General features: G+C 42.0%; 7 protein-coding genes and 3 long non-coding RNA genes across 20 annotated transcripts; 5 read left to right on the forward strand and 5 right to left on the reverse strand.

The window, feature by feature from the left end:
* Window positions 1-15,541: 15,541 nt before the first annotated feature.
* LOC101171557 (zinc finger protein Dzip1) lies at window positions 15,542-26,251 on the forward strand. 4 transcript variants are annotated; one of them, XM_023965412.1, is made up of 19 exons: window positions 15,542-15,924; window positions 16,280-16,414; window positions 16,495-17,073; window positions 18,812-18,896; window positions 18,975-19,084; window positions 19,154-19,288; window positions 19,364-19,477; window positions 19,549-19,611; window positions 19,685-19,801; window positions 19,975-20,023; window positions 21,263-21,313; window positions 21,497-21,556; window positions 23,528-23,673; window positions 23,744-23,939; window positions 24,064-24,202; window positions 24,945-25,270; window positions 25,337-25,455; window positions 25,593-25,731; window positions 25,807-26,251. In XM_023965412.1, exons 2-19 carry the CDS (start codon window positions 16,412-16,414, stop codon window positions 25,902-25,904), a joined length of 2,529 nt encoding a protein of 842 aa, XP_023821180.1. In that variant the 5' UTR covers window positions 15,542-15,924; window positions 16,280-16,411; the 3' UTR covers window positions 25,905-26,251. The 4 variants fall into 4 exon arrangements, with proteins under 4 accessions (XP_023821180.1, XP_020565981.1, XP_023821181.1 ...); XM_020710322.2 differs by having other exon boundaries at window positions 15,544-15,924; window positions 23,741-23,939; XM_023965411.1 differs by lacking the exon at window positions 15,542-15,924 and adding an exon at window positions 15,962-16,095 and having other exon boundaries at window positions 23,741-23,939.
* An 83-nt stretch (window positions 26,252-26,334) lies between these two features.
* On the reverse strand, window positions 26,335-29,446 carry LOC101171811 (claudin-10-like). The gene is made up of 5 exons (XM_004066669.4): window positions 29,147-29,446; window positions 27,429-27,590; window positions 27,256-27,337; window positions 27,064-27,171; window positions 26,335-26,963 (listed from the first exon to the last, which is right to left on the reverse strand). Exons 1-5 carry the CDS (start codon window positions 29,376-29,378, stop codon window positions 26,777-26,779), a joined length of 771 nt encoding a protein of 256 aa, XP_004066717.1. The 5' UTR covers window positions 29,379-29,446; the 3' UTR covers window positions 26,335-26,776.
* A 4,904-nt stretch (window positions 29,447-34,350) lies between these two features.
* LOC101172061 (claudin-10-like) lies at window positions 34,351-40,235 on the reverse strand. Its single transcript, XM_004066670.4, has 5 exons — window positions 39,974-40,235; window positions 39,730-39,891; window positions 38,119-38,200; window positions 37,923-38,036; window positions 34,351-36,726 (listed from the first exon to the last, which is right to left on the reverse strand). Exons 1-5 carry the CDS (start codon window positions 40,203-40,205, stop codon window positions 36,285-36,287), a joined length of 1,032 nt encoding a protein of 343 aa, XP_004066718.2. The 5' UTR covers window positions 40,206-40,235; the 3' UTR covers window positions 34,351-36,284.
* A 14,668-nt stretch (window positions 40,236-54,903) lies between these two features.
* On the forward strand, window positions 54,904-197,288 carry LOC101159411 (multidrug resistance-associated protein 4-like). Of its 6 annotated transcripts, none has more exons than XM_023963383.1 (31): window positions 54,905-55,133; window positions 58,125-58,235; window positions 60,187-60,307; window positions 60,391-60,615; window positions 60,684-60,773; window positions 63,636-63,799; window positions 64,894-65,019; window positions 65,834-66,083; window positions 66,730-66,837; window positions 68,985-69,074; window positions 69,156-69,347; window positions 71,391-71,485; window positions 71,572-71,658; window positions 73,026-73,122; window positions 74,797-75,000; window positions 75,775-75,912; window positions 77,906-77,943; window positions 78,027-78,130; window positions 78,213-78,359; window positions 78,714-78,793; window positions 79,224-79,374; window positions 79,452-79,571; window positions 122,180-122,290; window positions 122,366-122,466; window positions 122,537-122,728; window positions 122,969-123,124; window positions 123,556-123,645; window positions 123,727-123,899; window positions 123,977-124,082; window positions 127,643-127,777; window positions 196,853-197,288. In XM_023963383.1, exons 1-31 carry the CDS (start codon window positions 55,069-55,071, stop codon window positions 196,943-196,945), a joined length of 3,960 nt encoding a protein of 1,319 aa, XP_023819151.1. In that variant the 5' UTR covers window positions 54,905-55,068; the 3' UTR covers window positions 196,946-197,288. The 6 variants fall into 6 exon arrangements, with proteins under 6 accessions (XP_023819157.1, XP_023819151.1, XP_023819150.1 ...); XM_023963382.1 differs by lacking the exon at window positions 196,853-197,288 and adding an exon at window positions 127,853-128,288; XM_023963387.1 differs by lacking the exons at window positions 79,224-79,374; window positions 79,452-79,571; window positions 196,853-197,288 and adding exons at window positions 121,766-121,916; window positions 121,994-122,113; window positions 127,853-128,288.
* Window positions 105,935-109,958, forward strand: LOC105355776 (multidrug resistance-associated protein 4-like). Its single transcript, XM_023963638.1, has 3 exons — window positions 105,935-106,348; window positions 107,408-107,518; window positions 108,607-109,958. Exons 1-3 carry the CDS (start codon window positions 106,284-106,286, stop codon window positions 108,800-108,802), a joined length of 372 nt encoding a protein of 123 aa, XP_023819406.1. The 5' UTR covers window positions 105,935-106,283; the 3' UTR covers window positions 108,803-109,958.
* On the reverse strand, window positions 107,407-113,476 carry LOC111948830. The gene is made up of 2 exons (XR_002874816.1): window positions 113,347-113,476; window positions 107,407-107,510 (listed from the first exon to the last, which is right to left on the reverse strand). It is a non-coding gene; the product is annotated as an uncharacterized LOC111948830 (long non-coding RNA).
* Window positions 145,738-178,280, reverse strand: LOC101165686 (multidrug resistance-associated protein 4-like). The gene is made up of 31 exons (XM_023963403.1): window positions 178,101-178,280; window positions 176,940-177,050; window positions 175,676-175,796; window positions 175,368-175,589; window positions 175,210-175,299; window positions 171,700-171,863; window positions 170,247-170,372; window positions 169,183-169,432; window positions 168,422-168,529; window positions 165,836-165,925; window positions 165,556-165,747; window positions 163,598-163,692; window positions 163,425-163,511; window positions 162,346-162,442; window positions 161,830-162,033; window positions 160,620-160,757; window positions 159,985-160,022; window positions 159,798-159,901; window positions 159,569-159,715; window positions 159,332-159,411; window positions 153,987-154,137; window positions 153,790-153,909; window positions 153,613-153,723; window positions 153,437-153,537; window positions 153,175-153,366; window positions 148,814-148,969; window positions 148,286-148,375; window positions 148,032-148,204; window positions 147,849-147,954; window positions 146,023-146,157; window positions 145,738-145,947 (listed from the first exon to the last, which is right to left on the reverse strand). Exons 1-31 carry the CDS (start codon window positions 178,163-178,165, stop codon window positions 145,855-145,857), a joined length of 3,957 nt encoding a protein of 1,318 aa, XP_023819171.1. The 5' UTR covers window positions 178,166-178,280; the 3' UTR covers window positions 145,738-145,854.
* Window positions 197,289-197,290: 2 nt separating the features above from the next.
* On the reverse strand, window positions 197,291-236,102 carry LOC101170734 (multidrug resistance-associated protein 4-like). Of its 2 annotated transcripts, XM_023963392.1 has the most exons (32): window positions 235,990-236,102; window positions 233,956-234,066; window positions 232,374-232,494; window positions 232,279-232,290; window positions 232,066-232,183; window positions 231,885-231,974; window positions 231,647-231,810; window positions 228,221-228,346; window positions 223,575-223,824; window positions 220,879-220,989; window positions 220,713-220,802; window positions 220,444-220,635; window positions 210,745-210,839; window positions 208,361-208,447; window positions 207,136-207,232; window positions 206,809-207,021; window positions 205,972-206,109; window positions 203,385-203,422; window positions 203,204-203,316; window positions 202,974-203,120; window positions 202,814-202,893; window positions 202,592-202,742; window positions 202,397-202,516; window positions 202,207-202,317; window positions 200,329-200,429; window positions 199,908-200,099; window positions 199,658-199,813; window positions 199,081-199,170; window positions 198,834-199,006; window positions 197,765-197,870; window positions 197,550-197,684; window positions 197,291-197,458 (listed from the first exon to the last, which is right to left on the reverse strand). In XM_023963392.1, exons 2-32 carry the CDS (start codon window positions 234,020-234,022, stop codon window positions 197,432-197,434), a joined length of 3,711 nt encoding a protein of 1,236 aa, XP_023819160.1. In that variant the 5' UTR covers window positions 234,023-234,066; window positions 235,990-236,102; the 3' UTR covers window positions 197,291-197,431. The 2 variants fall into 2 exon arrangements, with proteins under 2 accessions (XP_023819160.1, XP_023819158.1); XM_023963390.1 differs by having other exon boundaries at window positions 232,066-232,290; window positions 235,990-236,101.
* Window positions 213,486-214,579, forward strand: LOC111948821. The gene is made up of 3 exons (XR_002874807.1): window positions 213,486-213,514; window positions 214,280-214,372; window positions 214,534-214,579. It is a non-coding gene; the product is annotated as an uncharacterized LOC111948821 (long non-coding RNA).
* LOC111948819 lies at window positions 214,790-216,563 on the forward strand. 2 transcript variants are annotated; one of them, XR_002874804.1, is made up of 3 exons: window positions 214,790-215,211; window positions 216,106-216,231; window positions 216,527-216,563. It is a non-coding gene; the product is annotated as an uncharacterized LOC111948819 (long non-coding RNA). The 2 variants fall into 2 exon arrangements; XR_002874805.1 differs by having other exon boundaries at window positions 216,106-216,180.
* Window positions 236,103-245,251: the final 9,149 nt, after the last annotated feature.

Consider the following 245,251-nt stretch of genomic DNA (forward strand, 5'->3'; position numbering starts at 1 on the left):
CCAACTCCCAATGTTAAAGTGCCTAGGATAGCACAAGGGTAAACAGAGTTGAGTTCCAAAAATTGGGCTGCATTTTAAAATTCTTTACTCTGAATGAGCTAGCCCAAACTTTAATCTGCCTTGCAACAGCAAAATTTTGTAATTTTGTAAGTTTTTGATTTTTTTTAAAGCAAAGTTCATTATATTTAACATACATTTCTTATTTTTTTTAATCTGTTATGCTGGAAAAAAAAGCATGTGTCATGACTTCAGAACTTCAGAGACCCAGATGCTGAAACCCGGAATGAGACACAGGGCAGAGATGGCGTGGCGAGTAAGCGGATTTAATGATCAGGTCAGAATGAGAAAGCACAGTTCCTGGAGGTCCGGAGAGCGAGAGGCAGATTCCTGTGGCGTCACTGGTGGATCCGTCCGAGGGGTCCGGAGTCGACAGCGTAGGAGGAGTCCCATGAAGTAGGTGGTTCGGCAGAGGCTCATGGTGAGGTCGGATGGAACAGACCAGGTGAAATTTCCAGACAACGGCTGATTCAGGTGACCACTCGTGACTTGGGGTTTTCCTGGAGACAGGTAAGACAAGGTACGTTAGGCGCAGGCTTGGAACAAGATAGCAAAACATGAATTAGACGTGAGGAGCAAGTATGCACCATCAGGGCCAATGGACTGGCAAAGAATACTGGTCCAGGAGCTCCTTAAGTAGGCAGGCGGTGATGATGAAGTGAGTGGTCGCAGCTGGGCTGAATCAGGAAACCAAGCGGAGAGGAGAGGGGCAGGAGTCTGACAGAGGCACCATGACAGCATGGCTAACTTGTAATGTTGAAACTATTTGTTCCTCTGGTGGGTCCTTTTCACATTCCCGGCTGAATGCAGACAGTGGGAAATGTCCTGAGGAAGTTCAAGCAGATTATTTAAGTTAAATGTTCGTTCGGCGAAGCTCGGTTCTCTGCCACATTAGTCGTGCCTTTGAGCAGAGTCGGGGGCCGTCTGGGCGCCGCGCCCAGTAACACTGGCAGCCAGCACTCCACTGCTTTACAGCCACTTTGCAGAGAGCACAGCTTAAGAGTGCACCCAGCAGGAACCCACTCATGGAGCCACACATGAGCTGGAAGTTGTCCCGTTTCGCTGCCTGCCAACTGGCAGCCAGGTCTCTTTAGTTATATTCAACACAGAGTCGGAATAATTAATATTTCATCTGTGTACACCAATGGGTCGCCATTAAATTCAGGTCATTTACTTTGGAAAAATAGGAAAACACAAAAACTGTATTTATTAAAATTAATTATCTCAAGAGAACAGCTTTCTGGGTGTCGAAAAAGGAGACACATCAAAAGCCGACTTTAATATCCGGACATATTTTGGGAAAATGGGAGGGGGGGGGGGGGGGTTTGGCAAGCTGCTTAGGTAACAGCATTAGACAACCAAACATCAAAGCCATGCATTTTCACAGGGGTCCCCGAGATGACGATGAAATGTGTTATTTTTCCGGGAGTCAACACATGAGCTCAGAGAGGAAATCTGAATGGGAGCTTTGGTTTGACGATGATGATGGGGGGGGGAAAATGGCGGGTAAAAAATGAAAGCTGTGAGCGGCATTGTAAAGCCTGCAGGTGCTTCCTGCTCCAGCTCTCACTGCCCCCTTTAGATGCCCCCTCACTGGATTAGTGTTTTCTACCCTCTACCATTGCTACCCTGGTCAGACCTGACCCTGACAAATTCTTGGGCAAAAAAAAAACAACTTTTTTTTTAAATGGCGGCTTTTCTTTTGGTTGATCTCCATAGCAACTATTTGATTTCGGTGAGGGGGACGAACTAGTATATGTAAATTTGTCAAAAAGGTTTCCTTGATAACAGATTTTTTTGTTAAGCACGCCCACATTTCTAATCTGTTCATGTTGTATGTACAACTGTACAAAAAAAAAACAATGCTGCAAATAAAAAGAAATGATGTTGCGAATAAGAAAAAGCTGCAAATAAAAAAGCCAACTTCACATTCATCCAAATAACTATTGTTCCCCACGCCTTAGATTATTGTTAGCATGATTATTAAGGATAAAAGCAACAGCCACAGTAATGAACCGGCATTCTTCAGTTTACCTTCAAAGCCCAACCAAATAACAGATTAAAAAGTACACATGATGACATTGAACATAAACACCTTCACTTATTTTCTTGTCTGTTCTCCAATTTGTACTGCTGTCCTTTTTTGTCCTTCTTCTCACATTGGTGCATGGGCAAAACTATCCCAGAGAATCCACTTCCATTGTGGCTTTTTTATTCACAGCAGTTTTTTTGGTTTGTTTTTTATTTGCAGCAGTGTTTTTTTATAGCATTTAAAGTTTCTTTGTATTTGCAGAAGTCTTTTGTTTGTTGCATTTCTTTTATTTGCGAAGTAATTTCCTTTTTATTTGCAGTGCTTTTTTTATTTGCAGCATACTTTTGTTTTATTTGCAGTGTCTTTTTGTTTGTTGCAGTGTTTTGCTTGCAGCATTTTTGTTATTTGCAACATAATTTCTATTTGCAACATAATTTATTTTTATTTGCAGCAGTGTTTTATTTTATTTGCAGCAGCATTTCTTTTTACTTGCAGTTACTTTTTTTTTTTTTGCTACGATGGCAGGTCTCGGCCACCGTACATATATAATATTGTTTCATTTAGCTTGAGCCACTTTAGCATGCTTATCGTGCTCACTACACCTCGTTAAAGCTGTTCAAAATCTAGATTTCTTTTTTCCAACTGGCTGCCCGATGAGTTAGGAGGAAAAATATCAAAATCTCTAGTGTAATCTCTGGAGTTTAAATTCAAAAAGGTGCCAAAGTTTTTTGTTTTTGTTTTTTTTAGGAAAATTCAACGGTCAGCAAAAATATCTGCAAACAGAAGCAAAGTTTTTCTTTTCTCATATTGTGAAAATCAACAAATTTGACGCATACGTGTTGGGAGAGGGGAGTGGATAACTGAATCCAAGTGCAGACACAAACTGATAGAAGTTAGGTTATTTAATTTGACTTGTCAGGCAGACTGATAGGCTGGCAGGCAGACTGGAAGGCAGGCAGGCAGGCAGACTGGAAGGCAGGCTGGAAGGCAGGCAGGCAGACACAGGGTGAACAATAATCTGGCGCTGGCTGGAGATCCTCCTCAGGAATAAATAGAGTCTGTGATGGCCTGCAGGTGGGGAGGTGCTGATTGTAGAGATGAGCAGCAGGTGTTGGGCTCCAAGGAGGAGGCATGCTCAACAGAACCACAACAGTACCCCCCCCTCAACGGGAGCCACCAGGCGATGGAAAACGGTCTGGACGACGCCTGCGAAGATCCCGGATCAGGGAGTCATCCACGATAAAGGACCGAGGAACCCAGGCACGCTCTTCCGGGCCATACCCCACCCAGTCAACGAGGTACTGGAACCCTCGACCACGTCGACGAACATCCAGAAGACGGCGGACAGAGTAGGCGGGCCGGCCACCAACCAACCGGGCGGGAGGAGGGGGCTTGGAAGGAGGGACCAAGGCACTGGAACAGACCGGCTTGAGGTGTGAGACATGGAAAACGGGATGAACCTTCATGGAGGCAGGGAGCCGGAGCTTGACCGCAGACGGGTCAAAACCTCAAAGGGGCCCAAGTAACGGGGAGATAGCTTCCTTGAGTCAGTACGGAGTTGGATATTCTTGGAAGACAGCCACACCTTCTGACCAGGGCTATAGCAGGGAACAGAAGACCTCCGGGCATCAGCCACGCGGCAGCTACGTTCCCGAGCACGCAGGAGTGCCCGATGAGCCAATCTCCACACTCGACGGCACCTGCGGATGTGCAGCTGGACAGATGGCACAGAAACCTCCTCCTCCTGGGCTGGAAACAGGGGTGGCTGAAACCCCAGAGAGCATTCAAATGGTGACAGACCTGTAGCAGAGCAGGTGAGGGAATTATGGGCATACTCAACCCAGTCCAAGTAATCGCTCCAGGAGGAGGGGTTTGCCTCAGTCACACACCGCAGGGCTGTCTCCAGATCCTGGTTGGCGCGTTCGGCCTGTCCGTTGGTCTGAGGGTGAAAACCTGAGGACAAACTGACGGTAGCACCGATGGACCGACAAAAAGCCTTCCAAACTTGGGACGTGAATTGAGGGCCTCTATCCGACACAATGTCAGCAGGAAGCCCGTGAAGATGGAAAACGTGATGGACAAGGAGGTTGGCAGTGTCAGTAGCAGAGGGTAGTTTGGGAAGGGCCACATAATGGACAGCTTTGGAGAAACGATCCACAATGGTAAGTATGGTGGTGTTACCTCGAGACAAGGGCAAACCGGTGACAAAATCCAAAGCTATATTAGACCAAGGGCGGCCAGGAACGGGTAGAGGACGGAGGAGACCAGCAGGGGGTTGATGCGAGGCCTTATTACGAGCACACGTTGGGCAGGCAGCAACATACTGCCGTACGTCCTTCTCCAAGGTCGGCCACCAGAATCTGCGTCTCAGCAGCGAGCAGGTGCGGGCCCCACCAGGATGACAGGTACGGCGAGAGGTGTGACCCCACTGGATGACCTGTGAGCGAACAGAGTCTGGCACAAAAAGGCGATTAGCAGGGCCTGTACCTGGATCTGGTTGTTGTTGCTGGGCCTCTAAAACTTTGTCCTCGATCTCCCAAGAGACAGCAGCAAGTGTACATGATGAAGGAAGGATGGGTTGCGGCAGTGTTGGTGCATCTAAAGTAAACTGGCGAGACAAGGCATCAGGTTTCTGGTTCTTGGAACCTGGCCTGTAGGACAAAAGAAAGTTAAACGAGTGAAAAACAAAGACCACCGCGCCTGACGGGGATTGAGTTGTTTTGCTGATTGTAGGTAGGAGAGGTTTTTATGGTCAGTCCAAATGATAAAGGGATTCTTGGTTCCTTCCAACCAGTGTCTCCAATGTTCCAAAGCTAGCGTAACAGCCAACAACTCTCGATCTCCCACATGGTAATTTCTCTCAGCTGGGGTCAGGCGTCGGGAGAAAAACGCGCAAGGGTGCAATTTTTGTGTGTCCATGGATCGTTGTGACAGAACGGCTCCTACCCCAGTGTCAGATGCGTCTACCTCCACGATAAATTGCAGGGTTGGATCAGGATGACGAAGAACAGGAGCTGATGTGAACCTCTCTTTCAGTGTGGAGAAGGCCTTGGCTGCCTCCTCTGACCAGTGGAAAGAGACAGATGGAGAAGTTAATCTTGTCAGGGGAGCAGCTATCTGACTGTAATTTCGGATGAACCTGCGGTAGAAATTGGCGAACCCCAGGAAACGTTGTAGTTGTTTTACAGTGGTGGGGGTAGGCCAGTCTGCTACAGCTCGTATCTTTTCAGGGTCAGCTTTGACTTGCTTGTTCTCAAAGATGTAGCCGAGGAAGGATATGGAGGTGGTGTGGAACTGACACTTCTCAGCTTTCACGAATAACCGGTTTTCCAATAGTCTCTGTAGCACTTGTTGCACATGTTGGATGTGCTCTGTGACTGAGGGGGAGAAAATAAGGATGTCATCTAGATAGACAAACACAAACCGGTTCAAGAAATCTCTTAGAACGTCATTTACAAGTGCTTGGAAAACTGCAGGGGCATTACAAAGACCAAAAGGCATAACCAGGTATTCAAATTGGCCTAGTGGAGTGTTGAAAGCTGTCTTCCATTCATCTCCCTCCTTCATCCTTACCAGATGGTAGGCATTTCGAAGGTCTAGTTTGGAGAAGATTGTGGCATCCTGGAGAGAGTTAAAAGCTGAATCAATGAGTGGCAGGGGATATTTGTTCTTCACAGTGATGTTGTTCAATCCCCGGAAATCGATGCAGGGACGGAGAGTACCCTCTTTCTTCGTGACAAAGAAAAACCCAGCTGCTACTGGAGAAGAAGAGGGTCTGATGATTCCTGCAGCTAGAGAAGTTGTAATGTAGTTTTCCATGGTTTCCATTTGTGGCCTAGACAGGTTATACAGACGGCTGGTTGGTAGAGGGGCCCCTGGGAGCAGGTCGATAGCACAATCATAAGGACGGTGTGGTGGAAGGACAAGGGCACGATCCTTGCAGAAAACTTCCTTAAGGTCATGATAGACTTCTGGAATGGTGGACAGGTCAGGTGGGTCAGGTGGGGATGTAGTGGAAGGACCTGAAGGCACAGCAGAGAGAAGACAGGATGTGTGACATGTGTCACTCCAGTTCAGGATGGTCCCCGTCCTCCAATCCACATGAGGATTGTGTGAGACCAACCAAGGATGTCCAAGGACCACTGGGTTTTCTGGAGAGGCAACTATGAGAAATTGGAGCTGTTCGTGGTGATTACCAGAGGTAATAAGCTTAATTGGGGCTGAGCGTTGAATGATCCGGTAAAGCTCCCGGCCATCTAAAGCTCGTGCAACAGTGGGTGAAGGGAGGTTCTCTAGAGGAAGACTGATCTGGGACGCCAAGGTCTGGTCAAGGAAGTTAGCCTCTGCTCCTGAGTCCACCAATGCCAGAACTGGATGGGACGACTGATTAATGCACAGCGTAGCCGAGAGCAGGGTCTTTGTGTGGGTGATGTTAGTGGAGGTAGTCGTGGTCGTCAATACCCCCACTGCTACTGACGACCACTGTCTTTTGGCCGGATCGGACAGGAAATGACAACATGTCCAGGAGTTCCACAGTACAGACAGGCCCCACTAGATATTCGTCGCTGGCGTTCCTCAGTGGAGAGGCGGGCTCGACCCAGTTGCATAGGTTCCTCAGGTGGAGGGCTTGCAGCATGGAGCGGTTGAGAAGGTGGACATGAGGAGATTAATGAACGTGGACTAGGTCCCTGTTCCCTTGCTCGATCCCGCCGCCTGTTGTCCAGCCTGATTGTCAGGGAGATGAGGTCACCTAAGGTTGAGGGTGGATCTCTTGAGGCCAACTCATCTTTCAGCTGCCCGTTGAGACCATTTGTGAACAAAGCCTGCAGTGCCTCGTCATTAAAGCCCACATCTGCAGCCACAGTCTGGAAATCCACAGAATACTCTGCAGCGCTCCAGGCTCCTTGTCTCATGGAGATCAACTGCCTTGTGGAATCCCCTCCTCTCACTGGGTGGTCAAAAACACGTTTTAAGTTCTCTACAAAGTCAGAGTAGGACAGCTGCCCAAAGCCATGCCGGTCGAAAGAGGCTTCTGCCCACTGCAATGCCTTGCCATCCAGGAGACCAACAACATATGACACCTTTGCTTGGTCACTGGCGTAAGAGAGAGGCTTATGTTCAAAAATTAAAGAACACTGTAACAGAAAACCCCTGCACTTACCCAGGTCTCCGGAATATGGTTTGGGATCTGGGATGTGGGTCTCTCTCACAGCTGCGGGCGGGTTTCCTGGAAAAACAGATTGAAGCGGAGCTGGTGTAGATTGTGCTGCAGGGGCGGTGTGAGTGGACAAAGACTGAGTGAGTCGATCCAACTGAGCCAGAACTGCATTGAACTTGTGATCCAGGTTAAGGATCATCTGTTCGTGGCGTAGAAAGTTCACATTAGAGTGAGGAAGGGGATGCTGAGCAGGGTCCTGGGAAGCAGACATGTCCGCTGGATCCATATTAAATGGCCAGATTATTCTGTTGGGAGAGGGGAGTGGATAACTGAATCCAAGTGCAGACACAAACTGATAGAAGTTAGGTTATTTAATTTGACTTGGCAGGCAGACTGATAGGCTGGCAGGCAGACTGGAAGGCAGGCAGGCAGGCAGACTGGAAGGCAGGCAGGCAGGCAGACTGGAAGGCAGGCTGGAAGGCAGGCTGGAAGGCAGGCAGGCAGGCAGGCAGACTGGAAGGCAGGCAGGCAGACACAGGGTGAACAATAATCTGGCGCTGGCTGGAGATCCTCCTCAGGAATAAATAGAGTCTGTGATGGCCTGCAGGTGGGGAGGTGCTTATTGTAGAGATGAGCAGCAGGTGTTGGGCTCCAAGGAGGAGGCATGCTCAACAGAACCACAACAATACGGCTGCCAAGCTGTAGGTCCTGTGGCCATCCCATAATGATTTTAAAAATGTCTTTGCTTATCCCCGGCTCCCACACGTGTGTTTTGGTTTTGTAACTTGATTTCGAGTTCCATAAGAAATTCTGGCTTCATTTTTTGTGCCGTTTTTGCCTGCTGTGATATCAGCGTTCACTTCGTCCAAAACTATTTCTCCGGATACTAGGTGCATGCAAATGTGGCGTGGGCAAAACTTTCGCTCAAATGCATAGTAAGAAATAGAAAAATTGCCCCAAAAAAAACCTTAAAAAAACCTGTTCCTCTGTTCAGGACTGCTGCGGAGCATGAGAAAAGAGAATTATTCAGAAAATGAAAGCCTTCAGGCGCCATTCTCTGGAGTTCCTCGCCCTAAACCACCACAATCTCCTGCTGTTGTTATTATGTGCAGCTACTTTAAGTTGATTTCTTTTTCCTGAACTCTTCTACAAAAAGGGATGAACCCCTACAGTCTACAATTGTAGGAGGGAAACCAGGTCCAGAAGTGATGAATATCTAACCTTGTTTTCCAAACTCTGCTGCATCCAAACATCTACCTCCAAGCCTGATTTATTAGACTCATCAAGCATCTCATATATTTTGCGCGGCGGCCCGGGATGGGAAAGACTTGTAGACCGTCGTCGGGAAACGTTTGTGTTTCTGATGGATATACGTAGATTTACCGTTTCCTCCGGGGGGGAAAAAACATTGCAACTGGTGAGAGTCGGCTTTAATTGAAAGACAGAAGAGAAATGATGATTGATTAGCTCAGTCTTGGTACGCATGCCAGAGGACTGACCTTTCCTCACCTGTTAAATATTCATGCTGTTTTGTTGTGGAGGTTGCCTTTGGGATAAACCCACATCAATAAGAGATGTTTAGTTTGGTATTAGTGGAAAGGAGATTTTCAGCATGATTCAGGGGGCCCAGAGCCTTGGGATGCTCGCTTTGAAAGTGTGTCGCAACCATCTGGTTAAGGTTTACAGGGTTCTATAAGCCTTCAGAGATCATATGTGATAGAAAAGAGATTAAACTATTTCAGAAGAGGTGGAGAGATTCTCTCATCTGTGAGGCCAACCCCCCCTCCCCTGCCCAACGTTCAACACGTGTCTGTGATAACATCATAGGCTCCGTTCTCCCTTCGTTTGGCCTCCAGAGAGGCTCTGAGCATCTTTAAATGTCATGGTGAGTGCTTCCCTCGTCCCCCCCCCCTCCCCGTTGGCACTAAAACCAGGCGCTCCCTGAATACAAAGGAGGTCCAAAGTACCACGGTTTCCAGAGAACCCGGCGCTCCCTCCTCTTCTGTCAAAGGTAGCTCTTGCTGTCTAACCGGCCCATCCAGTCAGTACGTGACAAAAGCTTCAAGACCCAAACAATTGATCCGGAAAGCCAATTTCACTTTACGGTCAATACAAGTCCAAATTCAACTTTCCTGGTGGGAGCAAGAGCGTTCCAAAAGGTCCTCCTGATGCTCGCCGAAGCACTCTTGCAGTCTCCGGAATGTCATCCTCCGCTCATGCCACCCGGGACAAGAACGTTGTGGTTCTTTATGTGAAATTCTCACCGATGAATCACGAATTAACCACGTTAAGACCACAGACATACAAATAAACCCCGCAGAGCATGAACCGTCTGTGATTACCGTGCCATTAATATGTAATTTATGCGTCAATGACGTAATTATAAGATGATATATGCGATATAAATGTTATCTATGTATCAACTTCAGATGATACGTTTCTTACCTAAACTTTATAAACATTGCTCACTGGTTTTACGGTTGAGTTTTAAAGCCCTCAGGAAATCCGTAAACATCAACCAGAGTGTAATTCAACGGCCAAAACTGCCAATTCAACAACTATTGCATTGTTTTTAGTTAATTCCAGCATCGCAGCACAACATTTATTTTCCTCAGTGCGACAAAATGCTACCGTCTAGTAGAGACAAAAGTAATATTAATAAAATTTATAGTAATAATTGAGCTGAATGTGCTTTTTTATTGCTGAGACAATATTCTGTATCTTTGCTTTTTGAAGATAATTCCAGGAAGCAAGAATAATTAGGACAACAGCATAAAGGTGTACAAACAATAGCTGGATGGATAGCATCTAAGAAATCTTCAAATGCCTTTTTTTTAATTCCCTAAGTTTATTAATGAGTTATTGTTGAACTTTATTTGAATTACATTTAATAATCTGCTATGACAGCCATTAAAGAGGATTTTTGCAGGGGGTTTTTTCCCCTAGAAATTGGATAATATTTGGGTAATTTTAAATATTACAAGCTATTTGTTGAATTGGACCATAAAAAAAATTGAATGTTTAAGAAAATACAACACCACTATAAGGGTGTGAGTTCCTTAAACTTTATACCAAAAATCTGAATATCACTGCAATTTTTTTATTTAATTTTACCTTGAATTCAGGTAAAACAGCAGTTAAATGATGGTACAGAATATGTAACTCTTATGGAAAAGCACCTGAGCAAAGCCGCAGCTTTGCTTTGAAAACCAGCTCACATCATTTATGCCTCTTCGGGGAAAATTTGACCAGAATTTGGGAGTAAACACATCACAAAACCGAGCTTCACAAGACTTGAAGAAAAAAGGAAGTGGGTAAAAGTTGTTGCTGACTTAGCGAAGGGGGGCGACACTTGAAAGACGTGCATGAACGCTTTTGGCGAGGGAAAAAGCTCCTCTCCAAAGCGCTTTGGTCTGGAAGCGGGGCCGATGCTTGTAAACATGTTTGTTTTTGTCGGATTCAGCACATGAAGGGAGCAGTTTGCGGCCTTTTTGTCCGGCAAAGCTGGTTCAAGATTGGTCCCGATTTTGAAGAGGAGTCTCCGTGAACAGTCAAACATGAACGGTGGGGGGACTGCAGCGTTCATGAGGGGAGAAATGCAGATGGGAGCGAATAAATAGTGAGGAGATGCCCCCTCTAAAGAGTTGAGGATGGCACATCAAATGTTGCAATCTTGATTTGGTTTAGTCCAATCCTGCCTGATACATAACCAAACGTTGCATTTAACTAAAATCTGTAAAGGCGGAAGGAGGGCCTTTGGGGCTACCCTAGAAGGCCGCTGGGGGCAGTATTGCCTTTAAGGTCACTCAATCATCTTTTGATCTATTTTTAAAGTGTTTTTTTTTGGTCATTTTTAGCCAAAATCCAAAAACCTGTGCAGTTTTCTGGGAGATGGTTTCTGCAGAGCTGCAGTAATTCTGTAACCCTTGTGCTATCCAAGGCACTTTAACATTGGGAGTGGGGTCATCCAGACCCACTAGACAGTGTGCTAAACCTTTTTTCTTCAACGATATGTGATCTTAACTGGTTTCCGTGGATTACATGAAATCATCTCCACCTTGATCCACCTTTGCCATGGTAGGGAGAACACGTCAATGTAAGGATCGGATCATCTGGACCCCATAGGATAGCACAAGGGTTACAAATTTGCCTGCGGGATTGTTGGTGCGGAGCAACCCCGCCCCTCTTCCCCTCTACGTTGCTGAGAGCTCTCTGTTTACATGCTCTCCTGCTAGCCCCTCATATCCCCAACCTAACAGCCTAATGAAAAGGCTCTATTAGCATTTTTATTATTTAAAGTTACCTGTTTTTTAAACTCTCCCAAACAGAAAAATAGGAGCAACCGAGCCTCTTTTTTTCTCATTCTTTCAGAATTTCCAACCAGAATATGAACATTGCTGTTTCTTTTTTCGGAGAATAGCACCTCAACAGCCCTGTGGAGACCAACTGAAGCATGCTATAAGAGCCATTTGATGTACTCTGAAGATTAATAGCTGCAGCTATGCTAAATGTTTGCCCCTCTGAGAACAGCGATGTTATTATTATTATTATTAGATGAATAAATGGGATGAAGAGGAATTCCCTGTTTAGTTCACCAAATTTCTCGCTACGTTAAAGAAACGTTATGGGGGAAATCTCAGTGGCGGGGTTTTTTTGACAGAAAAATATGAAAGATCGCAAGACTGTCTTCCTAATGGAAAGAAGTTTAGCTGAAAATCGATGGATTTCCCATTGAGGATTCGGGAATATGGAATTCAGCAGGTGGCGCCCAGTTTTTGGAGCTCAGTTCTTCCCTCCGAATGATATCAGAAATCTCCCATAGATCCATGCTCTTGCAGAGGGAGGAGAAGGGAGAAAATCTGTCTCTTCGCTCCACAGCTATATATAAAGCCTGGGCGCGAGGGTCTTTTATGACCCATGCAGCGCCGGCGGAGGACAGTGAAAGGAACCGGTGGGACGCTCCAGTGTTTTTTTTTTCTTCCCTCCCCTTGTGCAGCACTCTTTCATCTGTCCTTCCCACATCACTGATTCACTGCCTCTGACCCCTGCTGCTGCTGCTTTGTTGAAAATAGACAGCAAAGTGTCTGCGAGGTAAAACCTTTGGGTTAGAATCGCCAGTTGGCTGCTAGGTGCTGGGCAGTGCTTCGAATTGTCTGGTCTGTAAAAGAAAAGAAAAAACGAGGGAGCGAGATGCCACAGCCAAGAGTAACAGTTGTGTTGGTTACATAACTGTTACCACAAGAGGGTTAGTATCAATCTAACATGAGCATTCACATCAGTAAAATGAAAGATGCAGTGGAATTGTGTTTATTGATCTGACCAGTGTGTGGATCTGTCGTAAAGTACTTTTTCAATTTTTTTTTTCTATTCCGTGTTGTTGCTCTTCAACAATCTTGATGTGTTTGATGCAATGAAGATGGAAGGATTCCAGTTCTGAAAAACACTAGTATCCCCCAGAGGTTGGGTCTTAGACTTGAGACTTGGACTTGAGCAACACTGACGTCTGAAATACGAAGACTTGTGTCTTGACTTAAGACTTGACTTCAAATACAACAAACTTGAGGTATGGGACTTGACCTGAGACTCAACCTCACAGAACTGAGGCTTGATATCAAAGACTCGAGACTTGACTTCAATGACATGAGACTTGAGGTGTGGGACTTGACCTGAGAATCGAACTTGAAGACTTCAGACTTGAACTCAATGACTTGAAACTTGAGGTTTGGGACTTGACCCGAGACTCGATCTTGAAGACTTCAAAATTGACCTCAACGACTTGAGAATTGAGGTTTTGGGCTTGATCTAGACTTGATCTTAAAGACTCGAGACTTGACATCATTGACTTGAGACTTGAGGTTAGAGACTTTAATTGAGACTAGCCTCACATAACTGAGGCTTGATGTCAAAGACTTGAGACTTGACTTCAGTGACTCATGTCCGACACCTACAGATGGAAAGACTGCGAAATGTCAAAGTGGCATAAACCTTGCAAATCTTTCCCCCAGGCTTTTTCTTTCACAGCTCTATTTCGATAAATGAAAGACTTGGCACAATCCGCAATTATTCATTTCTGCTTCATGATAAATTTTCCGAGTCGTTGATAGGTCAAAGTTTGACCTGGTTTAAGTTTCACTGCGTTTTCAGTGGCCAGCCGTTTTGTACGTAGAGCCCGAAAACTCAAATTTTATGTAAGCATGAACGCGAGAGTTCTACTTACGTAGACTTTTCATTGAAAGGGGTTGCGTTGCCGAGGGTGATGTGAGCATAGCTTTAGAATATTCAAACACTGAAGTGAATGGGCATTTTCTTTCAGTTCAGCTGAATTTTTTTTTTTTTACTCAATAGAGTTTACTGTTTTTAATGCATTTCCAGATCACAAGTCTGCTGTTCACCATTTGTTTCCAATATCTCACGATACTCATCGAAGATTAGAGATACAGTGAGAGTAACTGTACCCACAGTTGCAGCACACAGAGTGGTCTGAATCCATCCGGTCCTCTGCATGGAAAGATAAGAGCCTCTTTCATGAATAAATATGTTTGGGTGTCCTCCTCTCTCTGTGTTCAATGTGTACTTGATACAGGGGCCATTATTTATAGTCCTGCGAAGGCCCGCTTTGGTGAGAGTGTGTCTCGTGGGGGATTGGGAAGTGGTGCCACAGCTACCTATAGTGGGAAGATATACCACCTCACCCCCGCTGAGAAGTTCGTGCAGGAAATGAACTCATAAATCAAGCAATAAATTGAGTGGAGGGCTGTGCTTACTCATCTCAAGAGGTCTGCTCCTCTTCCCCTGCACTCCCCTGCGCCTTTTTACCGCATGACTAATACAGCATCACAACTTTTCCACGGCGCGCTCGCCGTGGTAAACTGCTCTCAAGAAGTGTCGGATTTATTTTTGAGCCGGCCTCTAGGCTGAAGGAAGACAAGGCGGGGAAAAACGGAGAGGGGAAAAAAGCCTGAGGAAGGGAGTGTGGGAGGGAACCGGTTCCTATAGCAGAGGTGTCCTACAGCTGAACCTCAGCGCCTCATTGGGATGCCGCTGATGAGAGGCGCTCGTCTTTACTCGGACACAGCCCGCGAGGAGACTCTCCTCTGCTCGCCTCAGGCTATGCTGACAGTCACAATCCTGTCCGGAGGAATTACAATCTCTTTTTCACAAAAGCCCAAGTGGAGCTGCCTAAGGACTGATAGGGAAGTGGCTCCAGGTCAGCCTACGTTTTAGCTGAGGGACTCTGATTGGGAGTTCAGCATCACAGGACGTGACTTCATACCCACACCTGAATGTCTTGCCCATTTTTACACGCCCCCAAAGAGTAACCTGTGCATGTGTGTGTGTGCAGCATGCCGAGCTGGTTCACCCAACAAAAGAAGGGATGGTGTCGCCTCCTGCAGCTACATCACAGCAACAGGCAGCTGTTTTTACTGACAAAAATCTGGCATTTTAAGGATGAATGAGCAGATCTACACTGACCTCTGCTGGCGACGTCATGTCATGCATGGAAAACATCTGAAACACTAACCTGAGGCAACTAGTTTTTGAGATGAATGAGGATGAAAAGGGTTACTGTTTCTCTTTTTTAAATTATGAATTTAAAAAATCTTTTCTAAAATGTTTTTTTATATACAGAATCATTTGCTCTATTTAATTTATTCCTAAAAACTTAAATATGAGTACTCCCACAGTTTAGACTTTTTAAAAAGTTGTATCAAAAAAGGGGAAAATGAGATAAGTGTTGCTTTTAACAGCTTTATTGCTCTGAAGACAAAAGTCCCTGTTTGTAAGCACTTAAGACAACCCTGCAAACCACTGACCACAGCAGGGAGTTGTGATAAGTTAATGTTAAGGTGAAATGTATTTTTTCCCACGTTTCTATTTTATTTCATTTTATTAAATGCTTAAAACTTTTAAAAATAGAACCAAGTAACATGTTTTTTCCTTGAATCAAAGTACAAAATCAGCTCAGTCCATTTCAACGGTATATATAAATAAAAAACAAATAAAATAACAAGGAAGGAAACTTTAGTTTACCTGTTGCACAATCGATTTTATTTTCAAATGTTAATACATCTAAAATTTTGACTTTAAGAAGTGCAAAAATCTTTTATAGCCTTTAATTTTTTTCCCTCCGTCTTCATTTTCTTTTTCATAAAAGCTTTTCACATTTTTCCGTTTTTTTTTCTGAGGTGGAGGGCCGCCATGAACCCAACAACCAGCCCCCCCCCCCCCCCTTTTTTTTCAGGCTCCCCAGTTTTGAAGTTGTTCGTCTCCCTTCCCCCCCCTTCTTCTGCGGAAGACTCAGTAGTGTTACACCGGAAACGTCACGTCTTGCCTTCAAAGTTAAAGCGCAGAGCGATCTGTTCGGAACGACAAACTAGTAAAAAAGCTGAAAATACATATTTATTGATTAAAAAAACATTTTCTGCTTATTGTAACTTTTAGCTATGTGTCTATTTGATAGATGAATGCGCTTGGACAAAAGTGTTAATTTATATTGAAGGTACTAACCGGATATTTGAAGTTGTTAGCGCTAACTTTCTACCGGTCTATTTTCTTCGTGCAGGGATTTAGGAATGTGGAGACCAGCGGCTACGTCACCCACAAATCCGCCGGGGGTAACGTCGATAAAAAAACTTTTCTTTCTAAAGGACTGAATGCTTGCAGAACAACGGAGAAAGTAAGAGCTTTTAATTATGACTTTTTAGTTTAACTTCGACTTATAATGATGTAAACATGAGTTTCTTAAGTTTGGTCGTCCGTTAGCTCGACAGGATCAGCGGAGCGGAGGCACATCACGCTTTTGAAGGGGGTGTTGTTTGACTTTTAGCTTAAAGGGTTCGTGGCACAGGTTCGTGCTTGTTTTGTGTTGTTTTAGATGTAAATAGGGTTTAGAAAGCTGTTAACAAATGATTTTTTTAAATAAAAAATTGAAGTGGAGGTGAGCTGGAAGGCGCGGGGTTTCTCACACAGCTCTGTAGGGACTCACATTTACTGATTGCCCCGCTGTGTTGTCATAACATTTCCCTCCGCAGGGACGCTCGCCTCGTCTCCATGGTTACGCGGCGGACGCCTCGTCTCGACGTCTGCGATTTGAGCTGCCTGCGGGAGGGGGCGGAACCGGAGCGGGAGGACGGGTCTTTGATTTTCGGGGGAACCAGTCGAAGATGGTAAGGAGGGGAGTCAGTGCTGGAATCCACGTGGGGGCGTCGCATCATCTGAACCCCACTCTTTTGGCTTTGTGTCTCAGCCTTTTCATGACGGAGTGTACTACCCCTACACCAGTGACACCCATGGGACCCATTCATCTGCGGGGATCCCCTCCCTCCTGAACTCCCCCCTCAGCCAGCCCTCGGCACCAGGCATGACTCCATCCAGCGGCGTCTCCTCCATCCTCCCCTTCAAGTTCCGCCCGCGCAGGGAGAGCGTGGACTGGCGGCGCATCAACGCGGTGGACATCGACTCGGTGGTGAGCCAGCTGGATGTGGACGCCCTGCAGGAGCACGTCAGCACGGTGACCTTCTGCAGCTTGGACGGCGAGCGCTGCCAGCGCTGCCAGAGCCCCGTGGACCCGGCTCTGATCAAGCTCCTGCAGCTGGCCCAGCTCACCGTGGAGTGGCTCCTGCACTGTCAGGACTTCCTGAGCCTGAGTCTGCGGGCGGCCGAGGAGAGGATGGCGGCGGCCGGCAGGGAGCGAGAGGAGCTCCTGGATCAGATGAGAAAACAGGAGGAGAAGCTGAAGAATCTAACCGCCGAGCTCAAGCAGCGGAAGAAGGTCATCCGAGCCCAGCAGTCGCTTCTCACGCCGCGAATCATCAGCAGCCACAAGGTACCTCTAATTTGCATTTGTGAGCGGCCCCCTTTTATTGTTGAAATCCATTTACAGTTTGGGCTTTGTTAGTCAACACTCATCGCCTGCTCTGCTTTCCCAATTCGAGAAGAAGCTGGAGATCTGCTGAGCAGATGGCAGAGATCAGTTTTGCCCTAAATCTACTTACAAAAAAAAAAAAAAAGACAATAATCTTTGCGAATGGCTGACTCCCACCTCCCCCACCCGAGCGGCTGCACGTCAGAACCTGCCAGAAAGAGCTCGTGTTCCAGCGGGGTCTTTGTAGCAGGCAGAAATCTGCCCGTGATCCTCAAGTGAAGCCTGACCTGCTCCAGAGGTTGCTACGGCAACAGATATACCGTGTCATGACAGCGTGCGGTTGCTGGGTGTGCGTCGACAGCTCAGCTAACAGAGGCGGTTCAATAATTGATTAAGAGGTGTTTGCGTCGTTCCAGGATTCGCTCCCACGTTGGGATTGTTCCTCCGCGGCTTGTGGAGCCGGATATCAGTAGCAGGCGGCTAAATGTTGGATGAAGTCACGGGAATGAGTGTGGGGGAGTTAAATGCAGCGTGTGAGGAGCAGCACCGGCAGCAGCTGTGCCTCCCAGCGCGGCCGGTGCTCGCCGCGGGCGGAGCAAACACCACTCTGTTTTTGACACACATCCAAGCCGTTTGTGGAGTTTGGTGTTGGTACATGCAGAACATTTTTGTCGCTTCGCCCTAATACTAGCTTCACACTTCAGTGTATACTAAAAAAAAATGTCAACCTTTTGGTAAAGGTTTCTGTGGGTGAAGACCCGCTCTGGTGAAAGTCATGTTTTTTAACATTTTCCTGATGATGGAGGACATATATAAAGTAAATTAAGCCTAAAATGGTATTTTTGAGCATTTCTTTATCCAAATCAACGTGAACATAATGAAATGGTAATCATCTGGTTAATTAGCTAGTACTTACTGGCATGTTTTTCTTTTAAATGTACTAAAACAAGGGTTTTTGTCAAATGCAAACACATCTTGAGAGCAAATACCCAAAAAAAGAGTTCACCTGTCAGCGTATCGCTTCAGGGGTCGCCACAGCGAATCAGCTTTCGCACAGGTGGTTTGGGAGAGATTTTGATGGCGGATGCCTTTCCTGATACAACCTTGTATGTTATCCGGGCTGGGGACCGGCACAGGGAGACCCAGACTACTAGTGCCCCCCCTTGTGGAGACATAGTTGCACAAAGGGTCTTTCCCATCCACATTGGATGAGACTGAGCGTGCCCTCTGGGAGGCGAACCCTGGCGCCGGTCCTACATGCAGCCAACTGAGCCATCCTTTTGCTAAATATCAAATCATGAGTAAGAGAAGAAGATCCATTTAATTGAAAACAAAAGCGTAAAATCCTTTTTAGCTTTGAATTGAAACTATTTGTAAATTTGGGTTTGATGAGGTTTAGGTCACCCGTCATCCTTGCCTTTTATGTACATTGCATCCGAATAGTCATGCATGCTTTTATTTTGAAGTGTCTGGACAACTGTTATTTACTTAATGGGGGTGTTTGGGGAATTACAGTGTCCTGCTTAAAGTGTATTAGACTTGGATCAGCTCAGACTTCCGTGTTGAAGAGCATTCGAAAACAAAATTAATTTAATTTGGTTCTAGTTCATCGAGGGGCCACTAGGGGGCGTGAGACTGGCATGACTTAATTCTGCAACAGACCTGTCTGAAACCTCTCTGTCTGTCTCTTGTCTTTCAGTGCGCTCATTGCGATAAAAGCTTCCTCAACTCCGCCTTCCTCACAAACCACATGCAGCGTCGACACCCAGACGAGCTCTCTGCACGTACGCCATTCGCGGCGCCAATGTGACAGACCGTTCCCCTCCACGGACGAAGGTTTCATCTCCTGTTTGGCCTTTCAGAGCTGCAGTCGGACAAGAAATCCCAGATTGAGAGTCTGAAGCTGGAGATCGGCGCCCTGAAGGAGCAGATCGCTCAGCAGCAGGAGGCGCTGGCGGCCAAAATCGTTCAGGTAGGTCGCGTCTGTAATGGCGGCTTGGAGCTGTTCCGCCGCGATGACGTGGCTGCGGGTTGATCGCAGGAAAAAGAGCAGGAGTCCGTTCACAAAGACCTGCTGAGGGAGCTGGGCCGCATGGACAGGAAGATCGAGGACAGCCGGGACGGCATCCGCCGGGAGATGGAGCTTCTCTACAGCCGAAATATTCAAGCTCTCAACGTACGAGAAGGTCCCTCCTTCAGTACTCTGCCGCCTCCGCTCTATTCCGATTCACGCTTTCGTTTAAACTTCCAGGAGGCCAACCAGAACCAGAGTAAGCAGGAGAAGCAGGCCAGCCCTGAGAACCCACCGCCGGAGAGAGACGTGGACGCGTTCAGGGATATCCATCTGCAGCAGATGAAGAAGAAGGTCAGCGGGGCGCAGAGGTTTGCAGTCCCACCTGTTCTCAAGCGCCGCCTTTTAACCAAACTATCCTGCAGGAGAAGAAATGGCAATCCAGGCTGCAGGAAATGCAGGCTCAGCACGCTTCGGAGAAGAACCAGGTAGGCCCGGCGCCGCCTCCTTTTGACGCACACTGTAGCGGAGAAAGGAATCCGAAGCTCCTGTCTGTTTCAGCTGCAGGACGAGCTGTCGTCCATGTCAGAGAAGCTGGAGACCAGCCAGAGGGAGCAGCAGGGGATGAAGAGGAGGCTGCAGGAGCAGGAGCAGACCATCCAGGCTCAGGGAGAGCAGGTCAGCGTTTCCCTCCCTACCGCCGCTGGTTACGCTCGGGCAGGAAGCCAGCCCTTGTTCAGGATTTCCTGCATTTGCCCGCCGTGATACTGTAACTGTGAGGCCGGAGACGGCGTCCAGGAAGCCCCATCTGTGATTATAGGAGAGTGTGTTAACGTTGTTTTCCGTCGCAGATTAAGATTATTTCCTCAATTCTGCCGACCAAAGTCAAGGAAGTGCCAGGTAGGACTTTTCCTCTGTCAGTCGCCGCTGATTTTTACATAAAAATTAGAGTAGTTCTGAACTGCAAAGACTGTGTTGTATTTGCATTTCTTATGGCTTGCTGTGCCTTAGAGCGAACATTTCAGCACCGCCACATACGTAAAAGCTTCAAATAGATTGTTTTATATGATGAACTGACCCCTCTCCCCAAAATGATGACATCACAAACCCTAAAAAAAAAAAAAAACGGAGCCAAAATCTCTTACGTTGGACTCAAAAAATATTTATTACTAAGTCTAAACACGCCAGTAGGGGAAAATTCAAAAGAAGGTTTGAAATTATTATGGGATGTCCATCTGCGGACAAAATGTGACATTTTGCATATTGTGTGAAAACACATTTTCACACAATATGCAAAATAAAAACACTCAGTTTGTCCAAGCGATCAGAACTAAATTTCACCCAAACGCAGCTAGCTTAAGTAAACAACCAGTTTCATTGACCTTTAACCTTAGGAAGAAGCCGCCATCTTGAATTGATAGAATAAAGAAACACCTTCTACATATTAAGCTACTGCTAAGGATTTCAGTCTGTTGCCTCCTAACTCCCCGAGCATCACTAGGAAGCTACTTTGGGGAAAAAAAATGTTGGTTGTAAAGGTTGTACGTGTCCAACGGCGTCAGTGTGGCGAGCTCGCAAAAGAGGCGTTTCCCCGTTGCTCACACATATTTTACCTGAATGTTGTGAAATTCCAATACATGAAGCTGAAGGAAATGATATGACCTACAATATGAACATCTTAGGAATGTGGATGTGGTTTAAAAAAAAACTTCTGTTGCCAAGGAAATCCGAAAATTTACTTATGACGATTCTTCTAAAAGTGACATAAACTTGTTCGTCACCCCCCGGTGACCAAGAAAGGAAATGGTTGCTACGGAGATAAACCAACAGAGATGCTGTCATTTTGAAGAAAAAAAAAAAGCCTTATTTTAAGAATTTTTCAGATGTTTGTCAAATATTATGTGTGTGAACCAAAAGCCATAAAATGAACTATAGGAAAACTCTTCTTTCATACAAATACGCATGTTTTTTTTCCAAAGTGTAACAGTTTTCAACCGTACATCTTTGGTTTTAAATTTCTTACATTCTTTTTTCTTTTGTTTTTAACCTTTTTAAAAAATATTTATTGAAACCATTGAAAAACATGTTTTTTAGGGGGTTAAACGTCTGTAATTGCAATGCATCTTTTTGTTGTTTCAGTTAACCGCAGTCCACCAGCAGCAGAACCCAAACCAAAGCACGTTGTTCTCGGTAAGATCACCTCACCGGCTCTAACACCTGTCGCTCCACCAGCCTCAGCATCAGCTCGTCTGCACCAAACATTCCCGTTTCCACAATCGGATCCGCCTCCAGGCTTTTGTCTTGCTCTAATACCTTTTTTTATTTTTTTATCTCGACTCCCAACAACTTGTTCCTCTTGTGCTGCATTATTAGAGGAGCCAGTCTCTACTCTAACGCTGGATCCCATACAGGAGTTATCAGAGGAGGATAAAGGTAACGGCGCGGAGGCGCTCGGCTGCATGCTGCTGCATGGATGCATCTGTTTTACCGCGCAGCTGTTTCCTGCAACGCTGAGAGGCTTTTTAGGTTTTAACCCTTTGCCATCAGAGCTCCAGTGTTCATGTCAGTTGAACTACCGCAACTCTCCAAGCATTTACGCAAATAACAAAATTCCAGCGGATTCTGAAGCGGAGGAAAGCAGCTTTGTGCTGATATGAAAAACATTGCTTATGTGTTCAAAGAGCGTGTTTCATTTTCACTGTCGCCGGTGACAGCTCAGGTGTTAAAGGGTTGAACTGAGCAAAGATGAGCCTAAAAGAACCAAAACATGTTCACATCTGCCAGTGAATGAGCCACATGGAGAAAAGGGACACTTATTTGAGCTCCTATGAATCATACAAAAAGACACAATTGAAGAAAAAACTCAAGTTTTATGTTTATGTAAATATAAAGAAGTGGAACAAACACAGAATCCTTTGCCAAATACGAAATTCAAGATCCTAAAGTCATTAAATGACAGATTAATGACTTTAGTTCTGATTTTATAAACATCCGAGAAGTTCCCTCAACTTCCCCATTGAAGCTCATCTGTAAATAAATAATTGGAAGTAAGGTGCAGTTCACTAAACAACCACTGGAGGTCCCAATAAAAAATGTCCAAGAATGAGGAATAAAAATGCCAGCAGAGTTTTCTTAGTTTTTTTTTTTTTTTTAATTGACTTCATAATTTACGCTGATTTCATTTTACCAGCATAAAGTTTTTATCAGCGCAAAACTGCTTTTCCTTACTTTGCTGGAATTGCGGTTGACGAGTTAAGGTAGTCAAAAGAGCGTAAATACTAGAGTTAAAGCTCCGGTGTCAAAAGGGTCAACAAGAACCGCATCGGATCAGAAACGGAGTCCTTCAGACAGGAAAGGTTTCAGTTCTCTTAAACCTCTGAATGATCTGTTTGAATCTTGCAGTTTTTCTCCATTACTTTGTCTCATCTCTGCACACAGAAATGACATCCTCAAAGCTTCCTGTGCTTTTGCCAAAACAGTCTGTAGGGTTCAGCAAAACATCTCTCCCAAAACAGTTCATCTGTGCACCGAAGCTAAGTTTTGTACCGTCCCTTTAGCGTTCTGTTGGTCCCGCAGATCACAAAGTTTTGACATTTTTCACCGTAAAACCGCCGACCCCTCATGTCGGGCTGACGGGATATAAAAGGGAATCAAGCTGAAAAGGAAACACGTAATGAACTCACACTGGCAAGGAAATCGCCGCTGTGCCGGATTTTTTTATTTGTGTCTTTTACTGTAAAGTAAAAGTCTCAGAGCAAGAAGATATACAGTCAAATAAGCTGAACAGGAACTGTATAAATGCACAGATTGAAAGTATCCCTGGGCGTCTTTTCCCGCCGACGTCACACAGAATAACATCCCTTGCGATGCGGCGAGGGGGAAAATCCACAAGGATGCTGTGATGGCGAATGGCGTATATTTATATAGCGCTTTTCTACCTACAAGGCCCGAAGCGCTTTACAGTCACACACACATTCACACACTGGTGGCGGCTTCGCTGCCGAACACTGGCGCCAACTTCCCACCAGAGGCAAGGTGGGGTTCAGTGTCTTGCCCAAGGACACATTGACTCATGGGCATGCAAGCAAGGCTGGAATCGAACCTGCAATTGTACGATCATGGGTTGACCGCCCTACAGCTGCACCACGGCCGCCCCTGATCTGTACACCTTTTTTTTTTTTTTTTTTTCAAGAAATGAGCCAAAGTGATGGGAAAAAAAAAACGGCCTGAAGAGAATCTGGATTCATGAAGCTCCATCCTTCATTTATTTATTTTCTTTGGTGACAGAAGAACAAAGCTCTGGCTGTTGTTTGTTTGTTGTGGCTTGTCTGTGGGAGCACGCTCGCCGTTCTTCTCCCTCGTGTTTGTGTCCGTGCTCATTGACCTTGTCTGACCCGTCTCCAGCGGACTCCAGCCTCTCCGAGCCTGAACCCGCAGCGGAGAGGAAACCCAAAGCAGCGCTGAAAGTGGGCGCCAGCGTCAAGAGAGACACGCGCCTCGAGCTGGAGCGGAGCGTGGCCAAGAAGCTGGAGAGCCTGGGGGTGAAGGCTGTAAGTCTGACAGAGAAAAAGACCTGCTCGGCAGCAGAATCCCGTTTTCATTCCCGCTGTGTTCCAGAAGCTGAGCAGCCTGAAGAGCAAGGAGCTCACGTCTGTCATGTCCAAAGTGCGCGCGAAGCGGGAGATGACTGCAAAGAAGATGCCTGAGTATTGGCGCCACCATGAGGAGATCCTCAGAATTGTGGAGAAGAAGCTGGGCGTTAGGAGTGGAGGCAGAGATTTGACCGCAAAGACCAGATCCAAACAGCCTGTTCAAGGTACCAGAGTCTTCAGGACCAGCGGAGAACTACTTTCAGTGATCTGAGGTCTCTGTAGCATCTCAAGCACCTCCGCTTTCGGAGCCGTTTCCTCTCATTTTTGAGGCTTTTCTCTCATTTCCAGTGGTGAAGATCCGGCCCAGATCCAGCAGCCTGCCCTCCACAGCCAGACAGCCCCGAACTCCCCAACCAGCACCCAGAACCAGAACCAGCACCCAGCCTAAGACGTCCACACCCAACCCCAAGGCTCCACGCGTCATCAAGTGCGTTCTGGCTTCGTCTGAACATCCTTTTCTTCTCCAAAATGCTCCTTTCTGCAGCGATGGGAGCTTTAGAGATGTTTTTGGAAGAAAGCAAAAACTATTTTTTATCGCATCCATTAGGACAGTTATTTCATCCTAAATATATCAATAATAGCAATAGTTTGTTAAATATTCAGGCCTCCTGCGAAATTATTTAAATTAAAAACATTTTTTATTTTTATTTTACCAGATGCCGAACACTCAAATTCTAAACAAAGCTGCTTTTTAAATCCTTCAATGGATTTACAGAAAAACTGAGTTAATGTTGCTGCAATAAAAACCAACCCCACGGCGCCATGGCAGCTGAATAACGTGACGTTGGCATTATAAAGATCATGTTCATGTTCGTTTTTTCTGGAACAGATTCGCCCTAATTGCCCAAAATCTATTTTTAAAACACTTTTCTATATTATTATAAAGATTGTAAAACAGCAACACCACTAAGATTCTTCTGGAACTTATCACAGATTATCAGACTATAAAGAAACTCATTTGGCCCTAACTGCCTGAAATGTATTTCTACTTGACTATATTTGTAAAGAGCGATTTTTGGATGTTTTACTGAACACATGACAGATGTCTTAGTACTTGTTTCTAATAAAACTACTAAATTACCGTCATTAAGCTTTCAAAACCTTCATGATGGTTGCTTCAGGACGTGAGTTCTTCTTCTTCATATTTCTCTCCTCATCTTCTTTTTCAGGAGCCATCCCTTCAGTTCGGATGAGTCCGAGGAGGAAGACATGGAGGAAGAGGACGCTTCCAAACCCCCGACCAGCAGATCTCATCCGCCCACCAGAGCGGGCAGATTTGCTCCGGTCCTGACCCGGCAGGAAGAGGTGGGGCTTTTTTCCAAACCCCGACCTCGGCAGGCCCGGCCAGCCGCCGACGCCGTCACCAGGGCCGACATCGAAGACACGGAGAGCGAGGAAGAGGAGGAGGATCTGACGGAGGTCAGCGAGGTGCAGGAGATCACACTAGGAACGCTGCAGGGCTACAGGGACCAGAGCAGCAAGAGAAACCAGAAGGGTGAGCATCAGACAGGGGGGGGTGGGTTCGGTGAGACGCGTGGCTGAAAGTCATTCTACGTTTTAGAGACGTCGATCAATGAGATGGCCAGAAAGATCGAGAAGTTTGCAGAGAGGGTTGTGAAGAAACCAGCAGGGGGCGTGAGCGTCCTGCCTACGAGAAAGGACGAGGTCGAGGAGATCTCAGTGAGTGTTTTCTCTCTTTTTTTTTTTTTTTTTTTTTTAATGGACTTCTCACTGATTGGTTTCAGCAAACGAACATTTGTAAGAAGGTTTTGCTGCAGAGAGTCAGAAATCTGACGGTTAAACATCTGTGGCTGCAGCTCACCGACCTGGAAGGGGGCAGCGACTGGGTGATCTCCAAACCAGCATCCCTTCACGGTTCTGGACCCACAAGGAGGAGCATGGACTCCCCCAGCACCAGCGTATGGGGAACCTCCACCGGGAAGGGCCCCAAATCAGGTGAGAACAAGTCCCAAAGAGAGCCGGATCTAGTCCACGCCGCTTTTGTAACGGGGGCCGCTTTTGTTTCGTCAGATCTGACCGACGCTGGAACAGGAAGCACCCTGAAGAGCAGCATCTGCTCCGTCAGTGACCTCAGCGACTCGGACGACTTCAGCAATAAGCACGACTGAACAAAACCAGCCCCTCCCTCCGTCCGTCCGTCCTCACCCAACGCCAAAAAGACTGATATGTGAAAGAATTCAAGCAATACAAAAGATTTCATCTGTTCAGGGTTCAAAAATGGTTCCAATAAATCAAAAAAATCTATCAAATAGTAATTTACATTTAGATTAATTGATTTGTAGTGCCAATTTTTGCATTTTTTTAATTGTTCATTTGGTAGTCTTAACGCTCCAACTATGGCACTGTATTTTTGTATTTTGTTTGTGTAAAACTTTGTACATCAAATTAATATCGTTTTTATTTTGCTCTGTATGATAATATTTATGCAGATAATAAACCAATTGTTGAAATAAAAGGATTTACTTATTTATTCATGAAGAATTCCGAGGCGTTGTATCAAAATTGGAACCAGAAAAACCAACATTTATTTTAAAAAAACGGACTAATTATTTACACATGATTATAGTTCTATAGATTTTTGACCATTGGGGCAAGAAAGCTACAAAAAGACACAAGTTTGGTTGAGTGCACGTTCACACTGCACTCTTGAGAGTGGATATGTATAGTTTTGAATTTTGCTTTCAAAGCAAATCACTTAATTCTTAACAGTTTTTGTAAATGAGGCTAAAACCACAAGGTTGATTGAAGCCCCTTTCCACTGAACGGAACGGTCCGGTATTTTTTTACATTCTAAAGCTGGACCGAACCGTACCATTCGCCGTGACAGTCCCACTTAGAGTGGAAAAGCCCCCCCGGGACTGCCTGAACCATTCTAAGCCGTACCGTACCACTCAAAGGAAACAAGGCTCTAATGTTGTCGACTGAAATGGACACTGGTGGGAAATAAAAACCAAAATCAAAGGTTCCCTTCCACTCTGCGTCAGACAAACGTGTCCCGGCCGTAGTTTGAACCGCTTTGTGTTGCAGGCCTGGATGTCCGGCTCGACCTGCCCGCGTTGTACAGGGGCGGCACCGGGGTCACTCTGGACACCGTTGGCGGTTGCATATATGTCCGTCTGGTGCGAGCTGAGGCGTAGGACGCCGGTCTTCGTCGATTCTTTGACCCGCTGATGGGGAGGAAGCAGGAATCAGTGTAAGTTATTCGAAGATGTTTTGCTTTGCTTGAACATAAAGTCAAATATGTGCAGAAAACACTTTCAGAATCACCTGGATTTAAGGCCTTCTTTCCCAGAGAAGTAAACCAGAACCGAGCCTCCACAAATGAGAAGAATGGAGCCTCCCCAGCCAATGAAAACTGCAGCTCCGATTTCAAATCTGAGAAATTTAGAGGGGGACACAAAATCACTCTGACACTTTTAAATATAACTTGTAGTGATGTTAGCTCTGTACGGGACGCACTTTTGTGCCTTGAAGTTTGGATCCACAAACTCTGATACGACTCTGTTGGCCCACCAGGAGTAGGTGATCATGCCACAGAACCCTGCAGAACCACATCATTATTATTACGTGAATATCCTCTGCATCAAGGTTGAACCCCCCCCCCCCCCCTTTTTTTTCTCAACATTTCTTACCGGAAACCAAATATGTGACGCCCCCAGAAAATGTCACCCTGGCGTTTATTACTTCTGTTCCGCCAATTTTAGTGCATTTCATCCCTATCAATGTGAGGACCCCCCCAAAGAAGCCGGTGATGACGGCGGAGACTGCGAGGGCCCTGCAGGCATGCAGGAACACTGTGGGAGGAAATCCATCCGAAAAGTTAGATTTGTAGAGGAGATGGGCAAAAAAATATGACTTTTAGAGCGAGAGAGAGAAAAAAAGAGTGATCAGTCTATGTACCCCTCTAATGCTTTCTTTCTTTTTCTCTTCTATCTCGGACACACATTTTTGGTTTTGTCACGTTTGCAAAAATATGTCCTCATAGGGAGACAAAAAAAAACAATCTAAAGGAGAAAACACATTGGTATGGATGGATCGTCGTTCCTATCAAAGGTTGGAGCCCTATGTCCTTTCATACAGACAAAAATCTGAATTTTAATAAATCCAAGGATGTAATTGTGGCCTAAGGTTTTAAGAACACAATAAGGATCATGTAATTTTCGTTAATACATTTTTGCCTGCAATGTACCCAATTGTTAAAATGTTGTGGTTGTTTTATTTTACGATCACTGCTGACTTTACACTAACTACCACCACATTTGATGCTCTGATGTGATCCCATGTGACACAGGGTGTCTTTTATTTTGAAAGGAAGTCATGTGAACCTCTGTCAAAAATTCAATTTTTCCGGAAAAGAAAAAGACTATTATCTCTTTGTGTTTATGTTTTATTTATACTAAAAAACAAAACCAACAGTTTATTTTGATATATCAGAGTAATAATACAAAAAAATTCAAATCAATGTCTTATTTTTCTTAAGGGTGACGTCAAACTTTCTGGCTCCTGTTGGGTTGTCGTCAGTAAGAAATCGGGCCAAATGGTTCTTTTAAGTGTTGAAGACCCCTGCTGTAGTTATACACATAGATATGTATTTGTATATCAAGTACACGAACTGAATACTTCTTCAGATTAAACTAAAAGTGAACAATATATAATTTATAAAAGTAAACTCCAATTATTCTGCCTAACTTTCAGTACTAAGTACACTTGTACACTTAAAAAGGTTTCCTTTTCCAAAGATTCTAAGTCTCAAAAACATTAGTCTGATAATGTCTCAAATTAGTCTCAAACTACTCTCAATTTAAGGAGAAATAGGGCAGAACATTCCAAAGAGACTGAGTATTGTCACAGAATCATGGGCTTTTTTTTAAATTGACCAACTACAAGCTGTGAATGTTTAATAAAATATGAAGTTTTTAAGGTTTTTTTGTAAATTAATTTTAACTTAGACACATTTTTTAACTTTAATTTGTCTTTGTTTCCAACACACAAAAAGCATAAAAATGACATTCACATATGACTCATTGTTCAAAGGTATTATTGTAATTTGATTATGATTCATAGCCTCAAAGACAAAAAAACAAAGAAACAATGGAAACAGAAGAAACACCAACAGCTGGAGAAGCTGTAACCCTTGTGCTTTCCTAGTCACTTTAACATTGGGGTCATCTAGACCCACTAGTGCGCTGAACCTTTTTTCTTCAATGATTTGTGATCTTCACTGGTGTCCATGGATTACATGAAATCTTTCCACCTTTATCCACCTTTGTCATGGTAGGGAGAACACATCAATGTAAGGATCGGGTCATCTGGACCCCATAGGATAGCACAAGGGTTAACGGAGTCTCACCCGGTAGAGCCAGCATAGAAGGGTAGTCTTTGCAGTCAGAGACCCCAGTGGTGTCGGAGATGCAGTCCCTCCACAGGTTGGAGTAGTAGTTGGCGGTGGTGAGCACGATGCTCCCCACCTCAGAGAAAGTCCAGTACTCTGTGGGAAGAGTGGAGCACACCAAGATCCAGCCACAGAGGCAGGACACAAAGCAGCCGATCTCCACGTACATGACCACCGTGCGGTACTTCATGGTGATTCTCCAAAACCAAAATGTCAAAAGTAGAAACCTGACATCTCACTGTGGGACTCGCTGTTCCCTCTGAGACATTGCTGACATGAAGGTAGTTTGACCAGCAGCCTGTCTGTGTATATTTGCTCTTATCTTTCAGATGGTTCTGTCCAGTAAGCATTCTCCACGTTCCCAGCATTTACAGACTATTCTCCTCAGAATTTGCTTTTGCCATTCGCCAAAATAAATCTCATGTAAATAAACTTTGTAAATGTTATTTGAATTTGCCAATTAGTTACTTTGTTTGAAACAACTAAATAAAGACATATTATCTGCCAAAAGTGTTTTAAATATTTGATTCTAAGTAGGCAAATGTAAGCATGAAACTACTATTTTTCTTAAATGTGATTTTCCTCTCTTTTGGAGTTTAGGAAATTGTGCGGAATCTCCTTTTTCCAAGACTTTTCCAATGTCCTTCAAAGCACGAAGCCCCCATTGTGATTAGTGTTATATTAAATAAATTTAAAGCAGCAGAATTATAAGCGGCAGATAGCAGGTTGGTAATAAAGGAGCTAGCCCTATTTAAAGAGAATGTATCTTATTTTGAAAGGAAAGTCAACCACAAGCTAGTTTGTATACAGTAGTTGCCGGTAATTAAAAACTACAAAATGTTTGAAGTTGTTGCATAGAGCTTATATTAAACAGAGCCCAGTACAAAATACTAATACGTTTTGGCTTTGTACTGGGTTTCAAAATAAAGCAAAAAAATTCAATCAAATTAAATACATAAAAAAATCCCGTTTTTATTTTTCCGTGTTTCAGTATAGACAGGAAACCTGACTCTACTACTACAACACTACTCCTAAACAACATTATGTTTATTAGATCAAAAGTGAATAAAGTTACAAATAAAGAATGCTTTGGTGAATTTGCTTATTCATGTTTTTTTGGCCAGTTGGCAACAACAAACAAACAAATAAATAATTACAATTCCAATTTTTGAATTACAACACTGTTATTCAGTAATGTAACAGAATACTGTGCAAAAACACTTTGTAGCATGTGTTGCATTAATATACAAGCATCAGCTAACAATTTTATTCTTCAAAAACACAACTTTTACATCTTTTTAAAATACATTTTTGGCTTTAACAGCTTTTCAGGAAACAGTCTCACAAAAGCATTGACTCGTTCAGTTACTTTTATGAACAAAAAACTGCAAAAGTCAAGTATTTGATTTTTTTTCTCACGAAAGTGGATAGTTGTTTTTCCCAGGTGCGCTTTTGTTTTGTTTTTTTTCTATAATAAATAAAAGGTTTACAGTCTAACATTCCATGTTTGTGTAGACATTTATTTTGAAGGCTGTGCTAGGAAGCCGGAAGTAGAAAAAGGGAAGTTGTCTGCCAAAGTCTCGTGTTTAGTTTTCCTTAGTAATCCTTAAATGTGCTCTGGGTCCCAAGAAAGAAGGTAAAACTGTGACAGAAATACTTGTACTATGAAAAATACATCGTATTTGCTTCTTTTATATTTTCCCTCTTGAATGTTTACAAGAGGAAGTTACTTTATTTTGGTAAGCATACTAAGAAAGAGATGAGAAAAATTTATTTAAAATGTTTTTTTTTTAGTAAATAGAATAAAGACTCAATTTAAGGGGAAAAATTAATTTCCTCTTGAAAAATGTAATACATTTAAAATCTCTGGATAAAGTTTCCTTTATATTGTTCATAGTTTTTATGGACAGAATTCTAGGCGCAGCCAGGGGCAGGAGGAGGGGGTCTGGTTTGGGGACCACAGGATCTCCTTTCTGCTCTTTGCAGATGATGTTGTCCTGTTGGCTTCATCAAGCCGGGACCTCCAGTGTGCATTGGGGCGGTTTCCGGCAGAGTGTGAAGCGGCTGGGATGAGGGTCAGCACCGCTGAATCTGAAGCCATGGTTCTCAACCAGAGAAAGGTAGTTTGCCATCTCTCGGTGGGTGGAGTGTTCCTGCCCCAGGTGGAGTAGTTTAAATACCTTGAGGTCTTGTTGACGAGGGACGAAGATCGGAGCGTGAGATTGACAGGCGGATTGGGGCAGCGTCCGTAGTTATGCGGTCGCTGTATCGGTCCGTGGTGAAAGAGAGAGCTGAGCCAGAAAGCAAAGCTCTCAATTTACCGGTCGATCTTCGTTACAACACTCCCCTATGGTCATGAGCTCAACGTCATGACCGGAAGAACGAGGTCCCGAATACAAGCGGCTGAAATGAGCTTCTTCCGTAGGGTGGCGGGGCGCTCCCTTAGAGGTAGGGGGAGGAGCTTGGTCACCCACTGAGAGCTCAGAGTAGAACCACTTCCCCTCCACATCGAGAGGAGCCAGTTGAGGTGGCTCAGGCATCTGGTCCGGATGCCTCCTGGACGCCTCCCTCGAGAGGTGTTCCGGGCATGCCCCACTGGGTGGAGGCCCCGGGGAAGACCCAGGACACGCTGGAGAGACTACATCTCTCGGCTGGCCTGGGGACGCCTTGGGGTTCCCGCAGAGGAGCTGCAGGAAGTGGCCGGGGCGAGGGAAATCTTATGAAGGTATTAATGTTCCAAAATGGACGAGCTTGTAGATTTGATTTGAGAACTTGTAATACAGAATGTGAAAACTTGTGCATCAAAAATCTGCATCTGTGTGTAAAAATCTTCTGCTGTGAACTGACAAATTTCCATTTGCATGTGTTTATTTAGAGTTACAACTTCAAATCTGTGATAACAACTGCTCAAATGTGCTTCTGCGTGTGCTTGAATCTGCTGGCGCAAATCACAAGTGCGCTACAGCTGCACTCTGAATTCTGACACATTCCTTGCGAGAAATTTGTGTCAAAAGTGATCTGTGTCCGATAATGGAACAAGGGGGGAGGGAGGGTTAGAGGAGGCGGAGTCAACCAATCAGAATGCAGGACTAAGAGGACTTGGTAAAGTTAGAAAGATCTTCACAGATTCGGACTTCCTGCTTCAATAATTCTTCTAATTGACGTTCAAATGTGACAGCAAGTCTCTCAATCATTTTGTATTAACATGGAGAGTGAACTAAAAATGCATTTCTAAAGAAAAAACTCTGTTTTTCGTGCTTAAATGAAGACATGCAGCTAGACGGCTGCCAACAGGAAAATCATCTTTGTTGTAGCAGGACAATAGGGCCAGGGCTATTGAGCATCTTTATTATAAGTCATATGGATTAACATTTGAAAAAAAATGTATTCGATTAGATCAACGCGTTCCCCGCGAGCTACGTTCCAGGCGACGGCACCACGGAACGCGGCTGTGGCGGACCCAGACGGCTGGCTCTACGCGAGCGACAGGCGTGCTCTGCCGTCGGTCAGCGGGATCCTCGCTTCTCCGTCCTCCGCGGAGCTCGGCGTCTGGCCGCGGAGCTTGGCGACTGGCCGCGGTGTCGCTGGTTACGCGACACCGCGGCCAGTCGCCAAGCTCCGCGGAGGAAAGAAGAAGCGAGGATCCCGCTGACTGATCCTCGAATCTCCTTCCTCCGCGTATTTCGGGGGCTGGTCGCTGAGCGACGGCGTAGAGCGGTGTCGGCGCTGGGCGAGGCTGGGTCTGCGCGACAGCCGCGCTCCGCTGTCGGTCAGCGGGTCTTCGCATCGCCTTCCTGGCTGGCCGCCGGCGTAGCGCGGTGTCACAGACCCAGTATGGTTTCTAATACATGTTTTCAAATGTTAATCCATCTGATTTATAATAAAGATGCTCAATAGCCCTGGCCCTGTTGTCCTGCTACAACAAAGATGATTTTCCTGTTGGCAGCCGTCTAGCTGCATGTCTTCATTTAAGCACGAAGAGATCATTTCTCATAAAAATGCAGGAAAAAAACGGTAATTTTTCTTTAGAAATGCATTTGTAGTTCACTCTCCATGTTAATACAAAATGATTGAGATTCTCTGTCACATTTTAACGATTATCGGAAGAGTTATTGAAGCAGGAAGTCCGAATCTGTGAAGATCTTTCTAACTTTACCAAGTACTCTAAGTCCTGCACTCTGATTGGTTGACTCCGCCTCCTCTACCCTCCCTCCCCCCCTTGTTCCATTATCGGACACAGATCACTTTTGACACAAATTTCTCGCAAGGAATGTGTCAGAATTCAGAGCGCAGTTGTAGCGCACTTGTGATTTGCGCCAGCAGATTGGAGCACACGCAGAATAACATTTGAGCAGTTGTAATCACAGATTTGAAGTTGTAACTCTAAATAAACACATGCAAATGGGAATTTGTCAGTTCACAGCAGAAGATTTTTACACACAGATGCAGATTTTTGATGCACAAGTTTTCACATTCTATTTTACAAGTTCTCAAATCAAATCTACAAGTGCGTTCTTTTTGGAGCATTTTTACCTTCATAAAATCTGGGCATCTCTGCTTAGACTGCTGCCCCCACGACCCGGTCCCGGATAAGCGGAGGAAGATGGATGAAAGTTTCCTTTGTATAAAGTAATTTATATAAATGTTTTAGTCAATAAAATTGCTTAAAAACTATATTTTTATCGTAGGATCTCCTAATGTTATAAATGAAAATTTCCACTTTTGATCAGGAAATTTAAAACATAGTCTGATTTTAAATGATAATAAAATGTCATTGTACAAAACTGAATCTGAATTATAATCTAATAAATTATTTGATTTGACAGTTTTACCCAAACCTACTAGTTTAAGATTAAAACCATTTTGTTGTGTTATCTGTTAAAATCCTTTGAGACTGTACACATTTCCCAAGTGAAATCATTTTGATTGAACTTTGGAATTGTAATTGTCATGTAAAAAATGTCCCATTTTTTATCTTAAATGGTCAAAACATGTATGCTTTTTTTTTTTTTTAGTGGCTCCTTCATAACCGCTTAAGGATGGGAGGAAAAACAAAAGATATTTGGGAAAAAAACAATATATGATGCTGATTTTGGCTGCAAGACCAAATCAATCTTTATTTAAAAAAAATAAATAAAATAAACTTGATATTTTTTAGTGCATTCAGATGTGGTTTTTAAGAGGGAATAATAAAATTATTCAGCAAAATCTGACATTTTAAAAAGTTTGACACATTTTCAAACCTCAAAGAAAAAAAAAACACAAATATTTTTTACTTTACCCCTTCGGTTACTTCTGCATGCAATATGAAAATAATCTGCCAGTCCGAGATGCAGTGCAGGTCGTGATTTTCTACTCTTAATGACTGTTTCATTTCTGTGTTTTGAGGCTGTTCGAGATTGTTTTTCCTCAGTGGTGGATCAGCTGAGCTGTGTAGAAAAGGATGAAACCACTGTGTTTATATGTCCACAGTTACCGTCACGTCAAACAAGCCTCCAACAGAAACCAGTGACGCAAAGAAAGAAAAGGCAAACGGGTGAATTTGTGCTCTTGAAACAAGATCCCAAACTTTGTAAAAGCAAAAGAAACCCAACCCGGCCCAGCTGGAAAACAGATGCTGGTGTTAGGTCTGTGGCGGGATGAGTGCACGCCACCCCCAATAATGACCGCACTGTTCTCGTTGAGCGGGTACAAGCCTGCCTTCAAAAAGCTGAGTCATGTAAAAAAATAAAAAAAGAGGAATATAAATACAATAAAGCTGAAATCCTTAAACTATTCTTGTAAAGCTAAAAGCCTAAGTCACTTACAGAATATATGCAAAATACAGTATTTTGCAAATGCCATTAATAAAAAAGGCAAATTCATTAGTTAAAGAAATTTACAAAAGAAGTGAAGAAAATGTGGACAATATTTTAGTACCTTTAATGTTTTTCTATTCTTTAGGGCTAAACATCTTTCTGTAACAAGCCTCAGCAGGTGAGGTGGGGTTCAAAAGTGTGCATCTGATTTGGTTGTCTCAATATCAACTGACTGAAATTTGTAAATGTGTCTGCAGTGCTGCTTAAATCATCCCAAGCAGAAGTTATTTTCTTGTCCCCACAGGATTTTATACCAGGCAGCAGTGGATGCAGTTTAACATTTTGTATTTTTCTTGTTTCCAAAAAAACAAAAACAAAAATCATGGCTATTTGGGGTTTAGTTTCTTCATTTCATTACATAGAAGACAGCTTGAGTAACAAATCTCAACAATGTGCTTTATTTGCTACCAAATTATTTTTATTGTCCCCAAGTTAACATCACAATTTTAGCTAGTTTTTGTGTCAGTTTGGAAGCAATAATGTTATTACTTACAGAAATGCTTTTTTTTTTAATTTACAGTATAAAAGTAACGTTTTTTTACTTTTTTTCCCAAACTTAAACAATGTACTGTTTCCATCCATTTCAGTTAAATGTATTATTTTCCTTTAACAGATTTATGATTCCAAGAAAATACAATCGCCTTTAGTCTTTGTGGAGCTCTTTGGACATACAGATCTGTACATTGATTATTCTACGGTAAGACACTTTTTTTTTCTGTATTGCCATACATTTGCCCACCTCTTGCTGTGCATAGGGGGTATAAAACCCACAAAGCCCAAGGCTGGTATGCAGCACAGCAGCCCCATAATCTGAGCCACGTCCTGTCAGTGTGGTAAAGCAAAGGACTGGTTTGCATAGTAAAGTAAAGGAGCACTTGGGTAATAATTGAAGGTAAAAGGTTGCGTTTTTGCAAAACTAACTCCAAATTTAAAAAAAACGTCATGACAATTTGAAAAATCTGTCTACAAATTACTTTTTGAGGAGTGTCTGCTGCCTCCTTTTGCTCAAATAGAAAGAGATGTTTGGCTGAAACACAGGGGCCCCTGTAAGACGTAATGAATCTTTACTTGTCAAAGGTAACAATACTGTTGAATTTGTGAAAAATGATTGCTATCAAATCAAAAATGAGAGAGCAAAGGTTTTGTTTACCGTTTTTAAACTCAAAGGGATTCCAAAGACAGTGGGTACACATAATAAAAAAAAATCTAATTGGGATGTTTGTCCATAAAATCATCAATCAAATGTAGAAGTTCTGGACGAACGGTGCGGTTTGGCCTCTGAGGCTGCCCAGCCGTGAAGATCCTGTTTCAACGCTGCTTCTTGACCCCAACGATGTTGAGAGGCTGGACCGGGACCACTGTCTGGACCTAGATGCCAAACTGGATAATGGCATTGACTCTGAGCCTGAATTTGACGCAGATTCGTCCAACCCCCTTGATCGAGAGGGTCGCCCTGTCAACCGTCCGGACTTGGTAGTGCGTCCTGATCTGGTAGTGCGTCCTGACCTGGACGTTCCCTCTGATTTGGAGGAGATGGAGGAAACGTCCGAGTTTCGACTTCTGGACGACAGCTCAGAGATGGAAGACATCTTGGTCTTTGAGGTGATCTCTGACACGGATGACAGATCTTTGGTGGACTCATTTTTTTCTGGGTCCGCTGTCATTTGAACTTTTATTGTCCTAAAAAAAAAGAAGAAATATGATACAAAACTTGGATCGTAATTTTCATGGACCCAATTTTCCGCAATATAGGTTGTACCGGATTACAGGGCGCACTGTCAATGAATAGACGATTTTCAAACTTATGTTCTAAGGCGCATTAAGCAAGACCAAAGAGTCAGAGATAGGCATGTCAGTCAGAGTTTAACTGTGTTCACAGTGACTCTAGAACTTGTGACACACACAAGTTATCCATGTTACAGTATTCACTATACATGTAAAGCCACAGACACATTAAGGATGTGACGCACGTTCAACAATGTGTTAAACCTGGATTTTAAAATGTAGATATAGCCCTTTGTGTTCACACTGGACTAGCAGGGAGGGGCTTCTTTTTCTTTTTTCTGCTGTAGGGAAACACCTACAGTTGGAAGTTGTTTGGTGCGAAATGTCAAAGCTCTATTCCGACATATTAAAAACTTGGTGTCATAGAATTCCGGCCAGGCACAAACTGCAATTATTCATTTCTCCTTCTTGATCAATTTCCAAAGTGATGGTATTTCCATGAATAAAAAGTGACGCCGTTCTTACCTCACTACCAAATCCGAGTCCCTGATTGGTAATAGTTTGACCTGTATTAACCTTCAACACACGTTAAATAGCTGCCAGTTTTGCAGAGCTCGTAGATGGCTGTAGAATCTTGTGTAGCTACACGCGAGAGTTTTGAACACGGAAGCATATGTGTGCGTTTACATAGACCTTTCATTGACAGTGACCACATGAACATTGATAGCCGAGGACAGTGTGAGCGCAGCTCTACTCCTGACTCATTAAAAAACCAGACTGATACCAATAAAACACCTCACTGTGTCTACACACAGAAAAGAAACATGCAACACTGCTACACATTAGCCATGTTAGCCAAAACTTGTTTGCAACTCGTTAAAAAAACAGACTGCCATTCCCATGGCGATGTAGACCTCTCTAAATCACTTTGACTTCAGTTAGCACAACCAGAATGAATTCATAGATAAAGTGCCCTTTACTATAAACACACTGTAAATTTCTAAAACAAACAAACAAATAATTAAGGCTTTTAAGTGTGCCTTATTTGTGCGATAAGGACTATTACTACAAAAAAACTTGTTTTGGGTGTTTTTATTCATTTTTTAGCTGAAAAATGAAATGTTGGCAAATGTTCTATATCTGGTACTTACGGTTTCTGCCCCCCACACAGTGGTTTGCACACTGACCAAAGATAGAAAAAGCCTCCAGTCATGTGAAAGGCTGAGCCCACCCAACCGAGGAACAGCGGCGTCCCAAGGTCAAACCTGTCAAGGTCAAACAGAAATAACGTCATAGCAAAAAACAAAACAGTGGTTCAAATATGTTTACAATAGTCTTTTAACTTACTTTAGTCCCGTAAAGTTTGGATTAAAATATTCAATTGACACATACTGTGCATAGACGCCATATCCAGCCGCAGATAAAACACCTTAAAAAAGACCAAACACAGACACAAAAACATTATGGGATTTAAAAAAAATGCCTTTTGTGCATTTTGTCTTTAAACTGAAAATGTTGACGTAGAGGCTTTGTTTTTTTAATCTATACCTTCAATAGATAATTGTTATCTATAGAATCTACAACTAAATACTGTTGCTTTTCCTGATTAGGTCCATTGTAGGCCGATAATTAGCCTACAATGTTAAAACATGCCCCCTGAAATAAGTCAAAAATTCTAAAAAAAAAATTAAAAACATTTCTTTAAATAAGGAAAAAAATATTTCAGAATTTTTTTTCTAACCAAGAAATCTTGTTTTAAGAAAGAAATTCTAGTCACCAAGACCAAGCAAGACTAAGAAAAACGTTCTCGTCAAGATTATTTTTCTTTCAAGACAGAAAATAAAACAATTTCTTTTAAACAATGGTTTATTTAACTTTCTAAAGATTTTAGTTTTTTCTGTGTTTTTATTGTTTTATAGTCTACCAATATGTTTTAGTAGCTAGACTATTTAAAGATACTTTTCCTGCTTACTTACTCAGCTAACTAAAAGTTAAAGAGAAGAAATTTAAAGTGGCACTACATATCAACAGTTGTAGTTATGTAGCATCTCCTGGCATAGATATATTTCTTGCATTTCTTGTCCATTTCTCAATTTGATTGTAAATCTGCCATTGTTCTTTTAATTTATATCAAATTTTTGGGGCCAATTTTTGGCCTTCACAGAAACTAAATTAGGAACAGATTGAGACATCTTTTAGACATTCAGGACTACTTTGTGACAGTTCTGGGAGATATTTCCTTGTGCAAGTTAATGAAATGCAACACAAATTCCACACTTTGATATTGATATAACACTTTAAACAAAATGGACAATTTGGAAACTCTTTAACGACCCACTCTGAGGAAAATTGTTTTTGTGGCATTTTTCTGGTGATGGAGGTCGTATGTTAAGAAAATTAAGCGATTTAGTATTTCTTTATTCAAATTGTTTGTGAATCAGTAGCAGACAAAAAGTGATCTTTAAAAAAAAATCGTATTTGTGACGTATAAAATACACTGGGCGGGCTCCAAGCCCCCTGCTCCAATCTCTTAGTAACAGGGAGGGTAAGGGGGGCGGGGTTTCTCTGTCACTCAGCGGTTCTGATGAACTCTTGCCACTCTGCAGTAACTGTCCAAGAAAATGAGGCAGGTTTTTACATTTTGGCTTAAACTGGCACAGTCATGGTTACTACTGGGAATGCTTTTACAAAAGATGAAAAGATAGTCAGAGTTAATCATTTGCAGATGACATCGTCATTTTGCATAAGACTGTTTATTTTATTCAGAGGAGTTGAAATCTGTGGCAGATTAGGAGTTGATTGTAAAAACTCAACTATAGATATTTGTTTCTTTCATGTTCAAATGCATATCAGAACTTTTTTCTGTTCTTTTTTTTTTTAAAGTTTTTGCAACTTTTTAAACTGTTTTAAAGGAACAGCAAGGAAGCAAGGAAAGAAAAAAAAAAAGCAAGAATTTACCACTGATTATATGACAGCATCCACCTGCGTAGATCTTTCGATGCTTTGACAGGTCTTTTCCACCGATGTAGGTGCACTCCATCCCCAACAGACTGAGCACAAACCCGAGCATGCCCAGAGCAAGAGCCCCCATGAGCAGGCCTCGTACTATTTGGATGTTGACTGGAGTCGTACAAAAGAAAAAAGAACCTCTTGGCAAATGTTGGCAAGACATTCCAAAAAGACAGATCTGACGCTCACTTACGGTCCACAGACCAGAGGACGCCGAAATCTCTGCAGTTGAAGACAGCAGTTGAATCTGTGAAACAGGATCTCCATAAACTGGACCAGTACCAGGCCACTTTGATAATGGCTGAGCCGCCCATCCCTCCGATGGCACTGATCTTCCAGCCCTCCATGGCCATGGTGCAGGCCACGAAGATCCAGCCCAGGACGGATTGCAAGAAACCCCAGATTTGGACCACGCGGATCTTCATCCCTGATCTTTTCCGTTGCTCGAACGCTATCCAGATTTCTAAATCCTCTTTTGCATGAAATGTTTTGGATTTTTTTTTCTTCTTCTTCGTTTAGATCCTTCTGATTATTCTTGTTAATTTTACATTCTTACTTCGTCTTCATCCAGTTTTCACCCAGACGCCGATTCTTCTGTCCTGCAGCTTCCTACATTCAGTGGACGACACCAACCGTGGTGTGCAGCGGTGAGGTACTGAAGTTTTCCAGGTATCTGTGCGGATGCAGGTGAGAACCAGCAGTTTTTTCGGTTCCCAGAAATCAAGTAAATTAGATAAAAATCTACACTGACGATGCATGTTACTCATGTTACAGAGTACAACCTGCTTCTCCAGACTTTCTAATTTGTACATAAAGTTTGAAGGAGTCTGCTTGAACATGCCTGACGTCAGACAGTTGTGAATTTTTGTAAATTAAAACAATGTATAAACCGAATAGAATGTAAAGGGTTCACCCCAACAGTCTTTATGACTGAGAGACGTCATAAAAATGGAATGTACCATTGTCATGCGTGTGGTATGTGTATTGGGGCGCGTGCTTTTGACATATGGGTGATTCTGTCGTACGGTGCCCTTACACCACACTCTAGTTGTTGCTGGTAAGGTTTGAGTACTAGCTCCTTACTGACGCTGCACACGGGGTGTACCAAAAGACTGTAGGATGCCCATAAAAACGTAAAAAATGGAAAATCGGATCGACCTGCGTCTTTCCTACTTAACCCTTACTTAAACTTGCTTGTCATGTAAGTGTTTGCTAAGACCTGTCACTTTCAGCATGCCCATAAATTCTGCGGGACTTTCTGGCAGTGAGACCACAGGCAGTTTGTGTCGCCAGGAACACCTCCGGCTCCATCACAATGAACACAGGAGTCCCCCAAGGATGTGTGCTGAGCCCCCTTCTCTTCCCTCTGCTGACTCACGCCTCCAACATCAAGATCCAACCTCTTCATCAAGTTTGCGGACGACACAACAGGGGTGGGTCTCATCAACGATGATGATGAGGATGATGATGAGACGCCCGACAGGAGTGAGGTGAACAGGCTGGCTCTGTGGTGCAATGGCAACAATCTCCACCTGAATGTGAAGAAGACAAAGGAGATGGTTGTGGACTTCAGTAGAACTCAGTCAGCACACTCCACTGATCGTCAATGGTGCTGCTGTGGAAAGGGTGAGCTGCGCCAAGTTCCTGGGGGTGCATATCTCCAAAGATCTGTCTTGGAACCCTAACACAGGAAAGCCCAAAAACGCCTGTAACTTCCTCCACAAACTGAAAAGGGCTAGACCCCCCCCCCCCCCCCCCCCCCCCATCATGCAGACCAGGACCGCGTCCTGCTGGGAGTCTCATTGTGAAGACAGCTGAGAAGATCATGGGTGTCCCTCTCACTGGCCTCTCGGACATTTACCAGTCTCGCCTCACCCGCAAAGCCATCAGCCATCAGGATCACATCCATCCCAGAGACCCCATCAGCGAGGAAACTGCCTTCAGTCTTCAGGCCAGCACCAGCAGACTCTAGGACAGTTTCCTCCACCAGGAAACTCCACTCCCTCCTAGTCCTATACCTCCTCTGCCCCCACCCCTTGCTACTACAAACTTAAAACTGAAAAACTTTTCCACCTGCATCAGAACATCATCTCAACCAAAGACTGCCGTCACCCACTCTACTACTTACTGTTTCTTAGCACTGTTATCACTTTAAACTAACTCATTGCTGCTTTTGCACTGACATATTTAGATGATTATTATCATTTTTATTTGTATAGGCTGTTTGCTCTGTGGGTTGAGAGGAAAAATATTAACCTAAACTCTATATCTTGTGTATTCAGTACATTTGACCAAAAAAAGCTGACATGATTTAAGATTATGTATGCTGTTAGCATTAATTTTCAACTATATGCTAAACAAATAAAATTGGAATTTCCAGTAAAATATCAAAAGCTGCACTTGAGTCACCCATATTTTCTTTTTAAAATGCTGTTTGTAAGGATTACAGTTTGTATATAAGGAGTAGCATTTAATGAGATTCTGACAAATAATGCAGCATGCTGGTGTGCGCAATCCTGGAAACCTGAAGCGTGTTTGTGGTTCAAACATCCAGCCAGGAGGCTTTCGTGAGTTTATTCCCCAAAGATTATTCTGAGATTGATTGCTGTTAGGAAAAGAATCTTTCAAATCATCTGTAGGGTCAGATTTCATCAGTCCAGACCAGATTTTAGTTCTCGTTTTTAGTTTTTAATTGAAGTTTGATCATTTAGATGTACACCTCTAAATGTACACCTCTAAATTTCTCAACGTTTCGTTTTTTAGTCTAATTTTTAACCGTTTTTAACAGATTTTATAGGTGAATTATTAAACTATTTATGGAAACAGAACTCCTAAGAAATCAAACTGATATAAGACACTATCCAAAAACATATATCCTATTAAGAATAATTAAATAATACAATTGTTTAAAACTTTTAGATTTCATAAAATGTGTACTTAAAGAGAGTTTGGTGCCAAATATAATTTCCTGCCTTAATAAAAAACGGCAACCTTTTATTTTTGTGAGTTATTGACAAAAATGATTCAATGTTTACAAAACCCAATGAACCAATGAAAAACAAAAGAACAATTCGGTTAAAATGTTTATCTCAATAAATTTAAAAAATGTTTCCATTCATAAGCATTTCTTCCAAACTGCTTCACAGACCCTCGTTTGGGTTCCTCAGTGTTGGGTCTTGTTCCACACAATAGTGTTTTTCTGCAAAGATCTGAACAAAAAGCAAAACATTTTTGCATGTGGAAACTCAAATTATATCAAACAAATTGGGGGGTTCTTTATTCAAAGGAAGTACACAAGTGACTAATTTAAAATCAGACTATTAGACTATTTTAGTAATTACATTATAGAAGAAAATGTTTAAAACATTTAATGAAGTGAAAGTAAATGAAACTCGACCAAAAACATTAATTTGATTCAATGCATTCATTTATCTTCTTTTCAAGTAATTTCTAGTGTTTTTTTCCAATCACATTTCAGTTTCAATGAGAATCTTTTCCGTGTTTTCCATAAACACTAAAATAGTATTTTATTTAAATTTAATTTTTTTGTCACTCCTAATACTAAAAAACGACCTGATAGGACTTTAGCCCCACCAAGTGGTAGAAAGATGGTACTGCGACACATCAGTGATTTTTTTTTTTTTTTTTTTTTTTTTTTTTTTTTTAATTAGGAAAGAAATACTCAAGAAAAATGTCCAGGAATGGCACATGCTCAATAGGTAGAGTAGCTGTAGATGCAAACTTTACCTTTTCAGCTTTGACCTAAAAGGCCTTATTTTTTTTTGCTCTAAACGACAAAATTCTTTTACACAGCTTCTAAAGTAATAAAGACCAAAGTTAAAAAAAGGCACTTCCCCAATCTGACCATTGTAACCTTTGACTCTACTTTTACTTTGAGAAGGAATGAATTTCCTGTTTTCTTTTTTTTTTGAAAAGGCTACAAAAGGGCAAAAAAAGGCTATAAACATCATACAACAATCAGAAAATTGACAAAATACAGTTTCCTAAAGATTGCATAAATCAAATAGAAAACAAAAGAGCACAGGTTTATATTATATCCAGTATCGTACAAGTTGTGTGTCTTTGTTTTAAAAAACATTTTCAGAAGGTTTACATTTACAAACCTGAACATTAAAGCATAAAAGAAATGACTAATCAAAAACCAGGTGGGTTCTTAAAGATGAATGTTTCTAAAGTCATATTTGTCCCCATATTTGCATTTCTAGCTCTTTTGTCCCTTGAAAGGTAGGATTAAGGCCCGTACACACCGGGACGAATATTCGCCAGGCGTTATTCGCCAGCGTTTTTCGCCACGTTTTTTGTGTTCACACCCAGGCGATTTTCGCTGACGATGAGTGGAGTGAACATGCAATTTCATTCCCTGACATTAGATGGCGCTTAATGTAAACAGAAATACTCCTGTACACAAGGTGGCGCTGCGCAACTTTACGCTTCTTAAAGTCGCTTTTCACTCAGAAGAAGAGAGCAAGTATTTACACGCTTGTCAGAATCAAACAAAGAAAACATGAATATTTCAAGCACCAGTAGCTCCAACTGGTACTTGGTTCGGGGATGTTTTAGAATGTCCGTCATTATTGCTTCGCGGCTGTGTAGACGCTACTTGGCGTCTATCTTCTTCGCTGGTATGTGTGCTCAGCAAGGCAGTTTTTTAGGGTTAGGGTTTAGGGTTTTGTCTGGGTCTGATTTCTCAGGAACATTAGCTGATGAGTGGTAGCTTAATTTACATTAGGTCAATATTTACTTATCTGTTCTGTATAAACAAGGATAATGGTAATCCAAATATAAATATGTATTGAGGTTGTAAATTAAGAGCTTTCCCCATTCCTGGATTTAGTCTCTTTACTTCTAGCTTCCTCTTTAGTCACTGAAAGCGAGGTTATGAAATAGGGGTCGGGCTTTGGGGTGCATTTGGGTTTTATTGGTTCCTAGATGAGGAAGCTTAGTTACATTAAAGCCACCAAAAGAGTTTGTCAGTCCCTCAATGCAATGGTATAAAGGTTGCTCTTAAGTGTGGGAACTTCCGTTAATACCAAAATAAGAACCCGTCTGTTACAAATTAAAAGCTTTAAAACATATTTTTACAATTACTTTGATATTTTTAAGGTTCAGTCAATTTAGTTTATGTAAATATAAATAGAGGTGGAAAAATGCAGAATGCTTTTTCACATATGTATGAATATATAGAAGTAACTGAATAAGAGTAAACTTCCTTTATGGCTCTAAAAACGTCTGAGAAGTGTCCTTCAACTTCCGGGTTGAAGCTCATTTGAAAAGGAATGACTAGAAGGAGGTGCAGTTCACCAACTAACCACTGGATAACCACTGTGATAAAGACGCCGCCATGTTGGACCCAGAAATCGTCACTAAGCAGTCCTTGGTCCGAGTTGGTCTAAGTCAGCGTTTTTTATGATAGCCACTCTCGCCAATCAGGAGTGACCTTTATGGAAATCCACACGCCTACTAATCGAAAGCAGGCTCGGGAGAATCTCTCAAACCTTTCAAACATTTGGCGTGAGATCACATGCTTTAATGGAGGCATCTGACTGGTCAGTATATAACGAGTTATTTCTAGCGCTGCAGAATAAATAGATATTTATTTCTGAAGCCTGTGGTATTTTGGCTTCTTGGAGGTAGAGGGTACTTCGTCCAAATTCTTATTCCCTACCCCTCTGGCTTCTCCCTATTGCTCCAATTGTAGGGGCATTTGGAGCTTTAGTGGTGTGCCAAACTTGTTTTTTTTTTAAGGAGGAGCTGTAGCGACTTAGGGCTGGGTATCCCTCCCAATACAACCACCGTGCGTGACATCAGCACTGACTGACGAAAAAACAGTTATTCAATGACGATTTATCGTATTTCGGGCAGATACTCGAAGCAGTGTTTTCAGGTAAATACCCCAGGGCGGTTCAGTTAATTAACTCACCTGCTCAGCGTCCTATTTAAGCCAGGTGCGCAGTTGTTCATTCTTTCTTACCTTCAGCGCTCATTCTTCGCCGGTCTCCGAGCCCGCGTGTCTCCTTCTCTTTCGGCGTCTTGCCGTGTTCCCCCGTCCTTGGGAAGGATGATCCCCATCTTCTGATGTGGGGTTTTGGTTTCGCCGCGTCTGCTCTCCTTAATTTCTCCTCCGATCCGCGGGCGGCTGACGATCCGCGGGCGGCTGGCGGCGCACAGCGCGTTCGTTTCGCCGCGGTCGCGTGCATCTGCAGGGGGTGTGCTTTCCGCAATGTTCGGGATGTCCGTGCCCCCCGATCAGGAGTAGTCCGGGTCTTCTCGTCTGCCGTGGTCACCCCAATTATCCACGGTGAGCATAATGCGGTACTTTTCCCGTGTAGTTTTCTATGGCTGCGTCTCACTTCCTGTTTACTTCGGTGACGTCACGCCCCTAAGGACCCTGGGAATTGTAGTTTTTTTCCGGGTCCTTCATGATGCACTTCTGATTCTTTTTCTGCTGCGTCGTTCTGCGTCGTCCGGTTGTTTTAATTTTTTTTTCAGGGGTTGTGGGGTCCTTTCTGTGGTTGTGAAGGCTGGCAGACCTCGTTTGGACAGGTTTCTCGTGCTGGCTGAATTTATCGTGGCTTTTAGCATTTGTTTTCTATTGCTGTTTTGTTCTTTGGGAGCTGTGTGTAAATCTTGATTGTCTTTAATTTGATGCTGGCTTTATTATGGCGTTTCTTCTGTTTGTTTTCTTCGTTGTTGTAGCTGCTGGTTAGTTAGAATGTGAATCAGTGTCTCTTGGACCCGTCTCTGCTCTGTGGACATTTTTCCCTATGATTGGTCTCTCTTATGCGTCTATGGCTCATTTTATTCACTCTGCGATCCTCGTTCATTGCCCCGCATGTTCTGCATCTGGTTCTGCTCCGCCTGTTTTTCCCCGCTCTGTGTACCCCAGTGGGTCATTCCCTGGCTTCAGGGACTTGCGTCGGCCACATTGGTGAGTGTGTCAGTCTCGTCGCGGCCTTGTTTTCTCGGCTGGACAGTTAATTTGTTATTCTCTCTCTAGTTGGTTGGAGGTTTGTGGGGGCTATGTGATGGATTCTTCCGGGGCATCGTTTTCAAAGCTGCCACTGAGGGTGGCCCCTAGGAAGTGTTCAGGTTGACGTGACTTGATCTGGACCTGCTAGCGCCTCGCAGTTAATCTTCTGGGCATCAGTGGCCTGGTTCCCCATGCGCCTTCAGGATTGGTATATGTTTTCTTCAGCTCCCCATGCTGTCTCCACGAATTTCCTCCGAACGCGATATAAGGCTGAGGATGACTGTCACTGATGGTCTCACTGTTCTGCCTCTATGCCTCTCAGTGGCGTCTCTTGGCCTTCAGTTGGCGCTCGAGGTGTTTGTCGGTTTGCCTTTCCGTTGTCGTGGCAGTCCTCATAAAATCGACTTTATCGCCCTGTACTGGATATTTGTAGGCGATGGGTGCCCTTCATTTTGCATGTTATTGATTATTTCTTGGTGGCCAACTTTACTCTGTATCCCTGGTCTTTTGAATCTCTGTGGAAAAACTTTATTTTCAAAATTGGGTTTCCACGTTATCTATAATGTATGGTCCTCCACCCGTCCGGATTTATTTTTCTTCTATAGATTTGGGTGGTTCATTGATGCTTGTCTCTCCCCATTATGTCATCTCTAGCTTTTGTGCAGCATGTTATTTCTTCGAATTTTGGTTGGATATGATTCGTCAATGATCGGGCCACCTGACATTTGCTGTAGCTTTGGTCCTATGGTCATCCGTTCATCTTGTGTTCTTGTTCTGGGTAGTTCGATCCTGGGCCACGTGTTCCTGTTCTGGATTTTCGTGTTTTGCGTTTGATCTTTCCCTCTCTATGCCTGGAGTGGTTTTGTGATACCTGTTGTGTCTTCAGGCTCCCTCCACTTGTTCTCCTGAGTCTGCGCCTTCTGGTTTGGGGGAAAAGGATTTAAGAAGAGTGGTTTGTGTTTGTCCGGCCGCCGGAATCTACAGCTCTGATGGTTTTTAAGGGGTCGTCCGGTTATTTCATCCTTGGAGATTATATTAAGGCTGATTCAATATTGAATGATAGTATTGTGTCATCGGTTGACTTGGTTAATGTTTAAATAACACCTTGAGCAACTTCTACCCTGACCGTAGGAAATATATCACTTGCGCTCTCAAGCTTAGTTCAAGAGTTAAATCTTGTGTCCACAAGTCAGTCTTCCATCTGCCTTGTTTAAGCAGATGACACTCTGCTAGATGCATCCCCATTTAGAGGCTTGTTATACTCCGCCTCTAAATGCTTAAGGTTCAGTCTAGCACAAATACTATCAAAACCTATGATCCCTCATGGCTCTCAAGTTCTCTTTTGCAGTATCCAGTCGCCCTTGGCTAATTGAAAAAATTTGAGAACCACTAATATCAAATACAAGGCATCAAATCCAGCCGAGCTGTAATCCTTTGCTACGTGGGATGTTGACCTTCCTCATCTACAAATCTCCTTGGCTACTCTTCCCATCTACTACTCCTACTCCTCGATGGCCTCCTGAAGGTGCGTCCCTCTGAACCTGTCAAAGGTTACTTTTCTCATCATTGGAGTATATAAAAAATTGGTGTTAAGATTTCGTGCAGGTCATATATTTCACTATCATTTCACTGTTGGAATTTGTAATTATGGTGGTTTCTAGGGTGCGATAAATCCACAATGGGTCTTTACCTTAACTATCTACTAAATTTCACTTTCTCAGATTTGTTTTTTGAAAAGCACTGTTATTTAATTTATCTCAATCATTTTGAAACTGATCAGTTTCTGGGTTATTTATATATTCTTGTCAAGACTAATACTGCTTTGTTTTTATCTATGCATCGCATCCTGAGCCTGCGAACCCCTACGCCCCGATCAGTTTCTCCGTTTCCAGGAAATGATGTCACCCATGCATTCCTTGATCTGGTGCTGCGACGATGACTGCTCGACGTACCTATTGCTGCACTGAAAGGGACGGGGCGTTGGACCTCCTCTGCATTCCAATGACACTTCTGACTGAATTAATTAATCAATGTCAACCGCAGAATGAATGTGAATTCTTCAATTATAGATGTTAAAAGAAAATTATAGCCAGGTGGAAGCCTCAAAAATTTAGGTTGCTCCAAGTTGTATCATAGTATGCGCGGAGCTCGAATCTGGTTCTTAAGCTCATTTGTTTGTAGTATGCCAATGAAGCATAGTAAATATGGGCGTTGAACTCGTTCTTAATATTGAGATGGAACCTCAATTATATGATGTTCCTTGAGCGCTTATAATTGGTATGCCAAATGGAGAAAAATTATGGCTATTAAGCTCGTTCGTGGTACTGTCGTTGGGAGCTTCAAAATAATGGATGTTACTTAAGCGCGTGTATATATAGTTGCCAAAATGGAAGAGTTTATGGCCATCAAACTTGTTCTTGGTTTAATAGAAGTTCCAATAATGGCTGTTAAGCATGTCATACGCCATCGGAAGCTTTGGATTGGATGTTAAGTTAGTGTATCATACGGGTTGTTTGGCGGTTTAAATTATAGTTCTGCACAGCGTTTTGCGGAAGTGAGCTTACGTTCTAAGATCACGTATAAGTAATTTTATGTTGGCTCCCCTTTTATTTCTTTCCCTCTCTCTTTCAGATAGTATGTTCCTCTAGTGGTTTCCACGAACGGGAGCGACCCTACGGTCAATGGTGCCGGGTCACACATAGCAGATCCACTAGATAGCATGTCCCCTTCGTGGCGCTGTACTCGAACGGGGCGGCCCAACGGTCAATGGTGCCGGGTCACACATAGCAGATCCACTAGATAGCATGTCCCCTTCGTGGCGCTGTACTCGAACGGGGGCGGCCCAACGGTCAATGGTGCCGGGTCACACATAGCAAATCCACTAGATAGCATGTTCCCTTCGTGGCGCTGTACTCGAACGGGGGCGGCCCAACGGTCAATGGTGCCGGGTCACACATAGTAGATCCACTAGTTAGCATGTTCCCTTCGTGGCGCTGTACTCGAACGGGGGCGGCCCAAACGGTCAATGGTGCCGGGTCACACATAGCAGATCCACTAGATAGCATGTTCCCTTCGTGGCGCTGTACTCGAACGGGGGCGGCCCAAACGGTCAATGGTGCCGGGTCACACATAGCAGATCCACTAGATAGCATGTTCCCTTCGTGGCGCTGTACTCGAACGGGGGCGGCCCAAACGGTCAATGGTGCCGGGTCACACATAGCAGTCATACTGGGAAATGAAATGAAAATGGAATGCTGCCGAAAACACACCCCATTTTATTACACACTGATTATACATTCACATTTTCTCTTCTTCTGGATGATTTTAGTGTTGGGGGTTTTGTTACCCGAAAGTTTTATGGAAATTTTATGGAAGTTTTATGGAATTGAACGGAGCCTTATGCCAAACGAAAATATGTGAATGCCAACTTAAAGAATGTGGAAAAATGTCAAATAAATATTTCTTACTGCAAGAGTTGTCTGACTGAAATAAAAACCATGAAAAGGACAAACAAGTGTGTAGTGTAGTGTGGTCCGCAGAGGAGTGACGCATTTCTTCTCGTGGGTGTGCTTTGAAGAGCAGGAGTTTAAATTTAAATGCGAACAATAACTTTAGTTTTTGCATGACTTTAATAAAACCAATTTGTAATTTCCGAGCACTGGCAGCTACGCGCTAACGTAGATAACCGGTGTAGGTACCATAAGCATTCGGCCTGCAATAACCGTTCGGGGTCCTTCAACTGGTGCTGACGTCACATTATGTAATTGGCTGTCCGTTGGTCCGATGACGTATCAGAGCGTGAGGTTCATTCTAACTATAGAATACTTGGATAATACTATCTATATACTAGCTATAGATCTTTTTACAAAGTGGGTTGTGGCAAAATCTCTCTATAAACACTACAAAGAATAATGTCAGACACAACTTAAGAGGGAAAATAATTTTAGGTTATAAAAGGAAACGTGAAATGAAAATATGTGGAGCCCGAGCAGATCTCGACGCTACGAAGTTTGTCCAAGTGGGGTTACCGTAGTGTGACGGTATTGGAGGCTGAATGGTCTTGGGACCTACACCGGCAACTACTCATGACGTCACAGAGTGGTAGAAACATCCGGATTTGAAGACACTACTATTATTTAAATGTAGGAGAAGCTGGAGTGGTGGGGAATTAATTCGGATATGGTCATTTTTGGAACTAATTGGGGGGACGGGTCACTCAGTCCACTTCTCATACAGTCAATGTTTAAAAATCACTTGTTTTTAATTTTACAAAATCAAGTAATTGTTAATTTAGTTTAAGTGCAACCTAACAATGGAAACTTTGACCATAACTGCCCAAAATATTACACTGTTCAATGATTGTTTGTCCTTTTTTGGAATAACTTTATATTTTTTTTGCCAGTCAGTGCTGATGCCACACACAGTGGTTGCATTTTAACAGCAAGATTACACTTTAAGCAGTGGGTGGGGGTCGTGGTTACACAAAGTACAAAGAACGTGTCCAGTTTCCTTTTTTTTTACAAGCAGAAATAAAACATGTCGACACACGTAATCAGCCCTCCATGACTCAGCAATGTACCCTGTACTCAGAGGACTTCTGATCTGGTTGTAAAAACTGCACTTCAGTTGAAGAAATTGTCAATTTTATCACCAGATCCAAACAAGGATTACATCGAATCTGTGTTTCCCGTGGAAGGGCTTTTTTAATTCCGGCAAACATTTAATCACTCCTCGTGGTGCTTCAAGCTGGGCCCCCCAGAACCCATAAAAACCAGCCTTCCCATGAGCCTCTTTCCAGGAAAGCAGAGCACAGGTGTTTTACTGTCCGATGTGAAAGGGAAGCCCCAGAGGGTGAAATCTCTTGATACATGAAGCCTAGCTGCCGTTGCTAGGATCATTCAGAAAGTTGCTGTTCTGTTCTAATCCCATAAACCCACTAATGAGAAAGCAGTAGCTAGACCAGGTTGTTATCTTGCTGTATGCACATGATCATCTAGCAGATATCTACACCTTTTCATTAAAAAGAAAGAAGCAAGCTGTAATCTAGTTTCTTTGAGCGATTCTTTCATAATCTTGCATCAAACAGAAATAGGTGTTGTTAATCTGCCACTCAGGTGTTTCTAGATGACTTTGATTGATTGGTTTTATAATTTGAATACATGAAAAATCATAATTATGAAACCTAATCCCATAAACTGCAGCCTAAAAAAAGCCAAAAGACTTTTGGAAATCAAGGCCACAGGCCAGATATTCTACACTCCACACTTCCATGATGTCGTCAGAATAAATAAGCCCATTGAGCTCAGTGTGGACCTAAAAGACTACACATTCGTGTGTCAATCAAATGACCACACCACCTTTTGTATGCAATCTAGAAGTTTTAGTCACCTGTCTGCAAACTGAAGCTCCAAAGTCCACTTCAACAGCAAAGTAGTGTTTTTGGAAATCTTACTAAATAATTGTGTTGACAGCGCTTGAACTGTCCATAGTTAGGAGCTTCTAATTTTTGAGTAAAACTTAAAGCTTCTGATGTTTGGAGTATTTAGAGATTTAAGTTTTAAACCTGTGACCAAAGTTAAGGTTCTTGATCTCAGTACCAACCTTATACCCACTGTTGAGAACAGTGCTTAATGGTATAGGATTCTATTTAGTAATAGGAATCCTCAATTTTCACTCTAACCCTTGCGCAGCGCAGGCTGTAGACCTGATGTAGGCTGGATGCCCTGTGTGGGCAGTAGACTTTTTGTAGCTACAGCTCTATTAAGCGCTTTGAGCATCTGGAAAAGCACAGGTAAATCCAATCCAATATTATTATTATCATTATTCCAATATATAAAAGATTGTGTCTTATAATTCTGGCTGGACGCAAACCGCTATTTGTCCTGCATGATCAATGTTGATGAGTTGTGATGAGTTATAAAATGAGTTTAGTGATTTGGCAGGTAAGCAAGTCTGAACCTGAGCTTTTTTCCAATAAAAAGTTTATTTTTATGTTCTAAAAATAAAAATAAAACATCACTGCAGCATCACACAGGTTTGACGCCATTCAATCTCATCCCTTTCACAATCCACTCATTTCCACTACTGAGATTCCCTCTGGGGAAACTAACAATTACACCGTCATGGAAAAGGCTGGTAAAAATGCTCTTGAAAGGGTAGTACTTTAGCATCTGTGTGTTACCACCAGGGTTCCTATAAATCTTCCCTGAATACATTTGCATCACCAAAGTTGCAGACAATCCCTACTCAACTTTTAATTGAGGAAAGCGCAGAAATGTAAATTAATTTACACATTTTTGAAATGCTTGAGGTGTCGAAATCTTATTGCCACAATTCCTCCTTCACATTACTACCTCCCACATTAGCAGGGCTAACGCTATAACCAGCTGTGTCATGAGATGTATCAAGACAGTAACAGGAACTGGGAAAGTTACTTTGTTGCAAACGTACATTTTTCAAATAAAACCATATGTGGAAATACAACAGAAAGACCAGATTTTCTGATGACTCCCTTTCCAGAGTTAATCAGGAAATATCCGTTCACTTCCAGTTTTCTGACTTTTGGGGTCATCCTAACAGACCACGCTCATTGTTGTTAATCTGATTCTAAAACAGATGGACAATGTTTTAATGCAAAATATAAAAGACGGAAACTTTTTGCGGTTCATTCAATCTTGCAGATTTATTGTAGCTGAATATTTTGGCGAATACAAAGGCTGATGCTTGAAGAACATGGTAAAGTAGCGCTCATATCAGTTGAAAGCAAATAATCTCCTTTCTCACCGTCACTGTAAACTAAATGTCAACAAGAGGAAAAGGCCCAGAGCCACTCTCCTTTGTTATTTTAATGACTGTAAATGAATAGGGTACCTTCGTTGCACGTGACAGGTTTTCTTTGTAATTGTAGGAAAAAAAACTAACTGTTGGAAAAAGGAGTGCCGTAGAGATGTAGACGTCTGCCGGCTCTCATGTGCCTTTCATGTCAGTACAGGAAGCACCTGTGGGAAGTCAAAGGGCATCTATCATCCAAGGGTTGTAGTTTGTTTATGGAGTTTCCTCTTTGATTCTACTGCAACTCCCCTCTGAGAAGGACCAGAGCCGGCAAGCAAAATATTTGCACGGAAGGGAGCTTTGATTGCAAAACACGTTGTTTTACAGAGCTTCAGGTTTGTACTAGTTGAGGTGAATAACGGATTCTCTATCATAAGTCACATTCCACTTTTTCTCCTGGATTTATGAATCACTTTGAGTAAGCATGACTAAGCAAAAAAAAAAAGGCCTAGCCACAACAGGAGCCTATAACTATATAAGAGAGAAAAAATTGAAATTTCTCTTGTAGTTAACGTTAACATGTAAAAATGGAAGAAGAAAAAAAAAGAAAAGAGGAAAAACATTTTAAGAAAAGTTGTAGGGTTGCTTCATGAAACCAATAATAATGAAACAAGGATTTTAAACATAGAGAAGAGAAATGCAGCCACTTTCTTGGGGCTTTCTTTTGTCAATCATCGGCTTTCAACAGTAGCTCTGCCCTAACCGATCTGTTATACTTTCTATGGACCCACAACCAACTGGGACCAAAAATTATTGGATTTTTTCCATCTTAATGGGTCCATTTTATAATAAAAAAGGCTCAAAAAACTGGACTGGACTGGACCAGACCGGACCGCTCAGTGGAAACGAGGCTAAAGCGTGCAAAGCAAATATTCCCCACACCATTAAACCACCAGGCTGAACTGTTTATATATTAATAAAAGTACATTAACAAATAGTAATAATTGGAATATAGATTCATTTTAGATCAAAGTTGCTTTCTAAACACTGATCAAAGGATTAAAATATTAGGAGTGGCAATAACATAGAAAATAAAGCACTACTAAACAAAATTGAATATTAAAATGACGTCAAAAACATGTCTTTTATTGTTTGCTATTTTTCTATTTACTAAAAATGTCTTAAAATTGTCCTTTGATGTCCGAAAACAACAAAATAAACTCAAATGACTTATAGGCCAATCACGTTAACCCGCCGTAAGCAGAGGTCCAATAGCAGGAGACCTCTCATTTTTGTAGCCAATCAGGTGTCTCGAGGGGCAGGTCTTATAGGTGACTTCACCTTAGCTTATTGCTAATAAGCCGCACATAATTGTGTAACGCACCTACAGAACGCCTCCTCACATGTAGCTCCGAAGATGTTACAACACGGAGCTGGAAGTTACAGCTCTTAAAGGAGAGGACAGGGGGCACAGGGGCTCGGTGTTAGGTGGCGGGGAGACGAGCTGCCAGTCAGCCCCGCGAGGCATGGAGAAACTCGGCAAGACCAACCCGGCAGCAACCGCCAACATTTTCTCAAAGATATTTTTCTGGTAAGTTGACGCAAACTGAGCGCGTGCGTTTGAAACAATGGAAAAACAGAGAAGTGTGGGTCGCGTGACAACCTGTTCTCTTTCAGTTTGAACTGAAACCACTGGACTGAACTGTACAGTTTACACTAGTGAGCGACAGCCGGTTCTATTACCGGTACTTCCTTATCACTTTAACTAGTTGTTTTAGTCAAGTTGGCGTAGTTGTTTATTTGGTAAACCATTGTGAAAAAACATCAAAGGTAAACTTTTCCATCTGAGTTCAGAAATTAGTAACCGGCACTTCAGTAAATCAGGCTTTACTTCAAAATAAAAGCACTCAAAAACAATTTGTTATCTAATTTTCAGTTGTAAAAAAAAAGAAAAAACTTCTCCAAAGTGTTTCCATTCATTGAAACAAAACGTTAGCAGGTTTTAAAAATAAATATGTTAGCATAAAAAGTTTAAAGGAAAGACATTTCTACACAACAGCTGATCAATATAAACTGAACAAACTAAGGCATAAAAAGTTATTTATAAAATAAGATAAGATATTCTTTATGATCCCACGTTGGGGAAATTCAATTGTTTCAGCAGTTCATGTAGGTTACATTGGTCGGAAGTGTACATGGAGTCCAGGGAATATTCCTAAAAGAGAGAAGTCATGGACAGACTGGCACTTAAGTAAATAAGTAAAATAAAAGTACTTCAATACAATTACATTAATTATATAATTATTTAAAAATACTAGATACTTTTCCAAACACTGAAAAGAACGTTTGAATTAAATTATTTTAACTTGTGAAATAATTTGAATATTTTAGTAGCCAACAAAAGTTATAGCTAATCCTACAAAAAGTAATTTGACAAATTAAATTTTTTACAAGTTGACAAATTAATAGTTTTTGAACCACAAATCTCAAATAAAAAAAGAATAACTAGAGTAAAAGTAAAAAAAAAGTACTCATTTAAAGAAAAGTGCATCTTAATTATAGTGTAAAATCTATGAAGTCAGGCAGGAAAAGAAAAGAATATTCTTTTTTTTAATTGACTTGTTAAACAAATTGGTCTGTTACAAAAAAAAAAGTAATCAAATATAATCTGATGTAGCTAAAGTTGTTTTCCCCAAAATCTTTTACCGTTAAGCCTGTAAAACACAAGGCACAACATTTATTTTCTAATTATTTATTATATTATTTTATATATTACTTTTTGGTGTCTATAAAGGATAGATACCTTCCTACACCTTTCTTTGAAAGGAGCAAAAAAAACCCTTTACTTTTACCGCTTGGTTTGAGGTCACTCTCAACGATGTAAATATTCCTTTTAGTTATTTATCTAGAGCTTTAATTTCGTTTATTTTCCTGATTCCAGGCAGAGAATCTAAAACCAATATCCTTATTTTTTTCTTCCTAACAGCTGATGCCTCACCACCTCCCGCCTATGAACATGTGTTTATACATGTTCTTTGCAACATTTCATGAACTGAGTGGTTCAGTAAAACTGCCAAATTGATATTTTCTAAAGGTTTTACGCCTACAAAAATCACTCAAAGCTGTTCTTCGTCTTTGCTCTGGACCTCCTGAGCCATGTTGAAATTTGTAAATTGGTCTTGATACTACGGAGCCCGTCGGGTGCCAGTGGTTGAAAAGAAAAGAAATCTGAACTGTGCGCACGGATTACTAATCTGTGCTCACGGATTAGTAAACCATACTCACGGTTTACTAATCCGTGTGCACCATTTAGTAAACTATGTGTACGGATTAGTAAACTGTGGGCATAGTTTACTAAATTGTGCGCACGGATTAATTCAATTGTGCTCATACTGTTGCGCAATCGTGCGCGCACGCACATTCATTGCATGCGCATGTTTCTGAGCAGAGCTGATGGATTCTTAGCTTCGTGTTTGCAGGGATGTGAGGGTGCTTTGGTACAGTGTGCGCAACGAAGGAGACTTCAGACCGCAGTCCGTTCCCCTGTTCGAACTCAGAAAAAGAACCAAGGTCCCGGGAGATTTGTATCTCCGGACCGAGGACGGGCATTGGGACGGGCGGAGGCGGCTTTTGGGGGAACAGTCCTGACAAACCGTGCACACAATCATGAGAATTTGTGTTACCATTCAGGCCCAGACAAAGCAAAGGCTGATGGTTATTCCAGTTTAAGTTGATCCACGGCTAAATCTCTTCTTAGCACGGCTAATGTTGTTAGCATGTATGTTGTATTAACCTATTAACTGAATCCTAACCCTTCTTTCGTGTCAGTTCAGAAAAAAAAAAGCCCTGGGCACACAGATTTAAAAAACTACAAGCGAACACGCACTTTGTAAAAATCATAACAATAATAAAAGCCCGTTTAGAAGACCATCTCTGTGTCGATTGGAACTTGGCCTGTTTACATCAAGACTTCTCTTCCTCTATGGATTTATCCAGACCAATCACTATCGTAGACGTCATCGGACCGACGTACAGCCAATCAGATAGTGTGACATCATCATTAGTCGCAGACCAACGAACACAACCAGCAACTCCTTCGTTGCGCACACTGTGTACCAAAGCACCCTCACATCTCTGCAAACACGAAGCTAAGAGTCCATCTGCTCTGCTCAGTAACATGCACATGCAATGAATGTGCGTGCGCGCACGATTGTGCAACAGTACGAGCACAATTGAATTAATCCGTGTGCACCATTTAGTAAACTGTGCCCACTGTTTACTAATCCGTGCGCACGGTTTATCCGATTTTTTTTTTCTTTTTAACCACTGGCAGCCGGCGGGCTCCGTATGATACATTTATTTGTGGTAAGTTGCCGGTTTGTTCTCCCTCTGTGCTTTAAAAGGAGAATTGAAAGGACTGCAAAGACATGGAGGATAATCTCTGGGACTTTTGTGGTCTCAGCTGGAATTTTCTGCCTATTTTTCTTGTTGTTTTTTCTCTATCCTATGACTGAAGCTGTCCACATGGTGTCGCGGCCTTCTGAACGCAGCTCTGTTGATCTCTACTGCTCCTCTTCCTCAGGTGGCTGAACCCTCTGTTCCGTATCGGATCCAAGCGCAGGCTAGATGAAGATGACATGTTCGAAGTGCTTCCAGAGGACCGGTCGGATCACCTGGGAGAGGAGCTACAGAGGTACCAGAATTCAACAGACTTCGTGTTGTTCTGGGCTAGAAGAAAAAAAAATTCTATTATTTGATATCCAATTTATGTAAAAAAATCCACAAATTAAATTTCTTTTGAAGTAATTTTTGCATTTGTTTTACTGTTTAAAACCAGCTTTTTGTTGATTTTTAATGAAAGAGATCTTTTTAGTTATGCCTTTGTTCAGTTCATGTCAACACTTCTTTTAAATCGATAACGTTTAAAGTTTTTATTACTTCCCAAAGGAAGATATGTAAAAAATTGAATAGCTTCTTTAGGCTTTTAAGTAAGAGTTAATGGCCGACGAAGTGTGCATTATTACTTTTTAACGCACGCCGTGGAAGCCTGTACCACGTTCAGGCTTCCACGGCGTGCGTTAAAGCACGTTAAAAGTTTTTCTTCAAGCACGTTAAAGTTCAAGCACGTTAAAAAGGAATAATGCACACTTCGAAGGCCATTAACCCGCTCATTCCATGGTCACTTACAAAAACAATACATATTAACCAGTTTTTAGTCCTTAATTCTTGTTTTTTTTTTCCGATTTGGATTGCTTTTCTCACAAAAAGCGGACTATTTCCACGTCTGATGGGTTGAATAAAGCGTCAGTTCAGAGAGAAAGTTCACATCTTACCGCTTGTTTTTGTCCAAATGATGAAGCAAAAGGTCGTTTTAAAGAAGCCAGCGTAGTGATACGAAACATTTAAGCTAGATGACCGGAACTTCTTTTTTCACCGTGGGGTTATCACTGTGGTTTATCACTTTTTAATGTACACCCAGCAGCCAATCAGAATCGAGTATTCACCCGGACCATGGTATGAGAACATATATCAGTCTTTTTATTGTTGAGTTGCATGTAATTATCAATGATGCTCTTCTTATATGATGTTTTAGAAAATCCGAATTCTTTATAATTGGCCGTAATGTATGAAGTAAATGAAGAAATGGGAAATTCTTTGTTTCCCTGGAAATTATTTTCCAAATGATGGACATTTTTTAGTTAAGTAGTTAAAAAACAACATTTGTTTTCCTTTTGATCTTTTATCTATAAAACGTCTCAGAACTGTTGGACATGTTTAATATTTTAGTTTTTAAGGATGCTTTTTGTATTTATCATCTCATCAATCCGTTTTATTTCATTTTTTAATGTTTGTTGTTGCAGACAGTAAAGGATTATGGGTATCTTTTCTTTTTTTTATTCTCATTAGATAATAAAAGTTACTAATTTAAAAGTTAATGTTGAAAAATTCAGACAATAATTACCTGAAAGCCTGAAACAACATTGTGTGTCTTTTGTGGGAAGTTGGAATTTTTGGCGTTTTGGGTAGAAAAAATGTGGATTTTTAGTTGTGCAATATTTATTTTATTTATTTTTGATAAAGTTTAACCCTAATTGTTGTTTTTAATTTGGTTTCAGAAATTTTCCAGCAGATTTTTTATTTTTCTTTAGGTTTTTATTAAACAAGAAACTATTCTGTTGAGGGAAAATTCCAAACTTAAAAAAGAAAAAAAAAGTTTATTCTTGAAACCTGCCTTCAAACTTTTAACAACTTTGTAGACACATTGTCTTAATTTATCTCAACACTTTTTATGCAGTTTTTGTTTTTTGCATCCTTTCATTTTGAAAAGAAAGTCTTTTATGGATTAAGCCTTTTTTAAATAAATTTTTCAAAACACATCATCATCATGCTTAGGCATCCTCTGCCCTCAGCAATGAAGCTTTTTTTTTTTAACTCCTTAAATGTTTCATATAAGTTCTTCTTTCATTAAGTCCACCTAGAAGAGCTTCGGCATCAGGAAATCACAAGAAGCCAAGAACAAAACTCTTTGTTTCCAACTTTCTTTCTCTTATTTTCATGTTTTTCGGATAGAGTTCAAACTTTTAGCAGCTTTTTTCTAAAACTGCAGACGAGTTCTGGATTCATGCTGCATTTTCTCCTCACAGATTTTGGGATCAGGAAGTCGTAAACGCCTCAAAAGAAATGCAGACGCCCAGCCTGGCTAAAGCTATGATCCGGTGTTACTGGAAGTCCTATTCAGTGCTGGGATTCTTTACTCTATTGGAGGTTCGACTGTTCTTCACCAAACATCTGACCTTGTTTGTTATTTTTTATCGTTTATCAGTTTTTTTTTCTTTTCTGTGAACCAGGAGATCATTAAAGTGGTTCAGCCGGTGGTTTTGGGTAAAATAATTGAATACTTTGAGAGTTACGATCCAGATAACGCCAAGGCGTTCCATGAGACGCTTGGCTACGCGGCCGGCCTCTCCATCCTCACCTTCGGCCTGGCGTTGCTTCATCACCTCTACTTCTATCACGTTCAGAGGGCGGGCATGAAGATCAGAGTGGCCATGTGTCACATGATCTACCAGAAGGTCAGCCTCTTCCTTTGTAGTCTTGACTGCAAGTGTTCCTGTTTGAACGGTGGTTTCTGTCTTTGCAGGCTCTGTCTCTGAGCAATTCAGCCATGGGAAAAACCACCACGGGTCAGATCGTCAACCTGCTCTCCAATGACGTCAACAAGTTTGATGAGGTATGGGAAAACGCCGTCCTCTCTGTGGTCACGGGAGTAGAAATATCAGGGTTTTAGGCTTCACTCGCAAACAAGAGCAGATGTGAAGCCAGGAGATGTTACATTATCTGCTCTGTGCCTTCAGAGAAGCTAGCGGAGCCTCTTTCCTAGCATGAGGTGGAGGCTTCCTTACATTCTGGGCCCCAAATCCTGTTTGTCTCAGAGGTTTTGTTTAATCTGTGGGAGCAGAGCCTGCTGGGAAAGTGACGGATCACATGGAGAGTTTGGATTTTTGGCAGTGGGGGACCAATTAAGGGATTTATTTTCTCTTATTCATGTTCATGTTGAAGGAAAATAAGATCAGGGTGATGCTCAGTCAATGTGGCAAGTTTCTTTTGGAAGAATTGGCTTCTTTAGACCTTTAGAGGTGCAATAAATCATGCTTAGAAAAAAAAGATCAAAGGTCGTCGATTGTAGATGAGCTGCAAACTCTTAAAAATCCAAAATGATAAAGAGAAATAACTCTGATGAAATTAGCGCTTTTAACATGTTTTTGTAGTCAGCTTTCGAGGGCAGGGCGGGGCCTGCGGAAGTCATGGTGGACTTCTGCGTCTGGTGCAGGTGGGATGCCAGCAGCGGCTCGACTGGAGGGATATGTGAAAACCCGTTCTCCTCCATGTCGGCTCAGTCCAGAGCCGAGCCTCCCAGGACGGGGCTTTTGGCTGAAAACGGGGTGCTCCAGGACCTGGTCGCTTCCTCCAAACACTCAGGGAATAATGGCAGCAGCTGTCTGCTGGAAGACTTGGCTTTAGGCAGTCTTTTTCCCTCATAGCGAGACGTGGTGGTCTCAGTGAGGGCTTCAGGCCACTTAATGCGCAGCTGTTCAGCTGCTCTTCTGCAGACATCATGCAGGTCCATCGCGGCGGTCGGGTTTGGGAAGCTGCCGCACGCGTCGCCCACTTTGCAGCCGGTGGCAGAAGAAAAGGCTCGATGTCTTCCACAGAGCCGAGGCTGAAGGACTCGTCTCCGGAGTCGGGCACAGTGTCCAACATGTACTAGAACTCCGGGGGCGCGGCCTCCTGCCGGCCCTCGAGTGGCGCAACTGCATCTAGCTGGTCGCCCCAGCTCGTGCCTGCCATCTCTCCCCGAGTAGACTCGGCTAGCTCTGCTAGTGGGGGGCTGGTTAACCCCAAGACCGGATCCGCCTTGGACAGACTAGCTTGGCGCGCTAGTCTGCGTCTCAGGGTCTTGAGGGAGACGCGCGCACAATGCTCGCAATTAGCCGGAGATGCTAATGCGTCCTGGGCATGTTGCAGCCCAAGACACGCAGCACAGGCAGAATAGGTGTCTGCCCCCGCAATTTTGCTGCTGCATGTGCAGGCTCTAGGCAGAGGTTTCACTGTCTCCATGGCGAGGAAAGGTTCAGGCTCCATGACTTCGTCGGCTCAGGTTGAGAGCGAAGCGCGAAAAAAGAAACTAGTATGGTGGTTAGTTGCAACGGGTGCTGTTTGGAGACAGACTAACCGCATAACTCAGACAAGCTTGAGTAACACCGACTAGCGTTCAGCGACTGAGTGGTTAGCTCGGTCTAGGAACAGTTAAGCTAGCTTCGGATACTACACCTGCCGTCTGAGGATGCTTCTGGGAGCGAGAAGAGCTGTTAGACTGAGGAGAGAAGGTGGCGTCAGGTTCTTATAGCAGGAGGAAGTCCCGACTCCTGAGAGCAGACGTCACCTTCTGTCTGCCAGTCAGGACTGGCATTATGTAAAAGAGCTTCTGGGGGACAGCGCAGGGGGCGTGTCCCATAGTGAGATACCCAAATGAATGTTGAAAGAGAACAGAGAGCTCTCTGCAATGGGGTGGGGTGTCCAACTCTGAGGTGTATTTATAATGAACCTCTGCCGCTCTACAGAAACTATGTCCTAGAAAACGACAGTTTTTTTTTTAGATCTTTGCTACAAACGTTAAAAGACCACTGGGAACATTTTAGAAATAGATCAAACGATGATTGGAGTGGGACTTTAAATAATGTTCAACTCGCTGAAAACAAATGTAAAAACATTTAGATCCAAACTGTTTTCTGGAAATGTTTATTTTTTTCTGGTCTTTTCTACATTTTTTTATTACAGTGATCCCTTGCTATAACGCGGTTTACTTTTCACGGTTTCACTACTTCACGGATTTGCATTGTGTTCTGCATTCTGATTGGCTAAAAAGTCACTCCGCTTCTTCTCTACCTGCGCGTCAATAACGTTGCAGTTTAATATGTACACGTATGTAAAACAGCTTGCCAAATTTAAATTACATACGTGCAAATTCTCTAGCAATTTCGAGTTTCTCTAAAACCCATAGAAAAAGAGCGACAACAACTGCCTATCACTATGTTCTTCTCTCGAACAAACACACCTGCACCGCGGGCTTCAAAAGGAGAAAACACTGCAGAGCGGAGTCAGGATGCAGGGGCTCAGTCTGAAATCGCTATTTGTCCCACTGTACTTTGTATTTTTTTCATAATCATTTTAAATTTTTTCCCGTTTAATCCAATTACTCGGGTCGCGGTGGGCGGGGCTAATCTCCACAATTTGAAGTCTTCTGTTCACATTGATGATTCAAATTGTTATTTGACAGTACAGTACAGAGTTATTTGTTGAAAAAAACTTTTTTAAAGTACTTTGATTTGTGAAACAAATGCTTGAGCCTGTAAAATGGTTTGTTCTTTCTTTTCAATATATAATAGAGTATTTAATTGTATAATAATTGTAAAAAAAAAAAGGATTCTACGTCACGGATTTTGCCTATCACGGGTTCTTTTTGGAATGGAACCCCCGCCAAAAACAAGGGTTTACTGTAGTTTCTTAACCCGTTGTGATCTGTTTTGACCAGGTGACTATCTTCCTACACTTTCTGTGGGTGGCGCCTCTGCAGGCCGCTGTCGTGGTCGGGCTGCTTTGGATGGAGATCGGGCCTTCCTGTTTGGCTGGAATGGTGGTGCTCATGTTTCTGATGCCCACCCAAACCTTGTTTGGGAGACTTTTCTCAAAGTTCAGGTGAAACCACATATCAGTTTTACATAAATGGTCTTTTTTCTTAAAGGAAAACAAAACGGTGAGATTGGGATTAGGATTATTGCTTCACATCAAAGACATTTTCTTGGAACCAACCATTGTGGCAATTTAAAAGCACAGTAGAACAAGAAATCATTTCAGTTATGCAATTTAGAAAGTAGAATCATACTGTAGTCATGTACCATAAAACAACATGACTTCCAGATTGAAGCACGTTTAGAAAGTAAAATAAACCGAGCTAGTTCAATTCACCTAGTAACCGATAGGAGGCTTTCTTACACCATTAAGACGGAACCCAAAAATTACTTGACATAAATTAACAAATGTAATTCTGTTTAATTTACCTATACTGTTTGATATTGTGTCCATGAGGTCTGTACTAGTGAATTTATTTATTTTGAAATGTTTTTTGTATTTAAAAAAAATAGTTATAGATTTGTTTTACTGTGAAATACCCAGTTTTTAAAAGTTTGTGTTCAAATTTTGTCACTACGTACATTTTGAAGACCTGTCCGGATCTACAATTCCAAAATCCTGTGCCCTAGAAATTTCCCAGAAGTCTCTGTGCATATAGACCACAATGCAATTCAGCAATTTTAGTGGAAAAATGCAATTTAATTGATTTATTTTTATTTTCATAAAACATCCGAGTTTTTATCATAAAACACAGTCAATAAATAAATAGTCTTTGTTCATATTAAAATGGCTAAATTTCAAATGTGAAGCTTCAGGGTTTAATTACTTTATTTAAAGAGTTTGTACTTAGATTTGATATAAATTTCAAATGTAACATTTGACAGTTTTATTTTAAAGTGAACAAAAACATTAATTTTTATAACAATCTCTCTGGAGAGGATTTCATTAACTGACCTGACTTGATTTTCAAACCGTCATGAAATAGAAAATACAAACAGATAATGCAAACTTTTTAAAGTATTCTTCACTTGCAGCACTTCAGTGTTTTATGTTTTTGGATGCTGGCTGCAGGACACATTATGTAAAAGGTGGTGGGTGTGAAACTTTAGAAATGTTTACATGCAGAAATGTCAAATGCAGCTTTCTTCTTGTGGTTTCAGGAGCAAAACCGCCGCTCTGACGGACAACAGAATCCGAACAATGAATGAAGTGGTGTCTGGAATAAGAATCATAAAGATGTACGCCTGGGAGAAACCCTTCGCTGCTCTGGTCTCCGACGTCCGAAAGTAAGAGAACTAAAGTCTCCTTAACATTTAAAGACGGACTTTTCCTGTTCTGTAACCAAAGTCATGATGATGGGTCAACTCAGTAGCTAAAGTTTCACTTGGATAAAATCTATGATTATCTAAATCGGAAATAAATTGCGTACTTTTAGTTTTTTGGCAGCAGGAGAACTTTGAATAAAAAGGTTATTAAAACATTAAGACATTATATAAAATAAAATAAAGGCTTTTAAAAAGAAAGTGCACCTCCCAGTTGTTTCCTATGGTGGCCGAGAACAACAGCAAAAAACAAAAAATAAAGCAACTGCGAACAATAAAGAAACGCTGCGCATTGTAACAGCCATCACAGCAAAAGGAAGAAAGAAAAAGTGACTGCCAACCTAAAGTGATGCTAACAAAAGAAAGCTACAACGAAGTGAATCAGGGATTGTTTTGCCGACAGCTCTCTGTCTGCCAGCAGCTAGCAGTCCGGGGCTGTCGGAGCTCACTCGCTTGTTACGGCGGCAGACAGAGATCCACTACTGGATGAGAAGGCTGCCTCCAGAACTTTGAGATATTTTTCTTATTTTCATAGCGACAATAATAATAAAAAGAAAGGTCCCCTAATTTTGTTTTTTATTTTATTTTCCCCTTTCGAGTTAATACGGGACAGCAAGCCTTCAAAGTGGGTCACAGAGACACAGAAACATCTTCAATTCCTCCATCCTGACCTCATAAAGACAAGTCTCTCCAATGTCCTGCTTGAAATATAAGAAAATATGAACATTTATGGAACATATATATGAAAATATGGATGAAAACGTCCGTGTCTTTCCAGTAAGGAGATCTCTAAGATCATGAAGAGCTCCTACCTGCGCGGGCTCAACATGGCCTCCTTCTTCTGCGCCAGCAAGATCATCCTCTTCGTCACGTTCACCCTCTACGTCCTGCTGGGAAACACCATCTCAGCCAGCCGCGTGTTTGTCACCGTGTCGCTGTACACCGCCGTGCGCCTCACCGTCACGCTCTTCTTCCCCAGCGCCATCGAGAAGCTGTTCGAGAGCCGCGTCAGCATCCGAAGGATTCAGGTGAGGAAGCCAAGTGGATTTGGTGATTAGCAAATTTGAACTATGGAACTGTAAGAACCAGGATTGGAATTTTATTTTTATTTTAAACTCGTGACTTTCTAGCAACTTGTATTTGGGTTTTTTATATCGTCTTGAACAGTTTCAGATCGGTGTTTCCACAGCGCTTCCTGCAGGCTGAAGCTTTTCCGTAAACACGTGAGCCTGATTCAATCCATAACTGCGTTCCCCCCTCACCCACCAAGCCCGCCACCGCCGTTTTAAAGTCCAGAGTAAAACTGAAAATAGTTAACCGGTCCTTCTGCATGACTCATTAAAGCAAGTGCAGCTGTGGTTCTGAAGAGCTCAGCTGAGTCCTAAAAGCCACTTTAGTTTTCTAACCTGAAAAGAAGAAGCCGTAAAGTTTTAGTGCAGGTTGAAGCACATGCAGCGATAAGGATCCAGAACACCTTTGTCTTCACCTGTAAGCACTTTCTCAGGTTTATGGGTTCCAGTTAACTAAGCAAAAGGTCATTTGAGGTCAAAACGTCTCTTTAAACGTCCGCATTTTCTGCTTTTTGAAGACAACATCTGATGGGTTTGGGGGGTTCTCGAACTCGGGTTCGTTCAGATCTTTTTACAGAACCGATTTCCATTGTTTTCCATGAAGGAGTTCCTGCTGCTGGATGAGATCACCAAAGGCGGGTCGGCTCTGCCGCCAGAGGACAAGAAGGAAAATTCAGTGGAGCTCCAGAATCTCACCTGCTACTGGGATAAGGTCAGAGGTCACGAGGCTAAACATTCAAAAACCTTCACGGAGGAAGGAAGATATGATAGAAGTAAAACTGTGTGCAATGCTAATAGCCATTTTATTAGAGATTTACTGACAATAAACCTGATAAAATTATCAAATACATCATTATTTCAACCACTGAAGACATTATTTGCTAATTTTATTGATCAATCGATTCATAAATTATAATAAACCCTGAGTAACTGGGGATGAACAATATCTAAATAAACTGACTTTCAGATCCAGAAATGTTATATTTAAACTTTTTACTTTTTGTATCTTAAAGAATTTCTAAGAATTAAATAGTTGTTTTTAGTTCCAAATAAACTAATTTCATCACAATTAAAAGTAGCTTTTTCTTTTTTTATTAAAAGAAAGCAAATGGCTCAATAATAGTTTTTTCCACTCGTAATCCTCTCACACTACCTTATTAAGGTGGAGCAGTTTGTTGTTGTTTACAAAAGTTACCCATGATGCCACATGTTGGCAGTTATCTGGTTATCAGCCATAAAATAATTCAACAATTGAATCTACATCAGGTTTAGTCAGAGAAACATCCAGATGTTGGAATAGTTGGAACAGTATTCTTCATCCATCCAGTCTCCAAATCTCCATCATTTTTTAGATGCTGATGTTCAGGAGGGAATATCTGCACCTCATTAAACGCTCATTTAAAGCAGAAAATATAGACAAACGAGTCCAGTTGAACCCTTCTGAGATGCTGTTTTGGAGAATCTTAAACAGTTTAATGATACTGATGTTTTGTTGTCTCACAATGAGGAATTCAGCGTCCCTCACCTGGACTCCCTCACCCCCTACAAAAGGCTTTAAATTCCTTAGCAACCAAACTGTTCATATTTAACTCCAAACGCATATTTTATTTGTTTGAGGTTTTCAATTTCTTAGCAACTGAGGGTGGGGCAATAGTGACAGTACATGTTGTGAATCGTATGGTTTACGACACGGTAAGGTGCCTTACGGAACTATTCAACGACAAAATATGGAACTATTTTACGACAAAAGACGCTTCACGGGTCCAACAAACATGGAGGAAGATGACATTAGACGCATTTCAGAGCAGAATAATTTAAAGAACTTGGTAGTCAGCCAGGTGTCAGTTGGAGAGGATCTGTGATGCCATCCCAGACAGAATGGTGATGGGCTAACGGGTTCATCTTGTGGTGATTTGGTCAACAAATGCAGACATCACCACCAGAAAGGTTTTTGGTGCGTGCCACCGCACAAAGGTTAAACGCTAAATGGAAATGAGCGTGTCTTGGCCATCGCTACACCGGCTCACAACACAAATACCATAGACACCTGGCGTTTGCACGACTGTGCATGGCCTAGGGAAGATAAGCGGACCTAAAAGGAGCCTGGCCACTGTTGGAGACCAGCATCAATTTGAGATGGGCCACAATTGGAAGATAAACGGTAGGCCAAAACTAAGGACCTGTGGGGCAGTGTTAGAGTGGTCGACCTCTGACTGGAAGGTCGGAGGTTTGGTTCCCTCCTTACCTTCTCGTGTCCTAAAGACGCCACATCTGTCGTGGTGATCGTGGGTCATGACCATCATTATCTTGTGGGTGAATGAGAATATGACTGCAAAAGCTCTTAAGGTAGACAAATAGAAGTATACGCCATTTACCTTCTACTTAAAAAAAAAAGAAAAAAGTGGCAATTTGTTGCTTACAGATGTGGATTCCAAACCGATTTAGAGCACCCTTGTGCCCCCTCATGAGGAGACGGATTGGGGGGGGTGTGGTTTTGGCACAACACCTATGTGGACACGACATAGTTGATTTATCACCTGTGCAAGGACCAGAACCAAGATACAGATTAAACAGGCTAAAGCCACAAAAGTGCCGACATCACCAAAATGTTTAGATGCTGCATCCTGATGCTGTGAGTTACGGCAACATATTACATTATTTTAAAAGTAGATGCTAGCATGAATAAAACAAAGTTCAGAATAAAAAAAAAAAAAGTATTTATTAGTATTTATTAGCCAAAAAGCTTTGTCTATACATAAAACTAAAAAAATACCTAAAGACACACATTTATTTTAGAAAATCAGGATTTTTGCGTTTTTTTAAAGAATCTAGAATAATTTAATTTGTCTTTTCTTACAGAATTTGGACGCTCCGACTCTTCAGAACGTCTCCTTCACTCTGAAGTCAAACCAGCTGCTGGCCGTAATCGGACCCGTCGGCGCCGGAAAGGTCAGAGTCTGAACATTTCAAGTGTTTACAGATTTCTCCCCCTACTGGTTTCCGCTCACGTCTCTCCCGCCGCATCTCCAGTCGTCCCTGCTGAGCGCTATCCTGGGGGAGCTTCCTGCTGAGAAAGGGGTGCTGAAGGTCAAAGGTCAGATGACGTACGCCGCCCAGCAGCCGTGGGTCTTTCCTGGAACCATTCGCAGCAATATCCTTTTCGGGAAAGACTTTGACCAGCAGAAGTACGACATGGTGATAAAAGCCTGCGCCTTAAAAAGGGTGAGGCTTTTCAAAATAAGTGCTGAAATGTTAACAAAACATAAAAGTCTGATTTGACTTCTTTGATTACATTTTTAAGTTAAGTAGAAACCAAATTTACGCATTTTTTAAATTGTTGCTTCCCTTTTGACACAAATTTAAATGAATTATTAATATTATGGAAATACTTGCTCAACCATGAAGATCAATGACCTCTTTGAAGATCTTTTACTTTATCATTTCCTTCTTCTCCTCTCAACACCTTTGTTTACTTGACCCATTTATTGGAAACGTCCATAATGGATGTGTAGGTTTTTATTTTTGATAAAATGACACAGCCATAAACGAGTTGTAAATCACGATGGAGTTGTTCATTGTTGTGAAATAATATGCTGACGACTCCACTCACTTCAGTGGGAGATGGATGGATCTTTGTGATCAAACAAACCAAAAACTAAGGTTTGGTCTGGTTTAAAACCTAAAGTGGAGCCCAGTGTACTTCACAGTGTAACCACTAGAGGGTTCGTCTTGAACATAACTTTTTGCTTGAAGGTAAAATTGAATTATATCAGAAAAGCACACGCTTTGGCTGCAACAGATTAAAGAAAACCTTCAACAATTTTCTACGTTAAGCAGTTGTTGATGTTATACAAACTTGTGTGGCACGTTTAAGAACATGCAGAATCCGGGTTTTATGAATGCGTTTTTAGCATACGATGTTCACACTGGACTGCCGCAACCCGATAATAGCGCACGTACTCGCAGCTGGAAGAGACTTGGTTAGAAATGTTGAAGCGGGGTTTTTCTTTTTCAGTACATTAACGGCTTTAGATGAGGTGAGAGTTAAGTTGACCGCCGGCCCGCCAGGTGGTTTGTTGCGGCCCACACATGAAGAGTAAAAATCATAAGGATGTTTAAAAAAGAAAGCAAGTTTCTAGTCCATTCCTGTGGCGAGTTATGACTTTTTAAAGAAATAACCGAAATGCGCAATTCCGCCACTAGGGGGAGCAAAGGAAAAGCAAAACAGGTGAGACAGCATATCTCTGCATTTGCCAAAAGCAAAACATAACAGCTCCACGTCTAGATAAGATGCAGTTTGGTTCCCTGTGAGCCTTACCGCTGTTATCTTGCTATAAGGATGATCATTATCGACACCTTAATGACCAAAATGTTGTCAAAAAGTGAAGTAGAATGAAGAGCTTTCCAGTATAAATGGACAGAGTTTTTTCTTTCTTTCACGAAGCTGAATGCAAAACCCAAATGCTTTTATGTCATCAACAGGTCGCAGTGCTCAAAAATATAAAATTCAGCACCACTAAGAGACTCACCATAAAGAAAAGTTTCTGGATTGCTTCAGTGTCAGATGTAAAATATTCAGTCTGTATAAAATTGAATAGACCAACTTTTTTTTTAATTGAAATTAATTTATATGAGATCCATTGGCCCCAAGTGATTAGGATACTATTTTGGTTGAAGCATTTTTCCCAATTGAGTAAAAAAACGAAAACAAAGCTGTTATTTCGCTTTTACGTTACTGGTCCGGCCCGCTTGAGATCCGATGGGCTGAATGCGGCCCCCGAACCAAAATGAGTTTGACACCCCTGGTCTAGATTTTCCCGCACCAGTAGCAAGCAGAACCTCAAACCTGCCGCTATTTGGCAACGCTGCTGGTCTTTAATGTAGTTGGGGGGAAAAAGTACCCTCCCTTTATCTATTACTTTCAAAAAGTGAAGGTTAGCCTCATCGTCGGTCTCCTTGCCATCAGAGTCCTCAGACGATGGCTCTATTCCTCCTCTATCTGAAAATCAGCTAAAGTGCCTGATCTCCATTCAAGTTCCGCCTCAATTTTTAAAGTATCTTATCTAGAAACTAAAAATGGTTGCCGTATTATTTCTGTTACTCCATAAAATCTCAACCACAGCGCAGTAAAACAAGTTGAAGCCCATTTTCAACGTCGGTTTCTTTGCTCTGATGTCATAGCCGTGCAGCAGGACGCCCTCAGACGGTGGAAGAGTTTCTCCGTACTTTGGGAAACCTGAGGTAGAGTCTGTTGTTTTTGTTCAGGACCTGGAGCTTCTTCCAGGCGGCGACCAGACGGTGATCGGAGACCGAGGAGCCACGCTCAGCGGAGGACAGAAAGCTCGCGTCAACCTGGCCAGGTTTGAGTTCACCTCAGATGGAGGCCGATGAAAGTAAACCAGATGTGTGAGAGTCTGTGCTAATGCAGAGGAGCTTCTGCTTCTAGAGCCGTGTATCAGGAAGCAGACGTGTACCTGCTGGACGATCCGTTAAGCGCCGTGGACGCCGAGGTTGGGAGGCATTTGTTTGAAAAGTGAGTTCAACAAACTCTCCTCTTATCAGGTTTGACCCAGTATGTTTAACGTGTGTGCGGAGAGATGGAAGCATGGAAGCTTTGAAAAAAAGAAACTTTATTTACTAAAGTCTGTGTTCAGAGATCCACTCTAGAGCTTCTAAACCAAGTTAAAGACCAACAGGTTCAAGTTTTCTACAATCAAGAAGCTAAACGAGCCCCACATGATTATGTTCCCACCGCCATGTTTGGAGAGAGATTAAAGCTTTAAAAAAACTTCATTTAGCCCCTATAATGGTAACAGTCCACCTGATTCTTTTCTTCTTTATTCATCACATAAGTGAAATCTTTGGTCCTTAAAGTCTAGCTGCTAAAATCACTCAAGATTTTGAATAATTTTAACTAGAATAAACCAACACAAGAAGTTTTGTTTGTTTGGATGACTTTGATTTTGCTCCACTGCTTCTTGAAGTGCAATAATATGGGGCATTTTGATTCAATTTCTTCCAGTTGAAGGCAAAACTCAGCTCTACATTCTTTACACACCCAAAAGGGGGCTTCATTTGTTAGAAAACACTCCATTTTTGATCTCCCCAGAAGAAAGTCTGAATGCAAACAGGATGATGTGAATAAATGACAAATGATGTATGTATAAAACAAAGCACAGAAGTAGCAGTTTGGCTGAAGCAAATCTTTTTATTTGTAGGAACAAACTTACAACAATACCAAAAAGTTCATTGGAAAAAAAAACTCTACTTTCATTATCCCGATAAAAGTAATCATACGCTTTTCGCTTTAACCTTTTCAAACAGGTTAGACTTACTGCATCTGAGATAAAGACCAAGCCTGTGTCGACTCCTCCAAATATCTGGCAGTTCTCCTCTTCCTCATTGAATGTGTTTTCACAACCCTTTTTTATTGCCAAACCAGCTACAAACGATCTACTTTTCCTCCATCAACTCTCCGTCGCCTTTTTGCTGATCCTTTCATCGCCCCGACAACCGCTGGGACTACTGTCAAGTGTTGCATGTCAGTGTAAAGCTGCTTTTCTCAGCTTTGAAATGACTTTGCTAGCTAGCGTAAACGGTGGAAGAGTCACGGTAGTTCAAAGAGTGGTTCGGGGTTAAAGTCTGCGTCAGAGATGGAGGTTCAAAACCAAGTCAAATATATAAACAGGTTCGTGTTTAAAAAAGAAAGTGATTACATTTACCAGAAGCAGCTAAATGATCTCCACATGATTATGTTCCCACCACCGTGTTTCACTGTGGGAACACTTTTTAACAGAGTTGTGCCTCTTTACAAATGTAATGAAACTAATAGTTGAAACAGATTTTTCAGAAATCTTTTTTCCAGCCCTTTGTTTAAAGCCCTGTGTGTTTGTGCATCAGGTGCATCTGCGGCGTGCTGAAGAAGAAGCCGCGCGTCCTCGTCACCCACCAGCTGCAGTACCTGACGGAGGCCGACCAGATCCTCATCCTCAAAGAGGTTCCACGCTTTTCTCATTTTCATGCTAAGCTAATATTGTTATGAAATATGCCTGAAGCTTTGTGTTAACTTTGAAGCTTAACAGCATCAGAATCATCAAAACTGTTTGATTGGATTGTTTTTAGAGCCTTTTCCGCCCGGCAACAGCCTTAAACTGAAAAAAATCAGTGGAACAATGGTTTTTTTTAGTCTAAATCTTAACATCTCAGTCACAAACCATTACAAAGCTCTATATTACCGAATTTTCCGGACCATAGAGCGCACCTGATAACAAACATTACGTTTTTAAAGGACAAACCATTTTGTACATACATAAGCCGCACCTGTTTATAAGCCGCATGTGCCCACATTGAAACATGTGTTGTAGATTGAGGATGTGTATGTGCTGAAACCACGCGCGTGTTTAAGAAGGAGCTGCAGCGCAAGAGGGAGTGAGAGCAAGAGCAGCCAAAGTGTGTAGGGGCTGTGTGTTTATGTTTGTTATACAGAGTGACAGAGAACTGTAATAAAAGAAGGTTTCCCCCAGACGAACGATGAATGATTCTTTATTAACCGGCTCTGGAGGCTCTGAGGTTCTGAACGGGGAAATGAACAACCGAAGGAAAATCCGCCTTCAGCGGAGAGGGAAGAAAGAAAAAAGTAATCGCAGGAAAGGTTCAAAACATGATATATTTACAAAGAAAGACGGTACACAGGAAGAGTTTTCAAAGTTTTAATAATATACCTGAGCTTTGCTTTCCAAACATTGCCAGTGACGCGGCAGTAACACGGCAGAAATATGGTAGTAACAGGGCTGGTTAAAAAAACACACTGGTAAAAGTCACTGAGAGCTTTCTTCATCTTCCTCCTGTGCACTGAAACCATGGAAGTCTTCCTCCTCAGTGTGGGATTGGAATCGCGTCAGACATTTTTCGCCACACTCTCTCTCAGTCCCTCCTAGTTGTTGCTGTCAGTGTCACTCTCATCCAGAGGCAAATTCACTCCTGATCTTGCGCTGTCCTCTCCGTCACGCAGCAGACCGGCTTTTCCAAACCCGTTGGTGATGGTGAATTTTTTCACACTGCTTTTAACTTGAAAAGTGCGTCATATGCATTTCTTCTTGATTTTGCATGATGAGAGTCTGTTCGTGCTATTCATTCACAAAGCAGGAATTTACATTAAACTTGCGTTTTCCTCAACACATATTATACTGTATTCCCCCCTCACTCTTACCTTTTCTGCTCGAGCACCCCCTAGTGGCCGTTAAAAAAATGCATTGAAAAAACAGGCATAAATTAGCCCCATCATTGAATAAGATGCAGGGGGAGCCGGTTTAACTCGTGCTGGTTTGCAGCACCTTCCAACCGTGAAACCAGGGTTCGACTCCGGGTTGCTTCCCTTCTCTACCTATGTGCCGGTCCCAAACCCGGTTGCTTTGAGAGGGTTGCATCAGGAAGGGCATCCGGCGTAAAACATTGCCAAGTTTACCATCCGACTTGTTCGCTGTGGAGACCCCTGATGGGAAAAGCCAAAAGGGAAACAACATTGAATAAGATGCAGGGTTGAAAGCGTGTGACATAAGTAGCAGCTTATAATCTGGAAATTACGGTACTTGTATGGAACATTTCTCCATTTTTAGCTGTAGACACCTTCTGACTCACTTGGGAAAAATCTTGAAATCTGTGTTTGCGTCAGGGTCACATGGTGGCGAAGGGAACGTACACGGAGCTGCTGCAGTCTGGGCTGGACTTCGCCTCGTTGCTGAAGAAGGAAGAGGAGGAAGAGGAGCAGCAGCTGCTGCCAAAGGACTTCTCAATAAGAGAGAGGAGTCTGTCCCAGATTTCGGCGCTCTCCCAGACCTCATCCGTCCAGTCGGTCAAAGATGGAGACCAGCTGCCGGTTGGTGCTTTCATGGTTCCTAATGCTGCCAACAATCTGCTCTTCATCAGGACTCGACGCCACTGAAATAATAACAGAAACATCAGATAGGATCAAACTGAATGAGAGGAAATGCTCAAATATGTATAGAAATACTCTGCAAACACTTATTAAGGCACATTTTTGTGCCTCCTGCATGAAAAAAACATGGCAGCTACAGAACATGTCAAAACTCTTTCATGTTTCAAAAAAATTATGTTTTTACCAAAAGGCTTTCATAAACTGCTCTGAAAAAAGTACAGAAAGCGGTTAGTTATTTAGTTAGTTTATTCAAAAGCTTCAGGTCTCACAAATTCTGTTTATTTGAAAGGCGTTAAAGGATGGTTTTATAGGTTATTAGTGTTTCACTAAAAAGACCTGACCGTCACATAAGTCCAGCCAGTTTTTTAACTTTTAGTTATAAAAATGGTAAAAAAGTGGATCTTCTAACTATAAAAAATTAAGCTTTAGTGTTCAAGGGTCATTTGGAGTATAAGTTATGTTGACTCTTATTTAAATCAAACTGTTGCAGTGAAATGGAAATGATGATTTTAGATGTTTTTCTATTTGTTCATGGATGGCAAGTTATATTGTCATCGCAATATTGATCACTAATATCACAAATCACTAGTTGTCCTCATATCGTGACATTAAATATTGGATTGATTCTGCTTTATTTACAACTATATTCCTTGGGTTGTTTATCTTTTTTAGTGGATGTTTGCCGTTGAAATGACCCTTTTTTTCTGCTCCCAGGCCGAGACGGTCCAGATGGTTCCAGAGGAGAGTCGCGGCCAGGGAACCATCGGAATCAAACTGTACCTCAAGTACCTGCGGGCCGGAGCCAACGTGGCCGTCCTGCTGTTTGTGATTCTGCTCAACATCCTCGCTCAGGTGCAAAACACAAACTTCAAGCCCTTAGAGACCCACTGCAATTATCTTTTGATCTGTTGTAAACGTGTTTTCAGTGGTCTTTTAGTTTTGATGATTCTGTTTTTACCCAAAATCAAAAAAGCTGTGTTGTTTTCTAGGACATAGTTTCTGCAGAGCGGCATGAGTTCATTAGAATCTTTTAATAAAAAAATTTCTTATAAAAAAATTCCTCCCTCATCTTGACAGTTTAAACCAGGGGTCGGCAACCTTTTTTACTCAAAGAGCCATTTGGGACCGCCCCTAATGAAAAGAAAGCACTCGGATCCACAACCCGTTTTGACATCATTATATATATTATGCATGTATATATTATTCAAAGGTGCTTATTACGTCGATCGCGATCGACCGGTCGATCTTCAATGACATGAGTGTAGATCGCGGGCCATAAAAGATTTAAAAAAAAAAGTACTTCTTTAAAATCCACCAGCCAATCAAAATCCTCACTGAGAAGTACGGGACTTGATTGACATGTAGATTGGCCAATCGGACATCGTCTGAAGCATACATCGCTGCAAATGCACATTGTGTTCTTTAAAGGATGATACCGCGGCCGCGTTGGGAGGAGCTACTGGTTCTGGTCTGATCGCTGCATGGAGCGATGTGTTTGTCAATGCATGGTAGACACTGAGAATGTGGAGAGATCAGGTTTATTATTTTGAAGAGTTCTACTTGGTAATCATGTTTCCATGTTTGAGTTCATAAAATCATCCCAGAGAAAGTCTCTGCTTGAACTCCCGCAGGGAAAGCTGCGTCTCAATCTGACGCCCGTGTTTGCATCTCTCTGACAGAGTTTGAAGCCAAAGCCCCTCCTCCGCCTCTCCACCTGCTTTTCCTCTCTACCTGTTCACCTGTTCACATCCTCTGCAGCTGAGATTTGTTTCCCCCGCGCTCCTCAGTGTGTCCTACACAGAGAGCGCAAAATACGATCATAGCAGGATGACACGATAGTCGGGGCGCTCCAGCGCAGGACAAGGATGAAAGAGCCGGACGCAGGTTATAGCGGGGATAGAGCGGGTTAAGCAAATGAATGGAAGAAGGCGGCCCGCTGAAGAAATATTCAATATTGTACACATTTTATTATTAGTCTGAACTTTCTTTTATTTAGAAAAATCTTATTTTGCTAAATCAGTCCAGTATGAAAAAAAACATCAACTAAAGTTGTGTTGGGCAGTTTTTGGTTGGGTCTGGCGGTTTTCGGATGACTTTTGGGCTGGAAAACTGTGACTATATCTAGGAACACTAGCGCAAATTCTCTGCCATCAGCGAGTTGCTCTCTGCCCCGCAGCACGTCAAGTTCCCTGCAGAAGATCGGAGTGTTTATTGAAGCCGCCCCGCGTGTCTCCTCCTGCTATCAGCTCTACAGTTCTCGCCCGATAAATACGAGCTCATTACGAAGCTGTTTTTCACGTGGCACTCGCTTCGTGCGGAGCCAGCAGCGCCTTTGAAATGGCATGAAAAATGAACAAACTAAAATAAAATTTAATTATTATAAAATACTCATTATTTTCCAAAATCACAAGGAGCCACAACAGAAGGATGAAAGAGCCACATGTGTCTCCAGAGCCATGGGTTGCCGACCCCTGGTTTAAACCAAATAGATAAAGGAAAATGATGGAGTGGGAGGAGCTTGCCTAAACTACCGGTAGTTGAAAGCTCTGATTGGCTGCACACAATTTTCCCGTTAGCCACGCTTCTAAAGCATAAAAATACTTTTCATTAACAAAAACCAAACCTGGAATGTGTGCGTAACCATGGCAACAAGTACTCTTATTCATAGTCTCATTCATTTTGTTGGTGTAAAATGTACAGGGAATGTTAAACCCCTCCCCTTTTTGTAGCACCTCCCACACAGATGTTTTTCCTGTTTGTGGTTTTAGATAAAGTTATGACGATTGTCCAGTAACATCAAAGAAGCAAAAACATGAACTGGATTTCTTCCTGTTTGTCTTTTTAGGTTTCATACATCATGCAGGACTGGTGGCTGGCCTACTGGTAAACAACAACACTATAATAACAAGAGAGATGTTAGCAAAAAGCTAATGTAGCTCCTGACCTGGTTTGTTTGGACTGAGCAGGGCTGCAGAGCAAGAGAAACTGAACCTGAAGAACAGCAGCATCCCCAATGGACCAAACGCCACAGAGGAGCTGGATCTGAACCTCTACCTGGGCGTTTATGCAGGTATTGCATAAACTCCTCCCACTCTGGAGTCATGCTGGTTAGCATCGGTTAGCATGCTGTTTTCATCATTTTTCCCCCCCAGGCCTCACTGCTTCCACCATCATCTTCGGCTTCATGAGGAACCTCCTCCTGTTCAACGTTCTGGTGAGGTGCGCTCAGGCTCTGCACAACCGCATGTTCAACTCCATCCTCAAGACGCCCGTCAGGTTCTTTGACATCAACCCCATCGGTGAGCTGCTTTTCAATCCAACTTTATTAACAAAACACTTCTGAACAGTGATAAGGAGAGGAATGAGCACAAGCTGAAACCTGAGGGAAAACACGTGTATCTATGTTCTTCTTTGTGAAATTGATATTTCACATTTGTTCTTTAAATAAAAGATCACGAATAATAATAATGAAATAAACTTGATTTATATAGCATTTTTTGAAATCCAGATTACAAAGTGCTGTACAATTAATATAATACAAAATCAGGATTAAAAACAGTTTACAGGATGTAGAAATGAAACCCAGCACACACACGAATGCGGGATGTGAGGTTTGGCAGCACCGACTGATGTGAGGATGTTTGTTTCTGCAGGACGAGTGTTGAACAGGTTTTCCAAAGACATCGGTCAGCTGGACTCACTTCTGCCGCTGACGTTTGTGGACTTCGTTCAGGTTAGAAGTCTTAATGTTTTAATAATTTTTCCAATTTCATTATTTTATTCAAAATGTGAAACATTCGACAGAAAAGGTTTACAAATGGACGCACAACCTGACAAGTTTGTATTGAGCAACTAAAAAACCCCAAACCTTTTTTTGTTTGTTTTATAGGGAGATTGTCTCCATGTGCTTTTGTTTCTGTCATGGACTTCCTGTCTTTATTCTGTTGTTATTTTGATGCAGCAGAAGTTTTTTTTCTGAGGTACAAAAACAGTTAATGGGCTTTTATTGACTCTAAAACGACACTTCCTGTTATTTTAGCAGCAAAGTGAGGATCTTCCATGTTAGTTCACCTTAAATGGAAAATACTTTACGCTGGAATTTCTTTTTAGGATTTATTCAACAGAAAGTTGAGCTTTATTTTGAAAGGCTCTGTTGTCTGCAGGTGTTCCTGCAGATCCTGGGTGTCGTCGCCGTGGCCGCCTCCGTGATCCCATGGATCCTGATCCCCGTTGTCCCCCTGCTGTTGGTCTTCATCTTCCTGCGGCGATACTTCCTCAAAACATCCAGAGAGGTCAAACGGCTGGAGGGCACAAGTAAGCCCCCCCACCCCCCCTATGATGATGATAGGCCTGCATTTGCCCCCTCCTGACCTCCTCTTTCTGTCCTGCAGCTCGGAGTCCAGTCTTCTCCCACCTGTCCTCGTCCCTCCAGGGCCTCTGGACCATCCGGGCCTTCGGTGCCGAGGAGCGTTTCCAAAGAGAGTTCGATGCCCATCAGGACCTGCACTCAGGTGTGGACTCGCCCCTCAAGGGTTCAGAGTGAGGCCGCCTCACTGAGACTTTGTGATTCTGCACAGGAGCGTGGTTCCTCTTCCTCACCACGTCCCGCTGGTTTGCCGTCCGGCTCGATGGGATCTGCGCCATCTTCATCACCATCACCACCTTTGGCATCCTGCTGCTCCGAAACCGTAAGAAACACTGCAGGTCTCCACCAGGGGGCGCCACAACTTCTCCTGAACTCCATCTTTCTGTTTCCTCCTCAGAACTGGAAGCGGGTTCTGTCGGGCTGGCTCTGACCTACGCCGTCACGCTGATGGGCATGTTCCAGTGGGGCGTGAGGCAGAGCGCCGAGGTGGAGAACATGGTGAGTAGCAGAGCAGACGGCTGCGCAAACATCTGCAGCTGCAGACGATTGAATCCGCCTCTGTTTGCAGATGACCTCTGTGGAAAGAGTGGTGGAGTACACCGATCTCCAGAGCGAGGCACCCTGGGAAACCCAGAAGCGGCCTCCTCCTGATTGGCCGAGTAAAGGTTTGGTGACCTTTGACCAGGTCAGCTTCACCTACAGTGAGGACAGCCAGCCGGTGCTGCACAACCTCAAAGCCGTGTTCCGACCCCAGGAGAAGGTCAGGAACCTCCTTGACTTCACAGCACTTTCACCAACTTTCTCCCCCAGAACCACTTCCTCTGGTTTTCACAGTTAAAGCTTTTAGAGAATCCAAAAGAAACTAAACCAAAAAACTCCACAATATTTACTTTGAATGTTTAAAAATCTGATATCAGATGTAGTCCAACATGACGCGTTCCTCCTTCTCACAGATGGACGCGTCTGCAGGATCTGACATCCGTTTGTGTTTCAGGTCGGCATCGTGGGAAGAACCGGCGCCGGGAAAAGTTCTCTGGTTTCGGCTCTGTTCCGCCTGGCAGAACCTCAGGGGAAGATCTACATCGACGGCGTCGTCACATCTGAGATCGGCCTTCACGACCTGCGCCAGAAGATGTCCATCATCCCCCAGGTGACCCGCATCACTTGACTTCCTGTTCCAAGAAGGAGGCGCTCTTATTTTGGAAGCGTTGCCACATGTTTTTTTTTCCTAGAGAGTTTTTCAAAAACCTTATTGATGCATAAAAAGGAAACAACAATGTATTAAAAACTGAAGTCTGAGGAACAGAAGATGGATCGGTTTTTCATAGTGATATTAATTCACCAAATATTGAAATTTCCACCTGGGAATATATAACATGTATAAAGTCTTTGAATTAATGTCGAAATTACTTTTTTTTTTTTAAAATTCCAAAATAAAAGCTTCTGTCTTCAGGACCCGGTTCTGTTCACGGGAACAATGAGGAAAAACCTGGATCCTTTCCACCAACACTCAGATGAAGCTCTGTGGAACGCTCTAGATGAGGTCAGTGACGGTTCTTCCCCCTTTCCTCCTGTCCTGTTGGTCTCTCTGTGGGCGGAGTCAAAGCTGAGCTCCACCCTGCAGGTGCAGCTGAAGTCTGCGGTGGAGGAGCTGCCCCAGAAGCTGGAGACGCAGCTGGCCGAGTCCGGCTCCAACTTCAGCGTGGGTCAGAGGCAGCTGGTGTGTTTGGCCAGAGCCATCTTGAGGAAGAACCGCATCCTCATCATCGACGAGGCCACGGCCAACGTGGACCCGAGGTGCGGCGGGACTCCGGGTCCATTTGTCCAAACACGCCCCCACCTGCTCTCACCGTTAGCGCTCTGTGTCCCCGCAGGACGGACGAGCTGATCCAGAAAACCATCCGGGAGAAGTTCAGAGAGTGCACGGTGCTCACCATCGCTCACCGCCTCAACACCATCATCGACAGCGACCGCATACTGGTGAGCGCCGGCCCATCCAAACGGCGTCAGACGACTCATGAAATTCTGTACTTTAGGCTTTCTTCCTATTTTCCAGAACCATCATGGAGTTCTTTCTTTCTTTAACTGTTGACCTTTCAGTCAAAAGTTTCTTCTTTCATTTCATCCTTAAGAGTCAGAAAATGAGAATCTGGACTGAATCAAACATGAATCTGGTTCATTTATCCGTAAATTGTTGCTAAATTCCTATAAACTGTGTGTTTGGACTCCAGCTAACCTGTTAATAGATAGATAGGTAGATAGATGACTTTATTAATCCCACAATGGGGAAATTTCATTTATCTGTGGCAGCAAAAACGACATTCAGAAATAATCTATATAATATAACATCAAAAAAGGACATCACATTATTAAAATTATTATGAAAATTGTTATCAAAAATGAGATTCTCATTAAATAAATATAAAATATTAAATAAATATAGCGGCAAAAGTTTTTTTAATGATTGAAGACGTAGGTGGACATCTTCATCACTCATCGAGAAAACCTGGAGGTGAAAAGAACGCCTCAGTCTGGGATTTTAACCTGCGCTCTCCTGCTTTAAGGGCAGAAACTCCCCAACACACGACATACATAACATTAAATGAAAACAGGAAGAAGAGCTAAAATGATTCAAAAGTTTAGTTTTCTTCCAAACTTCTAGGCCGTTCCACAGCTGATGCTCACAGTGCTGGATTGTGTCTCGCTGTGGGTCTTTGGTCCTGCTGATCTCCATCAGATATGAGGAATCTTGGAGGATCAGAAACTAAAAGCAGTTCTGATCAAAATCATGATGTTACCCAGTAGTTGAAGTGAGAACACAGAACGTTGTTGTCTATATCTGCCAATCTAGTGAGCAGTAGGGTTTTTGGCAGAGACTTATGGGAAATTTCCTCCCCGTTTATGGCACTAAACAGTGAGTGAACTCAGACACACTTTTTGGAATTCAAGCACACAGTGTCAGTGAAAGCAGGGATTGAAACCCACAACCAATCTCATTTAGTCAGTTTGGTTCTAAAGTCTCTACAAAACTGTTAAAGCCGCAAGTTAAAGCCGCAAGCGGCGTTGTATGAACCGCAGACGCAAGCCGCCTTCCATGCCCAACTCTACGCACCACCGCCGCCCTCACCGCCCACCTTTGATGAAGGCTAGTCAAAGCTGCATATGCTAATAATGCTAACTAGGCTAGCTATGCTAATATGGTTAAAAGTGCTAGCATTGCGATCAGCATCATCAACTGTAATAAAAATACATTGCTCAAAATACTAATTATGCTAACTATGCTAGCTATGCTAATGTGGCTAAAAGTGCTAGCATAGCGATCAACATCATCAACTCTCTCAGAAAAACACATTTCTCAAAATGCTAATTATGCTAACTATGCTACCTATGCTAATATGGCTAAAAGTGCTAGTATAGCGATCAACATCATCAACTCTCTCAGAAAAACACATTGCTCAAAATGCTAATTATGCTAATTATGCTTGCTATGTTAATGTGGCTAAAAGTGCTAGCATAGCGATCAACATCATCAACTCTCTAAGAAAAACTCATTGCTCAAAATGCTAATTATGCTAACTATGCTAGCTATGCTAATGTGGCTAAAAGTGCTAGCATAGCGATCAACATCATCAACTGTCATAAAAACACATTGCTCAAAATGCTAATTATGCTAACTATGCTTGCTATGTTATTGTGGCTAAAAGTGCTAGCATAGCGATCAACGTCATCAACTCTCTCAGAAAAACTCATTGCTCAAAATGCTAATTATGCTAACTATCCTAGCAATGCTAATGTGGTTAAAAGTGCTAGCTTAGCAATCTGCATCATCAACTGACTCTGAAAAACACATTGCTCCATTGGTGAGAGCTAAATGCCATAAGTTGAAAAAACCAATAATTTCAAAATGGCGGTTTTTCTGTTGATTTTATCTCCATAGCAACCATTTTATGTTTTGGTTGCCTCGGGATGACGAACAGATCGACGTCAGTTTGAGACGAATCGGAAAAAGTACACTTTTTGTTGTCCTTAGCAACAGTGGTTTTATGCTAACCACGCCCACATTCCTTGTATGTCCATATCCAGTGTTTTTCATTATGTTCAGTTCCTGACATGGATGCATGCTTTCAATATTCACAGTATTCCATTGAAAAACATAGTTATAACAGCGCATCCACACACACGCCGAATCTCGCCAAAATCTACAACTTCTAATTCCAACATTTTGTCCACATCACCTTGCTATGGATGCCTGAGAAGTTACGAGACAATGGCAAAAAATCCCTAAGACGAGTTTTCGTTTGTATGTGGCGCTAAAGAGGCTTTTTTTTAAATGCAGGATGAAGGCCACTTCCCAAGGTCAAAGGTCAACGACACTTGCGTGAAAATCGCTCAAACAAAAGTGTCGTTTTCCAATATCGTGGGAAAACACAAAAATTGCCAATTCTCAGAGTTCGCCACAAAATGGCCGCCAAGCCGTGGGTCGTGTGGCCGTCCCATTATGATTTCAAAAGTTATTTGGGATATCCCCAACACGTGTGTTTTGGTTTCATAACTCCCCCATGCGCAATTTTCGGCCCATTCATTTTTTTGACAGGATCGCTGGCCATGATGTCATCGTCTTCGTGGGGGTGACGTTGACTTTGTGGAAAATTCATTTGCAATTTATCCCAGGCGTGTGCACATTTTGGTGACTTTCTCGAGCATGCGGCGGGGGTCACATTCTCGCTGAAAGGCGGCGAAGTTCCAACTGCGAAAACAATATGGTCCTTGCAGTCAGTGACTGCTGCTGCGTGCCATAATGAGGAATTTATCTCATTAAAAACTGAACTAAAGGATGATTTCAATGACATTTTCCTCAGAAGAGTTGATCTCATGTCTGCATAACAGATGAAATGCCTCCATGATACCAGATGTCTTCTTAACATCTCGGGGGTCTTGTCGGCCCTGTCCTGTGGGGGGGCATTCTGGGGGAGGGGGGTGGGCACTATTGGTACGGGGCGGGGGGGGTTGACGGGTCGGGGTCTCCGCTGAGGCCATCGGCGGTTTCCCCGGCCGGTTGGCTGCCTCGGTCCGGTCGAGGCCTGACCAGAGCTCTTCTAGGGCCGGCGTTTGGGGGTGGGGGCCTGGGCTTGCTCCGGGGGGGGGCGGCGCTTTCTGGCTCCTCTCTCTCTGTGTGGGGGGGTGGTGCTGGGCCTGGGGTGTCGGCGCCTCCGGGGGTGGGGCCCCTGGGCTGGGAGGGCCTGGCCCCCTTGCTGGGTGGGGGGTGGGGGACAGCTGTTTGACCACCGGGGGACAGTCTATCAGCTGTCCCCAACTTACCCCTTTCCTCATATAACCTCATAATAGGGTGAGGGGGGTGGGGGGCTTAGCCTGCGATGAGCCTTGGGGGGGGGGGGGGTTTACTAGGCAGTGGCCCCCCTCCTATGGTTGCCGTATGGAGTGGGCCCCCCCTCTTTCGGTTTTATTTGCACCTTAGACATGTAGGGCCCTTGGTAGGGGGGGTGCTTGGACATCACTGCCAGCAAGCAGCGGATGTCCTCCTAGCACCCTACCCGCCAATTTTAACCGCACCTTAGACATTTAGGGCCCCTTGGTGGGGAGGGTGAGGGGACGTCACTGTGAGTAATCAGGAGATGTCTCCTTAGTGCCCTACCCGCCAATTTTAACTGCACCCCCCTTAGTACACACACCCCTCCCCCCTTAATATATACATCCCAACATAAACACACACACATGCACACACACACCTTCTCAAACACACATACACGCACACACATGTTGCAAGGAAGGTGGGACCTGGGTCCATCTGTCCCCTGCCTCTTCCCTGGTGGGGGGTACGGGCCCCTTTGCAACGGCGGCCGTGTCCCCGGGGTGCCGGCTTCCTGGGCCCGGTGGTGCTCTCTCCGCGCGGTGGGGGGGTTCACATTACATCTGAGCCGGGGGTGTCTGGTCCCTGGGGGGTGGGTTCTGGTCCTTGCTCCTGGGTGCTGGGCCCCGCCAAATTTCCAACTGTGGCCGAGCCTGGTCGGGCCATATTTACAACACCCCTTGTGGGCCCTCTTTTTTCCCCGGGGTTCCCCCCTCCTGGGCGGGGGCGGCGGGCCCCCTGCCTCGCTCCTCCCTGGACCAACCGTGGGCCGGGCGGGTGGCTGCCTGGAGTGCGGGGCGGGTCTCCCTTGGGGGGTCCTGGCTCGTACCTGGGGTAGGGGCGGGGGGATGCCCGGAACTCCTGGGTGGTGGTGGGGTGCTCGTTTGGGGCTGTGGGCGTCCTTCTCCGGTGGGGCCCTGCGTTGGGTTCTCCCGGCGCGGCGGGGGGGCTGCTCTCCTGGTTGGGCTGGGGCGGCGCTCTCTTTCCCTCCGTGCCTCCCTGGCCTCTGGCTCTGGGGGCCTTGCGGCGGCCCTGCTGGCCCTGGCCTGGGTGGCGGGCTTGGTCGCCCGGGCGGCGGTTGTTCCCTGCCGGTTCCCGTGTGGCGTTGGGGGGATTCCGGCTGCCGCTGCTGCTGCTGCGGTGGGGGTCTTGGGGTGGGGATGGCTGGGCACTCTCCCTCCTTCTTTTCACGTTCCACCATCCATTTTAGAAGAACATAAACACTCACCTGAGCACAGGTGTCAGCTCACCTTTGCACTAACAGTTTGCATGACTGAATGACTGAACACTATGTTTTGTGTACATGTCGACAGGTGGACATTTTTGCAGCTAGCAGGTGTGTTTATAACATTTGAGTGTGTGTGTGGACAGGCCCCGCCCTTTTTGTACTACATTTGAACCTTACCATAATGATTAACAACCAGTAAACTTGTTGCTTTATGCTGCTTCATGGTCTTGTCCCCCTTCCCCTCCTATTATCACCCCCTACCCCCCCTCTCTCTAACGTCCCTCTCTCTTCTTCCCCTCTTTCCTTTTCCGTCCGGTCCAACACCAAAGATTTTCAGACATGATTGAAATCAATAAAGTTTGGCCTCAATTACAAAAGGGGTTTATTCAGACAGACCTTTGGTCTGTCTGAAGATTAATAACCCCTCTTGTTAAAGTAAAATATGTCCAACACAAGAGGCCCTCAGCTCTCATCTGTCTGCCCAGCTGTTGGACAGGACAAGTTAAAAAAAAAAAAAAAGATGTCTTCCTAACATTTAGCCCCTCCCTCTAAGGCAGGGGTCAGCAACCTTTACCACTCAAAGAGCCATTTGGATCAGTTTCCCACAGAAATTAAAACACATGGAGCTAGCTGTAACACCATTTAGAAAACCCATTTAATGGGTTCCGATGAGAACTATTTTCCGAGATGCCACAACTATCAAATTTAGCGTAATTCACTAGTAGTTAATCTGCTTCTTCAAAAGACAAACAACTTTTTTTTCTCATCAGGATTAGGATGTTTTGGGGCAAAAGATGCCTGTTTATTCTGGAATGTCTCGCCACATTTGAGACTTTGTTGTTTGCTAATTTTTCATTACATACAAACCATACTGGTAAAGTTGTTTAAAGCAAATCAATCTGCCATTAAATGTACTGTTTTCTTCAGGAACTTCAATTTTCCTCAAAATTCTCCATCGTTGTCCTACCTGCAGTGGCGGTTTTTGATATAGATTGAGGTTTTTTGGAGGATTTTTTGCTGTTGGTGTTGCACAAATTTAGGGAAATGCCAAATATTTTTGGAGTAATCCCACTGATGAGTTCTATGATTTAGTCTTTAATGTTTTATAAGACCTAAACATATTAATCACAATAAGTTTTTTTTCTTAGATCTAATCCCTCTGATATGTTTCACAAAGACACACACAGGACGTCACACATTAAGAAATTATTGCTAAAAATGAAGCAGGTGTCTAGCTCTAAAATATGATAAAAGAGCAAAAATAAAACGAAATTATTTGATTTGTAATTTCTTATCAATATTTCCAGGCTTTCTTTGTTTTGTTCAGCAGCATGTTCATATTTGTATAATTTTGACAGAATATATTTCTATGGAGAGCAAAATATTACAAGTTATTTAAGGTTTAACTTGTGTTCCTGTTTTTATTCATATTTATGTTCAAAAAGTTCAGTTTAAAAGGTTTAAAAGTTTAGCTTTAGTGTGTTCGGTTAACGTTTATCTTCTTCGGCCCAAAACCTTTGCGTGTTTTTAACTTAGGCCCCCTGTGTGACTGAGTTTGACCCCCCTGTAATACAGGTGTCGAAAATTCATGCATTTTTTGTGTAAAATGGCTAAATAGAAGATAGGGAACACAACAGGATGTTGTTGTCAAATTTTGTATGTGTGCGGCGTTGGTGGGGTTACTCGCCCAGGGAGTAAGTCAGTGTAGAACCGCCACTGCCTACCTGAGTCGGAACATTGTTGGGATTACACGCTGCCGGTATTCGTGGTGGGGACGCAAGTCGACAGTCACATAGAACTTCACTTAGAAGTCTACATTTAGATTTTTTTATTTAATAGTAATACTAATATCAACAATACTAATGTCAATACTAATAAAAAGGCCTTTAGTATTTTGTAAAATTATTTTTATTAACCTTTCCTGTTTACTGCTAGCCGAACGTAGTCATCAGAACAGGGGAGCCGCTCCTGGGACGAGCAGCTCGCCTGGTTCCGACCCACTCCAGGTTCAGACCTCCTCACAAAAATACAACAGCTGGTGGACAGACGACCCGGAGAGGTTCTGCATAATGAGGCTTTGATTCACTTCTCATTCAACATGTAGTCTTTTTAGAAGAACTTACCATGCCATAACAGACTGTGGTCTGCGTTCACAGCCACAGACACGCCCCCTCCACGCTCTCGCACATCCCGATAGTGTTAAAGGCACCACCACAATCTTAAAACATAATAGGTATTTTACTAAACTACAGAGAGCCACAGCACAAGGATAAAAGAGCCACATGCGGCTCCGGAGCCGCAGGTTGCCGACCCCTGCTCTAAGGGAACCACCATGACATTTTATTATTATGTGGACTTGAACCCGCAACCTCTCAGTCTGGAGTCGTTCATTCCTCCATTCAGCTGCTGATGTCACTGATGGATCACAGACTTCTATCTTCTACAGAAAGTTTCTGTTTAGATTTTGTTTCTCTCATTTTCTAGAAATAGGAGTTGATCTGCTGCTGTGCTGCAGATAGAGTGGCTCAGTGGGAGCACGTCTCTCCCTGAAGGACAAGTGTGAGGGTTCAAATCCTGTTAAACTTTTTACTAAATAAATTAGTGTGTGGAACATCTTCACCTCATTAGAACGATGATCTGCTGGTCTGATGCAGACAGGGCGGCTCTTTGGTAAAATGTCTGACCTCTAAAAAAAATATATGCGGTTCAAATCCCACAAAGTATCGTAGAATTAAACAGTTTTTTTAGAGTGTAGATCATCTTCATCTCAAATCAGAGAAGAGCTGCAGCTCTGAATCAGACAAAGCAGTTCAGTGGTAATGACTTGAACTTATGGACACAAGGTTGAGGGTTCAAATCCCTAGTAGTGTCTTTGTAAATCAAAGGTTTTTTCAGAGTGTAGAACATTTTCACGTCAAAAGAGAGACGAGCTGCAGATCTGCTGCAGACAGAACAGCTCAGTGGTAATGACTTGATGCTTGGAGCAAAACACTGAGGGTTCAATTCCCACTGAACGTCTTTCTGCATAAAATAACAGTTTTTTCAGAGTCTGGAAAGTCTTCACCTCATAAGAACGACGAGCTGCTGTTCTGCTGCAGACATGATGGCTCAGTGGAAAAACATCAGACCATCAAAGCAAACGGTTGCGGGTTCAAATCCTGCTATGTGTCTTAGTATATAATCTAATAGTTTTTCCACAATGTGGAACGTCTTCACCTGATAAGAACGATGAGCTGCTGTGCTAGTCTAGGTAGAGTAGCACAGTGGTAGAGAGCAGGTTATTAATAATCAGAAGAGTGCAGGTTCAATTCCCAACTTGAGACAGAGGCAGTAACTTACCTCTGTCAGATAAAAATAAGAAGGACTTAAAATGATTAAACAAGAAGTGAAGACAGGATTATAGAAAATCAGGGGAAGTTAGCTGAAGATAGTTCAGGAAGAAAAAGTGTAGACAGGTGTAGAGGTCAGGGAGGCAGGACAGTGGTGGGTGGGTGGAGATCGGCCACAAAAAGGAGGTGAAGAGGTTGAAAAGAAATGTGGCCAGTCTCCAATGGGAGCAAGGCAGCAAAGGATGGGAGCAGTAAAGGAGAGATAGGGAGTGTAGTGAAAAAATAGATTTTTCTTGCTACTACTAAAATGACAAACCTTACCTTGAGGCTCTGCATAATAGACAAATAAAAATAGTTGTCTGCTTAACCATTTTCCTGTTCAAATTATGTACTCTTGCCCTCTCTTCATTCATCCTCCCCCTCAGAGGCTGGCCACATCTTTCTTTGATATTTCTTTCATTGTTCTTTTCTGTGACCAGCCTCTCCTCCTGTTCCTCTCCTTCACCTGATCTGTCTCTTCTCTATCCTACAACCTTTCCTATCTTCTGCTGCTTTCTCCCATTTCCTTCACCTTTACAAACTACACTGACTTATTTATTTTCTATCTGACAGAGGTAAGTTACTGCCTCTGTCACAAACTGGGAATTGAACCCTGCACCGTCCCACTTTAATACCCTCTTCTCTACCACTGTGCTACTCTACCTAGACTAGAACAGCAACTTCTCGTTCTTATGAGGTGAAGATGTTTATAACTTGTGGAAAAACTATTAGATTATTTACATAGAGATTGTGTGGGATTTGAACCTTCAACCTTTTGCTTTGATGGTCTGATGTTTTTCCATTGAGCCATCATGTCTGCAACAGAGCAGCAGCTCATTGTTCCAATGAGGTGAAGACGTTCCAGAGTCTGAAAAAACTCTGATCTGTTTTTTACAAATACATTTGGGGGGAATTGAACCCTCACTCATCTGCTAGTCAGATGAAATCATTACCACCGAGCTGTTCTGCTTGTGTCAGAACAGCAGCTCATCTCTCATTTAAGGTGAAGACGTTCTACACTCTGAAGAAAACTACAAAGACAAACAAAGGGATTTGAACCCTCAACCTTGTGTCTATGAGTTCAAGTCATTACCACTGAACTACTTTGTCTGTGTCTGTACAGGAGCTCATCTCTGATTTAAGATGAAGATGATCTACACTCTAAAAAAACTGCTCAGTTTCTCTACAAATATCCTTGGTGGGATTTGAACCCTCACACTTCCACTTTAGTGGTCAGACGTCTTTCCACTGAGCCACTCTGTTCAGATGTAGGGAGATAACTCAGACATGAACATCATCCACCAGTCAGTTTAGTGGCTGATCAGCAGCGTGAAGATGAAGGTCTGATGAAGACAATCATTAGATCAACATCCTCCTCTTCATCAAACTGGATTGAAATTCTAAAGATCTTCATCAGTTTAGTGGTTTGCTAGATCTTCATCAGTTTTTCCTTCCTGCTTCTCTGATCCAGAAAAGCAGGAAAAGGTTCATCAGTGAAGATGTTTCAACCTTTATTTCATACTTTAATTGGTTCATTTGAGCAGAAATGAAATATTTGTTACAAAGATGTTTATTGAACCAAATAAGAGACAGAGGCTCTAAAAAAAAACACTTTATTAGTCAGTTGGATGCTGGTGTCTGCTGCAGGTTCTGGATGCCGGTCGGATCCGGGCCTTTGCAGAACCCTTGGTGCTGCTGCAGGATCCAGACGGCATCTTCTTCAAGATGGTTCAGCAGACGGGCAAACAGGAATCTGCAGCTTTACATGAAGCAGCCAAACAGGTCAGTTCCACAGGAGACACCTCAGAGGATCCAGCAAAGTTCTGGCAGAACCAAACCGGGCCTTTCCTCCTGCAGGCTTACAACAGCAGCCGACGTCCCGCCCCGCCGGCCAACGGACACGCAGAGACGGCGGACGGTCACCTGGTCATCTTTGAAACGGCTCTGTGAGCTCAGACACGCTGCTGCCTCAGAACGGAGCAGTCCGGCCCGAGCGGGTCCAGCCTCTGATGGAAGCACTTCCCTGCTGCTGGGACGCTGCTGGGACGCTGCACCACAGCCACAGCCGGCATCGAACGCCAGCCAGAGAGAGAAAGAGAGCTGAAGAGTTCTCCTCTTCCTCACAGGCGAGCGTTGTTGAGAGGATGAAGAGTTTGTTTCTGTAAATACTTTGCTGCACTAAATGAACATTTCAGTTTTTGGACTTTATGTGTTTTTGAAGCAGCTGAAGACTCAAAAACTCTTCATACAAATATTTATAAAAACCTCAAAAATAAATTAGATTTTCAAGAATTTTTTCCATCTTTGTGTTTCATTAAAAACATTTGAATCATGAGTTCATTTCACTGAAAGCCGTTTCTGGAGCGTGAAATCCCTCAGTTTGGAGGCTCCGCCTTGTTCCCGCCTCACCTGTGTTCAGAGTCTGCAGCCCATCAGGACGGCTCTGCTGTCTGTGCTGCCTTCAAGAAGATCAGGAAAACATAGTTTTAGTTCCCCCACAATGGGAGAGGGGTGGAGCTTGTCCCTCAGGGGGTGGGGTGGTGTTGAGGCGGTGAGCGATGGTGATCACGGTGCACGCTCTGAATTTCTCCCGGATGGTTTTCTGGATCAGCTCGTCCGTCCTGAAACCAAGCAAGAAAAAAATCATTTGCATAATAATAACAGGCATCATTGGTGAAGACCACGCCCTCTTTAGAAAATACATAAGAATGAGGCCCCGTTATACGTGTTGAGCCCAAAATATACATAGAAAAAAGGTTTTTATACTTTAGAAATGTTGAATTTAACACAAGAATACTTATTAAATAACAAGTTATAGCAAATGTTTTTATGACTTTAATCCCATTATTGCTGCTTTTATTAGTAAACTAGTGACGGGCAACAAGATGAAACTTTATGGCTTTAGTTTTAGAAACAGTGGATCCAGACGGCATCTTCTTCAACTGGTGGGCAATTGACGCCAAAACATGAGGAAGATACTGAAACATGTTGGATCAAAATTAAACACTGAAGTTAAAAATATTGAAAAACTGGATTTTCTGTGAAGAAGTGTAAATGCAGGGATAACACTAAAGAACAAATTAAAAAAATATTTGACCAAAACATAAAAGAATATTAAGAAATGAAATTAATGCATAATATTCCAGATGTGAAAAAAAATACATTTTAAAGAAATTTTAAAAATTGTTAGAAAATTTTACACAAAATTAAATTCTACTAAAATGATATACAAACTATTAAAACAGCTTAAATAAACTACTTTTGCTAATACGGACGAAAATTACAGACCAAAAAAGAAAAGTTCAGAAAATTAATGACTAACATTAAAAAATTCAAAATATTTTTTCAATAAATGTATAAAAATACAGTGTGTATTATTTTATAAAATTATTGTGGTTAAGGTATTATTTTAAATCTAAATGTATCAGTTAAATACATATGATAAAAATCTGAAATCTTTGAAAACAGTTTTTAGAGGTTTTTTCCATTCATTTTACAATGAGCATCAAACTGTAGTCCTGAACAATGAATCAGTGAGTGAAACCCCTAGTGGTGATGTGAGGAACTGCATCTGCGTGAGAATCTCACCTCGGGTCCACGTTGGCCGTGGCCTCGTCGATGATGAGGATGCGGTTCTTCCTCAAGATGGCTCTGGCCAAACACATCAGCTGCCTCTGACCCACGCTGAAGTTGGAGCCGGACTCGGCCAGAACCGTCTCCAGCTTCTGGGGCAGCTCCTCCACTGCAGGCTTCAGCTGCACCTGCAGGGTGGAACACGGAGGTGAAGCCCCCCGCCTCAGTTCTGTGGCCGTGTGGGGAAGAAGAGGGTACTCGCCTCCTGGAGGTCCTGCCACAGAGCTTCATCGGTGTGCTGGCTGAACGGGTCCAGGTTCTTCCTCACAGTGTCGGTGAAGAGAACCGGGTCCTGGACAGAGAGAAGGGGTGGGGTGGGGGGCAGCGTTCAGTAGATATTCCTGTACCTAATGTTATATATAGAATTTTATTCCAGCAGGTGCTTCATCTTCTCGCTGGCTTGGAAGGTGGTGCTGATGTCTTTGAGGACCAGAGGCCCGTCTGGGCTGTGGGAAAAGTTCACCCTTGGCTCGGTTAATCGGCTGCAGGATGTCTCCAGGTTTCCCAGTCTGCTTCGCTCTCCAGCTCCGTGTACTCCACCACCCTCTCTTCTTTCCATAAAAAGTCAGAAAATATAAAGTAACAGTATTTTAGATTTTAGAAAAAAAATAAACAAATAAATCTCTGTGGATTTTTCACAGAAATAAAGCTTCTGTTGTCCGTGCACAACCTTAGGTAAATGTTCAACTTCAGTTGTGGAGCAGAATCTCTTAAATGACTCATATGAGTCTCTTGAGGTTTTTGTGTTCTTTCCTTATAATCCAGTTTTCAGGAGACTAGCCTATAGACACCACTGTTTGTTCTCTCTGTTAAATACCATCTGAATCAATGTTTCTCTCTAACCTTTTTGTCATTTTTCTGTTTTGATGGGGGGGCGGGGGGCGGAGTTCCATGACTGGGACAAAGTGAAGTTGCAGTAGCAACATTTTTTTTTCAAACTTTATTTGTTTTATGCAGAAATTGTACAAAATCTCCATCAAATCACAGACACCAGAATAACCGAAATAAAGGTACTTTTGTACAATCTTCTTAGTTAAATAAAATAAAAATAAAAGAGCTGAAAACACAACAAAAACAACAAAAATCAAAAGAAAGACAAAAATAAAAAAGAGAAACACAAACTGCACCAACCCTCTCTATTAAAGCTTTAGAAAATATAATAGATTCCAAAAATTGTAACTTAACCCATGCACAAATTTTTCAGAAAAGTAAATTAAAATAAGCAATAAGTAAACCTATCCATGAGATAAAATCAGACCAAAGGGAGCCCCCAGAAGAAGTTACTTAGTCTGGAAAAGATTAGAATTGTATTTGCTGTGTCTGTTACGGTTTCAGTCACTTTGTGTTTTGTTCCTTCATTTCCTGTTTTATTTTGTAGTATTTCCTGTTTTGTTGTAGTTTCGAGTTTTACCTTGCCCCATCAGTCCTGAGTGTTTCCACCTGTGTCTTGTTGCCTTGTATGTATTTAAGTGCTGTCTTTCCCTTCCTCCTGTGCTGGTCCATATTGTATTCTTCCCCGGTTTCTGAGCTTAGTACATTTCTAGTGTTTTGAGTTTTGCCTGCCGTATGCAGTGGTCTTGTTTTTGTCTTTAGTTTTGTTATTAAACCCCATTCCCTGTATCCTCCTGCCCCCTCTCCTCTCTGCGCCTGGGTACCTCCCACCGCTCCCCGTAACATTATGGACCAGCCATATATGTACCCAGCAGAGAGTGACGTTGGGGGTTTTGGAGCATTCTGCCAGGAGGCAGACGAAGAACGGCCGGACGAGTTCCTCTACCCGGGCATGAAGGACATGCGGCTCCTGGAGGCATATTGCCAGGAGGCAGAGAGGACCAGATGCCCCTGGTCCCAGGTCTCCGGTTCCATTTTCGAGGGGAGTCGCCTAGCCTCAAGAGGAGGTCGCCGTCACCGCCGCCCTCACCGCCCTCACCGTAAGTCCTCCCTTGACTCCTAGATGGCGCTGGACAGTCTCCGGCCACGGGCCTTCCTGGAGCCTCTGGACCAGGACCTGTGGCTGTGGGAGGACCCTTACCTGGAGGAGGAGGGGGTCGAGTCCCAGTGGACTTTGGAGGGTCAGCTCCCCGCCTCCTTCTTCGACGGGCCTCGTTTGGCTGTGCGAAGGGGCCGTCGTCGTCGCCACCGTCCCTCTCGATGCCCCGTTTTGGGTCCGGAGGGGGAACTGGAGGCCTCCCAACCCGGTCCTGCGTCCAGGAGGGAGCCGGACCCATCACGAACTGTTCCGGCTCCAAGGAGGTTGCCGGACGCATCTCCTCCTGTCCCTGCTCCCAGGAGGGTCCCGGACGCACCACGACCCGTTCCGGCTCCGAGGAGGTTGCTGGACGCACCACGACCCGTTCCGGCTCCGAGGAGGTTGCTGGACGCACCACGACCCGTTCCGGCTCCGAGGAGGTTGCTGGACGCACCACGACCCGTTCCGGCTCCGAGGAGGTTGCTGGACGCACCACGACCCGTTCCGGCTCCGAGGAGGTTGCTGGACGCACCACGACCCGTTCCGGCTCCGAGGAGGTTGCTGGACGCACCACGACCCGTTCCGGCTCCGAGGAGGTTGCTGGACGCACCACGACCCGTTCCGGCTCCTAGGAGGTTGCTGGACGCACCTCGACCCGTTCCGGCTCCTAGGAGGTTGCTGGACGCACCTCGACCCGTTCCGGCCCCGAGGAGGTTGCTGGACGCACCTCGACCCGTTCCGGCCCCGAGGAGGTTGCTGGACGCACCTCGACCCGTTCCGGCCCCGAGGAGGTTGCTGGACGCACCTCGACCCGTTCCGGCCCCGAGGAGGTTGCTGGACGCACCTCGACCCGTTCCGGCCCCGAGGAGGTCCGGGCCGTCCTCCGGACCCGCTTCGCCAGACTGCTGTTGGCCCTTGGATTGGCCTTTCGGGCCCCCTCCTCCTGGACTCTTGGAGGAACCTCGGTGCGGTTCCTTGAGGGGGGGGGTTATGTTACGGTTTCAGTCACTTTGTGTTTTGTTCCTTGATTTCCTGTTTTATTTTGTAGTATTTCCTGTTTCGTTGTAGTTTCGAGTTTTACCTTGCCCCATCAGTCCTGAGTGTTTCCACCTGTGTCCTGTTGCTTTGTATGTATTTAAGTGCTGTCTTTCCCTTCCTCCTGTGCTGGTCCATATTGTATTCTTCCCCGGTTTCTGAGCTTAGTACATTTCTAGTGTTTCAAGTTTTGCCTGCCGTATGCAGTGGTCTTGTTTTTGTCTTTGGTTTTGTTATTAAACCCCATTCCCTGCATCCTCCTGCCCCCTCTCCTCTCTGCGCCTGGGTACCTCCCACCGCTCCCCGTAACAGTGTCGTTTGGTTTCAGATATGTAAAAATGTGAAATCTGAAAAAATGTTGCTTCGGGAGGGAGAATCTTTCTGATAATTGTTGGAAAGAAGCAAACCATCATCAATGACAGATATTTAAAGGTCCGTAAACCAAGATCGGCCCATTTTAAGAAGACGTTATCAACAAGAGATGGCGTAAAAGGATTAGTTGCTAAAGGGGCATTAGGCGAGTAGATTTGTAATCCAAAAAAAAAACCGCTTAAATTGAGTCAGAATCTTAAGAGATGTTTTAACTATATAATTCTTAGAATATTCTCTTATTGGGAAATGTATAGGACATTATAACCAGTAGCAACATTATTAGCTTGGCTCACATTTCAATTCATATAAACTTTATTGACGTGAGGAAACAATTCCAGGGATTCTGTTTTCTATGCTTCCATACAGAGGCGCCTCCAGAAATTTTTCAACCACGAGTTATATTTTTAAAATTCATTCTACTGACGTAGTAAAACAGCCTTTAAAAAAACTAAAAGAAAGTTAAAGGCTACTGATAAATTTTGATTTATTGTGTTTATATTTAACGCTCAGGTGTGTCTGCTTGGGGTGTTCAGCTCTTGACTGGGAAAAATCTATAATGAACAAAAAGTGAAACCAGTTGTTCTGAAATAATAATGCCCTTCCATTGTAATTATTCATTATATCTGTAGACATTTCTATTCAGACTAGTTATAAACATGAAACAGTTTTATTATTAGGGCAACATAATTCTAACTTCACCTGTTGGTCCAGGAACAGGCCGAGCCCCTGCTTTTGCCTTGTTTCTCTGACCAATGATGCTGACTGTCCCTCGTCTGATGCTGTCTCATCTTTCTCTTCCTCATTATCTTCTGTCATTTATGCTGGCTGTGGATCATGCTGCTCTGTCTCATCTTCCTCCTCCTTTGCTGCATTTTAAGTGCGTCTGAGGCTGAATTTTGGTTTTGGTTGCACATATTCCAAATTAAAGTCCCATGGCATCTGTTTTCACAGACCTAGATGTGTGATATTTGTTCTCCACATCTGACCCAACCCCTGGGAGAGCGGTGAGCTGCAGACACTGCAGCGCTCAGGAACCATTTGGTGTATTTACTAACCTGAGCAAGGTGATTCCTCTGGATTGTAAAATGTTGCTGTCATCATTCTTGATGACAGCAACATCATTCTTGATGCGGCTCGTCTTCAGTTACCACAGCCTCATCTCTGCAGGTTCCTGTGGTGCTGTGTGAGGACTTGATGAAGCTGTGAGAACACAAGAACTTCACACTCTGCTCTGAATCCTCAGTCAGGCACCAATACAGACCCTACTGTGCAGAGAGCATCCAGAAGGCATTTCTTTACAAGCATGCGGGCTGGGGATAGGTCGTAGTTAAAGATGCACCTCTATTGGGAAAGGGGGCGCCCAGGGAATGACTGCATGGAGTTTCTCTGCAGTGGGAAGTGGCCTCATCTGCCACAAAGACACAAAGATTGACTGATCCACTGTGAAGCGTCTAACCAAAGGTGGATAAAGCCAGTGTCCCACCGTCACTCGTCCTGCTCCAACATCTATCACCAACAACCAACCAAAGCCACAAGAGGAACAACAGGAAAAGTTCCTTTGCTTTGGGGGCCTTCAGGACAACATGCCTGCTGTCCACTGCCCCACTGTCCACTGCCCCAGAGCAATTAAAAGCCACCAGACAAGAACTGATTAGTCTGGCTCCAGGGTGGGGTACTGGTAACTCTTATTGGGGGGAGTAAGGGCATCTAGTAATGAAAAGGTTTTTGTTTGAATCACCCTTAGTCTGGCCCGTCTCCCAGTTCCAGTTTGAGGTGGAAAACACGACCCGGCTACCGGCTCCTGGGATCATTCGGGCACGCAAACCCCTCCACCACGATAAGGTGGCGATTCAGGGAGGGGATATTTATCAGTCACTAGCCAATCACTAACAATTACTGTGGGGAAACCGAAGTTCTCGGAGAAAACCCACAAGACTGCCAAACTTTAATTTGGTTCATTATTTATACATTTTGGTGACTGATTTTTATTTATTTATTTATTTATTAATTTATTTATTTATTTATTTATTTACTTATTAAATTACCTACAATACAATTGAATTGTGTATTTTATTATTTATCTTTAATTGTTATTATCAAGGCCCACAGCAGACACTGACCATATTGTTTAACCTCTAATTCACTTTAAAAAAAGTCTTTTTTAGAATCTAGGGAAAGTCGGAGCGCCCGGTGAAAACCCACTAATACACAAAGAAGCACAAAAACTATTTTGGCACATTGAGAGATTTGCGCAGAAAAACACTTCCAGACAACTAAGTATCCATCCATCCATCCATCCATCCGTCATCTGGGACTTGTTCAGGGGGGCAGCAGTCTAAGCGAAGATGCCCAAATCACTTAAAAATAAAGTCTTTTTTAGAATCTAGGGAAAGCCGGAGCGCCCGGAGAGAACCCACTAATGCACATAGGAACACAAAAACAATTTCTGCACATTGAGAGATTTGTGCACCCTTTGTTCACCCAATATTTTTTACATTTTCAATTTTCAAACAATTTTTTGTAAATACCATTAACACTTTAACCATGCAAACAAAACTAAATATATTAAATTAAACATAATGTTTTAAAAATAGCTTTTCTAACTGCATTTGATCATTTCCCATCTTAATTTATGGGGTCAAATTAGTATGAAAAAACACATTGTAAATTTTAAGAATAGACATTTTACATTATAACTTGAATTAAAAAAAAATAAAACTAAAACTGTTGACCAATGAACAATAATGTTAATTTGTAACATCTGCTTTTTTGTGTTGCCAACTTTTTTTTTTTTTTTTTGGAGTTCTACAATGTTTTTGAATTTTGTTTTAAAACTTTAGTTGATGTAATTCAGAAAATCATCAAAATAGAGTTCATTACAGAAATCTTCTGAAATACATTCTCTGAGGAGCTGAGGTAGTGATGGTTCTTCCTGCCATGAAGAGGAAGATTCTTCTGGTTCTTCCTCAACATTTAGTTCCATCTCAAAATTTGCTCTCCTCTCTGTCTCTACAAGAGATTCCAGAAAACTGGACTTTTAGGAGCAGCAATTATTACCCACAAGGCTTTGAAGAGGCAGCTAACACCAATGTTGGATCTGAACTAAGAGAGAGGAGAGCAAATTTTGAGATGGAACTAAATGTTGAGGAAGAACCAGAAGAATCTTCCTCTTCATGCCAGGAAGATCCATCACTACCTCAGCTCATCAGAGAATGTATTTCAGAAGATTTCTGTGATGACTTCTACTTTGATGATTTACTAAAATACGTCTGCTAAAGTTTTAAAAGAAAATTCAAAAACGTTGTAAAACTAAAAAAAAAAAAGTTGGCAACACCAACAAAGCAAAAAAAGCAGATGTTACAAATTAACATTAACATTGGTCAACAGTTTTATTTTATTTTTTATTCAAGTTTTATTGTAAAATCTCTATTCTTAAAATTTTGAATCTGTTTTTTCATCCTAATTTGACCCCATAAATTAAAATGGGAAATGATCAAAAACAGTTACAAAAACCTAATTTTTTGAAACACTGTGTTTAATTTCATTGATTTAGTCTTGTTTCTGTAGTTAAAGGGTTAATGGTTTTCACGATAGATTGTTTGAAAATTGAAAATGTAAAAAATATTGGGTGAACAAAGATCGTACACATCACTGTAGTATGATGGTATGGGGGAGGAATGAACAATGGTGGCTGGGCACTCCCTCACTGACAGGGGGAGGAGCTCGGTCACTGGGAGAGAGCTAGGAGTAGAGCCGCCGCTCCTCCTCATCAAGAGGAGCCAGTGGAGGCTCGAGCATCTGGTCTGGATTCCTCCTGGACACCGAGGTGTTCCAGGCATGTCCCACTGGGTGGAATCCCCGGGGAAGACCCAGGACACACTGGGGAGATTGTGTCTCTCAGCTGGCCTGGGAACATCTCAGGGCAGCCCCCAGAAAAGATTGAGGAAGTGGGCAGGATATCTGGGCAAGTTGTCTGGAAGTGTTTTTGCTGCACAAATCTCTCTATGTGCAGAAATAGTTTTTGTGTTCCTTTGTGTATTAGTGGGTTCTCTCCGGGCACTCCGGCTTTCCCTAGATTCTAAAAAATACTTTTTTTTTTAAGTGAGTTGGGCATCTTTGCTTAGACTGCTGCCCCCCTGACCAAGTCCGAGATGAGCGGAAGAAGATGGATGGATGGATGGATGGATGGATGGATGGATGGATGGATGGATGGATGGATGGATGGATGGATGGATGGATGGATGGATGGATGGATGGATGGATGGATGGATGGATAGTTAGTTGTCTGGAAGTGTGTTTTTCTGCACAAATCTCTCAATGTGCCAAAATAGTTTTTGTGTTTTTGTGCATTAGTGGGTTCTCTCCGGGCGCTCCGGCTTTCCCTAGATTCTAAAAAATACTTTTTTTTTTTGTGAAGTAGAGGCTAAACAATATGGTCAGAGACTGCTGTGGGCCATGATAATAATAATTAAAAAAATAATAATAAAATACACAAATTTATTAATAAATAAATAAACAAGTAAGTAAATAAATATCAGTCACCAAAATGTATAGATAATGAACCAAATTAAAGTTTGGCAGTCTTGTGGGTTTTCTCCGAGAACTTCGGTTTCCCCACAGTAATTGTTAGTGATTGGCTAGTGACTGATAAATATCCCCTCCCTGAATCGCCACCTTATCGTGGTGGAGGGGTTTGCGTGCCCGAATGATCCCAGGAGCCGGTAGCCGGGTCGTGTTCTTCACCTCAAACTGGAACTGGGAGACGGGCCAGACTAAGGGTGATTCAAACAAAAACCTTTTCATTACTAGATGCCCTTACTCCCCCCAATAAGAGTTACCAGTACCCCACCCTGGAGCCAGACTAATCAGTTCTTGTCTGGTGGCTTTTAATTGCTCTGGGGCAGTGGACAGTGGGGCAGTGGACAGCAGGCATGTTGTCCTGAAGGCCCACAAAGCAAAGGAACTTTTCCTGTAGTTCCTCTTCTGACTTTGGTTGGTTGTTGGTGATAGATGTTGGAGCAGGACGAGTGACGGTGGGACACTGGCTTCATCCACCTTTGGTTAGACCAGGGGTGGGCAATTCCAGGCCTCGAGGGCCGGTGTGTCTGCATGATTTCCAGATACTCTTGCCCTACTCATGGCTGATTACGTGGTTCAGGTGTGTCCAGCCAATAATCTTGCCCTACTCATGGCTGATTACCTGGTTCAGGTGTGTCCAGCCAATCAGAACATGCCAGAGCAGGGTATGCTGGAAAACATGCAGGACTGCGGCCCTCAGTGCCCACCTCTGGGTTAGACGTTTCACAGTGGATCAGTCAATCTTTGTGTCTTTGTGGCAGATGAGGCCACTTCCCACTGCAGAGAAATACCATGCAGTCATTCCCTGGGCGCCTCCTTTCCCGATAGAGGTGCATCTTTAACTACGACCTATCCCCAGCCCGCCTGCTTGTAAAGAAATGCCTTCTGGATGCTCTCTGCACAGTAGGGTCTGTATTGGTGCCTGACTGAGGATTCAGAGCAGAGTGTGAAGTTCTTGTGTTCTCACAGCTTCATCAAGTCCTCAGCACCACAGGAACCTGCAGAGATGAGGCTGTGGTAACTGAAGACGAGCTGCTGCACGGGATAAAATAGGTTGCTGCCAACAGAGAGGCTCTCCAGCTGAGAGACTTCATGATCCACTTTCCTGCAGAGGGAGCAGACCCATGGCAGCTCCAGAATTCTGTTTTCTGTCCTCCAAGGACTGACCCACAACGGCTCTTTTGAGAGCCACCCACAGAACCTTAAAGAGCTTCATTCTCTCTTTTCACAGTTTTTACTCAAAGCTTTGAAAGTACTACATTAGTTGAAAAGGTAAGAGATTAAAACAGGTAAAATAGTACATTTGTAATGGAGCTGAACTGGCCTCTTCCTCGTAAAATCACACTGCTATAGGCGCAGTACAGCTGCTCTGTAGCATAAAAACCATGGATATGTATTACTGGGTTTGGCGTCACGGAACAGACGACGCGACACACATGTGCCATTACTATGCATTGAGTCTTTGGTGCCTTTCTTAGTGAAGTAATGACAATGTCCAAACAAGCACACCAAGAATCACAAAAGGGGATGCAATGTTTTACAATTACCTGCAAAAATGATGACAGCAACATTTTACAATCCAGAGGAATCACCTTGCTCAGGTTAGTAAATACACCAAATGGTTCCTGAGCGCTGCAGTGTCTGCAGCTCACCGCTCTTCCAGGGGTTGGGTCAGATGTGGAGAACAAATATCACACATCTAGGTCTGTGAAAACAGATGCCATGGGACTTTAATTTGGAATATGTGCAACCAAAACCAAAATTCAGCCTTAGACGCACTTAAAATGCAGGAAAGTGCAACTTTGCTGCACGGATTACGTGTGGACAACGTGAATTTCAATCAGATAGAAATATGTGCCAATAACATCCACTTTCTTTTAATGTGTGATGTTTAATGTTTTCATTTATTGTTTATTACCTCAAAATTTGACAAACTTGCTGTGTTCAAGACATTTTGGGGTTGAAATGCAGGAATAAAATTCATTACTTTTACTTTATAGCTGAAGATTAAAGACGTTTACATCTATGCTACTAAATTCTAATAATTAAGCAATACCACTTTGTAGGAAATTTAGGACTAAAGACAACAACATTCATCACTGTTTAAGTTGTTTATGATAGAACACATATAAATGCATTTTTGACAGTATCCTGCACTCTCAAATGTTTTACATATTCATCATCACCCAAACTTACAACAAAACCAAACAGAAAGAAATAATAAAAAAAAACAAAAAATGAAATGAAAATGCTCTACGCATCGCCCGCCATCACCGCCTGCCTCCATGCCACCAGTGTGTGAATGTGTTTGTGACTGTAAAGCACTTTGAGTTTGCAGACACTTTTTTTTAGTTTCTGTAACATAAATGTTTTAATGTTGATATAAAAAAGAAGGCACTTTTTAATATTTATATCTATACACAAACACACACACAAACACACAGTATTACCAAAGGTTTTCACTCACTCATTCAAATGATCAGAAACAGGTGTCCTAATCACTTGGCCTGGTCACAGGTGTATCAAATCAAGCACTAATTCATACAGACTGTAAAGAGGTTGCAGACTTTCTGCTCAGTCAATTGCTACAGAGCTCCAAATGTCATGTGACCTTCAGATTAGCCCAAGTACAGAACGCAGAGAGCTTCATGGACTGGGTTTCTATAGCTGAGCAGCTGCATCCAGGGTGAAGTTTGTGTGAGTTCTAGGTTTCCTTTTTGGTAAAAAACAAGAGAATAATTTCAACCCCTAACATTAACACACAATTTGAGGTTAGTTGAGCCTTTCTTCTTTCTCACGCTCACTGCCCTTACAGCCAGTCATTCTCCTGTTGTGTCCTGATATTTTGACCTGTGTTTTGGACTTAACCTGACTTAGTTTTTTGTCCTGGACCTGTTTATTGTGCTTCATCCCAGAATTTATCTTGGCTCTGTATAGGATTACCTATGGATGGCCATTGTGGATGATCTGTTGCTAATCTTCCTCATACTGCAGCCACTCTCATCTTGTTTGACGTCTCTCAAATTCATGTGATCCAGCTGAGTTTCCTATTCTTCTTTTTCCAAATCTAACTTCTTGTGCTTCTGTCTAGTTCTGAGACTGCCATCTGCTGATTGGAGGACGCTCCTGGAAATTTCCTGTCTCAACTTGATGATTTTTGTATTTACCAGATCCATTCAAATCTATATATCTTGAGTGTTTCTCATAGTTTGGGGCTTTAGATGCATATTACAAATATTTTACTATTGAAAAACTTTATAAGATTAAATTATCTTGCAAGACAAAACAAATTCTTGAAACAAGAGTCGTTTACTCTGAAGAAAGATGGGTAGTTCTTTCTTTACATCTTAAATTGAGACTTTAAATACTTGATCATTTTTTTAAAATTGGTCTAAATGGATTTTTTTTTTTGAAAAAATTAAATAAAAGGTTTTTTATGACCTACTCAAATGGTACCAACTAAAAATTCTATTCCATTTCTATTCCTATCAATTTTTTTTAACTTTCTAATAAATTAATGCTGTTTCTATTTTATATTTCTTCTCCATGTGAGGCTTTCCTCTATCGGTTTTCTATTGTCTATTATTTCACAGACTTGGGAAGGGCCTAAAACCAGCGATTTGGCGCCCCAAACCACTCCTGACTTAGAGAGGGAGCTGCGTTTGTGTAAGAAGAGGGGAGGGGAAGTGGGCGCAGGCTGTGAGGAGCTCAGCAGCGACAAGCCAACACTGGCATCATCGCGTTCTGTTGCGTCACTCAGCTCATGTTAATACTGTCATTATTTACTAACTATTGTAGATATTTTTATCGTCATTTCTGTCGATTAGTTGGTGTCAGTGTGTGACAAAGACAGCAGGTAATGCAGTAAAACAGCTGCGCTTTAGGAGATCAAAATTAAACAATAGATCATTTGTTTGTTTTTTAATGTATTGAGGACTTTTGGAGGAAATTTACTGTTGGTGTTGCACAAAATTAGAAAAATGTCTAATATTTTTGGAATAATCATAGTGATGAGTTCAATGACTCAGTTTTTAATGTTTTATACGACGTAAAAATGATATTCACAATAACAGGTTTTTAAAAGAAATCCAATCCCTGTGACACATTTCACAAAGACACACACAGGACCTCACACACCAAGCAGAAAGGAACTTCTTGTTAAAAATGATGCCAGGAGTCCAGCTCTAAAAAATGGACAAAAGAGCAAAGAAAACGTAATGATTTTATTTGTTATTTCTAAGTATTAATATTTCCAGTTTTGTTTGTTTTGTTCTACATATTTCTATAAATTTGACAGAATATATTATGGATAGCAAAATATTATACGTTATTTAAGGTTTAATTTGAATTATATTATTAATATTCCTGTTTTTATTTATATTTCTGCTCAAAAAGTTACGTTGTAAAGGTTTAAAAGTTTAGTATTCAGTAAACGTTTATCTTGTTTGGCCCACAACCTAAAGTGTGTTTTTAATTTAGGCCCCCTGTGCGACTGAGTTTGACACCCCTGTAAAAACGAGTTTGTAAAATTCATGCATTTTTTTCGCCCGGGGAGTAAGTTAGTGTGAACGGCCACTGCGTGCAACAATCAAATTCTGCGATTTTTAACCTCAAACTGTTGAAAACGTGTCGAGTCAACTGAAAATTTATCTTTAACATGAATCAACGGAAAATAACATTTACTTAAAGTACTTTTTTCTATTAAATGACAATGACACGTGAGGCCAAGGAAACAGGCTGAATGCTGAAGTGTGTGAAGCAAATATCCCCCACACCATTGCATCACCACCACCAACCTAAACCGTAGATATATTAAAACATCAAGTATGTTAAAAGATAGTAATAATTGGAGTATAGATTTATTATAGTTTAAAGCAGCTTTCTAAACACTGATCAAAGGATTAAAATATTAGGAGCACAGATACAATGGAAAATAATGTACTACTAAATAAAATAGAACATTAAAATGACGTCAAATATATTTTAATGTTTGCCATTTTTATTTAGTTAAATGTCTTAAAGCCAAGTTGTAAGCCAATCACGTTAACCCGCCTCAGGCAAGGGCCCAATAGCAGGAGACCTCTCATTGTTGTAGCCAATCAGGTGTCTCGAGGGGCGGGTCCTACAGTTAACTTCACCTTAGCTTAATGCTAATTAGCCACACATTTTTGTAAACACGCCTCCTCGAATGTAGCCCCGCAGATGTTAACACGGAGCTGGAAGTTACAGCTCTTAAAGAAGGGGACAGAGTCGGGGGCTCGGTGTTAGGTGGCGGGGAGACGAGCTGTCAGTCAGCCCCGCGAGACATGGAGAAACTCGGCAAGACCAACCCGGCAGCAACCGCCAACATTTTCTCAAAGCTTTTTTTCTGGTAGGTTGTTCACTCACACTAGCGCGTGCGTTACTTGAAACATGGAAAAATTGAGAAGTTGGGGTCGCGAGACGACTTGTTCTCCCTCAGTTTGAACTTGAACTGAAAGCACTGACTGACTGGACTACTGTAGTTACAGCAGCGACAGCCGGTTCAAATACTAAACAAATTATAAATTACAACTCAAGTCAAAGGTCAACTTTCTCAGTTCAGAAAAAAAAAACTCTTCCTGAATTTCAATAGGTTTTTCATTGTAATACAATTGTAGAATTCGGTTTATTTAATGATCACAGTGTTAAGCACTGCAACTGTATCTCTGTAAGTTGCTTTTACCCAAGCAATATTATAGTGCTTTTATTTTGGTAACTTAAAATATAGAAAGGGAACAGTCAATTGTCTGGTTTCCACAACAAAATATATTTCAGTGTAAAAATAATTTAAAAAAAAAATAGAATGATTGAGGAAATAAATTGCTGTTTATTTTTAACATTGCTTAATGTAGCTTCTCCAGTATTTCTAAACTGTTCAGGAGCCTAAAAAATAATGGGGGGAAAACAACACACTGATTCGTTCCAGAAACAATAAAGTTTGGTGATGAGGCAACGTGACACGGTAAAGGAAAGTTGCTTTAACCCTTGTGCCATCTTGTGGGGTCAAAATGACCCCACCCTTACGTTGACGTGTTCTCCCTACCATGATAAAGGCGGAGAGTATTTCATGGAATCCATGGACACCAGTGAAGATCACAAATCATTGAAGAAAAAAGGTTCAGCGCACTGTCTAGTGGGTCTAGATGACCCCACTCCCAATGTTAAAGTGCCTAGGATAACACAAGTGTTAATGTGGCTAAGATGCTTTATTTACATGACAGTCGGCACTGCACTTTCTCACACATGAAGTATTTCATCGCTCTTCGCCACATTGTTGGCCTCTTTTCAGAGCGTTGTACTCATCACTCTGATCCATCAGGTCGCTAAACTGGAATCTATTGTGAGGTTCTGCAGAACTTTGGCCCATTCTGCATTCTGAATGCAGCTCTGTTGACCTCCTCTTCCTCAGGTGGCTGAACCCTCTGTTCCGTATCGGATCCAAGCGCAGGCTGGATGAAGATGACATTTTTGAAGTTCTGCCAGAGGACCGGTCGGATCACCTGGGAGAGGAGCTGAAGAGGTACCAGAATTCAAGACTTCGTGTTGTTCTGGGCTAAAATAGAATCTAATATTTGATATCCAATTTATGTAAACAAAATCCACAAATTCAGTTTCTTTTAATTTAGCTTTTTTTGGGGGGTTTAAAACCAGCTTTTGGTTGGTTTTTAATGAAAGAGATCATTTTTTATGCCTTTGTTCAGTTTATGTCAACACTTATGTCAACATTTCCGTTAAATTTTCACCGTTTGAATCGTTATCTCCAAATGGAAGATAAGTAAATAATAATTTCATAGCTTCTTCAGGCTTTATTTACATAGATCAACATTTTTTATTTTCTTTGTCATAAAATAAATGGAGTTGCTTGTAATTATCAATGATGGTCTTTTTAAAGGATGTTTTAGCAAATTTAGAATTCTTTCCATAATATATGAAGGAAATGAAGAAATGGGAATTTCTTTCTTTCTGAGATGTTTCCATGGAAATTATTTTCTAAATGGCCGAAATTTTTTTATTTAAAAAAACAAATTTTTTTTTCCCCTTTTGATCTTTTATCTATAAAACGTCTCAAAACTGTTGGACATGTTTAATGTTTTAGTTTTTAAAGAATGGTTTTTGTATTTATCATCTCATCAATCTGTTTTATTTCATTTTTTATCGTTTGTTGTTGCAGACAGTAAAGGATTATGGGTATCTTTTCATTTTTTAGCCTTTTACCCCCTTTCTGTGGCTTTTGCCACACAAGCCACACAAAGCCACAACAGCAAACACAAAGAAACACAAACACAAGATACACAAAGTCGGCTGGAATTCTTGGCGTTTTGGGCGTTTTAACTTTTAAGTGGAACAATTTGGATTTTTAACTGTGCAACTTTTGTTAAACTTTAACCCTAAGTGTTGATTTTTAATCTGGTTTCAGAAATTTTCCAGAAGATTTTTTTCTTATTAGATTTTTAAGATTTTTAGTAAACGAGAAGCTATTCTGTTTAGTGAAATCAGTAAAGGATTCAGGTAGTGTGAGAGGATTACGAGTGGAAAAAACTTTTATTGATTTTAATAAAAAATAGCTACTTTTAATTGTGGTGAAATGAGTTTCTTCTGTCTCTTTAGGCTTTTCCCATCAGGGGTCGCCACAGCGAACAAATTGCATGGTAAACTTGGCAATGTTTCACGCCGGATGCCCTTCCTGACGCAACCTTCTCAAAGCAACCGGGTTTGGGACCGGCACAGAAGTAGAGAAGGGAACAGAGAGCAGCCCGGACCCTGGTTTCACGGACGGAAGGCGCTGCAAACCAGCACGAGCTAAACCGGCTCCCTATTGTGATGAAATGAGTTTCTTTGGAACTAAAAACAACTATTTATTTCTTAGAAATTCTTTAAGATACAAAAAATAAAAAGTTTAAATATAACATTTCTTAATATGAAAGTCAGTTTATTTAGATATTGTTCATCCCCAGTAACTCAGGGTTTATTATAATTTATGAATCAATTGATCAATAAAATTAGCAAAAACTGTCTTCAGTGGTTGAAATAATGATGTATTTGATCATTTTATCAAGTTTATTGTCAGTTAATCTCTAATAAAATGGTTATTAGCATTGCACACAGTTTTACTTCTATCATATCTTCCTTCCTATTTGAAGGTTTTTGAATGTTTAGCCTGGCGACCTCTGACCTTATCCCAGTAGCAGGTGAGATTCTGGAGCTCCACTGAATTTTCCTTCTTGTCCTCTGGCGGCAGAGCCGACCCGCCTTTGGTGATCTCATCCAGCAGCAGGAACTCCTTCATGGAAAACAATGGAAATCGGTTCTGTAAAAAGATCTGAAGGAACCCGAGTTTAAGAACCCCCCAAACCCATCAGATGTTGTCTTCAAAAAGCAGAAAATGCGGACGTTTAAAGAGACGTTTTGACCTCAAATGACCTTTTGCTTAGTTAACTGGAACCCATAAACCTGAGAAAGTGCTTACAGGTGAAGACAAAGGTTCTGGATCCTTATCGCTGCATGTGCTTCAACCTGCACTAAAACTTTACGGCTTCTTCTTTTCAGGTTAGAAAACTAAAGTGGCCTTTAGGACTCAGCTGAGCTCTTCAGAACCACAGCTGCACTTGCTTTAATGAGTCATGCAGAAGGACCGGTTAACTATTTTCAGTTTTACTCTGGACTTTAAAACGGCGGTGGCGGGCTTGGTGGGTGAGGGGGGAACGCAGTTATGGATTGAATCAGGCTCACGTGTTTACGGAAAAGCTTCAGCCTGCAGGAAGCGCTGTGGAAACACTGATCTGAAACTGTTCAAGACGATGAAAAAAAACCCAAATACGACTGGCTGAGTTGCTAGAAAGTCACGAGTTTAAAATAAAAGTAAAAATCCAATCCTGGTTCTTACAGTTCCATAGTTCAAATTTGCTAATCACCAAATCCACTTGGCTTCCTCACCTGAATCCTTCGTAATTTCCGGACTATAAGCTGCTACTTTCTTCCAGCGCTTCTTCCAGCGCTTACAGCCGTGCGGCTTATTCAGTGACGCGGCTAATTTATGGTTTTAATTGACAGCCGCCATGTACGCATTTTCGGATACAGTGAATGGTTTGAATTCTCTAACACCAAGCACAAGTCATTTGTTTTTCAACACACCTCTAAGCAGCCAAACGGCAGGGACTTGACTTCAGGTCTTAGACACTTCAGTCATGGTTCAACAAAACGAAACACGCATGCCCGGCCGCATCCCAGAATCCTTTGGTGCCATTAGACCCGATGTGCACGTGATCGCCACTACAATATGATGAAGCTTTCATATGTATGTGTATGTGTAATGTGTATATATATATATATATATATATATATATATATATATATATTAAAAAAAAAAGAAAAAAACTTTAAAAGCGGCTGGGTAGCTCGGTTGGTAAGGTGGGAAGCTACCATGCAGGAAACCAGGGTTCGATTCCCGGAGGGGAATGAGCAATGGTACTGGGGGCAATTACCATATCAATGGCGAGCAGTTAACATCACCCAGTGAGGGTCCTTAGGCAAGACCCTTAACGCTACTGCCTCCCGAGCGCGGTTTCGGCTGCAGCTCACCGCTCCCCAAGGGGATGGGTCAAATGCGGAGAAAGAATTTCCCTTCGTGGGATAAAATACAGTGTGTATGTAAGTTAAAAGCAATCTTTAAAAGCAGCGTAAAGAAATCCACCATCACCAACGGGTTTGGAAAAGCCGGTCAGCTGCGTGACGGAGAGAACAGCGCATGCTCCGGAGTGCATTTACCTCTGAGTCACAGTGACTCGGCTGGCTGCACGTAAATATGTGGGAATAACATCAGCCTTTATTTTGTCGGGACACGACTGGAAACACAAATCGACGTGGTCGTTTTAACGGTTTCTAAGGACTGAGCGGAGTTTTGCATTGAAACGCTCACAGCCTCCGTGTGAGCTGGAGACTGCGTGTCGTGTGAATTGCGGGGCCGATGGCAGTCTGAAGGCTCCCACACGTAACAACGCATCCGCCCCTCATACACAAAACGTACAGTATTAAGTCCAATTGCTCTGCACAGACACGATTTGCTCCGTTCACCGGCGCAATGGGGACGAAGCGCTCCTCCTTGAAGCCGCCCTGGCCAGAGCTGTCGGAGTAGATAGGAAGGGGAGACAAGGAGCGCGCGGGAGCGCTGAGGCGTCGAGCCATTCTGCAGGCTGCAGCCAGGGCTTACTCGAGGCGTCCTCGGAGCAACAGTGTTTGTTGTGGAAGGAAACTTCTGACGCACGCGCCGCGAGGAGGCGCGCGTATCACGCTGAGGCGCGCGCTTTTCAGTCGTCGCTGATTTATTTTACTAGTGTGTTTTTTAACCAGCCCTGTTAGTACCATAACGCTGCCGCGACACAAGCGGAAGGAGAGCTTTACCCGTTCACCCCTCCATGCACTGCTGATACTTGCTCATTCTTAAACACGTACAACAGTATGGCGAGCCGGGCGTTGGCCCCGCCTTTAGCCCCTAAGACTCATGGGAAATGGGGGATCGCGGATGTAAATTTCCTCATCATAACTGAGGGATGTAATGTTGATTATATGGTTACTGTTTGTAATTTTATGTATGATACCTAGATTGTCAATAAGTAAAAAAAATAAAAAAAATAAATAAAAAAACATAACTGAGGAACTTGTGAACAGAATAGAGTTCCATGCTGTTTGGCAGATGTAGTTAAACTCAAATACATGAGCCTGAGGCAAAGCTGACTCCAGCCACTGTGTGCTAATAAATTACACTTACTGCAGGAGTCAGGACGTGATTTGTCAGGATGACAATGTAGCCTAATACATGCGGCTTGTACTCCGACCCGGCTTGTGTATGTATGAAAGTAGTTAATCACGTGAAAATGGGTGGGTGCGGCTAGTAATTGGGTGCGCTTTGTAGTCCGGAATTTACGGTACCTAATTTTTTGCTTTTTGAAGACAACATCTGATGGGTTTGAGAGGTTCTTAAACTCGGGTTCCTTCAGATCTTTTTACAGAACCGATTTCCATTGTTTTCCATGAAGGAGTTCCTGCTGCTGGATGAGATCACCAAAGGCGGGTCGGCTCTGCCGCCAGAGGACAAGAAGGAAAATTCAGTGGAGCTCCAGAATCTCACCTGCTACTGGGATAAGGTCAGAGGTCACGAGGCTAAACATTCAAAAACCTTCAAATAGGAAGGAAGATATGATAGAAGTAAAACTGTGTGCAATGCTAATAACCATTTTACTAGAGATTTACTGACAATAAACTTGATAAAATTATCAAATATGTCATTATTTCAACCACTGAAGACATTATTTGATAATTTTATTGATCAATTGATTCATAAATTATCATAAACCCTAAGTTACTGGGGATGAACAATATCTAAATAAACTGACTTTCAGATCCAGAAATCTGATATTTAAACTTTTTATTTTTTGTATCTTAAAGAATTTCTAAGAAATAAATAGTTGTTTTTAGTTCCAAAGAAACTCATTTCATCACATTTAAAAGTAGCTTTTTCTTTTTTTATTAAAAGAAAGCAAATCACTCAATAATAGTTTTTTCCACTCGTAATCCTCTCACACTACCTTATTAAGGTGGAGCAGTTTGTTGTTGTTTAGCCCTGAAATGAGGAAACATTTACAAAATTTACCCATGATGCCACATGTTGGCAGTTATCTGGCTATTAGCCATAAAATAATTCAACAATTGAATCTACATCAGCTTTAATCAGAGAAACATCCAGATGTTGGAATAGTTGGAACAGTATTCTTCATCCATCCAGTCTCCAAATCTCCATCATTGTTTAGATGCTGATGTTCAGGAGGGAATATCAGCACCTCATTAAACGCTCATTTAGAGCAGAAAATATGGACAAACGAGTCCAGTTGAACCCTTCTGAGATGCTGTTTTGGAGAATCTTGAGCAGTTTAATGATACTGATGTTTTCTTGTCTCACAACGAGGAATTCAGCGTCCCTCACCTGGACTCCCTCACCCCCTACAAAAGGCTTTAAATTCCTTAGCAACCCAAGTGTTCACATTTAACTCCAAACGTATGTTTTATTTGTTTGAGGTTTTCATTGTCATAGTAACTGAGGGTGGGGCGATAGTGACAGTAAATGTCAGGAAGATTGAAAATCTTTTGTTTTAAGTGAATTATTTTACGACAAAACACGCTTCATGCGTCCAACAAACGTGGATAAAACTATTTAGTACCCAAAATCTTTGTTTGCAAATAAAACTTTTAAATTTTAAACTAAAAAAATACCTAAAGACACAAAATATTTTAGAAAATCATGATTTTTGCATTTCTTTTAAAGAATCTAGAATAATTTAATTTGTCTTTTCTTACAGAATTTGGACGCTCCGACTCTTCAGAACGTCTCCTTCACTCTGAAGTCAAACCAGCTGCTGGCCGTAATCGGACCCGTCGGCGCCGGAAAGGTCAGAGTCTGAACATTTCAAGTGTTTACAGATTTCTCCCCCTACTGGTTCCCGCTCACGTCTCTCCCGCCGCATCTCCAGTCGTCCCTGCTGAGCGCTATCCTGGGGGAGCTTCCTGCTGATAAAGGGGTGCTGAAGGTCAAAGGTCAGATGACGTACGCCGCCCAGCAGCCGTGGGTCTTTCCTGGAACCATTCGCAGCAACATCCTTTTCGGGAAAGACTTTGACCAGCAGAAGTACGACATGGTGATAAAAGCCTGCGCCTTAAAACGGGTGAGGCTTTTCAAAATAAGTGCTGACATAATAACAAAACATAAAAGTCTGCTTTGACTTCTTTGATGAACCATTTAATGTAGAAACCAAATTTATGCATTTTTAAATGATTGCTCCTCTTTTGACACAAATTTAAATGAATTATTAATATTTGCTCAACCATGAAGATCAATGACCTCTTTGTAGATCTTTTACTTTATCATTTCCTTCTTCTCCTCTCAACACCTTTGTTTACTTGACCCATTTATTAGAAACGTCCACAATGGATGTGTAGGTTTTTATTTTTGATAAAATGACACAGCCATAAACGAGTTGTAAATCACGATGGATTTGTTCATTGTTGTGAAATAATATGCTGACGACTCCACTCACTTCAGTGGGAGATGGATGGATCTTTGTGATCAAACAAACCAAAAACTAAGGTTTGGTCTGGTTTAAAACCTTAAGTGGAGCCCAGTGCACTTCACAGTGTAACCACTAGAGGGCTCGTCATGAACATAACTTTTAGCTTGAAGGTAAAATTGAATTATATCAGAAAAGCGCACGCTTTGGCTGCAACAGATTAAAGGAAACCTTCAACGATTTTCTACGTTAAGCAGTTGTTGCTGTTATGCTGTTACATAAACTGAACATGTGTGGCCCGTTCAAGAAAATGCGGAATGTGGGTTTTATGAATGCGTTTTTAGCATACGATGTTCACACTGGACTGTAGCTACCCGATACTAGCGCACGTACTCTCAGCTGGAAGAGACTTGGTTAGAAATGTTGAAGCGGGTTTTTCTTTCTGTTCTTTTTGATACATTTTAAATTGATGTTTGCTGGCTAAAAGCAAAAAGAATGTTTAACAAAAATGAATACAAAAGCTAATGGATTTGCTTCTCAAAACAGACTCGAAGGAGCAAAGATGCAAAGACACAGAAGACAAACTCCACCTTATGTTCAATTCAATTTTATTTGTATAGCCCAAAATCCCAACAACAGTTGTCTCGATGGGCTTCGAAGTAATACATGAACTCAAAAGGATCATGAATACAAAGAGTTGAATAGGAAAATACTAAAATGAACTAACAAACTGACTAAGCTATACTGGCATCCCTGCGCTTAGACCCCCCTTCGCGGTAAGGAAAAACTCCTAAAAAAACGGATTCCGGAAAAAACTAAGAAACCTCAGGGGTGCCCACATGAAGGAGGGATCCTCCCCCAGGACGGACAGGCGATTTACCAGAACTCTTAGAAAATAATTAACTTATCTAACCCTACAACTACATATTTAAAGTCCAGCAGACGAGCTTCATCCAGCCGTGGTTGGGGGGACAGTCAGGGGCGCGAGTCGGGCCTGAGACAGGATCCACAGCCAGGTGTAGGAGCAGAGACGAGGTACACGGTCAGGAACAGGAGCACGGATGAGCCAACTGGAGTCTGGAAGCACTCCCACTCCCCAGGAGGGAAGAGAAAAAAAGTGACAATACATGAACCGCACTGCACCAAACAGAGGCATGGAGAACTAAATGATAAATGATGATCTCCTCGCCATCAGAGTCCTCAGACGATGACTCTGTCCCTCCTCCATCTCAATCTCAATCTCAACCACAGCGCAGTAAAACAAGTTGAAGCCCATTTTCAACGTAGGTTTCTTTGCTCTGATGTCATAGCCATGCAGCAGGACGCCCTCAGACGGTGGAAGATTTTCTCCGTACTTTGGGAAACCTGAGGTAGAGTCTGTTGTTTTTGTTCAGGACCTGGAGCTTCTTCCAGGCGGCGACCAGACGGTGATCGGAGACCGAGGAGCCACGCTCAGCGGAGGACAGAAAGCTCGCGTCAACCTGGCCAGGTTTGAGTTCACCTCAGATGGAGGCAGATGACAGTAAACCAGATGTGTGAGAGTCTGTGCTAATGCAGAGGAGCTTCTGCTTCCAGAGCCGTGTATCAGGAAGCAGACGTCTACCTGCTGGACGATCCGTTAAGCGCCGTGGACGCCGAGGTTGGGAGGCATTTGTTTGAAAAGTGAGTTCAACAAACTCTCCTCTTATCAGGTTTGACCCAGTTTGTTTAACGTGTGTGCGGAGAGATCGAAGCATGGAAGCTTTGAAAAAAAGAAACTTTATTTACTAAAGTCTGTGTTCAGAGATCCAATCTAGAGCTTCAAAACCAAGTTAAAGACCAACAGGTTCAAGTTTTCTACAATCAAGAAGCTAAAGGAGCCCCACAGGATTATGTTCCCATATTCCCATGTTTAAGGAATTTCTTCCAGTTGAAGGCAAAACCCAGCTCCACATTCTTGACACACCCAAGCGGTGTTTCATTTGTTAGAAAACTCTCCTTTTTTGATCTCCCCTCATTGGAAGCAACTTAGTAGAAGTTTGGCTCAAACAAACGTTTGTATTTGTGGCAACAAACGTGGAACGATACCAAAAAAAGTAAATTTTAAAATAGTTACTGCATCTGGGATGAAGACCAACCCTGTGTCGATCCTCCAAATATCTAGCAGGAGTTCTCCTCTTCCTCATTGAATGTGTTTTCACAACACTTTTTTATTGCTAAAAACAGCTACAAACGATCTGCCCTTTTTCCATCAACACTCTGTCGTCTTTTTGCCCCACATGATTATGTTCCCACCACCGTGTTTCACTGTACACCTTTTTACATTTCACACAATTGTGCATCTTTACAAACGTCGTAAAACTTATATTTGAAACAGATTTTTCAGAAACAAATCCACCTGAGCTCAGATCAACTTTTTTTGTTTGGGATAAATTCAGGACTAAAGGTTCCTGGAATCTTCTAGATGGGAAGGGGGTCAGAACATTCTGCTCCGCTGAGTTCGGACCGGAAAGCCCTGAAGCGGGATAACAGTGGGGGGGCAGTGCCGCATTGTTCCTGCGGTTCTGGTTGGTGGTCAGTGTGCCACCCCCCTCCCTTCCCAGAAACCCCCTCCTTCATTGTTTTCCAGCCCGTTTGTTTAAGGCGCTGCGTGTTTGTGCATCAGGTGCATCTGCGGCGTGCTGAAGAAGAAGCCGCGCGTCCTCGTCACCCACCAGCTGCAGTACCTGACGGAGGCCGACCAGATCCTCATCCTCAAAGAGGTTCCACGCTTTTCTCATTTTCATGCTAAGCTAATATTGTTATGAAATATGCCTGAAGCTTTGTGTATCCTTTGAAGCTTAACAGCATCAGAAACATCAAGTGTTTGAATCGTTTCAGACCCTTTTATGGTGTTTTTAACTTCCCTAATCTGCCCGGCAACAGCTTTAAACAGGAAAAAAAAAATCAGTGGAAGCTCTATATTGCTTGAATGGAACATTTCTCCATTTGTAGCTGTAGACACTTTCTGACCCACTTGTGGAAAATGATTGGTTGGTTTCCCAATAGATCTTCTGGAACTCTGTGTTTGCGTCAGGGTCACATGGTGGCGAAGGGAACGTACACGGAGCTGCTGCAGTCGGGGGTGGACTTCGCCTCGTTGCTGAAGAAGGAAGAGGAGGAAGAGGAGCAGCAGCTGCTGCCAAAGGACTTCTCAGTCAGAGAGAGGAGTCTGTCCCAGACCTCATCCGTCCAGTCGGTCAAAGATGGAGACCATCTACCGGTTGGTGCTTTTTGAGGGGTTTCATGGTTCCTGATGCTGCCAACAATCTGCTCTTCATCAGGGACTCGACGCCACTGAAATAATAACAGAAACATCAGATAGGATCAAACTGAATGAGAGGAAATGCTCAAATATGTATAGACATACTCTGCAAACACTTATAAAGGCACATTTTTGTGCCTCCTACATGAAAAAAACATTGCAGCTACAGGACATGTCAAAACTCTTTCATGTTTAAAAAAAAATGATATTTTTCCCAAAATGCTTTCATAAACTGCTCTGGATAAACGTACAGAAAGCGGTTAGTTTTTTTCATTGTGAACTTAATTTAAAAGCTTCAGGTCTCACAAATTCTGTTTATTTGAAAGTTGCTAAAGGATGGTTTTATAGGTTATTAGTGTTTCACTAAAAAAACCTGACCGTCACATAAATCCAGCCAGTTTTTTAACTTTTAGTTATAAAAATGGTGAACAAATGGATCTTCTAACTAGAAAAATTGAAAAAATGATTCTGCCTTATTAAAAACTATATTCTTTGTGTTTTTTGCTTTTTGTATCTTTAGGTTTTAGCTTTTTTAGTGGATGTTTGCCGTTGAAATGACCCTTTTTTTCTGCTCCCAGGCCGAGACGGTCCAGATGGTTCCAGAGGAGAGTCGCGGCCAGGGAACCATCGGAATCAAACTGTACCTCAAGTACCTGCGGGCCGGAGCCAACGTGGCCGTCCTGCTGTTTGTGATTCTGCTCAACATCCTCGCCCAGGTGCAAAACACAAACTTCAAGCCCTTAGGGACCCACTGCAATCATCTTTTGATCTGTTGTAAACGTGTTTTCAGTGGTCTTTTAGTTTTGACGATTCTGTTTTTACCCAAAATCAAAAAAGCTGTGTTGTTTTATAGGACATAGTTTCTGCAGAGCGGCAGGAGTTCATTAGAATCTTTTAATAAAAAAATCTCTTACGAAAAATTCCTCCCTCATCTTGAGAGTTTAAACCAAATAGATAAAGGAAAATGATGGAGTGGGAGGAGCTTGCCTAAACTGCCGGTAGTTGAAAGCTCTGATTGGCTGCGCACAATTTTCCCGTTAGCCACGCTTCTAAAGCATAAAAATACTTTTCATTAACAAAAACCGAACCTGGAATGTGTGCGTAACCATGGCAACAAGTACTCTTATTCATAGTCTCATTCCTTTTGTTGGTGTAAAATGTACAGGGAATGTTAAACCCCTCCCCTTTTTGTAGCACCTCCCACACAGATGTTTTTCCTGTTGTTTGTGGTTTTCGATAAAGTTATGACAATTGTCCAGTAACATCAAAGAAGCAAAAACATGAACTGGATTTCTTCCTGTTTGTCTTTTTAGGTTTCATACATCATGCAGGACTGGTGGCTGGCCTACTGGTAAACAACAACACTATAATAACAAGAGAGATGTTAGCAAAAAGCTAATGTAGCTCCTGACCTGGTTTGTTTGGACTGAGCAGGGCTGCAGAGCAAGAGAAACTGAACCCGAAGAACAACAGCATCCCCAATGGACCAAACGCCACAGAGGAGCTGGATCTGAACCTCTACCTGGGCGTTTATGCAGGTATTGCTCACAAAGCTCCTCCCACGCTGCAGTCATGCTGGTTAGCATCGGTTAGCATGCTGTTTTCATCATTTTCCCCCCCCAGGCCTCACTGCTTCCACCATCGTCTTCGGCTTCATGAGGAACCTCCTCCTGTTCAACGTTTTGGTGAGGTGCGCTCAGGCTCTGCACAACCGCATGTTCAACTCCATCCTCAAGACGCCCGTCAGGTTCTTTGACATCAACCCCATCGGTGAGCCGCTTCTCAATCCAACTTTATTAACAAAACACTTCTGAACAGTGATAAGGAAAGGAATGAGCACAAGCTGAAACCTGAGAGAAAACACGTGTAACTATGTTTTTCTTTGTGAAATTGATATTTCACATTTTTTCTTTAAATAAAAGATCACATATTGATGTGAGGATGTTTGTTTCTGCAGGACGAGTGTTGAACAGGTTTTCCAAAGACATCGGTCAGCTGGACTCACTTCTGCCGCTGACGTTTGTGGACTTCATTCAGGTTTGAATTTTTCTTTATTATAATTATTATTCATTATTTTACTTTATTGCTTTATTTATTTTATTTCCCAACTAATGAGTCATCCGCAATGATCCAGGATAAACTGAGGGAAGTGACTTTAACAAAAAAAAATAACAAACAAAATAGAAAAGAAGTACTCTGCTCGCTCAATTAATTAGTCAAGTGGACCGGTGAAGCGCGGACTTGCAGCTTTGTGTTTGAGGGGAAGGGGGGATGCTTATTACCTGTGCGCTATGTGTGGGAGACTTCGGACTGCGATCTGTCCCGCAGCCCTAGGTGAACGAGCTACCGAACTCAGGAGAACCGGGTCTCCCGATCAAAGTGTGTGACTGGGCAGAGCTCGGACCGCCAGCTCACACAGCGGCTTTGGGGCGGTGTGTGAGCTTAAAGCAGAAATGTCGCTCAGTCCTGAGAAACTGTTCAAACAATCACGTGGATTCGTGTTTCCAGTCGTGTCCCGACAAAATAAAGTCTGATGTTATTCCCACATATTAAGGTTCAGCCAAGATGCAGATTGCAGAATTTCCCGCATGGATTTTATGTTTATCCAAAGCTAATGTTGTTAGCCCGTGTTAGCAAACTGCTAATCCTGGCTTCTTTCCGGCTCCGTTCTTCAACAGAAAAAGCACTGACCACACGGAATAAAATTAAATTGATGAGCGAACAGACGTTTCATAATAACCGTAACATTAATAAAAGCACGTTTAAAATATAATCTAGTATGTTTATGAAGACATCCAGGTTGGTTCCATTTTAGTAGGTTTAGGGGATGTCATCTGGACTTGGTTTTTAAAGTTAGAAGACGTTTCGCCTCTTATCCAAGAGGCTTTGTCAATTCTGAATTAGCTGGTCTAAGAGCTGGTATATATATGCGTCCATGGGGGAGGAGTCAGACCTGAAACTGGAGGTATTGTCCACTTAGCCTACATGGTTTCGGGTCGTTAATAGTCCTTTGTCCTCAGCTGGGGGTTGGGGAGCCAGTGACTCCGTCCCCAAACTGGTCATCTCTTTCAGCGGTTAACGACTCAGGTGGAACTGGTTTGGTTTGTTTAGGTTTCAAGACACTGCCGTAGATGGATGGAAGAATAAACCTGAGACCACCATTCTTATTAAGAGAAGGTTTATCCTTCTTGACAAAGATGGCTTCTTTCACTCCTCGCTCAAACCATCCTTTCTCTCTGGCTAGAATTCGGACTTCACTGTCCTCGAATGAGTGGTTTGTGGCCTTCAGATGGAGATGCACTGCAGACTCAGGTCCACTTGGGTTGGCTCTGCGATGTTGGTAAAGCCGCTTGTGTAGAGGTTGTTTGGTTTTCCTATATACTGTTCATTGCAGTTCTCTTTGCAGTGGATAGAGTACACAACATTACTCTGTTTGTAGCTGGGAATTTTGTCTTTTGGATAATCTAGTATATTACCGAGCTGACATATCTATGGATGTAGCCGCTGGGCGGAACTCATTTCCTCTTCCGGTATTTCAAACACTACTGCGCATGTGTGAATGATTTATTCGGACCGAAAGTGTGACCCATGTGAACGTTTGTTATATTCTGAAAACATTTTTCTGGGTCCATCTACACGATTTAATTGTAATCCGACCATTGATCTGATCAAGATATGTTGCACATGTAACCACGGCTTATGGTGTCAACTCGCAGCGTGGCGGGGGCGTGGCATCACGATGGTGTCTCTCCATCGGGATGTCAGTCACCCATCATGATGGACGATGGTATCGTCACAACCCTACGCACAACCTGACAAGTTTGTATTGAGCAACAAAAACTCCAAAACGCAGAATTTGACCTTTTGTTTGTTTTATAGGGAGATTGTCTCCATGTGCTTTTATTTCTGTCATGGACTTCCTGTCTTTATTCTGTTATTTTGATGCAGCAGCTGACATTTGTGGACTTCGTTCAGGTTAGAAGTCACCTACATATATATATATTATTGTATTAATGTTTTAATAATTCTTCCAATTTCATTATTTTTTTCAAAATGTGAAACATTCGACAGAAAAGGTTTACAAATGGACGCACAACCTGACAAGTTTGTATTGAGCAACTAAAAAACCCCAAACCTTTTTTTGTTTGTTTTATAGGGAGATTGTCTCCATGTGCTTTTGTTTCTGTCATGGACTTCCTGTCTTTATTCTGTTGTTATTTTGATGCAGCAGAAGTTTTTTTTCTGAGGTATAAAAACAGTAAATGTGCTTTTTTTAACTCTAAAACGACACTTCCTGTCGTTTCAGCAGTAAAGTGAGGGTCATCTATAGAAGTTGCCTTAAATGGAAAATACTTTACGCTGGAATTTCCTTTTAGGATTTATTCAACAGAAGATTGAGCTTTATTTTGAAAGGCTCTGTTGTCTGCAGGTGTTCCTGCAGATCCTGGGCGTCGTTGCCGTGGCCGCTTCCGTGATCCCGTGGATCCTGATCCCCATGCTCCCCCTGCTGTTGGTCTTCATCTTCCTGCGGCGATACTTCCTCAAAACATCCAGAGAGGTCAAACGGCTGGAGGGCACAAGTAAGCCCCCCCAACCCCCCCATGATGATGATCGGCCTGCATCTGCCCCCTCCTGACCTCCTCTTTCTGTCCTGCAGCTCGGAGTCCAGTCTTCTCCCACCTGTCCTCGTCCCTCCAGGGCCTCTGGACCATCCGGGCCTTCGGTGCTGAGGAGCGTTTCCAAAGAGAGTTCGACGCCCATCAGGACCTGCACTCAGGTGTGGACTCGCCCCTCAAGGGTTCAGAGTGAGGCCGCCTCACTGAGACTTTGTGATTCTGCACAGGAGCGTGGTTCCTCTTCATCACCACCGCCCGCTGGCTTGCCGTCTGGCTCGATGGGATCTGCGCCATCTTCATCACCATCACCACCTTTGGCGTCCTGCTGCTCCGAAACCGTAAGAAACACTGCAGGTCTCCACCAGGGGGCGCCACAACTTCTCCTGAAAACCATCTTTCTGTTTCCTCCTAAGAACTGGACGCGGGTTCTGTCGGGCTGGCTCTGACCTACGCCGTCACGCTGATGGGCATGTTCCAGTGGGGCGTGAGGCAGAGCGCCGAGGTGGAGAACATGGTGAGAAGCAGAGCAGACGGCTACGCAAACATCTGCAGCTGCAGACGATTGACTCCGCCTCTGTTTGCAGATGATCTCTGTGGAAAGAGTGGTGGAGTACTCCGATCTCAAGAGCGAGGCACCCTGGGAAACGCAGAAGCGGCCTCCTCCTGATTGGCCGAGTAAAGGTTTGGTGACCTTTGACCAGGTCAGCTTCACCTACAGTGAGGACAGCCAGCCGGTGCTGCACAACCTCAAAGCCGTGTTCCGACCCCAGGAGAAGGTCAGGAACCTCCTTGACTTCACAGCACTTTCACCAACTTTCTCCCCCAGAACCACTTCCTCTGGTTTTCACAGTAAAAGCTTTTAGAGAATCCAGAAGAAACTGAACCTAAAAAAACACATTCCACAATATTTACTTTGAATGTTTAAAAATCTGATATCAGATGTAGTCCAACATGACGCGTTCCTCCTTCTCACAGATGGACGCGTCTGCAGGATCTGACATCTGTTTGTGTTTCAGGTCGGCATCGTGGGAAGAACCGGCGCCGGGAAAAGTTCTCTGGTTTCGGCTCTGTTCCGCCTGGCAGAACCTCAGGGGAAGATCTACATCGACGGCGTCGTCACGTCTGAGATCGGCCTTCACGACCTGCGCCAGAAGATGTCCATCATCCCCCAGGTGACCCGCATCACTTGACTTCCTGTTCCAAGAAGGAGGCGCTCTTATTTTGGAAGCGCTGCCATAGTGGTATTTGTCCTAGAGTTTTTCAAAAACCTTATTGATGCATAAAAAGGAAACAACAATGTATAAAAAACTGAAGTCTGAGGAACAGAAGAGGGATCTGTTAATTTGTGGTTTCATTCGTAACCTGAGATTAGAATAATAATCTGGAGTTTCACTTTGTTTTAAAGGAGAATAAGGAAAATCAAAAGTTCAACAATAAAAGAATAAGAGTCTTAAGGTTAAACCAACAGGTTTTTCATAGTGATATTAATTCACCAAATATTGAAATTTCCACCTGGGAATATACAACATGTATAAAGTCTATGAATTAATGTTGAAATTAATTTTTTTTTTTCAAATTCCAAAATAAAAGCTTTTGTCTCCAGGACCCGGTTCTGTTCACGGGAACAATGAGGAAAAACCTGGATCCTTTCCACCAACACTCAGATGAAGCTCTGTGGAACGCTCTAGATGAGGTCAGTGACGGTTCTTCCCCCTTTCCTCCTGTCCTGTTGGTCTCTCTGTGGGCGGAGTCAAAGCTGAGCTCCACCCTGCAGGTGCAGCTGAAGTCTGCGGTGGAGGAGCTGCCCCAGAAGCTGGAGACGCAGCTGGCCGAGTCCGGCTCCAACTTCAGCGTGGGTCAGAGGCAGCTGGTGTGTTTGGCCAGAGCCATCTTGAGGAAGAACCGCATCCTCATCATCGACGAGGCCACGGCCAACGTGGACCCGAGGTGGGGCGGGACTCCGGGTCCATTTGTCCAAACACGCCCCCACCTGCTCTCACCGTTAGCGCTCTGTGTCCCCGCAGGACGGACGAGCTGATCCAGAAAACCATCCGGGAGAAGTTCAGAGAGTGCACGGTGCTCACCATCGCTCACCGCCTCAACACCATCATCGACAGCGACCGCATACTGGTGAGCGCCGGCCCATCCAAACGGCGCCAGACGACTCATGAAATTCTGAACTTTAGGCTTTCTTCCTATTTTCCAGAACCATCATGGAGTTCTTTCTTTCTTTAACTGTTGACCTTTCAGTCAAAAGTTTCTTCTTTCATTTCATCCTTAAGAGTCAGAAAGTGAGAATCTGGACTGAATCAAACAGGAATCTGGTTCATTTATCTGTAAATTGTTGCTGAATTCCTTGAAACTGTGTGTTTGGACTCCAGCTAACCTGTTCATGATTGAAGACGTAGGTGGACATCTTCATCACTCCTCCAGAGAACCTGAGGTGAAGAGAACGCCTCAGTCTGGGATTTGAACCTGCGCTCTCCTGCTTTAAGGGCAGACACTCCACGGCTGTTGCTCTGTTGTGTTTTTAGGTCCTATGTGGGTCCAGTTTAGACACAAAGTTGTCAATCAACAGCCTTTAAATAAAGGTCTAATAAGTGGGAGGGGCTAAAGTTAGAAGAGCTGCTGAAGACTCTGAGGTCTGAATTTACTCACTGCTCCCTAAAAAGACTCGAGTGCAGGACAACAAAATGCTCACTACTTTTTTAATTTAAAGTCTCACTCTGATCCTCTTTTGATCTATTTTCAAATCGTTCCCAGTGGTTTTAATTATGATCATACTGTTTAGAGCCAAAATCAAATAAAGTAGTTTTTTTCCAGGACATAGGTTGCTGAGAGCTCTCTGTTTACATGCTGTGTTGATTTTGGCCCACCAAGTGTATTTTCTACATAGCAAATACCATTTTTTTAAAAGAGCTTTATTTTTTAATATCTGCTCCTGATTCTCAACGATTTGAATAAAGAAATACTCAGAAATGTAACTTTGAGCTCATTTTTCTTTAAATATGTTCTCAAGAACCAGTTAAAACCTATTTTCATCAGAGTGGGACTTTAAGTTCAAATTCAGCTTTATTCATAAAGTACTTTTCCTGCTACAGAACACCTCAGTGCTTGGCATAAAAAAAGAAAAAATAAAGAGTAAAAGTAGGAAGAAGAGCTAAAATGATTCCAAAGTTGAGTTTTCTTCCAAACTTCCAGGCCGGTCCACAGCTGAGACTCACCGTTCTGGATTGTGTCTCGCTGTGGGGCTTTGGTCCTGCTGATCTCCATCAGACCTGAGGAATCTTGGAGGATTTTAATGAAACGAATTTTTACATTTTCCTCAGAAGAGTTGATTTTATGTCTGCATAACAGATGAAATGCCTCCATGATACCAGATGTCTTCCTCACATTTCGCCCCTCCCTCTAAGGGAACCACAATGAGATTTTATTATGTGGACTTGAACCCACTACCTCTCAGTCTGGAGTCGTTCAGTTGCTGATGTCACTGATGGATCACAGACTTCTATCTTCTACTGAAAGTTTCTGTTTAGATTTTGTTTCTCTCACTTTCTAGAAATAGGAGTCGATCTGGTGCTGTGATGCAGACAGAGTGGCTCAGTGGTAGCACGTCCCTCCCTGAAAGAGAAGTGTGAGGGTTCAAATCCCACCAAGGATATTTGTTAAGAAACTGAGCAGGTTTTTAAGAGTGTAGATCATCTTCCTGTTAAATCAGAGAACAGCTGCAGCTCTGAATCAGACAAAGCAGCTCAGTGGTAATGACTTGATCCTTGGAGCAAAACACTGAAGGTTCAATTCCCACTGAACATTTTTCTAAATAAAATAAGTTTTTTTCAGAGTCTTGAACATCTTCACCTCATAAGAACGAAAAGCTGCTGTTCTGATGCAGACATGATGGCTCAGTGGAAAAACATCAGACCATCAAAGCAAAAGGTTGCAGGTTCAAATCCTGCTATCTGTCTTAGTAAATAATCTAAGAGTTTTTCCACAAGTTAGAAACATCTTCACCTGATATGAACGATGAGCTGCTGTGCTAGTCTAGGTAGAATAGCACAGTGGTAGAGAGCAGGTTATTAATAATCAGAAGAGTGCAGGTTCAATTCCCAACTTGAGACAGAGGCAGTAACTTACCTCTGTCAGATAAAAATAAGAAGGACTTAAAATGATTAAACAGGAAGTAAAGATAGGATTATAGAAAATCAGGGGGAAGTTAGCTGAAGATAGTTCAGGAAGAAAGAGTGTAGGCAGGTGTAGAGGTCAGGGAGGCAGGACAGTGGTGGGTGGGTGGAGATTGGCCACAAAAAGGAGGTAAAGAAATGTGGCCAGTCTCCAATGGGAGCAAGGCAGCAAAGGATGGGAGGAGAGAAAGAAAGTGAGAGATAGGGAGTGTAGTGGGAATATATAGATTTTTCTTGCTGACATAGTAAAATTTCAGAACTTCCCTTAAAGTTCTTCAAAATTGACAAAAACAATTTTCTTTCTAAACATTTTTCTGTACAGATTATGTACTCTTCCCCTCAGTTCATTCTTCCTCCCCCTGAGAGGCTGGCCACATCTTTCTTTGATTTATCTTTCATTTCCTTTTCTGTGACCAGCCTCTCCTCCTGTGCTACTCTTCTCTATCCTACAACCTTTCCTATCTTCTGCTGCTTTCTCCCATTTCCTTCACCTTTACAAACTACACTGACTTAATTATCTTCAATCTGACAGAGGTAAGTTACTGCCTCTGTCACAAACTGGGAATTGAACCCTGCACCCTCCCACTTTAATACCCTCTTCTCTACCACTGTGCTACTCTACCTAGACTAGAACAACAACTTGCCGTTCTTATGAGGTGAAGAAGTTCTACGTTGTGGAAAAACTATTAGATTATTTACATAGAGATTGTGTGGGATTTGAACCTTCAACCTTTTGCTTTGATGGTCTGATGTTTTTCCATTGAGCCATCATGTCTGCACCAGAGCAGCAGCTCGTTGTTCTAATGAGTTGAAGACGTTCCAGAGTCTGAAAAAACTCTGATCTGTTTTTTACAAATGTATTTGGGGGGAATTGAACCCTCACTCATCTGCTAGTCAGATGAAATCATTACCACTGAGCTGTTCTGCTTGTGTCAGAACAGCAGCTCATCTCTCATTTAAGGTGAAGACATTCTACACTCTGAAGAAAACTACAAAGACAAACAAAGGGATTTGAACCCTCAACCTTGTGTCTATGAGTTCAAGTCATTACCACTGAACTACTTTGTCTGTGTCTGTACAGGAGCTCATCTCTGATTTAAGATGAAGATCATCTACACTCTAAAAAAACTGCTCAGTTTCTCTACAAATATCCTTGGTGGGATTTGAACCCTCACACTTCCACTTTAGTGGTCAGACGTCTTTGCACTGAGCCACTCTGTTCAGATGTAGGGAGATAACTCAGACATGAACATCATCCACCAGTCAGTTTAGTGGCTGATCAGCAGCGTGAAGATGAAGGTCTGATGAAGACAATCATTAGATCAACATCCTCCTCTTCATCAAACTGGATTGAAATTCTAAAGATCTTCATCAGTTTTTCCTTCCTGCTTTTCTGGATTAGAGAGGTTCATCAGTGAAGATTTTTGTTTATTGAGACAAATAAGAGACGGAGGCTCTCAAAAAAAACAACAACTTTATTATTCAGTTGGATGCTGGTGTCTGTTGCAGGTTCTGGATGCCGGTCGGATCCGGGCCTTTGCAGAACCCTTGGTGCTGCTGCAGGATCCAGACGGCATCTTCTTCAAGATGGTTCAGCAGACGGGCAAACAGGAAGCTGCAGCTTTACATGAAGCAGCCAAACAGGTCAGTTCCACAGGAGACACCTCAGAGGATCCAGCAAAGTTCTGGCAGAACCAAACCGGGCCTTTCCTCCTGCAGGTTTTCAACAGCAGCCAACGTCCCGCCGCTCCGGCGAACGGACACGCAGAGACGGCGGACGGTCACCTGGTCATCTTTGAAACGGCTCTGTGAGCTCAGACACGCTGCTGCCTCAGAACGGAGGAGTCCGGCCCGAGAGGGTCCGGCCTCTGATGGAAGCACTTCCCTGCTTCTGGGACGCTGCTGGGACGCTGCACCACAGCCACAGCCGGCATCGAACGCCAGCCAGAGAGAGAAAGGGAGCTGAAGAGTTCTCCTCTTCCTCACAGGCGAGCGTTGTTGAGAGGATGAAGAGTTTGTTTCTGTAAATACTTTGCTGCACTAAATGAACATTTCAGTTTTTTATGTGTTTTTGAAGCAGCTGAAGACTCAAAAACTCTTCATACAAATATTTATAAAAACCTCAAAAATAAATTAGACTTTCAAGAATTTTTTCCATCTTTGTGTTTCATTAAAAACATTTGAATCATGAGTTCATTTCACTGAAAGCAGTTTCTGGAGCGTGAAATCCCTCAGTTTGGAGGCTCCGCCTTGTTCCCGCCTCACCTGTGTTCAGAGTCTGCAGCCCATCAGGACGGCTCTGCTCTCTGTGCTGCCTTCAAGAACATCAGGAAAACGTGGTTTAGTTCCCCCACAATGGGAGAGGGGTGGAGCTTGTCCCTCAGGGGGTGGGGTGGTGTTGAGGCGGTGAGCGATGGTGATCACGGTGCACGCTCTGAATTTCTCCCGGATGGTTTTCTGGATCAGCTCGTCCGTCCTGAAACCAAGCAAGAAAAAAATCATTTGCATAAAAATCACAAGCATCATTGGTGAAGACCACGCCCTCTTTAGAAAATACATAAGAATGATGCCCCGTTACACGCGTTGAGCCCAAAATATACATGAAAAAAGGTTTTATACTTATACTTATTAAATAAGTTTTATAAATGTTTCATGACTTTAAATCCCAGTAATGCTGATTTAATTAGTAAAAGAAACAAGATGAAACTTTATGGCTTCAGTTTTAGAAACAATGACATCTGGTGGCCAATTGACGCCATGACATGAGGAAGAAACTGAAACTTGTTGGATCAAAATTAAACACTGAAGCTAAAAATATTGAAAAAAATGGATTTTCTGTGAAGTGTAAATGCAGGAAAAAACTAAAGAACACATATAGAAATCAGAAATAATTAAGGAAACCTTCAGAAATTTTGACCAAAACCCAAAAGAATTTGAAGAAATCAAATTATTGCATAATGTTCTAGATGTGAATGGAAAATATATTTTAAAGAATTTTTTAAAAATTGTTAAAAAACTTCAAATAAAAGTTGATTGTACTAAAATGCTACATAAACTATTAAAACAGCTTAAATAAACGTTTTTTTTGGAAATACAGACCAAAAAAAAGTTTAGAAAATGATCACATAATGCTAAAAGAAATGTTTTAAATTAAATAAATGTATAAAATTACAGTGTGCTAAATTTTTTGAATTATAGTGTTTAGGGTATTATTTTAAATTGATCTAAACAGTAAAATACATAAAAATCGGAAATCTTTGAAAACTGTTGGACGTGAAGAGGAGTACAGGAGCCTTGTGGAGTGTTTTGTCAGGTGGTCTGTGGAAAATTACCTGCTGCTAAACGTGGCCAAGACAAAGGAGATGGTGATTGACTTCAGTAGGAGAAAGTCCTCGCCCTCCCCAGTCTGTGTCGGTGGGATGGATGTAGAAAGTGTCTCGTTCTACAAGTTCCTGGGCGTCCATCTGGACAATAAACTGGAGTGGTCCACAAACACTGAGGCGGTCTACAAGAAGGGCATGAGTCGACTTTACATCCTGAGGAGACTCAGGTCCTTCAGTGTTTGCAGCAGGATGCTCCACATGTTTGACCAGTCTGTCATGGCGAGCACCATCTTCTTTGCTGGGGTGCTGGTGTCAAAGCAAAGGATGCCAACAAACTGGATAAACTCATTAAAAAAGCTGGGTCTGTCATGGGCTTCAAGCTTGCCAATCTGGAGGAGGTGGTGGGGGACAGACTACTGGCTAAACTGGGGACCATCATGGACAACCCCTCCCATCCTCTCTACAACATGGTGGACAAACTGAGAAGCAGCTTTAGCAACAGACTTACCCGCTGTGCAAAGGAACGGTACATGAAGTCATTCCTGCCATCAGCCATCAGACTCTACAATTCATCTGGCAGCCATGGGTGAACATGTAAATAAGAGTTTTGCCTGTATATTTTTCTTCCCTGTATATTTTAATTTATTTTATGGTGCTGCTACTACAACTGAATTTCTCTACGGAGAATTCATAAAGTTCATCTTAATCCAAATCTTTCTAAGTTTTTTTCCCATTCATTTTCAATGAGCATCAAACTGTAGTCCTGAACAATGATTCAGTGAGTGAGTCCCCTAGTGGTGATGTGAGGAACTGCATCTGCGTGTGAATCTCACCTCGGGTCCACGTTGGCCGTGGCCTCGTCGATGATGAGGATGCGGTTCTTCCTCAAGATGGCTCTGGCCAAACACACCAGCTGCCTCTGACCCACGCCGAAGTTGGAGCCGGACTCGGCCAGAACCGTCTCCAGCTTCTGGGGCAGCTCCTCCACTGCAGGCTTCAGCTGCACCTGCAGGGTGGAACACGGAGGTGAAGCCCCCCGCCTCAGTTCTGTGGCCGTGTGGGGAAGAAGAGGGTACTCGCCTCCTGGAGGTCCTGCCACAGAGCTTCATCGGTGTGCTGGCTGAACGGGTCCAGGTTCTTCCTCACAGTGTCGGTGAAGAGAACCGGGTCCTGGACAGATAGAAGGGGTGGGGTGGGGGGCAGCGTTCAGCAGATATTTCTGTACTTACTGTTATAACAGGATTTTATTCCAGCAGGTGCTTCACCTTCTCGCTGGCTTGGAAGGTGGTGTTGTTGTCTTTGAGGACCCGAGGCCCGTCTGGGTTGTGGGAAAAGTTCACCCTTGGGTCGGTTAATAAGGTGGAGGACGCCACTGGGTTTCCCAGTCTGCTTCGCTCTCCAGCTCCGTGTACTCCACCACCCTCTCCACCGACAATCTGGAAACACAAGATTACTTTTTTTATTTATTTATAAAACACTCCGAGTGAGTTCATCGAGTCTCAAAATCAACTTTTCTCTGGTCCATTTAGAGCAAGCGGAGCAGTTTACCAGGTTCCAATCATTTTGATGTTTTATCAAAGCAAGACAGAACCCAAGGATTATTTTCTGATCAGAAGTAGACAGACAGATGGACGGACGGACAGACGGACAGGCAGACAGACAGACAGACTCACATGGTCCAAATGTTCTATATGTTCACTGCGTTGGCTACTTTGAAACAAACCTTTGCTTCATCATCTGGACACAGCTAAATTCCCTTTTCAATCGTATAGTCTAGTCTAAACACTTGTTTTGTTGTGATTGGAAAGATTTTAATATAAAAAGATGGTAAAACTGAAAGATACAGAGTTTAAAGAAGGTAAATATGATTATAAAATAATACGTGTGTAATACGTAATAATACGGTGTTTTATTTTGTACTTACTACCCAGCTTCCTGTCCCTGCATGATCTGCTCTGTGTTAATTGATGCGCCGCTTAGACGTCTAGCAAAAGTAAACTGACTTTGTGTGAGTTTGTGTGGGTTCTATGTTTGAACTGACTTTCCCTGAGCTGAGTGTGCTTTGCCTTTGGCTTTTCAAAAGATCTCTGCTACAGAGAATGACATGTAGTTAGTATGTTTCAGAAAACAGCTTGGAAGAACCTTATCTGATAATTCTGTGTCTGAGTTTAAACTCACGGTTCAACCAATACTTAGTAACATTCTGAGCAAATACTCTGAGACCAGCTCCCATAGCATCAGTTTTAGTATAAATGACCTGTTTGTCAATGATGCCTTACAAGCCCTTAGGAGTACGCTCGATGTTGTTGCCCCCCTGAAACCCAAGCTCGTCAGACAAAACAGGGTAGCAATGTGGTTTAACGCTGAAACACGTTCTCTTAAACAAGCAACCCGCAAGTTGGAAAGAGAATGGCGCCGCTCCGGTTCAGAGCAGTCTTTTTTAGATGTTACTCAACATTTATAAAATCAAATTGCCTGTGGGTGTGGCTCAACATTTTAAACATTGAGAGACAATTCTCACAAACATGACATCACTGTGTGGATATTATCATGTGAAGTCATGTGACGTCATGTGACATCATGTGGCGTCATGTGATTCATGAGACTTGTGACGTCATGTGATGTCATGTGACGTCATGTGATGTCGTGACGTCATGTGATTCATGTGACTCGTGACGTCATGTGACGTCATGTGATGTCATTTGATCTCATTATGCAGTGGATAACATCACAATGTTCAATGATGTCATCAGTAAAATTCTCTGCATATACCCCATTGTATCTAACTGCTGCAATTGTAGCACAAACCACGATTCTATGGTTTATACTATAATTTTATTATAATCAAACGATTATGATGAACCAAACTGAGATGGATCAAGACTTTTTCGATGTCTTTGAAGTTATAGATTTAACTGAATTCCCTGACTCTGTAACTGCTCCTGCCCCTGACAACATGCCTGACACCCTTGTTGAAAATACTGACAACCTTTTCAACGAAAGTCCAGGAGCATTATCAAACTCCCAAACTTTTGGAGCTTTGGAGAGAAATGTTCAAGCACAGACTGGAAAGTCACGCAAAAGAGTCAGAGATGATTCTTTAAATGTTCAAGATTATCAACCCAAACGACTCAGACATCCTGAACCTGTCAATCATTACCAAGTCCCTAGCCTACCTAAGGAGCCTGACCACCTCACAAACTGGCTGGCTCTAGACTCTCACAGACAAAACTTAGGTTATAGGAGAAGACGTGGAACATCTACCGCACGGCCTTCTGAAGAGGAAAACGATCAGAAAAAGAGAACAAAAAACTTTGAGATGGGACCAGATTTGACAAAGGTACCCACAGAATCTCTGGACTTATGGCAGTCTCATCCACAACCCCCAGCTCGCCCCGTCCATGAATCTGCTTCAGAGAATGTCTCTGCAGAAAAACATTTAGAAGATCTACTGGAGTCTGTAACTCCTGCTGCCCTTGAGGACATATTTGACATTCTTGAAATAAATACTGATAACTTTTTTAATGAAAGTCCAGGAGCATCATTGGACTCCCAAACTTCTGGAGCTTTTGAGAAAGATCTTCAAGCACAAACTGGAAAGTCACTCAAAAGAGGAAGAGATGATTCTTTCAATGTTCCAGATTATCAAACCAAACGGCTCAGACAAGAGGAAAACAAAAATCCTGAACCTTTCATTCAGTACCAAATATCTCACGTACCTTCAATGTCTGAACCAGTTCACTCAAACTCTCAAGAGATGAACACAGCTCTACAAGAGATTCCAGAAAACTGGACTTTTAGGAGCACCGACAACAATTATTACCCACAAGGCTTTGAAGAGGCAGCTAACACCAATGTTGGATCTGAACTGACAGAGAGGAGAGCAAATTTTGAGATGGAACTAAATGTTGAGGAAGAACCAGAAGAATCTTCCTCTTCATGGCAGGAAGAACCATCACTACCTCAGCTCCTCAGAGAATGTATTTCAGAAGATTTCTGTGATGAACTCTATTTTGATGATTTTCTGAATTACATCAACTAAAGTTTTAAAACAAAATTCAAAAACACTGTAGAACTCAAAAAAAAAAAAAAGTTGGCAACACAAAAAAGCAGATGTTACAAATTAACATTATTGTTCATTGGTCAACAGTTTTATTTTTATTTATTTTTTTATTCAAGTTATAATGTAAAACCTCTATTCTTAAAATTTACAATCTGTTTTTTCATCCTAATTTGACCCCGTAAATTAAAATGGGAAATGATCAAATGCAGTTAGAAAAGCTATTTTTTTTTTACAACATTTTGTTTAATTTAATTGATTTAGTCTTGTTTCTGTAGTTAAAGGGTTAATGGTATTTACAATAAATTGTTTGAAAATTGGAAATGTAAAAAATATTGGGTGAACAAAGGCTGCACAAATCTCTCAATGTGCAGAAATTGTTTTTGTGTTCGTTTGTGTATTAGTGGGTTCTCTCCGGGCGCTCCGGCTTTCCCTAGATTCTAAAAAAGACTTTTTTTTAAGTGAATTGGGCATCTTTGTTTAGACTGCTGCCCCCCTGACCAAGTCCCAGATGACGGATGGATGGATGGATAGATAGTTGTCTGGAAGTGTTTTTTTCTGCACAAATGCCTCTGTGTGCAGATATAGTTTTTGTGTTTTTGTGTATTGGTGGGTTCTCTCCGGGTGCTCCGGCTTTCCCTAGATTCTAAAAAAGACGTTGTAAAGTGAATTAGAGGCTAAACAATATGGTCAATATGGTCTGTGGGCCATGATAATAATAACAATTAAAAATAAATAATAGTACACAAACCAATTATTTTATAAATAAATAAATACATAAAATTAATAAGCAAATAAATAAATATCAGTCACCAAAATGTATAGATAATGAACCAAATTAAAGTTTGGCAGTCCTGTGGGTTTTCTCCGAGAACTTCGGTCTCCCCACAGTAATTGTTAGTGATTGGCTAGTGACTGATAAATATCCCCTCCCTGAATCGCCACCTTATCGTGGTGGAGGGGTTTGCGTGCCCGAATTATCCCAGGAGCCGGTAGCCGGGTCGTGTTCTTCACCTCAAACTGGAACTGGGAAACGGGCCAGACTAAGGGTGATTCAAACAAAAACCTTTTCATTACTAGATCCCCAGTACCACAGGAACCTGCAGAGATGAGGCTGTGGTAACTGAAGACGAGTCGCTGCACGGGATAAAATAGGTTGCTGCCAACAGAGAGGCTCTCCAGCTGAGAGACTCCTTCATGATCCACTTTCCTGCAGAGGGAGCAGACCCATGGCAGCTCCAGAATCCTGTTTTCTGTCCTCCAAGGACTGACCCACAACGGCTCTTTTGAGAGCCACCCACAAAACTTTTAAGAGCTTGATTCTCTCTTTTTCACAGTTTTTACCCCAAACTTTTAAAGTACTACATTAGTTGAAAAGGTAAGAGATTAAAACAGGTAAAATAGTACATTTGTAATGGAGCAGAACTGCCCTCTTCCTCGTAAAATCACACTGCTATAGGCGCAGGAAGCTGCTCTGTAGCATAAAAGCCATGGATATGTATTACAGGGTTTGCCATCATGGAACAGACGACGTGACACACATGTGCCATTACTATGCATTGAGTCTTCCCCTCTTTCCGTGTGAATGTCCAAACAAGCACACCAAGAATCACAAAAGGGGATGCAATGTTTTACAATTACCTGCAAAAATGATGACAGCAACATTTTACAATCCAGAGGAATCACCTTGCTCAGGTTAGTAAATACACCAAATGGTTCCTGAGCGCTGCAGTGTCTGCAGCTCACCGCTCTGCCAGGGGATGGGTCAGATGTGGAGAACAAATATCACACATCTAGGTCTGTGAAAACAGATGCCATGGGACTTGAATTTGGAATATGTGCAACCAAAACCAAAATTCAGCCTCAGACGCACTTAAAATGCAGGAAAGTGCAACTTTGCCGCACGGATGACGTGTGGACAACGTGAATTTCAATCAGATAGAAATATGTGCCAATAACATCCACTTTCTTTTCACGTGTGATGTTTAATGTTTTCATTTATTTTTTTATTACCTCAAAATTTGACGAACTTGCTGTTTTCAAGACATTTTGGAGTTGAAGTGCAGGAATAAAATTCATGACTTTTACAAAAGGCTTTGTAGCTGAAGATTAGACACGTTTACATCTATTCTACTAAATTGTATTAACTGTTTATGATAGAAAACATATAAATGCATTTTTTAACAATATCCTGCACTCTCAAATGTTCTACATATTCATCATCGCCCAAACTTACTACAGAACCAAACAGAAATAAAATAATAAAATGCTCTACTCACCGCCCGCCCTCGCCGCCTGCCTCTACGCCACCAGTGTGTGAATGTGTTTGTGACTGTAAAGCACTTTGGGCCTTCAAGGAAGAGAAAAAGCGCTATGCAAGTATTTGCCATTAACCATGAGTAAAGGTGCTTTTTTTTTTAAATTCAAGATGGCGACCTTTTCCCAAAGTCAAAGGTCAGTGAAACTGCTGTGGTGTTTGTAGACTCGAGCTGGCGGCATGTGCGTGAAATTCCGTGAAAATCACATTAACGAAAATGTTGTTTTCCCATATTGTTGAAAAACATAAAAAAAGCCAAATCTGAAAAGTGGTCACCAAGCTGTAGGTCAATTGGCCATCCCATAATAATTTGAAAACTGCCTTTGGATATTCCTTATGTGCGTCTTGGGGATGGTTTTGTTCACTATGCCCAAAATTAAGTTTCGCCATGTACCAGGTGTGTGAAATGAGCTGAATTTTTTCCCACTGCAAAAACAATATGGTCCTGTCAGTGACTGTTGCGAGCCATAAATAATTCATTAAACAGATCAATTTAGTGTCAGCCGTGGCTGTGAACTCGCCATAAATTCTGTTCATTTAATTTGAAAACTCCTCCAGTGTTTTTTTTTTTAATTTAGTACCCAGCTTCCTGTCCCTGCATGATCTGCTCTGTGTTGAATTGATGCGCCGCTCAGACATCTGGCAACAGTAAAAACATACTTTTTCTAAAATATGAAGCATATTTAATCTTGTTAAATCAGTGGACGGCCACTAGTTAGACCAGAACTCACAGGTACAAGTTGCTTCACTGTCACGTCGTCTCTTCAGTTCTCTGAGACAGCAGCTTCTCTCACTGAGAAAAGTCCGAGAAAAGCCGCATAAACAGAACTGGCAGCTCATAACCCCCCTGTTACAAGAAAATAGGTCCTATAGGATACCAGGGGGGGTTTGCAGCCACATTTTTTTCTTGTATCTGTAACACAAATGTATTAATATTAATATAAAAAAAGAGGGCACTTTTTAATACGAGCCACAGACGTATATATCTTTCTATCTATCTATCTATATATGTATATGTACACACATCCACACACAAAACACTCATACAAACGCGCACACACACACACACACACACACACACACACGCACACATACATCCCAAAACACTACATTTATCTTCACGCATTGTTAAACATTTTCTGTGGTGTCTTTTAACAATCTGTTTACTGTAATTTAAATCAACTGAACTGTAATGTCGACGAACACATTTGCAACTACGCCACATGTTCAGCGGTGGTGGATGTGCGATTACATTTTATTGTTGTACGTAAAAAAAAGGACGTCCCCGCCACATGCACCTCCCCGGTATTTCATGAGGACTTTTGAGTTGTGTTACTGCAGCATTTCGATGCGTTTTTGAGCTGTTTCCACAGTTACCTAAAGTCATTCATTGATGCTTGTGTACGTTATGTCAATTTTCAGCGAACGAAAAGAAAGTCTACCAACATATATTCTTATCTTAAGAAGAAAAGTACAGCAAAAGGAGTGAAAGAGATGGTAGGGGAGCAACAGAGGTGTAGTGAGGAGGAGGAAGATGAGACAGAGCAGCATGACTGACAGAAGATAATGAGGAAGACAAAGATGAGACAGCATCAGACGAGGGACAGTCAGCATCATTGGTCAGAGAAACAAGGCAGAACTCAGCAAAAGCAGGGGCTCGGCCTGTTCCTGGACCAACAGGTGAAGTTAGAATTATGTTGCCCTAATAAAACTGTTTCATGCTTAGTCTTAATAGAAATGTCTTCAGATATAATGAATATTTACCATGGAAGGGTATTATATTACAGAACAAGTGATTTGACTTTTTTTTCATTATAGATATTTCCCAGTCAAGAGCTGAACACCCCAAGCAAACACATCGAAGCGTTAAATATAAACAAAATAAATCAAAATATATCAGTAGCATTTAAATTTATTAGTTTTCTAAAGGCTGTTTTACGTCAGTAGAATGAATTTTAAAAATATAACTCATGGTTTTTGTGTGCCACCCCAAGATTTAAAGTGGCCCCCTGCCAGCCGCCCCTTTGAAAAATGTCTGGAGGCGCCACTGTATGGAAGCATGGAAAACAGAATCCCTGGAATTGTTTCCTCAAACTGACCCCGGTTGTCATCATAGGAGGGGGGGGGGGGGGGGGGGGGTTCCCTCATGTCCTCCAGCTGTTTGATCTCTTTGGAGGTTTTGATGAAGTCTTGCTGCAGGAAAAGGAAAACCCCAGCAGGGGGAGCACGGGGATCAGGATCCACCGCCATGAGACCCAGGATCTGCAGGAACACCTGCAGACAGTCTTTCAAAAAAAATAAAAAAAATAAATAAAATAGACTCAAACTTCTGCTGGATAAATCCTAAAAGGGAATTTCGGCTTAAAGTATTTTCCATTTAAAGAAAACTACTATCGTGGTCAAAAGTTTTGAGAATTACATAAATATAGGAAATTGGAAAAGTTGCTGCTTAGCGATCAGATGAATTGCATAGTCTTCTTTGCCATGAAAATTAACTTAATCCCGAGAGAAAAAAAAAAAAAAAAAAAAAAACTTTCCGCTGCATTTCATTGCTGTCATTAAAGGACCTGCTGAGATCATTTCAGTAATCGTCTGGATAACTCACATGAGAAAGTTGACGAACACAATGCTGAAGTCCATCATGTCAGGCTGATTGGCTTTATTCAAGGTGTTAACGACGGTGACCTGAAGGAACGGACAAGGATATTGTGGCAACTAAGATTGCACCTAAAAAAAAAAAAAAAAAAATCAACAATTTATAGGATCACCAGGAACTTCAAGGTTCAATTCTCGTTAAGAAGGCTTCAAGCCGTCCAAGGGAGTCCAGAAAGTGCCAGGATTGTCTCCTAAAGAGGATTCAGCTGTGGGATCAGAATGCCACCAGTGCAGAGCTTGCTCACCAATGGCAGCAGGCAGGTGTGAGCACATCTGCACACACAAGGAGGTGAAGACTTTTGGAAGATGGCCTGGTGTCAAGAAGAGCAGCAAAGAAGCCACTTCTCTCCAAAAAAAAAACATCAGGAACAGACTGATCTTCTGCAAAAAGTATGGTGAGTGGACTGCTGAGGACTGGGGCAAAGTCATATTCTCCCATGAAGCCTGTTTGGGGCATCTGGAAAAAGGCTTGTCTGGAGATGAAAAGGTGAGTGCTACCATCAGTCCTGTGTCCTGCCAACAGTAAAGCATCCTCAAGCCATGAATGTGTGGGGTTGCTTCTCATCCAAGGGAGTGGGATCACTCACAATTTTGCCCCAAAACACAGCCACGAATAAAGAATGGTACCAAAACACTTTCCAACAGCAACTTCTTCCAACAATCCAACAGTTTGATGAGAAAAAAAAAAAAAAATGCATTTTCAAGCACGATGGAGTAGTATAAGGCAAAAGTGATGGCAAAAAGTCTGGCTGGTGGCCATTTTTAAACTTTTACCATCAATAGCCTCATATGGAAAAGAAATATAAAAAAGAAACAGCATTAATTTGACTGGATGTAAGGGCAGTGAGCGTGAGAAAGAAGAAAGGCTCAACTAACCTCAAATTGTGTGTTAATGTTAGGGGTTGAAATTATTCTCTTGTTTTTTACCAAAAAGGAAACCTAGAACTCACACAAACTTTACCCTGAATGCAGCTGCTCTGCCATGGAAACCCAGTCCATGAAGCTCTCTGTGTTCTGTACTTAGGCTAATCTGAAGGTCACATGACATTTGGAGCTCTGTAGCAATTGACTGAGCAGAAAGTCTGCAACCTCTTTACAGTCTGTATGAATTAGTGCTTGATTTGATACACCTGTGAACAGGCCAAGTGATTAGGACACCTGTTTCTGATCATTAGTGATATTTTGTGTGTGTCATCTTTCTCTTTCGGCTTTTCCCATCAGGGGCCGCCACAGTGAAACAACCTCTCCGTCGAGGACGAGTCGCATGGTTAACATGATAATGCTTTACGCCAGATGCCCTTCCTGACGCAACCCTCTCAATTTAACTGGGCTTGGGACTGGCACAGAAGCAGAGAAGGGAATAGGGAGCAGACCGGGTTTGAACCCTGGTTTCACGGACGGAAGGCGCCGCAAACCAGCACGAGCTAAACTGGCTCCCCGTGTGTGTTTGTGTATAGATATAGATATTAAAAAGGGCCTTCTTTTTTTATATCAACATTAAAACATTTATGTTACAGAAACTAGAAAAAAAGTGGCAAAGTGGCAAACTCAAAGTGCTTTACAGTCACAAACACATTTACACACTGGTGGCATAGAGGCAGGCGGTGACGGCGGGCGATGCGTAGAGCATTTTCGTTTCATTTTTTGTTTTTTTATTATTTCTGTTTGGTTTTGTAGTAAGTTTGGGCGATGATGAATATGTAAAACATTTGAGAGTGCAGGATATTGTTAAAAAATGCATTTTTATGTGTTCTATTACAAACAACATAAACATTGGTGAATGTTGTTGTCTTTAGTCCTAAATTTCCTACAAATTGGTATTGCTTAGTTATTAGAATTTAGTAGCATAGATGTAAACGTCTTTAATCTTCAGCTATAAAGTAAAAGTAATGAATTTTATTCCTGCACTTCAACCCCAAAATGTCTTGAAAACAGCAAGTTTGTCAAATTTTGAGGTAATAAAAAATAAATGAAAACATTAAACATCACACATTAAAAGAAAGTGGATGTTATTGGCACATATTTCTATCTGATTGAAAAATGTTGCACTTTGCTGCATTTTAAACTGGTCCGAGGCTGTTTAAAAGGCTATTTTACCTGTTTTCATCTCTTACCTTTTCAACTAATGTAGTACTTTAAAAGTTTGGAGTAAAAACTGTGAAAAAGAGAGAATCAAGCTCTTAAAAGTTTTGTGGATGGCTCTCAAAAGAGCCGTTGTGGGTCAGTCCTTGGAGGAGAGAAAACAGGATTCTGGAGCTGCCATGGGTCTGCTCCCTCTGCAGGAAAGTGGATCATGAAGGAGTCTCTCAGCTGGAGAGCCTCTCTGTTGGCAGCAACCTATTTTATCCCGTGCAGCGACTCGTCTTCAGTTACCACAGCCTCATCTCTGCAGGTTCCTGTGGTGCTGAGGATCTAGTAATGAAAAGGTTTTTGTTTGAATCACCCTTAGTCTGGCCAATCTCCCAGTTCCAGTTTGAGGTGGAAAATACCACCCGGCTACCGGCTCCTGGGATCATTCGGGCACGCAAACCCCTCCACCACGATAAGGTGGCGATTCAGGGAGGGGATATTTATCAGTCACTAGCCAATCACTAACAATTACTGTGGGGAAACCGAAATTCTCGGAGAAAACCCACAAGACTGCCAAACTTTAATTCGGTTCATTATCTATACATTTTGGTGACTGATATTTATTTATTTTCTTGTTTTCAAAATTTGAACAATTTGAACACAAAAACATTTGAACAGTTTAAGCATCAAGTATCAAAAATATGTCAGCCCCCCCACCCCACCCTTCAACTTAAGACAGCCATACAAGTAAAATAATTAAAAAATATTAATAATAAATAAAAAGATAAAAACTAAGTAAAGACAAAAAATAAATAAATAGGTATACAGGCAGTTAATACATACAAGGATGTGAACTTTTTTTTTCCACAGGTGTTACAGTCCACTGGTCAGTTTTTTTATGAACAAGGCGTTAAAGAAGATTGCTTAATGTTTTGTCCCTGTAAAAGTAGACCCTCTAAGTCGGAAGGCAGATGGTTTAAAAATGGAGACCATGTTGTAAGAAACATCTCCTCCCTTCCTTCCATAACTGCATGTAACCTCTCATGAGGAGGTGTGTCTTTATGTCTTTATTTATTTATTATAAAACCGTTTTGTGTGATTTATTATTTTTTTAAATTATATTAACAATTTGTGTATTTTATTTATTTATTTTTAACTGTTATTATTATCTTGGCCACAGCAGACATTGACCATATTGTTTAGCCTCCAATTCACTTAAAAAAAAGTCTTTTTTAGAATCTAGGGAAAGCCGGAGCACCCGGTGAGAACCCACTAATACACAAACGAACACAAAAACTATTTCTGCACATAGAGGCATTTGTGCAGAAAAAAACACTTCCAGACAACCAACTATCCATCCATCCGTCATCTGGGACTTGGTCAGGGGGACAGCAGTCTAAGCGAAGATGCCCAATTCACTTAATAATAAAGTCTTTTTTAGAATCTAGGGAAAGCCGGAGCGCCCGGAGAGAACCCACTAATACACAAAGGAACACAAAAACTATTTCTGCACATTGAGAGATTTGTGCACCCTTTTTTCACCCAATATATTTTACATTTTCAATTTTCAAACAATTTTTTGTAAATACCATTAACCCTTTAACCATGCAGACAAAACTAAATCAATTAAATTAAACATAATGTTTTAAAAATAGCTTTTCTAACTGCATTTGATCATTTCCCATTTTAATTTATGGGGTCAAATTAGGATGAAAAAACAGATTGTAAATTTTAAGAATAGAGATTTTACATTATAACTTGAATAAAAAAATAAATAAAAATAAAACTGTTGACCAATGAACAATAATGTTAATTTGTAACATCTGCTTTTTTGTGTTGCCAACTTTTTTTTTTTTTTTTTGGAGTTCTACAATGTTTTTGAATTTTGTTTTAAAACTTTAGTTGATGTAATTCAAAAAATCATCAAAATAGAGTTCATCACAGAAATCTTCTGAAATACATTCTCTGAGGAGCTGAGGTAGTGATGGTTCTTCCTGCCATGAAGAGGAAGATTCTTCTGGTTCTTCCTCAACATTTAGTTCCATCTCAAAATTTGCTCTCCTCTCTGTCAGTTCAGATCCAACATTGGTGTAAGCTTCCTCTTCAAAGCCTTGTGGGTAATAATTGCTGCTCCTAAAAGTCCAGTTTTCTGGAATCTCTTGTAGAGCTGTGCTCATCTCTTGAGAGTTTGAGTGAACTGGTTCAGACATTGAAGGTACGTGAGATATTTGGTACTGAATGAAAGGTTCAGGATTTTCGTTTTCATCTTGTCTGAGCCGTTTGGGTTGATAATCTGGAACATTGAAAGAATCATCTCTTCCTCTTTTGAGTGACATTCCAGTTTGTGCGTGAAGATCTTTCTCAAAAGCTCCAGAAGTTTGGGAGTCCAATGATGCTCCTTGACTTTCATTAAAAAAGTTATCAGTATTTATTTCAAGAATGTCAAATATGTCCTCAGGGGCAGCAGGAGTTACAGACTCCAGTAGTTCTTCTAAATGTTTTTCTGCAGAGACATTCTGTGAAGCAGATTCATGGACGGGGCGAGCTGGGGGTTGTGGATGAGACTGCCATAAGTCCAGAGATTCTGTGGGTACCTTTGTCAAATCTGGTCCCATCTCAAAGTTTTTTGTTCTCTTTTTCTGATCGTTTTCCTCTTCAGAAGGCCGTGCGGTAGATGTTCCACGTCTTCTCCTATAACCTAAGCTTTGTCTGTGAGGGTCTAGAGCCAGCCAGTTTGTGAGGTGGTCAGGCTCCTCAGATAGGCTAGGGACTTGGTAATGATTGACAGGTTCAGGATGTCTGAGTCGTTTGGGTTGATAATCTTGAACCTTTAAAGAATCATCTCTTCCTCTTTTGCGTGATTTTCCAGTCTGTGCTTGAACATTTCTCTCCAAAGCTCCAAAAGTTTGGGAGTTTAATGATGCTCCTGGACTTTTGTTGAAAAGGTTGACAGTATTTTCAACAAGGGTGTCAGGCATGTTGTCAGGGGCAGGAGCAGTTACAGAGTCAGGGAATTCAGTTAAATCTATAACTTCAAAGACATCGAAAAAGTCTTGATCCATCTCAGTTAGGTTCATCATAATCGTTTGATTATAATAAAATTATAGTATAAACCATGGAATCGTGGTTTGTGCTACAATTGCAGCAGTTAGATACAATGGGGTATATGCAGAGAATTTTACCGATGATATCACTGATAATTGTGATGTCATCCACTGTATAAAGAGATCACATGACACACACATGACATGACATCACGTGACATCACATGACGTCACATGACGTCACGAGTCTCATGAATCACATGACGTCACATGACATCACATGATAATATCCACACAGTGATGTCATGTTTGTGAGAATTGTCTCTCATTTTTTTAAATCTTGAGCCACACCCACAGGCAATTTGATTTTATAAATATTGAGTAACATCTAAAAATCTTATCTTTTTGGTAGAAATATAACTTCATGTTGGTTTGGTGATTTAGGTAGGGGGAGTGATTCTAATCTGGCATTCTATAACATTCTTGCTAGGAAGTCGTATCAGAGGAGGAAGAGGGGGTGGCAGGACAGCAAATTGTGACGACCAACCACTACTGCAAGATGGAACAAAGGAATGAATTGCCTTTATTCTCAATGCAACAAGGTCATTGCTCTTTTTTAGTTTGGGAGAAAAGGGGAAAACAGGAGATTTACAGTGGTGGCAACAAAGCTAACATCTGCATTCTGCTCTTGTTGGGGAAGAAAAAAGGTGAAAAAAATAAAGGCCACCACTTGTACAGAGAAGCACAATCCAAAACAGATATGCCTGATTGATATGGGCGTAGGGTGGAGGGTGGGGGTAATCAGGGCCTTAACATACAAACTACATGTCATTCTCTGTAGCGGAGATCTTTTGAAAAGCCAAATGCAAAGCACACTCAGCTCAGGGAAAGTCAGTTCAAACATAAAACTCACACAAACTTTAACCTGGATGCAGCTGCTCGGCCACGGAAACTTATTCCATGAAACTCTACTAAAAATGTGGCTGCAACCCCCCCCTGGGATTCTATGGCAGTGTTTTTCAACCAGTGTGCCACTGGTCAGATGTACTGTGGGAAATTGCCCTCATTAACTGATATAAAACATTTTCCATCTCCAGGAAATCACCTCTTTGTTGATCCAAACAGGCCCTAATAAAACACTGAGTAGTTAGAATATGAAAGATCGTAAAATATTTTTTTCTGTTTAATTTATTAAATTAAAGACATTTTTATAAAGAATGACGGTACTGCGATTTACCCGTAGAGTCAGCCGTTTTAGGAATAGTCCCGCCCCTTTAACTGTCTCCACCAATCATTCTTAGAGACTTAATCACACGTCATCAGTCTGACCAATCAGAAGTGGTTAAAGTCTTCACTTCCTTGTTCTGATTCTCCTCATTAAGTCTCTCAGTTCCAACAAAGTTTCATCTTGTCACTAGTTTACTATTAAAAGGAGCATTAATGGGATTAAAAGTCATAAAAACATTTATAAAACTCTTTATTTAATAAGTATTCTTATGGAAAATTCAACATAAAGGAATTAATTTTAAAGTATATAACTTTTTTTTCAGTTATATTTTGGGCTCAACGCGTGTAACGGGGCCTCATTCTTATGTATTTTCTAAAGAGGGCGTGGTCTTCACCAATGATGCCTGTGATTTTATGCTCATGATTTTTTTCTTGCTTGGTTTCAGGACGGACGAGCTGATCCAGAAAACCATCCGGGAGAAATTCAGAGCGTGCACCGTGATCACCATCGCTCACCGCCTCAACACCACCCCACCCCCTGAGGGACAAGCTCCACCCCTCTCCCGTTTTGGGGGAACTAAAACTATGTTTTCCTGATCTTCTTGAAGGCAGCACAGACAGCAGAGCCGTCCTGATGGGCTGCAGACTCTGAACACAGGTGAGGCGGGAACAAGGCGGAGCCTCCAAACTGACGGATTTCACGCTCCAGAAACGGCTTTCAGTGAAATGAACTCATGATTCAAATGTTTTTAATGAAACACAAAGATGGAAAAAAATTCTTGAAACTCCAATCTATTTGGAGGTTTTTTTATAAATAATTTAAAAAAATTATAAAAAATGTTTACAAATACAATGCTAGCGTGTGAGGAAGAGGAGAACTCTTCAGCTCCTTTTCTCTCTCTGGCTGGCGTTCGATGCCGGCTGTGGCTGTGGCTCAGCGTCCCAGCAGCAGGGAAGTGCTTCCATCAGAGGCCGGACCCTCTCGGGCCGGACTGCTCCGTTCTGAGGCAGCAGCGTGTCTGAGCTCACAGAGCCGTTTCAAAGATGACCAGGTGGCCGTCCACCGTCTCTGCGTGTCCGTTAGCCGGCGCGGCGGGACGTTGGCTGCTGTTGTAAGCCTGCAGGAGGAAAGGCCCGGTTTGGTTCTGGCAGAACTTTGCTGGATCCTCTGAGGTGTCTCCTGTGGAACTGACCTGTTTGGCTGCTTGATGTAAAGCTGCAGCTTCCTGTTTGCCCGTCTGCTGAACCATCTTGAAGAAGATGCCGTCTGGATCCTGCAGCAGCACCAAGGGTTCAGCAAAGGCCCGGATCCGACCGGCATCCAGAACCTGCAACAGACACCAGCATCCAACTGACTAATAAAGTTGTTGTTTTTTGAGAGCCTCTGTCTCTTATTTGTTTCAATAAACATCTTTGTAACAAATATTTCATTTCTGCTCAAATGAACCAACAAAAGTATGAAATAATGGTTGAAACATCTTCACTGATGAACCTTTTCCTGCTTTTCTGGATCAGAGAAGCAGGAAGGAAAAACTGATGAAGATCTAACAAACCACTAAACTGATGAAGATCTTTAGAATTTCAATCCAGTTTGGTGAAGAGGAGGATGTTGATCTAATGATTGCAGACCTTCATCATCCTCACCTGCAGCAAAGATCTGATGACATTTCTGGTTTGTTTTGTGTCTTCATGGTGGATCAGAGAGCTTTGGTCAGTGTTTGGGATTTGAACCTGCGCTCTGCTGCAGGGACACATGCTGCTGTTCAGCCACTAAGATGACTGGTGGATAATGTTCATGTCTGAGTGTCCTCTCTTCCACTGAACAGAGTGGCTCAATGGAAACATGTCTCTCACAAAAATGTGGTGTGAGGGTTCAAATCCCACCAAGGATATTTATTGATAAACAGTTTTTTTTAGAGTGTAGAACATCTTCACTTTAAATCAGAGATGAGCTGCTGATCTGACACAAGCAGAACAGCTCAGTGGTAATGACTGTATCTCACTAGCAGATGAGTGAGGGTTCAATTCCCACCAAATGTATTTGTAAACAACATCTAAGAGTTTTTTCAGCTTCTGGAACGTTTTCACCTCATTAGAACGATGAGCTGCAGTTCTAGTCTGGGTAGAATAGCACAGTGGTAGACAGCAGGTTATTAAAAAGATGAATGATAGGATTAATAGAAAAGTCAGGAGTAAGTTAGCTGAAGATATTGCCGGAAGAAAGAGTGCAGACAGGTGAAGAGGTCAGGCAGGAAGGTCAGTGGTGGGTGGGTGGAGATTGGCCACAAGAAGGAGGTAAAGAAGAGGTAGAAATGAAAAAAGGCCATTGTCCAATAGGAGCCAGTGGTTTGATTTTGGCTAAAAACAGTATGATCATAACTAAAACCTCTTTGGGAACGATTTGGATCAGAGTGGAGGATCAGAGTGGGACTTTAAATTAAAAAAGTAGTGAGCATTTTGTTGTCCTGCACTCGAGTCTTTTTAGGGAGCAGTGAGTAAATTCAGACATTAGAGTCTTCAGCAGCTCCTCTAAGTTTAGCCCCTCCCACTTATTAGACCTTTATTTAAAGGCTGTTGATTGACAACTTTGTGTCTAAACTGGACCCACATAGGACCTAAAAACACAACAGAGCAACAGCCGTGGAGTGTCTGCCCTTAAAGCAGGAGAGCACAGGCTCAAATCCCAGACTGAGGCGTTCTCTTCACCTCAGGTTCTCTGGAGGAGTGATGAAGATGTCCACCTACGTCTTCAACCATGAACAGGTTAGCTGGAGTCCAAACACACAGTTTCAAGGAATTCAGCAACAATTTACAGATAAATGAACCAGATTCCTGTTTGATTCAGTCCAGATTCTCACTTTCTGACTCTTAAGGATGAAATGAAAGAAGAAACTTTTGACTGAAAGGTCAACAGTTAAAGAAAGAAAGAACTCCATGATGGTTCTGGAAAATAGGAAGAAAGCCTAAAGTTCAGAATTTCATGAGTCGTCTGGCGCCGTTTGGATGGGCCGGCGCTCACCAGTATGCGGTCGCTGTCGATGATTGTGTTGAGGCGGTGAGCGATGGTGAGCACCGTGCACTCTCTGAACTTCTCCCGGATGGTTTTCTGGATCAGCTCGTCCGTCCTGCGGGGACACAGAGCGCTAACGGTGAGAGCAGGTGGGGGCGCGTTTGGACAAATGGACCCGGAGTCCCGCCGCACCTCGGGTCCACGTTGGCCGTGGCCTCGTCGATGATGAGGATGCGGTTCTTCCTCAAGATGGCTCTGGCCAAACACACCAGCTGCCTCTGACCCACGCTGAAGTTGGAGCCGGACTCGGCCAGCTGCGTCTCCAGCTTCTGGGGCAGCTCCTCCACCGCAGACTTCAGCTGCACCTGCAGGGTGGAGCTCAGCTTTGACTCCGCCCACAGAGAGACCAACAGGACAGGAGGAAAGGGGGCAGAACCGTCACTGACCTCGTCTAGAGCGTTCCACAGAGCTTCATCTGAGTGTTGGTGGAAAGGATCCAGGTTCTTCCTCATTGTTCCCGTGAACAGAACCGGGTCCTGGAGACAGAAGCTTTTATTTTGGAATTTTTAAAAAAAAAATGTAATTTCGACATTAATTCAAAGACTTTATACATGTTGTATATTCCCAGGTGGAAATCTTAATCTTTGGTGGATTAATATCACTATGAAAAACCTGTTGGTTTAACCTTAAGACTCTTATTTCTTTATTGTGTTAAACTTTTGATTTTCCTTCTTCTCCTTAAAAATAAAGTGAAACTCCAGATTATTATTCTAATCTCAGATTACGAATGAAACCACAAATTAACAGACCCATCCTCTGTTCCTCGAACTTCAGTTTTTTATACATTGTTGTTTCCTTTTCATGTATCAATAAAGATTTTGAAAAAATCTCTAGGAAAAAAAAACCAATGTGCCAGAGCTTCCAAAATAAGAGCACCTACTTCTTGGAACAGGAAGTCAAGTGATGCGGGTCACCTGGGGGATGATGGACATCTTCTGGCGCAGGTCGTGAAGGCCGATCTCAGACGTGACGACGCCGTCGATGTAGATCTTCCCCTGAGGTTCTGCCAGGCGGAACAGAGCTGAAACCAGAGAACTTTTCCCGGCGCCGGTTCTTCCCACGATTCCGACCTGAAACACAAACAGATGTCAGATCCTGCAGACGCGTCCATCTGTGAGAAGGAGGAACGCGTCATGTTGGACTACATCTGATTGTAGACTGACATCTGGCCAGAACCAGACTAGCCGCGTTTACATGGGCAAAAGTGATCGGAAAGAACGCCTGATCGGAAGAACAATGCGTCATGTAAACACGCCGTTCGGAATAGTCTGCCCCGATCAGACTTGTTTGGATCAGAATTTCTTTCCGATCGAGATAGGTGGGTTATACCGATCGTTTATCCGATCGCTGTGCATGTAAACGGTTCATTCCGATCGTGTGTCACTACTGCTCTTGTTTACGTCACGCATAGACGGTGTTTTGCTGAGAGAAAGCTTTGGAGCGCATACAGGACCGACCAGCTGCTCTGCGGACGCCCCGTGAAAAGCGCCGCTCCGCTGGCTCTCCCCTCTCTTTCACCCCTCATGAGGGAGATGAGGGGGAGGAGCACTTCTTGCCCACGGACGTCTTGACCCGGCACCCGAGCTCTGCGTTCAGGCTCCGGTGCCAGTGGACCGAGTGAACCTCTCTCAGCAGAGCAGCCGGCTTTATTAATATGTTTGAGGGGAGGGTGCTTTGTTACGTGTGCGTTTTCAGGGGTTGACATAGCCCAGAAATTTCCACTGGCCCACAGGGCCAGTAGTTTTTGAAAGTTACTGGCCCTGCCTGAAAGTTACTGGCCCGACACCGCGCACAGCGCGACCCGCCGCCACAGGCGGCACCCAAGCGACGGACGCCAAAGCAACTTTAGGGGGGTCCGGGTGCATGCCCCCTGGATTATTTTAATATGGTGGAATATGGTGCATTCCGGTGACATCTAGCACTTACTTATATACTTTTCAATTACTGAAAATAAACCATATCAAACCTAAATCTGCTCTAGTCTGTTTAAGATTTTTTGAAGAGAGCACTGCAGTGTAGTAGGTAACACTAGTTAAGAAGTTTTCATGCTGTTCTAATCACTGCTATTTCACATTTGTTAGTAATCAATACTTAGGAAGTTTTATTTATTTTTTTGCTCTGACTGCCTTGAGGTTCTGCTTTTTGTTACTGTTGCAAAGTTACATTTACTTTTTAGTTAGTTAATTAAATAAAATAATTGAAAAATGAATATGTATGTATGTATGTGTGTGTATATATACCGTAACTTACTACAAGCCGCTACTTTTTTCCTGCGCTTACAGCCCTGCGGCTTATTCAGTGACGCGGCTAATTTATGGATTTAATTAGCGGCCGCCATGTACGTACTTTCCAACTCAGTGAATAGTTTGAATTCTTTATCTAACACCAAGCACAAGGCATTTATATTCAACACACCTCTAACCTGACGGGCGTCTCAACAGCATGGACTTGACTTCAGGTCTTAGACACTTCAGTCATGGTTCAACAAAATGAAACACGCATGCCCGGCCGCATCCCAGAATCCTTTGGTGCCATTAGACCCAACGTGCACCAGATCGCCGCTACAATATGATGAAGCTTTCAAGTTAAAAGCAATCGTTAAAAGCAGCGTAAAAAAGTCCACCGTCACCAACGGGTTTGGAAAAGTAAGGTTTGCTGCGTGACGGAGAGAACAGCGCATGGAGTGAATTTACACTCCATTTACGGTTTCTAAGGAAACCGTAAAAGCGGAATTTTGCTTTGAAAAACTCACAGCCTCCGTGTGAGCTGGAGACATCTTCTCCTGCTGATTGAGCTGCGGGGCCGATGGCAGTCTGAAGGCTCCCACACGTAACAACGCATCCGCCCCTCATACACAAAACGTACAGTATTAAGTCCGATTGCTTTGCACAGAAACGATTTGCTCCGTCCACCGGCGCAACGGGGACGAAGTGGTCCTCCTTGAAGCCGCCCTGGCCAGAGGTGTCGGAGTAGATAGGAAGGGGAGACAAGGAGCGCGCGGGGCGGGAGCGGAGCGCAGAGGCTTCTGAATTCTGACGCACGCGCCGCACTGAGGCGCGCGTATCACGCTGAGGCACGCGCTTTTCAGTCGCCGCTGCTGTATTTTACCGGTGTGTTTTTTAACCAGCCCTGTTACTCCCATAACGCTGCCGCGACACAAGCGGAAGGAGAGCTGTACCCGTTCACCCCTCCATGCACTGCTGATACTTACTCATTCTTAAACACGTACAACAGAATGGCGAGCCGGGCATTGGCCCCGCCTTTAGCCCCTAAGACTCATGGGAAATGTGGAATCGCGGATGTAAATTTCCTCATCATAACTGAGGGATGTAATGTTGATTATATGGTTACTGTTTGTAATTTTATGTATGATACCTAGATTGTCAATAAGTAAAAAAAAATGAAATAAAAACACCATAACTGAGGGACTTGTGAACAGAATAGAGGTCCATGCTGTTTGACATAGGTCGATACACTCAAATACATGAGCCAGAGGCTAAGCTGGCACCACCCACAATGTGCTAATGAATTGCACTCACTCTGTGATGCTGGCCGTGATCTGTCAGGATGACAATCTCGCCTAACACATGCGCGGCTTGTACTCCGACGCGGCTTGTGTATGTATAAAACTAATTAAACACGTGAAAATGGGTGGGTGCGGCTTGTAATCGGGTGCGCTTTGTAGTCCGGAATTTACGGTATATATATACATTAAATACTATTAGTAAATGTTTGTTAGTTATGTTTATTAGTTACATGTTTATTTGAACATTGTTTATATACTGATGGTTAAGAACTACACAGTAAGATTACACAAAGATACTTTTGTATCCACAGATTAGGCGTTTTATTACAAAGACAGAAAGCAGCAACCATCGTATTTCATGCTCTGCTGTAAACCGTGCAATGGGGGGAGCATCATGGCGTTTCAAAGGCGCTGCTGGCTCCGTACGAAGCGTGTGCCACTAAAAAACAGCTTCCTTAATGAACTCGGGCGGCTTCAATAAACACTCCGGTTGTCCGGAGTGGTCCTCTGCCGGGGACTTGACGTGCTACGGGGCAGAAAACGACTTTCTGATGACAGAGAGTTTGCGCTCAGTGTTTATAGAACACGGATGTGCAGTGATGTATGTTTCAAAGGATGTCCGTTGGCAAATGTACATGTCAATCAAGTCCCGTACTTCTTAGTTTGGATTTTGATTGGCTGGCTGGTGGATTTTTAAGAAGTACTTTTTATTGTATTTTTTTTATCTTTTCTGGCCCGCAATCTACACTCATGTCCTTGAAGATCGACTGGTCGATCGCGATCGACGTAATTAGCACCCCTGATCTACACGTTTTCACAAAATATACTTTATTGAAAAAGGTGAAAAATATATTAACCGTTAGATATTTTAGTGGCCCGAGCGGACAAGTGAAAAATAAAGTCTTGTGGTCCGTACTGCTCGAGCGAGCTGCACCGGGCCAGCGGACAAATGGCTATGTTGAGCCCTGGTTTTGTTGTTTTGTTATGTGTGAGAATTCGGACTGCGAGCCGACCCGCCGCTCTGGGTTAGCGGCTGCCGGCTTCAGGAGAACCGTGTGTGTCCGGGCAGAACACGGACCGCCAGCACACACACATGGCTTTGGGGCCAAAGCAGAAATGTCGCTCAGTCCTTAGAAACTGTTCTAACAATCATGTGGATTTGTGTTTTCAGTCGTGTCCCGACAAAATATAGGCTTATGTTATTCCGACATATTAACGTGTAGCCAGGATGCAGATTGCAGCGTTTCCCGCATTGATTAAATTTTATGTTCATAGATAGGCTAATGTTGTGAGCGCTTGTTAGCCTCTCCTAACACTGGCTTCTTCCAGCTCCGTTCTTCCACAGAAAAAAAAACGTACCACACGGATTAAAAATACAACAATGAGCGAACTGGCGCTTCATAATATCATACGCATAATATTCATAACATTAATAAAAGCACGTTTGAAAGATCATATGCTGCTGCATAAAATATATGTGGCAGCAGTTTGTTTACGGTGGGACTCATTTCCTCTTACGGTAGTTTCAACACTACTGCGCATGCCCAAATGATTTATTCTCACCGAAAGTGTGACCGTGTAAACGTTTGTTGTAATCGGAAAAAGGTTTTCTGTGCCCATGTGCACGGGTGAATTGTAACCCTGTGATCCGATCAAGATATTTTGCCCATGTAACCGCGGCTACTGACATCTGGTTCTGGGGGAGAAAGTTTTGGATGAAAGTGCTGTGAAGTCAAGGAGGTTCCTGACCTTCTCCTGGGGTCGGAACACGGCTTTGAGGTTGTGCAGCACCGGCTGGCTGTCCTCGCTGTAGGTGAAGCTGACCTGGTCAAAGGTCACCAAACCTTTACTCGGCCAATCAGGAGGAGGCCGCTTCTGCGTTTCCCAGGGTGCCTCGCTCTTGAGATCGGAGTACTCCACCACTCTTTCCACAGAGATCATCTGCAAACAGAGGCGGAGTCAATCGTCTGCAGCTGCAGATGTTTGCGTAGCCGTCTGCTCTGCTTCTCACCATGTTCTCCACCTCGGCGCTCTGCCTCACGCCCCACTGGAACATGCCCATCAGCGTGACGGCGTAGGTCAGAGCCAGCCCGACAGAACCCGCGTCCAGTTCTTAGGAGGAAACAGAAAGATGGTTTTCAGGAGAAGTTGTGGCGCCCCCTGGTGGAGACCAGCAGTGTTTCTTACGGTTTCGGAGCAGCAGGACGCCAAAGGTGGTGATGGTGATGAAGATGGCGCAGATCCCATCGAGCCAGACAGCAAGCCAGCGGGACGTGGTGAGGAAGAGGAACCACGCTCCTGTGCAGAATCACAAAGTCTCAGTGAGGCTGTCTCACTCTGAACCCTTGAGGGGCGAGTCCACACCTGAGTGCAGGTCCTGATGGGCGTCGAACTCTCTTTGGAAACGCTCCTCAGCGCCGAAGGCCCGGATGGTCCAGAGGCCCTGGAGGGACGAGGACAGGTGGGAGAAGACTGGACTCCGAGCTGCAGGACAGAAAGAGGAGGTCAGGAGGGGGCAAATGCAGGCCGATCATCATCATAGGGGGGGTGGGGGGGCTTACTTGTGCCCTCCAGCCGTTTGACCTCTCTGGATGTTTTGAGGAAGTATCGCCGCAGGAAGATGAAGACCAACAGCAGGGGGAGCATGGGGATCAGGATCCACGGGATCACGGAAGCGGCCACGGCAACGACGCCCAGGATCTGCAGGAACACCTGCAGACAACAGAGCCTTTCAAAATAAAGCTCAACCTTCTGTTGAACAAATCCTAAAAGGAAGTTCCAGCGTAAAGTATTTTACATTTAAGGTAAACGAACACGGATCAGTGTTTTTCAACCAGTGTGCCGTGGGAAATGGTCATGTGTGCTGTGGGAAATTGCCCTCATTAACTGATCTAAAAAAATTTACCATCTCCAGGATATCAGCTCTTTGTTCATCCAAACAGGCCCTGATCAAACACTGAGTAGTTAGGAATATGAAAGATCATAAAAGACTTTTTTCGGTAACGCTTTCTTTTACAGTACAGTACTTACAGTGTACTTAAGTGGTATTTACATGGTACTTATAGTGTAACCACTGGGTACTTTCAGGGTACTTACATGGTACTTTTTATGGAATTTACTGGGTACTTACAGTGTGTTTACATGGTACTTTCTATGGTACTTTACTGGGTACTTACATGGTACTTTTTGTGTCTACTCTGTACTTACATTGTACTTACTGTGTATTTATATGGTACTATTTGGTTCATACCTATGTGGTACATACTGGGTATTTATAATATTCTTACTGGGTATTTACATGTTGTGCAAAGGTGTCTTTTATGGTACTTACCACATGTAAGAACAAGGTAAGTACAAATAAAGTACCTTGACCTTTAGGTCTGCACTCGTTGCACGTTTCATGGTATTTACCATGAATTTACCAAAGAAACTACCCCTTAAGTACAGTGAAACTGTAACTGTAAAATAAAGTCTGCCCTATTTCCACTCAACTACATGGTACTTTCATTACTAAATACCGGGTATGTTCACTTGAATAAGTACTTGGTACTTACCCCTTAAGTACAGTGAAACTGTAACTGTAAAAGAAAGTCAGCCCTATTTCCACTCAACTACATGGTACTTTCATTACTAAATACAGGGTATGTTCACTTGAATAGTACTTGGTACTTACCCCTTAAGTACAATGAAACTGTACTGTAAAAGAAAGTCAGACCTATTTCCACTCTATTACATGTTACTTTCATTACTAAATACCAGGTATGTTCACTTGAATAGTACTTGGTACTTACCCCTTAAGTACAATGAAACTGTACTGTAAAAGAAAGTCAGACCTATTTCCACTCTATTACATGGTACTTTCAGTAGTAAATGCCACTTATTACCTTCCCGTACAGTGTACATGAACACACTTGGTCTTCTGACCTCACCACATGAGACAATGCTAACCTGTTGGTAAGGGTAAAGTAACTACATTGTAAAAAAAATATACTGGCCTGATTACTTCTTGTAACATGAGGCAAGTTTAAAGAGAAACAAGACAGCTGTGAAAACAACAATCTTTAATATGATACATGTCTGCAGCATACAAAGTGTCATCACAATGAAATAGGTTTTAAGTACAAAACAGTACAAAGGAGAATTCTAAAAAACACATTATTGGCCTGAGGGTCGTGCTTTTTGTCCAGTTTGGTAAAGGTGCAGGACTTCTTCAGGGTTTGTAACTGCAAGAAAATTCACAATATGAGCTCAAGTGAACATAAAAAGCATAACGACTTTGATGAAATACAAAATAAATTTTACTTATTTAATCATTTCTGTAATGAGTTTGATAAATCTCTATGAATTTTTTTATCGCTTTGACGGTAATGCTTGAAATTAATCAAGTACTATCCTCATTTAAAAACATGATAATAAATTATTCAAAACTTAACTTTTTTTAAATATTGTTCTAAAAATGAACTTTTTTAAATATATATTATATAATGTCAGGAAAATATGTAAAACAACAAGGCTAAATAATTAGTTTTAATACTAAAAACCCCCCGAGTGTGTGTTTTTGTTAAGTATGCCAGGGGAAGTAAAGTTGCAAATTCCCAGCGCACTTGAATGCAGCACAACTACCCCCAAAGTGAACGTGCAGATTAATCCGGAGAGCCTCGAGGCGCGCGCAACAGTTTGAATTTCTCTTCATCTGGCAGGTAAGCCAGTGTTTTTTTTTTTTTTTAAATTTTGGATAAATTACATGTAAATATTTAAACTGATCAAACTTTATAAAGAAGCTAACCTCGTGATTTCAAGCCGCTATCTCTGTGTTTGAAACATGACGTAAGAGCATGTCTACCTTACTGCAATAATTTCAGTTATTTCATGTATACATTTTCAAAGTTTGTAATGAAAATCTACAAACATTTTTGTTACTTACCAGGAGAGAGGCACCTGTAAAACAAGCACGTAGCCTAAATGATAAAGTCTGTTGTTCTGTGCTCGTTTGACTGAGCGCACGTCTTTCTGGGAAAATCAAAGAAAGGCGTTTATTTAAAATAATGATGACGTACTTCCGTCTTTTTACCGCTTTAGATCAGCTATGGTGAAGAAGACATCCCAGACGAATCCGTGAAGCCACAGGAGAGTAAGCTAAAGTAAGCTAAATCCACCAAGTGGACATATTATTTACATTAATGAAGAGTTTAAATGCCGTTTCCCCATTTTCTTTTCTTTCGCCGTTTTTATTTTATTTTTATTTATTTATTTATTTTCAAATATGATAGAGACAACAATACCACCCAACAGTGAATGTAAATGTTTGAAAATTAAAACATATTTTTGTGAATAACTGTGTTGAATTTGAAATTGCCTATTTATTTATTTTTTCCTTTTCTTTTACACTGCCATGTTTTTCATGCTAATGCAAATTGTAGGTGCGAATAATATTTATAAAGAATAAATACACACAGCAATTGCCAATTAAAACATTGCTTTTGTCATTCTTTGTCTAAACAAATTTGATTTTTTATGGCAATATTGATTTTTTTTCTTTGATTTCTTTTTTGTTGTTCTTGTTTATGTAACTAAAATATAAAGTTGTGAATAATTTATTGTCATGTTCATAAATGAGGATAATTGATTAATTTCAAGCATTACAGTCAAAGCTATAAAGAATTCACAGAAATTTATCAAACTCATTACAGAAATGATTAAATAAGTACAATTTATTTTGTATTTCATCAAAGTCGTTATGCTTTTTATGTTCACTTGAGCTCATATTGTGAATTTTCTTGCAGTTACAAACCCTGAAGAAGTCCTGCACCGTTACCAAACTCTGCTGAAGAAATTTTGACGGACAAAAAGCACGACCCTCAGGCCAATAATGTGTTTTTTGGAATGCTCCTTTGTACTGTTTTGTACTTAAAACCTATTTCATGGTGATGAGACTTTGTATGCTGCAGACATGTATCATATTAAAGATTGTTGTTTTCACTGCTGTCTTGTTTCTCTTTAAACTTGCCTCATGTTACAAGAAGTAATCAGGCCAGAATATGTTTTTACAATGTAGTTACTTTACCCTTACCAACAGGTTAGCATTGTCTCATGTGGTGAGGACAGAAGACCAAGTGTGTATGTACACTGTACGGGATGGTAATACGTGTACATACCCAGCATTTACTACTGAAAGTACCATGTAATAGAGTGGAAATAGGTCTGACTTTCTTTTACAGTTACAGTTTCAGTGTACTTAAGGGGTAAGTACCAAGTACTATTCAAGTGAACATACCCAGTATTTAGTAATGAAAGTACCATGTAGTTGAGTGGAAATAGGGCTGACTTTCTTTTACAGTTACAGTTTCACTGTACTTAAGGGGTAGTTTCTTTGGTAAATTCATGGTAAATACCATGAAACGTGCAGCGAGTGCAGACCTAAAGGTCAAGGTACTTTATTTGTACTTACCTTGTTCTTACATGTGGTAAGTACCATAAAAGACACCTTTGCACAACATGTAAATACCCAGTAAGAATATTATAAATACCCAGTATGTATCACATAGGTATGAACCAAATAGTACCATATAAATACACAGTAAGTACCATGTAAGTACAGAGTAGACACAAAAAGTACCATGTAAGTACCCAGTAAAGTCCCATAGAAAGTACCATGTAAACACACTGTAAGTACCCAGTAAATTCCATAAAAAAGAACCATGTAAGTACCCTGAAAGTACCCAGTAGTTACACTATAAGTACCATGTAAATACCACTTAAGTACACTGTAAGTACTTTACTGTAAAAGAAAGCGTTACCCTTTTTTCTTTATGTTTATTTGATTCTATTAAAGACATTTTGATAAGAATGACGGTACAGCGATTTAGCTGCAGCTATAACTGTTCTCTAAAAAGTCCCGCCCCTTCAACTGTCTCCACCAATCATTCTTGGAGGCTTAATCACACGTCATCAGTCTGACCAATCAGAAGTGGTTAAATTCTTCACTTCCTTGTTCTGATTCTGCTCATAAAGTCTCTAAGTTCCAACAAAAATACCAGCTAAAGCTCGTCTTCAGTGGTGTAGGTTTCCACATAATCCGGTGTCAGACCGTGGAACAAGTGAACAAAATAATGAAACTCAGAGACGCGAGTCTTTCTGCGTTCGGCAGCTGTTTGGACCACATCTCCCATGATGCATTGGGTTAAAGTGACAGCTTCTCAGCGCACAATGAGCCTTTGTTTGTTAAACGTCTTGAAACCACAACGAACACACATCAAACAGTTTTTAAATCTTCTAACTTAACTTTTATTACATCTTTTAGAAAAAACAGCTGCAGCTTCCAGCTTTTTCTGACACAATTATCACAAAAATGAGGTGCTGTTGATCCATAAAGACTGAGTTTGTCCTTTTTTTTACATTTTTGGATGCTGGTGTGCCGCGGGATTTTTGACAAGGTTAAAGTGTGCCGCGGCTCAAAAAAGGTGAAAAACACAAACTGCCATAGATGACCCTCACTTTGCTGCTAAAATAACAGGAAGTGTCGTTTTAGAGTCAATAAAAGCACATTTACTGTTTTTGTACCTCAGAAAAAAAACTTCTGCTGCATTAAAATAACAACAGAATAAAGACAGGAAGTCCATGACAGAAACAAAAGCACATGGAGACAATCTCCCTATAAAACAAACAAAAAAAGGTCAAAATCTGCGTTTTTGAGTTTTTGTTGCTCATTACAAACTTGTCAGGTTGTGCGGCCATTTGTAAACCTTTTCTGTCAAATGCTTCACATTTAAAAAATAAAATAAAAATGAAATTAAAAAAAATATTAAAACATTAATATTATAATATATATATATATATATATATATATATATATATATATATATATATATATATATATATATATATATATATGTAGGTGACTTCTAACCTGAACGAAGTCCACAAACGTCAGCGGCAGAAGTGAGTCCACTTGACCGATGTCTTTGGAAAACCTGTTCAACACTCGTCCTGCAGAAACAAACAACCTCACATCTATATATATCAATTTCACAAAGAAGAACATAGATACATGTGTTTTCCCTCAGGTTTCAGGTTGTGCTCATTCCTCTCCTTTTCACTGTTCAGAAGTGTTTTGTTGATAAAGTTGGATTGAGAAGCGGCTCACCGATGGGGTTGATGTCAAAGAACCTGACGGGCGTCTTGAGGATGGAGTTGAACATGCGGTTGTGCAGAGCCTGAGCGCACCTCACCAGAACGTTGAACAGGAGGAGGTTCCTCATGAAGCCGAAGACGATGGTGGAAGCAGTGAGGCCTGGGGGGGGAAAATGACGAAAACAGCATGCTAACCGATGCTAACCAGCATGACTCCAGCGTGGGAGGAGCTTATGCAATACCTGCATAAACGCCCAGGTAGAGGTTCAGATCCAGCTCCTCTGTGGCGTTTGGTCCATTGGGGATGCTGTTGTTCTTCAGGTTCAGTTTCTCTTGCTCTGCAGCCCTGCTCAGTCCAAACAAACCAGGTCAGGAGCTACATTAGCTTTTTGCTAACATTCCTTTTATTATTATAGTGTTGTTGTTTACCAGTAGGCCAGCCACCAGTCCTGCATGATGTATGAAACCTAAAAAGACAAACAGGAAGAAATCCAGTTCATGCTTTTGCTTCTTTGATGTTACTGGACAATGGTCATAACTTTATCTAAAACCACAAACAACAGGAAAAACATCTGTGTGGGAGGTGCTACAAAAAGGGGAGGGGTTTAACATTCCCTGTACATTTTACACCAACAAAATGAAAAAGAGTCTGAATAACAGTACTTGTTGCCATGGTTACGCACACATTCCAGGTTTGGTTTTTGTTAAGGAAAAGTATTTTTATGCTTTAGAAGCGTGGCTAACGGGACAATTGTGTGCAGCCAATCAGAGCTTTCAACTACCGGTAGTTTAGGCAAGCTCCTCCCACTCCATCATTTTCCTTTATCTATTTGGTTTAAACTCTCAAGATGAGTTAGGAATTTTTCATAAGAAAGTATTTTATTAAAAGATTCTAATGAACTCCTGCCGCTCTGCAGAAACTATGTCCTATAAAACAACACAGGTTTTTTGATTTTAGGTAAAAACAGAATCGTCAAAACTAAAAGACCACTGAAAACATGTTTACAACAGATCAAAAGATGATTGCAGTGGGTCTCTAAGGGCTTGAAGTTTGTGTTTTGCACCTGAGCGAGGATGTTGAGCAGAATCACAAACAGCAGGACGGCCACGTTGGCTCCGGCCCGCAGGTACTTGAGGTACAGTTTGATTCCGATGGTTCCCTGGCCGCGACTCTCCTCTGGAACCATCTGGACCGTCTCGGCCTGGGAGCAGAAAAAAAGGGTAATTTTAACGGCTAACATCCACTAAAAAAGCTAAACAACCCAAGGAATATAGTTGTATATAAAGCAGAATCAATCCAATATTTAATGTCACGATATGAGGACAACTTGTGATTTGTGATATTAGTGATCAATATTGTGATGACAATATAACTTGCCATCCATGAACAAATAGAAAAACATTTAAAATCATCATTTCCATTTCACTGCAACAGTTTGATTTAAATAAGAGTCAACATAACTTATACTCCAAATGACCCTTGAACACTTAAGCTTAATTTTTTAATTTTTTTATAGTTAGATGATCCACTTTTTCACCAATTTTATAACTAAAAGTTAAAGAACTGGCTGGATTTATGTGACGGTCAGGTTTTTTTTAGTGAAACACTAATAACCTATAAAACCATCCTTTAGCGACTTTCAAATAAACAGAATTTGTGAGACCTGAAGCTTTTGAATAAACTAACTAAAAAACTAACCGCTTTCTGTACTTTTTTCAGAGCAGTTTATGAAAGCCTTTTGGTAAAAATATAATTTTTTTGAAACATGAAAGAGGTTTGACATGTCCTGTAGCTGCAATGATTTTTTCATGCAGGAGGCACAAAAATTTGCCTTAATAAGTGTTTGCAGAGTATGTCTATACATAATAATAATAATAAATAATTGGTACTTTATTGAAATGGGGAAATTCGTCTCCACATTTGACCCATCCCCTGGGGGACCGGTGAGCTGCAGCCTAACTGCGCTCGGGAGGCAGTAGCGCTTAGGCCTTGCCTAAGGACCCTCACTGGGTGATATTCATTGCTCGCCATTAATATGGTAATTGACTCAGTACCATTGTTTATTCCCCTCCGGGAATCGAACCCTGGATTCCTGCGTGGTAGCCCCTCACCTTACCAACCGAGCCACCCAACCGGCCATTTTCGAGCATTTCCTCTCATTGAGTTTGATCCTATCTGATGTTTATGTTATTATTTCAGTGGCGTTGAGTCCCTGATGAAGAGCAGATTGTTGGCAGCATTAGGAACCATGAAACCCCTCAAAAAGCACCAACCGGCAGCTGGCCTCCATCCTTGACCGACTGGACGGATGAGGTCTGGGAGAGCTCCGAAATCTGGGACAGACTCCTCTCTCTTATTGAGAAGTCCTTTGGCGGTAGCTGCTGCTCCTCTTCCTCCTCTTCCTTCTTCAGCAACGAGGCGAAGTCCACCCCCGACTGCAGCAGCTCCGTGTACGTTCCCTTCGCCACCATGTGACCCTGACGCAAACACAGATTTCCAGAAGATCTATTGGGAAACCAACCAATCATTTTCCACAAGTGGGTCAGAAGTTGTCTTCAGCTATAAATGGAGAAATGTTCCATACAAGCAATATAGAGCTTCCACTGATTTTTTTTTCCTGTTTAAAGCTGTTGCCGGGCAGATTAGGGAAGTTAAAAACACAATAAAGGGTCTAAAACAATTCAAACACTTGATGTTTCTGATGCTGTTAAGCTTCAAAGGTTACACAAAGCTTCAGGCATATTTCATAACAATGTTAGCTTAGCATGAAAATGAGAAAAGCGTGGAACCTCTTTGAGGATGAGGATCTGGTCGGCCTCCGTCAGGTACTGCAGCTGGTGGGTGACGAGGACGCGCGGCTTCTTCTTCAGCACGCCACAGATGCACCTGATGCACAAACACGCAGCGCCTTAAACAAACGGGCTGGAAAACAATCAAGGAGGGGGTTTCTAGGAAGGGAAGGGGGTGGCACGCTGACCACCAACCAGAACCGCAGGAACAATGCGGCACTGCCCCCCCACTGTTATCCCGCTTCAGGGCTTTCCGGTCCGAACTCAGCGGAGCAGAATGTTCCGATCCCCTTCCTGTCTAGAAGATTCCAGGAACCTGTAGTCCTGAATTTATCCCAAACAAAAAAAGTTGATCTGAGCTCAAGTGGATTTGTTTCTGAAAAACCTGTTTCAAATATAAGTTTTACGACGTTTGTAAAGATGCACAATTGTGTGAAATGTAAAAAGGTGTACAGTGAAACACGGTGGTGGGAACATAATCATGTGGGGCAAAAAGACGACAGAGTGTTGATGGAAAAAGGGCAGATCGTTTGTAGCTGTTTTTAGCAATAAAAAAGTGTTGTGAGAACACATTCAATGAGGAAGAGGAGAACTCCTGCTAGATATTTGGAGGATCGACACAGGGTTGGTCTTCATCCCAGATGTGGTAACTATTTTTAAATTTACTTTTTTTGGTATCGTTCCACGTTTGTTGCCACAAATACAAACGTTTGTTTGAGCCAAATTGCTACTTAGTTGTTTCCAATGAGGGGAGATCAAAAAAGGAGAGTTTTCTAACAAATGAAACACCGCATGGGTGTGTCAAGAATGAGGAGCTGGGTTTTGCCTTCAACTGGAAGAATTTCCTTAAACATGGGAATATGGGAACATAATCCTGTGGGGCTCCTTTAGCTTCTTGATTGTAGAAAACTTGAACCTGTTGGTCTTTAACTTGGTTTAGAAGCTCTAGAGTGGATCTCTGAACACAGACTTTAGTAAATAAAGTTTCTTTTTTTCAAAGCTTCCATGCTTCCATCTCTCCGCACACACGTTAAACATACTGGTTCAAACCTGATAAGAGGAGAGTTTGTTGAACTCACTTTTCAAACAAATGCCTCCCAACCTTGGCGTCCACGGCGCTTAACGGATCGTCCAGCAGGTAGACGTCTGCTTCCTGATACACGGCTCTGGAAGCAGAAGCTCCTCTGCATTAGCACAGACTCTCACACATCTGGTTTACTTTCATCTGCCTCCATCTGAGGTGAACTCAAACCTGGCCAGGTTGACGCGAGCTTTCTGTCCTCCGCTGAGCGTGGCTCCTCGGTCTCCGATCACCGTCTGGTCGCCGCCTTGAAGAAGCTCCAGGTCCTGAACAAAAACAACACACTCTACCTCAGGTTTCCCAAAGTACGGAGAAAATCTTCCACCGTCTGAGGGCGTCCTGCTGCACGGCTATGACATCAGAGCAAAGAAACCTACGTTGAAAATGGGCTTCAACTTGTTTTACTGCGCTGTGGTTGAGATTGAGATTGAGAAAATCAGCACTCCATCTGATTTTCAGATGGAGGAGGGACAGAGTCATCGCCTGAGGACTATGATGGCGAGGAGACCGACGACGAGGCAAACCTTCACTTTTTGGAGAGAACAGATAAAGTGACGGTATTTTTTATTTTCCTGTCTACATTAAGGATCAGCACGGTTGGAAAATAGCGGCAGCTTTGAGATTCTGCTCGCCACTGGTGCAGCTGTTCACCCTGTAATCCAGCTGGAGGAGTCAGTCCCACCTCCAGCTGTGAGCAGATTCCAGCCAAGGAGCCCAGCTAGAAAAATACTCTCCATATAAAACCTTTTTATTCTCTGCCTCTGACACTATGAAACGATATTTATGCCAACACAAAGCAAAGAAAAGTAGCAAATAATTTAATATTTTCATTTGCTACTTAGAAAGTTTGTTTGCAATGTGCTGGCATAAATGTATTACTTCATATGACAATAAGGAAAAATAGTAAAAAATAAAAAAAACGAATAAAAAAGCTGCAAAAAACTGAATTCCAGAAAAAATAGAGAGATTATCTTCACTTGTTTTATTAGTGATTTTATCTGGAAGGAAGCCGATTTGCTGCTCAACAAGATTTCTTCATTTCAAATCTAAGCAAACTGAAGGAACCTGCTGGAGTCAACAGACACTGAATGTACGTCAACAAATCCACGAGTTATGAAAAGGTTTGACTTTGTCCAATAAGCTGTGATTTCTCCTGGAGGCCCTCCCCTTCCTGAGGTCTGCTGTGAGAGTCACAGCTGTTTTGCATTTTAATTAAGTCCTTCTTTAAGGTGGAGTTTGTCTTCTGTGTCTTTGCATCTTTGCTCCTTCGAGTCTGTTTTGAGAAGCAAATCTGTTAGCTTTTGTATTCATTTTTGTTAAACATTCTTTTTGCTTTTGGTCAGCAAACATCAATTTAAAATGTATCAAAAAGAACAGAAAGAAAAACCCGCTTCAACATTTCTAACCAAGTCTCTTCCAGCTGAGAGTACGTGCGCTAGTATCGGGTAGCGGCAGTCCAGTGTGAACATCGTATGCTAAAAACGCATTCATAAAACCCACATTCCGCATTTTCTTGAACGGGCCACATGTTCAGTTTGTATAACAGCAACAATCTGTTGCAGCCAAAGCGTGCGCTTTTCTGATATAATTCGATTTTACCTTCAAGCAAAAAGTTATGTTCATGACGAGCCCTCTAGTGGTTACACTGTGAAGTGCACTGGGCTCCACTTAAGTTTTTAAACCAGACCAAACCTTAGTTTTTGGTTTGTTTGATCACAAAGATCCACCCATCTCCCACTGAAGTGAGTGGAGTCGTCAGCATATTATTTCACAACAATGAACAACTCCATCGTGATTTACAACTCGTTTATGGCTGTGTCATTTTATCAAAAATAAAAACCTACACATCCATTGTGGACGTTTCCAATAAATGGGTCAAGTAAACAAAGGTGTTGAGAGGAGAAGAAGGAAATGATAAAGTAAAAGATCTACAAAGAGGTCATTGATCTTCATGGTTGAGCAAGTATTTCCATAATATTAATAATTCATTTAAATTTGTGTCAAAAGGGGAGCAACAATTTAAAAAAGCGTAAATTTGGTTTCTACTTAACTTAAAAATTTAATCAAAGAAGTCAAATCAGACTTTTATGTTTTGTTAACATCTCAGCACTTATTTTGAAAAGCCTCACCCGTTTTAAGGCGCAGGCTTTTATCACCATGTCGTACTTCTGCTGGTCAAACTCTTTCCCGAAAAGGATGTTGCTGCGAATGGTTCCAGGAAAGACCCACGGCTGCTGGGCGGCGTACGTCATCTGACCTTTGACCTTCAGCACCCCTTTCTCAGCAGGAAGCTCCCCCAGGATAGCGCTCAGCAGGGACGACTGGAGATGCGGCAGGAGAGACGTGAGCGGAAACCAGTAGGGGGAGAAATCTGTAAACACTTGAAACTTGAAATGTTCAGAATCTGACCTTTCCGGCGCCGACAGGTCCGATTACGGCCAGCAGCTGGTTTGACTTCAGAGTGAAGGAGACGTTCTGAAGAGTCGGAGCGTCCAAATTCTGTAAGAAAAGACAAATTAAACTAGAAGGAGCTGCATTTCCAGAAGAAAATGCAGGGTTGAATGCTGTACTGCTGAATGAAAGCTAAATTTGCTGAAGAAATGTCTGAACTGTACTGGAAAAACCTTGAAAAGTTAAATGATCAAAAGTCCTAGTAGGAATAAGCTGAAAAAGGTTAACATTGTAATAGTAGAATGTCTAAAATAGGTCAAAATTTGTAGAAGGAGTTAAGCATTAAAGCTGAAATTGTTGAAAAAATGGCTGAACTGTTGAAAATTTGAAGATGTTGCTAAAATGGCTAAAAGTGATAGCATTGGAATCAGCATCATCAACCGACTCAAAAAAACACATTGTTTGAGAGTATCATATTGGTAAAAGCTACATGTCTAAGTTGATAGAAAATCCACTTTTTTCAAAATGGCGGCTTTTCTATTAATTCTATCTCCATAGCAACCATTTTATGTTTGGGTCGCCTGGGGATGACGAACCAATCGACGTCAGTTTCAGACAAATCAGAAAAAGTAAACCTTTGGACGTCCATAGCAACGAAGTTTGTTTGCTAACCACGCCCACATTCCTTATATGTCCAGATCCAGTGAATTTCAATATGTTCAGTTCCAGCCATGGATGAAGTTAAATGCAATATTTGCTTCAGATTTGGTCAAAAAATGGCCACCAAACAGTAGGTTGTGTTGACATCCCGTAATGATTTCTAAACCTATTTTATAGTCCAAAGCCTTGTGATCAATTTAACGTTTGAACGGTATCTCTTGCTAAAGGCATGTTGAAGTTACAATGGTTGAAAGAACCAAAGGTTTTCAAGGATTCTCAATGTATTTAAATGGAGCGAAAATCTTGGAAAATCCTGGAATATCTTGAAAAGTTCAAAGATTTGAAGGACCAAAAGTAATAGCTGAAAGGAATAAGCTGAAGGAGTTGAACATTGAAATAGTAGAATGATTGAAATAGGTGAAAGTTTGAAGAAGTTTAAAATTGCCTCACATTTTGGCAAAAAATGGCCGCCAAACTGTAGGTGGTGTTGCCATCCCATAATAATTTTGAGCCTTATATTGAAGTCCAAAACCTTGTGAACATTTCAATGTTTGAACGGTGTCTCTAGCCAAAAGAATGTTAAAGTTACAATTGTTTAAAGAAGCAAAGGTGTGGCCAATGGAGCAAAAAGATTGGAAAATCCGGGAATAACCGGGACTATCTGGAAAAGTTCAAGGATTTGAAGGACAAAATGTCATAGCTGGAATAAGATGAAAGAGCTGAACATTTTAATAGTTGAATGGTTAAAATAGGTGAAAAATTGTAGAAGAAGTTTAACTGTGAACTTCTGCACGAAAAATTCTCCATGTATTTCAATGGAGAAAAAATTATGGAAAATCCTGGAATATCTTAAAAAGTTCAAGGATTTGAAAAACCAAAAGTCATAGCAGTAATAAGCTGAAAGAGCTGAACAGTTTAATAGTTGAATGGTTAAAATAGGTTGAAAATTGTAGAAGGAGTTAAGTGCCGAAAAACGGCGGAAGATAGCGTAAGAGGAAAACAAAGGGTTGAATGCTATACAGCATTCAACCAATTATTCTAGATTCTTTAAAAGAAATGCAAAAATCATGATTTTCTAAAAAATGTGTGTCTTTAGGTATTTTTTTAGTTTAAAATTTAAAAGTTTTATTTGCAAACAAAGATTTTGGGTACTAAATAGTTTTATCCACGTTTGTTGGACGCATGAAGCGTGTGTTTTTTTTCTATCGTCCAAACAACATGTACTGTCACATCGCCCCACCCTCAGTTGCTAAGACAACAAACTTCTCCACCTTAATAAGGTAGTGTGAGAGGATTACGAGTGGAAAAAACTTTTATTGATTTTAATAAAAAATAGCTACTTTTAATTGTGGTGAAATGAGTTTCTTCTGTCTCTTTAGGCTTTTCCCATCAGGGGTCGCCACAGCGAACAAATTGCATGGTAAACTTGGCAATGTTTCACGCCGGATGCCCTTCCTGACGCAACCTTCTCAAAGCAACCGGGTTTGGGACCGGCACAGAAGTAGAGAAGGGAACAGAGAGCAGCCCGGACCCTGGTTTCACGGACGGAAGGCGCTGCAAACCAGCACGAGCTAAACCGGCTCCCTATTGTGATGAAATGAGTTTCTTTGGAACTAAAAACAACTATTTATTTCTTAGAAATTCTTTAAGATACAAAAAATAAAAAGTTTAAATATAACATTTCTTAATATGAAAGTCAGTTTATTTAGATATTGTTCATCCCCAGTAACTCAGGGTTTATTATAATTTATGAATCAATTGATCAATAAAATTAGCAAAAACTGTCTTCAGTGGTTGAAATAATGATGTATTTGATCATTTTATCAAGTTTATTGTCAGTTAATCTCTAATAAAATGGTTATTAGCATTGCACACAGTTTTACTTCTATCATATCTTCCTTCCTATTTGAAGGTTTTTGAATGTTTAGCCTGGCGACCTCTGACCTTATCCCAGTAGCAGGTGAGATTCTGGAGCTCCACTGAATTTTCCTTCTTGTCCTCTGGCGGCAGAGCCGACCCGCCTTTGGTGATCTCATCCAGCAGCAGGAACTCCTTCATGGAAAACAATGGAAATCGGTTCTGTAAAAAGATCTGAAGGAACCCGAGTTTAAGAACCCCCCAAACCCATCAGATGTTGTCTTCAAAAAGCAGAAAATGCGGACGTTTAAAGAGACGTTTTGACCTCAAATGACCTTTTGCTTAGTTAACTGGAACCCATAAACCTGAGAAAGTGCTTACAGGTGAAGACAAAGGTTCTGGATCCTTATCGCTGCATGTGCTTCAACCTGCACTAAAACTTTACGGCTTCTTCTTTCCAGGTTAGAAAAATAAAGTGGCTTTTAGGACTCAGCTGAGCTCTTCAGAACCACAGCTGCACTTGCTTTCATGAGTCATGCAGAAGGACCGGTTAACTATTTTCAGTTTTACTCTGGACTTTAAAACGGCGGTGGCGGGCTTGGTGGGTGAGGGGGGAACGCAGTTATGGATTGAATCAGGCTCACGTGTTTACGGAAAAGCTTCAGCCTGCAGGAAGCGCTGTGGAAACACTGATCTGAAACTGTTCAAGACGATGAAAAAAAACCCAAATACGACTGGCTGAGTTGCTAGAAAGTCACGAGTTTAAAATAAAAGTAAAAATCCAATCCTGGTTCTTACAGTTCCATAGTTCAAATTTGCTAATCACCAAATCCACTTGGCTTCCTCACCTGAATCCTTCGGATGCTGACGCGGCTCTCGAACAGCTTCTCGATGGCGCTGGGGAAGAAGAGCGTGACGGTGAGGCGCACGGCGGTGTACAGCGACACGGTGACAAACACGCGGCTGGCTGAGATGGTGTTTCCCAGCAGGACGTAGAGGGTGAACGTGACGAAGAGGATGATCTTGCTGGCGCAGAAGAAGGAGGCCATGTTGAGCCCGCGCAGGTAGGAGCTCTTCATGATCTTGGAGATCTCCTTACTGGAAAGACACGGACGTTTTCATCCATATTTTCATATACATGTTCCATAAATGTTCATATTTTCTTATATTTCAAGCAGGACATTGGAGAGACTTGTCTTCATGAGGTCAGGATGGAGGAATTGAAGATGTTTCTGTGTCTCTGTGACCCACTTTGAAGGCTTGCTGTCCCGTATTAACTCGAAAGGGGAAAATAAAATAAAAAACAAAATTAGGGGACTTTTCTTTTTATTATTATTGTCGCTATGAAAATAAGAAAAATATCTCAAAGTTCTGGAGGCAGCCTTCTCATCCAGTAGTGGATCTCTGTCTGCCGCCGTAACAAGCGAGTGAGCTCCGACAGCCCCGGACTGCTAGCTGCTGGCAGACAGAGAGCTGTCGGCAAAATAATCCCTGATTCACTTCGTTGTAGCTTTCTTTTGTTAGCATCACTTTAGGTTGGCAGTCACTTTTTCTTTCTTCCTTTTGCTGTGATGGCTGTTACAATGCGCAGCGTTTCTTTATTGTTCGCAGTTGCTTTATTTTTTGTTTTTTGCTGTTGTTCTCGGCCACCATAGGAAACAGCTGGGAGGTGCACGTTCTTTTTAAAAGCCTTTATTTTATTTTATATAATGTCTTAATGTTTTAATAACCTTTTTATTCAAAGTTCTCCTGCTGCCAAAAAACTAAAAGTATGCAATTTATTTCCGATTTAGATAATCATAGATTTTATCCAAGTGAAACTTTAGCTTCTGAGTTGACCCATCATCATGACTTTGGTTACAGAACAGGAAGAGTCCGTCTTTAAATGTTAAGGAGACTTTAGTTCTCTTACTTTCGGACGTCGGAGACCAGAGCAGCGAAGGGTTTCTCCCAGGCGTACATCTTTATGATTCTTATTCCAGACACCACTTCATTCATCGTTCGGATTCTGTTGTCCGTCAGAGCGGCGGTTTTGCTCCTGAAACCACCAGAAGAAGGCTGCACTTGACATTTCTGCATGTAAACATTTCTACAGTTTCACACCCACCACCTTTTACATAATGTGTCCTGCAGCCAGCATCCAAAAACATAAAACACTGAAGTGCTGCAAGTGAAGAATACTTTAAAAAGTTTGCATTATCTGTTTGGATTTTCTATTTCATGAAGGTTTGAAAATCAAGTCAGGTCAGTTAATGAAATCCTCTCCAGAGAGATTGTTATAAAAATTCTTTTTTTGTTCACTTTAAAATAAAACTGTCAAATTTTACATTTGAAATTTATATCAAATCTAAGTACAAACTCTTTAAATAAAGTAATTAAACCCTGTAGTTTCACATTTGAAATTTAGCCATTTTTAAAATAAGAAATTTAGATAAAGTAACATAATCAGGATAAAAAATATAGTTTCTTTTTTAATCAAAATGACTTCTTTTGAAATAAAATAAACAAGACCAAAAAGGGGGCGTGGCCTTTGGAATAATCATCTAATAATCATTTTAGAAGCAAGGCTGCACTGAGCAGACTCAGGTGGGATTGACCATTTTTAATGACATCACACTTGGCAGGTGGTCGCTGCCTGGTGTCACACTTGTCATGTGACACCAGAGCTATGTCAGAGACCTAATAAATATGTACATTTTATGAAGATATTTTACACAAAGAATTGATTTTTAAAGTATTAATTCAAAAAAATTTAGTTAAAATGCTAATTTTTCCCACTAAAATTGTTGAATTGCATTGTGGTCTATATGCACAGAGACTTCTAGGAAATTTCTAGGGCACTGGATTTGGGAATTGTAGATCCGGACAGGTCTTCAAAATGTACGTAGTGCCGAAATTTGGTCACAGCCCAGGTCTATTTTAAAAACTGGGTATTTCACAGTAAAACAAATCTATAAATATTTATTTAAATAAATAAATTCACTAGTACAGTCCTCATGGACACAATATCAAAAAGTAGAGGTAAATAAAACAGAATTGCATTTGTTAATTTTTGTCAAGTAATTTTTGGGTTCCGTCTTAAGGGTGTAAGAAAGCCTCCTATTGGTTACTAGGTGAATTGAACTAGCTCGGTTTATTTTACTTTCTAAACGTGCTTCAATCTGGAAGTCATGTTGTTTTATGGTACATGACTACAGTATGATTCTACTTTCTAACTTGCATAACTGAAATGATTTCTACTATGCTATTAAATTGCCACAATGGTTGGTTCCAAGAAAATGTCTTTGATGCGAAGCAATAATCCTAATCCCAATCTCACCGTTAAGAAAAAAGACAATTTATGTAAAACTGATATGTGGTTTCACCTGAACTTTGAGAAAAGTCTCCCAAACAAGGTTTGGGTGGGCATCAGAAACATGAGCACCACCATTCCAGCCAAACAGGAAGGCCCGATCTCCATCCAAAGCAGCCCGACCACGACTGCGGCCTGCAGAGGCGCCACCCACAGAAAGTGTAGGTGGATGGTCACCTGGTCAAACAGATAACAACGGGTTAAGGAACTAATAACAAAAAAATGTAGAAAAGACCAGAAAAAAAGAAACATTTCCATATTACAGTTGGGGTCGAAATGACTATACATTTATTTTCAGCGAGTTGAACATTATTTAAAGTCCCACTCCGATCATCGTTTGATCTATTTCTAAAATGTTCCCAGTGGTCTTTTAACGTTTGTAGCAAAGATCTAAAAAAAAAAAACTGTCGTTTTCTAGGACATAATTTCTGTAGAGCGGCAGAAGTTCATTATAATTACACCTCTGAGTTGTGGGCTGGACAGTTGGCACAGAGTAACTCCACCCCCCCCTTCCCCATTGCAGAGAGCTCTCTGTTTACACTCTCTCCCCCTAGCCAAACTTTATTAATTTCAACCATGTTTGAAAATCTTTGGTGTTGGACCGGACGGAAAAGGAAAGAATGTTAGAGAGAGGGGGGTTAAAGTGAGAGGGGGGGGGGGGGGGGTAAGACCATGAAGCAGCATAGAGCAGACAGGTTTACTGGTTGTTTATCATTACGGTACGGTTCAAATGTAGTACAAAAAGGGCGGGGCCTGTCCGCACACCTGCTAGCTGCAAAAAATGTCCACATGTCAACATGTACACAAAACAGATAGTGTTCACGAACGCATACCTATGCCTTTAAACCAACTAGTGTGAAATCTTTCATTCATTCAATCATGCAAACTATTAGTGCAAAGGTGAGCTAACACCTGTGCTCAGGTGAGCGTTTATGTTCTTCTAAAATAGATGGTGGAATGTGAAAAGAAGAAGGAGGAGCGCCCAGCCACCCCCACACCCAGACCCCCGCCGCAGCAGCAGCGGCAGCCGGAATCCCCCCAACGCCACATGGGAACAGGCAGGGAACAACCGCCCCCCCGGGCGACCAAGACCGCCACCCAGGCCAGGGCCAGCAGGACCGCCGCGAGGCCCCCAGAGCCAGAGAGCAGGGAGGCGCGGAGGGAAAGAGAGCGCCGCCCCAGCCCAACCAGGAAAGCAGCCCCCCCGCCGCGCCGGAAGAGGCCAACGCAAGGCCCTACCGGAGAAGGACGCCCACAGCCCCAGACGAGCCCCCACCACCACCCAGGAGTTCCGGGCATCCCCCCGCCCCAACCCCAGGTACGAGCCAGGACCCCCCAAGGGAGACCCGCTCCGCACTCCAGGCAGCCACCCACCTGGCCCACGGTTGGTCCAGGGAGGAGCAGACAGGACAGATGGACCCAGGTCCCACCTTCCTTGCAAAATGTGTGTGCGTGTATGTGTGTTTAAGAGGGTGTGTGTGTGTGCATGCGTGTGTGTTTATGTTGGAATGTATATATTGAAGGGGGAGGGGTGTGTATACTAAGGAGGGTGCAGTTAAAATTGGCGAGTAGGGCACTAAGGGGACATCTCCTGATTACTCACAGTGATGTCCCCTCACCCTCCCCACCAAGGGGCCCTAAATGTCTAAGGTGCGGTTAAAATTGGCGGGTAGGGTGCCAGGAGGACATCTGCTGCTTGCCTGCAGTGATGTCCAGCTGGTCAAACAGCTGTCCCCCAGCCCCCCCCCAGCAAAGGGGCCAGGGCCACCCAGCCCAGGGGCCCCACCCCCAGAGGCGCCGACACCCCAGGCCCGGCACCACCCGCCCCACACAGAGAGAGAGGAGCCAGAAAGCGTGCCCCCCCCCCCCCCCCCCCCCCGGAGCAAGCCCAGGCCCCCAGGCCTAGACGCCGGCCCTAGAGGAGCTCTGGTCAGGCCTCGACGGGACCGAGGAAACCAACCGGCCGAGGCAACCACTGATTGCCTCAGCGGAGACCCCGACCCGTCAGCCCCCCCGACCCGTAACCAATAATGGGCCCCCCCTCCCCCCCAGAACGCCCCCCCACAGGACAGGGCCGACAAGCCCCCCACCCCACCCCAGACCCCGCGGCCGAAGCGGATGACACCCAGAGCGACCGGGGGCCCCGAGAGGGTCGTCCCGTCCCGTCCCATAGCCAGGGAAGGGCCGATCCCAGCCCCAGGTGCAGATGGGCAGCCCATCCAGCGCCACTTCCAATGAAAAGTCTGTAGAAATGCACAGTTTGGGCTTTCTTCTTCAAAACTCTCACATTCACGTAGGGACTGAGGTTTGTGGGCTCCATATAAAAACGAATGGCCACTAAATGCGGGGTTCCTGGCTAAACCAGGTCGATCTTTGACCAATCAGGGACTGGGATTTGTTAGTGATGAACGGATTTGGTTTATCTGGTGACCGGCGAAGAGCCTGACGACATCTGCGTCTGTTTATCAAATCAAGATCCCACTCCACTGGTCATCTATATCGCCATTGTAAGGACGGCAACAATAACCATAGCTTTTTCCGCTTCCTGCCCAGATCAAGAGATTTGCACCACTTCATACTAACCCTCTTCCAGCTGAAGGTGGCAGCCATGCTTTAGTAAACAATAGACAAAGAAGAAGCCCCTCCCTGTTTTGGGCTAAACGCGGGTTCTTGAACACGCCTTAAACGCCCGGTGTGTACGTCGCTTTACATGACCAGTGAAACAAAAATGGCGGGTGATTTTGGAGCTATCCAGCTGTGCAGCTTTGAGCCAGATGTCAGCTCTGACATGGATCAATGTGTCTACAAGTGGATGCATCAGAATGGAGAATGGAGCTCGTGGCTTGCCGTAGCAGCTTCTACGTCAGACCTACATGCTTTTTCAAACGGCATTTTTTCATCTGCTCCTGATTCACCATGATTGGAATTAAGAAATGTAAAGAACTCCAATTTTAAACCCAACTTTCTTTAAATATGTCCTCCATCGACAAGAAAATGTTCAAAGCGATAATTTCATCAGTGATTTCTCTTTATCTTTTTGGATTTTTAAGAGTTTGCAGCTCATCTACAATCGACGACCTTTGACCTTTTTTTCTAAGCAGGATTTATTGCACCTCTAAAAGTCTAAAGAACCCAATTCTTCCAAAAGAAATTTACCACATTCACTGAGCATCACTCTGATCTTATTTTCCTTCAACATGAACATGAATATGAAAATAAAAATAAATCCCTTAATTGGTGCCCTGCTGCCAAAAATCCAAACTCTCCATGTGATCCGTCACTTTCCCAGCAGGCTCTGCTCCCACAGATTAAGCAAAACCTCTGAGACAAACAGGATTTGGGGCCCAGAATGTAAGGAAGCCTCCACCTCATGCTAGGAAAGAGGCTCCGCTAGCTTCTCTGAAGGCATAGAGCAGATAATGTAACATCTCCTGGCTTCACATCTGCTCTTGTTTGCGAGTGAAGCCTAAAACCCTGATATTTCTACTCCCGTGACCACAGAGAGGACGGCGTTTTCCCATACTTCATCAAACTTGTTGACGTCATTGGAGAGCAGGTTGACGATCTGACCCGTGGTGGTTTTTCCCATGGCTGAATTGCTCAGAGACAGAGCCTGCAAAGACAGAAACCACCGTTCAAACAGGAACACTTGCAGTCAAGACTACAAAGGAAGAGGCTGACCTTCTGGTAGATCATGTGACACATGGCCACTCTGATCTTCATGCCCGCCATCTGAACTTGGTAGACATAGAGTTGATACGACACCATGCTGATGGTGAGGATGGAGAGGCCGGCCGCGTAGCCGAGCGTCTCGTGGAACGCCTTGGCGTTATCTGGGTCGTAATTCTCAAAGTATTCGATCATTTTGCCCAAAACCACCGGCTGAACCACTTTAATGATCTCCTGAATCACAGAAAAGAAAAAAAACAACCCGTTAGACGAAAAAAAATAACAAACAAGATCAGATGTTTGGTGAAGAACAGTCAAACCTCAAATAGATTGAAGATTCCCAGCACTGAATAGGACTTCCAGTAACACCGGATCATAGCTTTAGCCAGGCTGGGCGTCTGCATTTCTTTTGAGGCGTTTACGACTTCCTGATCCCAAAATCTGTGAGGAGAAAATGCAGCATGAATCCAGAACTCGTCTGCAGTTTTAAATAAAGCTGCTAAAAGTTTGAACTATATCCAAAAAAACATGAAAATCAGAGAAAGAAAGTTCAAACAAAAGAGTTTTGTTCTTGGCTTCTTGTGATTTCCTGATGCCGAAGCTCTTCTAGGTGGACTTAATGAAAGAAGAACTTATATAAAACATTTAAGGAGTTAAAATAAAAAAAGTTGTTAAACGTTTGTATTAAAGTTTCTAGAATAAACGTTTTTTTTATCAAGTTTAAACCTTTTTCTAATTGATTTCACTAAACAGAATAGTTGCTTCAAGTCAAGTCAAGTGTGGCTTTGTGTTTGTTAGTGTGGGTTGGGATGCAATAGCTGTCAGCTTTTCAGACAATTCTTTTAATTTTTCTACATTAACCTTTCAATTAGTAACTTTTATTATGTTTTGATGATATAAAAATGAAACGATTCCCATAATCCTTTACTGTCTGCAACAACAAACATTAAAAAATGAAATAAAACGGATTCATGAGATGATAAATACAAAAACCATTCTTTAAAAACTAAAATATTAAACATGTCCAACAGTTTTGAGATGTTTTATAGATAAAAGATCAAAAGGGAAAAAATTTTTTGTTTTTTTTAATAACAAAAACATTTCGGCCATTTAGAAAATAATTTCCATGGAAACATCTCAGAAAGAAAGAAATTCCCATTTCTTCATTTCCTTCATATATTATGGAAAGAATTCTAAATTTGCTAAAACATCCTTTAAAAAGACCATCATTGATAATTACAAGCAACTCCATTTATTTTATGACAAAGAAAATAAAAAATGTTGATCTATGTAAATAAAGCCTGAAGAAGCTATGAAATTATTATTTACTTATCTTCCATTTGGAGATAACGATTCAAACGGTGAAAATTTAACGGAAATGTTGACATAAGTGTTGACATAAACTGAACAAAGGCATAAAAAATGATCTCTTTCATTAAAAACCAACCAAAAGCTGGTTTTAAACCCCCCAAAAAAAGCTAAATTAAAAGAAACTGAATTTGTGGATTTTGTTTACATAAATTGGATATCAAATATTAGATTCTATTTTAGCCCAGAACAACACGAAGTCTTGAATTCTGGTACCTCTTCAGCTCCTCTCCCAGGTGATCCGACCGGTCCTCTGGCAGAACTTCAAAAATGTCATCTTCATCCAGCCTGCGCTTGGATCCGATACGGAACAGAGGGTTCAGCCACCTGAGGAAGAGGAGGTCAACAGAGCTGCATTCAGAATGCAGAATGGGCCAAAGTTCTGCAGAACTTCACAGCAATAGATTCCAGTTTAGCAACCTGATGGATCAGAGTGATGAGTACAACGCTCTGAAAAGAGGCCAACAATGTGGTGATGAGCGATGAAATACTTCATGTGTGAGAAAAAGCAGTGCAGACTGTCATGTAAATAAAGCATCTTAGCCACATTAACCCTTGTGCTATCCTAGGCACTTTAACGTTGGGAGTGGGGTCATCTAGACCCACAAGACAGTGGCTGAATCTTTTTTCTTCAATGATTTGTGATCTTGACTGGTGTCCATGGATTACATGAAATCCTCTCCACCATTATCATGGTAGGGAGAACACGTCAACGTAAGGGTGGGGTCATTTTGACCGTTTTACCGTGTCACGTTGCCTCATCACCAAACTTTATTGTTTCTGGAACGAAACAATAAAAAAATTGTTTCGTTCTGACTAAAAATTTAAAAAAAATTTAAAATAAAATTTACCAAATTTTATTTTAAATTACCAAAATAAAAGCACTATAATTTTGCTTGGGTAAAAGCAACTTACAGAGATACAGTTGCAGTGCTTAACACTGTGATCATTAAATAAACCGAATTCTACAATTTTTTTACAATGAAAAACCTATTGAAATTCAGGAAGAGTTTTTTCTAAGTCATATTACTTACAAAAAGAAAACAGAAAATGTGTTCCTGTACTACCTAGAATGTGTCTTGCCAATAAACACACCCTATAATTCTAAACTCAGAAAGTTGACCTTTGAGTTGTAATTTGTAATTTGTTTACTCAAAGTAAACAATTACAACATCTTTTCTAAACAACTAGCCTACAAGTGATAAAGAAAGTAATTGAACCGGCTGTCGCTGCTGTAACTACAACAGTCCAGTCAGTCAGTGGTTTCAGTTCAAGTTCAAACTGAGGGAGATCAAGTCGTCACGCGACCCACACTTCTCAATTTTTTCACGTTTCAAACGCACGCGCTCAGTCAGTGTGCGTGAACAACCAACTCACCAGAAAAAAAACTTTGAGAAAATGTTGGCGGTTGCTGCCGGGTTGGTCTTGCCGAGTTTCTCCATGTCTCGCGGGGCTGACTGACAGCTCGTCTCCCCGCCACCTAACACCGAGCCCCCGACTCTGTCCTCTTCTTTAAGAGCTGTAACTTCCAGCTCCGTTTTCACATCTGCGGGGCTACATGTGAGGAGGGAAGTGTGTTCACAATAATGTGTGGCTAATTAGCATCAAGCTACCTGTGGGACACGCCCCTCGAGACACGTGATTGGCTACAAAAATGAGAGGTCTCCTGCTATTGGGTCCTTGCCCGAGGCGGGTTAACGTGATTGGCTTACAAGTCATTTGACTTTATTTTGTTGTTTTCGGACATTAAAGTACAATTTTAAGAAATGTTGACTAACTAAATAAAAATGGCAAAAAGGAAATTATATTTCTTTGTCATCATTTTAATATTCCATTTTATTTAGTACTTTATTTTCTATTTTATTGGTGCTCCTAATATTTTAATCCTTTGATCAGTGTTTAGAAAGCTGCTTTAAACTATAATAAATCTATACTCCAATTATTACTATCTTTTAACATACTTGATGTTTTAATATATCTACGGTTTAGGTTGGTGGTGGTGATGTAATGGTGTGGGGCATATTTGATTCACACACTTCAGCATTCAGCCTGTTTCCTTGGCCTCACGTGTCATTGTGATTTAATAGAAAAAAGTACTTTAAGTAAATGTTATTTTCCACTGATCCATGTTAAAGATACATTTTCAGTTGACTTGACACATTTTCAACAGTTTCTGAGGTTAAAATTGTAGAATTTGAGTATTGCACGATCAAATAAAATGGAGTGATCAGATATTTCTTGATCAACTCTGGAAAGGGAATCATCGGAAACGCTGGTTTTTCTGTTGTATTTCGTTATATGGTTTATTTAAAGAATGTATGTTTGCAATTAAGAAACTTTACGGCAGCCAAGCATGATGTGCGTGTCTAGAAGATGATAATAAATGTGCAATAAAAGATAATAAATGTGCAACAAATGTTCTCAACAGTAGTATGGCCGGATGTAAGGGCAGTGAGAGTGAGAAAGAAGAAAGGCTTAATTAACCTCAAATTGTGTGTTAATGTTAGGTGTTCAAATTATTCTCTTGTTTTTTACCAAAAAGGATACCTAGAACTCACACAAACTTTACCCTGGATGCAGCTGCTCAGCCATGGAAACCCATTCCATGAAGCTCTCTACGTTCTGTACTTGGGCTAATCTGAAGGTCACATGACGTTTGGAGCTCTGTAGCAATTGACTGAGCAGAAAGTCTGCAACCTCTTTACAGTCTGTATGAATTAGTGCTTGATTTGATACACCTGTGACCAGGCCAAGTGATTAGGACACCTGTTTCTGATCATTTGAATGGGTGAGTGAAATATTTTGGTGATATTTCGTGTGTGTGTTAGTTTGTTTGTTTGGATTTGTGATTGTTTGTGTGTGTGTGTGTGTGTGTGCTGAAACCGCTGTTTCTGGGCTTGCGTGATACAGAGAGGGGGGGACAGCGCATGTAAGGGGGTTGAGTGCACAAGGGGTGGCCGTGTCACTGCTTCCATGAGTCTCAATCACGTGGCCTGGCTGAAAAAAAATAAGATTAAAAAAAAAAAAAAAAAAGGGTCTGTCTCTGGTATCGCTCAGGGCGTCCAGTCAAATGGGTGGGCGGGCCAGGTGATAAAAAGTAATAATTCTTATTAAAAGAAGTCCTCCCTCATCTTGAGGTTTTAAACCAAATAGATGAAGGAAAATGAATCATGAAAATGACAGAGTGGGAGAAGTTTGCACAAACTAGTCGAAAGCTCTGTATGGCTGCACACAATTGAATCGGTTAGTTCAAAAGGGGCCCAAGTCCAAGAAGTTTGTTTTTCCAGGATATGATTTTAATTGCATAGCTTAAAGGGAGGCTACACCAAATGATTAATACTTTACCCAGATTTAACACCAGTTCATAGCTTACAAATGCTTTAATATGAAGCACATCACTTTTATAATTTCAAAGGATTAGCAAACTAAAGTCTCTGGACTTGGGGCCCTTCTTGAATTAAACGGAAGTAACATCTGGAAAGAATGGACAACCCACATATTTATCATCTACATCAGGGGTCGGGAACCTATGGCTCGCGAGCCATATATGGCTCTTTTGATGATCACATGTGGCTCGCAGACAAATCTTTAATTATACTTTTTTTTTCATTAGACCAGTCCTTCTCGGGCGCGATGCGATGCCAGAGGCGCGCAGTAGAAGCGGTGCTTGGAGAGAAAAATCTGCGCCAGCGCTATAAGTTTACAATTATCTATAATTTCACAGAGTTTGTACCAACTGGAAACCTGTGAATTGCCGTGCCTAAAAGTGCGCGCTCCCGTCTCTGAGAAAGAGCGCGCAGTTGCGGGGACGGGATGTGTGAGGAAGAAAGCAGAGGGTGGGGGTGAGGTGTTGTGGGGACAGGCAGCAGGTGAATCGCACAGGGATTGTAAAAACGTAAAACCCGCTGCCCGTCACTCACTGCGGCGTGTGAGTGTGTGTTTGGCTCCCCGTCTGCATGTGATCAGTCTTTGTCACATCTACAGAACATTCAGACCTAAGATCACGTTAAAGTCTCAACGCCTGCATGAAGCAGAAACTCACCACGTATCAACCAGACTAGACCATCAGCAAAACTACCACGAGAAATACTCATCATTTATTAGCAATAGCATAACAATGTTATTAAAAAGAATCCACAGACTTATTGTACTTTAAAAATTTTGAAATTAAATCAAATGCACACATTCACTTGTATATTTAGTTTTAAACATATTGTCGCGGACTGAGTTTAACTTTGCTGTTGGGCCGCGTTAAAAGTTCTGGAGTTCATTGACCGCATCAAGCAGAGATCTGATTGGCTCTCAGTTCTGTCGCTCAGCCTGTTGTTAGGTAGTTTGGACCAATGGGGTTCAGCTATGGGCCGAATAAGGGAAATGGAAGGGCTGACGCGGCAGTGAGAGAATATAAAGTTGGTAGAAGCGCTCTCATCTCAGCGGGAGAGATTCAGGAGCTGCTGAATTAATTGTACGGCGTTTGTTGCGGTCTGCAGTAACCAGAATTAAGAACCTTAAAAGAGGTTAAGTCTCCGTGCCTCAGTGTGGGAAAGGGACGCTACATTATTGTATGGCTCTTTCGAAATTACATTTAAAAATATGTGGCGTTTATGGCTCTCTTGGCCAAAAAGGTTCCCGACCCCTGATCTACATGAATCTTTAGTTTTCCAATTGTCACATTCTTAAAATTTCTTAGGATCAGTGTATATCCAAACCCCTTTTCTGCTACATGATAACTGCAAGTCAGATTTGTTTTCCTCCTAAAATGGAACAGGTTATCAAAAAGGTACGTTTAATATTCAAAGTCAGACTCGTCTTTGCCCCTTGTATCACAAACTCTTAAGTTTCTTGATCATTAAGTTTTCTTTTAGGCCTAATCTCCTCATCACTTGAATCAAACTCCCGCTGCATAGGCACTGCGATGTTGGATAACTAGTGCTGCCATCTATGGGATAAAGCTAAACCCATGCAAGAGAGACCCAAGTCCAGGAATTTAGCCCCTTTTGCAATACATTTAAAATGCCATGTATAGTCAATACATTACAACGGGCTTGGGACAATTTTGCACATAATCAGACAGCTTTTCCCTTGAAGACCATAAAACATATAATATCTCTATTTTGAAAAATTGTGGACTTGGGCCCCTGTTGAATTCACCGATTGAATTGTCCTGTTAACCATGCCTGGGGGGTATTCCAGAAAGCAGGTTATGCTAGCTCCCACGGTAAGTTTGAGGCTAAGGAAGTTGATAACCTCAGCTTTCGGTTCCAGGAATGGAGGTATGTTTCAGGGTATGTCAAGTTTCCATGGCAACTCATGCTCTGAACATAACCTGGTCTGGAGCAGGTTTAGTTGAAGGTTAGTTTGTTTTCAGAGAGGTGAAGCAGCATGATGTGTCCATTTGAAGATAATTTAGTGGATGAAGAAGCTCAGATAATACTTTTTCCACCATGAGAGGATGATAAGACCACATATGGATGTTGGAAAATTAAACTTTTTACATTGTTGATCTCACTTAATTATTTGCTTCAGTTAAGATAAATCATTTTTTTGTTTAGTCAGTTTAAAAATAACACGTAGTTATCAAACAGTTATTTTACTTTCATTCAAATTAATTCAATTAAGTAGGTGTAACTTTGGTGCTGCTGTTAGATCGGCTCCGCAAGGGATTGTGGGATACCATTCCCTTTGCCTGTCTGGACGGATTAGGGTTTAAGTGTGGGTTTTTGACCAATTGTGTTTAGTTGTTGAGCTTTTTTACTGTGTTTCACCAAGTTTTGTTGAGTTATTTTGTCCTATTAAGCTTATGTCTCTGCATCATAAGTGAGAGGAAGGGAGAGGATGATGAGTTTATATAGCACCCCAGCTTTCTGTAAGAGTAATAGTAATGATGGAAATTCCTAGATAAATTTTATGCACTGTGAGGATAGCGTTTAGTTTTTTTATTTTTATAAAAATGAGAATATCTGCCGGCTCAAACTTAGACATACGAGAGTTCAAGAATTATAATGAATTAAGATGGAAAAAAGATTAATTGAATTGGAGTAATATCACATTTAGTTAGATAAATATGTAAATTTGAGTTATATAAACAATTATTGAGTTTAATAGACGTAAGAAATTAGGTTGAATAAATTTAACTCAATTACTTGTTACCAGTAGAAGTAATTCATTTACGGTAAGTTGGCAAAATTGGATAAGTTACATATATATGCGTCACAAGGAAAATGGAAATAAGATCAGAAACTTGTGCGTTTACTTTGTCTGTTCTTCTACTACAAGCAGAAACTTTTTTTGCTGATGCAGCCATATTACTTTTTTGATGGACGTATAATCTTTATACGCCGTCATTAAAAGCTCAGACTCCGTCTGAAGTGTCGCGCTCTCTTTTTTTCTCCACGCGTTTCCATGGTGACTCCATAAATCAGAGATCTATTGAGAATGTCTTTATGTACACGCCGTGCACGTGCATTAACCCAGGGTTACCAAGTCGAGCGTGATTACACTAACTCATATCCGGACTTTTGGAACCGACATACCCAGAGTAAGCAAGTTCAGGCGGATTTCAGCCAGAGTTAAGGATTAAAGTCAGGCTAGTTTAAACATGCTTTCTGGAATAGCCCCCTGTTCAAAGTTATTTGACATGATCAACCCCATCGGTGAGCCGCTTCTCAATCCAACTTTATTAACAAAACCCTTCTGAACAGTAAAAAAGGAAGGGAAAGAGCACAAGCTGAAACCTGAGGGAAAACACGTGTGTAACTATGTTATTTGTGAAATTGATATTCCACATTTGTTCTTTAATAAAAATCATATATCATATATATTTTTGTTTCTACAGGACGAGTGTTGAACAGGTTTTCCAAAGACTTAGGTCAGTTGGACTCACTACTGCCGCTGACATTTTGTGGACTTCGTTCAGGTTAGAAGTCACTTACATACATACACACACACATCTATATTTTATTTTGTGCTGCACAACCTCAAAGCCGTGTTCCGACCCCAGGAGAAGATCAGGAACCTCCTTCACTGCACAGCAGTTTCACTCAAAACCTTCTCCTCCAGAACCACTTCCTCTGGTTTTTACAGTAAAAGCTCATAGAGAATCCAGAAGAAACACATTCCACAATAATTACTTTGAATATTTAAAATCTGATATCAGCTGAAGTCCCACATGACTCATTTGTGACGCGTTTTTGATTCAGGTCAGCATCATGGGAAGAACCGGCGCCGGGAAAAGTTCTCTGGTTTCAGCTCTGTTCCGCCTGGCAGAACCTCAGGGGAAGATCTACATCGACGGCGTCGTCACGTCTGAGATCGGCCTTCACGACCTGCGCCAGATGATGTCCATCATCCCGCAGGTGACCCACATCACTTGACTTCCTGTTCCAAGAAGTAGGTGCTCTTATTTTGGAAGCACTGCCACATTGTTTTTTTTTCATCGAGATTTTTTCAAAAACTTTATTGATGCATATAAAGGAAACAACAATGTATAAAAAACTGGAGTCTGAGGAACAGAGGATGGATCTGTTGATTTGTGGTTTCATTCGTAACCTGAGATTAGAATAATAATCTGGAGATTCACTTTTTTTTAAAGGAGAATAAGGAAAATCAAAAGTTTAACACAATAAAAGCGGACCTGCTGTTTTACAAAAGTAAGAGTTTCATAGTGCTATTAATCCACCAAAGATTAAGATTTACACCTGGGAATATACAACATGTTTAAAGTCTTTGAATCATATGAGGAGCGCCCCCACCTGCTCCTCACCGTTAGCGCTCTGTGTCCCCGCAGGACGGACGAGCTGATCCAGAAAACCATCCGGGAGAAGTTCAGAGAGTGCACGGTGCTCACCATCGCTCACCGCCTCAACACCATCATCGACAGCGACCGCATACTGGTGAGCGCCGGCCCATCCAAACGGCGTCAGACGACTCATGAAATTCTGAACTTTAGGCTTTTTTCCTATTTTCCAGAACCATCATGGAATTCTTTCTTTCTTTAACTGTTGACCTTTCAGTCAAAAGTTTCTTCTTTCATTTCATCCTTAAGAGTCAGAAAGTGAGAATCTGGACTGAATCAAACAGGAATCTGGTTCATTTATCTGTAAATTGTTGCTGAATTCCTTGAAACTGTGTGTTTGGACTCCAGCTAACCTGTTCATGATTGAAGACGTAGGTGGACATCTTCATCACTCCTCCAGAGAACCTGAGGTGAAGAGAACGCCTCAGTCTGGGATTTGAACCTGCGCTCTCCTGCTTTAAGGGCAGACACTCCACGGCTGTTGCTCTGTTGTGTTTTTAGGTCCCATGTGGGTCCAGTCCAGACACAAAGCTGTCAATCAACGGCCTATAATCCTTGTGCTATCTTAGATGACCCCACCCTTGCATTGACGTGTTCTCCCTACCATGACAAAGGTGGATAAAGGTGGAAAGATTTCATGTAATCCATGGACACCAGTGAAGATCACAAATCATTGAAGAAGAAAGGTTCAGCGCACTGTCTAGTGGGTCTAGATGACCCATCCCCAATGTTAAAGTGCCTAGGATAGCACAAGGGTTACAGAAAGGTCTAATAAGTGGGAGGGGCTAAACTTAGAGGAGCTGCTCAAGACTCTGAGGTCCGAATTTACTCACTGCTCCCTAAAAAGACTCGAGTGCAGGACAACAAAATCCTCACTACTTTTTTAATTTAAAGTCCCACTCTGATCCTCTTTTGATCTATTTTCAAAGCGTTCCCAGTGGTTTTTAATTATGATCATACTGTTTAGAGCCAATATCAAATAAACTGTTTTTTTTCCAGGACATAGGTTGCTGAGTTTACATGCTGTGTTGATTTTGGCTCACCAGGTCTATTTTTTTATGAAGCAAATACCATCTTTTTCAAAAGAGCTTTTTTCATGTCTGCTCCTGATTCTCAACGATTTGAATAAGGAAATACTCAAAAATGCAACTTTGAGCTTTTTTCTTTAAATATGTTCTCAAGAACCAGTTAAAACTTATTTTCATCAGAGTGGGACTTTAAATTCAAATTAATAAAAATAATACTAGTAATGGTTAATTGCACCTTTAGACACTTAGGGCCCCTTGGTGGTGGTGGTGGGGGGGTGCTTTGTCATCACTGTGAGCAATGTCCTCTCATGTCCATACCTGCCAACTTTAACTGCACCCTTTAGTGCACACACTCTTTACCCCGCAAACACATACACTCCAACACACACAGACATTACACAAGGAAGGAGGGACCTCTGACCTTTCTTTGACCTTCTATGACCTGCTATCTCACCTTTGCACCAATAGTTTGCGTGACGGAATGAAACGTTTCACATGTTGGTCTGAAAACATAAGTATGTGTGTACAAACTTTATTTGTATGATGTCCATGTTTACTTGTTTGTATGTGAACATTATTGGAGCCAGCAGGTATGTTTGTAACATAACTTGTGTGGACAGGCCCCGCCCTTTTTTAGATTTTTTTTAAATATCTAAACCTGAAAGTAATGATTATAAACTTACAGGAATCAAAAGAAACTCCCCAACACACGACATCCATAACATCAAATGAAAACAGGAAGAAGAGCTAAAATGATTCCAAAGTTGAGTTTTCTTCCAAACTTCCAGGCCGTTCCACAGCTGAGACTCACCGTTCTGGATTGTGTCTCACTGTGGGTCTTTGGTTCTGCTGATCTCCAGCAGACCACAGGAATCTTGGAGGATCAGAAACTAAAAGCAGTTCTGATCAAAATCATGATGTCACCCAGTAGTTGAAGTGAGAACACAGAATGTTGTTGTCTATATCTGCCAATCTAGTGAGCAGTGGGTTTTTTTTTGCAGAGACTTATGGGAAATTTCCAGGGCTCTCGTAGATTGGAGCTCCTCCCCGTTTATGGCACTAAACAGTGAGTGAACTCAGACACACTTTTTGGAATTCAAGCACACAGTGTCAGTGAAAGGATTGAAACCCACAACCAACCATCCCAGAACAGCAGTAGTGTTCCTCACAGCTCCATGACTGCATCCATTCAATCTCATTTAGCCAGTTTGGTTCTAAAGTTTCTACAAAACTGCAGATTTTAATGAGACACAAATAAAAATGAGGAATTTCTCTCATTCAAAACTGAAATAAAGGAGGATTTCAATGACATTTTCCTCAGAAGAGTTGATTTTATGTCTGCATAACAGATGAAATGCCTCCATGATACCAGATGTCTTCCTCACATTTAGCCCCTCCCTCTAAGGCAGTGCTTCTCAATTATTTTTTGCCAGGCCCCCCCTAGGAAAAGAAAATGTTTCGCGCCCCCCCCCCCCCATAACCCCCCCCCCACACACACACACACACAGACACACTCGCGCGGTGACAATACATCAGGTCAGTATCTATAAAATTTGTATACCTAAAATTGTATCTTTTAACACTAACAAAAGAAAAAAGCAAAATAAATCCACTTTCAACAAATATTAACTTTATTTAGCCACAGAAACCCTGTTCTAGTCTAAAACAAAAAAGAAGCTGAAAGTACCTGAAATAAAAAAAATCTGTCATTCCTTATTTAAACTAGAAACATTTTGACCAACTGAACCATTTGATGCTGAAAAAAATAATTCAATCAATAAATAATATTAAATCTAAATTGATCTGAAACATTAACACAGCAGCACCAATATATTTAACGTTTTTAGTCTGAAGAAATAGGTAAAAACGTGCTGATTTTTTTTTTCTAAATGACGGATTGTTTATTTCTGATCTCATAAAAGTGCAGCTGTTTTCCTGCATTACCTGCTGTCTTTATGTCTGTCTGACACCAACTAAACCACAGGCAGACAAAGAAAACATGGATGGAAAATAAAGACACGTCATCAAAATGTCTACAATAGTTCATAAAGAATGACATTGTTAGCATGAGCTTAGGAATCTAAGGGCAGCGGTGATCTTGGGCAACAGGCAGCGGTAGCAGTGGTCCGCGTGCCCCGATTCCCCTGGCAGACAGGGCCCACACCACCCCTCCCCTTTCGTTCTCACTCGCGCAGCCGCGGACAGACAGAACAGACAATAGGAACCGAATAGTGGACCAGATTATTTTCCAAGCACTGAGCCGCTGTCACCGCTGCCCCCACGTTAAATTTGCGCACCGGACAAACCTGTGCCTAAAACCGCCACCACCGCGCGCCCCCCCTGGCATCGCTTCGTGCCCCCCCCTGGGGGCGCGCCCCACTATTTGAGAAGCACTGCTCTAAGGGAACCACAATGACATGTTATTATGTGGACTTGAACCCACAACCTCTCAGTCTGGAGTCGTTCATTCCTCCATTCAGCTGCTGATGTCACTGATGGATCACAGACTTCTATCTTCTACTGAAAGTTTCTGTTTAGATTTTGTTTCTCTCACTTTCTAGAAATAGGAGTCGATCTGGTGCTGTGATGCAGACAGAGTGGCTCAGTGGTAGGACGTCCCTCCCTGAAAGAGAAGTGTGAGGGTTCAAATCCCACCAAGGATATTTGTTAAGAAACTGAGCAGGTTTTTTAGAGTGTAGATCATCTTCATCTTAAATCAGAGATGAGCTGCAGCACTGAAGCAGACAAAGTAGTTCAGTGGAAATGACTTCAACTCATAGACTCAAGGTTGATGATTCAAATCCCAAGTAATGTCTTTGTAGTTTTCTTCAGAGTGAAGAAAACTTAAATTCACCTTAAATGAGAGATGAGCTGCTGTTCTGACGCAAGCAGAACAGCTCGGTGGTCATGACTTGATCTCACTAGCAGATGAGTGAGGGTTCAATTCCCACCAAATGTATTTGTAAAAAAACAGATTAGAGTTTTTTCAGACTCTGGAACGTCTTCACCTCATAAGAACGAGCCGCTCCTGTTCTGCTGCAGACATGATGGCTCAGTGGAAAAAACATCAGACCATCAAAGCAAAAGTTTGAAAGTTCAAATCCCAAACAAGAGCTTTGTAAATAATCTAATAGTTTTTCCACAACGTAGAACTTCTTCACCTCATAAGAACGGCAAGTTGTCGTTCTAGTCTAGGTAGAGTAGCACAGTGGTAGAGAAGAGGGTATTAAAGTGGGAGGGTGCAGGGTTCAATTCCCAGTTTGTGACAGAGGCAGTAACTTACCTCTGTCAGATAGAAGATAAATAAGTCAGTGTAGTTAGTAAAGGAAATGGGGGAAAGCAGCAGATGCTAGAAAAGGTTGATAGAGAAGTGACTGATCAGGTGAGGGAGAGGAGGTAAGAAGAGAGGCTGGTCACAGAAAAGGAAATGAAAGATAAATCAAAGACAGATGTGGCCAGCCTCTCAGGGTGGGGGGGGTGAATGAATAGAAGGGAAGTGTGCATAGTTTGAACTGGAAAATAGATAGAAAATTGTTTTTGTCAATTATGCCAGGTCAGGTTTGTCATTTTAGCAGTTTAGTAACAAGATAAAACTATTCTTACTAGACAACACTGCACTGCCTATCTCTCCTCCCATCCTTTGCTGCCTTGCTCCCATTGGAGACTGGCCACATTTCTTTTCAACCTCTTTACCTCCTTTTTGTGGCCAATCTCCACCCACCCGCCACTGACCTGCCTCCACTCTTTCTTCACCTATCTTCCCCCTGATATTCTATAATCCTATCTTCACTTCCTGTTTAATCAGGTTAAGTCTTTCTTATTTCTATCTGACAGAGGTAAGTTACTGCCTCTGTCTCAAGTTGGGAATTGAACCTGCACTCTTCTGATTATTAATAACCTCTTCTCTACCACTGTGCTACTCTACCTAGACTGGACCAGCAGCTCATCGTTTTAATGAGGTGAAGACGTTCCACATTGTGGAAAAACTATTAGTTTATTTACAAAGATACATATAAGGATTTGAACGCTCAACCTTTTGCTTTGATGGTCTGATGTTTTTCCACTGAGCCATCATGTCTGCAGCAGAACAGCAGCTTTTCGTTCTTATGAGGTGAAGACGTTCAAGACTCTGAAAAAAACTGTTATTGTATTTAGTAAGATGTTAAGTGGGAATTGAACCCTCAGTGTTTTGCTCCAAGGATCAAGTCATTACCACTGAGCTGTTCTGTCTGCAGCAGATCTGCTGTTCGTCTCTGTTTTGAAGTGAAGATGTTCTACACTCTGAAAACACCTTTGATTTACAAAGACACTACTAGGGATTTGAACCCTCAACCTTGTGTCCATGAGTTCAAGTCATTACCACTGAACTACTTTGTCTGATTCAGAGCTGCAGCTCATCTCTGATTTAAGATGAAGATGATCTCTTCTTCTTTCTCTTTCGGCTTTTCCCATCAGGGGTCGCCACAGCGAATCATCCTTTTCCACCTCACTCTATCATGGACATCTTCTACCCTAACATTAGCCAACTTCATGTCTTCTGTTAAGACATCCATATATCTCCTCTTTGGCCGTCCTCTTGCCCTCCTGCCAGGCAGCTCCATCTCCAACATCCTTCTACCAATATATCCACTATCCCTGCTATGAACATGTCCAAACCATCTCAGTCTGGCTTCTCTGACTTTGTCGCTAACACAGGCAACATGAGCCGTCCCTCTGATGTATTCGTTCCTTATCCTGTCTAACCTGGTCACTCCTAAGGAGAACCTCAACATCTTCATCTCCGCTGCCTCCATCTCAGCCTCTTGTCTCTGTCTCACTGCTACCGTCTCTAACCCATAGAGCAGAGCTGGTCTCACCACTGTCTTGTACACCTTTCCTTTGAGTCTTGCTGGCACTCTTCTGTCACACAACACTCCTGACACTTTCCTCCACCCGCTCCAACCTGCCTGCACTCGCCTCTTCACCTCTTTTCCCCTCTCCCCATCACACTGAACTGTTGACCCCAAGTACTTAAACTCCTGCACCTTCTTCACCTCAGCCCCCTGTAACCTAACGCTTCTACCTTGATCCCTCTCGTTCAGACACATGTATTCTGTCTTACTACGACTGACCTTCATGCCTCTTCTTTCCAGAGCAAACCTCAACCTCTCTAGCTGTTCCTCCACCTGCTCTCTACTCTCACTGCAAATTACGATGTCATCCGCAAACATCATTGTCCAGGGAGATTCCTGTCTTACCTCGTCTGTCAGCCTGTCCATCAGCATAGCAAACAAAAAAGGACTCAAAACTGATCCTTGGTGTAGTCCCACCTCCACCTTGAACTCCTCTGTCTGACCTACAGCACATCTCACCACCGTCATACTTCTCTCATACATGTCCTGAACTACTCTGACATACTTCTCTGCCACTCCAGACGACCTCATACAGTACCACTGCTCCTCCCTCGGCACCCTGTCATACGCCTTCTCTAAATCTACGAACACACAATGCAGCTCCTTCTGACCATCTCTGTACTTTTCCATCAACATTCTCAAAGCAAAAATGTCATCAGTGGTGCTCTTACGGGGCATGAAACCATACTGATCACTTTATGATTACCTTCCAGCTTACACTGGAACATCCTTCTGCACCAGTGAATAAGAAACAGCTTAGAAGAACCTTAACTGACCGTTCTGTGTTTGAGTTTAAACACACAGTTCAGCCAGTACTTAGTGATATTCTGAGAAAATACTCTGAGACCAGCTCCCATAGTATCAGTCCTAGTATAAATGACCACTTTGTTAATGATGCCTTACAAGCCCTCAGGAGTACACTCGATGTTGTTGCCCCCTTGAAACCTAAGTTCGTCAGACAAAACCGAGTAGCACCGTGGTTTAACGCTGAAACTCGTTCTCTTAAACAAGAAACCCGTAAGTTGGAAAGAGAATGGCGCCGCTCCGGTTCAGAGCAGTCTCTGGATATCTGGAAACATAGCCTATTAAATTATAAAAAAGCTCTGCGTAGAGCTAGAAGCCAGTACTATTCAACCTTAATATCAGAGAATGGAAACAATCCAAGATTTCTTTTTAGCACTATTGCTAGATTAACTCGCAGTCAGAGCTCAGTAGAACCACATGTTCCTGTTTCTCTCAGCTCTGATGATTTTCTTACATTTTTCGACAGTAAAATCTCAAATATTAGACATAAGTTAAATCGAGTTATTCCTACTATCAGCCCAGAACAGGCTGAAGCGGTAGAAATGGAGGCATCCATAGAAACCTCTGTAACATTGGACTGCTTCACTGCTGTGGATCAAGCGGAAATAACATCAATTATTACGTCCTCCAAATCCTCAACGTGTCTGTTAGACCCAATTCCCACTAGACTTTTTAAAGAAACTTTTCCCCTAATTAATGATCCCATATTAACAATGATAAATGCCTCTCTGGAAACGGGTTACGTGCCACAGTCTTTTAAATGTGCAGTTGTTAAACCTCTTCTGAAAAAGCCCAGTTTGGATCCTAGCATCTTGGCCAACTATAGACCGATTTCAAACCTGCCCTTTATTTCTAAAATCCTAGAAAGAGTTGTAGTTAAGCAGCTTTACTGCCACCTACAGGACAACAGCCACTTTGAAGACTTTCAGTCGGGGTTTAGACCCCACCACAGTACGGAAACTGCACTAGTTAGAGTCTCTAATGACTTGTTATTGGCCTCAGAAAAGGGACTACTTTCTATTCTGGTCCTGTTGGACCTCAGTGCAGCCTTTGACACTATCGACCACGGTATTTTACTCCATAGATTAGAGCAGGACATAGGGATCAGAGGATCTGCTCTCCAGTGGTTTAAATCCTATCTGTCCGATAGGTATCAGTTCGTTAATGTAAATGGCCATTCCTCTCAGTGCACTCGAGTCAACTATGGAGTCCCACAGGGCTCAGTCTTGGGACCGATCCTGTTTACGCTTTATATGCTACCCCTAGGAAACATAATCAGGAAACACAGCATCAATTTTCATTGTTATGCAGATGATACGCAGTTGTATTTATCCATGAAGCCTGACCAGAATGACCAGATAGAGAAACTGAACGCCTGCATCAGTGACATCAGGACCTGGATGACAATTAATTACCTCCTCTTGAACCCAGAAAAAACTGAGGTCATTATACTTGGTCCTAAAAACCTCAGAGATGCTCTGTCTGCTCAGATAGTCTCCCTGGATGGTATAAGTATAGCCCCCAATTCCACAGTTAGAAACCTTGGGGTTTTACTTGACCAGGATTTATCATTTAAGGCTCACATATCTCAGGCGTGTAGAACTGCCTTTTTTCACCTGCAGAATATAGCTAAGATCAGAAATATACTTTCTAAGAGTGATGCTGAAAAACTCATCCATGCATTTGTTACGTCGAGGCTGGATTACTGTAACTCCTTGTTAGCAGCGTGTCCTAAGAGTTCCTTAAGAAGTCTCCAGCTTGTTCAGAACGCAGCAGCTAGATTGTTAGCTGGAACTAGCAGAAGAGATCACATCACTCCTGTGTTAGTTTCGCTCCATTGGCTCCCAGTTGATTCCAGAATCAAGTTCAAGATCCTCCTGTTAACCTATAAGGCCTTACATGGAATGGCCCCGTCCTATATTAAGGACCTCTTAAGTCCCTTACCATCCAATGAGAACACTTTGCTCCCAAAATGCAGGACTGCTTGTGGTTCCTAGAGTTTGTAAAAGTACGGTTGGAGGTAGAGCGTTTAGTCACCAAGCCCCTGTCTTATGGAATAAACTCCCAGCTCATGTAAGAGAGGCCGATTCAGTTTCTTCATTCAAAGTTAGACTTAAAACATTCCTCTTTGGACAGGCTTATTGTCAGACTAGTTAGTATTCAGAGATTATTTAACTTAATGTTAATTTGTTTAAATTAAACTTAATAATAACTATTTCTTTTAAAAGGCTGCTAGAAGTTGAAGCTGGGGTAACTATGGTGCACTGGGGTTCTGTCCTCTTTCCTTTTTTTACTTCTACCCTCCTTCTCTCCTCTATTCTTGATCATAATTTATCATTTAGTTCTCCATGCCTCTGTTTGGTGCAGTGCGATTCATGTATTGTCCCTCTTTCCCTCTCCCCTCCTGGGGAGTGGGAGTGCTTCCAGACTCCAGTTGGCTCATCCGTGCTCCAGTTCCTGACCGTTTACCTCGCCTTTGCTCCTGCTCCTACACCTGGCTGTGGATCCTGTCTCCGGCTCGACTCGCACCTTTGTACCTTCATCCAGCCGGTTGTCCCCACAACCACGGCTGGATGAAGCTCGTCTGCTGGACTTTTACATTTGTAGTAGTAGGGTTAGATAAGTTAATTCTTCTCTAAGATTTCTGGTAAATCGCCTGTCCGTCCTGGGGGAGGATCCCTCCTTCATGTGGGCACCCCTGAGGTTTCTTCGTTTTTTCCGGAATCCGGTTTTTTGGGAGTTTTTCCTTACCGCGAAGGGGGGTCTAAGGGCAGGGATGCCAGTATAGCTTAGTCAGTTTGTTAGTTCATTTTAGTATTTTTCTATTGAACTCTTTGTATTCGTGATCCTTTTGATTTCATGTTTTACTTCGAAGCCCATCTAGACGACTGTTGTTGTGATTTTGGGCTATACAAATAAAATTGAATTGAATTGAATTGAACTGCTGCTCACAAATCTCCACCTTCTTCCTAAGCCTGGCTTCCATTACTCTTTCCCACAGCTTCATTGTGTGGCTCATCAACTTTATTCCTCTATAGTTGCTGCAGTTCTGCGTGTCACCCTTGTTCTTAAAGATCGGGACCAGAACGCTTCTCCTCCATTCCTCAGGCATCTTCTCACTCTCTAGAATCCTATTGAACAAACTCGTTAGAAATTCCACTGCTGTCTCTCCTAGGCACTTCCATACCTCCACAGGTACGTCATCAGGACCAACGGCCTTTCCGCTCTTCATCCTTTTCAGAGCCGTCCTAACCTCATCCTTTCCAATCTCTGCTACTTCCTGCTCCACAACAACCACATCTTCCTCCCTTCTTTCCCTGTCATTTTCCTCGTTCATCAGCTCCTCAAAATACTCCTTCCATCTTTTCTGTACACTCTCCTGGGTTGTTAGCACCTTTCCATCTCTGTCCTTAATCACCCTTATCTGTTGCACGTCCTTCCCATCTCTGTCTCTCTGTCTGGCTAGCCTGTACAAGTCCTTCTCTCCTTCCTTTGTGTCTAGCCTGTCATATAGCTCATCGTAAGCTTTCTGTTTGGCCTTTACCACCTCTCTCTTCACTCTACGCTGCGCTTCCTTGTACTCCTGTCTACCTTCCTCAGTCCTTTCTACATCCCACTTCCTTTTAGCCAACCTCTTCCTCTGGACGCATTCCTGTACTTCCTCATTCCACCACCAAGTCTCTTTACCGTCTTTCCTCTTTCCAGATGACACACCTAGCACCTTCCTACCTGTTTCCCTGATAATCTCTGCTGTAGTTTCCCAGTCATCTGGAAGCTCATCCTGACCACCCAGGACCTGCCTCAACTTCTGCCTTAATTCATCACAAGTTTCTTCATTCTGTAGCTTCCACCACTTGGTCTTTCTTTCTGTTTTCCCTCTCTTCTTCTTCCTGACCTTCAGAGTCATCTTACACACCACCATGCGGTGCTGTCTGGCTACACTCTCTCCTACCACCACTTTGCAGTCATTAACCTCTCTCAAATGACCTCGTCTACACAGGATGTAGTCCACCTGAGTACTCCTACCTCCACTTCTGTATGTCACTCTATGTTCCTCTCTCTTTTGGAAGTAAGTGTTGACTACCGCCATTTCCATCCTCTTTGCAAAGTCCACCACCATCTGTCCCTCCAGATTCCTTTCCTTCACACCAAACCTGCCCATCACCTCCTCATCACCTCTGTTGCCCTCACCAACATGCCCATTAAAGTCTGCTCCAATAACAACTCTCTCTCCTCTGGGAAAACTCTCTATGACCTCATCCAACTCACTCCAGAATCTCTCCTTCACTTCTAACTCACAGCCAACCTGTGGCGCATACCCACTGACTACATTCACCATCACCCCTTCAATTTCTAACTTTAGGCTCATCATCCTGTCTGAGACTCTTTTCACCTCTAGAACACTGTTTACAAACTCCCCATTCAGAATCACTCCTACCCCGTTTCTCTTCCTATCAACACCATGATAGAACAGTTTGTATCCTCCTCCAATACTACGTGCCTTGCTGCCCTTCCACCTTGTCTCCTGCACACACAGTACATCTACCTTCCTTCTCTCCATCATGTCTGCCAGCTCTCTGCCTTTCCCTGTCATTGTGCCAACGTTAAGAGTCCCTATTCTCAAACCTATGTTCCTGCCTTTTCCCTTCTCTCTCTGGCCACGGACCCTTCTGCCTCCCCTCTTTCTTCGACCAACAGTAGTCAAATTTCCACCGACACCCTGTAGGTTAACAGCATCGGTGGCGGTCGTTGTTAACCCGGGCCTCGACCGATCCGGTATGTTTAAAGTGTTGTGGATGATTCGCATGGTTATTTTGGCAATTTTTACGCCGGATGCCCTTCCTGACGCAACCCTCTCTATTTATCCGGGCTTGGGACCGGCACAGAAGTAACTGGCTTGCAACCCCTGTGGCTAGATTAAGATGAAGATGATCTACACTCTGAACTAACTGCTCAGTTTATCAACAACAATCCTTGGTGGGATTTGAACCCTCACACTTCCACTGCAGTGGTCAGACGTGTTCCCACTGAGACACTCTGTTCAGACGTAAGGAGGAAACTCAGACATGAACATCATCCACCAGTCAGTTTAGTGGCTGAACAGCAGCGTGAAGATGAAGGTCTGATGAAGACAATCATTAGATCAACATCCTCCTCTTCACCAAACTTTAGATTGAAATTCTAAAGATCTTCATCAGTTTTTCCTTCCTGCTTCTCTGATCCAGAAAAGCAGGAACAGGTTCATCAGTGAAGATGTTTCAACCTTTATTTCATACTTTTATTGGTTCATTTGAGCAGAAATAAAATATTTATTACAAAGATGTTTATTGAGACAAATAAGAGACAGAGGCTCTAAAAAAAACACTTTATTATTCAGTTGGATGCTGGTGTCTGTTGCAGGTTCTGGATGCCGGTCGGATCTGGGCCTTTGCAGAACCCTTGGTGCTGCTGCAGGATCCAGACGGCATCTTCTTCAAGATGGTTCAGCAGACGGGCAAACAGGAAGCTGCAGCTTTACATCAAGCAGCCAAACAGGTCAGTTCCACAGGAGACACCTCAGAGGATCCAGCAAAGTTCTGGCAGAACCAAACCGGGCTTTTCCTCCTGCAGGCTCACAACAGCAGCCAACGTCCCGCCGCGCCGGCCAACGGACACGCAGAGACGGCGGACGGTCACCTGGTCATCTTTGAAACGCCTCTGTGAGCTCAGACACACTGCTGACTCAGAACGGAGCAGTCCGGCCCGAGAGGGTCCAGCCTCTGATGGAAGCACTTCCCTTCTGCTGGGACGCTGCTGGGACGCTGCACCACAGCCACAGCCGGCATCGAACGCCAGCCAGAGAGAGAAAGAGAGCTGAAGAGTTCTCCTCTTCCTCACAGGCGAGCGTTGTTGAGAGGATGAAGAGTTTGTTTCTGTAAATACTTTGCTGCACTAAATGAACATTTCAGTTTTTGGACTTTATGTGTTTTTGAAGCAGCTGAAGACTCAAAAACTCTTCATACAAATATTTATAAAAAAAAACCTCAAAAATAAATTAGACTTTCAAGAATTTTTTCCATCTTTGTGTTTCATTAAAAACATTTGAATCATGAGTTCATTTCACTGAAAGCCGTTTCTGGAGCGTGAAATCCGTCAGTTTGGAGGCTCCGCCTTGTTCCCGCCTCACCTGTGTTCAGAGTCTGCAGCCCATCAGGACGGCTCTGCTCTCTGTGCTGCCTTCAAGAAGATCAGGAAAACATAGTTTTAGTTCCCCCACAATGGGAGAGGGGTGGAGCTTTTTTTTCAGGGGGTGGGGTTTTCCCCTCACCTGTTTGGTGGCCTCCAGCAGGGCTGCTGCCTCCGCCCGGCCCGTCTGCTGCACCAGCTTGTACAGAGCTCCCTCTTTGTTCTGCAGCAGGATGAAGGGTCGGTCTAATTCCTGGATGCAGCCACTGTCCAGCACCTTGGTACGAACCAAAAGCATCATTTTAGCACCAAAGTGGGTGGAGTTTGAGTTGGACAAGCTGCAGTGGGAGGAGTCACCAGTATGCGGTCGCTGTCGATGATGGTGTTGAGGCGGTGAGCGATGGTGATCACGGTGCACGCTCTGAATTTCTCCCGAATGGTTTTCTGGATCAACTCGTCCGTCCTGAAACCAAGCAAGAAAAAAATCATGAGCATAAAAATCACAAGCATCATTGGTGAAGACCACGCCCTCTTCAGAAAATACATAAGAATGAGGCCCAGTTACACGCGTTGAGCCCAAAATATACATGAAAAAAGAGTGATATACTTTAGAAATCATTGCACTATGTTGAATTTTCCCTTAGATTACTTATTAAATAACAAGTTCTATAAATGTTTTTATGACTTTTAATCCCATTAATGCTGCTTTTAATAGTAAACTAGTGACAACAAGATGAAACTTTGTGGTTTTAGTTTTAAAAACAGTGACATCTAGTGGCCAATTGTCGCCATGACATCAGGAAGATACTGAAATATGTCAAAATTAAACACTGAAGCTAAAAATATTGAGAAACTGGATTTTCTGTGAAGAAGTGTAAATTCAGGAAAATATAAAAGAACACATTTAGAAATCAGAAATAATTTAGAAAACCTATCAGAAATTTTGACCAGATCCCAAAAGAATTTAAAGAAATCAAATTAATGCCAAATGTTCCAGATGTGAATAAAAATACATTTTAAATAATTTTTAAAAATTGTTACAAAAATTCAAATAAAAAAAAATTATAATAATATGCTAAAGAAACTATTAAAACAGCTTAAATTAAATATTTTTGCAAATACGGACAAAAATTATAGACCAAAAAAGAAACGTTCAGAAAAATACATAATTTAAAAAAAACAAATCAAAAATATTTTTCAATAAATGTATAAAAATACAGTGTGTAATATTTTAAAATCAGTGTGTTTAAGGTATTATTTTAAATCTAAATTTATCTAATCAGTTAAATACATTTGATAAAAATCTAAAATCTTTGAAAACAGTTTTCCAACTTTTTTTCCATTCATTTTCAATGAGCATCAAACCGTAGTCCTGAACAGTGATTCAGTGGTGATGTGAGGAACTGCATCTGCGTGTGAATCTCACCTCGGGTCCACGTTGGCCGTGGCCTCGTCGATGATGAGGATGCGGTTCTTCCTCAAGATGGCTCTGGCCAAACACACCAGCTGCCTCTGACCCACGCTGAAGTTGGAGCCGGACTCGGCCAGAACCGTCTCCAGCTTCTGGGGCAGCTCCTCCACTGCAGGCTTCAGCTGCACCTGCAGGGTGGAACACGGAGGTGAAGCCCCCCGCCTCAGTTCTGTGGCCGTGTGGAGAAAAAGAGGGTACTCGCCTCCTGGAGGGCCTGCCACAGAGCTTCATCGGTGTGCTGGCTGAACGGGTCCAGGTTCTTCCTCACAGTGTCGGTGAAGAGAACCGGGTCCTGGACAGAGAGAAGGGGTGGGGTGGAGAGCAGCATTTATCAGATATTTCTGTATACACTGATCTGTATACACTGACAGAACTGATCTGTCTTGTGAAGTCTGAAGTTCAATGTGATGTCTGAAAGACTTATGATGATACTCCCCTCACCGTGTTTCATTTAGTCTGTAGTTTTTTTTAATTATTTCACTGACTATGAAATACTCTGGACTCATCAGGACAGATTGGTTTGCCTAAATAGTTCAGGAACTGGTCTTTGTGAGTTTCTGTTGCAGGTTCAGTTCCTTTGTCCATAATTAGAGTGGAGAATCATCTGCATTGGAGTTTTACGGGATTTAGCCCAAAATAGTAGTAAACTGAAGGGTCTCAGTGTGAAGTCCTGAGGTACTCCTGTCAGGACGAAGATGTTTTCTTCAACATTTATATCATTTCTCCTGGTTTTTAGTCGCCTTTGTCCTCAGTGTATAAGTGAGGATACGTCAGCGTACTTGAGGAATGATGGACATCTTCTGGCGCAGGTCATGGAGGCCGATCTCAGAGGTCAGGACGCCGTCGATGTAGATCTCTCCCTGAGGTTCAGCCAGGCGGAACAGAGCTGAGATCAGGGAGCTTTTCCCAGCTCCTGTTCTCCCAACAACACCCACCTGACTCCAAAAGAAACCAAACCCCAATTTAGTTTGTCCAGAACTCCACCCAAACGTTTGTTATAACAGGATTTTATTCCAGCAGGTTCTTCACCTTCTCGCTGGCTTGGAAGGTGGCGCTGATGTCTTTCAGGACCAGAGGCCCGTCTGGGCTGTGGGAAAAGTTCACCCGGTTGAAGGACACCATTCCTTGGCTCGGCCAATCCGGTGGAGGACGCCTCTGGGTTTCCCAGGCTGCTTCGCTCTCCAGCTCCGTGTACTCCACCACCCTCTCCACCGACGTCATCTGGAAACACAGGGTTGCCTTTGTCAATAAAATGCTCCCAGTGCGTTCATCCAGTCTCAAAATCATCTGGTCCAATTACAGCCGTCAAGGCGGGGCAGTTTACCAGGTTCCAACCGTCTGATGTTTTATCAAAGCCGGACTTTCAGGACCAGAACCTCAGGATCTTCTCATCAAAGCAAAGAGCGGAAAATTCTGACAGGAAATATGTGAGAAACCTCACTGAGCTCACCATGTTCTCCACCTCGGCGCTCTGTCTTACCGTCCACTGGAAGTTTCCAACCAGTGTGACAGCGTACGTCAGAACCAGGCCCACTTGCCCCGCCTCCAAACCTGGGAACATGAAGCACCAAATCTAGTTTCTCTAGTGCGTGTTTTTTCTTTCATTTTTGTAGATTCTTTCAGTTTTTTAACTTGCAAGCTTTTCCTGCTACTCTTAAGCCCCGCCCACTTTCACCTGGATGTTGATGAAAACGACTCAATAGAAAATTCTGCCTTTTTTTTTTTGACTCCAAAAAGAGAGCTTCTCCACTTAAAATAAAAATCTAATATAAAGTGAAATTCTTAAATCCAAGGACGCCCGAGATCTAACATTTAAACCAATACTACTTTGTTAAAAGACTAAAGTATTTGACGATGGAAGTTTATTTGCAGTCAGATTTACTAAAATTCTAAAGGCTTAATTGGAAATTTCGCTCATGGAACCGCAAGATCTGCATCTATGGCGTTTCATGGCGCTCGTTCAATTAATGGCAGCCATGTAACGGCATATGCTTCACCACTCGGTGGAACCGAGCCTTCGGACCTCCTGCCCGTGCTTTTGGCCCAAACAGGTTTTCTCTAGATTTTCTGGCCCAGAAAAGTTTGCGATGAAATCAAGACCTGCTCAGTGTTCGGGTCATGTTGCTGCAAAACAGGCCCCAATCATAACTTTCCACTGCCGTGCTTTACAATTGGCAAGTGGGTTTTACTGTATAGAAGAGGATTTTTTTCCCCTCCAATTTGTGATTTGATTCAGAAACATGCAAAGAATAGTTGCTAAAATGTAAATTGTCACAAAATGTTACAACTTTTTTTTAACATTGACTGTTAAAAACCTGTATGTGATGTTCGCATCCTCTTCTGAACTTGCTAAATCCCTTTCCTCGCTTGCTTCTGAGTTGTGGGCGTGAATGTTGGTGTGGAGCAACCCCCTTCGTGGGTGGAATTCCACCAGGAGAACATGCACTTTTTTTTTTCCTTTTGACATTTTTTAAGACCAAAGTGACATTTTTCAAAAGTGTGCCAAACAAAGCCTTTGTTAGGATTTAAATCCAGTTTCACAGCTAAATTTATAAACCTGCTCAATTCAGATAAAAACATTTATGGTGTTATTTGATCTAAATCAATATCAATACAATATAAGGCCCACTCTGATGAAAATTGTGTTTTTACGTGTTCTTATGGCATTTTCTGATGATGGAGGACATATAAAGCAAATAATGTGCCATTTCTGAGCTTTTGACCTCTTGAAAAAGGATCTTATTTAGGATGTAGGGCCACAATCTTCCTGCTCTGCTCCATTCCGATGCTTCCACTTGTAGACAAATCGATCCATGTAGGTCTTTGTTTTCCTCGTCTGAGCTGAGCTGGAATCTAGATCAAAATTTTATGGTTGGATAGCTCAGATGTTGCTCGCCATTTTTGTCCAAGTTGGGGTGTGAGGGGCTGTAAGCTAGCGGGAGATGATGTAAACTGAGAGCTCTCAGGGATGGGGAGGAAAAGGGGGGTGGGGTTGCTCCACACCAACAGTCCCGCCCACAACTCAGAGGTGAATTTCAAATGAACTCCTGCCCCCCTGCAGAAACTAGGTCCTAGAAAACGACAATTATACTGAAAAGACCACTGGGAACGCTTTGAAAATAGATCAAAAGATGAACAAAGTAGGACTGTAAAGAAGTTTTCATACAAGTAGTGATTTAAACTGAACGTTGCTTCATAAAAATGGTTTATGCTGAGATCACAAAGAAAGAAAGAAATCATTTGATGCATTTTTCAGGAATTTAACAGAATCAAGACGTCTGTCCACAGGAACCTTCTTGTCCAAATAAAACCTAGAGGTTCTCCTCACCGTCTCTGAATAGGATGCATCCGAATGTGGTGAAGGTGATGAAAATGGAGCAAATGCTGTCGAGTCTCAGAGCAAACCAGCGGGAGATCATGAGGAACAGAAACCACGCCTCTGAAAGCAGAAGAACAGAGGATTGTCGAAACGTCTCCTCCCAAACTCAGTGGGGAAGAAGGACAGGAAAGCAGGGAACCTGAATGCTGGTCCTGGTGGGCATCAAAGACCTTCCGGAGCCTCTCCTCAGCTCTGAAGGCTCGGATGGTCCACAGACCCTGAAGGGACGAGGACAGGTGGGAGAAAACCGGACTCCGAGCTGCCGAAAGAAACAAAAACTGACTTGCTTTAAAACGTTTTTCTTGGAATGCGTGATCTGAGCGTCTGGACGTACTTGTTGACTCCAGGCGTTTGATGTCACGCGATGTGTGCAGATAGTAGCGCCTAAAGTAGAGAAAGAAGAGGAGCAGAGGGATGACGGGGACCAGGATGAGGGGAATGACTGAGGCCGCCACCGCAACAACGCCGGCATTCTGTAAGAAGAGCTGAGAAAACACCACATGGTTAGCAGGAAGATGAAATCAGGGCTGGCTTTAAGGCGCAGACAGCCTCATACTTGATAAAAGTCCACGAAGGTGATGGGGAGCATGGAGTCCATCTGACCAATGTCTTTGGAGAACCTGTTGAGAACTCTTCCTGAAGGAATGAAAACCTTTAGAAACTCAGAGGAGCTTTTTTTTTTTTTTTTGGCACGGCTATCGCTGAGCCGGACTCACCGATGGGGTTGACGTCAAAGAAGCGGACGTGAGTGCGGAAGACGGCGCCGAACATGCCGTTGTGCAGCGTCTGCGCCGACTTCACCAAGCTGTGGAAAATGACCAAACTCCTGATGAAACCAAAGACCACAGCAGCTGCGGTCAAACCTGCAGGAGAACGCAAATGAACACCAGAGCGCCCGTTTGAACGGGACTGAACTCAAACGCATCGCCCAGAGGAGAAAGGTTACCTGAGTACATGCCGAGGTAGAAGGTGAGGTTAAAACCGTCGGAGCGAGTCACGTTGATCCCGTTTTCTATACTGACTGGACTGTCTGTGCTGTTGGAGAACTCCTCCTTTGACCTGACGGAGCGGAAAAGGTCATTTCTATTCTAACCAGGTGGAAGCAGAAGCTTCACAGAAGAACTCACCAGTAAACCAGCCACCAGTCCTGAAGAATATAAGCCACCTACGGAAACAGGAGAAGATGAATTTATTCAGAGGAAAATGTGACATTTGCCCCCAACCCCCCCCCCAGAAATACACTTTAACTATTTTGTTATGAACAGAGGTCACCGTACAACTATTTTTTGAGCCGACTTTTGCCATTATGTGCCAGGATGTGACATCACTGGAAAACTTCCGTATTGAGCCCAGTTTGAAATCAAAAGTCAGGTGGGAGCTGGCTTGTTACAAAAAAAAATTCCTTTATGTAAATCATTGAGCATTCAACAAACACTAAAATTCAACCTTCATTTTTAGTCAGAGTAGATTTACAGTAGAGGAAAACTTTATTGATCTCAAAAAAGGAAAAATAATGTGATAGAAAATGAAACCAAGGGGGGGGGCTGTTAGAAACCAGATTTCTAGATTTAATTCTAGATTTAAAATCTATGTAGTTGACAGACCAATGAGCTCTAACCAGATTAATAAACACAAATTTATTAACTTGATGACATCAAGTCTTTAAATGGAACAACTCCCCCATAAAAAAGGGTCACATGAGCACAGGCTGTAAGGGACTACTCTATATTAATCCCAATTATTTCTATTGGGTTGTATTTTCAAACCACAAAGTGGTAAAGATGCTTCAGATGACCGTTTTTTCTGGCTTCGTTTAGAAAAAAAACAGAAAAAACACACCTTATAATCCTTAAGGATATAAGGATATGGTTCAATTCTGTTGTTCTGTAATTGTGAATATGCTAACACGGCCAACGTTTAGCGGTGTCAGGAGTCACAGGGATTGTAAATACGCTAAGGCAGTTAACGCTTCTAACCTGACTGATGTGTAGCTGAGTTCCAGAGTTGCTGTGAATGCAATCAAAGTCTGAGTGACGTAAAGAGTTAACTCTGACTCGCTAAATGGACCTTATATATGATAGAAGTTTGAAATCTGCTGCACCTTATAGTGCAGAAAACATGGTGGCAAGTATGTTTTTTTTCTTTTGTAAAGTTTTAGGTCTTCACTGTTAGTTTAACAAGCCACAAGTGGTTACCTGGTGAACTGACCTGGGGGGTATTCCAGGAAGCATGTTTAAACTAGCCTGACTTTAAGCCTGAACTCTGGCTGAAATCCGCCTGAACATGCTTACTCTGGGTATGTCGGTTCCAAAAGACCGGATATGAGTTGGCGTAATTACGCTCGACTTGGTAACCCTGGGTTAATGCTCGTGCACGGAAGGTACATAAAGACATTCTCAATAGATCGCCGATTTCCGGAGTCACCATGGAAACCCGTGGAGAACCAAAGAGAGCCCAATACTTTAGTGAGACGGAGTCTGAGATTTTAATGACGGCGTATGAAGATTATACGTCCATCAAAAAAGTAACACGGCTGCATCGTCAAAAGAAAGAGTTTCTGCTTGTAGTAGAAGAACAGACAAAGTAAACGCACAAGTTTCTGATCTTATTTCCATTTTCCTTGTGATGCATACATATATATAACTTATCCAATTTTGCCACCTTAAATGAAATACTTCTATTGGTAACAAATAATTGAGTTAAATTTAATCAACCTAATTTCTTACGTCTATAAAACTCAATAATTGTTTATACAACTCAAATTTATGTATTTATCAAACTAAATGTGATATTACTCCAATTCAATTAATATTTTTTCCATCTTAATTAATTATATTTCTTGATCTCTCATATGTCTAAGTATGAGCCGGCAGATATGCTGATTTTCACAACAATAAAAAGGACGAGGAAAAAATGCACATTGCGCTCAAATTCATTAAAGAATTCTCCATCTTTGTCATTACACTTATGATCGGTAGGGGTGCTATATAAACTCATCATCCTCTCCTTCACTCTCACTCATGGTGCAGAGACATAAGCACAGTAGGACAAAATAACTCAGCAAAACATGGCAAAACACAGTAAAACAGCTAAACAACTAAAAAGATTTGATCAAAAACCCACACTTAAATCAAAATCCGTCCCGACTGGCAAAGGAAATGGTATCCCACAATCCCTTGCGGTGCCGATCTAACAGCAGCACCAAAGTTACACCTACTTAATTGAATTAATTTGAATGAAAGTAAAATAACTGTCTGATAACTACGTGTTATTTTTAAACTGACTTAACAAAAAAATAATTTATCTTAACTGAAGCAAATAACTAAGTTAGATCAAAGTAAAAAAGTTGAATTTTCCAACATCCGTTTGTCTTATCACCCTCTCACGGTGGAAAAAGTATTATCTGAGCTTCTTCATCCACTAAATCATCTTCAAATGGACACGCCATGCTGCTTCACCTCTCTGTAAGCAAACTAACCTTCAACTAAACCTGCTCCAGACCAGGTTATGTTCAGAGCATGAGTTGCTATGGCAACTTGACATACCCTGAAACATACCTCCATTTATGGAACCGAAAACTGAGGTTATCAACTTCCTTAGCCTCAAACTTACCGTGGGAGCTAGCATAACCTGCTTCCTGGAATACCCCCCTGGCTCCACTTTTGTTTAACGTCAAACAGGAAGTCTGACTGTTGCCCCTTAATCACTGCATACCTCTGCAATAATGCTCAGCAGGACGATCGCTACTAAACCCAGAGGGTTGCAGCCCGCAGTGAAATACTTCAGGTAAATATGGCCGCCGACATTTCCCTCGGCTCGAGTCTCCTCGGCAACGGTGCGAACCGGTTCAACCTGCAAAACAAACAAATGAACATCCCTGGAGGCTGAAGTCGTCATTAAATGAGTCATAAACGGTATTTAGAATTTTAAGCTCATTTGCAGATATAAGGCAGGTTTTGTGCTTTAAGATGGTTACCCAAAGCTTAGAAAAATACTAATTTTTATTTCGTTATTAGGTCTTTGCTAGTTCTCACAAATTTGGGACTTAAAACATATTTTACTAAAGTGAATAGGAGTTGGTTTCCTGTAATTTCGTGCTAATATTTTCAGACGGAGGCAACATAACCATTATCTACGTCCCTCAGAAGTATTAATGGAAGTCAAAGCCTCCTTAAAACATCTCTGACTGGCCAACATGTGGACATTTTTCTGAAGCATGGTGCCTTCAAGGTCATCGTAGAGTCCGCTGTCACAAATGAAGTTGAAACAGACTTCATTTGTGTTTTGGGACTTTGAGGGAAAACTAAAGTCTATTGGGAAACACAAGTCCTCCCTGAACACGGAAACCGTCGCACCGCAAGGATTTCTTTGGTTAAGTTTAGATGTTGTAAATGCAGCATTGTTTGGGTGTTTCAGGCCATCCAGAGTTTAACAGCAAGTAAGCTTTGTGTCCACAGTAAATCCTAATTTGACATTAACTTTAAGATAAGAGTGGAAACCATAGAAAAGCGAGTCAGTATTTAGTTATAAAGTGTATCTGCGTGAACCCACAGGGAGCTGGTCGGGGGAGTTGTCCGAGGGCAGCAGGCTGCTGCGGGAACAGTGGGAATCCAGTGAGAAATTGGTCCTCTGGCTGTGCAGCGAAGCTTTTTCCGGTTCCGTCGATTGGATCTGCTCCTGGTCCTCATCCTGTCCCAGCACTGCCACCATGTCCAGGCCTGACCTCTGCAGCTCCCTGAAGGTTCCCTGAGCCATGATGTGACCCTGCGAGGAGCGTCATAAAGAGACTGAAACCACCAAACCGCAACCTCAGAACCACTTAGCTGGACTTTACTTTAGGACAAAAACACAGAAAAGTAGGAAAAAGGAGGGACAAACCTCTCTGAGGACCAAAATCTGGTCAGCCGTCCTCAGAAACTGCAACTGATGTGTGACCAGGATGCGACACTTGTTCTTCAGCAAACCACAGATACACCTGTTCACCAACACAACACACTTCAAACAACAGATTCTGGGAGGGAAAACGTGGAGTTTTTAACACTTTTTGACAGAAAATCCTAATCTTACCATTGTATTACTCCTGAAATCAATTCACATTTTTATGTTTGGAGAACTTATGTCTGCAAAAAGAGTGTTTTAGATATCCGTTTCAAGATTTACTTTCGGTTTTTGATTGTTCATGTATCGTATATCAACTCCTAAACATCCATCTACGGACAGACGCTGTGAATTATGTCTTGGTTACTATCCCTTTAAAGCGACTGAAAGTTTTAAGGACGCAGAGATGAGCTGTTTCTCTAAAAACAAGTCTTTATTTCACGTTTTCCAGCTCCTGGATGGAGTCTGGATTCAGTTTTTTCTTTGTTCTGTAACAAGGCTTGAAGGCTTCTCTGCTGTGGTTACATCCTCAGCTCTCACTCATCTCGGTGGATTATTTAAGTGTTTAGTTGCATTTTGAAATCCTGTTTTCAAGAGTTCTCCATCGTTTAGGATGATCTTTTTGAGGACTCGGTGTTCCCCAAGGCACTCCATTGGTGCACCTTATCTTTTAGGATAAAGATGTGGTATTTCACAGTTGAACTGGTGATACCCAGATAATTTATCAACAGAGACAGATGACCCTTAAAGTTCACAAGCACACAGATCAGAGAAAGGTCACCTTTGATTTTATTTTCTGTTTTTCTTTGCTGTTTTCGCCTCTTAAGTCTTAAATTTGGGGAAATATCTAAATATAGACAAGGATAAAAATGTCATCACATGGATTTTTAATCACAACATTTACTCTGTTTTATAGAGTTCATTTTAAAGATATTTTAAAGTTCAGGGGTTTTGGTTCCAAAACAGGTGGACAGAATTGTTGGTCGCCCTCTAACAATGATAGAATAAGCCCATGGTGGTCACTAAAATGACTTCAAACTGACAAATAATAAAAAAATAAACCAAAATCCGACATGTTTTTAAAAGGTTTTTTAAAACTACTCAAATCTCAACCGATCATGAGCTAACTGACATGGGGCAGCTGTAGCTTTCCAGCTGCAGGGAGCGCTCTTATTTTTACAATGCCAGTTGAAACCTACTTACAAAAAAGATATTCCCCACTCACTGTTCAAACAGATGCTTTGCCACCTCTGCATCCACAGCACTTAATGGATCATCCAGGAGATAGACGTCTGCATCCTGATACACCGCCCTGCAAACACACATTACACCACGTTCAACCGTTTTTATGACGTATAGTCAGATTTCTGTTTCTCGCCGGTACATTAACAAATGACATCAACACGTTTTTCTTGATATAGTAATTCAATTCAATTCAATTTTATTTGTATAACCCAAATTCACAACAACAGTCGTCTCGATGGGCTTCGTATCGGTAATTGAAAAAGTGAAACATAAAATCAAAAGGATCATGAATACATAGAGTTCAATAGGAAAATACTAAATTGAACTAACAAACTTATTATACTAAGTTTGATTAGTTATTGTATGAATGTACAACTGACGATTGGATTTTTTTGTGTGTATTATTCCTATTTGATTGCTTGAAATAAACCATTTCAAATCAAATCAAATCAAATCAAACTAACAAACTGACTAAGCTAAACTGGCATTAGAGTTGTAATGATGAATCGATGAATTGATTTATCCAACCAGATTGACCTGTACCTCTCATGGAGCCGTTTGGATCAGTTTCCCGATGAGATGAAAGCACAGAGTCGCAGAACTCGGTGTGTTCGAAAAAACTGTTTTTACCAATATATATAGTTCATTTGGCAATACTTGTATTGATTCAAAATGCTGTCAGGATATTTATATAATTATTTCTTTTAATTATTTTTATTCTTTTTGAGCGTAATGTTTCCTTTGATCTTTTGTCCATTTTCCACAACCTTGAATGAACTTTTCCGTCTGTCAAGTTAAGATCAGTGACATGATGGAAACAGATTCACTTTGATAGAGACTCCTGTCTATATATATTTTTTTCTTTAAATCCAGTAAACCCAATAAATTATATACATTTTATGAATGACAACTATTTTTATTAGGAAGCAGCTGCTAGTTTGTCTGGAATCATAAGTGGGTCTGGAATCACCGCCTCTCACCGCGACAGTGGCTCAGGTGGTTGAGCGGGTCGTCCAATGACCGAAGGGTTGGCGGTTCGATCCCCGCTCCCACCAGCCAAAATGTCGTTGTGTCCTTGGGCAAGACACTTCACCCTCCTTGCCTCCAGTGTGGCTCCACTGGTGTGTGAATGTGTATGAATGATCCCGGTGACGGTCAGAGCGGCCGTAGGCGCGAAATGGCAGCCACGCCTCTGTCAGTCTGCCCCAGGGCAGCTGTGGCTACAACCGTAGCTTACCATCACCAAGTATGAATGAGGAGTGAATGAATAATGGACACAATGTAAGCGCTTTGGGTGTCTTGAAAAGCGCAGATAAATCCAATCCATTATTATTACCTGTTCGTTGTTTTCCCCAGCGTTCAACCCCCCCCCCCCAGCGTGTTCTACACAGACAGCGCCACAAACGGTCATCGTAGCAGCAAGGTGACAGGATAGTGGGGGCGCCCTGATGCAAATTTAATTAATTTAACGCAGAAATGGGTGGTCTTAGTCTGGGGGGGGAGGGGGCTTTTTTGGGGGCGCTCATGTGTCCCCTACAAGATCGCAACTGACTGTCTTTTTAGAAGAACTTTCCATCCCTTAACAGACTCTGGTCGGCGTTCACAGCTGCAGACACGCCCCCTCCGCGCGTTCACGCTGCTCTCTTCCTCCTGCCTGCTCGCAGTGTTAAAGGCACCACAACACTCTGAGAACATGATAGTTATTTTACAAAAACCACAGAGAGCCGCTGCACAGGTATGAAAGAGCCGCCCGCATGTGGCTCCGAAGCCGCTGGTTGCTGATCCTTGGTCTAAGGCATGTTGTTAATTCAATCAAACCAAACTATGCCATTACAAAATCGTTTTAAAATGAAATTAATCGATTTAATCAATGTGGAAAAATCCCAGTTAGTTTGAGGCAGATTTTGATGTGGAAAATCAACGTTGGGCTGAATTTTAAGAAACTAAAATGTGAATGGATTTGCCGTTAATTCTTGTTTACTTCTTTGTTTGTACACGTATTTAATTTAGGCTTGAATATCTTGCATGAAAAGCAAGGACTCTGGAAAACTTATGAGTCTCCCTGGTTGAAGTTTTGGCAAAAGATGTCCTGGATCCATTTTAGGAACCAATTTTGACAAAAATGTAGATGGAGCTTTGTGGAAAAAAAACATTTTAATTCTTTTTTTTTTTTTTGTACCAAAGAACTTGATACTTGCAGAACCTGCAACTAATTCTTTCTCATTTTCTTCTTTTCCTCTACTAATTTTAACTTGTACATCTTCATCCTCTCTTGCAATCTTCCTCTTGTGAAGTGTTAAACGCATGCAGGAAAACGTCAAATATCACAGAAATGACAAACCAAAGCTCGTGAACGCCGCGTACCTGGCCAGGTTGATCCGGGCCTTCTGCCCGCCGCTGAGAGTGGCTCCTCTGTCCCCGATCAGAGTCAGGTCTCCATCTGGAAGAAGCTCCAGGTCCTGAACAGAAAATAGAAAACACAACTTTTTTGCTTAAAGTTTTGGATATTTCAGTTAATGAACTGTAATTCCAAGCAAAAAATGTTCACATTAAACTTTATGCATCTTAAGCAAAAATAGCTCAATTTACTTGAAAAGAAAAAAAAATGTCCAAAACGTTTTTTATTGCTAATTTTACATACCGTTTTTTTTTGTGCAATTTCAAAAACAATTCATGGTATTTTAAGTCATTGTTAACTCCATGAAAAAACAAGTTTAAAAATTAGCAATTTTCAAATATTTGAATGCAAATTATTTATGAATTAAAACAATGCATGCCAATTTTCTGCATTTCAGAGAAAATTTGAAACATTTTAAATCCTATTTAGAACAATTGTAATTCTAATTTTAAATATTTTAAAGCAAGTATTAGCATTTCAATGCCATATGTATTTTTAAAAATTTAAAATGGCGAAGCTTCAAATCTATTCAGTGCAGCGAAAACAAATTTTTTACAGATATTTTTTTTTATTTTATTACACAATAATCCTGCAATGACCATGAAAATGTCCACAACACTCAGTTCTGAGTATTAATGTTGACAAAACATGTAAAAAAAAATAAAAATAAAAATGTATGAATCCAAAAAAACAAAGTCAAAACAATGAGAAAAATGTCTTAAAAAGCCAGACAGAGTTCCATTAAACTATCTTTGTTATAGGTTTTCTCATTATCTTTATTTTAAACCAAACATTTCAAAGCTAAAAACATATATTGTAAACAGCTAATGGCATCGGCAAACTGCATTCAGAGGCCACTAAGAGTTGAAAATATTTTACTGCCATTTTTTTTCACATTGTAATGCAATTAGCAAACAAAAACATAACAAATAAATAATCATTATAAATTTGACCAATGTAATTCTTGTATGTTAGACAAATATGAGCTTTTCCTTATGCACCCTCAGTCTAACATTGTGAGTTTTGTTGTTTGGTTTGACTTTTAACTGTAACTACTACCAATCCTATTACTATTTTTTTTTTAATCTTTAAATTTTCCCTGCCTTTGCTTTTAAATTTGAATTAATATTTGATTATTTCACTGCATTCATTATTTTTCATTAATCATGTTTTTTTTAATCTGTGAATCTAATTCAGAAACACTGAGCAGCTAAAAGCAAAGTTAGTAAACACAGCATTAATTTTCATTGTTATGCTGACGATACGCAGTTGTATTTATCCATTAAACCTGACCAGAATGACATTATAGAGAAACTGAATGCCTGCATCAGAGACATTAAGACCTGGATGACAATTAATTAACTCCTGAACCCAGAAAAAACTGATGTCATTATACTAGGCCCCAAAAACCTCAGAGATGCTCTGTCTGGTAAGTATAGCCCCCAATTCCACAGTTAGAAACCTTGGGGTATTATTTGACCAGGACTTATCATTCAAGACTCACATATCTCAGACGTGTAGAACTGCCTTTATTCACCAGCGGAATATTGCTAAGATCAGAAACATACTTTCTAAGAGTGATGCTGAAAAACTCATCCATGCATTTGTTACGTCGAGGCTGGATTACTGTAACTCTTTGTTAGCAGCGTGTCCTAAGAGTTCCTTAAGAAGTCTCCAGCTTGTTCAGAACGCAGCAGCTAGATTGTTAGCTGGAACTAGCAGAAGAGATCACATCACTCCTGTGTCAGTTTCACTTCACTGGATCCCAGTTGATTCTAGAATCAAGTTCAAAATCCTCCTGCTTACCTAGAAGGGCTTACATGGTATGGCCCCATCCTATATTAAGGACCTCATAGTCCCATACACTGTCAGAAAAAAGGGTACGGTTGGGGTACGTTTGTGAACACTTAGGGTACAAATGGTGAATTTGTACCCTAAGTGAGTCATAATTACACCTTAGGGTACTCATATGTACCATTTAAGGATAAAAAAGGTACAAATATGTTTCCAACCATCAGAGGGCCCATATTTGGACCCTTTATTCCACAAACAAAGGTACAATAACTTGTGTGACAAAAGTAATAATTCAAAGTGTATGAAATGTCACCCAAAATCATTTAATACGTTGTTGGTTATTTGGAAAAGATGCACAAAATAACCAAATATATTTAAGAGACCACACATCTTTTATGACTAGTTCTGAACAGTACACAAGCACATTATATTTTATTGATTGTGCAGAGCATCAAGATAATAACTTTTAAACATGTATTAGTGTGAGCCTGTTTTTTTTTTTACTTATATAAGAGCTGTTTTGTTTTGCCTTTAATTTAGAGCAAAAGCACAATGTAGACAAAATTATTTGATGTTTTTAACCTTATATTGTGTACTTTAACTTGGCCTAAGTTCAATTTAAATTTCTAGTCTTTGAGCTGTTAATTTAAGTTATTTTCTTTCTAAGCATACATTTTCATAAAAAAAGTAAATTTCTCTGTTACTACGTTACATTATGTGAACATATTAGTACCTTTTAGCTTTTCTACCTACACAGGAAAAATGAGAGTACTTTTTTCGGAGTTACCATCAGTAATTTTTGTTTAAGTAGGTGTAAAAACGTAGAGGAAATATGTTGGAGTAAACCAGCGAGACCACGCCCACTCTACTTTCTTAAGTTTCGTTTCTTCCGCCATTTTGTTATCCCGCAGCGGCCGGAGGAAGATAGAGGCTGTGACTGAGGTAAGTCTGCTAATTGCTCAAAAATAAGTTGGAAACTTGTTTTAAGCGGGTTCGGTTATTTTATCTGTAAGGACTAACTTTTGTGTAGTGGAATGCTGCTATTCTACCGTGTATGTGCCTGTGAGGAGATTGAAAACTACGAGCAGGAGTTTGCTAACGGTTAGCCTCAGCCGTTTGAAGTTCAGCTAAATGCAGCCATTAAATAAATTAAGCTGTTGTTTTTATTGGTGCTGTACCGCGTTCCGTTAAATACATTGAAATATATACATTTTATCACTAGATAATTCTGTCGCCGTTTTACCGATGTACGCTGGCGTTGATGCACCGGTTGTTGTTGCCCCCCCCCCCCCCCCTTTTTTTTCTGTCTGTCTTTCTGTCTTTCTTAGTAAGGAAGCCAGCTACTTTTGAAACGACCAGCTCCATAATTCCTACTGATATCTATCAGGTCCGTCGAATTCAATGCGTTAATCATTTTAATCTGTAATGTGTAGGAGTCCAAAAACGTTTTATTTTATTTTTACACCGCAGTATGGCAGTCCTTCCCATTTATGTCAGCCTGCCTTAGCTGCTGTGCGCGCGCAGCCACCATTTCTTCAATGCAAGACAGTGACAGAGACTGTTTAGGTTGTCATGATCGCTCATTGTTGGTCAAGCGAAGTTTACATTGTGTTGTTGATTTTGATCATTCTCCTGAATAAATGCTGTGTTGGTACCTTTTGGTGTTGTAATGTTTTTTCTTTTTTGTAATTATTTTTTTCCCACCAGGAAAGATGCAAGCTGTGCGTGAACATGTCGAACGCCAAACAAAAAAAAAATGTTTTGAAGTTCAGCTGACCTTCAAATCCTTTTGGGAATGCGGTGAGTGGAAACTTCACAATTTCCAGCATTTTTCTTTACAGGAATCAGTCAACTTTGTGGATAAACTGTCAGCTGTGATGCAAACAGATTTTTTTAATTGCTTTTTAATTTAAAGATAATTTCTGTGCTGTATTCTAAACATAATTTTGCTGTGTTCACAGCTGCCAAAAAGTTCAACATCCCAACCTTGGACTTGAAAGTGTTTGATGACTCAAAGACAGAAGTTGATGAGCAGGTTTTTGATCTCCTGTTGAAAAACCCAAACCTTGGTGTGTTGGAAATTTGTCTGGCCGAAGATACAAATCCAGAAGGTGAAGTTTTTCTTTTAGATTGTAATTTATCTATTTTGTTTTGAATGGTTTTGGGTAAATTCCCCTTTGATGTCTGAATTTATTTCCAAGGGAAATAATCTGAGTTTTTCCTTTTAAAGTACATGCTAAATTAAGAACATTTTTGAGCTGAAGAGTTTTGATTGTATATTTGCATCAATAGGAGTCTAAGGGTTAATGATTTCTTTGACAGGATAGTGTGGGGAACAAAACACGGGCAAATAAGTATGAGTTTTTTTATCCTATTGCTGTCTTAGACAAGATAATAAATCTGCCAAACTGTTAAGTCGGTCAGTATTTAAAAAATCTTTGTTTTTACTTTTTTTGTTTTTGCTATCATACTAATTTAAATATTACAGTAACTGAAAGCTTTAATACTTTGACAGATCAGCCGAGTTGTCCTGCAATACCAGTTCAAGTGGAGATACTGAAGTGGACTCAGATGACACAATAATATTACAACACAGTCCTACAACAAGACGAAGAGTTGAAGACGCCTCTCTGGCCAAAGTAAGTAAATAATCTTTTCACAAATTCATCTTAAGCATTCAAAGTCAGGCTGTCTTCATTGGAGCTATCCAGCCTTATAGATGTGAGCCAGATGCCAACTCAGACGAGGAGAATGAAGACAAGCGGAGCAGGGAGCTTGTGGCCTGCCAAATGTAGCTTGTACGTAACAACTACAAGCTTTCTCAAATTACATCTTTTCATCTGCTCCTGATTCATCCCAATTTGAGAAAATAAATATTCAGGAACACAGTTTTATTCTTAAATCTTATAACTATGTCATCATAAAAATGCTACATTTTAAAAAATAACTTTCATTGGAGTGGGTCCCCCATTTTAACATGTCGCAGTATTTTTCTCATGATGGGCGCGTTTAAAAGAACACGTTTAAAACTGCACATCTGAGTATTCACTCAAATTGGGATGAATCAGGAACAGACAAAATAAATGCAGTTTGAGGAAGGTTTCTATTGTGACGCACCACATGAAATGAAGTGGGTCTGAGTCCCTCTGCTCTGCTCTATTCTGATGCGTCCACTTGCAGACAAACAGATCCATTAACATCTTCATCATACTTGTCTGAGCTTGATCTAAACTATGGCCGGAAAGCTTCAATATTGCTCACCATTTTGGTTTCACCACTAATGTTAGTTTTAGGTTGGAAGGACTGTAAGCTAGAGGGAGAGGGCGTAAACAAAGGGATGATCGGACATCAGCACAGGGTAACTACTGTGTCAATAGCCCCGCCTACAACTCAGAAGTTAATTTCTGATCAACTCCAAACCACTCTGCACAAACTGTCTTTAAACATCATCTCAAAGTGCTTCAACCCCAGTAATCAGTGATTGCAGTTGTATTTTTTATTATTAATATGGACTTTTAAATTTGATCCAATAGGTGGTTGCTGTCATTGGTGAGGATGCATCATCCGTTGAAGGTCATGTGAATGTCCTGCATATCCAGTACAGCAAGGTGAGAGAGGATATACCAAAGAAGTACCCTTTCTTGAAGACAACCTCAGGGGTCAGTGACATTTTAAATCAGTTCTCAGCTTAAAATACATTTTGAATGTCAATATAAGCTGAGACATCTGCTAAAATGACCATTAACAGCTTTAACTCAATTGTAAAAACATTGTAATTTTCCAAACCCATATATAAATATATACAGTCATTCAAGCCAAGTAATATTTATACAATGAGATCACTAAAGGGAAATGGCAATGAAAGAGGCAATAAAGAATATTAGAATGTTTTATGTCTTTTGTTTGTTTTAGTTAAAGTGAATGATTAATTTTCTAATTTTTTTCAATTTTCAGTTGTTTGATGTTGACCGAATGCATCCATCACCTGTCAGTTTAAGCCAGCGCTTCAAGGACGGCATTTACCAGTATTGTGCCAAAGGTGCTTGAGCTTGTTCAAAGAAAAGCTCCATTAGCCAAAGTCTCCAAAGAAGCAAGAGAAGAGATGCTTGCAGAGGACCCACTAGGTATTCAAATAAAATGTAAGCCTTGGTAATCTTTAGTGTTTTATAGTTCTTCTTTTTAGAATTCGTATCAATATTATCTTATCACATTTATGCATTTTATTATTAAATTATGCATTTAAACTTGGTTATAAGTTTACTTTTTTATTTATTTTTAGAAAATGTAGAATGCAGTAGAAAGATTTACTTAAAATGAGGTCTAGTGCTTCTTTTGTTAATGTCACAAGTTTTATTTCATGGCTAAAAATGGTAACTGAAGTGCTATGTGCTGTTTACATTTGATCAAATGTTAAGGTTATAGTTACAATGAATGCAATGTGAACTGAAGGAAAAATATAGATTTTTCATTATTGTAAAATTGCTAATAATTGTAAATATATGCATCCTGTTGTGACACTGTGGAGCTTAAAACATTCATACTGTGAAATGTCAGAATTGTAATTGTTTTGAATGTTTAATAAATGTGTTAAACAGTATACTGGTCTTTTAATGTGCTGTATCTGGTACAAATTTGCCATCAAAGGGTACAAAAGGCTTGTCACTGGGGCAGTACCCTTAAAAGAACAAATTTGTACCTTTTATAAAGGTACATTATGGTACCATAACACTATAAGGTACAATTTTGTCCACAGAGGTACATATTTGCCTTTGAAAGGTACATACTGTAAGGGTACAGATACGCACCTATATGAAAGGGTACAACATTTGTACCCTTGAGGGTACTGCCCCAGTGACAAGCCATTGTACCTCTAAAGGTACAAATTTTGCACATTTTTTCTGACAGTGTATACCATCCAATAAGAATACTTTGCTCCCAAAATGCAGGACTGCTTGTGGTTCCTAGAATTTGTAAAAGTACTTGTTGGAGGTAGAGCGTTTAGCCACCAAACCCCTGTTTTATGGAATAAACTCCCAGCTCATGTAAGAGAGGCCGACTTAGTTTCTACATTCAAAGTTAGACTGAAAACATTCCCCTTTGGACAGGCTTATTATCAGACTAGCTAGTGTTCAGAGATTATTTTACTTAATGTTAATGTGTTTAAATTAAACTTAATTACAATATCAATTTGTTTTTAGTAGGCTGCTAGTAATTTTGAAGCTGGGGTAGCTATGGTGCACTGGGGTTCTGTCCTCTTTTCTCATCTACTTCTACCCTCCTTCTCTCCTATAGTCTTGATCATTATTCATAATTTAGTTCCCTCTGTTTGATGGAGTGCAATTCATGTATTGTCCCTCTTTCCCTCTCCCCTCCTGGGGAGTGGGAGTGCTTCCAGATTCCAGCTGGCTCATCCGTGCTCCTGTTCCTGACCGTGTACCTCGTCTCTGGCTCGCCTCTACTACTGCTTCTACACCTGGCTGTGGATCCTGCCTCTGGCTCGTCACTGCTCTGTACCTGGCCGTGTACCTCGCCTCTACTGCTGCTCCTACACCTGGCTGTGGATCCTGTCTCCGGCTCGACTCGCGCCCCCGGCCGTCCCCCCAACACCATCTGGATGAAGCTCGTCTGCTGGACTTTAAATATGTAGTTGTAGAGTTAGATAAGTTAATTCTCCTCTAAGAGTTCTGGTAAATCGCCTGTCCGTCCTGGGGGAGGATCCCTCCTTCATGTGGGCACCCCTGAGGTTTCTTCATTTTTTCCGGAATCCAGATTTTTTAGGAGTTTTTCCTTACCGCGAAGGGGGGCCTAAGGGCAGGGATGTCCAGTTTTGGCTTAGTCAGTTTGTTAGTTCAATTTAGTATTTTCCTATTGAATTCTACTTTTTCAATTACCTATATGAACCCCATCGAGACGACTCCTATTGTGAATTTGGGCTATACAAATAAAATTTAATTTAATTGAGTGAAGCCCAAATTTACCCATTGGTCTAAACACTATAAGCATGGCGGGTGGGGTCGGATGGTTAGATTCATTTGACGATAGTCAAATGAATTGGTAGATAGAAAAATGGAGTGATATATGGTTAGGTGAATATTTAGATTAAGTGACGGATGGTTCAATGGATAAATGGATGGTTAGATGATTGGATGAATAGACAGTTGTTTGGGTGGATAGATGGTTTGTTGGATGGATGTTTAAAGACATTTACAGATAGAGATGGAAAAATGGATTGACGGTATGGCTGGATGGATGAATGGTTAGATAAATGGATGGTTGAATATTAAATAGATTGACAGCAGAATTGATAGATGGCTGGATGGATGAATTGACAAATAGATGGTTAGAAAGATTCCTGGAGGGATTTTATTGTTAGATGGATAGATGGCTGGATAGATGATTGGATAGTTGAATGGATCGGTATTTGGTCTGTTGCATGGTTGGATGGAAAGATTGATGGTTGAATGGTTAAATAGATTAATGTATAGTTATAGATGTATAATGTATAGATGGAGTGCTGGATTGGATGGATCTTGTATTTCTGTTAGGAATAATTAGAAATAGAATAGTTAGAAACCCCCTTTTTACTATTATTACATTTGCCTATACCTTTTATTACACTAATGGTTTAAACGTAATTCACTGAGCATGTATTATCATCTCAAAATTATATTGCATCCTAAGACAGCACAAACAAGCTATTGTCCTCACAGTTTCTCCTCATCCTCCCTTTTTACTTTTTGTGTGTTCTGGTGTTTGTGCTCTGGCAAATGTCTGTGGGAACATCAGAGAGATCTGACACTTGAAGCTTTATGACCTTCAAGTATCCAGCCTGCAACAGCATGTGGGTGGGTTTTTCACACCATAGATCCCCAGACCATCTTTTGAATATGTAAATGTCAGGTATATATACCAAGCCCTTTTCTGAGTGCCTTTGTTCAGACCTGGTCCAGACCTTGTGATCCTGTTCCTCTGTCTGTAACCCTGCGTACAAATCTGTGCTGTTTTGTGCGGAGTAAATCTACACTGAAGCTAAGTGACTGTCTCTGAGTCATTATTCATTCATTTCTGTGTGCTGGAAACTGAAAAGGGAACGAACCAACCTAATATTTTCATTTAATACAGTCCTTTCTAGAAAATCCAGTTTCCTCACAATTTCATTCTATGTTTTGGGGGCTTTACCTCTTTTCTACTGTGATCCCTCAGTTCAAAAGTAGTTTCAATATTTTTTAGATATCTATTAGTTGGTGTTTTGCTTCTGTTCTAAAGTGACTTCATTGTTTGACATTTGCCTAGTACTTGCCTTGTAAACGGATTTGGCGTTAGTGAAATGAGTTTTCAATCCAGCCTTTATCTGGGACTAAAATTGTTTTTATTTAGGGCCAATTATAAAAATGATTCCGTTTTTCTAAAAGGTTGAAAATCAGTTAATTGATGATTACCAAATTGACGATGAGCAACTATGTAGGGAATAAGGAGATACTTTGAATTGTCAATGTATGCTTTTTACTTTTTGTGTCCTTTGTGCAGAAAATTTGTATTTTTAAAAGCTTTACAAACATTATTTGTGGTTTTATTTTCCAAATGCTAACACCTGCTGAAACTAGAATCCATTTGTCTTGACTGCTGTTATATTCATCAATCCTTTTATAATAGTTTAAAATCATCTTTTCTTGTTTGCATAGATGTGGTATTTTTTTCAAAGAATCTATAAACAAAGGCCACGGCTTCCTCTAAGTTTCCAAAACTGGGGTAACAACAATTTCTTCTAAAAAAAAAAATAGTCCAAGATTTCTTTTGTTTTTAAAATGACATTATTGTTTAGAACGTGAATTCTTTAATCCTGCAGAAACGATGGAAGTGACCAGTCTCACCCTCTTCAGAGCGCAGGCTCGAAGGACTTTCTCATATTTCTTGGGATTCAGTTCCCTGCCGAACAGGATGTTGCTTCGTACGGTTCCGGGAAAAACCCAGGGCTGCTGGGAGGCGTATGTCAGCTGACCCCTCACCTCCAGCGTCCCCGTGTCGCCAGACAGCTCTCCCAGGATGGCGCTCAGCAGGGAAGACTGGAAGAAGCATGAAAGCGTGAGGTGGTTTCATCAGATTAAGTCTGACTAGTTCACATGGGTTGGTAACTGCTGACCTTTCCAGCTCCGACTGGTCCAATAACAGCCAGGAGCTGCTGTGGCTTCGCTTGGAGGGAAATGTTCTGCAAACAAGGCGAGTCCAGGCTCTGGCAGAAAAATCATACACATGGAAATTATACAAACTGTGTGTAAATGCATCAATCTTAACATTAGAAAATCTACCTTATCCCAGAAGCAGGTCATCTTCTCAAGCTCAACAGAGTTTTCCTGCTTCTTCTCCTCCAGCTGGAGTCGGATGTTTCTTTTCTCAACTTCTTCCAGGACCAAGAAATTCTAGGAAAAAGGGGAAACCAACATGTACAAATCTCATGTTTCGTCACTGTTCCAAACTCTTAAAGCTTCAGAGTTTTAAATTGGATGAAAGCATTCTTTTGCATCACGGGAAATTTACTCTCTTAAATCATTACAGGAAAAATCCGACTAGAAAAATAAAAACGCCTTTGGCTGGTTAGTGTCCTGGAATGAAGCTCAAGAGATATTTTAAATGCTTAAGCCTTTTTTTTATTTTTTTTTTATACTGTTGTTATTTCCAGGTATTGCACAATCTACTTCCCTACACTATCTTTGTAGCGCCTCAAGAGCTGTTAGCTATGCAGACATTAATTTCTACAGCACCTCTCACTGAACAGACACAAAATGATTCACTTCTGAAGAGAAATGCAATCAAAGCATGTTACTGCATAACATTGTTGTCTCTGCGTCTTCAGGCTTTCTACTGTTTCACCATCAGCCTGTTCAAATGTTTTTATATTTTGCAATATTTTTGAAATCTATCCTTCTGCATCGCTGAGCTCCAAGCACATTTTCTCAATAGAGTCAACGCCCTTCCAAATAACGACAGTGTTCCTCGTTTACGGAGAGAGTTGTGTTCTAAAAATAAACCCACAGTTGGGGAAATCTGTCAAGTTGTGTTTTTTTTTTTTTTTACAATAATTAAACTCACTTTTCTCAGACACTTCCACACTTTTATCTCTCGCTTAAACTCTCCAAGTTCTCAAAGTCCAGCGCTTCAGAGTCACACAGCTAGCAACCAAAAAAAAAGTGTATATTAGGAAAACTGAAAAGATGAATTGAATTGATGGATTGAAAGTGGTCATCAGACACTCAGAACGCAGAAAACAAGCGTGCAGAACAAAAACAAAAAAAGGTAAAACTGCTGTTCACAAAATTGACCGCCTGAAAGTTCCTCTGAAATACAGAAGAACTGAAATTCCCTTCACGCTGCTGTTTGACTTGTACCATATGTTTTATTGATTATTTGAGACGTTTGAGACTAGTATTTAAGTTTATTTGATTTATTGTTCCTGTAGGTTGATTACAAAACAAGGACACTTTAGTTCCTCATTTTAGCTACGTTCACACTGCAGGGCTTAATGCTCAATTCTGATTTTATGAAAAAATCCGATTTTTTTTGCAAGGCAGTTCACATTTACAATTAAATGCAAACTTTTGTGATCTCCTGTGTGACCGTGAAATGACCCAGAAGTGACCCGCATGCGCGGAAGAGTACTCAACGGTGAACGACGTCACTCGTTGTCTGCGGAAGTAGCTAACGTTAACAATGGATGTCAACAACAGTGTTGTCAACAGCGGAGCTCTTTTTGTATTATTACATTTATTTTCACAAAGGAGCCAGCAAAATTACAATTTTGTCATTTTAAGAAGGCATTGGAGCCAGGATCATCTGTACCCACTGTTGTGGAACGGGGATGTGTATGTGCTGCGGCCACGCACTTGTGAGAGAGGAGAGAGCGCATGCAGCGAGGTAAGGAATGGGGGGGGCGGCAGTGGGGGGCGCATTCATGTTGTGTGTTAAGAAGGAAGGAGAACGATATTAAAATAAGGCTTCCCCCAGGATAAATGCTATTGACTCTTTATTAACCCGCTCTGGAGAATCTGAGGGTCCGAACAGGGAAGTGAACCCCGGAGGAGGATCCGCCTTCGGTCCCCCGCGCTTCTGAACACGGTCGGAAAGGGAAAAAAAAGTCATCCCTGGAAAGGTTCAACACCACGCTCGGCCATTTCGGTGGAAATATTTTCAAAAACCGTCCGGTTGCAATAAGAGCCCACGAGTTTGGCCTGAATAGAGCTGTCACCCCAAATATGAATCAAATCGGTGACCTCGCTTCCCTTCCACTGACTGGTCTCAGCAGCATGGTCCGCCGTGATTGATGTTTACGTTCTCGTCCCGCCTACTTCAACGCAGAATTATGACGTTTGTCGCGTATCAATGACGTACGGTCGGATACGTGTGGCCTGGCCGGTCAGACAGCGGTCGCATTTCAAAAGATCGGATACGTATCGGATTCAGGACCACATACCCAAGTGGCCTGGGTCGCATTTGAAAGGATTCGATCTCTGTCGTTCAGACTGTCATGAAAAGATCAGAAACAGGTGGCATAGGGGCAAAAAAAATCGGAATTGGGTCGTTTCAGCCGGCGGTGTGAACGTAGCCTTTGTTTACTTCCTACACACCACATACAAAGCATTGACTAAATGTGCACATTTCCCAAAATAAAATCCAAAGTATTAAAGAAATGATAACAAAGTAGCTGCAAGGCACTTTGAGAATACAGTCCTAATCCTGTAACTCAAAGAGGCATTCAAAAGCCTACACTCAAATTCAAACGGAATTCTTTGTTTAAAAAAGGCTTTTTAATTCCAAAAACATTTGAAAATGGAAAAAGCATAAAAATATTAACACCACAATCGTTGAATTCGGTTAATTTAAAAAGATTTATTTGAGAACAAAACTGATTTCGTCTCAAACAAAGATTCCTTTTTGGATCAAAACTGAATACTTTTCAAGACGGAGCTTAAATTAAACCCCTGATTCGTTAAGGAGGCAGCATGTGTACCTCGATCCTGGAGATGCTCACGACGGTCTCCGACAGTTTCTCTATGGCCAGAGGGAAGAACAGCGTGACGGTGAGCTTTATTGTCCCGTAGAGGGACACGGTGACGAACACTCTGCTGGCCGTGATGCTGTTGCCGAGCAGAGCGTAGACGGTGAAGGTGATGAAGACGATGATCTTGCTGCTGGCGAAGAAGGAGGCCATGTTGAGTCCTCGTAGGTAGGAGCTCTTCAGAACCTGTTGGATTTCTTTCCTGGAAAAAAATAAAAAAATCACCACCAGTCAGTTTTAAAGAGAACTTTTATAGCATTCATGCATTAACAGCTAAACACCTGGGTATATGGGTTTTTTTTAATGCGAAAGCTAAAGTCTTTCTTAAGAAATACCTTTTTTTCTAAATGCCTACTTTAGATTTTAACTAATTACACAACATTTTCGTCTCAGCATCAGTGAAAGTCCTTTTGTGATGCACAATTTCTGATTTTTTTAAAGATTCCTTGTGTTTTAGTTTAGATAAAAATGCATAGGCTTTACAAAAGATAATTATAAGTAGGCTGCAGTGGATGCAGTTTACTTTTTTCCCCCCTACAAATTTCTCTTACATTCACAAAAGACATATTTGTGAAAGCTTTAAATGATAGCCTTTAATACTAGTTTAGGGCTCAATTGATGTGATTTATTTGTCAATTTTTTTTTAAAAACAGCCATACTTGATTTAGTTTGAAAAAAGGTTGTCTCATATTTCAAATGGTGTAACAAACTGCACTAAAGAAAAACCCATTCATGGGTTTTAAAAACCAATAAAGCAAAAATAAATTTAATTTGCTGAAAACGTTTTTTTAACTTCGCCCTACTTGGTGAGCATCCAAAATTATCCCGATAATTAACAATTAACTGGTCCTTTTGAGAAAGAACCTCACACAAAACAATGAAACTTTTCAGTAACTGGACAAAAGCCTTTTATTATTTACCCCACATCCATGGATGCTTTACAAACGATTAGCCTAAAGATAAAAATCCAAGTTCAGTTAGTAGAACTCAGTTTAAAATGTTACATATTACTGTATATTTTGTAGATTAGAAAACCAAATTTCTCACACATTGAAACCTATAAACATGACATTATGATACAGTTTTAATAAAGCATGGCAAATGGAGCATCATTTTGTCCATCCATCTTTTTTATTTTCTAAACTTACTCATTACTGTTGCTGGAAACTACCCAGCAACAGTCTTGTGAGGGCAAGGTTCACCTGTCCATTGCAAGGGCCACACTAACACAGACACAGACGAGGGAAGATTTAAAGTCACCAATTAACCAACAAACCATGATTTAAGGAAGGAGCCAGCTGGGATTTGAACTAGGGCCACTGTGAGATGGCCCTGGTTTGAATCCGTCATTGAGTTGTGCTAACCACTTCACCAAAGTGCAGCCAATGGGGGAAAAGGTTCTTTAGTGTTAACTAGCTGAAGTAGAGCTATTCTATTAGGAACAGATCTGTGTTGCAAAGGCCAAAAATGTTCAAAAATTAGGATTTAACTGCTGGAAATCTTCTATTAGAGCAGATCTCATGGAGAAAGATAAGACAATTCTAACATTTGTGCAAGTATGTCTTTCTTCAATATTCACCTCAAGTGTCCTGAGGCTTTTTTCCCAAATATTCTCTACACGAATGTCTGCAAAAACGTGAGCTATGTGAAGTATGTCCCAGTCCTTATCCTGAGTGAAGCACATCAGAAGCATCTGTGAGATATTTCCTCTCAACAGATTTCATAAAAGTACATTTCAAGAAAAATCTAAAAAGACTGGAGAACTTCTAACCCCCCCCCCCCCCCCCCCCCCCAAAAAACAAAAAAACATCAGTGAATACTAGTTCAGGAGAGTCAAATTCCTCGGTTTTCATTGCAACCTCAGTGAGGTTTATATGTAACCGAGGGGTTACGTCACGTTACGCCTGAAAGTTATTATCAACTCTCATTTGTAGGTTAAAGATTGGCTGTGAAATATACTCTAAACTAAAAATAAACGTTGAGTTGAGTTTTTCCAAGAATAAAAAATCTAATCTAAAAGATCCATAAGATTTAATTAAGTTTAGTCTAAAAGGTTTTAGGAGTATTAGTGAGTGTTTGCATACTGAACTTTATTCCTTCAACAAGTGTTAAAATAAAATAAAAATGTCTTTTAACTGCTTTTTCTTTGGTGAACCTGTGCATTTGTAGGGTGATCCAGTATGAATACATGTCCATTGATTGGTTTATTCTGGCCTTTATCCAGTGTGGGTCCTTGGGCAAGACCCTTTGCGCTACTGTCCAACTCCCCAGCCTAGATAAAATACAGGGTTGTGTCAGGACGGGCACCGTAGAACTCTCTGCCAAAACCACCTTTTCTGAACGCTGAGTCACTGTGGCGGCGGACCCCTTTGAAGAGGTTGATTGGCTTATTCCAACAACATTTTTATAGGATGGCAGTCATTTTGGAAATAACAGGTCAATGATCCGTGGTACTCCTGTGATCCGAACCGTGGCTACGAATCCGTACAGATCCCGGTTCAGCCATGATCCGTTGCACCCCAGACTGAAAGTTATTTGAGTTATAAACAGACCAATCAGGTGCTGCCTTGACAAAAGTATACGTTCCTTCAAGACATTTGAAAGATTTCCTGTAGGCTGCTTTCAAGTGGTAAGGGGTGAGGACTTCCAACAAGCTCACTCCTCATTGGTGAGTGTGGTTGCCATAGAAACAGATTTGGACCAATCACTGCTGACTGGTTCCAACACAGGGAAAAATGGCGACTGAACTGACAAAGTAAGCCAGTAAAGTAAGCCATTTCCTATGGATGACGTCACACTCAGTCGCTCAATTTATACATTTAATGCTTTAAAGTTAAATGTCTCAATGCTTTCAATCAGCGCCTAATAACAGCAAAAGGTGCAAAACCAGCCACACCCAGGAACTGCAGGATCTACCTGAGGTTACGTCCACCACTTCCAACACATAAATCTGCAGAACCGAGGCTTCCAACTATATAAATCAACAGGCAATAAAAAAAGACCTTTAAATGGATTTTTCTAAAAAGCAGAGCTCTATAGTGCAGCTGCCAGTACATTCTGTACTAAACTCAAAATTTATGTGGGGCTTTAATTACGATCATTTCATGTTGGACTTTTATCAAATGAGTGACGAGTTTTTTCATTTGACTCCAATAATAAAAAAGAAAAGGCATGTCCTACGCTTGTTTTACAACCTTCATTTTTTGAAGATAATGTTGACCGGATCATCCGAACTGTTGGTGCAATCCAGCAATTCCCCATTTCTAAGCCCACGATCAGAGGCACACTGCCCCCAAAAATTGAAGACTCGCCGACTTTCACCGACACAAAACACATCAGGGAGTGCACCGGAAAACACAACCAGTTCTACAAGCATGAGATGAAGTTCAGTTAGACACATCCAGTTAGGGGAAAACTCCTTTTTCTCTCGACTCCGAACAACAATCGCTGTTTGGGATACTCTAAAATCTAACATTTAAACTTCTTGTATCCAAATTAATAAAAGTCTTTTACTATATCTTCCACTAAAATCTATGAGATCTCCAATCCTGTGATCCTTAATTGATGTTTTGTTCATAGTTTAGTTATTTTCTTGGAAGCTGCCTTCAGGGTTGATCATATCTTCACGTTCCTCGTGCTGCACCACACAGCTTCAGACTGAACATTGAAAGCCCTTAAAAGCCAAAATATGACAAGATAATTACGTGAAATGTTCGATTTAATCATGTACGACTGTGACCTGGAGAGCAACAACCCTGTGGTATTTCATATATTTTGAAGTGTCTTTAAAAGGTGAGTTTTTTTCATTTACAGGCTCATCCATCTTGTAAATCCTGTCACATCAGGGAGGAGCTGAAAGAGATTTTTCTTTTGTAAGTCCTCCCTTTGAGCTTAACGAACCGTGAAATTCCAATTTTTTGGCTGGAAAAAACGAGCTCAACTGTTCAACACATACTGCAAACCAGCGCTCTACTGCCATAACGTCAGACAACATTTTCCCGGACCGGCCTGTCCGAGGATGAAGTGGATTTTTTTTTTATATAACCTCTAGTTTCCCTTAACTTTTGAGGGTAACGTTTATCTTCATCCTCTGTAAAATATCGACAGCTGCTTAAAACTCTATTTATACACTAGATTTCATGTATGGAGCTAACTCTAACGATAAAAATGCGGTTTCGATTTTCCATTAACCTATAACTATCAAAGTGGAAGCCGCGTCAGCCTCGTCTTAAAGGTGCGACAGATAAATATTAGAGAAAAACAGTCACTAAAAACCAACATTTTCTAAAAAAAATGTTATAAACATGAATCCAGCGTATGAGACACTTTATTAGCATCATCCTGGTGAGATTAGACACCCGGTTGCGGAATATTACGCATTAATATTGCACGTAAATCGACATTTCAAGTAGAGTCTCCTGGTTGTTTTAAACTAAATGCGGCTTTCTTTTATTTTGAAGTCGAGGGCTCTTTTTGTGTTTCATCTCTGGATCTTTTCTGTGAAAATAAAGTTACCAAATACGCTGGTGTATTTGTTTGAGACTTCCACAAATAAATAAAATTTAAAAAATAGGGGGAAAGATCCCATCTGTTCTTACCTTCGCACTTCTGTCACCAGAGCAGAAAGTGGTTTCTCCCAGGCGTACATCTTGATTATCCTGATGCCGGACACCACTTCATTCATGATGCGGATCCTGGTGTCAGTAAGTACAGCAGTTTTACTCCTGAAACCCCAAAAATGTGCGGTTTAGATTTCCTAAAAAGCAGCATAGTCACCTGTATCGGCCTGAGAGGTGAGCGTTTGTTTCCGATTTTAGGATATTACCGGAAACCTCAGTCGTTCAGGTTTACACGGCTGTGATTATAATTCATCTGAAGAAATCAAAAGACTTGCCCAGTCATGTTTGTAATTTGGTTGGCTGCAACATATACAAACATGAGAAGCTCCATTAAGCACAGCGGTTTGTTGCATTCAAAAACCACAGCAGTGCACGACTACAAGACTGCAGGTGAAGACTTGAATGCACTGTGGCTTAAAATCTACACAAACTCGTGTCTCAAAACTTTGGCAAGAAGAGGAAAAACCCCCTTTATGGGCCCCCCTCCTTCAATGGCGCAACCCTACAGCATTTACATATTTAAAGACCCACTCTCAAGATTAAGCTTAAAACAGCTTTTCTGAGTATTTCTTTATTCAAATAAGAGTGAAAAGCTGTAGTTGGATGTTCTGTAGAAACTACGCCTGCAAGGCCACGAGCTCTCTTCTCTGCTCTATTCCCATGCATCCTCTTGCAGACAAACGTCTTCCTCGTCTGAGCCGGCTCCAAACTGAATATCTCCAATATTGCTAACCACTTTTGTCGCACGGCAAATATTAGGTTGGGGGTGTGAGGGGCCGTAAGCTAGGGGGAGAGCATATAAACAAAGGCATGATGGGAAATAAGCACAGGCTTACTCTGCACATACAGAAATATCAACCATTTCAAATTCTGTATTTTTGGACCATAAGGTGCAACACATTGTGGGAAGGATTAAGTAACCAGAACAGTCATAATTCGATACGACTACTCTACCCAGAATGCCTAGAGAGGTCAAGAGGTAGGCGACTGGACATGACAAGTTATTTAGTAATTATTATTTATTCGTTATTATTTATTTTGTTATTCTTCCATTATCATAGATTTTTGAGCGCCCAACAGAGTGCACAACAGAAAACCCCGTCAGCAATGATTTGGACCAATCACTGCTGACTGATTCCACCAAGTCATTTCCTATGCATGACCTCAGTCGCTCCATTTATACATTTAATGCTTTAATGTTAAATGTCTCAGTGCTTTCAATCAGCGCCTAATAACAGCAAAGGTGCAAAACCAGCCACACCCAGGAACTGCAGGATCTACCTGATGTTACGTCCACCACTTCCAACACATAAATCTGCAGAACCGAGGCTTCCAACAATATAAATCAATAGGCAATAAAAAAAACATTTGAGTGGATTTTTCTAAAAGGCAGAGCTCTATAAAAGTGCAGCTGCCAGTACATTCTGTACGAAATGTATGCGGGGCTATAATTACGATCATTTCATGTTGGACTTTTATCAAACGAGTGACGAGTTTTTTCATTTGACTCCAATAATAAAAAAGAATGCCGCAAAAAGGCATGTCCTACGCTTGTTTTACAACCTTCATTTTTTGAAGATAATGTTGACCGGATCATCCGAACTGTTGGTACAATCCAGCAATTCCCCATTTCTAAGCCCACGATCAGAGGCACACTGCCCCCAAAATTGAAGACTCGCCGACTTTCAGACACTAACAAGTCTTAGTATCACCTACCTGCCCGTCCACTACTCAGAGGTGAATTTCTGATAAACTACTGCCGCTCTGCAGACACTACGTCCTAGAAAACAATGTTTTTAGATTTAGTCTTAAAAAGGTATAACCATAATTACAAGACCGATTGGGAACGCTTTGAAAATTGGAGTTTGTCTTTAACATCTTTGACAACACAGACGAGTTTTAGAAACCTTTATTTTTAATAACAACCATCAATTCTGTAATTGTTTGGACCAGATTATAGGAAGGATTAAGCAGCCAGAAGAGTTATAACCTGATTTGACTACTTTACCCAGAATGCCTAGAGAGGTTAAGAGGTAGGCGACTGGACATATAGGTCGATGGGAAATTTATTTAGTAAATATTATTTATTCATTATTATCTATTTTGTTATTCCTCAATGGAATAAACAGCCTTTGCACCACCTACTTTATTCAAAAAAACTGAACAAAAAAATTCTAATCCCTACTCTCACGTTTTCAGTGCCCCTAACTACGATACCCATAATGCTCCAACACTACATCCTACTGTGCAGCTTTGTAGTTTACAAGAGGTCTTACTAAAATATATTTTGATAGATTTTTGAGCGCCGTGCACAACAGAAAACGCCGTCAGTAAGCATACGCAAAAGTCATACAAAGTGTTCACTGGAAATTGGGACGCACTGTCGATTTTTGAGAAAATGAAAGAGCTTTTAGTGTGCCTTGTGTTCCAAAAAAATACAGTAAATGTGGGGTTGAACGAATTTCTTAAACCTGATGTTCCTGTCGCTTGTGGGAGGAGCTACTGTCAAAAGTTCTTATGGAACACACGGATGTTAAGAGGTTAGGTGCAGTTATTTTGAAAAGCTCTACAAAAGCCGTTATCGGCCATGTCTGAGTTCTCTAGATCATTTGGATCTGGTAGGACCTCTCGTTGTGTCTGTCCATTGACTTAACATTGAAACTGGACGATCCGGAAGCACAAATTACGTAAAATGTTAATTTAGCTCAACAGTATTGGAGCTTTTTTTTTAAGAAATAAGTTTTGAACAGTTTGGGGTTTTGGGAGGAAGACAAACTTCAAATGAGCCAAAGGGACCCCACTGTTTGTACTGTTTTCACTGACAAAGTCGGAACCAAATTGCAAAGAGGGCTTTTCTAGTCACCGTCTTTGACTGCTCCAATGTGATACCAGACGTCAGAAGAAAACAACTTGTAAATAGTCTTGGTTAGCACAGAGATCGTGTCTTAATCAGTGACATCTTGGCAGGACCAACCCTGCTTAAGTACTCTTTTCATCCTCCATCGTCACTTATATCCTGAGTTGCTTCTCTCAAGAGTAGCTCATAAAACCTTTTAAGCGTTAGATCAGTCTCATAAACCCACAGCCATCCTTGTATAACAGTGGGGATCCCATATGACAAACACCACATACTTCTCCAGAATGAAGTGTTGGAACATTAAGAACAACCAGCAGAAGACAAACCTGCCTTACAACTTCCTGAAGTGACTAAACAAACGATGGCAGCAGCAAGTGTACTCCTAACGCCTTCATTTCATTAATACTCAGGTAAGAAAACAATCCTTTGTGGGAATACATTTTCCAAGACAGTTCAATCTATTCTAAAAGCTTAAATGAGCTTCAGAACCAATCTGGAAAAACAGGTTTCAGATTAAAGCACATGAACAAACTGCACAATAAAAATACCTGAAGATGCCAAAGAGTTTTCCAAACCAAGTCTGGATGGGCATCATGAGTGCAATTGTGGCTACACCTGCTAGACAGGAGATGCCGATCTCGTACCAGAGGAAAACCAGGATGACCAGAGCCTGCAGGGGTCCCACCCACAAGTAGTGCAGGTTGAGAGTGATCTATAAAAACAGCCCAAATAGATTAGGAAGTACATACCAAGAGTACAGCTTAAAAAAAAAAGGGTATGTCCTACCTCATCGAAGCGATTGACGTCGTTGGAAAGCAGGTTCACTATTTGCCCCGTGGTCGTTCGACCCATCGACTCGCTGCTGAGACAAAGAGCCTGACGAGAACAAATATTCAGACTTTCTGGTTAGTAGTACTAGTTAGTAATAGTTCAGCGCACACATTTCTGCTGCAAATCTACTAAAGACCTTCTTGTAGATCATGTGGCACATGGCCACCCTAATCCTCATGCCAATTCTCAGCACATGATAGTAGTAGAGGTGTTGGAGAATGGTCAGCCCAAAGGTGGAGAGAGACATGGCGGTGCTGTAAGCATAGACCAGGTTAAGGCTGGACTGGTCTTCTGGGTTGTAACTCTCAAAGTACTGGATTATTTGCCCCAGCAGGAGAGGCTGGATCACCTTGATCGCTTCCTTCAGAGACAGAGCGAGAAAAACCATGAAATGGAGCGCAGTGGTCCAAGAAACGGTAACAGGTGAATGAGAGCGAAGCTTACGAGTGAAAACGAATACAGCCCTGCCGCTGCGTACGACCATCCATAACTTTTGATGAGAACTCTGGAGAGTCGGGGCTTTCGCAGCTCCTTGGTTGCCCGTTTGACTTCATAGTCCCAATGTCTGAAGAAAACCACGGTTATCTTAGATCAAGTGATTGACAGGTGACAAGTTCAGAGCAACCCCCCAATAAGCGTGTCTAAACAACGTCAGCCCTTTTCCCAAAACCCTTTAATACTGGAGATGTCGCTGGCGACACCTAAGTAACACACGCTGTTTGGCGTACCGCCAACAGGCTAATTGTGTAAACACTTGACTACTGTTAAGTGTTGCATATGAGCACAAAGCTGCTTTTCTCTGCTTCAGAATAGGTTGGAGTTATGTAAATGGAGTAAAGAATAGAATAGATAGATAGTCGAAAGATATCAACACTGGAGCTGAAGCTCCAAAGTCAAGACTTGGAGTAATGTCAAATCCTGGTGCCTAAACTCTGGCTACAATTTGGTCCAACGCAACCCAGCGGGTCATGTGACCATCATAATGAGAACAAAACCTTTCAGCGCTTCAATTTCATGTACCCTGAGCTAAGTGGCAACGTGGAAACTACCAGGTGTTAAATCAACGTAATCAGCTAGTGAAAGCCTCCAGGGGTTTCCGAAATGTGCCAATTATCTGTGCAGAGGAGACCTGGTGCTTTATGGGAAAAGACAACGCTGGTCTAAAGAACGGGAGGAAACCTGGAGAAGCCGTTTGAGGTCACGGACTTAAAAACAGATCAGCAAACCATAAAATCCATCTATACCCGTTGTTGTCCCTTTCAGGGTTACGGTGCTGCCAGAGCCTATCCCCGCCACTCATGCACGCTCACATTCACACCTAAGGGCAATTTCGAGTAACCAATTAACCTATGAAGCATGTTTTTGGACGATGGGAGGAAGCCAGAGTCCCCATAGAAAACCAACACATCCACGGGGAGAACATGCAAACAACCATAAATATGGTTATTTTATATTATATTATGTATATTATATTTATTGTATATTTATATTTGTAACTTTTTAAGTTTAACGGCGCTGTTTATGAGCTGCAGCTTTCTGGCTTGCCTTTTTTTTATTATGTGTATTTGCAAGACAGTGGTTACAGTTATGATAAAAAGGTCATTTTCATAGACGCGCTGCTTTGTTAGCTCAGACAGCTATCCTTTTGAGCAGACAAGCAGTAAAGTTTGTGATCAAACCACAACGATGTGTTAAACACTCATACAGACATGCATGGCATTTACGACGTTGTTGAACATCTGCCTTTTGTCCTGCGCTTATTACTTCAAACTTGGTTCAATCTTGTGAAATTGCATGCAGGAAGATAATTAATTTGTTTGTTTTGCTCAATAGTGTAGTTTTCCACCTTGATTATGCTTTATGGTTCAACTGCTTAAATTGTTTGTTTTTTTTAAAAGTAACAAATAATAGAAAGCTTGACTTTTAAATGTAGGAAATAACGATCATCTTTAAAGGAACCTTTAGATTAAACGTCTTCTTTGACACATTTAAGTTTGATTTTTGCTGCGGTGAGATCATACGGCACCTCTGCAGCTCCTCTCCCAAGGTTTCAGAGCGGTCCTCGGGAAGAACGCTGTACATGTCGCCTTCATCGAGCTGCTGTTTGCGGCCGAGGTGGAGCAGCGGGGTTAGCCAGCTAGAACGAAAGCAGGAGGTAACAAAATCAAACCAGGAAGACTTTATTATGTCTTTTAATTGTTTGGCGATCTAAGAATAGTTTCTGCCTTTTCTTTTTTTTTTTTTTGGCAAAGTCAAATTTAAAGCAGTATCATTAAACTAGGCTTGAATTATTGACCCCAGAAGGAGAAACTAATTTTTTTGTATTGATAATTAGACTTTACACTGTGGAATTTTCAAAATAAAAGATAAAAAACTGTTTTGACCAAAAACCTTTTTTTTTTAAATAAAGTAAATAAATAAAGTAAATAAAGGTGAGTTTATTTTAAGAATTCCATCTTTTTTTTCGCCCACACAACAGTTGAATTAAAATGAGTTCATTACAAATTCAGTCCAACATTTAAATTTTACACTTAGTGTTGGCAAAGAATGATCAAATCTGGAGAATGTTCGCGTAAAAAAACCCTGAATTTGTGATGCAAAAACTCACGCCAAAATTACATTTGTTTTAACTCAAAACCACAGTTAAATCCTCTACTAGAAGTTTTTTTTTGGATGAAAACCTTTTATTTATTTATTTTCAACAGTTTTCCTTATTACAACTTCATATCAATGGGGAGGGCCTCCTCTGTTGGTTTTTAAAGGCTAAAATGAACAATATCCATATTTATGCAAATAAAGAACAAAAACATCACCGATTAAAATCCTATGAGTTTCCCTTAATTAGGTTTAGATTTCTTAAACCCGTAGAAACCTCATCAGGGCTGGATGTCAGAGGTCACCTTGCATAATAACCAACACCTGACCTCACCTGAATGAAAGAAACCATCCAGAAGATGATTAACTACCTTTGCTCTTCTCACAGTCACATTTAAACCCAAGTTACCCAAGAAAAGATGACATAACGACATCAAAGTGGAAAATCAAGGACTTCAAAGTTTTATTTCTCCAGAGATTTCATTGTTGCGTTTTATAGTGCATCCTGGTTAGCTTGTAGAGATTTTTAGACACACAAATACAAATAAAGGATTCATTTCAGATTACACCCACTTACATACATGCTATTTTTCAAAGAAATGATCCCGTTTTGTCCATAATTTCTACTTATTCTGTTGTATCTCTATCATGTCTAGAAAGAATTTCAAAATAAAACATTTTTTTTTTGAAGATGAAAGCTTAATAAGGGAAGATGAGTGTTAATGTGTAGGAAAAGTTGCAGGGTTTTGGGTGATGATATCGAATCAATAAAATGTATTAACATTGAGGGATTTCCTGCAGGTTAATATACAAAAATCTTTAAATATTATAGAAATATATATTTGTCAAAGAACAGACATGTAATCAGGAAGAAATCCATTTTACGTAAAATACTTCAAATAAAGGATAGGGTTTGGTCTGTATTTTTAATACAAACACTAGAATATATATGTATATATATATATATATATATATATATATATATATATATATATATATATATTTTTTTTTTGTTTGTTTGTTTTTTATTATTTAAAAATCAATGTGGCTATAATAATAAAGGTAGACCCCCTGATTCTGAGGCTAAACAGCTGTTTTTGCCCATTAAAAATTTGTCACAAACACATCTATTACATTTTAGTTAACAAATTTGTAAGAAAAAAAATGTGATCTCTGCATTTCCTTTGAGGAAAAGACAGGAAAATGTATTTTTCTAACAGTACTGGTTTGATTGTAACGTTGGTTCTGTTCTTAGAAGCACTTTTACAGCAACAAAAGTTTTTTTTTTATGTCTGAATAAATCTTTTATAATTATATATTTCCATATAGTAATAAAGTCGTAATTTATTCACTTTAACGTTGATTGGGGGATTGGAAGGAAGTGCTCCAATGACGTTCATGTTTTTGTTTACCGACACCGGCCGCCGCCTCTCCGGTTAAAGCGTTGCATGAAGCCTGGACTCACCACAGGAAGAGTTTGGAGCACAGCCCGGCGGCCCCCAGCGGGTTCTCCCTCTTCCCCGAACTGTCCATGTCCGCGGCGGCATCCGCTCCCCGGCTGCAGCTGCTGCGCCGCGCGCGAGCCTGCTTTTTAAGTCCCCGCCTGGGTGAGCGGCTTACGTCATCAGGAGCTGACATTCGGCCAATAAACTGTCGCGGCGGTGGAAGGTGGGCGTGTCCTCGCCAACTGCTGACAGACGGAGCGTAAACATGAGCGTTGAGTGAAAAACAGGGACATTTTTCTGGTTTATGGGAAGGTTGGCGGTGGGAAAACAGAGACATCCCTTCAGCTGACTTTATATTACGAATCTATTTTTAATTTTAGGTTATCTAGGGCTGTGGCTCGGCTTTTAACTCTTCCACGTGGCATTGTGCGCGTGACTATCTTATGACAAACGCTTCTTTTCCGCGACTGCTAATGTTAGTTTAATTGACCAGGGGCTCTTTAAAGTTTTTTGAGGTCCAAACCAATTTTTTGGGTGCCCCCCCCCCCCCCCCCCCCAACATGGTTCACCAGCCTTAACATTGCAGGGAATTTTGGCTTACATAAAAATGTTACAAATGTCTATAAACACAAGAAAGATTAGGCACACATTTCTAAATGAGAAAACTTTAAAAAAAAACACCTATACGCAATACAAATGTAAAAACTAAACTGACCTCGAAAAGTCAGGTCAAATGTTTCCAGAAATAAGAAAAGAAACATTTTACGGTTTTAATTCAAATAAGAAAATCAACCTCAAATCAACCATTCGTGCTTTTCAGTAAACAAGTTAATGCTAATTTGGCTAAAGTGTAATAAGGTATTTATTTATTTGCATAATCTTGAATTTCGAACAAGTCTCCAATTAATATGGAGAAAAAAACTAACAGCAAACACGACTAATGAAAAAATGCTGCAAAAGTTGTAAAAAGTTCACAGATAAAAGCTCAAATCAGGAAAAAAAAATGTATATTTTTTTAAAATAAGAGAGGAATAAATAGCAAAAGGAGTAAAACAAAACTGAAAGGCCAGATAGTCATTGAATAGAAAACAAAAGTTAAACTTTCCAGGGTGAAATGTCAATACACCTGAACTGTAAATCACTGGTAAATTATCAATGTCTGAATGAGCTCAGAGAGCACAACGATTTTGAAGTATTGATCTGTAAAAACCACATGGTGGGAAAAAAACGGTTTATCAGTGACAAAAGGACCAAGCCTTTACCTCTTTGTTCTTCTCACGGTGCCACAAAGCGCCTCCAAGAGGACAATAAGAAAAATGTGTTAAAGAATATGATCAGTAGTTGATCTTCAGCACCAACTCCTTAAAGCCAAACATCTGCTCATCAAAAATCAAAGAGAAAATAAGTAAAATATTTAATTGATGGTGTCAAATGATTAATTCTAGCAAGCATCAGGCATGTTTTTACACTACATGACTGTCTGTCACTTGATTTTAGAGTCTCCTTTAGGATTCGCCGTCTGCTGGATTACAATTGGTTTTGTTTGGCCTGAATCTGGACTTTGAAACTTGACCTTGTAAATGTGAGTCTGTGCAGAAAATGCTTAACACAAGCCAGAGCCAAGGGTCCAAAGAGCCAATATCTCGAGGCTGCATGATATCCGCTCAAAGAGCGAGTGAATGTTTAAGGAGTCGACTTTGCACTTTTTTTTTTGTGGACTTCCCATTGATGCCTCGTTTGGTAATCTTTAAAACACATTTGGAGCTTTAACACTAGAAGTCCTGGATTTTTCTGGCTATCCTTTAGCCACAGAGAAGCTAACTGCCTACTCAGTTGACTAAAACTAGCATCATTTGATTTGTAAATGTGGCCATTACCTGAGGAATGGGCAGGAAACTGTGAGGTGGGGGTGGTTGCTTGTTTGTGTGGGGGAGAGAGGGCTGATTGTGTTGAGATGATCTGTGGGAGAGGATCGTTCATGTAGACATGTAGGGTGGGGGAGTTTCTCCATTTCACCCCAGTAGAAGCTTACAGAGGTCAGAACCTTTTTGACTGAGAGAGCCAAAAAACCCACGTATTTTACAATCTGATCCCTTGAGAGCCTTTTTTTACAGTATAAACACTCTCAATGTACTTTCAACATTGTTATTACAGAATTATAACAATAACTTACTAATAAAAGAGAGAGTGTGGGGTGGTGGTGGTTGTTTGTTTGTATGGGGGAGAGAGAGCTGCTAAGCAGCTGTGTTGAGATGATCATGGGCAGAGGATTGTTCATGTTGGCATGTAGGGTGGGGGAGTTTCTCCATTTCACCCCAATAGAAGCATACGCCACAGATGGAGAGCCAACAGCTAAGGCCAGGAGAAGTATCTCAAGTCGCCTTCAGAGCTACCTCTGTTTCATCACTCTGGACATGCTTTATAGCATTCAAAAATGGACAATTCAACATGCACAGCACACAGAGCATGTTGATTGGTTTATGGCCCTCCCGGAACTAATGGCATTTACTGCAATTGTTATCTTGCGGGGGCTTACTAAGGTTCCATCTCTACGTGACTGCTGGTCAGCAAACCTGGGAAACCCACAGATCATTGGAACTATGTCCCGTGACCGCTTCTAAGACATCATGCGACACCTACGCTTTGACGACAGGTCCACCCGCGGCGAGCAAACAAAGACTGATAAGTTTGCTGCAATTTATACTGTGTGGGGATCATTCGTCACCAACTGCATCACATCCTACAACCCTGGTCGGCACATCACTCTTGACGAACAGCTTTTCCCATCAAAGATTCGCTGCTGTTTCCTGCAATATATTGCAACTAAATCTGACAAGTCTGGGATCAAGTTTTGGGTGGCTTGCGACTTGAAATCCAAGTATATTTGCAATGTCCTCTCATATCTTGGCAAGGACCCCAGTCGTCCCAGTGGGGAGCGACTGTCTGAAAATGTTGTGATGAGGCTGACGGACCCATTCCTGGACAGGGGCAGAAATGTTACTACAGACAATTTCTTTACATCGCTGTCACTTGCGCAACGACTGCTTAGCCGGAAAACCACCATCCTCGGCACACTCAACAAGATTCACCGGGAAATTCCTCATTCCGCTAGGCAGACAGACCGCGATGAAGTCACCACTCAGGTATGTTGCAGGTCTTTTGTTGCTCTATGTTTACGTGTTTCTAATTTGTGTGTGAAAGTGCTATGAAAATAACAACTTGTCTTTATTAGGTATTTTCAACCACTGGTGCCACGCTGACGGTGTATGAGCCCAAAAAGAAGAAGACAGTCTACATTCTTAGCACAAAGTGCGGACGGCACTGGCCAGTCGCTGTGTTCTATAACATGGTTGACATGGCAGCGCTAAATGCGCATGTGCTGTACCAAGCATGCATCGGGAGGCAGGAGAGACGGGTGGACTTCCTGGTGGAGCTTGCAAGAGAGTTGGCTCACTCGTATGTGGATGCAAAGAAGGCACAAAAAGAACAATTGCTTCAGCAACAACCTTCCACACCCAGCCCTGGAAAAAGAGCCACATGTCAGGTCAAGCAGCACTGCAAGAACAATCATGCTAGTTTGCGATGTGTTGACTGCTACAGATACACATGTGGAAAATGCAGAAAAGAGATGCCATGGCAGTGCCAGGATTGTGAGTGATTTCTAAAATGTACTCATTGACTTTTTGTAATTTGTAAATATGTGTAAAAATGTCAGTTTTTGTACGATTTCCATTAATAAATCTTAGTGGAGGAAAAAACCCATGTGTGTTGATCTCTCCCCAAGATGACAAAGTGAAAAACAAGTTTCATTAAAGTTGTTCAGCACAGCCCCAGCTATGGTGCACCAGTAAGTGCCTTATTTACATCAGAAAAGCAGCCGTTCACAACTGCTTGAAGATATTAGCTGAAAGTATTTTAGTCGATCGACTAACTGGCAGGATTTATCAGTAGAATAGTCAAACGGCTGTGCCTTAGGACTTTTAGTGTTAAAGACCCGCTTCAATGAAAACAGTGCTTTTGGTGTTTTTGTGGTATTTTACTGATGTGTATTAGGAAAACTAAGCTCAAAATTGCATTTCTAAGTATTTCTTTATTCATTATGGAAGCAGGAGCAGAAAAAGATTGTATTTGCTCCGCCCCATTCTGCTGCATCCACTTTTTAGACCAATAGATCCATGTACGTCTTTGTTTTCCCCTTTGTTGAGGGTGCGAGGGGCTGTATGCTAACGGGAGAGCCTGTAAACAGAGAGCTCTCAGTAGCAGGGAGGGGAAGGGGGCAGGGTTCCCATGCACCAATCTCCAGCCCACAATTCCGAGGCAAACATCTACTGAACTCCTGTCACTTTGCAGGAACTGTGTTCTTAAAAAAAGGGCACAGGTTTTACTATTTTGGTTTTAAAAACGGCAAATTTATAATTAAACGACCACTGGTAACGCTAAAAATGGATGAAAAGATGACTGGAGTGGAGTGGTTCACCACTAGAGGGAGCTTTAAGGGCCAAGTTAAGCACATGCTGGGGGAAAAAAAAAATTAATAAATAAAAACACCACATTCTCCATTTTTCATTAGATAAACTTTCATGTCACGCAAGGAAATCTCTTTCAATAACTGGACAGCTGGAGAACACACGCACCTGTACAGAACATGCTTTAGGGGACGGGGGAACTGGTTTTCTTGAAGTCAAACATTCGTCTGAAGTTATGATTACAAAAGAATGGATACGTTCCTGTTAGCTCTTCTACCAAACATCTGTGCCTGAAGCTCCATGTTTGACCTCCACCACCTCCATGAGTATTGCAGCAAAGCTCCAAAAAGCAATAATTAAAAAAAAAAATGATTGTATTATTTGTTAAGATGTAAGAGCAGCTTCTCCAGCTGCAAAAATGGCAGTAAATTCTGATGTCAAAGGAACCCTGTTCATTTCGGGGCTATTTAACCTCACAACTGTCTAATTATCTGTGACGTGAGTTCAGACGGAGGTATAATTCATACATGAGTTCAGCTCACTGAGGATTTCTGTCAACTCTCTGGTTTTCCTGATCCCACTGACAGCTCAATCCTTCCGCTCCGTCAGCCTTCAAGTCTAGGTTGTTGTTTTTTCTGAGAAAAAAGGGAAAATTGAAATTCCTTAAAAGGTGAAATACAGTAAATGTAAAAAAAACTGAAAATTAGGCTGCATTTTTGAAGGCACAGGATCAACTGTCACATCTCAAAGAAAACCCTTTAACCCTCTGGAAGCTTCGTCTTTTTAAGAAAGCTCATTTAAAAGTTTTCACAGCGAAAAAAAAAAGATAAATCACACATAAAAGAATTTACTTCCTTGTCCGAATCATCCACCTTCATCAAGTGTCGTCTTCCGCATCTTCCTCGCTCTCACCAACCACCCTCATGTTCTCCTCCTCGACATCCATGAACCTCCTCGTTCCTGGTCACTCTGACCCCAGAGAGAGCTGGACCGAGCGAGTGTGACACCACTAGCAGCGATTGGTCTGATTTATAATGTCTCCATGGCAACCCCACTAGCCAACCTGGAGTGTGCTTGTTGAAAGTCCACGCCCCCTGCCTCTAAAAAAGCAGGCTAAAGGAAATCTGTCAAATGTGAGACCACTTACTTTTATTGAGGCATCCGATTAGTCAGTTCATAACTTAACTATCTGGCGTTACAGAAGAAAATATTATAAAAAACATCAATGACTGGCAAGAACAAAATGGTTATTCTGACAAATAGAATGACTGATTAATAGCAGTTTAATTCTCAATAGAAGTCTATAGGATTTTGGCTTCTTGGAGCCAGCGGGTACTTCCTGTTCAGACCACGAACATCACCGCTGTCCCTGCGCTCATTGAGTCCAAACCATCTCACCCTGCTTCCCTGGATTCATCTCCATCACATCCACCAGGAGCTGTTCCTCAGATGGATTCATTTCATTAACCCTTGTGCTATCTTAGATGACCCCACCCTTCCATTGACGTGTTATTCCTACCATGACAAAGGTGGATAAAGGTGGAAAGATTTCATGTAATCCATGGACACCAGTGAAGATCACAAATCATTGAAGAAAAAAGATTCAGAGCACTGTCTAGTGCAGGGGTGGGCAATTCCAGGCCTCGAGGGCCGGTGTGTCTGTATGATTCCCAGATAGTCTTGCCCTACTCATGGCTGATGACCTGGTTCAGGTGTGTCCAGCCAATCAGAACATGCCATAGCAGGGTATGCTGGAAAACATGCAGGAATGCGGCCCACAGCTCCCACCTCTGGTCTAGTGGGTCTAGATGACCCAACTCTTAATGTTAAAGTGCCTAGGATGGCACAAGGGTCAGTCTCAAGGAAAATTGTGGAATCCTTCTCCTGAAGATCAAAAGAACCAGTTGTTGCTTTCTATTCCATTTGCCCGCACAGAGCTGGGGAAAACAGAGCCTTCGTCCGCTGCAAAAAGACTGGAAACTAACTGAACTGGTATCTTTAAATGTTTTAAAGAACAAGCTCAAAGTATTAGAGACCGCAACAATAATGTGCAACTGCTTTTCTTAATGTGTGTAATTTTCATTATGTTTGTTTAACCCTTGTGTTATCTTAGATGAACCCACCCTTACTTTGACGTGTTCTCCCTACCATGACAAAGGTGGATAAAGGTGGAAAGATTTCATGTAATCCATGGACACCAGTGAAGATCACAAATCATTGAAGAAAAAAGGTTCAGCGCACTGTCTAGTGGGTCTAGATGACCCCACTAGACTCACCAATGTTAAAGTGCCTAGGATAGCACAAGGGTTACATGTATTTTTTGTCTTGAAATGTGCTGCCTCTTGGCCAGGACTCCCTTGGAAAAGAGGTTTTTAATCTCACTGGGACTTTCCTGGTTAAATAAAGGTTAAATAAAATAAAAATAAAAAATTCTTGATCCAATCCATCCTCATCACATCCGGGGAAAACCTCCCCATCCTCAGTTCTGCTTCCTCATGTCTCAAAGCCAACATTAAGGCTGCTCTCACCACATTTCAGAATTAAACTTTAACCGGTTCACAGTTTGGTTTCATCCTGTCATCCACGACAATAATCATGGAGAAAACATGAACCCGAGCGTCGAGGTCTCCGCTTTGCCCGCAGTCATGTGTGAATTAGTGCAACCAGCCATCCAGCAGAACCGTGTTTTCCTTCGAAAGCGTGGCTTTGTTGGAAGGTAATCGATGTTTCCCCCTGCTGTGTTTTGACAGATCATCCTTGATGCTCCAGGCCACGACTGCGGTTACATAACCGGTACACCTCAGCAAACATCATCCTCACCCGTGTGTGCTCAACTATGACTCGGCGACAACAGAATCCAGAATCAGACATGAATGATCAAATAAAGCCCACATTTAAATAAAGCTTTTCAAGTTAAAAGCCTAAACAACAAATCATTTATCTTATCTTCCATAATTACAGTAAAATAAAAAAGGACACGTTTGTTTTGTGTGTGTTTGTTGCTCTGAAATCTTCTGCTCGTCTTTGTTTGGACCTCCAGACCCTCAAACCTGCAGCACTTCTTCTGAATGTTCTGCTGCTGCTTCTGGACTCACCAACACTCGACTCTGAAGAACGTTGGTTCCCTTGAGAATCTGTGCAACTGTAGCTCTCAGCCTCTGCTTTACTCCCATAAATGCTGGTCATGAAGCAGACTTCAGAAGCTGGGATCACTTCCTGCATTCCGGATCAGCACTCACACTGCACTCACCCAGGTTCATCCGGTCTTCACGGATCCCAAATCTGTAGGACAATCAGAGGTCACTGCTGAGCTCAGACAGAGAGCTCATTAAAGTCCCACTCCGATCATCTTTGATCTATTTTAAAAGCGTTTTGCCGTTTTTAGCCTACATTTAAAAATAAACTGTGTTGTTTTCTAAGACATAGTTTCTGCAGAGCGGCAGCAGAAATTTACCTCTGAATTGTGGGTGGGACTACTGGCATGGAGCAACCCCACCCTTCCCCTCCCCGTTGCCGAGAGCTCTCTGTTTACACGCTTTCCGTTCACTGTCACAGCGCTGTGGGTGTGTCTCTGGTGCCTGCCCTTCCCTTTTGCTCCTCCTCCTGCTCAGGTGTTGGTGGTGGACAACAAGACGATGGAGATAAATGATTTGGTGTGTCCAGGTTTTCGCTGCGCCGCTGTTCCTGCATACGCTCGAATGTTTGGCCTCCGTTGGTTTGCTCCATTTGCAACCACACACTTATATTCCCAGACACTCACTCAACACCACACCTTCATGCTACTTCAGTGTTCAACATTCGTCATACTTAGTAACCCTTGTGCTATCCTAGGCACTTTAACGTTGGTAGTTGGGTCATCTAGACCCACTAGTCAGTGCTCTGAACTTTTTTTCTTCAATGATTTGTGATCTTCACTGGTGTCCACGGATTACATGAAATCTTCTTCACCTTTATCCACCTTTGTCGTGGTAGGGAGAACACGTCAATGTAAGGGTGGGGTCAATCTAAGATAGCACAAAGGTTAAATACTTTGGGGGCTAAAATCGACTTTTTCTCTTGTTACGGTCAAGATCCGATTGCGCAGCTTTTTCTGACCAAGTCAACATGCTTTCTTCGCAAATTCTACAAAATAATGCAAACACATCCCACTGGGAGGAAGTGAGGGAGAGGAGGGGGACTTGGTTTTCAGATAACGGATGAAGACTGGGAAAGCTCTTGGAGAAATGTGCGAAACAGAGTGTTTGGCAACAGAGTCAAAGCGACTCAGCTGATGAGATTCTGCACAGAGCTCACATTTCTCCCCGAAAACGCCAAAAAATGTAAACCCGCCTCTTCTGTGTTTGACATGCAGGACAGTTTCTGGTCCTGTGCAAAAGGTTCAGCACTTTGGGATCACCAGTGGTCAGGAAATGAATCTAATCTTGTCTGCTGACCTAAATACTAATCCTCTTTATTTACTATTGGGTTTGGTTGATGCTGTTATTCATGGTAAACACAATAGACAACTCTGTAGAATGCTGACTTTCTGTGTCTTCTTCTGAACTGGATCTCTGAGGACATTCCTTCCAAATCCCAATGGTAGAAAGTCGTGCTAAACTACATCTCTCTTGACTATCTGACCTATCGACTGCACCACAAAGAGGATGCTTTTACAAAGACATGGGAGCCTTTAACGAATATTGGACTGGATATCCCCCCCCAATTGAGTTAGTACAAAAGAGGCCCAAGTCCACAATTTTTCAAAATAGAGATATTATATGTTCAATGGTCTGATTATGTGCAAAAAAAGTCCCAATTTTGAAATGTATTGACTATG

The sequence above is a fragment of the Oryzias latipes genome, chromosome 2 (genome assembly GCF_002234675.1).
Source record: "Oryzias latipes chromosome 2, ASM223467v1".
Taxonomy (NCBI): domain Eukaryota; kingdom Metazoa; phylum Chordata; class Actinopteri; order Beloniformes; family Adrianichthyidae; genus Oryzias; species Oryzias latipes.

Bases quoted from the DNA above. Each gene is read 5' to 3' on its own strand.
- LOC101171557 (XM_020710322.2), top strand. The intron at 19,289-19,363 runs GTACGAGAAGGT...TTAAACTTCCAG, and splicing joins GAAATATTCAAGCTCTCAAC to GAGGCCAACCAGAACCAGAG. The intron at 20,024-21,262 runs GTAGGACTTTTC...TTGTTGTTTCAG, and splicing joins CAAAGTCAAGGAAGTGCCAG to TTAACCGCAGTCCACCAGCA.
- LOC101171811 (XM_004066669.4), bottom strand. From the start codon at position 29,378: ATGAAGTACCGCACGGTGGTCATGTACGTGGAGATCGGCTGCTTTGTG. The intron at 27,591-29,146 runs GTGAGACTCCGT...TTCCTCCCACAG, and splicing joins TTCTATGCTGGCTCTACCGG to TGTTCCTGCATGCCTGCAGG. The intron at 27,172-27,255 runs GTGCGTCCCGTA...TAAATTTCTCAG, and splicing joins CCAAACTTCAAGGCACAAAA to ATTTGAAATCGGAGCTGCAG.
- LOC101172061 (XM_004066670.4), bottom strand. From the start codon at position 40,205: ATGAAGATCCGCGTGGTCCAAATCTGGGGTTTCTTGCAATCCGTCCTG. The intron at 38,037-38,118 runs GTAAGTTAAAAG...TGACCTTGACAG, and splicing joins CCAAACTTTACGGGACTAAA to GTTTGACCTTGGGACGCCGC. The intron at 36,727-37,922 runs GTAAGTACCAGA...CTTTTTTTTTAG, and splicing joins CTGTGTGGGGGGCAGAAACC to GACAATAAAAGTTCAAATGA.
- LOC101159411 (XM_023963375.1), top strand. From the start codon at position 55,069: ATGGAGAAACTCGGCAAGACCAACCCGGCAGCAACCGCCAACATTTTC. The intron at 66,838-68,984 runs GTCAGAGGTCAC...CTTTTCTTACAG, and splicing joins TCACCTGCTACTGGGATAAG to AATTTGGACGCTCCGACTCT. The intron at 81,224-81,300 runs GTGCGGCGGGAC...GTGTCCCCGCAG, and splicing joins ACGGCCAACGTGGACCCGAG to GACGGACGAGCTGATCCAGA.
- LOC105355776 (XM_023963638.1), top strand. From the start codon at position 106,284: ATGGAGAAACTCGGCAAGACCAACCCGGCAGCAACCGCCAACATTTTC. The intron at 106,349-107,407 runs GTAGGTTGTTCA...CCTCTTCCTCAG, and splicing joins TTCTCAAAGCTTTTTTTCTG to GTGGCTGAACCCTCTGTTCC. The intron at 107,519-108,606 runs GTACCAGAATTC...CTGTCTCTTTAG, and splicing joins CTGGGAGAGGAGCTGAAGAG to GCTTTTCCCATCAGGGGTCG.
- LOC101165686 (XM_023963403.1), bottom strand. From the start codon at position 178,165: ATGGAGAAACTCGGCAAGACCAACCCGGCAGCAACCGCCAACATTTTC. The intron at 175,300-175,367 runs GTCAGCCTCTTC...CTGTCTTTGCAG, and splicing joins GTCACATGATCTACCAGAAG to GCTCTGTCTCTGAGCAATTC. The intron at 160,023-160,619 runs GTGCAAAACACA...TTGTCTTTTTAG, and splicing joins TGCTCAACATCCTCGCTCAG to GTTTCATACATCATGCAGGA.
- LOC101170734 (XM_023963390.1), bottom strand. From the start codon at position 236,057: ATGGACAGTTCGGGGAAGAGGGAGAACCCGCTGGGGGCCGCCGGGCTG. The intron at 206,110-206,808 runs GTGGGTTCACGC...TTTGTTTTGCAG, and splicing joins ACTCCCCCGACCAGCTCCCT to GTTGAACCGGTTCGCACCGT. The intron at 203,423-205,971 runs GTATGCAGTGAT...CTGTTTCCGTAG, and splicing joins TGCTGAGCATTATTGCAGAG to GTGGCTTATATTCTTCAGGA.